The following is a 288,358-nucleotide window of genomic DNA, read 5'->3' as shown; positions in this document are numbered from 1 at the left end:
ACTGTTTAGGAATGGGTAAATGCAATGCAGTTGGAAAACATACTCCCTCAGCACTGCAATTTATGAACAGGTTTCCGTTGAGCATTAATTAACATCTGTAAGGGGGACATGCTCAACTGATATCTGTAGCAGTAAACCATGCACAAGTCAGATAGACCCAAGAACAGTCCAAGTAGGTTTGTCCTGCACTTTTTTCAGTAATGCAGCAAACAAACACAGTTTCATAGTAAGTTCACACTGCTGCGATACGATTTTTATCCAACTTTCAGTGAGTATGTAGTACTGCTTGGATGCAAGTTGGATGCAGCTTTGATAAGGTTTGTATATTCTATGGGGCCAAAATCGCACTGGAATCACACCAAAATAGCACAGAAACCTTTTCCAAACTGCTCCATGCTGAGTTGCATTGATGTGAACGGACACCATTGAAAATAATGTGATTTCCCTTATCATGTGGTTCTGTGCTACTCAAGTTGCATCTGAAATCGCACTAGTCTGAGCCAGGCCATAGTGTAGAAGCTCTTTGTACAGCAAGGCTGCAACATAAAAAAATAAAACATCTGCACCTCAAAGCAGCTAACTAAACTTAAGTCAGTCCCTGCCTAACTAGTCCTTTATTGGCCTCCCTCCAAAAAACTGCCAGCTCTTTTTACTTTTTAGTGTTCAGTCAGCAGTCAGCCTTTTCTCCTAGCAGTAGGATCCTCACAGAAGACACAATGAAAAAGAGATTGCTGAGCATCAGTTGGATCACATACGTATATAAAGGCCTATGCACAGCTAAGAGGTTTAGCCACCAGATAAGATGTGAACCGAGGAATGGAGACTTAATCCCATCCAAAGCTCTACATAGCTTCTGGACTCCTGGACTCATAAAAAAAGTCACAAACCGTTTAGCCCCTCACAATGTGTAGGAAAGAAACCTAGATGACACATATATACTGTCCACAATGCTGTCAACCAGTAGCTCATACATTGTATTGTGGTTTTGTACATATTTTGTTTATTAAGCCTAGGAATTAAAATATAGAAATATTTATTTTATTGGTTAGTTAAATATTAGAAATTGTATATTAATATTTTGTATTTTTCTATTGCCTGGGAGGTGGAACTCTTGGTTCTTTTTCTCTTTGGGTATCTCAGTCTATTTACAGCCTTTTGAATAAAAGCCTATAATTCACAGACCTTAACCTCTGAAGCTTACATACAAAGGTGGATGATAAGTAGCTGACTCATCCCACTGAATGCAGTTAAGTTTATATTCGGACATGTGGAGGCAGGGCCATTTTTAACACAGGGCAGAAGGGACAGCTGCCCAGGGCCCATTTAATGTTGTAGGACCCAGAGCAGACGCCCCCTAAACCCGCACTGCCCGCCAAGGTTTTTTTTTTTTTTAGCAGGAGTTCAGCCACCTCCGACGCTGCTGACTTGCTGGCTGCTCATTTTTATCACCTGTAACTACAGAAGTGCTGCATCTGTATTTACAAGTGACAGCGCTCAGATCGGCGGCTGCTCAGACCCCTCCTTCCTCTACACATCAATCTCTATAGGAGAGCAGAGGAGGGAGGGGGCGTTGAATCTACACAGGCAGAAGCTCCTCCTCACCGCCAGCCTGCACAGACACGCTGTAGGAACTACTCTGCGGCCCCACTCTCTGAATTTTTCTAGGTGGAGGGAGAGGAGCTGGGGCGGGAGAAAAGTTCTGTACTGGAAGTTGGCAGTGGGCAATGTCAGACTAGGAGCATATAACAGGTAACAGTTCAGGTGTTCTAGTTATGCAAAGAGTTCAAAGAACAAGAGCACATACCATGAGCAGGTCTAAGCAGAGCAGATCAGCTGGGACTTTTAGTTCACTGCTGTAAATGAAGGTAGATGTTTGCTGGACCTTGTAGTTTACCGCTGCAGATGAGGATAGATGTTAACTGGTGTTTGTAGTTCACTGCTGCAGATGAGGATAGATGTTGTCTGGTGCTTGTAGTTCACCGCTGCAGATGAAGGTACTACAGTAGAATCAGGCAAAGCGTAGTCTAGGCAAGTCCAAACGGTACCGAATCAGAAGCAAGCAAACAGGGTCAAACAAGCCGGGTCATACACGAAATTCACAGAGCAGATATCAGCTGGATCAAACACAAGGTAAACTCTAATGCCGCGTACACACGACCGGACTTTACGGCATACTTGGTCCGGCAAACCTGAGTCCGTCGGACAATTCGATCGTGTGTGGGCTCCAGCTGACTTTTTTTTCTCAAAAGTTTGACGGACTTAGATTTGAAACATGTTTCAAATCTATCCGACGGACTTGAGTCCGGTCGAAAAGTCCGTTCGTCTGTATGCTAGTCCGACAGACAAAAAACGACGCTAGGGCAGCTATTGGCTACTGGCTATGAACTTCCTTGTTTTAGTCCGGTCGTACGTCATCACGTACGAATCCGTCGGACTTTGGTTGATTGTGTGTAGGCAAGTCCGTTCATTCGGAAAGTCCGTCGTAAAGTCCGTCGAAAAGTCCGCAGGACAAAGTCTGCCATAAAGTCCGCTCGTGTGTACGCGGCATAACGCGAGCACTGACTGAATGCTGATACAGGTGATTTAAAGGTGAGCTGGCCAATCACTGTTGTTTTCCAGGCAAAGGCTGTGTCAGGTGAGTTGTGCTGGGTCCTAAAGAGATCCTATTACTGACAGTATCCCTCCTTTCTCTAGGGGTTGCTCCTGCACCCCCAGGCTTACTTGGATAACGAAGATGGAACTTCTTCTTAAGTCGGTCAGCATGAAGATCACGAGCTGGGACCCAAGATCGATCCTCTGGGCCAAACCCTTTCCAATAACCGAGATATTGTAAGGAATTGTGCACTCGTCTGGAATCAAGAATAAATGCCACTTTTCCTGACTGTCCAACACATCCACAGGTTCTGGTTCATTTACTTGGAGGCTGGAATGAACAGGTTTCAACAATGAAACATGAAAGACATTTGGAATGCGCATGGATGGGGGAAGTTTTAATCTATAGGATACAGGATTACCAATTCCTGAAATTTCATAGGGCCCGATGAATTTTGGGCCAAGTTTTTTAGATGGAATATGCAGGAACAGATTCCTAAATGATAGCCACACTTTGTCACCAACCTTATATCCTGGTGCTTTTGAGCGCCTCTTGTCAGCCACTTTCTTAAAAGCCTGCACAGAGCGAGAAATAGCACGATTAACATCGGACCAGATTTTGGAGAAATTTTCAATTGTGGTGTTGGCATTTGGAACATCAGAGGGTGGAAGATCAAAGGAGCACACACGAGGATGCAACCCCTAAACACAGAAGAAAGGAGAGGTCCCTGTAGATGTGCTGGCACAATTATTAAAGGCAAACTCTGCCCATGGCAGGACGTTGACCCACTCCACCTCATCATTGGCCTTCAGACAACGTACCATCTTCTCTAGAGTCTGATTAGTCCTTTCTGTTTGGCCGTTTGTCTCAGGATGATATGCTGAAGAATATGATAACTTAATCCCCAGCTGAGAGCAAAGGGCCTTCCAAAACCGGGCTATAAACTGAGAGCCACGGTCTGAGACAATGTTAATTGGTGCCCCATGGACCCTGAAAATATGTTTAATGAATAAAGATGCCAGTTCTTTAGCAGATGGAAGTTTCGGAAGCAGAACAAAGTGGGCCATTTTACTGAACCTGTCTACCACCACCCAGATCGTGGAACATCCCTGGGACGGAGGCAAGTCAGTGATAAAGTCCATAGATAAATGGGTCCAGGGACAGGTAGGTATTGGTAGAGGACGTAGGAGACCGAGTGGCTTAGAGGTACTGCTCTTGCTTCTGGCACAAACTTCACAGGCCTGGACTAAGGCTAACACATCCTGCCTAATCGATGGCCACCAGAGGTTGCGAGAGATAATCTCAAAAGTTTGTCTAAACCCTGGATGTGTTGCAGGTTTTGATGCATGTACCTGCTGCAATACCTGCAAACGAAGAGCCAGGGGCACAAAAAGCATACCAGAGGGAGTGGAGGGAGGGGCTTCAGCCTGTGCAGGTAACAAGGCCTCAGAGATGTCAGTCTGGGTGAAAGCCAAAATCCTATTCTCAGAGATAATGGGTTGTGGAGGAAGCGGAGGAAGAGACTCTGATAAAAAGCTGTGAGACAAGGCGTCAGCCTTAATGTTTTTTGGCCCTGGTAAATATGAAATTGTGAAGTCAAATCTGGAGAAGAACAATGACCACTTGGCTTGATGTGAGTTCAGTCTTTTAGCAGAACGGATGTATACAAGGTTTTTGTGGTCAGTCAGAATTATGAATGGATAGCGAGCTCCCTCCAATGTCTCCATTCCTCCAAAGCAAGATTTATGGCTAGAAGTTCTCTGTTGCCTATATCATAATTGCGCTCTGCTGGGGAATAATTACGAGACAAGAAGGTACAGGGGTGGATGGCAGCATTTACAGGATCCTTTTGTGACAAAAGCGCCCCCACCCCTACTTCAGATGCATCTACCTCCACAATAAAAGGTAGCTCAGGAACAGGATGGCGTAGGATTGGTGCAGAGGTAAAGGCTTTCTTTAACTGAGTGAAGGCTGCCTGGGCTTCAGTAGTCCATTTAAACGTAGTCGGAGTCTTCCTGGTGAGAGAGGTGATGGGATGTGCAATGGTGGCAAAGTTCTTAATGAATTTTCAATAGAAATTTGCAAAGCCCAGGAAGCGCTGAACTGCCTTCAGGTCTGAAGGTGGTGCCCAGTCTAAAATGGCTTGAATCTTGACTGGATCTATGGTGAGGCCTGTGTCAGAAATTAGATAGCCTAGGAAAGGTACTTGTTTAACATGAAATTAACATTTTTCAGGCTTTACAAAAAGGGAGTGAGTCTTTAATTGAGCCAAAACCGAGCAGACATGCTTCTGATGTGTTTCAAGATTGGGAGAATATATCAAAATATCGTCTAAATATACAAGCATGAAGTGACCCAACATGTCACGGAAAATGTCATTCATAAAGTTCTGAAAGACAGCTGGTGCATTTCTGAGACCGAAAGGCATGACAAGACATTCGTAATGACCATCCTTGGTGTTAAAGGTTGTCTTCCACTCGTCTCCTGCACGGATGCGCACCAGATTATAGGCTCCCCTTAAGTCCAGTTTGGAGAAGATTTTGGCTCCCTGGATTTGAGAGAACAATTCTGTGATGAGAGGAAGAGGATACCGATTGGGAACAGTTATTTTATTTAGACCTCTGTAATCAACACAAAGTCTCAGTCCCACATCCTTCTTCGGGACAAAGAAGCATCCTGCTCCTGTGGGAGAAGTGGAGGGACGGATGAAACCGATGTATTCATGCTAGGCAAGATTCTCTGGCTCAGACAGTGGAAAGACTCTCCCTCGAGGGGGTGTAGTGTCAGGCAAGAGGTCAATGGGACAATCATAACTGCGATGAGGAGGTAAAGTGTCAGCAATCCCTTTAGAAAACACATCCCGAAAGTCCTTATAACAAAGCGGAATCTGTTCCATTCCCACTTGACAGGTAGCAAGTTGAACAGGGTGCTGGATACAGTTCTTTTTACACTGATTGGACCAAGCCAGAATATTTCCTGTTCACCAGTCAATTACAGGATTGTGCTTCTGAAGCCAAGGAAGGCCTAGGATCAAAGGAGTGGATGGAGAGTCAATGACAAGACATTAAATCTTCTCCCAATGCAAAGCCCCCAATTGTAACTGGAAAGGGTTGGTGGATTGGAGCACTAGATCTTGTGAGAGAGGCCGATTATCCATGGAAATCTGGTGGACTGGGCAATCTAGAGCATGAGTTTCCAGGGACAAAGAGGTAATCAGAGTCTTATCAATAAAATTAATATCGGCTCCAGAATCTACCAAGGCCAGCAGTTCATGAGACCCTGTCGCAAAGTGAATGACAGCGGGTAAAAGAATACAATTGTCCCCCTGGGGAGATGAGAGCAGACCTAAGGTGTCCTCCCCGCAATTACCTAGGTCCTGGAGTTTCCTGGACATGTAGGGCACGAACGGAGCATATGACCCTTGAGGCCACAATATAAGCAGAGTCCCATGTTACGCCAGCGCGTGTGTTCCTGGGCAGATAACTGGGTAGAGCCTAACTGCATAGGTTCTTCCTCAGATTTGGCACTGGAGGTGGAATAGTCAGGCGGCAAGGGAAGTATATAGTTTGCCACAGCTGTGGTTTGTTCTAGTCTCTCTCGCTGGTGGCGGTCAATTCTAATGGCTAGACTCATAGCCTCCTCTAGTGAGGCTGGGTAGGAGAAGTTGACCAGAGCATCCTTAATTGCATCTGAAAAGCCCATTCTAAACTGGCTGCGGAGAGCTGCATCATTCCAGCCAGATTCCGGGGCCCACCTGCGAAACTCTGAGCAATATATTTCAGCTGTGGTAGTTCCTTGCTTTAAGTTACGCAGGGTTGATTCTGCAGTAGCAGCGCGATCTGGATCATCATATAGCAACCCTAGGGCTTCAAAGAAGGCATCTACTGTTAGCAAGGCTGGATGGTTTGGTTCCAGGTTAAAGGCCCAAGCCTGGGGGTCACCCTGTAGTAGAGAGATAATGATTTGAATCCTCTGAGTTTCAGGGCCAGACGAGGATGGCCTTAACTTGAAATATAATTTGCAGCTGTTTTTAAAGTTACAAAACCCTTTACGGTCACCAGAAAACCGGTCAGGCAAAGGAATTTTTGGTTCAGATGGAGTTTTTGTAGCGGTGGTAATAGAAGGAGATTGCATCTTGGTGAGCTCTGTGGCCATTTTCTGAACTTGATGGGATAAGCGGCAAAGTTCCTGTGCAAACAACTGAGCCTGCTCAGGATCCATGATAGGTTTCCCTTATTATGTATGGCTCGTGTTAATGTCAGGCTAGGAGAAGGTCTGAGTGGAGCAGGTCAGCTGGGACTTGTAGTTCACCGCTGTAGATGAAGGTAGATGTTTGCTGGACCTTGTAGTGTACCGCTATAGATGAGGATAGATGTTAACTGGTGCTTGTAGTTCACTGCTGCAGATGAGGATAGATATTGTCTGGTGCTTGTAGTTCACCGCTGCAGATGAAGGTACTACAGTAGAATCAGGCAAAGCGTAGTCTAGGCAAGCTGGGTCATACACAGGAAGATCAGAGTCCAAACGGTACAGAGTCAGAAGCAAGCAAACAGGGTCAAACAAGCCGGGTCATACACGAAATACACAGAGCAGATATCAGCTGGATCAAACACAAGGTAAACTCTAACACGAGCACTGACTGAATGCTGATACAGTTGATTTAAAGGTGAGCTGGCCAATCACTGTTGTTTCCCAGGCAAAGGCTGTGTCAGGTGAGTTGTGCCTAGTCCTAAAGGGATCCTATTACTGACAGGCAGGTGGGTAAGCTCTGAACTGGAATCTGTGGGGAAGAGAGCTTTGTGGAGGGGGGGAGATGTACACAGGCACCCCTCAACCATGCACTCCATACATAGCACACACCTCAACCCTGCACTCTGTACATAGCGCACCCCTCAACCCTGCACACCTTACAAAGCACACCCCTCAACCCTGCAGTCTGTACGTAGCTCAACCCTGCAGTCTGTAAATAGCACACCCTTCAATCCACTCTTTATGTACCCTGGCAGCCCATCCTTGGGGATGCTGCTCACATTGGGCTCTGTTCCTTCCTAGACTCCATCAATAAGTTCTAGAATTTTCTGTCTATTGGTGGGCCCTGTCACCTCTGCAGTCTGTGGTGTGCAGGCAGTGAGGAAATGTACCAATTAGTGAGTGGTAATAATGTGCAGTAACCTCTAGCAACCAATCAGTGAGTGGTACAAATGTTCAGTTACCTCTAGCAACCAATCAGTGAGTGGCAGGATGTGCAGTAACCTCTAGCAACCATTTAGCAAGCAGTAATGATGTGCAGTAACCACTAACAACCAATCAGCAAGCAGAAATTATGTGCTTAAGCTCTAGCAACTAATCAGTGAGCCGTAATGTGTGCTGTAACCTCTAGCAAGTAGTCAGTGAGCAGTAATGATACGCTGTAACCTCTGGCAATCAATCGCTGCCTGATCTGCTGTAGTAAACTGATTTTGAGTCTAACTGCTATTTATTGTATGTCTCAGAGTGGGGGCTGGGGAGGGGGGCGAAAAAATGTTTGGCCAGGGTCCAATCAATATTAAAGCCGGCCCTGTGTGGAGGCGAGAATACAAGCTGGGTCAGATGTGCTCTCTCTTTAGTTAACAAATTTTTCTCTGGGAGCCCTTTGTCATGTATTAAATCTTTTAAAACTAAGGTTGTGTATATATATATATATATATATATATATATATATATATATATATATATATACACACACACACACACACCCACGTGCACACACACAGTATATATATATGGATGGATGGATATGCAACAATCAGTTAAAAATCATGTACATGGAAAAAAAAATATAATTTAGCATTAAATGAAAACTATAGTAGGAGACCACTTAGTATAGGAATAAAATATCAGAGTGTTAGAATTTGCAGCTGAGGTTCTACGTTTTTGTGCCTTTTTGAACCAAAATATAGTACATTTTTTTTCATGAACTCTGCATATGGTAATCATTTTATGATTATGTTTTTTACACAATGCAAGCTTTAATTATTTGGCCGACTGTCCAGTATTACTAGTAAATTTGCTAGGCACACTGCACCTATTACTTTTAAGAGCAAGAGCTAAGCATATGCTTTATATTTCCATCAACCAGGGATTATAGACAGGAATGCTGAGGTAGAGCCTGTGATAGCTCAGCGGCTTTAGCCTCCTATAGCCCAGAGACAGCTGACTATTTCATTCCCTGAAAAACCGTAGTAAAATCAATCTAAACCAGTTTAATGAAACAGTTACAGAGTATTACCAGTGAACTGCGACATTCTTAATTGAAACATTGTAAGGAGAAACTGTAAGAGCTGGTTCACACCACACCATTTCTGTGTGGTTTGGTTGTGAAGCCCATTCATTTAAATGGACTGCAAAATGTACTGGAACGCAGAAAAAATAGTGCAAGCACTACTTTTTCAGAGAACACTGCACAAAACCACATGGTAACGTGGTACCATGTGATTTGAGGCCCATAAATGCTTTGGTTTTGAGCCCGGGTTCACACCATAATTCGCTGCGGACCGCACAGGAGCGCTGTGCGTCCCTGTTCACCGTTTCAGGGACGAATCAGGGCTGATTCTATGCCTGAATTCGGCCCTGAAACGCAGCCAAAGACGCACAGCGTTTTTGTGCAGTGCGCACCGCAGCCGCCCCGGAGATATGTGAACCGGCTCCATAGGGAGCCAGTCACATTCTCCTGCTATGCGAATTAGATGTGCGGAAACGCACATCTAATTCGCATAGGTGTGAACCCGGGCTGAAGGATGCTTTTGATGTGCCATTAACAACTCATTGGATCCTGTACACTCTTGCAAGGGCGGCGCATTGACCTGTGGAATGTGCCTTTCCTGCTCTGTGTTTTGGTGTTATCTGGGTTTTAGGCCACTTTTACCTGGCCAGGTACATGCAGCCACTAGATTGCAGTGGCAGGAGTCATCGGGTTCTTGTTGGTGGAATGATTGGGGCATGAGATTGGCAGGCTGACAGCGCCCGCACACAAAACGGTTAGCTGCAGTTATGGATGACAATCTGAGCCTGGACGCAGGCTAGAAGTCCTTGGTCAATCCAGCTGCAAGAATCTGATGATCCTTGCCACTGGACTCCGGTGGTCACATAGCCAGCTGTGAGGAAAAGGCCTTAAGGCAAGTGTCCAACCTTTTGAAGAGCGAGGGCCACTTAAAGAGGTGCTCCCCCCCCCCCAAAAAAAATTAAAAGACAACTACGACTAATACTCTAGCTGCTGACTTTTAATATTAGGACACTTACCTGTCCAGGGTTCCCACCATTTCAGCACCGCAGTTGATTTTTGGATCGGCTATTGGGTGCTGCCGCTGCCATTCCTGGTAAAGGAAACTTTCAGCTTTACACCTGGATCCCTACTGCGCATGCGCAAAGCGAGCTAGACTTTCTAATTGGCCCAGCGGCGGAGGAGGGAGGAGGGGGGCCGAACTTCCCCACTTCTGCAACGCCATCTCCGGAAGTGGGGAAGGGGGACCTGTCAAAAACAGGTACTGAAAGGTGCCAAATGTGGACGGATCCACTTCTGTTTTTTTGACAGATCGGATTGGAGGTAGCCATGTGTAAATGGACACAAGTCTATTTACATCTGCTGCTCCATAGAGGTGAATGGAGGGTCCGAATGGATTGGACCGATCATGTGAAAGGAGCCTAAGGCTGCGTTTACACTGATGGTCTGTAGTCTACCTGCACTGCGGCTGCAGCACAGTGCACCTGTGGCTTTCCTGTGGGTTAGCTGCACTTTGCCATAGAATTCTTTTATATCCTACAGGTGTGGTGCATTTTCTGAAAGCGCACGAAAGTCGCAGGTAAAACCAGAAGTCTATGGGTCAGTGCAGGTAACCCGCAGGTGCACTGCGCTACACCTGCGGATCAGTTTGAAAATAGCATAGTAACCACTTCAGAAGAAATATGCTTATATATACACTGTGATTTTAGTAGTAAACTTACCTTTAACCACGTCAACCCCAGAAGCATTTGCTCCCTTAATGACCAGGCCATTTTTTGCGATACAGCACTGCGTCACTTTAACTGGCAATTGCGTGGTCATGCAACATGGTACCCAAACAAAATTTTTTGCTCTATAAACAAAAAAAGAGCGACAATTTTGAAAAAAAAAACAATATTTTTTACTTTTTGCTATAATAAATATCCCCCAAGCAGACAGTTTTCTAAGTTTTTCTTATTGATTAGATAGGAAAGCAAAGGTTCCAAAAGGCTCTTGGATTAGCAGAACTGGTGGTTTTGGGTTCTTTATAAACCGCCAGCCTGCTCAAGAATTTTGCTCCACCATGGAACAAGTCTCTGTGCATGTCAGACTGGGGAGCTCTGGAATATCTGTGTGGTAAAATACAGCTCCTGTTGGTGAGACAAAGCCTGTGTTGCAAAGACTTCATTTGCAGAGAGTGAAGGCCCATACACGATTGGACTTTTTGACAACAAACATGCAAATTACCTGTTTTAAGGCTACATCCAACCGTGTGTACGCTCCATCGGACAAACTTTTTCGTTTTTCATCGGACAAATGTTGGCTGTGCAAACAGACAAACTTTCCTGCAACAAAAGTCCTACGTCGGCTAGTCCAATCGTGTGTACACAAATCCATCAAACTTTAGTCCAAAGTACAAACACGCATGCTCAGAACCAATGCAAAAGATCAGACAACAATACAGAAGTTGACCAAAAGGTGGCGGTAAAGAGCTGAAAAACCACGTGATTTGGTGAACGTTAGCTGAAAAAGTCCACGGCCAACGCCCTTTGTACAGAAATACACAGAAAAGTTTGTTTGAAGTCCGATCGTGTGTATGAGGCTTTAGGCACCTGAGCAACAGTAAAGCCTCTTAAACATGATCAGACTTTAAACAAACTTTTCCGTGGATTTCTGTCCAAAGGGCGTTGGCCGTGAACTTGTATTGCATACACACGGCAGGACTTTTTAGGAAGCAAACATGAATGTAGTGACGTTTCAACATACTGACAACACTTCAAAAGAGGACGTTCAATTCTCCGACACCACCCTTTGGTCAACTTCTGTATTGCTGTCTGATATTTTGCATTGGTTCTGAGCATGCGTGTTTGTACTTTGTACTAAAGTCCGATGGTTTTGTGTACACACGATCGGACTAGCCGACGTAGGACTTTTGTTGCCACCAAGTTTGTCTGTTCGCACAGCCAACATTTGTCCGATGAAAAACGAAAAAGTTTGTCCGATGGAGCGTACACACGGTTGGATGTTGCCTTAAAACAGCTAATTTGCATGTTTGCTGTCAAAAAGTCAGATCGTGTGTATGGGCCTTTAGCCAAGAACCGTGTATGTTAGAGTTCACCAAGTAGCAAGGTTTTATGCTCTTGTTTTACTTTTGATTATATCTATACTATATATATATATAGATATAGATAGATATAGCTATAGATCTATATATATATATATATATAGATATATATAGATCTATATATATCTATATAGATATATATATATATAGATATAAATATATATCTATATATATATATATATTATATAGATAGATAGATCTATCTATATCTATCTATCTATCTATCTATCTATCTATCTATCTATCTATCTATCTATCTATCTATCTATCTATCTATCTATCTATCTATATCTATATATATATAGATATATAGATATATATATATAGATATATATGTACACAGTATCTCACAAAGGTGAGTACACCCCTCACATTTTTGTAAATATTTTATTATATCTTTTCATGTGTCAATACTGAAGAAATGACACTTTGCTACAATGTAAAGTAGTGAGTGTACAGCTTGTATAACAGTGTAAATTTGCTGTTCCCTCAAAATAACTCAACACACAGCTATTAATGTCTAAACCCTGGCAACAAAAGTAAGTACACCCAAAAAGGGACATTCCCATATCTCCTCCCATCTTCATCATTTGGCTCAGGAAAATCTAATGTCCATTTGGATCTGAGGGCCTCAAGTCCCAAGTGGACAGAGGGGAGCATAGCCTTGTATATACTGGAAAGAGGTTTAACCAGAGTATCATGTCAAAGTTCAGTCTCAAGAGTAGACGTGTAGAAGGCTACCGGTTGCATTTTGAATTGTGTATGGAATGCATGCCTGAGCTTCAAATATCTAAAAAGGCATACATTAGTGAGATCAAACTGTGATTTCAAAACATCAAAAGTCTTTAACTCCCCTCCTGAGCAAATCTGATGTAGATATTTAATGCCCTTCATTGCCCAGACCTGGGGGTCAGGTATGGAGGACAATTCCGGTAGCAACAGATTGAACCACAATGGGTTATATTGAGAGATGTGCCCGGGATGTGGGGGAATAGGCCATTCTGCCCGAGCCATCGACCAGGCCTTTAGAACAGCTTTCATTGCCACTGTCAAAAGGAAGGGGTTTAGGTGGGCCTCTATATACAAGGTTTTTTTAACACCTTATAGAAGCCTACACAGAATGCCACCACAGTGCCATTAGAGTCACCTGCTATTAGCCATTTGTAAACATGTGTCAGCATAGCAGCCAGAAAGTATTTTTATTTTTATTTATAAATTATTAAAGCTTTTTTTCCATTCATAAAACATTCCATTCTATCTCCCCTCCCTCCCCCGCTTCAGCATATAATTGTAAAAATAGACTTCAGGTCGCCTCTCGTAAGTCATCCCCCCCGTCTTTATCTTGCTCTCTTGTCCATAGCTGAACACTCACATTTCTCCATTTTAGTCTCACCTCCCATATCTACCACCATTCCTTCATTCGTTATAACCCCTCCCAGACTACTACCTGACTCAACCTAGATGCAATCTATTGTACCCTATATTTATTGTCTATTACTCTTTATCCAATATTTGGAATCTCTCTATAGTTACTATTGCCCTACACGTAAAAGATTGCTTCGGGCTGCTACACCTATTATCTTTTCCAGTCTCTCTAAGAAAGGTATCCCATCACTTCCACCTATGGTTTCCACATCTTTTCAAATTTCTTAAAGTTATCTTGTTTAGTGTATGCCGCTTTTTCTTTCCACACTATCTCATTTATAGCCTTAACCCATTCCCCCGAAGACAGAGACCTCACCTACTGCCATCTCTGCGCAATTCATTTTCTTGCTTGGAACAAACACCCCAACACTGCTGCTGATGTGTTATCCAACCCTCTATTTCTCTCCATATATCCCAACACGCAAAGACTTGCCTCTAATTCTAAGGTAGTCCCAAAAAGTTGAATTTATAATATCGAGAACTTCTTCCCAATACCGAAATAACTTTGGGCATCTGCATACCATGTGAATAAGGTCACCCATCTCCTGGCATTTGGGGCACTTGGCATCCGGTCGCCGACCAAACATTAATAATCTTTTAGGAGTATAATAGGCTCTATGCACCAAAAACAGGTGTGATACTTTTTATGAGGGAGAAACCGACACTAATGGCCCCAGTTCCATTATCCGGCCCTATTGCTCCCTTGTTATTTCCCCTATATCCTCCTCCCATCTCCTCTCACTAGGAAGATCTTCCGGCCCTTCAATTACTCTACTACATATCTGTGCATACAGCCCAGAAATAAATCCCTTAGACGTACTTGGCTTGATTACCCTTTGAAGAAGGGGATCTTACTCCATTCCATTGCGTGTATCTTAAACTGAGCGCCCAAGGCGTGTCTGATCTGAAAATATCTATAAAAGGATTGATTTGATATGCAATACTCCCTCCTCAGATCTGAAAATGATTTTCAAGTGCTATCCTTATATAAGTGAGCAAGGCGGTTTATACCCTGGTTTTCCCATTCTTTAATCTTCCCCATGAACTGGAGTTTGTGCAGTTTCTTATTATTCCAAATGGGAGAATACTCTGTACACCCCCTATACTCCATTAATGTCTTAACTGATTCCCACATTTTTGTGATCATTATCAGTGTTGGGTTCCTAAAAGGGAAAGAATCTGCTTCCATGGCCTCCACTACCATATTGTGAGGGGTTTTAAATAACATAATTCTGACGCTTGCACCCCCCCTGCAATATTACACCCCCCTACATGCTGCAACTGTACCGCCATAAAGTAACTCTGGGGGTGTGGTACGGATATTCCCCCTTCTCCACTACTTCTAGTTGAGGAATTTCAGGTGGTAAGGGGGTCTACGGGCAAAAGTGCAAATTTCTCCCAGTTTATAGCCAGGCCCGAAAATCGCCCAAACTCCTTGATTATGTTCATTGCGGTCACCAGGGAGGACTGGGTATGCCCCAAAAACAGCAGTATGTCGTTTGCATACAATGCAATCCTTTCCTCTCCTATCCTCCTCTGAACTCTGTGCATATCTAAGGACGACCTTATTGCCAACAGTTCCATCGTGAGGGCGAAGAGCAGGGACGATAGGGGGCATCCCTGCCTCGTCCCCTCGCAAGCTGGAACCTTTCCGAGTATTCATCGTTGAATCTAACTTTTGCGCTTGGGGCATTGTAGAGTGTTTTTATCCAACTGATAAAGGAAGGGCCAAACTGAAATTCCTCCAGGACCCGACAGAGACAGTGCCACTCCACCTGAAAGCCCTAACTGCATCCAAGGATAAAATAGCTCTTGCACCCTCATTCTCTGTCGGGGTCTGCAGATTCAGATATACCCTCCTAATATTCACACTAGTGGATCTACTAGGTATAAACCCAGACTTGTCAGGGTGTATGAGTTTTTGGATAATTTTATTCAGCCTGGTCGTCAACACCTTAGCCAATATTTTAACGTCGGAGCACAATAGGGATGTAGGTCTGTACGAGGATGTATGCAATGGGTCCTTCCCCTCATTGTGCAAAACAATTATAGTGGCCTCCGTCATTGAGGAGGGTAGCTTCCCCTTTACCGCCGCCCAGTTCAGCGCCTTCAGCAACTCCGGGAGCAACACCTACCCATAGTATTTATAGGTCTCCACCAGGAGCCCCTCTGGGCCGGGAGACTTTTGATTAGCCATCCCAGCCACTGCCAGTTGCAATTCTTCTAGAGTTATAGGGGCCTCCATATTTTCTCTTTCCCACCTTGAGAGGACTGTTATCGACAATCTCCTAAAGAAATTCCCCATTTCACCCTCTCCATCTACCCAATGTGACTTATACAAATTTTCATAATACTCTTTAAATGTGTTTATAATCTCTGACCCGTGTAAAGAGACCCTTCCCTTTGCTGTCCTAATCGCAGGAATAGCTGAAGGAGAGAAATTAGTTTTGACTAAGAGAGCCAATATACGTCCCACACTTTACCACTCTCACCAATAGCGAGTGATCCGACAGGCCTCTGGGCAAGTAAGATACGCTTTTCACCAACTGCAGTGCTTCCCCATTTCCCAGAGCCATGTCAATTCTGGAGAGTGTGGAATAAGAGCTTGAAAAACAAGAATATTGCTGACCATCTGGATTCCGCACTCTCCATATATCAGACAGCCCTGCCTCCTCCAAAAACTGGGATAGCCGGCCATCATACATATTTTCTGTCTGTACCTCCGGTGGAAACCTATCCATTCTCCTATCCAGGACCATGTTAAAATCTCCCACCATTATAACCGGTATCTACCTTATCCACCATAAACTCCATTAATCTATAGAAAATCTCTAATTTAAATGGTGGAGGAATATATACATTTGCCAAAACATACATCTTATTCTCTATAGAGCAATACAAAAAAAATATAGTGACCAAATTAATCTATGCTAATCTGCCTGCAGGAGAAAACCATTCCACTCCCCACCAAAATGCTCACCCCTCTGGAGTATGAGGTGTGAACAGAATGATAATGACACTGAAATTTCTTACCTCTAAATTGAGTTACAGTGGCCTTTGTTAGATGTATCTCCTGCAGGCAGATCAGCCCCACTCTATGCAGCCCCACTCTATGCATTTCCAATATAGTAAAAACTGTGGTTCTCTTAACAGGGTCACCCAGCCTGCATCCACTCCATCAGTCCATTACCTCACTCCCAGTAACAGAATGGGATCCCGCCATGCACATAGTAGGTGTATGCATGAGGTCTGTGCTAACTCTTCCACTTCAAGTACCTCGTGACCAGGCCATGGATCCCTGTAATGTGGGGTAAAATCTGGTTGCTACGGGAAACTGACTGCCAGGGAGGGATCCAGAACGTTAACCCCCTCAATACCGGAGGACCTGTGACCTTACCAGGTACCACGCCTAATGGCTGGTTGCTTTGTGTCTCAAACTTGTGCTTGGTTACCCTTAGCAATGGCTTTACTCTTCTTTGCCTTGCTGATTTAACTTTTTGTAGCGGTGTTACTTCATATCCCTTTGTGCTTTACTGACCCAAAGCAGTATAATGAATCTGCCATAGGACACTTATGCACCCCTTTAGTGACTTCAGATCGGGCTCAGGAAACAGTTAACAAACTTTACTGAACGTTCTGCAGCATAACAGGTTAAATGCACACACAGTTCAAAGCATTCCCCCCTAACTTGCTACTCTAGAGTGTGAAGCCTATTGCTTCTGTTCCCATGTGGCTGGAGTTGGAGCAGAGTTCTCTCTGTAAAGAGGCTGCAGATCTGTCTTCTTCCCGTGCAGACTTCCCTGTGTGAGCAGATCCCTCCCCCCTTTTATAACAGCACAGAGAGAGAGGCAGAGCCTAGAAATAATTTGGTGGAGGAGGGATTATGGTGTGGGGTTGTTTTCTAGGGGTTGGGCTTGGCCCCTTAGTTCCAGTGAAGGGAACTCTTAAGGTGTCAGCATACCCCCCAGATGATGACTTCTAAGTCGAAACGCGTCGGAAGGATATGCTGAGACCACTGTCTTCTTTTATACAAGCACTTGATTTTACTGCTAACAAGTGAGTGTATTTCCTTTGCTTTTTATGTATTACAATTTCCATACGGAGTTACACTATATGCCTTCCTCTTTCTTTTAATGATGGGGCTGACTGCCTATATCTACTGAGTCCATCCATACCTTACACTTGTTCGGAGGTCCATCTGGAGGTCATATCTGGATAGAGCATCTGATCCCCTTGGTATATTATACCACAAAGCTTGATTGACTCACTAGGTGTACACCTATTTGAGTTCAATCCCTATGGTAAGCAGCTTCTGGTGTCTTTGGTGGTGGACCTACTATTAACTGTTATTACACCATACATATTTGAAGTTAAAGACTGTCACTATATTATATCCACATGTGGTTGAGGATTATCATCACACATGATTGAAGCTTGTAACTGACTTTTTTCTTCTTTTTTGGACATCACATGTCCAAGTTCCTTTGTTTATAGACATCACATGTCATAATAGAGGACTGTTTGGAGTATTTTTGAGCACATCATTTATTATTCACGTTTTTTGTACTCATATTATTTGTTATGGTTTACATGATCACATAAGCGCTGCACATTTCACCCAATTTGTCATTTTTGCAACTTTATCCAAGCTGGCTGCTTTAGTTTTTTTTTTTTTCTTTGAGACAGTGCGGTATATATTTGTTTATAATTTACAGTGTCAGCATACCAAGACATTTTGGACAATTTCATGCTCCCAACTTTGTAGGAACAGTTTGGGGATGGCTCCTTCCTGTTTCAACATGACTGTGCACCAGTGCACAAAGCAAGGTCCATAAAGGCATGGATGAGCGAGTTTGTGGTGGAGGAACTTAACTGGCCTGCACAGAGTCCTGACCTCAAACTGATAGAACACCTTTGGGATGAATTAGGGCAGAGACTACAAAGCCAGGCCTTCTTGTCTAACATCAGTGCCCGACCTCACAAATGCGCTTCTGGAAGAGTGGTCAAACATTCCCATAGACACTCTCCTAAACCTTGTGGACAGCCGTCCCAGAGTTGAAGTGGTTATATAGCTGCAAAGGGTGGGCCAACTCAATATTGAACCCTAGGGACTAAGACTGGGATGCCATTAAAGTGCATGTGTGTCTAAAGGCAGGTGTCTCAATACTTTGGACAATAAACTGTTCATGAGAATTTTTTAAAACCATGAAATGATAGATAGCAAAGGTAGCTAAAACGTCATCACTTCCTAGTCTATAGCTGGATACACACTATGCAATTTTCTTTAGATTTTTCCCTTTAGATTTACCAAAACCATATACTGTAATATGATGTCAAACCTTTATGCCGCGTACACACAATCAAACATTCCGACAACGAAATCCTGTGATTTATTTCCGATGGATGTTGGCTCAAACTTCTTGCATACACACGGTCACACAAATGTTGTCGGAAATTCTGATTGTCAAGAACACGCTAGCATACAACGCGTATGAGGAGTCAAGAAAAATGAAGTTCAATAGCCAGTGCGACTCTTCTGCTTGATTCCGAGCATGTGTGGAATTTCATGCGTTGGAATTGTGTACACACGATCGGAATTTCCGACAACGGATTTTGTTGTCGGAAAATTTAAGAACCAGCTCTCAAATTTTTGTTGTCAGAAATTCCGACAAAAAATGTCCGATGGAGCCTACACATGTTCTGAATTTCCGACAACAAGCTCCCATCGAACATTTGTAGTCGGAATGTTTGATCATGTGTACGCGGCATAAGAGTTTCAATTTGTACGCAATCAGGCAGTGGTTAGGCCCTTGCACTATATGGTTTTGGTAAATCTAAAGGAAATCAGACAACAAAAGTTGTATAGTGTATCTGGTTCCTGAAGTTGAGCCTACACTTTGTCAAAACGCCATCAACAAGAAGCGAAAGAATTCAAGTGCCGGAATAGAGAGGTGTTTTCAGATTTGCCTGGACGGACCTCAGAGCAAATCCTGGCAGCTACACTAATGAGCATGTGTCTGTCAGGGGAGATTCATGAGGTTAAAGTGGTTCTAAAGCCTGGTTATTTTTACCATATTTATCCAAATTAAGGTAAAAAGCACCCCACTAATTATAGCCCTCTCTAAACACCTGAACCTGTCAGTGATCCAGTGCTGCCCCGCATTCAGGTCTTCTCTCCCTTCTCTTCCTCTTCTCACAGGGAGTAAGGGCAGCAGTGGGAGTCATTAAAACCCTGTGAGCAGTGAGTGGGAGGCTGAGCCGATCCATGCTGCGTGTGTCTATAGAGTCCGGAGTGATCCCGCAAGTGTGCCGCCATAGCAGGCAGCTTGCTATGAGGGGCACACAGAGAAGAGGAGAAACCTGGAGCGCCAGCGGAGAACCCCAGAAGAGAAGGTTCTGGGCAGCTCTGTGTAAAACTAAAACACAGAGCAGGTAAGTATAACATGTTTATATTTACAATGACTTGTAACTTAAAGTGATTGTAAATGATCACCTTATAAAACAACCCATTCGGTAATGAAAGGCAAAACATTTGTGTATAGATATAAAAGAAAAATATAAATACCTTTTTTTTGCCTTTTTTCTAAGCGATCACATTCCTTCTGTTCTCAGCTGCATAAGGCTCCATGCACACTGGACGTTAAAATAATGTTCTAAAAAGGCTAGTAGCTTTGCAGTGAGTCTTTCAACCTTTTTGCAATAGCGTTTTTCTACATTAGGGTTTTTTAGCGTTTTTATTTATTATTTTTTTTCAATGGATCAAAAACATTAAAAAACCCTGGTGAAGCACATTTTTGAGCGTTTATAGCCGTTTATGAGCATTTGGCATTTTATGTGTTTAGAAAAACGACTCCTGAACGCGATTTTATGGCGTTCAGAAAACAGCCCGTAAACTCCACTGCTGATAAACATCCAAAAACGTCCATGTGTGCATGGACACATAGTATAACATAGAGGAGATTTTATGGGGTGTTAAAAAACACGCCCAAACTCCCAAAAACGGCCGCTTCAGTGGGCATGGAGCCTAAGAGGTGGAGGGGAGGAGGAGAAGCAGCAGCACACTGATTTTCCCAGTGAAAGGCTGTGCGGGGGGTGTCAGGACAAGTTTGATCATTGGAGGAGAGCACACTGAGTTCCCAGCATAGCTAGAGAACTGAACACGGTGTGCTCTCCTGCTTAGTGTGGTCAGTTTAATGGGAGCAGAGGGACTGGAACACCAGCGATTTCACACAAAGGAAGCAATACAAAGAGAACAGGATACTTTTCTATACAAGTACATGGTACAGCAGGCACATATCAGGAATATGAAATGTTGCGTTTACATACTCTTTAAACATACACTGATAAGAGAAGAACACCATCGCCCATTTGTGGCAGGCTGAAAGATTGTACAGAGGTGCTTAGTTCCCTGGAGGCATATGCCTGTTGACATAGGCGTGCGCACAGGGTGTGCCAGGTGTGCCTGGGCACACCCTAATCACCCTGTGCTGGGCAGATTGCTCCTGCTGCTTGGCTGCAGAGAAAGGGACTGCAGAATATCTGTCCTCAGTCCATTTCTGTGTCTCAAAGTGAGACATCAGGGGTCTGTTTAGACCCCTGATATTTCACTAAAGCCCCCCAATGCCCTTCTGACACCGTCCACTGCTCTACTGACACCCTCCTCTACCCTACTGACATCATCCACTGGTCTACTGACACTGTCCATTGCCCTACTGCTTTGGGGTGCACCCCCTAATGCAATAGGCTGTACACACCTATGCCTGTTGAAGTAGTTTACATACCAGAGTGATTCTGCAGCATGTTTGCTTAGGTCTACTACTCGCAAGTGCTCCATATCTAAATAAAAAAAAAAAACTTTCAGGATAGGTTTAGGGGGTGAGAGGTGAATCATGATTTACCTAGAATGGGGCTTCAAGTCTCTGCCTCTAGCCACAACTTGTCAATGACAAAACTACTAAAAGTTCCTCAATGTCTCTTATGGCATTCTTCCCTCTTTGGTATCCCAGACTGTTGTCAGCCCATTGCTTTGTTCTTGCTTGTGATCAAGATTCTGCAATATTTTGGCTGGTCAGGAGGCTGACAGTGACAACCATTAGAGAAAGTGGCAGTCACACCTCAGTGATTCATCAGTGGTAGAATTACTAGTTGGACCTGACCTTTAGTAGAAGAATGATACAGAGATTCCATTCCAGACTGATTTGACTGATTTCTTAATTAAGGTGGGATGATTATTTCATTATTCAACTTTATCAGTACATGTAATGAACCTTCCTGCCTTGTTTCTAGGGCACTGCTGCTTCTCTGATAAATATAGTGCATATACTAATCCATATGTTCTAGGTGTGTCCCATTCTTCATACACTCATAACATAACATGAGTGTGTAATTACCAGAATCCAATTAACACATCATTTTTCTTCATGACCTGTTCACAATAATTAGATATAGCTTATGTTAATATTCTGTGCATCTAGAGTTTATTTGTAAAAATTCAGTACACCCAAAACTGCTATTTCAGTTTTTGGTACTAGCTAAACAACTAAAATGTATGTAAACCCTAATGTTGTGTATACACGAGCGGAATGTCCGTCAGAAAAAGTCTGATGGGAGCTTTTCATCGAGTATTCCGACTGTGTGTATGCCCATCGGACTTTTTCCGTCGAAAATTCAGACGGACTTAGATAGAGAACATGTTCTAAATTTTTCCGACGGAACTAATTACTATCGGGAAACCCGCTCGTTTGTACGCTGTTCTGACGTACCAAAAACGATACATGCGCAGAAGCAAGTACGAGACGGAAGCTATTGGCTACTGGCTATTGCACTTCCTTTTTCTAGTCCTGTCGTATGTGTTGTGCTTCAAAAAGTGCTGAAGCCTGCTAGAAGCTTGTTTATAGTGGCAATCAACACTTTCATTGGAATCTATGTTCAGCAGTTACAAACTGGAGCCAAATAGTACTTTAAAATCTTCAACAACCTTGCTGAAAGCTCCGCAAATTCTTTGTCAAAGCTTGCTGTTCACACTGCTCTTATACAAGCTGAAGCCCGTGTGAAACAGGCCTAACAATGAACAATGAAAAATACCTGCTGATGCTGCCAGAAGTCATCTGATAACTTCCTGTGCTCGCTGCCTGTGTTGCCCTATTACTAGTTATATTGTTCTGAGAACTACAGGACCCTACCCATCTATGTTAGGTACAAGAGGACAGGGGGGTATTGTGATAGTTCTGTCCTATTTCTGTTAGCCTAATACAATAGGGTAGGAAAGCATTGTCATACAAAGACAGGAAGTATGTTAGTGCCAGTATCACCAAGTAAAAATGACAGAAAAAAGAAAAATGAGAAAAAAAAATCGACACAGCCATCACATATAAGGACTGGTAAGCTGCAATATATTAAATGTTTGTTTTTGCTTTTTCTTCTTTTTTTTTCAAGATATGTTTTATTGGGGTTTATGGTTTACAATTCTAATAACAGTATATCCTACATTAACAGGCAGGAATAAAAAAAGAAAAAACACAGGAATCCACAGCCGGAGAAAAGAAAAAAAGAAGCAAATAATGAGCTTCAGATATCACTGCACTGACTGTGACTAATTTATATTACACTGGATACAGCAATAAAAGTCACCATTAATATATTCTAGATTAAGTGGTGTCTCATTTATTACATGAAGGTGGCAGTGATATCTCAGTAGTGGTTATATTTTACGTCACCTAGACCAAATAGCATCAGAGTTCAATGGGAAACTACTTATATAATGAGAGTCTGGATTATCTATTATTGGAGTGGGTTTTTTTTTTATTAATACAGAACTATTCACTTTGCAGCATAGTGGAAAAGAGCATGCAAAAGTGTTTTTTACAATAGTTCTCTAGTTTAACGTCACCCAAAATTAACACAATGCATTAGAGGAGATTAAATGGGAACCTCTGTTGCCCCACTGACGATGTCAGTTTGGACGTAATGCGCAGGGCGGAGCTTCAGCAGTGAGCTCATCTCGCCCTCCGGGGGGTGCCTGATGTATACTATATATTTTATTAAACTGTGTTTGAAATACTTCACAAGGAGTGATCCCCTTTTCTTTCTGCATGTGGTAGCCTGGATACATCATTTTGCAAGTATGCTGTCTCTGTTCTGGTGTATGAGGTGTCTTGAGAAGCACTCAGTGGAGACAGGTATGGTTACATGGTGTACTGGCTGATCTTAGACTGGAGCTGAACTGTATCCCATTCATCCACCCATTTGAGGGCTCTCTTCATTAGGCACTGTCAGATCTTCTTTATAGAGGTCTTAAGCCCCATATACCACACTGGTGTTTTTTTTTTCCGTTCAACCGAGCAGAGAGCTGAATGAAAAAAAAAACTGACAGCTCAGGAGGAGCCGCTGTACTAACAATCTGATGTTAGTACCACAATCTCCCCTGCTGTGCTATTGTGTTATGACAGGGGGGTGGCCCCTGTGCCAGAACATTCCGCTCAGCCACTCAGCAGACCTTTTTCGGTCCTGCCCCTTCAACAGAAGGGATGACTGCAGCACACACGGGCTGAATGTTGTCTGGTTTCTATTAAACCGGCCAATGATGCCCGACATTTGGCCCATGTGTACTAGGCTTTAGAGTCTGGAAAGAGGCTTTGATATCCCTCTTGGTGGAGCACATTTTGGTAATCACTGGAAGCACAATCATTTTTGGATGATCGTTTGATGCACATGTAGAACACTCTGATTTTTTCAGCACTCTCACCGTGATTGCTCTTTCACTTCTTATGAAAGTTATGAATTTTAGGACTATTGATTCATGTATTATTTATGTATTAATTTACTGGTTTATTTATTTTTTAATTTCAGTGTATTCTATATGAATATCAATTTTTGTATTATTCATTTACATATGAATTATAGTGTGAATTGTTTATGCACTTTATTATACTAGATAGCCCAAAACATTTTTTTTGGGATTAGATAGGATTACAAATATTTAAGAGATCAAAAATTGTCTGCAATAAATTTGGCAATTTGTGACCAGAAGATGTTTATTTTGGGATTTGTTTTTGGCTTTAGGTATGCTTTAAACCAGCGCTCCCCAACCTTTTTTGGCACCAGGGATCGGCTGCATGGAAGAAGATTGTGCCAAGGCCCAGGGGGGGAGCGATTTTTCGCGGGCAATTTGTCGGGGCAATGGCTGGTGTTGGCGCTTCATTCATCCTGGCACCATGGTTGTTATGGTGTCAAGGTGATTGAAGTGCATTATTAATATTGTTACATGATAATATACTATGAAATTGTTCAACTCACCATAAGGTAGAATCATTGGGAGCCCTGGGCATGTTGCCTGCCACCAGATGCAGCTTGTCACTTGCCATGTCGCCTGCTACCAGGTGTGGATTGTCACTTGCCACGTCGCCTGCCACCAGATGTGGATTTTCACTTGCCACGTCGCCTGCCAGTAACACCAGATGTGGATTGTCACTTGCCACGTCGCCTGCCACCAGATGTGGATTTTCACTTGCCACGTCGCCTGCCAGTGCCACCAGATGTGGATTGTCACTTGCCACGTCACCTGCCAGTGCCACCAGATGTGGATTGTCACTTGCCACGTCACCTGCCAGTGCCAGCAGATGTGGATTGTCACTTGCCACGTCACCTGCCAGTGCCAGCAGATGTGGATTGTCACTTGCCACGTCACCTGCCAGTGCCCCCAGATGTGAATTGTCACTTGCCACGTCACTGCCAGTGCCACCAGATGTGGATTGTCACTTGCCACGTCACCTGCCAGTGCCACCAAATGTGGATTGTTACTTGCCACATCACCTGCCAGTGCCACCAGATGTTGATTGTCACTTGCCATTTCACCTGTCAGTGTGACCGATGTGTATTGCCATTGCATTGGTTGCAGCACTGGTCCATTTAGTTTAATACAGAGGCCAGTTCTGTGCAGTGGCCAGTTCTGAGTGAGGGAATGAGAGTGAGATGCGGGGCGGGTGGTGAGAGATGATATCATCTCTGCTCCTCGCTGCACCTCTGACATTGAAGAGGCTGGGCTGTGAGGCGGAAGAGCGGTGATGCAGGGCGAGCAGACAGAGATGATGTCATCTTTCACCGCCCGCTTGTCTCATCCGCCCACACGCTTCTCTCATCCACCCCGCTATTTTGACAGAACACCGGCTCTCTCATGTCGCCTGCCTGGCTCCGACATGCTGCCTGCCTGGCTCTCATGGAGCCCTCCCGTCTGGCTCCAATATCCCGCCCGCCTGGCTCTCATGCCGCCCGCCTGGCTCTCATGCCGCCCGCCCACCAGGCTCCAACATGCCGCACGCCTGGCTCTCATGCCGGACCTGTCCTGCGGCCCGGCTGCAGAGAGGTCACGGCCCGGTAGTGGGCCGCGGCCCAGTGGTTGGGGACCCCTGCTTTAAACCACCTGCCAATTTTTCAGTTTGGAAAAAAGCAACATATAAGTAGACATACATTTCTGAAGCACTGTTTCAAAACAGTGCTCTTTTTACTACTTCTGTGTGTGCACAATGCCAACTTTGTACAATGCAAATATTCATTGCTCATACCAGATGGACCATTGAGAAAACTGGAAAACACTGTAACAGTCGTTGCTACTACAGTGATAGCTGTGATCTTGCACAGGGTTTATGCGAACAGCTGCCCCACTGCACACTGATTGCAGGGGGTTCGCTCTCTTGGTGCAATTCATAACGCCTGTGCTTATTCTCTTTTTGTGAGTATAATGGTTTTTCTTTTTACTATTTAATAAACAGTTATACAGTAATGCACTGGGCTGGTGTGCCTTCTTCTTTTGTTTATCACCAGAGTAAAGACCCTAGTACCCTACAATGACTGACTATACTGGCCACAGAAAGGAGACATGTTAAATAAAATCTTTGAATTTTTATTAAACCAAATTTTAAATATTTCAAAGAAGACTTGATACCCCAAAAGGGGAGAAATAATACATAGTTACATAGTAGGTGAGGTTGAAAAAAGACACAAGTCCATCAAGTCCAACCTATGTGTGTGATTATGTGTCAGTATTACATTGTATATCACTGTATGTTGCGGTCATTCAGGTGCTTATCTGATAGTTTCTTGAAACTATCGATGCCTCTGGAGTTAATCCCCTTTTTAATGCATGCCAATATTCTGTTTGCTTTGTTAGCAGCAGCTTGGCATTACATGCCATTGCTGAGCCTATCATCTACTGGAACCCCCAGGTCCTTTTCCATCCTAGATTCCCCCAGAGGTTCTCCCCCCAGTGTATAGATTGCATTCATATTTTTGCCACCCAAATGCATTATTTTACATTTTTCTACATTGAACCTCATTTGTCATGAAGTTGCCCACCCCATTAATTTGTCTGGGTCCTGAAGAAGCCAAGTTAGTGGTGAAACTTTGACCACACAGACAACACCATATGATACCACTGTATGGATTGTATCTGTCAGGGAAAACCAGCCAGTACTCAAGATGGCCGAAGGAGAAGTCAACCTGTGACCTCAGCCTGTCAGGGAAGACTAGCCAGTACTCAAGATGGCTGAAGGAGAGGTCGACCTGTGACCTCAGCCTGTCAGGGAAGACCAGCCAGTACTCAAGATTGCCGACGGAGAAGTCGACCTGTGACCTCAGCCTCTGTCAGAACACCTTCGGTTCACCTGTGTGCACATTACCAAGAGGCTATTTAAACTTGGTCTGTGCTGTCTGTTCTACAGCGTTCCCGTGTGTTCCTGCCTGCTTTACCCATGATACCTGCACCTGTTTACCGACCTGGCTTGCCTCTGACTCTGCTACCTGCTGCCTGCATCCGACCCGGCTTGTTCTGACTCCGCATCTGCCTGCTCCTTCTACTACCACGCTGCCAGCCCGTTGCCGACCCTGCCTGCATCCAGACTACGCACCTGCCTCCGCTTCTGCTCCTGACGTTCCCGCCAGTGTTTGACCCGGCTTGCCCGACCTGCATCTTCCGCTCATTGGAGAACCCTGCTCCAGCACCGTGCCACCTGCCGCTGTTCTACATTACAGTGAAGACTAACTGTTTGGCACTTGTGCGACTCTGCACTTCTGCTCCTCCTGTCTACTCTATCAGGCGGCCAGAATCAGAGGAGCAAGAGAGGCCGTTCCCTGCATATCAGGCTCTACCGTCAGGTATGTGACAGTAACGGACAGCCATGTCTGAGCCTGCGCAGGGACCCTCTCCTATGGATGAACTTTGCCAGCACCTGGCCGGCTTGGCACAAGCCGTCAAAGACCTACAGCAGGGCTACACTCAGCTAGAGGGACGCCTACAGACCCTGACGGCCGCTGCAACTCCGCAGGGTCCACCTTCAGCATCAGCCTCCTCTCAGGGATCTTCTCCTGCTCCTGCCGTGGTCATGCTCCCACCTGAGCCCATGGTACCTACCCCAGACCGGTTCCTGGGTGAACGCAGCAAGTTTAGAGCGTTTCGGAGCGCATGTGAACTGTATTTTGCCCTTCAACCCTGCACATTCTCCTTAGAAGCTACCAAGGTCGGCTTTGTAATCTCCCTGCTACAAGGGGAGCCACAGTCCTGGGCCCACTGCCTTCTGGAACAGAAGGCCGAATGCTTATCCGACTTAACCTCTTTCTTCAGTGCCATGGCCCAGCTGTACGAAGATCCTCAGCAGACAGCTTCAGCTGAAGCGGCCCTTCATGCACTTCAACAGGGTCGTAGGGCGGTGGAAGACTACGTCTCTGAATTTTGACGATGGGCATTTGACACAAACTGGAACGACACCGCCCTACGATACCAATTTCGTATGGGCCTCTCCGAACCACTCAAAGATGAGTTAGCGCGGGTAGGGGTACCCCCTACCTTAGAAACTCTGATTGATCTATCCATCCAGATCGATCGCCGGCTGAGAGAATGAAGACTAGAGAGAGCGTCCACTCCATCCCGTCCAGTGTGGATGTTACCTCGGGTACCCAGCTCGTCCTATCCCGCTCCACCTGCTCCAGCCACTCCGGCTCCTGATGCCCCGGAACCTATGCAACTCGGCCTGCTGCGGCCCTCTGTTACTGTTGAAGAACGACAACGCCGCCGCCAACAGAACTTATGCTTATACTGCGGGGGATCCGGACATTACGTGAGGTCCTGCCCAGTGAAACCTCGTAAGTCTCTCTTCACTACTTCTGCCTCGCTAACCCCAAGCTCTCTTAGCAACTCCGCTCACTTTACTATTCACATTTCTCTACAGCTGCCATGAAGGACTCTTCAGACTACCGCCATAATTGATTCCGGAGCCTGCAGCTGCTTTGTGGACTTGTCCTTTGCTTACATCATATCCCCCTGCAGCCTAAAGCACAGAAACTCTCGGTTCACTTGGCCGATGGTTCCACCATTAAGTCCGGAGCAGTCACTCATGAAACCATTCCTCTGCTGACCATCATGTCCCAGGACCACCGAGAACTGCTACGACTAGACGCCATCGCTTCCCCTCTGTTCCCACATATCCTCGGTATACCTTGGTTGAAGGCCCACGATCCCCATATCGACTGGTCTAAAGGAAGCATTAACTTCGTTTCCTCTTACTGCACCCAGCACTGCCTACAGACCTCCTGTGATGTTCCCGCTCTGCTGTGTCTAGATACAAACTCTGAAACCAGTCAGCTTGTGCCTACAGCCTACCACAGCTTCCTAGACGTGTTTAGTAAGAAGGGGGCAGAGATCCTCCCACCTCATCGGCCCTATGACTGCCCTATAGAGCTACTTCCCGGAGTCGAAGTTCCCTTTGAAAGCGAGCTGGTGGCACTGAAGGACTATATCAATGACAATCTCAGGAAAGGCTTCATCCGCCCTTCCACGTCTCCAGCTGGGGCGGGGATTTTCTTCGTCCAGAAGAAGGATCAGTCGTTAAGGCCCTGTGTGGACTACCGTGAACTTAACAAGGTGACAGTGAAAAACCGTTACCCACTTCCATTAGTTCCCGAACTTTTTCAAAGACTTGGTTCCGCTACCATATTTACAAAATTGGATCTTCGGGGCGCCTATAATTTGGTGCGCATTCGGGAGGGAGACGAGTGGAAGACTGCTTTCCGCACACGATTTGTGCATTACGAGTATCTCGTGATGCCCTTCGGGCTCTGCAACTCTCCGGCTACCTTCCAGCATTTCATTAATGATGTTCTCAGAGACTTCCTGGACTTATTTGTCATTGTATACCTTGATGATATGCTAATTTTTTCTTCCTCCCTAGAACACCACTGCAGACACGTGAGAAGTGTATTAACCCGCCTTCGACAACACGGATTATATGCCAAACCCGAGAAGTGCGAGTTTGAACGCCAGAGTATCCAATTTCTGGGGCTGATCATTTCCACCGAAGGTATCCGGATGGATCCCCAGAAGATAACGGCTATCCTGGACTGGCCTACTCCATGTGACAAGAAAGGTATTCAACGTTTCATAGGCTTTGCAAACTTTTATCGAAAATTTATTCAAGGGGTTCTCAGCAATCATTGCCCCCATTACACAGCTTACCAAACAGGGGTCCCGATTCCGCTGGTCTCCAAAGGCTCAGTCGGCCTTTGAAACGCTGAAGGGGTTTTTCACATCCGCACCCGTCTTGAAGCACCCAGACTCGGCCTTACCGTATGTCTTAGAAGTGGATGCCTCGGAAACTGCGGTGGGAGCTATCTTGTCCCAAAGACAGGGCCCCAAGGCCCTGTTGCACCCAGTCGCGTTCTTCTCGCGTAAACTGTCTAGCGCGGAGAAGAATTACGACGTTGGGGATCGCAAACTTTTAGCAATTAAGGCAGCATTAGAAGAATGGAGATACCTTCTCGAGGGAGCAGCACATCCAATCTTAATCTACACAGATCACAAGAATCTCGAATATCTAAGAACAGCAAAGAGATTGAGACCACGCCAGGCCAGGTGGGCACTTTTCTTTTCGAGATTTACCTTCCATCTGACATACAGACCTGGATCCAAGAACATAAAGCCGGATGCGCTATCACGCATGTTTAGCAAATCCCAAGACATCTCTCCCCCGGATATGATCCTGTCCTCAGGAAATTTCCTTCTCCTACAAGAGGACTTAATGACGCAGATTAAACAAGCCTCTGTGAGGAGTTCTACACCATCTGGGATCACTTTACGGACACAGGAAGGGCTACTCTGGTATGAGGATAAGGTCTTCATGCCAGAGGATCTACGAACTGCCACGTTGAGCATGTGCCACGACCACGCACTGGCAGGACACTTTGGGGTCAGCAAGACTGCTGAATTGGTGCAGCGAACCTTCTGGTGGCCGGGGGTGGCAAGAGACTGTAGGAGATATGTGGAATCGTGCACCACCTGCATCCGTAATAAGAACAGCAAATCCAGGGCCTGGGGTCTGTTGAAGCCATTACCTGTCACGAACAGACCATGGAGAATGATTTCAATTGACTGTAGAACTGCCCCCATCCGAGGGATACAGTACTATCTTTGTAATCGTTGATTGATTGTCCAAGATGGCCCACTTCATTCCTATGAAGGGCACCCCTTCTGCACAAGAGACGGCACAGATCTTCATCAGAGAGGTTATAAGACTCCATGGGGTTCCGGCTAACATCGTCTCAGACAGAGGGGTCCAGTTCACCTCCAGATTCTGGAGATCCTTGTGTGAATCCTTGGGTATTGAACTTTCATTCTCTTCAGCCTATCATCCGCAGACTAATGGTCAGACAGAAAGGACCAACCAGACACTGGAACAATATCTGCGCTGCTTCTCCTCCTTTTCACAAGACGATTGGGTGTCCTTACTTCCCTTAGCCGAGTTTGCCTACAATAATTCTTCTCATTCAGCCACGAAACAATCTCCCATCTTCGCAAACTACGGTTTTCACCCGTCCTTTCTGTTTAATAACATTCCGGAATGCCCGGTACCCGCTGTACTTGAAACATTGGATTTCTTTAGATCCAACAACAAGCTGCTACAAGAGACGATGGCCAAGACTTAAGCTTATAACAAACAGATCTTCGATAAGAAGAGAAGAGGGGACCTGATCCTGAACCCGGGGGACCAAGTCTGGTTAGCCACAACAAATCTGAAACTAAGCTGTCCTTCAAGGAAATTAGGCCCCAGATTCGTGGGACCGTTTCCTGTAAAGAGACGAAGTAACGATGTTGCCTATGAGCTGGAGTTACCGGAGACCTTCAGGATCCACCCGGTGTTTCATATAACCTTACTGAAGCCCGCCATCCCCAACTCTTTTGCGGATCGGAATACAGAGCCACCCGAACCTGTGGTGGTAGATGGCGAAGAGGAATTTGAAATAGAGGCGATTTTAGATTGCAGGAGAAGGAATGGTCAAGTTCAATACCTTATTAAGTGGAGGGGTTACGGTCCTGAAGACAATTCGTGGGAACCTGAAACCAACATTCATGCCCAAGAACTGATCCGAACCTTTAAGAGGACCTATCCTGACAAAGTAGCCAGATTGGGCATCCGGAGGCTGCCCATTGGGGGGGGCAATGTCAGGGAAGACCAGCCAGTACTCAAGATGGCCGAAGGAGAAGTCGACCTGTGACCTCAGCCTGTCAGGGAAGACTAGCCAGTACTCAAGATGGCCGAAGGAGAGGTCGACCTGTGACCTCAGCCTGTCAGGGAAGACCAGCCAGTACTCAAGATGGCCGACGGAGAAGTCGACCTGTGACCTCAGTCTCTGTCAGAACACCTTCGGTTCACCTGTGTGCACATTACCAAGAGGCTATTTAAACTTGGTCTGTGCTTGCATCCAGTGCTGTCCGTTCTACAGCATTCCCGTGTGTTCCTGCCTGCTTTACCCGTGATACCTGCACCTGTTTACCGACCCGGCTTGCCTCTGACTCTGCTACCTGCTGCCTGCATCCGACCCGGCTTGTTCTGACTCCGCATCTGCCTGCTCCTTCTACTACCACGCTGCCAGCCCGTTGCCGACCCTGCCTGCATCCAGACTACGCACCTGCCTCCGCTTCTGCTCCTGATGTTCCCGCCAGTGTTTGACCCGGCTTGCCCGACCTGCATCTTCCGCTCATTGGAGAACCCTGCTCCAGCACCGTGCCACCTGCCGCTGTTCTACATTACAGTGAAGACGAACTGTTTGGCACTTGTGCGACTCTGCACTTCTGCTCCTCCTGTCTACTCTATCAGGGGGCCAGAATCAGAGGAGCAAGAGAGGCCGTTCCCTGCATATCAGGCTCTACCATCAGGTACGTGACAGTATCGTTCTAATCTGTATATATTGATTTTATTGTGTGTATATTTCATGCATTATTTCTCCCCTGTTGGTGTATCAAATCTTCTTTGAAATATTTTAAATTGGTTTAATAAAAATTCAATGGACAGCATACTCTAGGTGCAGCTGGACCAGAGTCTTGTAGAGTGGGAGAATTATTGTTTTATCTCTGGAGTTAATCCCCTTTTTAATGCATGCCAATATTCTGTTTGCTTTGTTAGCAGCAGCTTGGCATACATGCCATTGCTGAGCCTATCATCTACTAGAACCCCCAGGTCCTTTTCCATCCTAGATTCCCCCAGAGGTTCTCCCCCCAGTGTATAGATTGCATTCATATTTTTGCCACCCAAATACATTATTTTACATTTTTCTACATTGAACCTCATTTGTCATGAAGTTGCCCACCCCATTAATTTGTCTGGGTCCTGAAGAAGCCAAGTTAGTGGTGAAACTTTGACCACACAGACAACACCATATGATACCACTGTATGGATTGTATCGTTCTAATCTGTATATATTGATTTTATTGTGTGTATATTTCATGCATTATTTCTCCCCTGTTGGGGTATCAAATCTTCTTTGAAATATTTTAAATTGGTTTAATAAAAATTCAATGACTTTATTCAACATGTCTCCTTTCTGTGGCTGGTATAGTCCATCATTATAGGATACTGGGGTCTTTACCCTGGTGATTTCCTAAAAAGTTTTTTATGTATTCCTTTGGATGAGGCCCAAGTCTCCCTTTTTGCACATTCTCCCTTTGGTTGTGTTTGAGTTTTGGTTTCCCTGAATCAAGAAGGCAGGAAAGTCACAGTTCATTAATTGATGGTTCCAGTTGGTGGAGCCCTATAGAGGTCCCTACTGTTTCCCTAAGGTGGAAGACTGTCTATTTGGGCTCCATGAGAATTGGACTAGCAAGGAGACTATCACACCTGTAGTGAAGACATTATTTTTACTTAACTATTCTGAAATCTAGCATCAATATACACATAATGTGCTTATTAAACTGTAAATATGTTATCTTAAAAATTTTAGCACTGTAGTATAGTAAGTTTCCATCCTAGCATGCTTATTTCCAAAATAGACCCAGACACCATTTCCAGTATATGAACCAAATATAGAACAACCAGCCACCATCACTGTCATCCATATTACAAACTGTCAGAAGTGGCAGCAAGGGTTACATAGAAAATGTTTTGTGTGTCATAAGACATCTTTTGTTTATTTTACATGTGTTACATTGCTGCACAAGACAGTATTGTGTGCGTGTGTATTTATATATACTATATTTTATTAATTTTCTTATCCATTTTAGGTGGGGCCGTAAATGCTATTACAAGTTTACTTTTCTAAAACAGCTTGAGGAAAAAAAAACTTTAATTAGCAGCATCTCAGTTACTAACCACAGAATGAGCAATTGGTCTAGATTTCTCTGCCTCTCTGCCCTAGTCTTTATGATGGAACTCGTCAGATTTAATTTCAAGAGAGTGTAAGAGAATAAAGGGATCCAGTGTACCACCTTCTGGAACCAAAGGGTATTACAGGACAAAGAATACAGGACAAGCAGTTTGGTTCCCAGATCTTTGTCACTAAGCTATCGTCATTGAGACAGATTGAGATGAAAATATTTTAAAGTTGTAACCAGAAAAATAAGTAAGTGGAAATCTTCCAAATGGGACACCTGTTCTGTTGACAATTGTCTGAGATAGAATTTTCCCTTGGTTCTTCTTACTTCCTTTTGGGTCTCAGGGACAGATAGTGAAGGAAAATCTCACCAATAGGTCATGATAGCAAAAAAAAAAAGAAATTATGACAGGGGTTCAACCCTTACCTACCCTATCCAAAACGTTTTGAATAAGACAGGGGTTCAATCCTTCCCTTCCCTACCCTATACAAAACAAAAAAGAGAAGTTTTGACTAAATGTACACTATAAAATGATGTTTTCTTATCCTCAACTCGTTTCCTCAACCTGTAAAAATAATAAAATACATATGCTGTGGAGCTTGTTTAAGAATTTTAAAGTGGTTTTCTTATATTTAATGTATGTTTCCTTTACTCTACTCTTGAATTTAGATGGAATAGGGTACATCATGACAGGGTGGTTCTGTGGATATATGGAGCAGTAACAAAGTGCCACGTACTAATAATTTGAGCAAAATGGAGTAAACAGACAATGTGCTTTTTAGGCATCAACACAACCAAAGGAAAACATTTTATTTCATAGCTTTAAAAAACATATATTGTGTCTAAAATTTAATGAATAAAAAAAAATATTCAAAATAAGCTACTAGTATGGTCAAAAGACCCACACCACTACTAAACAGATGTTGTTATATCAGCCAGCGGGTATAAGTCTGTCACTGTCCAGAGGGGATTGGTGTGTATTGAGGTAGCTTGTTGGAGCTCAACATGTTTCACGCCAAATCACTTCCTCAGGAGCCTGAATATGTACTCTAGACAAACAAAAATACAGAGTAAAAAACTAGTACAAAATATGTATTAAGTGAAAACATACATTATAAATGTAATAATGACCATTTCAGGTAATTGCATGGACCATAACTGCACTCAGGTGCAGACAAAGTGACAAAGTGGCTATGGGGACACGGAGGTTTCAGTCCTTGCACTAACCTGAAAAATGGATATTATTATGCTTATTTTCTGCCGGCGATTCCCTGTCATGTAAAAACAATCATAGCAGCTGCTCAGCCACTTGATTGTTTTTACAGGCATGAGGGGACACCCCCCCCCTTCCGCCACCCTCCAGCGATTCTACCGGCTCGCCCGTGCGATCTGTGAGCTGGAGAATGAATCAGCCGGCGGCAGCCATTTACCATAGAGCATACCACGGACCAGATGGTCCCTGGCAGTCTCTATGACCTTTGGAGGCCGGGCGCGACATTATGACGTCACGTCCGGTCTCGGTAGATGTAAACACTGCCGTTTCCTCGGCTGGGAAGCCAAGATTGTTTTTTATTTATTTTTGATTTCAGGCTTGATTCCAGCCTAGAGGCGAGATCCAGGGACTTATAGTCCCCAGATCCCGCTGTAAAAAAGACCTGTCATGCCCTATTCCTATTACAAGGGATGTTTACATTCCTTGTAATAGGAATAAAAGTGCTAAAAAAAAATTAAAGGAAAGTGTCAAAATAAAAAAATAAACGTAAAAGAAACAATAAAAGGAAGAAACCTAAAGTGCCCCGTCCCCACGTGCTCGCATGCAGAAGCGAACGCATACGTATGCCACGCATACATTTGTAAACGGCATTCAAACCATTGCCTATGGAGATTTTTAAGTACCGAAGTTTGGCACCATTCTTCGGGCTAACTTTAGTTTTTTTTTTTTTTTAAACCACTTAAAGTGGACCTTCAGTCATTTTTCCAACTTTCCATCTATTAAATCTTCTGCCCTTGTTGTTTTAACTTTTGATAGTAAAACATTTTTTTTTTTTAGTAAATACCTTATACAGCCCACTTCCTGTTTCTTGTCTGGTAATAAGCCTAGGCTTACGACATCATACACAGCACTCTCTCTCACTCTCATGAGAGTTTGCCAGGAACGGAGGTTGGATGAGTCATAAAAGGGCCAATGAGAGCTGCAGGGCTGCAGAGCTGGAGGTGTGCCTCTGTGTGTTTGTGTAAATCCAGGAAGTGAACAGGCAGCAGCTTCAGCTGCCCACAGTTCAAATGGATGCAGCAAGACTCAGAGGAGGGAGATTTCTGCAGCAGATTTGGCAAGTACAGAATCACAGTATATATAAAATAATATGCAAAGTGGTTGGAGGAAAGCTTCAGAATGGCAAAGATTTTTTTATTACAAATTATGTGAGCAGACTGCAGTTCCTCTTTAAGGACCGTCCCACGTACATTTACTGCATCAGGGCATCCCTTTAGCGCAGAATCAAGTACCTGTACATGATTCTCTTCTTCGGCTCTGGGGCACGCACCCTGTGATTAGACATAGCGGGAGCCAATCAGCGGGTCCGGCGGCCGCGATGAACACCGGGCACCCGGCAATCGTTCGTTCGAGAGGCAGAACAGGGTTATGCCTATGTAAACAAGGCAGACCACTGTTCTGCTAGAAAGGAAAATGAACATCTCATGTTTCTGCTAAGCAGAAACACGGATCTCTGTTTTCCTTTTTTCAAAGCACTCCCCCTACAGTTAGAAAGCACACATAGGGAACACATTTAACCCTTTGATTGCCCCTGATGTTAACCCCTTCCCTGCCATTGTCATTTATACAGTGACAGTGTATATTTTTAGCACTGATCACATTGGTGTCACTGGTCCCCAAAAAGTGTCACTTAGCATCAGATTTGTCCGCCACAATGTCGCAGTCCCACTAAAAATCGCTGATCACTGCCATTACTAGTGAAAAATATAAAGAAAAAAAAAAGTCCCTAAATCTATACCATAACTTTTGCGCAAACCAATCAATATATGCTTATTGTGATTTTTTTTACCTAAAATATGTGGCAGAATACATATTGGCCTAAATTGATGAAGAAATTAGATTTTTTACATTTTTTTATTGGAAATGTTTTTATAGCAGAAAGTAATATTGTTTTTTTGTTTCAAAATTGGCATTTCTTTTTGTTTAAAAAAATAAAAACCGCAGAGGTGATCAAATACCACCAAAAGAAAGCTCTATTTGTGGGGAAAAAAAAGGACATACATTTTATTTGGGTATAGTGTCACACGACTGCACAATTGTCAGTTAAAATAACGCAGTGCGGTATCGCAAAAAATGGCCTGGTCAGGAAGGGGGTAAAACCTTCCTGGAGCTGAAGTGGTTAATTCATGAAACAGTTTTTTTTTCCTGAAAAAAAAAAAAAAACAGAGTTGAAAAATTGCTGTGCAAATACCGTGTGACATAAAAAGTAACCTGTCAACAATTAAGAGAATTTAGTAATAATTAATAGATCTAAAACCAACATACCAGGGCACAGCTCTATCTTGGTGGTCAAAAAACATATGAAACTTCAATTACAAGAAACACATTACAATATCATAATACAGAAGAACAAAACACAAAAAATTATAAATAGAAAAAAAAATTAAACAAAAATAAATGTAAAGATACAAATAAAAATGAAAAATAAAAACATAAAAAACAAAAAAAGAAAGTGAAAAGACAAAAAAAAAGCAAAATATCCAAAAAATCCCCAAAAATATAAATAAAATAAATCGTTCCTTCCCAAAAAATAGGAAAAACAATAGAAAAATGTAAGATAATACAGAAAAAACATATATGTATATAATATGAGAATATACATAAAAAATAATGATTCAACTGTTACTAATTAACGCATGTATGTCCCATTCGACGTTCATTCTGACATAAGTCTTAAATAGATCCACCAGGTCTATAACTTCAAAATTACTCTGACTACGTTGCTCCCTGGGAACAAAAAAAGAAAGGGATACTTATAAAGTATCTAGGTCAGACTTTAGGTCAGACTTTAAAGGCATACGAAACAAATTGCAAGGTGTAGAAAGATAACAATGTTTATTATGAAAATACAATACATGAATAGAGCAATCAAAGGTTAAAAATCATGTATACGATACAGAGTATACAGTGAGCCCTTGTGTATCGACGCGTTTCACCGTTAGGCTTTTTCAGGATACAATCAAGGTATTCAGAGATAGCAAAGGAGAGAACGAATGTCACTGTCTAGAATAGAACATACTCATTTTAAAAAGAAATTCAGATAACCATGACATACATATTACAATTTAAAAAACGCTTGTCTGTACGATGTACTTCATACCCTTTGTGCTTTACTGACCCAAAGCAGTGTAATGAATCTGCCATAGGACACTCATGCACCCCTTTAGTGACTCCAGACTGGGCTCAGGAAACAGTTAACAAACTTTACTGAACTTTCTGCAGCATAACAGGTTAAACGCACACACAGTTCAATGCATTCATCCCTAACTTGCTGCTCTAGAGTGTGAAGCCTATTGCTTCTGTTCCCATGTGGCTGGAGTTGGAGCAGAGTTCTCTCTGTAAAGAAGCTGCAGATTACATCTTTATAGCTTGTCTGTCTTCTTCCTGTGCAGACTTCCCTGTGTGAGCAGATCCCTCCCCCCCTTTTATAACAGCACAGGGAGAAAGGCAGAGCCTAGAAATAATTTGGTGGAGGGGGGATTATGGTGTGGGGTTGTTTTTTAGGGGTTGGGCTTGGCCCCTTAGTTCCAGTGAAGGGAACTCTTAAGGTGTCAGCATACCAAGACATTTTGGACCATTTCATGCTCCCAACTTTGTGGGAACAGTTTGGGGATGGCTCCTTCCTGTTCCAACATGACTGCACACCAGTGCACAAAGCAAGGTCCATAAAGATATGGAAGAGCGAGTTTATGGTGGAGGAACTTAACTGGCCTGCACAGAGTCCTGACCTCAAACTGATTGAACACCTTTGGGATGAATTAGAGCGGAGACTGCGAGCCAGGCCTTCTCATCCAACATCAGTGCCTGATCTCACAAATGCGCTTCTGGAAGAATGGTCAAACATTTCCATAAACACACTCCTAAACCTTGTGGACAGCCTTCCCAGAGTTGAAGTGGTTATATAGCTGCATAGGGTGGGCCAACTCAATATTGAACCCTATGGACTAAGACTGGGATGCCATTAAAGTTCATGTGTGTCTAAAGGCAGGCGTCACAATACTTTTGACAATAAAGTGTTCATGAGAATTTTTTAAAACCATGAAATGATAGATAGCAAAGGTAGCTAAAACGTCACCACTTCCTAGTCTATAGCTGGATACACACTATGCAATTTTCTTTAGATTTTTTTCCTTTATTTTTACCAAAACCATATACTGTAATATGAGGTCAAACCTTTATGCCGCGTACACACGATCAGACATTCCGATAACGAAATGCTGTCATTTATTTCCGACGGATGTTGGCTCAAACTTGTCTTGCATACACACGGTTGCACAAATGTTGTTGGAAATTCCGATCGTCAAGAACGCGGTGACGTACAACACGTACGACGAGCTGAGAAAAATGAAGTTCAATAGCCAGTGCGGCTCTTCTGCTTGATTCCAAGCATGCGTGGAATTTTGTACGTTGGAATTGTGTACACAGGATCGGAATTTCCGACAACGGATTTTCGGATTTTCCGTTGTCGGAAAATTTGAGAACCAGCTCTCACATTTTTGTTGTCGAAAATTCCGACAAAAAATGTCTGATGGAGCCTACACACGTTCGGAATTTCCGACAACAAGCTCACATCGAACATTTGTTGTCGTAATGTCTGATCGTGTGTACACGGCATAAGAGTTTCAATTTGTATGCAATCAGGCAGGCCCTTGCACTACATGGTTTTGGTAAATCTAAAGGAAATCAGACAACAAAAGTTGTATAGTGTATCTGGTTCCTGAAGTCGAGATAGCCTACACTTGGGAGAAGACCTCACTGCAGCATCTCCCAACACAGAGTCCCAGAGCCTGCCTGCACTCCTCCAATGTCCGCTCCCAGCTGTCACTCTCATCAGCAAGAAGACAGGCTGACCAAGAGCCCAGAGGACAAGGACGGGCGGGAGGTAGGTGCATTACAGACACACCTACCCACAGACAGGGGGGCACAACAGGGACTGCAGGCAGGGCTAGGGGGTCTCACCCACCCCCTCTCTCTCACCCACCCCCCTATCTCTCACCCACCTCCCTCTCTCTCACCCATCCCCTATCTCTACCCACCCCTCCCTGTCACCGAACCCCCTCTCTCTCGCCAAACCCCCTCTCTCTCACCGAACCCCTTATCTCTCACTCACCCCCCTCTCTCTCACCCACCCCCTCTCTCATTGAACCCCATCTCTTTCACCGAACCCCCTCTCTCACAGAACCCCCTATATCTCACCTACCCCCTCTCTCTTACCCACGCCTATCTCTCACCCACCCCCTATCTCTCACCCACCCACCCCCCTCTCTCTCACCCACCCCCTATCTCTCACTCACCCTCTCTCTCACTCACCCCCCTCTCTCTCACCCACCCCCCTCACTCTCACTCACCCCCCTCTCTCTCACCCACCCCCCTCTCTCTCCCCTCCCCTCTCTTGCATGCAGGCAGGGGGAACCAATCACTGACTAACAGGTGACAGCAAGTGAGAGTTAGTGATCCCCCAAGCTCTGCTTCTGAACCCATCCCACCAGCACTGCCACTGATCCCATCCTCCTAATGAAGGACTACGGGTCCCAGCATGAACCTGTGAGATCTAAGGGAGATACACCCTTGGATCTCACGGGTTCGTGCTGGGACTTGTAGTCCTTCAATTTTGGAGAGAGTTACATTCTTAGAGCTGAGGAGTTCATGTTGGAACTTGTAGCCCTTAATTTTTGGGGGATGTGACACCCCCAAAAGTGAAAGACTGCAAGTCTCAGCATGAGCCCCTCAGAGCTGAGGATGTGACATACCCCCCCCCCAATGGAGGGGTAGGAATTAGGTAGGTAAATGTAATGGTCAGTGTAGAGATCAGGTTGGTCAGTATAGTGGACGGGTAGGGCAGTTTAATGGTTAGTATAGGAATCAGGTAGAGCATTGTAGGAATCAGGTAGGTCAGTGTAGTGGTCAGTATAAAAATAAGGTTGGTTATTGTAGTGGTCAGTATAGGCATCAAGTAGGTCAGTGTAGTGGTCATTGTAGGAATCAGGTAGGTCAGTGTAGTGGTCATTGTAGGAATCAGGTAGGTCAGTGTAGAGGTCATTGTAGTAATTGGGTAGGTCAGTGTAAGGGTGATTGGAGTGCATTCTATTTTTGAAAAAAATATATATATACATATATAGTGAGAGAGCTGGGGGGGAGGGTATTAGTAAGAGAGGAGATGGGAATTGGTGAGAGAGCTGGGGGGTATTACAAAGAGAGGAGGGGACATTGGTGAGAGAGCTGGGGGGAGCATTGGTGAGAGAACTGGGGGGAGGGGGCTGGGTTTTGTTTAAGTACCCCCTTAAGCCCCCCCACAATTAAGACATAGGCCACACCCACATTTTGCCATTACGCACACCGCAGCTTACTCCCTCATTTGTCCCTCATTCTGAAGTTCAAAAGTTGGGAGGTATGCCCCACTAATTATAGCCCTCTCTAAACACTTACCTGAACCTGTCAGTGATCCAGTGCTGCCCCGCCTTCAGGTCTTCTCTCCCCTCTCTTCCTCTTCTCACAGGGAGTAAGGGCAGCAGTGGGAGTCATTGGCTTCTCCTACTGTCATTAAAATCCTGTGAGCAGTGAGTGGGAGGCCGAGCCGATCCATGCTGCGTGTGTCGATAGAGTCCGGAGTGATCCCATAGGTGTGCTGCCATAGTAAGCAGCTTGCTATGGGGGGCACACAGAGAATAGGAGAAGCCTGGAGCGCCAGCGGAGAACCCCAGAAGAGAAGGTTCTGGGCCACTCTGTGTAAAACTAAAACACAGAGCAGGTCAGTATAACATGTTTATATTTACAATAACTTGAAACTTAAAGAGGAGGTCCACTTAAACAAAAAATATTAAAAGCCAGCAGCTGCTGACTTTTAATAAATGGACACTTACCTGTTCCAGGGTCCAGCGATGTCGGCAGCCGAAGCCGATCGATCGCTTGTCTCTCGGCTGCCCCCACCGCCATCCTCGGTCAGGGAATCAGGAAGTGAAGCGTTGCGCTTCTACACTGGTCCCCGTTGTGTTGTGGGAACTGTGTATTTCCCAGAACACAACGGGGGTGGGCGGGCATTTGCGGCTAGCTGAGGCTAGCTATTCCCGGAAGTGGGTGCAGATACCTGTATTATACAGGTATCTGCACCCCCCTCCCACCTGAAAGGTGCCAATTGAGGCACCGGAGGGGGGGAGGAATCAGATGAGCGGAAGTTCCACTCCGCTTTAAAGTGATTGTAAATGATCACCTTGTAAAACAACCCATTCGGTAATGAAAGGCAAAACATTTGTGTATAGATATAAAAGAAAAATATAAATACCTTTTTTCCCCTTTTTTCTAAGCGATCACATTCCTTCTTTTCTCAGCTGCATAAGGCTCCATGCACACTGGACGTTAAAATAATGTTATAAAAACGCCAGTAGCTTTGCAGTGAGTCTTTCAACGTTATTGCAATAGCGTTTGTTAGCGTTTTTTAGCGTTTTTTTTTTTTTATTATTTTTTTTCAATGGGTCAAAAACGTTAACTACTAAAAGTTCCTCAATGTCTCTTATGGCATTCTTCCCTCTTTGGTATCCCAGACTGTTGTCAGCCCATTGCTTTGCTCTTGCTTGTGATCAAGATTCTGCAATATTTTGGCTGGTCAGGAGGCTGACAGTGACAACCATTAGAGAAAGTGGCAGTCACACCTCAGTGATTCATCAGTGGTAGAATTACTAGTTGGACCTGACCTTTAGTAGAAGAATGATACAGAGATTCCATTCCAGACTGGGATTTGACTGATTTCTTAATTAATGTGGGATGATTATTTCATTATTCAACTTTATCAGTACATGTAATGTACCTTCCTGCCTTGTTTCTAGGGCACTGCTGCTTCTTTGATAAATATAGTGCATATACTAATCCATATGTTCTAGGTGTGTCCCATTCTTCATACACTCATAACATAACATGAGTGTGTAATTACCAGAATCCAATTAACATGTAATTTTTCTTCATGACCTGTTCACAATAATTAGATAAAGCTTATGTTAATATTCTGTGCATCTAGAGTTTATTTGTAAAAATTCAGTACACCCAAAACTGCTATTTCAGTTTTTGGTACTTGCTAAACAGCTAAAATGTATGTAAACCCTAAGGCCTGTTTCACATGGACTTGTATAAAAGCAGTGTGAACAGCAAGCTTTGACAAAGCATTTATAGAGCTTTCAGTGAGCTTTACTGAAGCTTTTAATGTACCATTCAACTCCATTTGGTAAATGCTGAACGCAGAACCTATTAGGAGTGTTGATTGTCACTTTAAGCAAAGTGCTAGAAGGATTTTAACAAGCTTCAAAAAGTGCTGCAGCCTTCTAGCAGCTTGTTTATAGTGGCAATCAACACTTCCATTGGAATCTATGTTTAGCAGTTACAAACTGGAGGTACTTTAAAAGCTTCAACAACCTTGCTGAAAGCACTGCAAATGCTTTGTCAAAGCTTGCTGTTCACACTGCTCTTATACAAGCTGAAGCCCGTGTGAAACAGGCCTAACAATGAACAATGAAAAATACCTGCTGATGTTGCCAGAAGTCAGCTGATAACTTTCTGTGCTCGCTGCCTGTGTTGCCCTATTACCAGTTATATTGTTCTGAGGACTACAGGACCCCACCCATCTATGTTAGGTACAAGAGGACAGGGGGGTATTGTGATAGTTCTGTCCTAATTCTGTTAGCCTAATACAATAGGGTAAGAAAGAATTGTCATACAAAGACAGGAAATATGTTACTGCCAGTATCACCAAGTAAAAATGACGGAAAAAAGAAAAATAAGAAAAAGAAAACCGACACAGCCACCTCATATAAGGACTGGTAAGCTGCAATATATTAAATGTTTGTTTTTGCTTTTTCTTTTTTTTTTTTTTCAAGATATGTTTTATTGGGGTTTATGGCTTATAATTTTAATAACAGTATATCCTACATTAACAGGCATGAATAAAAAAAGAAAAAACACAGGAATCCACAGCCGGAGAAAAGAAAAAAAGAAGCAAATAATGAGCTTCAGATATCACTGCACTGACTGTGACTAATTTATATTACACTGGATACAGCAATAAAAGTCACCATTAATATCTTCTAGATTAAGTGGTGTCTCATTTATTACATGAAGGTGGCAGTGATATCTCAGTAGTGGTTATATTTTACGTCACCTAGACCAAATAGCATCAGAATTCAAAGGGAAACTTCTAGCCTCATAGCTTACTTATATAATGAGAGTCTGGATTATCAATTTTTTTTTTTATTAATACAGAACAATTCACTTTGCAGCACAGTGGAAAAAAGCATGTAAAAGTGTTTTTTTTACAATAGTTCTCTAGTTTAATGTCACCCAAAATTAACATCATGCATTAGATGAGATTAGAACCTGTGTTGCCCCACTGATGATGTCAGTTTGGACGTAATGCGCAGGGCGGAGCGTCAGCAGTGAGCTCATCTCGCCCTCCGGGGGGGCCTGATGTATACTATATACTTTACTTTATACTTTATATCGTATACTTTATTAAACTGTGTTTGAAATACTTCACAAGGAGTGATCCCATTCTCTTTCTGCATGTGGTAGCCTGGATTCATCATTTTGCAAGTATGCTGTCTTTGTTATGGTGTATGATGGTGGCTTGAGAAGCACTCAGTGGAGACAGGTATGGTTACATGGTGTACTGGCTGATCTTAGACTGGAGCTGAGCCGTATCCCATTCATCCACCCATTTGAGGGCTCTCTTCATTAGGCACTGTCAGATCTTCTTTATAGAGGTCTTAAGCCCCATATACCACACTGGTGTTTTTTTTTCCATTCGACCGAGCAGAGAGCTGAATGAAAAAAAAAACTGACAGCTCAGGAGGAGCCGCTGTACTAACAATCTGATGTTAGTACCACAATCTCCCCCTGTGCTATTGTTTTATGACAGGGGGATGGCCCCTGTGCCAGAATGTTCCGCTCAGCCACTCAGCAGACCTTTTTCGGTCCTGCCCCTTCGACAGAAGAGATGACTGCAGCACACACAGGCTGAATGTTGGCTGGTTTCTATTGAACCGGCCAATGATGCCCGACATTTGGCCCATGTGTACTAAGCTTTAGAGTCTGGTAAGAGGCTTTGATATCCCTCTTGGTGGAGCACATTTTGGTAATCACTGGAAGCACAATCATTTTTGGATGATCGTTTGATGCACATGTAGAACACTCTGATTCTTTCAGCACTCTCATTGTGATTCATAACTTTCATAAAAAGTGAAAGACCAATTTTGGGACTATTTATTAATTTATTATTTATGTATTCATTTACTGGTTTATTTATTTTTTAATTTCGGTGTATTCTATATGAATATCAATTTTTGTATTATTCATTTACATATGAATTATAGTGTGAATTGTTTATGCACTTTATTATACTAGATAGCCCAAAACATTTTTTTTGGGATTAGATAGGATTACAAATATTTGGGAGATCAAAAATTGTCTGCAATACATTTGGCAATTTGTGACCAGAAGATGTTTATTTTGGGATTTGTTTTTGGCTTTAGTTATGCTTTAAACCACCTGCCAATTTTGCAGTTCAGAAAAAAGCAACATATAAGTAGACATACATTTCTGAAGCACTGTTTTAAAACAGTGCTCTTTTTACTACTTCTGTGTGCGCACAATGCCAACTTTGTACAATGCAAATATTCATTGCTCATACTAGATAGACCATTGGGGAAAATGGAAATCACTGTAGCAGTCGTTGCTACTACAGTGATAGCTGTGATCTTGCACAAGGTCTATGCGAACAGCTGTTGGTGCAATTCATAGAATGTCTTGATTTTTTTTCATTGAATGCAAGCCGTTCTCAGATGGGACTAGGTGGAGATAATGACATCAAAAAACCCATTCTCTCCATCTGGAGTTCAGCTTTAACCTCTTCACCTCCTTCTCCCTCTGTTTATGGCCTGTAAATTAATGATGTATCTATTCTAGCATGTTTTTGAGATCAGAACTACAAGCTCTGAGGAAGAGGGTATGGCCCTTGAAACGCATTAGCTGTGCCCTATCGGATGGTCATGCGTTTGGTGGTGCTATTTAATTCAACACCTGTACTTATTCTCTTTTTGTGAGTACAATGGTTTTTCTTTTTACTATTTAATAAACAGTTATACAGTAATGCACTAGGCTGGTGTACCTTCTTCTTTTGTTTATCACCGGGGTACAGACCCCAGTATCCTACAATGACCGACTATACTGGCCACAGAAAGGAGACATCTTCAATAAAATCATTGAATTTTTATTACACCAAATTTAAAATATTTCAAAGAAGATTTGATACCCCAACAGGGGAGAAATAATACATGAAATATACACACAATAAAATCAATATATACAGATTAGAATGATACAATCCATACAGTGGTATAATATGGTGTTGTCCGTTACGATCAACGTTTCGCCACAAACTTAGCTTCTTTAGGACCCAGACATATGACAGATTTTAGAGTTATCTAGAATAACATAGTGTTAGTAACACATATATATTGTACAGCTAATGTATAAAGTTTAACCAAACAGTGCATTGTGTACTCCTACCATTAGAGCCCAGAAAAAGGTCAGCCAGCCTGAACGCCTGGGACGGGCAGAGGAACGCACCAGGCAATAGCAACCTTTTGTCGGGCTCTATTGGTAGGAGTACATGATGCACTGTTTGGTCAAACTTTATACATTAGCTGTACAATATATATGTATTACTAATACTATGTTATTCTAGGTAACTAAAATCTGTCATATGTCTGGGTCCTGAAGAAGCCAAGTTAGTGGCGAAACTTTGACCGCATAGACAACACCATATGATACCACTGTATGGATTGTATCATTCTAATCTGTACAGTATATATTGATTTTATTGTGTATATTTCATGCATTATTTCTCCCCTGTTGGGGTATCAAATCTTCTTTGAAATATTTTAAATTGGTTTAATAAAAATTCAATGATTTTATTCAACATGTCTCCTTTCTGTGGCTGGTATAGTCCATCATTATAGGATACTGGGGTCTTTACCCTGGTGATTTCCTAAAAAGTTTTGTATGTATTCCTTTGGATGAGGCCCAAGTCTCCCCTTTTGCACATTCTCCCTTTGGTTGTGTTTGAGTTTTGGTTTCCCTGAATCAAGGAGGCAGGAAAGTCACAGTTCATTAATTGATGGTTCCAGTTGTTGGAGCCCTATAGTGGTCCCTACTGTTTCCCTAAGGTGGAAGACTGTCTATTTGGGCTCCATGAGAATTGGACTAGCAAGGAGACTATCACACCTGTAGTGAAGACATTATTTTTACTCATCTATTCTCAAATCTAGCATCAATATACACATAATGTGCTTAATAAACTGTAAATATGTTATCCTAAATATTTTAGCACTATAGTATAGTAAGTTTCCACCCTAGCATGCTTATTTCCAAAATAGACCCAGACACCATTTCCAGTATATGAACCAAATATAGAACAACCAGCCACCATCACTGTCATCCATATTACAAACTGTCAGAAGTGGCAGCAAGGGTTACATAGAAAATGTTTTGTGTGTCATAAGACATCTTTTGTTTCTTTTACATGTGTTACATTGCTGCATAAGACAATATTGTGTGCGTGTGTATTTATATATACTATATTTTATTAATTTTTTATTCATCTTTAGGTGGGGTAAATGCTATTAAAAGCTTACTTTTCTAAAACAGCTTGAGGAGAAAAAACTTTAATTAGTAGCAGCATCTCAGTTACTAACCACAGAATGAACAATTGGTCTAGATTTCTCTGCCTCTCTGCCCTAGTCTTTATGATGGAACTCCTCAGATTTAATTTCAAGAGAGTGTAAGAGAAAAAGGGATCCAGTGTACCACCTTCTGGAACCAAAGGGTATTACAGGACAAAGAATACAGGACAAGCAGTTTGGTTCCCAGATCTTTGTCACTAAGCTATCGTCATCGAGACAGATTGAGATGAAAATATTTTAAAGTTGTAACCAGAAAAATAGGTAGGTGGAAATCTTCCAAATGGGACACCTGTTCTGTTGACAATTGTCTGAGATAGAATTTTCCCTTGGTTCTTCTTACTTCCTGTTGGTTCTCAGGTACAGATAGTGAAGGAAAATCTCACCAATGGGTCATGATAGCAAAAAAAAAAATAAAAAAAATATGACAGGGGTTCAACCCTTACCTACCCTATCCAAAAAAAAAAAAAAAAAAGTTTTGACTAAGACAGGGGTTCTGTCCTTCTCTTCCCTACCCTATACAAAACAAAAAAGAGAAGTTTTGACTTATGCCCTGTACACACGGTCGGATTTTCTGACGGAAAATGTTTGATGGGAGCTTGTTGCCAGAAACTCCGACCGTGTGTAGGCTCCATCGGATATTTTCCATCGGAATTTCTGTCACACAAAATTTGAGATCTGGTTCTCAAATGTTCCGACAACAAAATCCGTTGTCGTAAATTCCGATCGTGTGTACACAATTCCGATGCACAAAGTTCCACGCATGCTCCCAATCAAGCACAAGAGCTGCACTGGCTATTGAATTTCATTTTTCTCGGCTCGTCGTACGTGTTGTACGTCACCGCGTTCTTGACGTTCGGAATTTCCGACAAGATTTGTGTGTATGCAAGACAAGTTTGAGCCAACATCCGTTGGAAAAAATCCATGGATTTTGTTGTCGGAATGTCCAGTCGTGTGTACAGGGCATTAATGTACACTTTAAAATGATGTTTTCTTATCCTCAACTCATTTCCTCAACCTGTAAAAATAATAAAATACATATGCTGTGGAGCTTGTTTAAGAATTTTAAAGCGGTTTGCTGATATTTAATGTATGTTTCCTTTTCTCTATTCTTGAATTTAGATGGAATAGGTTACATCATGACAGGGTGGTTCTGTGGATATATGGAGCAGTAACAAAGTGCCACGTCCTAATAATTTGAGCAAAATGGAGTAAACAGAATATGTGCTTTTTAGGTAGCAACACAACCAAAGGAAAACATTTTATTTCATATCTTTAAAAAACATATATTGTGTCTAAAATCTCATGAATAAAAAAAATATTCAAAATAAGCTACTAGTATGGTCAAAAGACCCACACCACTACTAAACAGATGTTGTTATATCAGCCAGCGAGTATAAGTCTGTCACTGTCCAGAGGGGATTGGTGTGTATTGATGTAGCTTGTTGGAGCTCAACGTGTTTCGCGCCAAATTGCTTCCTCAGGAGCTTGAATATGTACGCTAGTGAAAAAAAATACAGAGTAAAAAACTAGTACAAAACATGTACTAAGTGAAAACATACATTATAAACATAATAATGTCCATTTCAGGTAAATGCATGGGCCACAACCACACTCAGGTGCAGTGGCGTCACTAGGGTTGGTGTCACCTGGTGCGGTAAAAAACTGTGTCACCCCCCCTCTAGCATTAAGCCAGGCTAGTGCATCGATGTGGCTCTCCCCCCTTAACCTGCCACAGTGGATGGAACTGGGATGTGAGGGATCGGGGGATGGATGGAGCCAGGATGGGATCGAAGGGGAATGGAAGGAGCCGGGATGGCATCAGAGGGGATGGATGGAGCTGGGTTGGGATCGGAGGGGATGGATGGAGCCGGGATGGGATCGGAGGGGATGGATGGAGCCGGGATGGGATCAGAGGGGATGGATGGAGCCGGGATGGGATCGGAGGGGATGGATGGAGCCGGGATGGGATCAGAGGGGATGGATGGAGCCGGGATGGGATCGGAGGGGATGGATGTCGCCGGGATGGGATCGGAGGGGGTGGATGGAGCCGGGATGGGATCGGAGGGGATGGATGGAGCCGGGATGGGATCAGAGGGGATGGATGGAGCCGGGATGGGATCGGAGGGGATGGATGGAGCCGGGATGGGATCAGAGGGGATGGATGGAGCCGGGATGGGATCGGAGGGGATGGATGTCGCCGGGATGGGATCGGAGGGGGTGGATGGAGCCGGGATGGGATCGGAGGGGTGGATGGAGCCAGGATGGATGGAGCCGGGATGGGATCGGAGGGGTGAATGGAGCCAGGATAGGATCGGAGGGGATGGATGGAGCCGGGATGGGATCAGAGGAGGTGGATGGAGCAGGGATGGGATTAGAGGATATGTACTAGGGGGTGCTTTGAGAAGGAGAAGGAATTGTGCTGGGGGGTCAAACTTCAAATCTGCCCCCTCCTACTTCTAGCACGAGTTCTAACCCAAATCAAAGCCCCCTAGCACATATCCTCTAAACCCCACCCCCTCCTTCCCTAAAATCACTCCTAGCAGCATAGATGTTACTTGTCAATGCAGCACCTCCCAATCGCCATGTTCTCCTCCCCTGCAATATTCCTGTTACTTACAGTACCTTAGCCCCAGGCAGATGTTGTAGAGCAGTGTCCCTCCTCCTCCTGGTCTGTGTACTTGTAAGGAGGAGGAGGAGGCGGCTATAGACCAGTCTGCAGTAAGTGCAGCCAGCGGGGAGAGATGACTGTAGAGTGCGGGACGGTGGGATCCCGGGCACCTTGTCTCTCTGCCTCACTCCCTCCTCCCCCACTCTAACTGCACATTGCAAGCAGCTGAAGAGATTCCAGAAGGGAAGGAGGGAGCCGCGGTACCGGTACTTGTCTGAGCCTGGTGTCACCCTCTGGAGGGTGTCACCCGGGTGCGGACCGCACCCCCCGCACCCCCCTAGCAACGCCTCTGCTCAGGTGCAGACAAAGTGACAACGTGGCTATGGGGACACAGAGGTTTCAGTCCTTGCACTAACCTGAAAAATGGATATTATGCTTATTTTCTGCCGGCGATTCCCTGTCATGGAAAAACAATCATAGCAGCTGCTCAGCCACTTGATTGTTTTTACAGGCGACGGGAGGGGACACCCCCCTCCCTCCGATGCTTCTATCGGCTCGCCCGTGCGATCTGCAAGCCGGAGAATGAATCGGCTGCCGGCAGCCATTTACCATAGAGAATACTGCGGACCAGATGGTCCCCGGCAGTCCCTTTGACCTTCGGAGGCTAAATGCGACATTATGACGTCAGGTCCGGCCTCGGTAGATGTAAACACTGCCGTTTCCTTGACTGGGAAGCCAAGATTGTTTTTTATTTATTTTTTTATTTTAGGCTTTCCAGCCTAGAGACGAGATCTGGGGATTTATAGTCCCCAGATCTCACTGTAAAGAGGACCTGTCATGCCCTATTTCTATTACAAGGGATGTTTACATTCCTTGTAATAGGAATAAAAGTGATAAAAAAAATTAAAAAAATTAAGGGAAAGTGTCAAAATAAAAAAATAAATGTATAATAAACAATAAAAGGAAGAAAGCGCCCTATCCCCACGTGCTCGCATGCAGAAGCAAGCGCATACGTACGTCACGCCCATGTATGTAAATGGCGTTCAAACCGTCGCCTATGGAGATTTTTAGGTACCGAAGTTTGGTGCCATTCTACGAGTGTGTGCAATTTTAAAGCATGACATGTTAGGTATCTATTTACTCAGCTTAACATCATCTTTTATATTATACAAAAGAAAAAATCAGGCTAACTTTAGTGTTTAGTAATTTTTTTCAACTTTCCATCTAAATCTTCTGCCCTTGTTGTTTTAACTTGTTTTAACTTTGGATAGTAAAACATTTTTTTTTTAGTAAATACCTTATACGGCCCACTTCCTGTTTCTTGTCTGGTAATAAGCCTAGGCTTATGACATCATGCACATCTGTCTCTCTCACTCTTGTGAGAGTTTGCCAGGAAGGGAGGTTGGATGAGTCATAAGAGGGCCAATGAGAGCTGCAGGGCTGCAGAGCTGGAGGTGTGCCTCTGTCTGTCTATGTAAATCCAGGAAGTGAACAGGCAGCAGCTTCAGCTTTCCACAGTTAAAATGGATGCAGCCAGACTCGGTGGAGGGAGATTTCTGCAGCATATTTGGCAAGTACAGAATCACAGTATATATAAAATAATATGCAAAGTGGTTGGAGGAAAGCTTCAGCATGGCAAAGATATTTTTATTACAAATTATGTGAGCAGAGTGCAGTTCCTCTTTAAGGACCGTCCCACGTACATTTACTGCAGCAGGGCGGCCCTTACCGCTGAGGTGATCAAATACCACCAAAAGAAAGCTCTATTCATTGGAAAAAAGGACATAAATGTTATTTGGGTATAGTGTCACACAACCGCACAATTGTCAGTTAAATTAACGCAGTGCGGTATTGCAAAAATGGCCTGGTCAGGAAGGGGGTAAAACCTTCCAGAGCTGAGGTGGTTAATTCATGAAACCCCCCCAAAAAAAAACATGTTTGAAAAATTGTTGTGCAAATGCCGTGTGACATAAAAAGTTGTAACCTGTCAACAATTAAGAGGAAAAACTCTGATCTTAGTAATAATTAATAGATCTAAAACCAACATACCAGGGCACAGCTCTATCTTGGTGGTCAAAAAACATATGAAACTTCAATTACAAGAAACACATTACAATATTATAATACAGAAGAACAAAAAACAAAAAAATTATAAATAGAAAAAAAAATGAAACAAAAATAAATGTAAAAGTAAAAATAAAAATAAAAAAATAAAAAACAAAAATGAAAAAGTGAAAAGACAAAAAAAAAAAAAAAGCAAAATATCCAAAAAATCCCCAAAAATATAAATTAAATAAATCCTTCCTTCCCAAAAATAAAAATAAGAAAAATAGAAAAATTAAAATCAAAATAAAAATTGAAAAATAAATACAAATAAAAGTATTAATAAAAAAAAAAATAATACAGAAAATAACATATATGTATATAAATGAGAATATACACAAAAAATAATGATTCAACTGTTACTAATGAACACATTTATGTCCCATTCGACATTCATTCCGGGACATAAGTATTAAATAGATCCACCAGGTCTCTAACTTAAAAATTACTCTAACTACATTGCTCCCTCTCCAACTACTAGTAATTCTGTCTATACCCAAAAACAAAGTACCTTTGGGGTTCCTTTTATGATGTGAAGCATAATGTTTTGAAAATCTGTGGTTTAGGTAGCCTTTCTTAATATTGGCCACATGTTCGTTAAGCCTAGTTTGAAGCATACGTTTAGTGTGACCAATATATTGCAGGCCACATGGACAGCAAATGAGATACCACATTTTTCGAGGTACAGGTAATAAATTGTTTGCTATTAAAGCATTTGTGTGTAGTATTAGACTCAAAAGAGCAAAATTTTCGAGATTTTTGAGCGGTAATCGAACATATAGAACACTTCCTGCAAGGAAAAAATCCACTCATATTTTGAAAATATTAGGGGGTTCAATAACGTTCAGAGCTTCCTGCAATCCTAAAGGAGGGGCACCCCTGAATACAACAATGGGATTCTCTGGCAACAATTAACCTAATACTCCGTCATCGCGCAAGACCCCCCCAAATGTTTCTGTAAAATTCGCTTTACAGTATAATGTTGATTTGAACAGGGTGTCTCCACTCCACAAGGCTGGCTACTACAGAGCTACTGATCAAATTTAACCCTCTCAAAATGTAATCACTCTTCAAGAAATACAACCCTGAAGAAGGAGGAGGCAATTGCCCCAAAACGTGTTGATATTACTTGTATATTACTGTAAATAACTATAAAATTCATCAAGTGAGACCTTTCTCTTTTTGGAGATCGGGCGGTCCTCTCCAATCATCCAAAGTGTTCACTGTGGTAACGCCTCCATTGTCGTTATCAGAAAGGTAGCAGCCCTAGACCCCAATGGAGTCTATCACTTACCACCTACAATTGGGATACAACCCATTAGGAGCAATTCCCTCTATACCTGCCACACAGTAACTTGCGGCTAGGCAGCCTCGAGCGGCACTAGTCCAGCGCTGTCCTCAACTCAAACTGGTTTCCTGCTGAAGTGTCCCTTAAGTGTTATCTAAAACTCTATCTAGTCCTCTCCTCTTTCCGTAGGGGTCCCTCAAGGCTCTGTACTAAGACTCCTTCAATTCTCTATATACAACTCCTCCCTTGGTCACTTGATAACCTCTCATGGCTTCCAATACCATCTGTATGCCAGTGACATCCACATCTATATCTCTACTCCTCATCCTTTTCATTTTCCTCTTGCATTACTAACTGACATTAATCCATCCACTAGGCTGAATGGCACACCTCTTCTCAGAATTAAATCTTTATCAGACTTCATCACCCCACTCTGTCGATCCCTGCACTGGCTTCTGATTGCCCTCAGCTATATCACCAATCTTGTCTCAAAATTTCACCCACACTCTCCTCTCTGTTCCTCCCAAGACGTCCTTCTCTATAGCTCCTTTGTCTCCTCTTCCAATACTCACATTCGGGACTTCTCCAGAGCCTCTCTCATCCTCTGGATCACCCTACGCAAATCTGTCTGGCTATCTCCTACTATTTCCAACTTTGAATGATCCCTAAATATTATTTTTTTCAGGGAAGCCTACCCACCTCCACCTAAACCAGACTTTTACTTTCTCCATCTACTCATCTCGCACAGGTAATAACTTTTGTTCCACTTTGCCCTTTTAGATTATAAGCTCTCATTAGCAGGGCCCTCCTAACCTTCTTGTATTGAATTGGACTGTAATGGTAACGTCTTCCCCTTTATATTTTAAAACACTGCACAAACTGTTATCACTATACAGTATAAATTCTGTATTACACTTTAGAGAGTGCAATGTATGTAATTATCACCAGGGGGCAGCAAATGTTTTCTGTTGTCTTCGCTCTTTTTAGATTTGTATCACAGTGCTGTTTGTCTTGTTGTTTTCACCTCAACAGTCATTTAAAGAACATTGTTTATATTTGGCAAACTGATATAACCACACTCACCCTTAAATGTGTGCTTGATGAAGGTAGTTGATAGGAAGAACTAATATCATAAATAATCAGTATCTCACTGATGATTTATTATTTTAGCTTTTCTAAATGTAGGAGAAGTGATTGTTTATTAGATCACTTTTTTCTCTGCCTAGATGTTCCTGCTTTAAAGCAAGTTTAGGACTGTTTATATGTTTACAAATGATTAAATGCTTTTTACAGCTTGTAATCAGAACCTGGACACACAAATTGTTGTTTTCTCTAAAGCCAGCTAAACAGACCACCCATCTACCTACCTAAATACAGGCAAACGTCCAGTGTGAATGGCACAATTAAAAAATCTCTTTGAAATACTTAAAAAATTATACTGGATCTACAGAACTGTGCAGCAACAATGATCTGTTGCCACTGACATATTAAAATTTCCCTGGTGGGCACATATTTGAAATACGCACCTGTATATGTGTTAATTTGTATGACATAGGAATAAAGCTGCGAATGTGACGTTCACCAACATGTGCTTGTGGCAAATCAGTCACTGTAATTTTGAAAGCACCTGGAATATTTACCTGGTGAATGTCAGATTCACTGCTTCATATGTTCTGCACATGGGTACCAAAAGTAGAGGGTGACCAATTATCCCTGATTTCCTAGACTGAAAATGTTCCTAACTGTGTCCCTTGTTATAAAAACCTGTACTTGTCGGCTTTACTGCTAATGAGCTTCTCATTTTAGCAAGGTATAATACACAATCAGTGAATGCGTAACTGCAATTTACGATGACCTTTGCAACTCCACACTTGTATAGAAGGTGAGGCTTCTGGTTGTGGATGCACGCTGGAATTAGCGAGCTCCACAATAGTCTATAAAGCTGTAATCCTCTAAATCTTTTTAAAGCTTTTCTCAATCTTATTTCCTCTAAGGTACCCTTTAAATAATCTTCAGGTCTCAGCCAACTTTTGCTAAAGCCAATTCATTGGCGGTCAGTGGGAAGAATGTCTTTTTTAAAGCAGTGGTCAAAATGCCACCCTTACAAACAGCTAATACGATCATTGGTTTCACGCAGTGTCAGGGTCTGAATCTGAACGCAGGTAATGTCTAGCTGCAGTGCTTCTTGCTGTGCCACCTGAGATGCTGGTCAGCTCCCTGTCTGAACCCTTGCACAATCTTGTCTTGCACCTTGTTTCTGATGAACTTTAAACTCTTTGCTCCTCCCATGACCTTCCTGATTTAAGCCATGTTTCTGTGCTTCCTGTTTGCCAGATTGTTGTGCTCTTCTCCAGTCATAATCGTGCACCTTTTATTAATGCTGCTGTCTGTTTCTTCACTACCACACTTTACCGACCTTTGGCTTGTTCCTTAACTACACTTCTGCTTGATCCCAACCTGCAACCATTTGTTATCAACCTTTGACTTGTTCCTCGAATACGCTTCTACTTGATCCCAACCTGCAACCACTTATTACTGACATTTGGCTTGTTTACTGACTATACTACTGTTTAATCCCTACCTGCTATATCTGCTATGGGATGCTGGCCTGCTCACCTCCTGGTGGGGCAATTCTAAGGAACGCAACCTGCTACTAACATGCAGCAAAACCCATCTACACCAACAGGAGCTCTGGTGGTTACAACTTAGACTCCACACCTCTGGTGAGCTTGTGTCATCTGCCAGGGTAACCTGCTTGCTTACTTATCCTGCTGGTCAGCGGGAGCCTCTCTACTGCTATAGCTACTGGCTTCTGAACCTGATCTTTGATCGTGGCATGCAGCTGGCTTTGCTAGGAGGCAATGATCCTGGAACTATTCAGGTGTCATCAATTGGAAGGTCAATTAGTTTTAGCTCAAGGAACCCATAGAAACCACTTGAGGAGCCCTAAGGTTCCACAGAAAGCTTATTAAGAATGGTTGCTCTAAAAGATGGCAGGCCTTCTATCCCATCCATTAACTATTAATTATGATCTTTGTATTCAGTTGTACATTATTCAGCTATGGGGCAAAGTTGGCTGAAATGTCTCTTTATACTGTCATCTTTGTAAAGTCCATTCCTTGCTCCAAAGCTAGTATCTGTTACTAAAAACCTCTTGAGGGAGGCGCCTGGAGCACACACAATGCTCCTCTTGCATTCCTCCTTGCTAGAAGAGGAGTCTACATACTCCTTGACATCAGTGGTGGCTGGTGCTCAATTTTTTGGGGGGGCAGCAAACAAACCTGGCCCCCTCACTTGCCCCCCCCCCCCATCACTCGATCAATCGTCAGCTCGATTGCCGATTAGTTCGCCCACTTGCCCGTCAGGCCGTTCGCCAGCCCCGCACTTACCCCATCCAGGTCACGGCTTCAGGGCTTCCCCCCTGCATCTCCTCCCGAATCCCGGTGGTTGCTTCTCCTTGGGTCTTAGGACTCCCGGCCAATCAGGTCTTAGGACTCCCTGTCTGTATGTCAAGCAGTGGCAGCCGCTCATAAGGGGTGCAGGGGCCACCCCCCTAATCCATGCGCCCAGCCCCTAATCTCCATGCAGGGCACCGGACGCATGGATTTCAATGGGGTTTTTATTTTAAGAACATGATTAGAGCCAGAGGCTCTAATTGGCTTCAAAAAGGGTGGTCTCCGGGAGCAGAGCACTGCGCCCCGAGCCCACCCACTTGTGTGACACTAGCGAATTAATATTTGCTAAAGTCTTCCTGCTTCTCCTCCCGGCCAATCAGGAAGCGGGCTGGGAGTCCTAAGACCGATTGGCCGGGAGGAGAAGCAGGAAGACATTAGCAAATATTAACCCTTTTTGAAGTCAGTTAGAGCCTCAGGTTCTAATCGTGTGCTTTACAAAAAAACCCATTGAAATCCATGTGTCTGGTGCCCTGCATGGAGATTAGGGGCTGGGCGCATGGATTAGGGGGGTGGCCACCACTGCTTGACACACAGAAGACCTTCACAGAGGAGAAAAAAGTGTCTGCTCGTCAAGTCCTCTTTAACCAGTTAAGGAACTTATTAGTTATACTGCGGTAGGTTGGCTCCCCTGGGCGAATCGCTGTAGCTGTACGTCGGCTGCATTAAGACCACAATTGTCGATTAAAGCGACGCAGTGCCGTATCGCAAAAAATTGCCTGGTCATTAGGGAGCAAATCCTTTTCGGGGCTTAAGTGGTTAATACATTAAACCAAGATTAAGAGTCTTCATTATCTCCATATCCCCACCTGCAATGTTCTAAAAGTCTGCTGCACTTGTCAATGTAACATGGCATGTACCATGTAAAAGAAGGGTAATTTTACCAGTAGCTGAGCTAGGTAGTAAAGAGTAAAAGTAGTGTGATTGTAGATTTAGGTTAATTCTGTGTAATCAATGATACAGCATTCTCTTAATTCAGTAATCAATAGTAAACAGATGGTCGCAAATTACAAGTTGAAATGAAAGAGCAGGTCTTTAGACTGGAATTGACGCCTAGGTTTTAATTAATTTCTCCCACCCTTCTAGGTATAGATTGGGTAAACTAACTATCAACTTACTGATTCTCAAGGCCAGCAGGAGACAAAGCCCACTGAGAAGGCTTACCTGCAATTGATTTATGTCAAAGATCAGAGTAATATGATGTATCTCTAATAAAAATGTAAATATTAGTTGCAGGGGGGAGATGTAAATATTCCTTGTGATCCTACACATTTTGAGGTATGAGGTATGTGTACACATAAAATTGTATGCATAGCATGGATAGGAGCCAGGAGAAATCCCCAAAATGGTTGTATGGGGCCTGCTTGCAACAGCCATATAGTGATTGGTCTTGTTGAGATTGGACTGACGTAATGGTGTAGGAAATCCTATCCCATACCTAGCCTTCAGAGCAATTTATGGTCCGTTTAATTCTGATCCCATCAGAATGTAGAACCATCCCTCGTGCTTTTTTGTAATTTTTTTCTTTGTACATACTTGCATAAAATTAATAAGTGGCTTCTGTGTACAAAGATATGATTCATATCTGTAGAGAGATTGTTGCACTGTAGTATGTGTGTGCTTGGTCTAAATTCAATGCTAATCTGTACACAATTTTACTGTATGTTGGTAGATTGCATGCAGATTGTAAACTAGCAGATCCTCCAGATGGAGATCTGTGTGTGTGTATGGTTGTCTAGCACACTGTTTCTCAACTCCAGTCCTCAAGGCGCCCCAACAGGTCATGTTTTCAGGATTTCCCTTAGCTGTGGTAATTACTAAGGCAGTGAAACTGATCAAATCCCATGTGCAAAATAATGAAAGGCCTGAAAACATGACCTGTTGGGGTGCCTTGAGGACTAGAGTTGAGAAACACTGATCTAGCAGACCAGTCAACAGACAAACTGCCAGGTGGGGCAAGCTACCGTAAGTCATGTCTTGTGTGTGGGTTTGTGTGGGCAGTGAGAAGAGTGAATAACACAAAGGGTTCTAGCTTGTAGGATAGATTGGAAAATCCTATAAGTGTGTGCTAATTGCTAAACTGCTCCCCAACCCTTAAGGCTAGCACACATCAGTAGGTTTTTTTTCTTTAAACCCAGCAGGAGCCACTGTACTAACTATCCAATGTTAGTACAGTGATCTCCCCTGCTGTGCTATTGTGTTCTGGCAAGGGGGCGGCCCCCCGTCAGGACACCCTGCTCAGTGCTCTCAGCCATTTGCTGAGAGCGCTGATCGGGAGACAATGGGCAGACCTTTTTTGGTCAAGCCCCTTCGACCTGAAAGCAGTGTCTACATAAGTGCTTTCCAGTTTCCAGGGCCATTGGCCAGGTATAGGTCAAGCTGAACCAATGTAATGTTTTTTTTTTTTAATTTTCAGTCTCTTTTCGTTTATTTAGCAAAAAATGAAAAACCCAGTGGTGATTAAAAACCAACAAAAGAAAGCTCTATTTGTGTGAAAAAAAAATTATAAAAAGGTTATATGGGTACAGTGTTGACCGCGCAATTGTCACTCAAAGTGTGACAGCACTAAAAATTGAAAATTGGCCTGGGCTGGAAGGGGGTGAAATTAGCCGGTATTGAAGTTTCCTACACACCTATAGTTGAAATTTTCCTTTGCTCTGCATAACAAAATAAGCCTGTTTTCCTGTTTTTATAAGTTTTGTATGATGTACGCGATTATTATTTTTTTTTTAATACATTTTTATTCTGAACCTTTTTAAACAGTTTTATTCAAGGTGTTTAAAAGTTACATTTTGTACTGCACAATAAATACTAGATGTCACCTTTAGTTTTAGTTTAATTTTCTTCTGTATATTTATTTTTTTCATAAACTTCATATGCAGCACCTGCTTCCTTCTGCAAATATGGGTTGCTATGGTGACTAGTAGAATTTAATGGCAAAGATTCTGTAGTGATGCAGATGAATAAAAAGGCAGGTCCCAGCTTTCAACATGCTATGTTCTCTTTGTGCGAAACACATTACAAATAATAATTTCATAACAAACCCCAGTGTTTTGTGCACAATGGAAGACAACCATTTCACACAAACAAGTACCACAAACAATTGCAGACAGGGAACTTAAGTCCTTTGAAAAGACACTGAGAGAGGCCACAGTGAGTTACAACACATTTCTGGTGGTGTGGATGTAATCAGAGGCCTTGTGCCACATTCATGAAACCTGTGTAATGTTTTCATTTTTAGTATCAATGTGTGCAACTAATTCATGTTGTTCTTCTTTGTGATGTTTTTACTGTCCCCAGTACTGCACACTGTCCATGTGAACCACAATAATGAAAATCCATAAAAGGCTTTACTTTACTTTACACTTCTGTAACACATTTCACCTGCTCAATCCCTGATCTTTCTCTACAATTAAGCCCTGAGTGGGTGAAATGTGTTTGATTGGTGTTGTGTTTGGACACAAATCTATCTCCTGCGCTGTGTAGTGTACCTCTACATGACCATACACTCTCTGCTTTGACGTTAATTGTCGGATAATGCACTTCTCGCTGCCCTCCACAAACAGGGAAATCCAAAACTCTGGAACATAAAAAGAAATAGAAGGCGTGTGGACCTAGCGCATTATCCTCAATAAATGGGTATTTATTTAATACAAGGGTAAGTATCATACTCACAAACATTGACTTGGTAAAAGCATATTATAAAATCCCTCCACATGGGTCCATAAGAACTGTCCACATGGCATGGGATTACCTCCGTGGAGGCGTAGACTGGCTAGCACATTTTGAGAAATTCCTCACGTCAGCCAGTCTATGCCTCCACGGAGGTAATCCCATGTCATGTGGACAGTTCTTATGGACCCATGTGGAGGAATTTTATAATATGCTTTTACCAAGTCAATGTTTGTGAGTATGATACTTACCCTTGTATTAAATGAATACCCATTTATTGAGGATAATGCACTAGGTCCATGCGCCTTCTATTTCTTTTCATGTTCCAGTGTTAGATTTGTGTGTCTGATGGGTGGGAGACAAAGCCGAAGCCTTTTGTGGATTTTCATTATTGGGGTTCACATTGACAGTGTACAGTACTTACAACACAGAACACTTCAGAATTCCATCTGCTAGCCTTGTCCCTGCCTGAACCTGCTTTTGTTCCTGCTTTTGTCCTGGACTCTGATCCATGATCCCTGTCCTTGAGACCTGTTCACTGTACCTGCTCCCATTACGTGTTCTGTGACCTGTGGCAATGGAACTCAAGAAAGGCAAGTTCTTTGTGGTTCAAGCAACAATACAACAATGAACTGTAGTAGTGAAAAAACAGAAACCACACGAATTTGTAAATTACCATCTTGTTCTAGAATCGCTCACGAATTCCGCTCACTATTCCTATCGTAGACACCTACTGATGTCAGAACTGTCACGGATCCCTACCTGATTTGGTTTATTTTGGAAGTCGTGGTTGCTGTATCTCCTTGAGTGTGTTACACCAAAAGCTTGGTTGACTCATCAGGCATACGCCTAGTTGGGTTCAACCTGTCTGGTAAGCCTCTTTCCTTACGGTGGTGGATTATCTACAGACAACCAGTTCACACAGATTCACAGTCACCATAATTGATGTCATATATGGACTTTATGCACTTCATATGCACTAACACTGTTTGTTTATGCAATATTATCATTATTGTTGTGTTATGTTATTGGTTTTTTGTTTTTTTTGTTTTGCACATTCATTTATCATATTCACTTTATATTGGGGTAATTTTATTGTTTATTTCACCTTCATCAGTGCTGCACTATATTACTTTATTTGTGCACTTATTCACAGATTATCTGATGTGCTGGCAGCTACCACTATTTGTATAAGACAGCACATTTTTTTTTCTAGTGCTTACAACACATCTTGTAGCAGTAAAAATGTCACAAAGAAGAACAACGTGAATTAGTTGCACACATAAGTAATAAAAATTATAACGTTGTAAGGGTTTCATATGTTTGGTGACCCTCCCTGAAGTCCTCATTTAGTCGGATTGGCTCTAGCAGCAGACCTACACATGTCAATGCTGGAGCTGGCTGGCTTGTTGCACAGTGGTGTTTAAAAGGTGCTTTCCTATTCTAATTTTCCCATCTGTGGATATTGTTGTAACAAATTTGTAAGGAAATATTGCCATATTGGTGATAAGGAAAGTGGAGTAAAGTGTATCGCACATTGGTGATAAGGACAGTGGAGTAAATTTTGTGTAGCACATGTATGTACAGCGTGTAGGCAGGTAGCCTACTGTGTATTTAGTTAGCATTGGTTGCCCAGGTCAGGGGGAGAGGGTTAACATTTTGCTGCCTTTGCCCCATTGTGTGTGCAGGCTTTCCCTGGAGTCCATCCTCCCCCCTTGTTCTATAAAAGGGAAGAGGTTCAGATCCTAGGGGGCTCACTTGGGCACAATTGGGGAAATGCATGGGGAGCTTAAAGCCATGCTGGGACCTATGGTCTGCTCTGGAACAACGATTTGCTGGAGGAAACCTGGCTCTATTAGAGCACCTCCAATTTTGGACTTTGCTAAAAGAGACTTTACCTGCACAGGTAGACTTCTTCTGGGGAAAAATACAGTTAGGTTCAGTTAGGGAAAAGACATTATTGCATGTTACACATGTTCTTCCAAAAGCTGAGGCTAGGTTCACACTTCTGCAGCTGTGCGGGCCACGATGTGTGCGGATACGAGAGCCTATTGATTTAAATAGGCTGCTGTGCCCTGCGACATGCAGGAAAGAAGCCCCTGCACTATTTTTGAAATCGCAGCCCGCATGAGAACTAAGGTTCCCAGTACAGGTGCGATTTCCAGTGTGGGCGGCCTGCATTTCTGGTGGGTGGTTGCAGCTGCCGGTATTTATGCGGGTCCCTCAGCAGTATCATTTGCACAGATGTGAACCTAGCCTAAAGTTGTTTTAACTGCTCAAAGCCTGGTCTGAAGTTACTCAAGCGGTCCATGTAGGGTCCTGGCATCTCTCCAAGGAACCAGGGTTTAAAATAGCACATTGGGGTATGTGAATATCATTGCAATGCAAGGTTAGCCTGTGAGTCTAAGAGAAGAAGTTGCAGTGGGTAACCACAGAAGGAAACAGCAACCTAGCGTTGGCGTGGTACCTGGTTAGGTGACGGGTCCTCCAGTAGTGAGGGGGTTCATTGTTCCAACTCCCTTCCTAGCTATCTGTCTCTGCCAGTCACCGGGAGCAGAACGGCATTACAGAGCTCTATGGCCTGATTACTAAGTACGTAAGGCAAGAGTTACGTGAAAGCACGCATGAGGTTTGCACTAAGTGCTCGGCAGGAACTTATTCAGTCGCTGGGAGTGAGGTAACAGAGGTACACTGACTGGTGGAGGGAGCATAGGCTCCACACGCTCCTCCTAATGCGACACATACATCTGTACAAGTGTGTAGGACAAGGGACAACATCTTCTGGAGGGACTCAGCATATAACACTACACAAAAGTGGATTATCTCTGAGTTGGGCGACTGCCTCAAAGTTTGATTCTTCACATGACCGTGGCCCCCGCCTGGTTCCAGGCTAAGGAGAGCACGCCCTGTGCTAGCCTGAGTGTCCCCAGACACCACGTGGTGTTGCCAAAAGAACACACCTCGGGGGTAGTCCTCACATGTGACCCAGAATTTGGTGTCCAACAAGTTAACAGAAAACATGGAGGAAAGGTCCACCTGCCTACCCCTACATGTGTCACAGACAACATTCTGTCTAAAATAATTCTGTCACAGATTCAAGATATAGTGAGTAAGCTAGGTTTCTGAAATGTAACTAAAGGCAAAACTTTTTTTTTCATAAGGGAGGGTTATAACCCCTGTCAGTTTTTTGCCATCTCTGTCCCATTAGGGAAATTTCCCTTCACTTCCTATCCCATAGCCAAAACAGGAAGTGAGAGGAAATTCCTCCATAGTGTGTCTCCAGGGTCACCAGAACTAGTGTCCCCATTGAAAGATTCCCCACTATTTTCTTTTACTTTCACTTTTGATAATAACAGTAAACAGGACAATTAGAGAGGGTGAATCTCCCTAATGGGGGCACAGACAGCAATTACAAATTGCTGCTGTTCTAATTCCTCTCCACGTTTTGCCTTAATGAGTATCTATCACACTCTTTGGGGTGTATTTATGAAAAATTTGTATGGCTGTTTATCCATCCAGACCTGCATGTGAATTTGTTCTGTGTGTATGGGGCAAAATGGAATGTTTTTAGGCTATTCTCTCTGCAGATTGAGACTATGTGAATGGAAAAGATAACTCATTGTGGCCATTAAATGACGTTGACTATCATCAGGAAATAAGAATGCACCTCAGCTCCATCTAGTACGCGTAAGGCCCCTTTCACACTTGTGCGACTTGTCCTGCGACTTGGCACTGCAAGTCACATGACAAGTTGTACCCCATGATTTCCAATGAGTACTGTTTATATCTGTGCAACTTCAAGTTGCAGCGACTTCAAAGTAGACCCTGCACTACTTTGGTCCGACTTTGATGCGACTTGAGATCCATAGACCTCAAGATTACACAGGCATTGCTTCAAGTTGTGCGACTTTCAGGTTGTGAAAGGGGCTTAATGCAGTATTTTCCCTAAGCACACATGGGGGGGCGGCTTTGGACAATTTACTAAATCTGGAGCACACAGAATCTGGTACAGCTGTGCACAGCTTCTAATTTCAACTTGTTAAGTTAAGCTTTTTGTTTGTTTTTTTTTAACTCTGTTTATTAGAAAAATGTGCTACTTATACACCTGTGCTGAGAGCGCACATGCTGCGCGTTCCCAGCACAGTTATTGTCGCCAAAAGCACCCGATCGCTCAATGTGATCTAGCGTTTTCAGACCACGTGATGGCCGTACAGCCAATCACGGTGGTCACGGGATCTTAAGCTGCACCCCACCTCCCAGCATCATAAACCTTTTAAAGGCCCGGGAAGAGTCGGCGCTAAGAAGTTAATGGCATCCCAGTCTTATGCCTGGTCGGACTTTGGATTTTTTCCGACGGATGTTGGCTCAAACTTGTCTTGCATACACACGGTCACACAAAGTTGTCGGAAAATCCAATCGTTCTAAACGCGGTGACGTAAAACACGTACGTCGGGACTATAAACGGGGCAGTGGCCAATAGCTTTCATCTCTGTATTTATTCTGAGCATGCGTGGCACTTTGTCCGTCGGATTTGTGTACACACGATCGGAATTTCCGACAACGGATTTTGTTGTCGGAAAATTTTATATCCTGCTCTCAAGCTTTGTGTGTCGGAAAATCCGATGGAAAATGTGTGATGGAGCCTACACATGGTCGGAATTTCCGACAACAAGGTCCTATCACACATTTTCCGTCGGAAAATCCGACCGTGTGTACGGGGCATTAGTCCGTAGGGTTCAATCTTGAGTTGGAACACCCTTTGCAGCTTTAACAGCTTCAACTCTTCTAGGAAGGTTGTCCACAAGGTTTAGGAGTGTGTCTATGAGAATGTTTGACCATTCTTCCAGAAGCACATTTGTGAGGTCAGGCACTGTTGTTGGACGAGAAGGCCTGGCTTGCAGTCTCCGCTCTAATTGAGCTCAAAGGTGTTCAATCTGGCTGAGGTCAGGCCAGTCAAGTTCCTTCACCCCAAACTCGCTCATCCATGTCTTTATGGAGCTTGCGTTGTGCACTGGTCCAAATCATTTGGTGGAGGGGGGATTATGGTATGGGGTTATTTTTCAGGGGTTGGGCTTGGCCTCTTAGTTCCAGTTAAGGGAACGCTTAAGGAGTCAGCGTACCAAGACATTTTGGACAACTTCATGCTCTCAACTTTGTGGGAACAGTTTGGGTGGCCCCTTCCTGTTCCACCATGACTGCGCACCAGTGTACAAAGCAAGGTCCATTAAGACATGGATGAGTGAGTCTGGGGTGGAGGAACTTGACTGGCCTGCACAGAGTCCTGACCTTAACCCAATAGAATACCTTTGGGATGAATTTGAGTGGAGATTGCGAGCCAAGCCTTCTCATCCAATATCAGTGCCTGACCTCACAAATGTGCTTCTATGAGAATGGTCAAAGATTCCCATAGACACACTCCTAAACCTTGTGGACAGCCTTCCAAGAAGAGTAATTGCTGTTATAGCTGCAAAGGGTGGGCCAACGGACTAAGAATGGGATGCCATTAAAGTTCATGTGCGTGTAGGGAGGTGTCCCAATGCTTTGACAATATAGTGTATATGGTGAGGTCAGAATTAGAAAATGTTGACCTTCCCATATACAGTATCTCACAAAAGTGAGTACACCCCTCACATTTTTGTAAATATTTTATTATATCTTTATTATATCTTTTCATGTGACAACACTGAAGAAATTACACTTTGCTACAATGTAAATTAGTGTAAAGTGTAAAGTAGTGAGTGTACAGCTTGTATAACAGTGTCAGTTTGCTGTCCCCTCAAAATAACTTAACACACAGCCATTAATGTCTAAACCGCTGGCAACAAAGTGAGTACACCCCTAAGTGAAAATGTCCAAATTGGGCCCAAAGTGTAAATATTTTGAGTGGCCAACATTATTTTCCAGCACTTAACCGTCTTGGGCATGGAGTTCACCAGAGCTTCACAGGTTGCCACTGGAGTCATTTTCCCCTCAGTGGAGGCCCAACCATAGGGGGCGCTGCACACCAAAAAAATGTGCTTTAAGTGCACTGTGTTCGGGCGCCGGACACAGTGCACGATGGGAGGTGCCACGTCTATGCAATCACGAGGGGTTTTGACCTGCCTTGTGGGGCAATCCATCACCCTGGACAACTTCCGCCCGTAGTATCACTACGGCTGGGTGCTTTGTTCTAGATTGGCACTGCCCTAGGACATGGGCGGTGCTTTCCCTCCGAGTTACAACGTCACTTCCGGTTTCCCTGTGCCAGTGATAAACCAGAAGTGACGTCAGCAGCTCCGTGGAACGCACAACCCGAGCGGAGCTATTTTGGTAAGTAAGCAATGTGTCTGCAGTGCACGCTGCACTGTCTGTTAAGGGTGTGAGAAGGTTTACATTAACTGTTCCCCTTTTCCTCTGGGCTTTATTGCTGATATGTATTTTCTGTTTATCTCTAAACTATGAAGAAGGTAGTTTTTCCGTGGGCAGTATAGGTATTTTTATTATAATGACCGCCTGCTGGTGACTGGGCACAACAAAAATACTGCAAATAGCATTAAAGTAGCATCCAGTGGAGAGAAATTATTACAGATGCCAGCATTCATTACAGAGAGCAATTGTCTCTGTGTTTGCATAGCATACAAGCACTTGAAAATAAGAACACTGAACAAGGGAAGGCTCAGTCATTTACCTTTACGATAAAAGATCAGCTTGAATATTCCAAAGGGGTCGTGCATATCCTATAACAGGTCCCAAGCCATAGCTCCCACTGTCCCTGATTTGGAAGAAAGTCCCACTGTCCCTCATTCCTCCTCATTTGTCCCTCATTTTGGTCTGACATGTACAGTTAAAATGCACTTTTTAGCTTTTAAAAAGTGTTTTCCTTTGTTAAACATCCAATTTCTAGATTGCTGCATTTGTAAATTTAAAAAGCCAGTTTAACCCCTTCCCGCCGACCGAACGCATATATGCGTACTCGGCTTTCCGGGGTTATACCGGGATGATGCCCGCAGCTGCAGGCATCATCCCGGTACCGTTGTTTTCAGCGGGCGATCGGCTACCCGAGTATAACAACCGATGCGGCTAAAAGCCGCTCGGTTGTTATACCGGAGGAGCGGGAGGGGACATCCCCCCCCTCCCGCCGCCTCCCGCCGCTGTTACCGGGCCTCCCGTGCGATCGGGAGGCCCGGTGTCCGTTCCGCTGCCTTCGGCGGCTGGGGGCGGGCTGGAATGAAGCTGTGAGCGGCTTCGTTCCAGCCTTCTTCTTGTAAATGCGGAAGCGACGTCATGACGTCACTTCCCGTTTACTCGGCTGCCAATGGCGCCGAATTTAAAAAAGTACACAGTATTCAGAATCGCCGTTTTCGGCGATCTGAATACTTTGAAGTGTAAAGGAGGGATAGGGGGTCTTTTAGACCCCCCATCCCTCCATAAAGAGTACCTGTCACCACATATTACTGTCACAAGGGATGTTTACATTGCTTGTGACAGCAATAAAAGTAAAAAAAAAAAAAAAAAAATTTAAACACAATTTATAAAGTACAAAAATAAATAAAATAAATAAAAAAAAAAAAAAAAATTTTTTAAAGTGCCCCTGACCCCGCGAGCTCGCGCAGCGAAGAAAACGCATACGGAAGTCGCGCCCGCATATGTAAACGGTGTTCAAACCACACATGTGAGGTATCGCCGCGATCGTCAGAGCGAGAGCAATAATTCTAGCCCTAGACCTCCTCTGTAGCTCAAACCTGGTAACCGTAAAAATTTTTTAAAGCGTCGCCTATGGAAATTCAAAGGTACCGTAGTTCGTCGCCATTCCACGAGTGCGTGCAATTATAAAGGGTGACATGTTTGGTATCTATTTACTCGGCGTAACATCATCTTTCACATTATACAAAAAAATTGGGGTAACTTTACTGTTTGGATTTTTTAAAATTCATGAAAGTGTCACTTTTCCAAAAATTTGCATTTAAAACACCGCTGCACAAATACCGTGTGATAAAAAATATTGCAACAATCGTCATTTTATTCTCTAGATTCTCTGCTAAAAAAATATATATAATGTTTGGGGGTTCTAAGTAATTTTCTAGCAAAAAATACGGATTTTAACTTGTAAACACCAAATTATAAATAAAGGAATACTAGTGGTAAAAAAGGACTTGTGGGTTTAACTAATAATTTTTTTTGTATAATATTCCTTTAAGGGGGTGTGGCAGGGGGTGTCCTATGCATACATTATTTTGCTAATAGGTGTCCCTCATTTCCATCTCAAAAAGTCGGAAGGTATGCCTAAACCCATGATGTCACTATAGTATTATGCATTTATATTTTATCTGCACTATAAATAATCTCTAGTGAGTGTGTTTTCTCTTTGCTTTATTGGCTTTCTCTTGCGAAACAGCAAAAAACTATCATTCCCAAATTAGTAAATACGTGGCACATTAAAACATTTACAACCCATTAGTTTAGTGTTAAACCAAAACAATGGCCCCCAAAAGTGTTCTTCTACCTCTGGTATGTGTGGGGAAACCTAATTTGTGTAGTTTAATAGGAATGTAAAGTGACCTCACTAAAGCAAAATTATACCAAAGCCAACTCTAAATGAAGATTACTAATAATGTGTACTTCTGGGGAACGCTGTGGTTTGGAGGTACGCTGTCCCAATTACTTCTGCTAAACATAAAAAAAAAGTTGCTTCACCTTGTGTAAGCTCTAAGTTGCTACCTCATTTTGCCCCCACATGACTGCATTGGGTACTGAGCAGCCAATCACCAAGTACCATCACTGCCATTTGGGAGGAAGGGGAATGTTCCCCATATCTGGTAGTATTAGATATTTTCCTTCTGGAATGGAGCAGTGGCTAAGCAAAGGGAAGGTGAGTATATTATAATGCAGCAGACAGAATTAAAGTGGTTGTAAACCCACGGGGAGAAAAAAAAACCTGCAAGACAAAGGCATAATGAGCTAGTATGCATAGCATACTAGCTCATTGTGATATACTTACCTTAGATTGAAGTCTCCGCAGCGGTCCCGACACACCGCTTTGGCCGGTTACATGTCTCTCAGAGTTACTTTTGGGTATCGCAGGCTCCAGCGATGTGATTGGCCGGAGCCACGATGATGTCACTCCCGAGCCTGTGCGTGGGAGCCCCTGGTAACGGCACTTAAGCTGAAATGAGCCGTTGCTTCAGTGCGCATGTGCCGATGGCGTGGGCACATGCTGATACAGGGAATATCGCCTAAACCATGCAGGTTTAAGAGATATCCACAGTAGCTACACGTAAGCCTTATTATAGGCTTACCTGTAGTAAAAAGTGGTTGTAAAGGGTTTACAACCACTTTAAAGTGAACCTGGTGCTTTGCCCTACATTGACAAATCCTAGGTTTACTAGGAGTTATAATCATGCGTAATCTTTCCTTATATTAAATTATCATCATTCTCTGCACACCAGCTAAAATTCAGGTAAGCAGAGGGATTGTCTCTCAAAGTTGATAGAGGGACTTTCCTACCAGCATGTACAGTATTTCTAAGTGAAGTATTATAAACCCTGATGCAGCTTTTTCACTCAGAAAAAAAAAAAAAATCCAACTCCAAGGTTATCACCTATGGTCTTTATTGCTTCATAGATAGAGCAAATTTGTCATATAATTTGCCTACTTTGTATTTCTAATTTTTTTTTCTTTGACCTTCCCCTTTGCCCCAGTGACAGATTGCCCTTTGGCCGTATATTTGTAATAGGAATTGCAAAATGGCTGAGTGTTACAATGGCAGGGTGGTGACTGGCTGACCTCAATGGATTAGATTTTATTACAAAGTAAATATTGCATGGTAATCCCCAATATAACCCCCATCATTCCTCTGGTGTGTCAGAACGCTGATATGCTGATCATAGAAAGAACACATCAAATCACCCTGAGGTCACTGCTCCAATTTATTGCACCTTCACCCTGCCAACTGAACTGTCCAACCATCCCTGTTCTGTCATGTGACTGGCTGATCACACTGCTGTCACTGCAGCTTCTTCTTGGCTTTATTACAGACATGATGGAGCAACTTATGTACACTTTTTTGCAAAACTGCAAGCAGACTGATTTTCTGTGCTTTGTGTACTATGAACGTATCATGGACTGATGATGTATGAGGACTGAAGTTCAACTGTTCATAGCAACCAGAGGAATCCTTAAAGCAGGGATATGCAATTAGTGGACCTCCAGCTGTTACAGAACTACAAGTCCCTGACAGCCACAAGCATGACACCCAGAGGCAGAGGCATGATGGGACTTGTAGTTTTGCAACAGCTGGAGGTCCGCTAATTGCATATCCCTGCCTTAAAGTATAACTAAGACCCCTTTCACACTGAGCCGCCCTGGCTTTACCGTCGTTTTAGCGGCTAGCGGGCTGAAAAGGGGGTAAAGCCGCCCACAAAACGCCGCTGCATTGTTTTCAATGTGCAGGGGCGCTTTAGGAGGGGTGAGTTCACCCCCCCTAATGCGCTCCAAAGAAGCTGCTGGCAGGACTTTTTCTGACGCCCTGCCAGCGCACCGCTCCAGTTTGAAAACCCTCGGCTTTCACAATCGAGTGAATAGAGTCGCTGTTTCATGGCGCTTTGCAGGCGCTATTTTTAATGCTATAGCGCCTGCAAAGCGCCTCAGTGTGAAAGGGGTCTAAAGGCAAAACTTTTTTTTTGTTAGCTTTGGATAGAGTGAAAATGGATTAGAAAATCTGTCAGTTTTTATTGCAATCTGTGCACTCGTTAAACTGGGGTTCCACCCAAAAAAAAAAAAACTACATGAAAAATCCTAAAAAAAAAAAAAATACAAAAAAAATTTGGATTTTTTTTTTTTTACTCACCTCTAAATGCCTGTTGCTAGGGGGTCCCTCGTAGTCTGCCTCTTCCAGTGCCTGGGCTGGTGACATCACTTCCCCCTCGGCACAAGAAGGGCTCAGCTCTGCTCCCTCCCTCCTGTCAATCATCTGGGACCCATTACAGGTCCCAGGTGACTGAGCGGCCAATCATGGCACGCGGCGCCGCTCGCGCATGCGCAGTGGGTGCCAGGCTGTGAAGCCACAGCCCGGCGCCCACAGTTGCAATGCCGGCGCCGCTGAACGGAGGGGGAGACGAGCGGGGCTTCGATCCCCCGCATCGCTGGACCCAGGGACAGGTAAGTGTCCAACTAAAAGTCAGCAGCTGCAGTATTTGTAGCTGCTGACTTTTAATTTTTTTTTTTTTTTTTTTTTGACCGGCCCTCCTCTTTAAGGAGATTCACCCTAACAGCGTCTGCATTTGATTGGTTGCAGCCGCTGTTCAGCCAGTAATTTTTCACCCAAGTCCTTTAATTTTTTCTTTATATAGCGCCACTCCCAAAAAAGGAGCCCCTGGTTAAATTCTGGGTCTTCTGTCTTCCGCCTCAACTCCAAGAACAAACTCCGCCCCTCTGACACAACTCGTTAAATGGAGAGACCTCTGCAACCACACATATAGACACTATTGGAAAATACCCCACACCTGGCTGTATGTTACTATAGTAAATGCACACACACTCGTTAAGTGATAGGCAAGTTGATATATTGAGACTAGGTTCAGACTAGTGCGATACGGGAACCAGCACGATTACAGCGCCGTTTCCCGCATCGCTTCCCTCCCGCAGGCAGTTCACATTGCCCTCTGCGAACCGCTGCGGGTGTCAATACATTGTTAATGACACCCCCAGAATAGTTCACAGATTGCAGTGCGAACTGTGGGTTCGTACAGGAATCGGATCGCATAGGTGAGAACACCCATGCAGTCTGATTCCAGTGTGGGGAAAAACAAGTCCCTGCAATGTTTTCTATGCGACTCCAATGCGAGTTCAGCCATACAACTGTATGGCTGAGCTCGCATTGCTCAGATATCGCATGTAATCGGCATCTGTGGTGCGAGTGCAAATCACATGCGATGTCAGAGATTGCACTAGTGTGAACCCAGGCTGAAACCACTTTAAATAAATACAGTCTGAGATAACATAAGCTCATCCAAATAAGTTAAACATAATCAGCTATACAGAATTTCACTATAGCCAAGTAAAGAGTAATCAGTTCTTTGAATTTAAATAGAGTCAGTGAGTGAAATGGCAATAAGTAACTTGAATAACCCTTATAAACAGCACAACGTATAAATAACTACACTGTCTTAGTTCAATCTTATTTTATTGAAAGAAACATATAGGGAAATGTATTCCACATAGACAACATCAATAACAGTAGTAGGTGATGACAATAAATCAAGTGTTTACGAAGGATACATAATGTAGTATTGTATCAAGGTCGTTATGTGTGTTGATAACAAGAAGAAAAAAAAAACATTATTTTGAACAACATGTTGAGACATAACATGGATAATTAAAGGGCCCTCTCCCTGTACGGGAGGGGATTACATGTAAACTTTATTCGTTACTACAATCAAACTTATTCTAAAAACCTGTTCTGTTGTAGAGCACAGGTGTCAAACACAAGGCTGCGGGCCGAATCCGGCCCTCCAGGCCATTTCATGTGGCCCTCACACCTCCCCTGCAGCTGCAGGAGAGCTCCAACCCTCTTCTGGTCCTCCTCCAGACCCTTACTTTCTGCTTTCAAGCAATGCAGACAGCTGCTTCCCAGCAGCAGCATAAGGAAAGGGGGGTACACTGTGATGTAAGGGAGAGTGGGGGACTCTACTTCTGATGGTGGGGTGGCTCTTGACATCTAATGTAAGGGGAGGGGTTGCGCTGGACATCTAATCTTACATATACAATCGGCCCTTTTGAGGACAATCATAATGCTGATGCGGCCCACGATGAAATTGAGTTTGACACCCCTGTTGTAGAGGATTTGCCTGTGAGGGTCGTATTTTGCATCTGGATTCTGAGGAGTACATTTATACGAAGACGAGAAGGATTTAGGGCAAAGTAGAGAAAGCAGAAAGGTTAGGAACAGGAGTCGCTCCAACATGGTCATGAGGTGGTACTGTTTAGGTTGCCCTCTACCCAGGAGATGAAGTCCGATGAATAGCGGAACATGGACCAAGAAGTCCAAGTAAGAGAGAACTGTTCGTCTTTATTAGATTCCTCAGCCAACAGACATTCAAGGTCTCTAATGAGGTCCACCTCAATAGCCCACTCCCCCAGGGAAGGTACAGTCCTCGACTTCCAATACCTTGGAATCACCATTCTGGCTGCGGCCAAGAAGTGACGTAATACATCTTTTTTAATGGACCTGAATGTGCTCGGGAGCATGGATAAGAGAGCTATCTCGGGTGTAGGAGAGAGAAATAATAACTACACTGTCTTAGAGTGCACTTTAAGGAAAGGGGAGGGGGACCAAAGTGTGGTGCTTCTTTAAAAGAAATAAAATGGGCAAAGGGTTAGGGGCACTCCTTGGTCCTGACTCTTCGGCCAGCTAAAACATTGGAGCTCTCTGAAGCAGTCTCTAAGGTTTTAGAGATAATATGTGACTGACTGTGTAGATCCCAGCGGCTCAGTCTCTGATGACAGCAGCAAATAGTGACAGTCACAGATACTGTAATGAGCGCAAGGGACTCTCACCAATCCCAGCAACACAGCAACAATGGTTCCTCCGAACAGATGTCCTCTCACTCTCGGTTGCCCGTGTCGAAAACCCGCAACTTGCATTGCAGGCGTGGTACCCTCGCAGTCGCTCTGTCCCCTGGCTCACAGGTTACAGCATGGGGCTCCAGTCTCTCTCTCTCTCTCTGGCAGTAATGGCTCATCTCTCTCCCTCTCTCTTCCTTCCAAATCACTTCAGCCTCCTTAGCATTTCCTGAAACTCCCATTTTTTCCCAGTGTCCTCTGTGGCTGTTCAGGAAGGAAAAAGTCAGCATCCCCCTATCTCCATCTTGTGGCCAAAAGGAGAAACTGTATAACAGATAATCTTACATTATAATCTATGCATGTCCTGAATGGGCCAATGACAGAATTCCGGCTACATTTATTGAAAGGTGTCAGTGGGAGGGTGCCAACAAAGCCAGTTCATCAGCAGTTGAAATTCCGTGTATGCCCAACTTTACTCTGCCTGCATCAACTAAACAAGAACAGATGGTTGAGACCGACACGTCTGTTTTAAAAGGGAAAGCATAGTGTATTTTCAGTGAATGCATATTTAAGTAATTATTGTGTTTGGCTTTAAAGTAATGTGGCTAAAACATTTTTACCATTACCTTTTCCATTTTGTATTATTGTTCTAAATAACATGTGTCAAACACAAGGCCTGCGGGCCAACTCCGGCCCTCCAGGCCATTTCATGTGGCCCTCACACCTGTCCTGCAACTGCGGCAGCTCTTTGTCTCTGCCTCCACCTTGTCTCAGTAGCTGGCAGCAGAAAGGAGAACAGATCTCCTTCACCGCATTCTGTGCTTCTCCTTGCAGCCTTGGTGAGGCTTCTCTCTGCCCGCCCGCCTCAGCAGTCGGCAGCAGAGAGGAGGACATAGTTCCTCCTACAGATCCTGCACCTCTTTGTACAGCCGCAGTACCCCTCATCTCTGCCTCCTCTGGTCTCAGCATTCAGTAGACTCTGGCATCTGACTCCAGCCCTCCTCTGGTCCTCCTCCAGACCCTGCACTTTCTGCTTCCCAGCTCTCCCCAAGCTTCTTCCTGGCACCAGCACAAGGGGGGAGCACTGTGATGTAAGGGAGGGTGGAGGGATCTTGACTTTTGATGGTGGGGGATGCACATGACATCTGATGTAAGGAGGGGTGAGGTGCTTTGGACATCTGCTTATAATTATTATGGGAATAATACAATTCTGTGCCAGTTGTAAAGGAGGGTCACACATCATGTGTATCAACCACAAGAAACTGTATTGGACCATGGAACCATGTTCTGTCTGAGCAGTCTCTAATAAAGTTTCTTGTGCATGATATCAGTGGTGTAAAAACCTCTTTTTTCAAACTGTAAATTTGATGGGTTTACTTCCACGTTATTACTAAACTCAGTAATCATTGAGTGCATGGGGCAATTACAGTATGTATTATGATAAAGAGGAGATACATTTATATAGTCTAATGCCGCGTACACACGAGCAGAATGTCCAACAGAAAAAGTCAGACAGAAGCTTTTCATCGTATATTCCAATCGCGTGTATGCCCTATCGGACTTTTTTTTTTAGAAAATTCTGACGGACCTAGAAATAGAACATGTTCTAAATAATTCCAATTCCTATCGGGAAAACCGCTCGTCTGTACACTGTTCCGACGGACCGAAAACGATGCATGCTCTGAAGCAAGTATGAGACGGAAGCTATTGGCTACTGGCTATTGAACCGCGTTCTTGACGGTCGGACTTTGGTTTGACCGTGTGTAGGCAAGACCGCTTGAATGGAACTCCATTGGAGTTCCGTCTGAGAAACCTTCGGAGTTTATTCCGACGGCAAAACCGGTCGTGTGTACAGGGCATTACAGATACAACTGTCCCTTTCAGGGCAACCATAATGTTGATGTGGTCCACAATGAAATTGAATTTGACACCCCTGCTCTATATGGTAGTAAATGTTTTAAAAATTGGCTTTAAGGTGTAAGTTCATCTTTTTACAAAAACAAACGAAAAGGTGAACTATACCCCCATATAAATCCCAAGGGCCAGACAAAGGCAGGCAAGGGGTCACATCCAGCCGCAGTTTGGAGACCACGCAATTACTTCCCCTGTTAACAGCTGTTGAGATAAGATATTAGCTGTATTTTTCCTGAGTTGGCCAATTCTTAGGCTTGCATTGTCAGAAGGAGCAGTAAAAGTAATGATCAAATATGGCTGACCTCATATACTTAGATAATTACAATTAATATACAAGTTTTTTACATTTGTTTGCCCAAGTATTAAAATTATTTGTATCAAGCTGATTTCTTTCATATCAATCTTAAATAAAATAAATAAATAAATAAAAAGACTATATGACTTACTAGAATGTAAGTGGCCGGAAAAGTCCCAGCTTGCTGGACTGATCCTTATCAAGAAAGTGGGGAATGTCCAAACATGCAGAACAAATATTATTTCCTGATCTGGCTGGAATTGGCTTGGTCTGATGTCTGGTTGGATCAGACAACTGTCTTTCAAAAGTGGTATTAAAGTGGTTCTAAACCTTCACTTTTTAAAAAATTTAAGTAACAAACATGTTATACTTACTTGCTCTGTGAAATGCTTTTGCACAGAGCAGCCCCGATCCTCTTCTTCTGGGGTCCCCTACCTATGCACCAAGCCCCTCCTCTTTGGCGGGTGCCCCCATGGACAGCTACTTTCCATGGGGGCAACCATACATGCTTACTCCTGCGCCCCGCTGCTGCGTCCATTGACACAAACAGAGGGGCTCATCCCTGCCCCGCGCTTCTGTGTCACAGCTTTTGATGGACAGTCAATGGCTCCTGCTGCTATCAATCTGTCCAATGAGGAGGGAGACAGCGGTGGGAGCCGCTGCTTTAGTGCACGTCGCTGGATCGGATCGGGCTCAGGTAAGAAAAAGTGGTGGTGGGGGGGGAGCTGGGTTGGGAGCTGCAGCACAGAAGGTTTTTCACCTTAATGCATTAAGGTGAAAAACGTTAAGGCTATAGAACCACTTTAAACCAAACATCAAAATGTAGTATATTGAAGATTAGCAATCCTTAGATGTGGTGGCTGCATTAGTTCTCTTTTTTATGTTTTTTTATTTATTTCAGGTGGTGATTCAGCAAGTAATGTACTTCCTGTCTTAGGGTGGCCCCACTGGTAGTGTAAAGGTACTATGAATATTATACAATTTTCTTGTACAATTTTCCTTTAGAAACTGTTGTTATGGTTTGCAAATGAGTTTGGCTCCCTCTAGTGTCCTTTTAATGCTGTTAGGACTTTCTTTTAATTCCCGAGAAGCTGCGCTGCAAAGCATTGTGGGAGAGATAGTTTGAAGGAGGAAGTGACTCTTTTAGCTGGATCAGCCCTGAACTACAATACAGACAATGCAACGGGCGCAGCACTGCATGCCGGGAGCAGTAATAAAAGGAACAGCACGGCCATCTTTTGGTCTCTGGACACCATTCAATACCTGCCAGCAGGAGGTCTGTGTGTGCGACCAGGAGACGGCAGCCTATACAGCGCAGAGCAGGATCGCCAGCCTCTGAGGGACTTCACAGTACAGCCGTGCCAGCTTAGCAAGCGGATCGGTGTGCAGTGCCAGTACATCTGGAAGTTTCCTGCATCTCAGCCATCGGGAGGAGCGGTACAGCGTGGCGGTGCCATCTTTACATCAGACTGAGACATCAGGAGGGGAGTCCGGATGGAGCTTCACAGCCACTGAGTCTATTGTGGTGAGAGGGCACCTGCCCATTTTAGTAAAGTGTACTGTTTGCTGAGTGAGTTATTTACAGACTGGTGGTGAGACTTGTAGTTCCACAGAAGTGATTCTACTTATTCACAGGCCACATACAGCTGAACTCTGGGGCTTGTTAATCCTTGTACTGTAAAGTCAGTACTGTCACGAATTCACACCCCAACGGCGACTAACCAACCGCGACGTGCGTTCCGTGAACGGGGTATATGAGGAACTAAGGGAATAAGGGGGAACTTATATTGCGCATGTAAGACTGGCTGTAGTATTTTCACAGCCTGCACTACCTTTGGCCACCACTAGAGGGAGACTCCACTCCAATCCAGCTAGCTGACCACACACAGGCAGATACAAATCTTACATACAATCTGGTGCACTCTAAGGGTTGGGGAGAAATCTAGCAATTACTACACACTTCTAGGATTCCTCCAGCTATCCTGCAAGCTTGAACCCCGGTGTTAATCACTCTTCCCACTGTCCCCACACCCACACACCAGACACACAATAAACGATAGCCTGCCACCACCCAACAGTTTGTCCGCAGACTGGTCTGCTGAGCCACCACACACACAGATCTCCGTCTGGAAGATCTGTTAGCTTACAATCTGCATGCAATCTGCCAACACACAGTGCAATTGCATACCAATTGGTACGTAACTTAAACCGAGTACTTAGGCACTAAAATACAACAACCTCTCCAGAGATATGAGTCCTAGCTTAGTACACAGAAGTCACTTATTAATTTTATCATTTAATATCCCGAAAGTGGGCAGTGCATATAAGATATACAAAGAAAAAGGATTTACCAAAAAAGATACAAAAAATGCAGAAAGACACACAACTGGCAATTTGCTATGAAAATAAAAAGGGATAAAAACAGAAATAAACTTTACCAAGTAAATCTATCCGTTAGTAGAAGCATACTGGAACATGTGGGAACTCCCCAGTTTCGAACTGGCTTCGTGGAAGAACAATGTCCATATCTCAGGCTACCCAATTTATTGAAATATGGATGCGGGCTGGACTTTAGCCCTTGGCCAATCAACCCTGGGGGGGTGTTCCTGTCTCAGCCCACAAATGTTTTGTGTTCTGAAATGACCAGAGTCAAATTGGCCCAGAACGGCGCTGATTGCTGGGTCATGGATAGGATTTCCGATACCAGCGCATCATGCCGATCGCAACAGTACCAATCACTGCCTGCCTGCCGCAATCAGGCGCCATATAACGGTTTTGTGTGGTTCTCTAGGATTCCACACCTGCTAAACATACAGAGTCACATGTAAACGTAACCCATCAGGTGTACGATCAAAAGGAATTATTTTCATCTCTCTGCCGTTAATATTTTAGCTTTTATGAGAGATAAAATAGGTTCCTTAGATCTCTTGATATTAATCAAAGCTTACAGACTGTCCGGAGCCTTGTGAATGCCCCCTGCAGATCTGTGTAGCCAAGATGACTAGCAGTTTCTTTGAGCCTCAGGAAGGTGGCAATCTATGTTTACTCTAATGGGAACTTTTATTGGCATCTAGGTGTCACTACGATCCTAGAAAAAACTATCTCTGTCCTTTTCAAATGCTAATGAAAGAACATATGTGCATGACTGACATCGAATACTATATTTTTAATAACCCAGAATTAAACTACATCTACACTTACACTACTTCTAACGATCACACCACATCTAGTTAAGGCAAAACTATCCTACGCTTATATTTTTGTCACATCTCCCCCTTCCAGATGACGCACAGCTGAGCCTAAACGGGTCAGCTAACGCGTCTGCATGGAAGATTCCCTAAGATGGGGGTGAAGGTTCCCCCAACTGAAGCTTGGCACCACCGACATTTCAGCCTGTCCCTTTGCAGATAGGAGAGGGTGACCGCACCCCTCTCTGACTGATCCTAACGGGTCTGGATCAGGATTGGCCAGTAGATTGCCCTGCGGATCCACTTCATCCACTGGCCACTGACTACCTACTGAAAGGGTACAGGCAAATTTGTCATTGTGTGTTGTCAGCATTCTCAGCCATTGGCCCTGGCCATCTGGTGGTACTCTATGAGCTACCACACCCAGATGTTTGAGCCTGGCATAAGGCAATCCCTGGGTGATCTGGGCCTGGTTCCATGACCTGGGTACCAGGGCCTCCACTCTTTGGCCTGTCTCCAACACTTTTTCTCGTTCTGCCTCAACAGAAGGCCTGCCAGCACAACCCCTGAATTCCTCTACGCTGACACCAAACATATCAGCCTGTAGGAACGCAGTGCCATCAGCTGCAGCCTCTGAGAGAGCAGATTCAGATGGGGTCAGTTTTCCCCCATAATTCTGTGGTACTTCCCCTGTTATGCACAGCAACGAATCCTCAATCATGATACTCATAGCTGTGGGGACAGAGGATAAAGCCACAAAACACTTTATTCTGCCAGGGGTCATCCTTTGACCCGTGTCACACTCTCCTACTCTGTCCTCCTCAGCAGAAGGCCTGCCAGCACAACACCTCAGCTCCTCTGGGCCAACATCAGACTTATCAGCCAGAAAGTATTCGGTGTTGTCAGCTGCAGCTGCTGAGATGGTAGGCCCTGATGGGGCCAGATTTTCCCTGTCACCCTGTAATATTCCCTCTGTGACACACAGCAATGAATCCGCAGTGGCAGAACTCGCAACTGTGGTGGCAGAGGAGAAGGTCACAGAAGACTGAATTCCGCCGGGGATTGTCCTCTGACCCACATCACATACTCCTACTCCATCCTCAGCAGAGCACCTGTTGGCACAACACCTGAGTTCCTCTGGGCTGGCAACAAATGTATCAGCCTCTAAGAACTCAGTGCCGTCAGCCGCAACTGCCAAGGGAGTAGAGCCAGATTGGATCAGATTTGCCCCCTCACCCTGTGGTCTTTCCTCTGTGATGCACAGCCCAGAATCCACAATGGAAGTACTGGTAGCTGTGACGGCAGAGGAGCAGACTACAGAAGACTTTGCCTCACATAAGGTTACAAGCACACCTTGCTTGTCCGTACCAGGATCTACTGAAACACAATTGGCCTTTTCAGCAGGTACTTCAAAACATTCCTTTTCTTTACAAGTGGTTACAGAGTCACAGTCCTGTTCCTCGTACACCCTCATCCCGCCATCCCCAACTGGCAGTCCGTCAGCCAGACCTCTGTACTCCTCCAGGCTGATGTCATTTTTAACAGCCTCAGGGGACTCAGAGTGATCTGCCACAGACGCCAGGGAGACAACAGTGTGAGGGGACCTCAGGCCTGCTTGACCAAGTTCACAAGGGTCCGACCTAGTTGGATTGGGCCCTTTCATAGACAGTCCCTCTGTAGCAGTGGGCAATGACCAGTTCAGGGCAGCCCGGTGGGCCCCGGGAGTCACCACTGCAGCAGAGGGAATGTCTGCACCGCACAGATCATGACTTTTTACACCACACAAAACATTATCAATTTCAGAGTTCATTCTGACTTTAGTTTCCTCTCTGGACCTTGCCTCCAGAAACCCATTAGGGCCTGGACCTGGCACACAGTCACTAGTCCCCTGACCCTCCCCAGAGTTCCCAAGGTGCACTGAGTCACCCAACAGTACTTTACGTGAATCCGGGGCTTCAGGTGGAGATGCAGGTTTCAGGGGGGATGACTTTGGCTCATAGCGGGCTACCAACTGCACCCGGTCAGTACCCGATAGTACATTACTGGCATCTGCTATGCCTACTTCTCTCACTTTGCTTTTTGATCCTCTGAGCAAAGCGACACAAGCTGTGGGTAACACAGTGATGACTCCTCCAACCCCTGTGATAACTGTGGCTTTCTTTGGGACCACATCCTCATGGCTCCTCGATCCTGAAAGAGCTAGGACATCCGTGAATCCCGTATCTTGGAGTCCAACTGAAACATTATTACCTGCGGTAACCAGTTGCAGGGTATCCACACGGCCTCCTACATTTGTGGGATCTGCTCTGCCCACTTCTTTCACTTGGCTTTCAGATTCCTGGTTCAACGAAACACAAGCCATAAGCATGACAGGGATGGCTCCTCCACCTCCTGTGACAACCATGGCTTCCCCTGGGATCACATCCTCACAGCTCCTCAATCCTGGAAGAGCTAGGACATCCTCTGATCCCATAGCTTGGAGTCCAACTGTAACACTGTTACCTGCGGTAACCAGCTGCAGGCTATCCGCATGGCCTCCTACATACGTGGGATCTGCTCTGCCCACTTCTTTCATTTGGCTTTCAGAGTCCAGGTTCAACGAAACACAAGCCATAGGCACGGCAGAGATGGCTCCTCCTTCTCCGGTGACAACCATGGCTTCCCCTGGGATCACATCCTCACAGCTCCTCAATCCTGGAAGAGCTAGGACATCCTCTGATCCCATAGCTTGGAGTCCAACTGTAACACTGTTACCGGGGGTAACCAGCTGCAGGCTATCCGCATGGCCTCCTACATACGTGGGATCTGCTCTGCCCACTTCTTTCATTTGGCTTTCAGAGTCCAGGTTCAACGAGACACAAGCCATAGGCACGGCAGAGATGGCTCCTCCACCTCCGGTGACAAACATGGCTTCCCCTGGGATCACATCCTCACAGCACCTCAATCCTGGAAGAGCTAGGACATCCTCTGATCCCATACCTCGGAGTCCGACTGTAACGCTGTTACTTGCGGTAACTGGCTGCAGGTTATCCGCTCGGTCTCCTACATTTTCCCCAACAAGCAACACAGTAGGGGGTGCACTTTTCATACTTGCTGGTGGGCTAGGCCTCCTCCTCTTTGGACAAAGGCTCGAGTAATGTCCACCTTGGTTACAGACAAAACACTTCAAGGTTTCCACAGATGTAGGTCTAGTTCTTGTAGTTCTTGATGCAGATGGAGGTGATGTTGCATTTCCATGCTGGATTTGGGTACTGTTCAGTTTGTGCTCTCTCCCTCTTTGCTTCATCTGCTGTAGTGATTTCTTCCGCTGAGAGGGTTTGAGAACAGAATCATGCTGTCTCACACAGTCATCTGGAATGGCACAGTCTCTGGATTTAGATGCCATGGTGAACTGTTCATGGTCATCCTCTATCAACGCACATAAAAGTTGGGTCCTCGTCTTGCCGACTGTACTGATGCCTCTTAGCTCACAGAGGTCAATCGCGGTCTCTTCGGATTGCCTCTTGTACCAGCATATCATCTCGTGGGTTACCATCTCCAAGTTTTTTGCCCAAATAAAAGATAGAAAAGAAAAAACAAGAGGGGGTGGGGAGCAAATAGCCAAGTATGTCTTCTACAAAACAAAAATTATGCACTGAGTGAGCTTCTGTAGGTCAGTTGCTTCTAACAAGCTTCCAACCTTTAGTACACAGGTTAAATGAATAAACCATGTACTAATGTACTAAGCAAATCCCGCTCGCTGCCGCCAATCTGTCACGAATTCACACCCCAACGGCGACTAACCAACCGCGACGTGCGTTCCGTGAACGGGGTATATGAGGAACTAAGGGAATAAGGGGGAACTTATACTGCGCATGTAAGACTGGCTGTAGTATTTTCACAGCCTGCACTACCTTTGGCCACCACTAGAGGGAGACTCCACTCCAATCCAGCTAGCTGACCACACACAGGCAGATACAAATCTTACATACAATCTGGTGCACTCTAAGGGTTGGGGAGCAATCTAGCAATTACTACACACTTCTAGGATTCCTCCAGCTATCCTGCAAGCTTGAACCCCGGTGTTAATCACTCTTCCCACTGTCCCCACACCCACACACCAGACACACAATAAACGATAGCCTGCCACCACCCAACAGTTTGTCCGCAGACTGGTCTGCTGAGCCACCACACACACAGATCTCCGTCTGGAAGATCTGTTAGCTTACAATCTGCATGCAATCTGCCAACACACAGTGCAATTGCATACCGATTGGTACGTAACTTAAACCGAGTACTTAGGCACTAAAATACAACAACCTCTCCAGAGATATGAGTCCTAGCTTAGTACACAGAAGTCACTTATTAATTTTATCATTTAATATCCCGAAAGTGGGCAGTGCATATAAGATATACAAAGAAAAAGGATTTACCAAAAAAGATACAAAAAATGCAGAAAGACACACAACTGGCAATTTGCTATGAAAATAAAAAGGGATAAAAACAGAAATAAACTTTACCAAGTAAATCTATCCGTTAGTAGAAGCATACTGGAACATGTGGGAACTCCCCAGTTTCGAACTGGCTTCGTGGAAGAACAATGTCCATATCTCAGGCTACCCAATTTATTGAAATATGGATGCGGGCTGGACTTTAGCCCTTGGCCAATCAACCCTGGGGGGGTGTTCCTGTCTCAGCCCACAAATGTTTTGTGTTCTGAAATGACCAGAATCAAATTGGCCCAGAACGGCGCTGATTGCTGGGTCATGGATAGGATTTCCGATACCAGCGCATCATGCCGATCGCAACAGTACCAATCACTGCCTGCCTGCCGCAATCAGGCGCCATATAGCGGTTTTGTGTGGTTCTCTAGGATTCCACACCTGCTAAACATACAGAGTCACATGTAAACGTAACCCATCAGGTGTACGATCAAAAGGAATTATTTTCATCTCTCTGCCGTTAATATTTTAGCTTTTATGAGAGATAAAATAGGTTCCTTAGATCTCTTGATATTAATCAAAGCTTACAGACTGTCCGGAGCCTTGTGAATGCCCCCTGCAGATCTGTGTAGCCAAGATGACTAGCAGTTTCTTTGAGCCTCAGGAAGGTGGCAATCTATGTTTACTCTAATGGGAACTTTTATTGGCATCTAGGTGTCACTACGATCCTAGAAAAAACTATCTCTGTCCTTTTCAAATGCTAATGAAAGAACATATGTGCATGACTGACATCGAATACTATATTTTTAATAACCCAGAATTAAACTACATCTACACTTACACTACTTCTAACGATCACACCACATCTAGTTAAGGCAAAACTATCCTACGCTTATATTTTTGTCACAAGTACTGTATTGCACTCACACATAAGGAGGAAGTTACAAGTGCCATATTTCTTCAGTCACACAGTTATCAACGCACCATTTATTCTACAGTTTGCTTTCTTTCTTTTGCCCTGTTGGATTACAAATACTGCAGTTTAAACTACAGGCTGGCTGAAGATATCTGGAGTCAAGGAGCCTTTATCATCTTTTGCAACGCATCACAGTTCTATTTTGTAGTTTGACCATTGAATTACAACCTAGGGGGAGCCTTTGAGTACAGGTTAAATATTGCATTGTATTATTGAGTGTAAGTAACATTATATTGCAATTTGGTGTGTGTATTGAGGCCTCGGTGGGAAGGTGTTTAATATAGGTTTTGGAGCATACTGAATACTTGTCCCATTGTACACCTGTCTGCATATGCTTCCTACAGTGATTATTAAGCTCACAGTTCCATATCTAGGCTTGTGGTTATCAACTGTCATGTATTGTTTGTGTTCATTCATATTGTTCATTCGTGTTTATTATTCACTTTTGTAAACTCTTTAAGTGGTTCAGTGACATTGTGTGAGTTTCTCATTGATAACATCATATTACAGCATGGAACCCAAGGTGTCAGAGGTAAGAGAGGATCTGCAGAGTCGGGGTAGCCAGTGGGGTATAGAGTCAATCAGCAGCCCTCATGGGGATAATGCTACATTTTGAGGACCCACCGAGATATCCCATCTGGGGTGCCCCAGCAGATCAGTTGATGAGTCCAGAGTAGAAGAGGTCATGGACTCAGCTACGGCCACCGAATTGGGCCAGGAGTATGGGAGCCGGTTGGAGAAAACCACAGTTCTAAGGCTACCAGGAGTCAGTGGTTCGATAAAGAGGTACAGCAGTTGATGAGAAAGGCTGTCCCAGAGCAGGAGTCCTACCTCTTGGACCTGAAACATGACTTGGAGGAAGATTTCACCTATGCTCTTATAGAGTGGAAAGAGGACGTTCCGGCGGAGTTCAAAAAGGGGGTGATGAGTCTAGCAGAAGGCTTGGATGGCTATGTGATGCCAGTACAGTTGCTGGAGGAGGCGGGTGAGAAGTCCCCTGGGTCACCACCAGAGAGCCCCATCGCAGGCAGTCCAACTGTGGGTAATCCAAATACCATCTGTGTAGCAGTAGAAAGCCCAGGAACCGGGATGCCTTCTGCATCATTCTATCTGGACGTGAGTCGCTTAGTAGACAGTCTGATACAGTCACAAGACATCCACCAATGAGGGATATCGGAAGCTACCGACCTTCTCAGGACGTGTCCCTAGACCAGATGGGGAAGAAAAATTGATAGTTGGATGGATCAGGCTATGCAAGCCATAGAAGACTGGAACGTGTCAGGACCAGTGGAAAGACAGCGAATTAGTGAGAGCCTGTTGAGCCCAGCAGCAGATGTCATCAGGAGCTTGAAGAGGGGAAAGCCGGATTGTGAAGCCAGGGATTATATCGAGGCCCTCTATGCTGTTTACGGACGAGTGGAGAAGCTATCTGATCTGATGTATAAGTTTGAGCATACCCACCAGGTGAGAGGAGAGAAGTTGTCAGAATATATTGTCCGCATAGACCAAATTCTGCACTAGATCATCCTAAAAAAAGGTGTCGACCCTAAGGAGGCAGACAAAGTCCGGTTGGACCAGACCCTACAAGGAGCTAGGCCAAACCATCCCATCGTGCTTCAATTGCTTTTGAAAGGCACCAAAGAGGCTCCTTCATACCCAGAGTTGATGGGGTTGGTGAAGGAAGAGGAGGCTATTTTGGATGAGAAGAATCAGGAGGCTCGACTCGCAGCAAGGACATTTCAGAAGAATGAGAAGATCGCTGCACAATCAGTTCAGGTGGATGGTAGCGTGTAAGAGAGCTATGAGGAATCTGAGTGGGGGGAGTACACTAAGATCCCTATAGTGCAATCCACACCAAAAGTCACCAGAAAGTGGAGCTCAATCCAAGAACAGGAACAGCAAGCTTTGTTACAAGTGATGGAAGCACGGGCCAAACACCAGGTTGAACAGACGGGAAGTGCTATAAGTGCAGTGATTCAGGACTCAAGATTCAAGAACCAGTGCCCACGAAAGGAAGTGAATGCTGAGCTACTGGAGAGTTGGTGAAGATGTTAAAAACATTACTGAAAGACCAACCGGCGGAAAACTCCAGGGGGTCTCAGTGAGGGAGCCAACTGAGAACCCTGATGGGAAACAGAGCTCCATACCGACGGTCAAGTAACCCGGCACCGGGGTCAGGGAGCCAGGCGCAGAGGGTCAATGCTTTACCGTCCCTTAGGACAACAGTTAGGTCCTATCAGAACACTCCTAAGAAAGTTTGTCAGACTGGCCCAATTCAAAGAGGTCTGGTGATGCCACTCAGGGCCCCAGTCAGGTTCTATCAGATCATCCCTATGAGAGATTACCGGCCTGGTCCTATTGAACGTGGTCTGACAACACCATCTAGAGTCGCTGTTCGGTCTTCACAGAATATCAAGAAGAAGGAGAATCGTAACCCTAACCGCACTCGGGGTACCTCTGCTAACTTCCCGGAAAAAAATAGTGGGACCGTCCCCGATTGTACCGGTACAAATTGATGGAGTTTATACCAAAGCTCTACTGGACACAGGGGCGCAAGTCACACTATTATACTGGGACTTCTATGACAAACACCTGAGTCACATTCCCCTCCGCAAGCTGTAAGAGCTTGAGATCTGGTGGAATTGGAACCACCAAATGCTCATATGATGGCTACATTCCTATCCAGATATCTTTTGGGCCAGCAGCTGTCAGAAAAGAAGAAGCTTTCGACACTTTGGCTGCCGTGTGCCCCAGACCACCCGGGGCTGGGCGAAATTCCATACTGGTGGGGACTAACACTGACCTAGTGAGAAGACTGCTGTCCTCAGTACTGAACGAAGATGGGTCCACCAACAATAAGATTCACCTGCAGTTACTAAAAGCTTGTCGTCGAGTTGCAAGAGAGAAGAAGGCCCCGAAAGGAGGAGTGGGGAGGTTGTGGAAGTTGGAGACTAAAGAGAGGGCACTACAGCCGGGGGAGGTTGCTCATATGAAGGCCACCATCAAGCTGACTTGGGATCAACCAGGCCCATTTGTAGTGCTGGAAATGGATGAGCAGGCCAGAGCAGTTGGATTGGAAATGGTTCCTGAGCTGGTTCCTACCCAAGATCTGCACAGAACAGGAAGGAAAATACCCATCCAGTTGAAGAATGTGACCGATCAGCCCATTAAGCTGGGAGCCCGTATGTTGGTGGGGCAGGTGAGCGCTGCCATCCCTGTAATCCCTGAAGAAGTTAAGGGCTTGAAGAATGGCCGCAGTTACAGGCGGAGTTCCAGTGATGTGCAGAGGTCCTGTCTCCTGCATGGCAGAACAGGATGAAGACCCAGCTGATGAGATAGGAGAAGCTGTTTTCCAATGACAATTTTGATGTAGGATGTGCCAAAAATGCCAAACACAGAATTTGCCTCCAGAAAGACAAACCGTTCCGAGAAGGGGCCAAGAGAATACCTCTCAGTGACCTGGAAGACTTAAGAGAGCAGCTGGCAGAGTTGAAAAGGTCAGGAGATCTCGGAGTCCTTATGCATCTCCCATTGTGGTAGTAAGGAAAAAGAATGGGTCGTTGCTCATGTTTATCGACTACACATTGACTCTGAACTGACGCACCATCCCAGACCAGTACACCACACCCCATATTGAAGATGCCCTGTAATGTCTTACTGGAGCTAAGTGGTTTAGTGTGCTTGATTTGACGAGTGGATATTACCAGATTCTCATGCACCCAGAAGATCAGGAGAAGACGGCATTCATATGCCCATTGGGATTCTACGAGTTTAGTCGAATGCCCCAGGGCCTGTTGGGGGCCCCTGCTACCTTTCAACGCCTGATGGAAAGAACGGTAGGAGACATGAATCTTGTGGAAGTCCTGGTCTGACTGGATGACATCATTGTGTTCGGGAAGACCCTAGAAGAGCATGAAGCCCGACTGGAAAAGCTATTCTCTCGTCTTCATGAGGAAGGACTGAAGCTGTCACTAGAGAAATGCCAGTTTTACAGAACTTCCGTTACCTACTTGGGTCATGTAATTTATGCAGGAGGAGTCGCCACAGATCCCCAGAAGTTGGAGGCCGTCACTACCTGGCCTAGACCAAGAACTGTAATTGAGTTGAGATCTTTTCTAGGTTTCTGCTCCTACTACCGAAGACTTGTGGCCAACTTCGCTAAGATTGTCAGGCCTCTTAATGAGTTATTGCAGGCAGTCACGGGAGAGGGAGAAGAAGGGGTGAAGCCCAAGAAGAGTGCCGTTCGCAAGGAGAGTTTGTCCAGAGTCAATGGACTTCTCTATGTGAAAGAGCGTTTTGCCAATTGAAGAAAAGTCTCGAGTGCGCATGCGCGCGGGCACGGGAGCGGACATGTTCTGACCTGCTCCGCACGCCGCCGGCCTTTCATAGCTAAAACGAGCCGGAGGGAAGCCGTAAAACCCGCTGCCGGTCAGCGGATCAAGCGATGAATCGCAGAGGAGAGGGCACAGCTAAGAAAAAGCCCCCACAAACAAGCTACTCGTTCCGTTCTGGGAACACAGCAGCACGGACCCCCCCATCCAAGATGGCGACCGGCAGGAGGACAGATACACACTCAGTAAAGCAGGTGAGCGGGGCCCAGAACACTCAATCCCCCCCTGCAAGAACCTCCTTTCAAACTACTGTGGCTGCAGACATGGATGGTGCACGGGACCCCTTCTCCTCCCAATCACAGGAAGACACGATAAGACCACAGAAGGGTGAGTCCCCACACTTCTCTCTTTCCCCCTCCCATACCTATCAGGGAGAGGGAATAGACGGTGCAATCTCCCCAGCGTCCTCCATGGAGAGGAATATGGCTGAAATAGCTGAACTTGCCCTAAGCCAAAACAGCACAGCAAGTGAACAGCCTCCCCCACCTCCAGCACCATACTCAGGAGATTCTGTCCTCCTTGCTCGCTTTTCAGCACTATTGCAACAAGAACTGACCAAAGCCTGTCAATCAATCACTGCCGAAATGAAGCATGATTTTAATGATATAGGAGAAAGGCTGGATCATATTGAATCTAAAATGGATGGCACAGTTCGGAGAGTTAACCAGAACTCAAGCATGATATCCTCACTGCAGGAGCAGTTAGATGAAGCCAACGCCAAAATCGAAGATCAAGAAAACAGATCCAGGCGCTACAACTTCCGCATGCGCGGACTACCAGAAACAGTAACAGATTTGGAAGAAGTAGTGCATACATTAATGCAAGATTTGATTCCAGACATCACGCCACAGCATATGGAAATCGACAGAGTGCATAGAGCACTAACAGCCCCAAGACAAGATGGCCCCCCGAGGGATGTGATAGTCAATCCACACTTTTACAGAATAAAGGAGCAAATAATGACCGCAGCCCGCGGTAAGAATGAAATCAACCTCATGGGTCACCCAATACAGATTTTCGCGGACATTTCACAAATGACTATCCAAAAAAGACGGGCCCTGAAGCCGTTATTGGCGCAGCTTACTAACCGCCAAATCAAGTATCGATGGTCATTTCCTTTTCGTCTGTCATTTACTTTTAAGGGAAAGACACATTCCTTTACCAACTTCCCGGATGGAGAAGACATCCTTATGGGCCTAGGCATAATCTCCAGAGAACCATCATCCCCAAAATCTCGATCAGAATTGGATCGCCCAGTCTCACCCAGTCTCTCCCCTATGGGAACAACATCGCCCACGATACTCCTCAAGAAAACGACACCCAGCAACAGGACCAGACGGTTGACGGAACAGAACATCCTGATGATCAGCTTTTTTCCCTTTCTGCTCCTGCAGTGACAAATACTATCACTGCACGGACCCCCCTGAGGGACTTGGAACTCATACGGTTGGCTACGTTTGAGCCAGTTCAATATGTCATCATGACATTAATGAGACTTCCTTATGTTTGGAGGAACATAGTCTCCTCCACTTATTGAGAGATTAGTTTAAAATTCCTCTATCAATATCTGCTAGTTTAAAATGCAGGCGTTATAAATTTTTTGCAAATGATTCCTCAGTTTTGATTGGTTGAGCTTAGTGAGATTTCAGCTAATAAAGAATATTAGCCTATTAGTTTAGATAGGATTCCCTCCTTACAGGAACAATATTTTATACTGAAGGAGCCGGGGCGGAACCGCATGCCACTTTCTAGCGAGCTTGCCGTCACCGGTTGGGTGGCGATAACCTCGCTCCACTAGACGGAGATTATGATCTCCAGGACCTTGAATTATATGCCCTTAATTTTATATCAGATGCTTATGTACTTATTTTCTAGGGGAACGGGTGGACAGTGGTCCAGTTCATCTTACCCCAACATTGTTTTCTCATCTCCTCTCTCTTTTTCTTTTCTCCTTTTTCTCTCCCGGAGTGCACCCCGAGATCCGAATAATGATGAAGAATCATATCGAGACATCCTCAGGCGGACAGAGATGGCAAACAACTACAACGGGCAAGTACAGACTGTCGAACCATAATGTTAAGTTCACTAGTACACACATCTCATACTCGCATTTTAACACATAATGTCCAAGGATTAAATTCCCCTACAAAACGTGCCAAGGCCTTTCAAAATTACCACAACTTGAAAGTAGATTTCCTACTCCTCCAGGAGACACATTTCTCGCGCACTTCAGCTCCCCGTTACCTAAATTCTAGATATCCCACTTTTTACTTGTCAAATGGACCAGATAAAAAGAGAGGGGTGGCAATTTGTATCGCCAAGAGAGTACCATTTACCCCTAACATGGTCATTAAAGACAAGGAAGGGAGATATATCATGGTAGTGGGCACAGTTAATGAAAGTGCTCTCACACTTATATCATATTACGCGCCTAACACGGGTCAAGTAACATTTTTCGAAAATATGCTGAAAATCCTACTCCCGCATATACAAGGCAAAGTAATACTGGGAGGAGATAGTAATGTCTCCCTGGACCAAATTTTGGATAGGTCTAATGTATACAAACCCATTGTGAAACATATTCCCAAACAAGGCGTTAAACTAGCTCGGATGCTACATTCCCATGATCTAGTAGATGTATGGAGAGACTTTCATCCCACAACTAGAGATTTTACACATTACTCCCAAGTCCACAAAACATATTCCCGCATAAATCATTTATTCATACAATCCGCATTACTGCCGTTGATTATTTCCGCTGAAATAGTTCCCAACTCATGGTCAGACCACTCACCAGTTTTAATGTCACTATCCGATCTCTGGATGAGACCACAACCCTCAACCTGGCGGCTCAATGCTTCACTACTAAATGACCCCATAATATATGCTGAACTAGAGAAAGAACTCCGACAATATTTCATTGATAACCATCCTAGCGCCACTTCCCCCGGCATTAATTGGGCAGCACATAAAGCCACTATTCGTGGTAAGCTGATCCAAATAGCCTCTAGAAATAAGCGAAACAATATGCAGAAGATACAGCAACAGGAAGAAGAATTACATAAAATAGTCCAGGAACAAAAAGCTAACCCTCAATTAGATTTACGACATAAAATATACATAGCACGGTCAGCACTAAATTATAGTCTCACAACCAAGGCTGAAAAATACCTCCGCTGGGCTAGACATCGCTTCTATACCAGGGGAGATAAACCTATGACCCTTTTAGCAAGAAAACTTACCCCCCGTCCATTCAACTCTGCCTTGCCGAGAATTCGCACGAGAGAAGGGAAACATACCCAAAACCCCCAATTGATAACACAAGAATTCTCAAGGTTCTTCACCAAATTATATAACAAACCTAACCCATTTCCCAAAACCAGAGCAGACGAATTTTTCCATGATATCTCATTACCACAAGTTGCACGAGAACATATAGAGCTAATGGAAGCAGATTTCACTGAGGGGGAAATTTTAGCAGCTATTAAGTGCCTGAACCCTTCAAAAGCACCTGGCCCGGATGGCTTTACGGGCCACTATTATAGAAAATACGCAGCCATATTGACCCCGCACCTATGTTCATTTTTTAATGCAATAAGGAAAGGTGACACATTAGGTACATACGAAAATGAAGCCCTCATACAAGTAATCCCTAAACCGGGGAAAGATCATGGAGACCCGGCCAATTACCGCCCTATATCGCTAATTAACACGGATCTCAAATTGATGACTAAAGTGTTAGCGACCAGAATGAACACCTTCCTAGCTAATTATATTCACCCAGACCAGGTGGGCTTCGTCCCCGGCCGACAGGCCCCAGATCAAACCCGTCGGGCGATAGATATTATAGCTGCGCTTAATTCCAACTGGGATAATTTTGGAACACGGAAAGGTATGCTACTTTCATTAGATCTTTGTAAAGCGTTCGACTCGGTCACATGGGAATATATATATTACGTATTAAGGAAGTACGGATTCGGACCCCATTTTCTAACAACATTACAGACATTATATAATACACCTACAGCTAGAATTCAGATAAAAGGCTATAAATCACACACAATAAACATACACAGAGGAACAAGGCAGGGATGCCCTTTATCACCTATACTATTTATTTTAGCATTAGAACCCCTAGCGATCAAAATAAGATGCAATAAGGATGTAAGAGGCATACATTGCGGAAATGGCGAGCAGAAATGTGCTCTGTTCGCCGATGATATCTTGATGTTCATCTCCTCTCCGATCACTTCTCTTCCCAACCTATTTCAAATCCTACGGCGCTTTTCGGTGTTTTCGGGTCTTACCATTAATCATTCTAAATCTGAGGCCTTGAATCTCACTTTAGAACAGCAGACAGTCCAACAACTACAAACGTCATTCCAATTTAAATGGCAGAAAGATAAACTCCCATACCTAGGTATATTTCTAACCCCCACCTTACAGACCCTCTATAAAGCCAACTACCCTCCTCTGTATGGAAAAATAACAACAGACTTATCAAGATGGGCTGTCAGCCCTCCATCATGGTTCGGCAGACTGTACTCCATAAAAATGAATCTTTTACCAAGATTGTTGTATTTGTTTAGGACTCTCCCGATTGCTATCAACAGAACTGATCTAGAGGTATTTCAGAAAAAAATAATGAAGTTCATTTGGGGGAACACAAGACCTAGGGTGAACAAACTAACTCTTAATGCCCCCAAAATTAAAGGAGGCTTGGGAGCCCCTAATTTGATAAAATACTTCGAAGCAGCCCAATTGGCTCAATTAATTCGCTCTCACTCGGGAGCACCTGTACCGTCTTGGATGAAAATGGAATCAGCCCCTTTCCCCACAAAACCCATCAGCCACTTGATGTGGCTTAACATGAAAGACAGACCAACCTTTATGTGCCCCACACTATCCTTCTCAATGAGTCTGTGGGATAGATTACAAAAACCTTTTGCTTTCCGTTCCATACATTCTCCCATGGCCCCCTTGGCGGGGAACCCAGATTTCACCCCAGGTCTTAATCCCCAAAGCCTATCATGGTGGACTAATAAAGGCCTGATACGCATAGCCGATATGTGTGACCATAAAGGTATATTACCGAAACAAGCACTAATAGAAAAGTATCAATTGCCTAACACAGAGTCTTATCGTTATCTCCAGATAGTTCATTTCCTGCATACTCTACAGCGTAAGACTGACATTCTATCTTCCACCCCAATGGAATACCTATGCAAGTCTTATGATAAACACAAAGGCCACATATCACTAATCTATAGCATTCTGACTTCCAAAACGGGGAAATTACCCTACATGCTAAGGTGGGAACAAGATTTGGAGATAACGATGGAAACTGACAAATGGTATAAAATGGCACAGATGGCTTCAAAAGGCTATATTAATACATCCCTGATAGAAGCGAACTACAAAGTTATATTAAGGTGGTACATGGTCCCGGCGAGAATCGCGACATATATTGCTGACACCTCTCCTTTGTGTTTCAGAGGATGCGGCAAAGAAGGTACAATGTACCACACTTGGTGGACCTGTCCTAAGGTCAAACGATTCTGGATACGGATTTATAACTTCATATATTCACTGACCCAGGTTAACCTTACCAAATCCCCACAACAAGCTTTATTGGGAGATCAAGTAGAAGGAATACCTAGTCATACCAGGAAACTCATATCTTTTATACTTACAGCATCTAGAATAGCGGTGGCGGGAGCCTGGAGAAAGCCTCTGATTCCTTTTGAAATGGTTAAAGCAAAACTGACATGGATCATGATTAATGAACGCCTATCGGCAATTCTTTTAGATAAACAGAGGGCTTTCGACAGGATTTGGGAACCATGGTTGTCCTATTTATCAACAGGTTTTGAAAACTAACGGATCCTGAGAGGGATCCCTTGGGGTGCACTCCACCCGAACTTCTCCCTCACTCTTCTCTCTCTCTTCCACTTTTCTCTCTATTATTCCTATCCTTTTTTTTTTACTGCTCTACTTCTTTAATAATCTATGCAGGACCTCCTACCCAAGACGTTACCATGGGAACAGAAATGAAAAATCTGACATATGAGGGACAAGGGGGGGTGGTGTGGGGCGGGGGCCCCCGGCCCACAGTAAAGACCCCAATTGGGGTGGGCGGTCGGGTCCCGGCGGCGCACTTCCCCTCCACATAATGCAATAAAGTGGGAGATAAGTGCTTGAACTGATGAATAAATATAATAAGTAAAACATATACCCAAATGCATTATGTTAGGTATTTAGCCAGGATACACATGTAAGTTGGAAACATCTGACTGAGTGGGTACAGACGAATAGATATGCCTGCGATAAAAAGAAATAATGCATAATATGGAATGTTCATAGGAGTCCTGTAGACCATATAGGTCGAAATATGTAACCCCCCCCCCATTCTTCCCCCCCCCCCTTTTCTTTTTTCCCATACAATTTTAAACTGTATGTGTTGTGCAATTTGTACATGTTATTCTATATATTTTTCAATAAAAATCATTGAAAGAGAAGAAAAGTCTCACAGAGGCTCCAGTTTTGGCCTACGCTGATCCTAGCCTGCCTTATGGGCTACATGTAGACGCTAGTAGAGAAGGTCTCGGAGGAGTGCTGTATCAGGAACAGAAAGGGGGATTGAGACCAGTGGCCTATGTGAATAGAAAAATAACAAAAATTACCACGCTTCCCAATTAATTTATTTTTACAATTTCAAGTCACTATTGATTTTTGTTTTTTTCATTTTAACACGACTTGGTTGGGACTTAATATTAGAATGTGCTTTTTTAGTTATATTTTGTTTGGTCACTCTTAATGATTAGTTTTTATTATTTTTGCAGTTTGTGGTTTTATTCACATTTATATATTCAATTTTGTAGCGCGGTTCTTTTAGATTATTTTGATTTATGTGAATAGAAGCCTCACCCCATTACAAGAAGAACTACCCTGTACACAAACTGGAATTTTTGGCACTCAATTGGACCATGGTGGATTAGTTAAGAGACTATTTGTATGGAGCTGAGTTCATTGTCAAGACGGACAACAATCCCTTAACTTACGTTCTGACAACAGCAAAACTGGATGCCACAGGGCACAGGTGGTTAGCAGCTTTGGCAGGATTTCGTTTCAGCCTGAAGTACCGGCCTGGAGTTGGGAACCGAGATGCGGATGCTTTATATCGCAGGCCTCATAGAAGAGAAGAGGAATCAGAGGAATGGGCTTATGTGACAGAAGAAGGAGTGCGGGCCTTGTGTCGGGGACTGAACCAGAAGATGAAAGGAGGAGTGGCTGCTGAATATCTAGGAATCCACCAATCTGTCATACCGAGGCGTTACTGTGGACTGACACAAGTAAGAGGAGAAGGCCTGCCTCAACTGTCCAAGAGAGATTTGAGAAGGGACCAAGAACAGGACCCATTGGGTCAGTTGGCGTTACAGGCCTTGAACAAGCAGGATCCTGGACTGTTGATGAAGAGTCACATAAAAGGAGCAAAAATCATGCATCGAGAATGGGATCGGTTGCAAATCAGAGATGGAGTGCTGTACAGGTGTTGCCCGGCTGGAAACAAGGAGGAAAGGTGGCAGCTGTTTCTCCCAGAAAAACATTGTTCTACTGTTCTAGTGTCATTACACGACGAACATGGCCACCTGGGAACAGACAGAACTTTTCGATTGATCAGAGATAGGTTCTATTGGCCCAATCTGAGGGGAGAGGGAGAGAGTTACTGTCACTCTTGTCTAAATTGCATCCAGCGGAAAACCCTGCCAGTTAGGGCCACCCCAATGGGCCATTTGCAAAGTCAGGAGCCTTTAGATTTGGTTTGCATTGACTTTCTGTGCCTGGAACCCGATACAGGTGGAAGAAACAGTATCTTGGTCGTGACTGATCATTTCACTCCCTATGCACAGGCTTACTCTACTAAGGACCAGAAGGCTAGCACCGTAGCCAAGGTGCTTGTGGAAAAGTTTTTTGTGCACTATGGACTACCTGTGCATATTCATTCAGACCAAGAGAGAGACTTTGAGAGTCGTCTAGTCCACCAGTTGTGTGCCTTACTGGGTATCAAGAAGTCTCATACCACGCCACATCACCCTCAAGGTGACCCTCAACCTGAACGATTCAATCAGACTCTATTAAACATGTTGGGAACTTTGACCCCAGACAAGAAACAGCATTGGAGATACCACATAGCAGCACTAGTGCATGCTTACAATTGCACAGAGATTGATGCCACTGGTTACTCTCCTTACCGTCTTATGTTTGGGAGAGAAGCTCGACTCCCTGCTGACCTGGCTCTTGGCACCTCCCTTGATGATACTTCTTAAACATCACACAAGGGATACGTGAATAGACTGTGGAAGAACCTGCGACAAGCCTATGAGAAAGCCATGGAACATGCTGCTGCTAGAGAGTCTTGAAATAAGCAGAACTTTGATTCAAGAGTGAAGATTCAGGACTTACAACCAGGTGTTCGAGTGCTACTGAAAAATCTGGGAGTACCTGGAAAACACAAGCTGGCAGATCGGTGGAGGCCACAGCCTTATATTGTGTGTAAACAACTTCCTGGTTTACTGGTGTATCAGATCAGACCTGATGGTGAGAAGGGACCAGTGAAGATGTGGCACAGGAATTACTTGCTACTACTATCAGACGCAGTGAGGGTGCCTCAAGCACTATTACCTCCTCCAAAGCCAACTTCACCTCCCACACGCTCACAGAAGGGAATGCCAACTGTAGCTGATGAAATGGAAGAAGAAGGTGAGGAATTTGGAGAAGATTATGTGTATTCCCGAACCCATAGTTCAGTGTCCTCATCAGAGGAAAAAGAGGGTGATGAAGAAGGTGAGGAATTTGGGAAGGAATATGTGCATTCTCGAGCTCCTGGTCCGGTGTCTTCATCCTCATCAAGAAGAAGGAGGAGTGAGGAGGATGATATGGGGAACTGTGCCTACCTGGTTTTGGCCTGTGGAAGAAAGTTCAATAGCCAGTCCTTTGAAGAGAATATGAGAGAGAATCAAACAGATGAAAACTAGTAGAGCATTGCCACCACTGTCAAAAGAAACCATCCGAATGGTACCCCAACAACCAAAAGAAACGGTCAAAGTGGTACCTCAACAACCAAGAGAAGCAGGTAATATGGTACCTCAACAGCAAATGGAGATGCCTAAGACGGTCCATAGGTCCCTTGGACCAGAGTTTCAGGCAATGGCACCTCGGCAGGATGTGGAAAGAACCAAGGCCATAGAAGTTGTTCCTGAGCAAAAGACTGGAGATCTGATAGACTTCTCCTGTGATGTATTGCCAATTCCTGATGTTGAGGAGCCATCACAAGTTCCTGACTCTGCAATGAAAGACCCCTCCATCGAATTGAGTGTTCGGACTGATGTCAAGGAAACAGCCAAAGACTCAATACAGCCTGCTGGAACACATTCGGACACATGCGGTTGAGGCAGGATGTGCACTATCCCAAGAGACTCACATATGACACACTGGGAAAAAGTTCTGAAGAGCTGATTCATACCATTCGCACACCAGCTCCTGCAGCTACACTTCCCACTGTTAATTGGGTAGGGGGCGACTCTGCTCTAACCTCTGACACCAATGGGTGGAGTGTGTAGCCAAGGGTTTGCTAATATAAGGCATTACAGTTGTTATGGTTTGCAAATGAGTTTGGCTCCCTCTAGTGTTCTTTTAATGCTGTTAGGACTTTCTTTTAATTCCTGAGAAGCTGCACTGCAAAGCATTGTGGGAGAGATAGTTTGAAGGAGGAAGTGACTCTGTTAGTTGGATCAGCCCTGAACTACAATACACACAATGCAAAGCACGCAGCACTGCATGCTGGGAGCAGTAATAAAAGGAACAGTGCGGCCTGGGCACACCCTAATCACTACCGATTCCCACTACTGCCCAGGTTTCCCCCTGTTTTGTCCCCCTGCCCTGCAGTGCTTCTGGCTTCCCTCTTCTCCTCTCCCCCTGGCTGCTGGGGGGGGTTTCAGGATAGAGAGAGGGGGAAGGACTAGTAAATATGTAATTTTCTGCCCCCTTCCTTTTCTAAATGAATGTGCTGAACACACTCACTCACTGTGTCCATTCAACTTTTAGACGCACTGCATCTGTTGTCATGGTGTGCTGAATTTTTTAGTGATTATTATATGGTTGAACTGTTGTATTTGATACGAGATTTCAATTTACAATTCTAACTCCTTACCAGACTGTGGACTGTGTGTGCCCTGATGTAGGCATCCCACATTCCAGGTCCTACGCACATGACTGTGTCCTGGGTAAGATAGCATGCATTCGATATCACCACACCTATACATTTTATCTGTGTATTTTTTGAATGCTATAACCCCTTTCTCTCTTTTCGCCTTCTTATTTTATAGAATTAATAGTGATATTTGCTCTATAATAAAATATATAAAATCTCCTGAAGAAGCGGTGATTTACTCGTGGGACATGTCGAGCGTTCACATGCAGATGGTATACACCTATTGACAGTGGAGATCCATACTTGGTAAAGTCCTTGCAGGTGAGCCCCCTTAGGGTGGGATCGAATGGTGCTCCGGGCTACATCTTCTCTTCACAGTGGACTTTCTTGCTTCCCATGCAATTGCGTTGATTACCTTTTGAGCCTGGCCTTTCCCCTTTATATATACAGACCAGTAGTGATGGCTGCCTTCCTATCCATACATCCAGCCCCCTAATCTACATGCAGGGTGCCAGAGGTATGGATTCCAATGGGGATTTTTTTTTTTTTTTGAAGCACGGGATTAGAGCCAGAGGCTCTAATAGGCTATAAAAAGGGGTCCTAGTTGTGTGAAAATAGTGAATGACTATTCGCTACTATCACACTGCTTCTCCTTCGGGCCAATCAGGAAGTGGGTCTTGAGACCCATTTCCTGGTTGGCTGAAAGGAGAAGCAATCCTATTGGCCTAGGAGGAGGAGAGAGGAGGAGAAGGGAGAGGCACGGCCACCCTGATGTTGAGAAGGAGACGCAGGAGAAGCCACCGCCCTGGAGGGAAGCGCCATAGATGGGGTAAGTGCGGGGCCGACCAACCAGGGGGGGGAATGCAGGTGACCCGACCGTCCGGAGAAGGGGGGCTGTGGGTGTATTGTTGGCTTCCAGCTTTAGGCAGGCCATACACGGTGGTGTATTTGGACCTGTAACAGCAAATTAATCCTGCTTCAGTCAACTTTCTGCTTTTATGTTCTCTGAGCAGTATACTAGCCTTTACACACAATGCAGTTTCATCCAGCACTACCAACAATAAAAACACTTTCCTAGACTGTATCTTCCTGTATTCATAAGACTATGAGATTTACTAGGAGATTTACTAAAACTGGAGAGTGCAAAATCTGCATGGTAGCCAATCAGCTTCTAACTTCAGCTTGTTCAATTAAGCTTTGAGAATAAAACCTGGAATCTGATTGGTTTCTGTGCAGAGCTGCACCAAATTTTGCACTCTCCATTTTTAGTAAATCTAACCTATGTTTTTTCATTTAAAAGGCTAACCTTTGGTTAAGCCTTACTAGCCTACTGGAGGCTCAAACTGCACACATGAAAAGAGAAAAAGGTATCCATACAGAAGAGAACGCTGAATTGACTGGTACAGAATGCAATGTGTACACACAGTTGATAAAAAAGAAGGAGAGGTCATGGCCTGGATCTTTGACCTCAGACCAAGGAGCATTTGCACCCATGTAGCTATAACATAGAAATCCACACATTGATGTTATAATACCTGAAACCACTGAGTCATTGCTGTGCTCAAACAATTGCTGCAATGCTCTACCATGTATCTTCCTTAGCCCCTGGCTTCACTGTAAAATTTTTAGACTCGGTTCAAACTACTGTGATACGACTTTGATGCGTATTCAGTGCAATTATGTAGTGCGACTTTGATGCAACTTTGCCTATTCTTTTGGGCTGTATCGCACAGAAATCACACCAAAGTAGTGCAGGAATCTTTTCAAAGATCACACTGTGCTGAGCAGTGTTGGCCAGAATGGGCACCATTGAATATAATGGGATTTTCCTTGTCATGTGATTCTGTGTGACTCAAGTCGTATCAGAAGTCACACTAGTGTGACCCAGCACTTGGTGGTTGTGGGAATTTTATATCTGTGGTTAATTTTTTGCATTGTAAGTGGTTATTATACCATAAAGGGTTCTCTCAGAATGTGGCCTTTTGAACTCAGCCTGTAACAGCACCTTCTATTTTTACTACTCCTTCCTACCCTGTATATCCTCTGGTCTGCATGTCTGCAGATGACATTATGTTCTGTTCAGATGGTACAGTGCAGGCTGTGCAGGTCTACTCCGCTCCTCCACTCAGCAGTACTATGTCCAGACCAACAGCTCCATCCACACATTACACAGTCCATCCTCTTTTTTATGCATGGCTTTTCATAGATGCCAACTGTCCTGGATTAACCAGAACAGTCCTACATCTCTGTCCTTTGTCCCGATGATGCTGTGTCCCAGGATCATTTCATCACCCTTATTTGGAGTTACTAAGCATGAACATTATAGGATTGTTTGTGGTTACCCAGGGGAGACTTCGTGGAGATTGATGCGAATAAGTGTAGGTGGAAAGCTCCATTAAAAGTAATAGGAACCTAGCACTGGTCGCCTCTTTTCATAGCCATTTGCAGGTAATTGCTCATGGAGTGATTACCTGCAGACATAGGTGTGCGCAGGGGGTATGCCAGGTGTGCCTGGGCACACTCTAATCACCACATGCAGCTCAGATTCCCCTTGCTGATATTTCACCAAAGCCCCCAACAGGGATTCTAAAAACAAATTGTAAAAAATAATTAAAAATACAATTGTTAAAAATAATAAAAAATAAAATAATAAACATGAAAAACTACTGACACCAACCACTGCCCTACTGACACCGTCCATGTTTTAATACATTTTAAAATGTTTTTTACATTTATTTATAAGAGTGTGTGTGTATATATATATATACATACACACACACCTGTGGCATGTGTGTTTAAGCTTTGGGGTGCACCCTAATGCAATAGGCTGCGCACACCTATGCCTGCGGATGATTGCCCTTGGATGCAAACAGTCTGCATGGATCCTTCCTGAGTCTTTCGTAGGTAATTGCAAAAGGGCCTCATTTGTGTGAAGTGTGAGTTTTCTTTTGGGACATTTTCCACAAACCTCCTACAGGCATCTCCTACTGCAGCATCTCAAGCATATCTTACAATCCACCCTTCGGTTGTCAAAAAAGTGCTCCTTTGTCACTACATACCTTTAGGCTGTACATGGTCTGTCTGGCAAAAACTTAACAAAAAAAGTGCAACAGCTGCAGAGGGAGAAATTGCACACTGCACATGCATGGTCTTTGAGTAAGTCGGCAGACTCAGTTGTTCATTGTTGGATTTTAGGAGTATACCTGTATCATCTGGTCCATTCTGGCTAAATGGGAGGGTTGGGAATTTTCTACAGGTGGTGTACTGCCTACAGGTATGGGATGGAGGAATACAGGACTTTTTAAAAAAAATCTGTGGATTGGATGGAGCAATTGTAATGTGCTTGGGATACTGTAGTATGTGGGGGGTTTGTGGAAAATGTTCCTAAAGGTGAACCAACCCTTTAATCCTAAAAAGGGTATTAGTTGAACGAATTGTGCCTGTGAGTGGGTGGTTCCTGCACAAGGCCCCTTTCACACTTGTGCGACTTTTCCTGGGCCTTGGGACTGCAAAGTCGAATGACAAGTTGTACCCCATGATTTCCAATAAGTATCATTCATATCTGTGTGACTTCAAAGTAGTCCCTGTACTACTTTGGTCTGACTTTGATGCGAGTTGAGGTCCATAGACCTCAAGTTTACACAGGCATTCCCTGAAATCACGTGAAAATCGTGGTAAAATCATGCGACTTTCAAGTCGCAGCAGTGTGAAAGGTGCCTTATTAGGGGTGGTAGTGGTACTCTTCATAAAGATCTGGTTGGGACCAACCAGAAGATGGGTGTATCAAGTGTGGGCCATGGGTGGGAGGTTGACAGTGTCCTGGAGACGAAGACAAATATTTTGGGGAGAGCGGATGGCTCAGGCTCTTAGCGGCTCGCTGAGAGGCTGAGCTAGCTGCCGGTCCAAGTACCTGGATGGATCTTTCCTGAGCCTGGACTGACTGAGTGACGTCAGACAACCGCAGGATTTAGCCTGCTGTCGGCTGAAAACAGTTCACAGGAGTGCAGAATCAACTGCACTCCTGTGATCCATAAGAGCATCATAGCAAAAATGGCTTTGGCTATACTTCTCCTTTAAAGTCTAAGTATAGTATAGCAAAAACATATTTTTGTTAGTTTTGGAGAGCGCAGCGAAGGGTTAAATCCCTGAACTTTCATTTTCACTTCCTGTCTCAAAAATGCAACAGGAAGGTTCAGGGAATTTATCAAAGTGAAGGGAATTCTCTTTCTAGATCTTTGTCCACTTTGGAAGATTTCCCCTACCTTTTGTTGCCGGGATAATATTAAAATTTTAGATTTACTCTTAATATCTTTCTCAGGGACACTGGTCATCATTACACACTGAAGAGTAAATATCCCCAGTGGGGATACAGACAGCAATAAAAACCTGACAGAGGGTCTAATCCTTAATCTCCCTAAAACTAAAAAAAATAAAAGTAAATAAAAAAATGCCTTGAGCTACTGTACACTTTAAGCAGAACACTGCCACCTAGTGTATACTTTGTGGAAATAAAATGCCTTGCTTGAATTTTATTTGAAGCGATATTAAAGCTTAATTTTGTGTATGTAAATGTATGTAACAATCTGTAACTAAAGACCTGCCTCTGTGCCCACTTCCAGCCTGCCGTGTTCGCACATGCGCAAAGGTGTTAGGCACAATGGAACTTGAAATTTTGCTTAATAAATTGCATTTTAAAGGCACGCTCTGCAAAAGGAAGTTCTTGGATGCCAGGGAATGCAGGGGAAGAAAGTTCAAAAATGTGACCGTTAAAAGAGAAGTATGGTTTGTTTGTTTTATTCAGAAACTTACTTACCTAGGTGGATGCAGTATTGGTTCGATACAATTGGTGGATTGGTCAAACACCGCCGATCACTCAGTTCTTAGGGCTCCCTGAGCAGAGAGCTGGTGACTGGCAGTCACTACTGTCTGCCCTGCCCCCCACTCACTGGGCCGGCTTTGTGACGTCAGCCGACAGCAGGCTGCTGAAAACAGGTCACAAGTGTGCAGAACAAACTGCACTTCTGTGATCCGCAGAAGTACAGCCAAACGAGCTTAAGCCCCCCACCCCCCACCCCCCCACCCCCCCACACTCAACATACAGTGCAAGTATCCCAACTTCTATTTCTTTAATCATTTGTTAAGACACAAAGTGTTCAAATCTAGTTTACTACTGATAATGAGATCTGCCAGGAACAGGGCTATTTATGGTAAAGATCACTCCCCACAGCCTCCTAATAAACATTAGAGAAAAAGTAATACTATGTAGGATTCAGTCCTGGAATGTTCAAAAAAGAGCATTAAAAAAGGTAAGCTGCAACTTTTAAATATTTATTATGCTGTGTGAATGAAAACATGCAACAAATATAAAATAGGTGTTATCCAAATTGAGCTGCAAATGTTAAAATATTATTATTATTATTATTATTATTATACAGGATTTATATAGCGCCAACAGTTTACGCATCGCTTTACAATATAAAAGGGAGACAATACAGTTATAATACAATAAAATACAAGAGGATTAAGAGGGCCCTGCTCAGAAGAGCTTACAATCTAATAGGGTGGGGCAGGTGGTACAAAAGGTTGTAACTGTGGGGAATGAGCTGGTGGAAGTGGTAGGAGATTAGTTGGAGACGTGATAGGCTTTCCTGAAGAGATGAGTTTTCAGGGATCACCTGAAGATAGCAAGAGTAGGGGATAGCCGGATAGATGGAGGTAGCGAGTTCCAGAGGATGGGAGAGGCTCTGGAGAAATCCTGGAGATGAGCATGGGAGGATGAGACGAGAGAGCTTGAAAGCAGGAGGTCTTGAGAAGAGCGGAGAGCTCGATTTGGGTGATATTTGGAGACAAGATTGGTGATGTAGCTCGGGGCAGAGTTGTGAATGGCTTTGTATGTTGTGGTTAGTATTTTGAATTTAATTCGCTGGGTGATTGGGAGCCAGTGTAGGGATTGGAGGAGAGGGTTGGCAGACACTGAGTGGTTGGTAAGATGGATAAGTCTGGCAGTAGCATTCATGATAGACTGGAGAGGGGATAGCCTATGGAGGGGTGAGCCAATGAGAAGGGAGTTGCAATAGTCAAGGCAAGAGATAACAAGGGAGTGAATGAGGAGCTTGGTGGTTTCATTTGTTAAGGGGCGAATTTTAGAGATGTTACGGAGGTGAATTCTACAAACTTTTGACAACGATTGGATTTGAGGCTGAAGTGACAAGTCAGAATCTAGGATTACACCTAGTACCCTGGCATGAGGGGAGGGACTGATGGTTGCATTGTTGATTTTGATGGAAAAGTCGTGGAGAGGGGCACGGGCGGGGGGGAATATTAATAGCTCAGTTTTAGAGACATTTAGTTTAAGGAAGTGGTGTGACATCCATGCTGATATGTCAGTCAGTAAGTTAGTAATGCGAGAGGAGACTGAAGGAGTGAGGTGAGGAGGAGACAGATAGATTTGGGTGTCATCTGCGTATAAGTGGTATTGGAAGCCGTGGGCAGTTATTAAGTGACCAAGGGAGGAGGTGTAGATAGAGAAGAGAAGGGGTCCAAGAACTGAGCCTTGGGGGACCCCCACAGAAAGGGGCAATGGAGAGGAGGAGACAGAGTTGTAGGTAACACTGAAGGAGCCCCCCAAAAAAAAGATGGTCCGCTCAAGAACAAACAGTTGAACCTACAAAAACTTTATTGTGTCACAATATGTAGAAACATAATCCAACAACCATGTGTATTTAAAAATAGGGCAGATAAAAGTCCTATTGTGTGCTGGTGGCCACCACAGACATTACACATATATCTCATGCATTCATGCACTCACACTCATCAATTAAAGTCACTAGAGACCCGGGTCTATACTATTTCACTGGAATTCCAGAGCTGGATTGGCTACATAAGTGGGTAGACTAGGTCCTTGTAGGTAAAGTGCAAGTGCTAATACACAACAAAAGTCCCCTCGGATGTGAACCAATGGCTGGTTAGACATATGTATGTGTCAATCAACCAGAGCCAAGGAAGGAAACGGTGTCCTGATTGTGTGGTGAACAATTGCAACTCAAGCAACCTCACATAGAGGGCTTTTAAGGATGGACGGAAAATGGCCATAAACAAAATGCCTCATGAATGTGAGGGTACATTTTAGCTCACCGTCTGACGTCTTCAATGAAGAAGGAGTAGAGCCCAAAGGAGTTGCTGATGGCCGCGTTCGTGTGGGTTTGAAAACACGTTCATGCGGTATTAGCTTGTTGTGGGCATGAGCGGGTTACTTCCGGGTATCCTCCGGCAGAAGGTAAGGTGAGTCACAAGGGTCAAGATTGTTAGTGTCTCATATCCAATGGTATAAGTAATCCGGAGAGACGCTCGGCGTCCGTGTTCACCGCAGAGGTTTCACCTGATATCCCAAATCTTGATTGATCCGATCAGGATCGTTAGAGATGTTCACATCCAATTTGGAAGGATATTGTAGTTAGAGTGTGAGAGTCTGTGTGCCACCTGCACATGGGTCAAATGCTGAGCGCTTTCGCTTGTTGCCAAGCTTCCTCAGAGCTAATGTGGTATCAGTAGCTGGATGTTTAAATAGCCAGAGGGCTAGTGTTCAATTTCCTGTCTTCTTAATTAACACCTGAATACCATAGCTTGACCATAATTGCAATCACCAAGAATGTGCCAATCACACCCATACATACATCTATTTAGACAAAACCATTGAGGGTAATGGATACATAGAGATTCAATCTGATTGACTTGTGTATGTGGTCAGATTTGAATATTGCATCTCTTACCATCATGAAATAACGGAAAAAGGCTTGTCAAGCAACTGCTATCAATACATAAAAGCCAATTGAGGAATGCTGCATTTCCAAAAACAAACCGTGCATATATAGATGAGTGTGAGTGCATGAATGCATGAGATATATGTGTAATGTCTGTGGTGGCCACCAGCACACAATAGGACTTTTATCTGCCCTATTTTTAAATACACATGGTTGTTGGATTATGTTTCTACATATTGTGACACAATAAAGTTTTTGTAGGTTCAACTGTTTGTTCTTGAGCGGACCATCTTTTTTTTGGGGGGATCTCCTCTTGACCCCTTCCTTCCCTTTCTTATATATGCTTTATGGTCCATTGAACAACCGTTTGACAGCTAGTCAGCTACATACCACTGAGTTATATGATTAATGATACGGGTGACATGAGAGACATATTAATTTGATTAATTACCACAGTGGGAGGGAATTCCCCTTCCCCCGTTTGTCACCCCAGAACCTACTATTGGACGACTTTAAGGTGTCCTTCCCCCCTTTTCTTTTCATATGCATCATTGTAGGATTTGACTTCCTTTCTGGACCCTTAGTCTCCGTGTCAGGCAGTAACGGCATCCACCCCATGGTTTTTAATTGCACACCCTAGTGCATATGTTTAAGATTAGACTCTATAACCATGTTTTTAACATATCTATATTGGCTTGTTGAGCAACTGCTTTAAATCTTGTGATTGAATCCCTGTTCCCTCCTTTCCTTCCCCCCCCCCCCGGCCCCCCTCCCTGTTTCCCCCCCCCCCGTTCCTCCTTCCCCCCTTTTTTTTTTTTTTTTTTTTTTTTTTCCTGGTTTCCCCCCTCCTCCCCTTCCCGGGAACAATGGCGTATGTACTGGCGGATGAGATTGACTTAGAGATACAGTCTGCGTTTTCTAGTGAAACTCCAGCTGCATCCAACCATGATGAGACTCTTAAAAAATTGTTTAAGAATCATAAAAAATTAACTATAAAATTCCTTAATAGGAAATGGGACATTTCCTCATTGAAGTCCCACATTGAACATAAAGTTATTCCTAGAGGGCTGAGGGAAAGAGTAGTACCTGCTGCTCATCTACATACACCGAGGTTCCTGGAAATATGGAAACAAAGTTGTCTCGATCGTGGACTAGCAGTTCTGCACATGATTATCAATGAAGAACAAATACAATTGGATGACCTCAAAAAAGAGATCGATATCAGTGCACAGCTGCTAGAGCCATATAAAAATGATCAGGATTTCAACAAATACAATGACTCGCTCAAGAAGGAGGTTGAAAAGACACAAAAAACCCTTAAAATCACTAAACAAGAGAAATTTAAGCAAAATCTTTTAGATTGGGAGAAAGGAGATATCTTTGACCCCACAGTACCTCGAGGGAGGAGTAGATCACGCAAGGGCAGGAGAAATCGATCAGGTACATCTAGACCTAGATATACATCTACTGACAGTGACCCTGAACAACCAGAGAAAACCGTGGCTTTTTTAGATCAGGAAGGGGACACCATCCCCAGGATAGGCACCCAACCAACCACATCCATGACCAAGACCCAGGCTCAAACCAACAGAGGAAACCGGGGAAAGGGAAAGGAAGGAAGGGAAAATCAAAGGGAACTCAGGTCAGGGCCACGCAAGCTTTAAATAGCGAAGTAAATCAATCTAGTGACCACTCAGAACAAATACAATCTGATCTGAAGGTTGTTAACCTATCAGATTTCCCCCTAAATCACCACCACATTTCACTGCTGCAAAAAGGCCTAACATTCTCCCCCACTACAACGATGAGCGAATTTGAGGTCTTTAAAGATATCAATTTGTTCTTGAGGAAATTAATTTTTAGGTACTGGCATGCAAAGAGGGACACCCAAGATATAGACGCGGACCAACTAGACAAACAAGAGCGCGACTCTCTCGAAGCCCTAATAGCCCTCCTTGATGAAAATCAACAGTGGAACTCAGAAGGGGAAGCCACCCAAGTGTCGCCTAGCTGCCCCCGCCCATCCCAACTGACGATTAAATCCCAAAAAATGCCCCCCCTGTCCAAACATAGACATATCCAGCTCTTTTTGGAACAAGTAAAAAGGGACCTTATGGGGGTCAATTGGGAATATAAAGGATATGACAATCTTAGCCGGGAAGAGAGAAGGGCCCTACGGGAATTAGAAAATGCAAAGGATATTGTTATTAAAGCAAGCGATAAGGGAGGCAACACGGTCCTTATGTCACATACTCTATATGAGGAGCAAACCATGCGCCTTCTCCGTGATGGATCTACATATCTACGTCTATACCAGAACCCCTTTCCCCAAATGATATCAGACTTAAACTTTAAACTTGAACTAGCCCTTGAAGCAGGTCTAATTACCAAAAGGGAACTCGAATACCTCAGAGTCAGTGAATTCAACATCCCTACCCTATACACAATTCCTAAACTACATAAGTCCATTACCGACCCCCCGGGGAGACCAATTGTATCAGCTGTAAAGGGTCCCCTCGAGAGGGTCGGTAAGTACGTGGACGCACTGATTAAAGAACTTGTACATGAACTACCATCATATGTTCAGGACACACGGGATGTTTTGGGGCACCTGGAAGACATATCGATACCCAAAGGTATGTTACTGGTCGGAATTGACGTGGAGTCGTTATACACATCAATTCCGCACAGATGGGGACTAGCAGCGACACAATTCTTTTTGGAAAATAAATTTCCGTCATTAGCAGGCCAAAATGAATTTATCATTGAACTATTGCAATTTATGTTAGAAAACAATTATTTCCAATTTCTTGGGATATATTACAAACAAATTAGGGGCACATCGATGGGTGCCCCATGGGCCCCATCATATGCATGCCTGCACCTTGGCTTTTGGGAGTCTGAGTGTGTGTACCCCTCGTTGATGTACCTCAGCCACTGTCGTTTGTGGCTGAGGTACATCGATGACGTGATCATGATTTGGGACGGCCTGCCATCTGAATTGACACAATTCATTAATGAACTTAATGACAACGACCGTAATATTAGGTTAACATATACGTATGACACCAATGAATTGTCATTTCTGGACCTTACGGTGTTTGTCAAGGATGATAAGTTACATACAAAAACCTTTCGAAAAGACACAGCGGCAAACACTTTACTGCTAGCGTCCAGCCACCATCCCGCATCTCTGAAACGGGGTATCCCCGTGGGACAGTTCCTCCGCGCAAGAAGGAACTGTTCAGAGGAGGGGGATTTCCACAGGGAAATGTATGACCTACATGGGAGGTTTCGTGATAGGGGTTACTCGCATACGGACATCAGACGTGCTAGAAAAAGAGCACTACAGACAAATAGATCGTCTTTGTTGGTGAACTCTACTAAAGAAAAAGCAAAAACCTCAAGCCACCCTCCCCTTAGAATCATTACCAAATTTGGTACCCAGTGGGACCAAATCAAAGAAATTCTGGGCCGACATTGGCACATTTTATCTGAGGCCCCCATTTTGGGAAAGCTTGTCAGCAAAAAACCTCTGCTCACTGCCCGTAGAGCTACAAATTTAAGGGATCGCCTGGTACACTCAGAGTACACCCGCCCTAAAAAACGCAGCTGGCTTACTGATCTTCCACCCCTTAGGGGTATGTACAGTTGCGGTAGATGCCATATATGTAGACACGTGGATAGGACGGATGTGTTCGCCAGTTCTGACAATAAAAGACAATTTAGAATCAATAATTTTATCAACTGTACAACCACACGGGTAGTCTATATGTTGACCTGCCCGTGTGGCCTTATCTATGTTGGCAAGACCAAAAGAGAGCTAAAAGTCAGAACTGGCGAACACATCCAAAGTATTATCAACAAGGATGATGACCGGCCACTATCATTGCACTTTCTTGATAAACATGAAGGTAAACCGGATGGCCTTAGGGTTAAGGGTATATACAAGCTTAATTTGCCCCATAGACGTGGAGATTTTGATAAGATCTTATGTCAGAAGGAGAAGATGTGGATCTTCTATTTAAACAGCATGCAGCCTTTTGGATTGAACAATGAATTTAATTTATCCCCATTTTTGGAACAATGACTTAAATATTCACAATCTAAATGTTCCCATCCGAAAATTGATTGGTTCTAACTGAGGATCCACATCTTCTCCTGCCCATAACGGGCAGCTTTTAAAGAAAATTGACTGTGTGTAGTGTTGCTCACGACCATGTCTCTGCTCTCTACACGAATATCAGCGAGTGACATGTGAGACGTAACCTATGCGAGACAGTGGCCCATGACCTCATTCCATCCCAGCTTGCCTCGATCATTTGGCTACCAACCAACTGATTGAATTGAAGCCGCACTGCCCCCAGATTATGAAATTTTCATATTTTAAATTATAATCTGTACAACAGATTATTCTGTTGTTCCATGTGCGGGTAATACCAGTGCAATGCCTATATGTAACTACATATCCGGACTATCCGGAATCACTTTGTACTAATTTGTCCTATGCGACTTCACAGGCAATCTCACTGGTAACAATGTTTTTATCCCGTGTGTGGATGACAATACATGGGACGTGAGCTGCCATTTAATCTGGCCAAAGCGATGGTTGGTTGCATATATTCATACTCATTATTTTTATTCCGTGTGTGTATGCCATGCAATTTTTGATCAACTATTGGGACATCTCTGTTCATTGTCAGGATGATGATATGTGTTGCAATTTAATTCGGAACAATAGACTGTTCCCTCTTGCTCCCATATATCACTATTTTGACTATCTTATTATTATTATTATTATTTAGTATATGGTTATATATGCACGGTTTGTTTTTGGAAATGCAGCATTCCTCAATTGGCTTTTATGTATTGATAGCAGTTGCTTGACAAGCCTTTTTCCGTTATTTCATGATGGTAAGAGATGCAATATTCAAATCTGACCACATACACAAGTCAATCAGATTGAATCTCTATGTATCCATTACCCTCAATGGTTTTGTCTAAATAGATGTATGTATGGGTGTGATTGGCACATTCTTGGTGATTGCAATTATGGTCAAGCTATGGTATTCAGGTGTTAATTAAGAAGACAGGAAATTGAACACTAGCCCTCTGGCTATTTAAACATCCAGCTACTGATACCACATTAGCTCTGAGGAAGCTTGGCAACAAGCGAAAGCGCTCAGCATTTGACCCATGTGCAGGTGGCACACAGACTCTCACACTCTAACTACAATATCCTTCCAAATTGGATGTGAACATCTCTAACGATCCTGATCGGATCAATCAAGATTTGGGATATCAGGTGAAACCTCTGCGGTGAACACGGACGCCGAGCGTCTCTCCGGATTACTTATACCATTGGATATGAGACACTAACAATCTTGACCCTTGTGACTCACCTTACCTTCTGCCGGAGGATACCCGGAAGTAACCCGCTCATGCCCACAACAAGCTAATACCGCATGAACGTGTTTTCAAACCCACACGAACGCGGCCATCAGCAACTCCTTTGGGCTCTACTCCTTCTTCATTGAAGACGTCAGACGGTGAGCTAAAATGTACCCTCACATTCATGAGGCATTTTGTTTATGGCCATTTTCCGTCCATCCTTAAAAGCCCTCTATGTGAGGTTGCTTGAGTTGCAATTGTTCACCACACAATCAGGACACCGTTTCCTTCCTTGGCTCTGGTTGATTGACACATACATATGTCTAACCAGCCATTGGTTCACATCCGAGGGGACTTTTGTTGTGTATTAGCACTTGCACTTTACCTACAAGGACCTAGTCTACCCACTTATGTAGCCAATCCAGCTCTGGAATTCCAGTGAAATAGTATAGACCCGGGTCTCTAGTGACTTTAATTGATGAGTGTGAGTGCATGAATGCATGAGATATATGTGTAATGTCTGTGGTGGCCACCAGCACACAATAGGACTTTTATCTGCCCTATTTTTAAATACACATGGTTGTTGGATTATGTTTCTACATATTGTGACACAATAAAGTTTTTGTAGGTTCAACTGTTTGTTCTTGAGCGGACCATCTTTTTTTTGGGGGGATCTCCTCTTGACCCCTTCCTTCCCTTTCTTATATATGCTTTATGGTCCATTGAACAACCGTTTGACAGCTAGTCAGCTACATACCACTGAGTTATATGATTAATGATACGGGTGACATGAGAGACATATTAATTTGATTAATTACCACAGTGGGAGGGAATTCCCCTTCCCCCGTTTGTCACCCCAGAACCTACTATTGGACGACTTTAAGGTGTCCTTCCCCCCTTTTCTTTTCATATGCATCATTGTAGGATTTGACTTCCTTTCTGGACCCTTAGTCTCCGTGTCAGGCAGTAACGGCATCCACCCCATGGTTTTTAATTGCACACCCTAGTGCATATGTTTAAGATTAGACTCTATAACCATGTTTTTAACATATCTATATTGGCTTGTTGAGCAACTGCTTTAAATCTTGTGATTGAATCCCTGTTCCCTCCTTTCCTTCCCCCCCCCCCGGCCCCCCTCCCTGTTTCCCCCCCCCCGTTCCTCCTTCCCCCCCTTTTTTTTTTTTTTTTTTTTTCTTTTTTTCCTGGTTTCCCCCCTCCTCCCCTTCCCGGGAACAATGGCGTATGTACTGGCGGATGAGATTGACTTAGAGATACAGTCTGCGTTTTCTAGTGAAACTCCAGCTGCATCCAACCATGATGAGACTCTTAAAAAATTGTTTAAGAATCATAAAAAATTAACTATAAAATTCCTTAATAGGAAATGGGACATTTCCTCATTGAAGTCCCACATTGAACATAAAGTTATTCCTAGAGGGCTGAGGGAAAGAGTAGTACCTGCTGCTCATCTACATACACCGAGGTTCCTGGAAATATGGAAACAAAGTTGTCTCGATCGTGGACTAACAGTTCTGCACATGATTATCAATGAAGAACAAATACAATTGGATGACCTCAAAAAAGAGATCGATATCAGTGCACAGCTGCTAGAGCCATATAAAAATGATCAGGATTTCAACAAATACAATGACTCGCTCAAGAAGGAGGTTGAAAAGACACAAAAAACCCTTAAAATCACTAAACAAGAGAAATTTAAGCAAAATCTTTTAGATTGGGAGAAAGGAGATATCTTTGACCCCACAGTACCTCGAGGGAGGAGTAGATCACGCAAGGGCAGGAGAAATCGATCAGGTACATCTAGACCTAGATATACATCTACTGACAGTGACCCTGAACAACCAGAGAAAACCGTGGCTTTTTTAGATCAGGAAGGGGACACCATCCCCAGGATAGGCACCCAACCAACCACATCCATGACCAAGACCCAGGCTCAAACCAACAGAGGAAACCGGGGAAAGGGAAAGGAAGGAAGGGAAAATCAAAGGGAACTCAGGTCAGGGCCACGCAAGCTTTAAATAGCGAAGTAAATCAATCTAGTGACCACTCAGAACAAATACAATCTGATCTGAAGGTTGTTAACCTATCAGATTTCCCCCTAAATCACCACCACATTTCACTGCTGCAAAAAGGCCTAACATTCTCCCCCACTACAACGATGAGCGAATTTGAGGTCTTTAAAGATATCAATTTGTTCTTGAGGAAATTAATTTTTAGGTACTGGCATGCAAAGAGGGACACCCAAGATATAGACGCGGACCAACTAGACAAACAAGAGCGCGACTCTCTCGAAGCCCTAATAGCCCTCCTTGATGAAAATCAACAGTGGAACTCAGAAGGGGAAGCGACCCAAGTGTCGCCTAGCTGCCCCCGCCCATCCCAACTGACGATTAAATCCCAAAAAATGCCCCCCCTGTCCAAACATAGACATATCCAGCTCTTTTTGGAACAAGTAAAAAGGGACCTTATGGGGGTCAATTGGGAATATAAAGGATATGACAATCTTAGCCGGGAAGAGAGAAGGGCCCTACGGGAATTAGAAAATGCAAAGGATATTGTTATTAAAGCAAGCGATAAGGGAGGCAACACGGTCCTTATGTCACATACTCTATATGAGGAGCAAACCATGCGCCTTCTCCGTGATGGATCTACATATCTACGTCTATACCAGAACCCCTTTCCCCAAATGATATCAGACTTAAACTTTAAACTTGAACTAGCCCTTGAAGCAGGTCTAATTACCAAAAGGGAACTCGAATACCTCAGAGTCAGTGAATTCAACATCCCTACCCTATACACAATTCCTAAACTACATAAGTCCATTACCGACCCCCCGGGGAGACCAATTGTATCAGCTGTAAAGGGTCCCCTCGAGAGGGTCGGTAAGTACGTGGACGCACTGATTAAAGAACTTGTACATGAACTACCATCATATGTTCAGGACACACGGGATGTTTTGGGGCACCTGGAAGACATATCGATACCCAAAGGTATGTTACTGGTCGGAATTGACGTGGAGTCGTTATACACGTCAATTCCGCACAGATGAGGACTAGCAGCGACACAATTCTTTTTGGAAAATAAATTTCCGTCATTAGCAGGCCAAAATGAATTTATCATTGAACTATTGCAATTTATGTTAGAAAACAATTATTTCCAATTTCTTGGGATATATTACAAACAAATTAGGGGCACATCGATGGGTGCCCCATGGGCCCCATCATATGCATGCCTGCACCTTGGCTTTTGGGAGTCTGAGTGTGTGTACCCCTCGTTGATGTACCTCAGCCACTGTCGTTTGTGGCTGAGGTACATCGATGACGTGATCATGATTTGGGACGGCCTGCCATCTGAATTGACACAATTCATTAATGAACTTAATGACAACGACCGTAATATTAGGTTAACATATACGTATGACACCAATGAATTGTCATTTCTGGACCTTACGGTGTTTGTCAAGGATGATAAGTTACATACAAAAACCTTTCGAAAAGACACAGCGGCAAACACTTTACTGCTAGCGTCCAGCCACCATCCCGCATCTCTGAAACGGGGTATCCCCGTGGGACAGTTCCTCCGCGCAAGAAGGAACTGTTCAGAGGAGGGGGATTTCCACAGGGAAATGTATGACCTACATGGGAGGTTTCGTGATAGGGGTTACTCGCATACGGACATCAGACGTGCTAGAAAAAGAGCACTACAGACAAATAGATCGTCTTTGTTGGTGAACTCTACTAAAGAAAAAGCAAAAACCTCAAGCCACCCTCCCCTTAGAATCATTACCAAATTTGGTACCCAGTGGGACCAAATCAAAGAAATTCTGGGCCGACATTGGCACATTTTATCTGAGGCCCCCATTTTGGGAAAGCTTGTCAGCAAAAAACCTCTGCTCACTGCCCGTAGAGCTACAAATTTAAGGGATCGCCTGGTACACTCAGAGTACACCCGCCCTAAAAAACGCAGCTGGCTTACTGATCTTCCACCCCTTAGGGGTATGTACAGTTGCGGTAGATGCCATATATGTAGACACGTGGATAGGACGGATGTGTTCGCCAGTTCTGACAATAAAAGACAATTTAGAATCAATAATTTTATCAACTGTACAACCACACGGGTAGTCTATATGTTGACCTGCCCGTGTGGCCTTATCTATGTTGGCAAGACCAAAAGAGAGCTAAAAGTCAGAACTGGCGAACACATCCAAAGTATTATCAACAAGGATGATGACCGGCCACTATCATTGCACTTTCTTGATAAACATGAAGGTAAACCGGATGGCCTTAGGGTTAAGGGTATATACAAGCTTAATTTGCCCCATAGACGTGGAGATTTTGATAAGATCTTATGTCAGAAGGAGAAGATGTGGATCTTCTATTTAAACAGCATGCAGCCTTTTGGATTGAACAATGAATTTAATTTATCCCCATTTTTGGAACAATGACTTAAATATTCACAATCTAAATGTTCCCATCCGAAAATTGATTGGTTCTAACTGAGGATCCACATCTTCTCCTGCCCATAACGGGCAGCTTTTAAAGAAAATTGACTGTGTGTAGTGTTGCTCACGACCATGTCTCTGCTCTCTACACGAATATCAGCGAGTGACATGTGAGACGTAACCTATGCGAGACAGTGGCCCATGACCTCATTCCATCCCAGCTTGCCTCGATCATTTGGCTACCAACCAACTGATTGAATTGAAGCCGCACTGCCCCCAGATTATGAAATTTTCATATTTTAAATTATAATCTGTACAACAGATTATTCTGTTGTTCCATGTGCGGGTAATACCAGTGCAATGCCTATATGTAACTACATATCCGGACTATCCGGAATCACTTTGTACTAATTTGTCCTATGCGACTTCACAGGCAATCTCACTGGTAACAATGTTTTTATCCCGTGTGTGGATGACAATACATGGGACGTGAGCTGCCATTTAATCTGGCCAAAGCGATGGTTGGTTGCATATATTCATACTCATTATTTTTATTCCGTGTGTGTATGCCATGCAATTTTTGATCAACTATTGGGACATCTCTGTTCATTGTCAGGATGATGATATGTGTTGCAATTTAATTCGGAACAATAGACTGTTCCCTCTTGCTCCCATATATCACTATTTTGACTATCTTATTATTATTATTTAGTATATGGTTATATATGCACGGTTTGTTTTTGGAAATGCAGCATTCCTCAATTGGCTTTTATGTATTGATAGCAGTTGCTTGACAAGCCTTTTTCCGTTATTTCATGATGGTAAGAGATGCAATATTCAAATCTGACCACATACACAAGTCAATCAGATTGAATCTCTATGTATCCATTACCCTCAATGGTTTTGTCTAAATAGATGTATGTATGGGTGTGATTGGCACATTCTTGGTGATTGCAATTATGGTCAAGCTATGGTATTCAGGTGTTAATTAAGAAGACAGGAAATTGAACACTAGCCCTCTGGCTATTTAAACATCCAGCTACTGATACCACATTAGCTCTGAGGAAGCTTGGCAACAAGCGAAAGCGCTCAGCATTTGACCCATGTGCAGGTGGCACACAGACTCTCACACTCTAACTACAATATCCTTCCAAATTGGATGTGAACATCTCTAACGATCCTGATCGGATCAATCAAGATTTGGGATATCAGGTGAAACCTCTGCGGTGAACACGGACGCCGAGCGTCTCTCCGGATTACTTATACCATTGGATATGAGACACTAACAATCTTGACCCTTGTGACTCACCTTACCTTCTGCCGGAGGATACCCGGAAGTAACCCGCTCATGCCCACAACAAGCTAATACCGCATGAACGTGTTTTCAAACCCACACGAACGCGGCCATCAGCAACTCCTTTGGGCTCTACTCCTTCTTCATTGAAGACGTCAGACGGTGAGCTAAAATGTACCCTCACATTCATGAGGCATTTTGTTTATGGCCATTTTCCGTCCATCCTTAAAAGCCCTCTATGTGAGGTTGCTTGAGTTGCAATTGTTCACCACACAATCAGGACACCGTTTCCTTCCTTGGCTCTGGTTGATTGACACATACATATGTCTAACCAGCCATTGGTTCACATCCGAGGGGACTTTTGTTGTGTATTAGCACTTGCACTTTACCTACAAGGACCTAGTCTACCCACTTATGTAGCCAATCCAGCTCTGGAATTCCAGTGAAATAGTATAGACCCGGGTCTCTAGTGACTTTAATTGATGAGTGTGAGTGCATGAATGCATGAGATATATGTGTAATGTCTGTGGTGGCCACCAGCACACAATAGGACTTTTATCTGCCCTATTTTTAAATACACATGGTTGTTGGATTATGTTTCTACATATTGTGACACAATAAAGTTTTTGTAGGTTCAACTGTTTGTTCTTGAGCGGACCATCTTTTTTTTTGGGGGGATCTCCTCTTGACCCCTTCCTTCCCTTTCTTATATATGCTTTATGGTCCATTGAACAACCGTTTGACAGCTAGTCAGCTACATACCACTGAGTTATATGATTAATGATACGGGTGACATGAGAGACATATTAATTTGATTAATTACCACAGTGGGAGGGAATTCCCCTTCCCCCGTTTGTCACCCCAGAACCTACTATTGGACGACTTTAAGGTGTCCTTCCCCCCTTTTCTTTTTAACACTGAAGGAGCGCTGTGATAGATAGGCAGAGAACCAGGATAGAGCAGAATCTCGGAGGCCAAGGAAATGTAGTTTATTGAGAAGGAGCAGGTGGTCAACAGTATCAAAGGCCGCAGAGAGGTCAAGTAGTAGGAGTATGGAGTATTGGCTGTTGGTTTTAGCAGTTAGTAAATCGTTAGTGAGTTTTAGTAAGGCAGTGTCCGTGGAGTGCTGCAAGCGAAAGCCAGACTGTATGGGGTCAAGAAGGTTATTTTCACTGTGGTAGGAGCTAAGACGGTTGTAGACTAATGCCCCGTACACACGGTCGGACTTTGTTCGGACATTCTGACAACAAAATCCTAGGATTTTTTCCGACGGATGTTGGCTCAAACTTGTCTTGCATACACACGGTCACACAAAGTTGTCGGAAAATCCGATCGTTCTGAACGCGGTGACGTAAAACACGTACGTCGGGACTATAAACGGGGCAGTGGCCAATAGCTTTAATCTCTTTATTTATTCTGAGCATGCGTGGCACTTTGTCCGTCGGATTTGTGTACACACGATCGGAATTTCCGACAACGGATTTTGTTGTCGAAAAATTTTATATCCTGCTCTCAAACTTTGTGTGTCGGAAAATCCGATGGAAAATGTGTGATGGAGCCTACACACGGTCGGAATTTCCGACAACAAGGTCCTATCACACATTTTCCGTCGGAAAATCCAACCGTGTACAGGGCATAAGTGTTCTAGAAGTTTAGAGGGGAATGGGAGCAATGAGATGAGTCTTAAGTTGTTCAGGTCGGTGGGGTCCAGTGAGGGCTTTTTAAGAATGGGAGTGATCTGTGCATGTATGCAAAATATACTTAAGGCATTGTAGCGTATTTTTTGTTTTTTCGTAAACATGTGAACACCAGTATTATGGGGCTTAACTTTATTTGAGTTGGCTACTGACCAAAAAAATGCTATCAATCTTTTATTTTATTCCATGTTCTCTGGGCCAGAACACTGCTCAGCACAATGTGCAGAGGTCAGGGTCTCTAGCTCTTTGACATGCCCCCTGCCCAGTTGTCCAAGAAACAGCGCTGCCCATTAGGCAGAAGCATTGCTGTTATGAGTACTGAGCATAGAGAGTAAATTATTAACAAAGCTTCAAATAGACTCTAGGGGTCTATCTATATAACATTCCCTGTGGAAATACTTCTGGTATTCACACAATCGTCACAAATATTTGCCATAAAATGTGGATTATGTTCACTTCCTATGATCACTAGCTCCATCTAGTGGCCATAATCTGGTATTTTCATAAAAAAACTCAAAATTACCGACTTATCAGGGGCAGCCATCTATTAAAGGCACATGGGCGCCTCCCCCACTATCCATCACCACCTCCCTCTATCCATGCGTCTGGACACTTGCAGGACACCGGATGCATGAATTCCAATGGCGGGGGTGTTTTTTTGAAGCACCTTATTAGAGCCAGAGGCTCTAATTGGATTTAAAATAGGGTGGGCTCGCGGTGCAGAGAATGCAAACGGAGCCCACCCAGGTGTGTTACAACAGCGAATGAATATTTACTACTGTAACCCTGATCCTTCTCCTGGCCAATCAGGAAGCAAGTTTTGAGACCCGTCACCTGATTGGCTGAAAGGACGGCCGATCATATTGGACGCCTAGGAGGAGGGGAGGAGCCGCACGCTGGAAGCCGCTGATGAAGGAGCTGCCCGCCACCTGCTACCCGCCTAGATGGGGTAAGTGCTGGACTGACCAGCAAACAGCGGGGGGGGAGGTGATGCTGGCCACTCCGGGGGGGGGGTTTGTTTGTTCCCCCTCCAAAAAAAACACCAGCCGCCACTGCGTATTATTATGATCACTAAATGGAGCTAACGATCATAGAAGCTAAACCTATTAAACAATTACGTTGTTTTTTTCAATATTAGTTTACCAAAAATGTGTCAATTTAAGACAAAAATGTAAGATAAAATTGAATAAAACAATACAACCCCTGCAGAATGCGAGGGTTGATTGTTTAGATTAGGATTAGAATATAAATACTTACCTTACCAGTTAAAAGTAACCAAAAAAAAAAATGAAAAAAAAAAAAGAAAACAAATGCAGCCACAACATCTAAAGTATGGTAAACCTCAATATATAAACTAGGTTTAGGTACATTTTCAGAAGGTACCTTTATTGTGCATTTGAAAATTGCAACATAATATCTCATACAGGGGTAGGAAAACAATTTACAAGGTATTGTACAACAACATTATTTTAAAAAAAGAATATATTAATGATTAGCACTTTGTAGCATTGTTCAGTTTCTATTCTTGGCCTGAATTGAGGGTCATATGAGGTGTGTCTAAAAAGTTCGGTGAATGGTATCAGAAAACAAACAAACCAGAAGATACAAATGACCTTTATTGGCCTTCAAAATAATCGCCATCCTTCACAACACACTATTGGCAACATTCATAAAGCTTCTAGAAACTGTCAGCAAAGGCCTCTTTATTAGGGCCTCGTTTTGCAAGACAAGCAACATTTTTAAATAAATTTGGACTTGATATACAAGCGATGTCTTGAAATACAAGTAGCATCATATCACAACGGAGTATAAAAGACAAGAGCGGCGCCTCTAAGTGTAGCAATATGGTTACATTTAATGAAGGCACAACATTTAGCAACTCATATGGTTGTTGATTTAAAAGAGGCACATCTAAGTATGCAGGCATCCGGGGAGTTGCTAAATGTTGTACCTTCATTAAACCATATTGCTACACTTAGAGGCGCCTCTCTTCTCTTTTATACTCTGTAGCGCCTGCTGGATTTTGCTTCTAATCCCTTTGTGGAGGCTGCCATTTGTGGATGGACATTTTATGGTTACACAACCTGGTCACATTGCTATAATCTTTTTATATGGACTTTAAACGGAAGGACTTATGAATAAATGGTTGTGGAACGAATCATTTGAGTTTCCATTATTTCTTAGGGGGAAATTTGCCTTGATATACAAGTGCTTTGGATTACAAGCATGTTTCTGGAATGAATTACGCTCACAATCCAAGGTTTTACTGTACTTATAAACAGAAGAGAAAAAAATAATTAAATATTATCTTTGTACATTGCTCTCTGTATATCTCACTGACTGTAACGCCTTACATTCACAATGCACAAATCTCAAATCTCTCAAATGTTTTATGTGAGCAAACTATTGAGCAGGGATGAGTCGAGAGGCCAGTTGAACAGAAGCCTAATAATTTACAGATGTTTACTCAGGAACTTGTTGACCTGAGTAAAAAAACTGTAAAGACCTGAGTAATGTTGAGTATAGGCGAATAAAGGTGCGTAAGCGTATAGACGAGTACTATTCTTCTTCATTGCCAGTGTTGTAATATAATCATTTATACTCGCATAAACATGCTTATAGATGAGTAAACACGCGTATGCGAGTAAATTACTGCACTCAAATGTCAAATGTTCTATTTTTGTTTTACTGCTCTGTACTCATCTCTGTGCTACTGATCTTTATCCAACTGTGTGTATGGTTCCATAGACAGCAATACATCTAATTTTAAATCATTAAAAAACGTGGCTTTTTTTTTTTTTTTTTACTCCCGTGTGCAAGAGACCTTAAAGAAATTTGTATGTCAAACTCAAACCCCACTGAAATCAATGGGAGCTGAATCTGTCAAATTAAAATTACCCATTTTTTGGGCTCATAGGCAAGGGAGTGATTTTTTTTTAAATGCTTAAAGCAGGCATGTCCAAAATCCGGCCCCCCGGGCCAATCGCGGCCCACGTTCCAGTTTCGAATGGGCCGTCTGGTAATTTGGACATGTATATTTTTTGTGGCCCCCAACAAATCCCTGAGCACCGGGGGCCACAAAAGATATACATGCTGGCTGCCTTGGAGGGGACAGCGAGGAGGCGGGACGAGTGCTGTACCTACAGGTGAATTTCCTGTTTGCACGGCGGCCTTTGTAATAGGAAGTCCCGTCTCCTGTGCTGCCATTGGACGACTGTTCCGTCCATCATAGGAGGCTGCCGAGATAACAGATTCTCCTCTGTGTAATCGGTTGGCGCTCGTCCCGCCCCCTCCCTGTCCCATCCGTGGCTGCAGATGGGCATCAATCAGGCTGCACTGATGGCAATGGTGAGTCTGCATTCACGGCAATGGGGGTGCTGCATTCCTGGCAATGGGGGTGCTGCATTCCTGGCAATGGGGGTGCTGCATTCCTGGCAATGGGGGTGCTGTATTCCTGGCAATGGTAAGGCATGGCAATGGTAAGGCTGCATTCATGGAAACGGTGGGTCTGGATTCATGGCAACGGTGGGTCTGGATTCATGGCAACGGTGGGTCTGGATTCATGGCAACGGTGGGTCTACATTCATAGCAACAGTGGGTTTGCATTCATGGCAACGGTGGGTCTGCATTCATAGCAGCGGTGGGTCTGCAGATGGGCGGCACAGTGGTGTAGTGGATAGCACGTTTGACTGGCAGTAAGAAGGGTCGCTGGTTCGAATCCCAACCATGACACTACCTGCCTGGAGTTTGCATGTTCTCTCTGTGCCTGCGTGGGTTTCCTCCGGGTTCTCCGGTTTCCTCCCACACGCCAAAGACATGCTGGTAGGTTAATTGGATCCTGTCTAAAAATTGTCACTAGTGTGTATCAGGGGCGTTGCTAGGACTACAAAAGATTTGGGGCTAGAGCCCACAGCAGCGAAGTAAAGAAAGTCATATGCTTGGGTGGGCATACACATGTATATAATATATGTGTGTGTGTGTGTGTGTGTATACCCCACAAACCCCACTGAAATCAATGGGAGCTGAATCTGTCAAATTAAAATTACCCATTTTTTGGGCTCATAGGCAAGGGAGTGATTTTTTTTTTAAATGCTTAAAGCAGGCATGTCCAAAATCCGGCCCCCCGGGCCAATCGCGGCCCACGTTCCAGTTTCGAATGGGCCGTCTGGTAATTTGGACATGTATATTTTTTGTGGCCCCCAACAAATCCCTGAGCACCGGGGGCCACAAAAGATATACATGCTGGCTGCCTTGGAGGGGACAGCGAGGAGGCGGGATGAGTGCTGTACCTACAGGTGAATTTCCTGTTTGCACGGCGGCCTTTGTAATAGGAAGTCCCGTCTCCTGTGCTGCCATTGGACGACTGTTCCGTCCATCATAGGAGGCTGCCGAGATAACAGATTCTCCTCTGTGTAATCGGTTGGCGCTCGTCCCGCCCCCTCCCTGTCCCATCCGTGGCTGCAGATGGGCATCAATCAGGCTGCACTGATGGCAATGGGGAGTCTGCATTCACGGTAATGGGGGTGCTGCATTCCTGGCAATGGGGGTGCTGCATTCCTGGCAATGGGGGTGCTGCATTCCTGGCAATGGGGGTGCTGTATTCCTGGCAATGGTAAGGCATGGCAATGGTAAGGCTGCATTCATGGCAACGGTGGGTCTGGATTCATGGCAACGGTGGGTCTGGATTCATGGCAACGGTGGGTCTGGATTCATGGCAACGGTGGGTCTACATTCATAGCAACAGTGGGTTTGCATTCATGGCAACGGTGGGTCTGCATTCATAGCAGCGGTGGGTCTGCAGATGGGCGGCACAGTGGTGTAGTGGATAGCACGTTTGACTGGCAGTAAGAAGGGTCGCTGGTTCAAATCCCAACCACGACACTTCCTGCCTGGAGTTTGCATGTTCTCTCTGTGCCTGCGTGGGTTTCCTCCGGGTTCTCCGGTTTCCTCCCACACGCCAAAGACATGCTGGTAGGTTAATTGGATCCTGTCTAAAAATTGTCACTAGTGTGTATCAGGGGCGTTGCTAGGACTACAAAAGATTTGGGGCTAGAGCCCACAGCAGCGAAGTAAAGAAAGTCATACGCTTGGGTGGGCATACACATGTATATAATATACGTGTGTGTGTGTGTGTATATATATATATATATATATATATATATATATATATATATATATATATATATATATATATATATATATATATATATATATATATATATATATTACATATATTATCATTACATCAGGGTCCCCAGAGAGCCCCCCCTTACATCAGGGTCCCCAGAGAGCCTCCCTTTTACATCAGGGTCCCCAGAGAGCCTCCCCCTTACATCAGGGTTCCCAGAGTGCCCCTCCTTACCTCAGAGTCCCCAGAGAGCCACTCCTTACATCAGGCTCACCAGAGAGAGGGCAGGCAGTTAGAGATGATGTCATCTCTCTGCTGCCCGTGGCTGCACAGTGAGAGCGGAACAGCGGTGATGCAGGGTGGGTGGTGAGAGATGATGTCATCTCTCTGCTCTCTTGCCTGCTCGGCTCTCCCATGCTGCCTGCCCGTGCTCTGGCCCTGCCCGCCGCACTCGCAGTCCGGCTGCAGAGAGACCACAACCAAGGCAGTCTCAAAGATACTCGGGGCTATGGGCCCCAGATTCGGGGCTATAGCCCCAAAAGCCACCCCCTAGCAACGCCCCTGGTGTGTATGAATGTGAGTTAGGGACCATAGATTGTAAGCTCCTTGAGGGTAGGGACTGATGTGAATGTACAATGTATATGTAAAGCGCTGTGTAAATTGATAGCGCTATATAAGTACCTGAAATAAATAAAATAAATAATTAGGCTGCATTGATGGGCACTGACCCTTACTTTGCTTCACAGTTCTTTATTTAAAATTGTATTTTTTTCCTTAAACTTCCCTCTTAAAGTGAAGGTGCGTGTTATACGCCGATAAATATGGTATATCCAAATAACACGCCCAAGCTCATTTCTTTACCATACACAGCCACAAAGGCAAGGGAATTCTTGTTGGGCAGTGTATTAGTGCTCGGACGAACACACTTAGACCGAATTTTAATGGTTCAAAGAATGTCAGTCAAAATGGTCGGCCCTCATGCACATTCACTTCATCAAATCTGGTCCTCTTTCAAAAGAGTTTGGACACCCCTGGCTTAAAGGGTTACTAAACCCTCATTTGTTGTTTTTTTGTTTTTTTAACAAACATGTCATACTTACCTCTTCTGTGCAGTTGGTTTTGCACAGAGTGGCCCTGATCCTCCTCTTCTGGGGTCCCTCGGCAGCGCTTGCAGCTCCTCCTCCTCTCAAGTGCCCAGTAGAAGAAGCGCTCTCCTTCGGGACACCGGACACCGACAGCAGAACTCAGCCCCGCCCCCCAAGCCCACGTATTGGATTTGATTGGCTGCGTTGCTATCAATCCATCCAATCAGGACACGAGACACCAGCTAAAGCTGCTGTGCTCGTCTCTGGGGTGAGAAAGAATGGGTTCAGGTAAGTAAAATGGGGGGTCTGGGGGGCTGTTGCATGACAGGTTTTGCACCTTAATGCATAGGATGCATTAAAGAGGGAGTCCACCTAAAAAAAAAAAATATTAAAAGACAGCAGCTACAAATACTGCAGCTGTTGACTTCTAATAAATAGACACTTACCTGTCCCAGGGTCCAGTGTTGTCGTCAGTCGAAGCCGATCAATCGCTTGGGTCTCGGCAACTGCCGCCACCATCCTCGGTGAGGGAATCAGGAAGTGAACCGTTGCGGCTTCACTTCCCGGTTCCCTACTGCGCATGCGCGAGTCGCGCTGCGTGTCCTAACTGGTCCCCGCTATCTCCTGGGATCTGTGTGTTTCCCAGGAGACAGCGAGGGGGGGTGCGGGAAGGGGCGTGACTCCCGCGGGAGTCTATTCCCGGAAGTGGGTGCAAATACCTGTAATGAGCAGGTATCTGCACCCCCCTTCCCCCTGAAAGGGGCCAATTGTGGCACCGGAGGGGGGGAGGAATTGGATGAGCGGAAGTTCCACTTTTGGGTGGCACTCCACTTTAAGGTGAAAAAAACACGAGGGTTTACAATCCCTTTAACATTGGACCGTCACCCTAAAGGTCATGTTGTGGTGCCCTGCCTCCATCCCCCTCCCTTTTCTATAAATGGAATTCTTTTTTGTAACAAAATTATTACATTACGTATTTGGGCTCCATGTGCCGGTTTTCCCAGCCATTTACGCACACACATGGTTTTCTGTGCATGTGAAAAGACTGCTACCAGGAAAATCTGAAGCCTTCTCTACCTGTGCATGTGTGCATCTATGCAGATGTGCTAGTGGGCTCTTCCAGAACCCAAAGACTGGGCAGAGATTGTGGTAGAACCACCCTGGGAGGCGCACAGTAGTTCCACTTAAAAGTGCAACATTCAAAATGCCCAATTCTGTTATATAACATGTCTGGGGTGCCCTAATCCCTAAAATATACAGAAAGTGCTGCAGAAGGTTTGACACCCCCCCCACCCCCGCCCCGTGTATTGTGATTGTGTGGTACCTTTGTAGGGGTGCCGTGTCTGTGTGCTGTTTTTTTTTTTTTCTTTTTAAATGTCACTTATAAAGTAGCACATCCTACAGCAAGAATTAAAAACATAATTGCATAGAGTCCCCCCATAATACATATCAGACCTTTTGGGGAGATTTACTAAAACTGGAAAATACCAAATCTGGTGCAGCTGTGCAAAGTAACCAATCAGCTTCCAGGTCTTATTGTCAAAGCTTAATTGAACAAGCTGAAGTTAAAAGCTGTTTGGTTACTGTGCCAGATTCTGTGTGCTCTGTGAGGGTGTACCTCATGCAAGAAAAAAAAAGCCTGTTCTCCTAAAATCCATTCCAGATCCATAATCAAAGCATGACAAGGCAAAGGGGAGGGGTGGAACTAGAGTGCTGCTTCTCTCCCCTGAACGATACCAGGCCACTTGCCCTCAATATGGGGGAGACCCCCTGTCAAAGCACCTTTTCCCCATGTTGATGAGGACAAGAACCTCTTCCCCACAACCTTGACCCGGTACTTGTGGGGGTCTGTGGGCAGGGGGCTTATCGAAATCTGGAAACCGCCTTTAACAATAAGGGTGCCTCCGGATACCAATCTCCCCATCTGAATGAGCATGGATGAGTATGGAAAAAAAATAAGTAACCTACAAATAAACACACTCTCATTATAAATCTACTGCTGCCTACTGACCCCCTCCCCCTCAAAAAAATAACAGCGCTTCCAACCCATCCCATCAGTACCACTAGCCGAATAACAGCTCCCCGGGGACAGTCAGGGGCAGGGATAGCTATGACATCATTGCCTAAATATGGCCATGTAAGGCAAAGGGCTGTGACATCAGCGCTTCCTAGGGGTGCGATGGGAGTAAGCACCCGCTACTTAGGAGCCAGTGACAGTGGGAAGCTGTCATGTATTGTGTATATACAGTATATAGAAGCGGTAGAAATACTACTTCTATTTATGATTCTTAGCTACCTCCGAACAGTGGGCTGGATAGGCAAAAGTTTAGGCCTCCGTCTGAACACCAGAACAGTTTGGAGCAAACCATTGGCTCATCCATACTATTCAGTTCCCATCCGGTAAGCAATGATAGCTGAGGGATTAGCTGCAAAACAAAGAACTATGGGGAACAACAATATAGACAGATGTAAAGACTGCTGCAGTTGAGTTGATACCTGGGCTCAGCATACACTGTACGAGAATGGACTTATTGCCATATAATGTTCGGCTCCCAGTCCCCAGACCATCTGTATAAATGGGAGGTTTGACAAATGCTGACTCATGAATTGAACTATGTCCCAGAAATGCTGAATACAACCAAACCCAAAGGAGTAGTAGAATATACTGTATGTTGTATATATAAAAATGTTCTAATTAAAGTGTATAATTGTGTGGGCAAAAGACAACACACAAGCAATGAAATGTTCCTTTTACTCTATTTTTGTTGTTGTTACATGAATTAAATATTCACTGTATAATTTAACCTGTAAGCTATGAAAACCTGAAGCGATATGCTGTATAAATGGATTCTGCTTCTATTAAAATACTGAGTTGGTCCCAGCTGTGCTGTTCTGCCAGTAATTACAGTTGTTCTGCACGCTGACTGCCGGACATCTGCAGACTAAGAAGAGCTGACTGTATAGTGGAACCATTTATAGGGATTGCAGAAGAAATTTTTTAATGATGAGATTTTGGGCACTTGTGTAATTCCTAAAGTGTTTATGTGTGTCTCAGTACAGCATGGTCGACTGCTGAAAAGGATGGAAAAGTTTCATTTAGCTGTGTGTTAGAATTCTGTTAGAATGATGGGTTGACCTTTTGTGGCAATCCTGTTAAAGAATATGTTACTCCAACATTTCATATTCCTGATATGTGTCTGTTGTACCATGTACTTGTAATGAGAAAGTATCCTCTTCTCTTTGTATCACTTTCTTTGTGTGAAATACCTGGTGATCCTTTCGGTCCACCTGCTTTCCTATTTTAAACTGACCATGCTAGGCATGACGGCACATCCATCCCACCATGGTCAGTTTTCTGGCTGTGCTGGGTGAACAGCCTGCTGTCCTCCAATGAACAGACTTGTGATGACACGCCCCCCTGGACCACCATTCAATGAGAAGATCAGTCTACTGTTGTTTCCACACCGCCAGCTCTCCAAGCCCCTATGCAGCTGAGAACAAAGATCATATGATAACCTATAGAAAAAAGGAATTTAGAATGTTTTTTTTTTTTTTTTTTTTTTTTTATACCTATACACAAATGTTTTGTCTTTCATTTCTATTTTAAACTGAGTGGGTTGTTTTACAAGATAAGGGTTTACATACTTTAAGGCTCTATTAAGATCTACAGTGTGCATTTATAAAATGTGCCTGCAACTGACTGCAATGTGTTGCCCTTCATTTTAATTAGTACCCCAATGCATCTTGCCAGGGAACCACAAGTCACATGCGTGTGTTGTAGTTTGCTGCACCAACAAATATTATACAGTTGCATTAAAAACCTTTGTTGTCATGCAGTGGCAGCTTATTTTAAATGAGTTATGTTAAGAACCAAAGTATTGCACATTAACAGGTATGCGGGACCACAGCAATATGCAGAGAGTATGTTAAAATGGGTTCTTAGCATTTCAGTTCCTGTCCTTAAGGATTTGATTGGGCAACCCCTAGAAATGGAACTCTACAGACAATATTAAGAGAAATGGTTGTAAAAAGCTCCAGAGGGGTGATCTATTAAAGTATAGCTGAAGGCAAAGCATTTTTGTTTGGATAGATTGAAAATAGATTAGAACCCCTGTCAGGTTTTTGTTATTGCTGTCTAAAGAAGCCGGATGGCTCCTTCAGGAAAAATCTCTAACATGTGAGTTGTTACTTTACTCCGCATATCATCTCTCCCTTGTTCTGTGTTAAGCTTGCAATCATTTGCAGCTGTACCTGCCAGTTTTACAGTAGATATAGTTCCGACCTTGGTCCAGTCTCAACCTGTACCTGTCCCTACATTGTCTATTCCCCTGTTAGGGAGATTCACCCTATAGATTTGTTCTATTTACCATTATCACTGAGAGCAAAAGAAAGGAAAAGAAGATCCCAATTTTTCCTTTAGTTATTTTTTCAGAAAATCTTTTACTTTGGGAAAAGTGACAGTTGCACTGCACTGAATTCTTCCACACAAGTATCAAAACAAAAACGTAAAAAGCTATATGTCACCTTTAATGTAGCTACAGGATAGCAAAATTATGTAAAACTGTACATGTTAATGACCAATATAATATTTTGAGACATTGGTCATTTTTTAAAAATTCTTTTTATTCTCTTGACTTTAATACAGAGTTATACAATTATTACAAATGTACTAAAAGGTACTAAACAGTGACACTAACTGTGTCTAATCAGAAAAACAGTGGTGCTCCACCCTGTACTCCACCTCTTGTGCATGCTCATATTAAGAAAGAAATAATGACAAAAGCACAAAATCAGTCACTGGAGCCAGTAGAGGTAATATAGAAAAGTTAGGTGATTTCAACGTTTAATATTAAGATAGGGCAAGTAATCCGGCTGAATAGCAGAAGGGGATGTACTGAAATAGGACTAAGTAAAGGATCATAAGGGTTTTACCTGTCTCACAGAGAGCCCGCACAAGCAGGGCCGGTGCTACCATTAGGCAAACTAGGCAGCCGCCTAGGGTGCACCGCTGCCTAGGGCGCCCGGCCACTGGTGTTCCTACTCTCTTTTCTCTGCAGCAAGCAACTAAGTCTCAGCATCAGCAGGCAGCTGCCGCTCCGTTCACACATAGTGTCTGAGGCGCAGCGAAGGACTGTGTCTGTGTCCCCACCCCCGAATGAATGGAAGCTAGCAAACATTGATGGGCACTGGTAGGCTGCATTTGATGGGCGCTGGTGGCGCTGAATTGATGGGCGCTGGTGAGGCTGCATTAATGGGCGCTGGTGAGGCTGCATTGATGGGTGCTGGTGAGGCTGCATTTGATGAGCACTGGTGAGGCTGCATTTGATGAGCACTGGTGAGGCTGCATTTGATGAGCACTGGTGAGGCTGCATTTGATGGGCGCTGGTGAGGCTGCATTTGATGGGCGCTGGTTAGGCTGCATTAATGGGCGCTGGTGAGGCTGCATTGATGGGCACTGGTGAGGCTGCATTAATGGGCGCTGGTGAGGCTGCATTTGATGAGCACTGGTGAGGCTGCATTGATGGGCGCTGGTGAGGCTGCATTTGATGAGCACTGGTGAGGCTGTATTTGATGAGTACTGCTGAGGCTGCATTGATGGGCGCTGGTGAGGCTGCATTTGATGAGCACTGGTGAGGCTGCATTGATGGGCGCTGGTGAGGCTGCATTTGATGGGCACTGGTGAGGCTGTATTTGATGGGCGCTGGTGAGGCTGCATTTGATGGGCGCTGGTGAGGCTGCATTAATGGGCGCTGGTGAGGCTGCATTCGATGGGCGCTGGTGAAGCTGAATTCGATGAACGCTGGTGAGGCTGCATTTGGTGGGCGCTGGTGAGGCTGCATTGATGAGCGCAGGTGAGGCTGCATTGATGGGTGCTGGTGAGGCTGCATTTGATGAGCACTGGTGAGGCTGTATTGATGGGCGCTGGTGAGGCTGCATTTGATGGGCACTGGTGAGGCTGTATTTGATGGGCGCTGGTGAGGCTGCATTTGATGGGCGCTGGTGGGCTGCATTTGATGGGCACTTTATTAAAAAGATGGAGTATACATGGGCAGAGCAAAGGGGGTGGAGTCAGAGGCGGAGCAAGGGGGCGGCAAAATGAGGTTTCGGCTAGGGTGTCAAAAATCCTTGCACCAGCCCTGCGCACAAGAACTTTCAAACTGCATTTCCAGGTGAAAGAGAGCACTCAGGGTAAAACACCTGAGTCTGAGGACTGCAGCCACAGGTACCACATTTTAGAGAATTTTGCAGGACATCCCCTACTGCTATAGGTGGCTTTATAAAGTGGTAGCACAGAGTTTATTAGTGATTTCAATCTGTCAAGGGTAGGGGAAGCTTGATCTTTCCACTGAAAGACTATTATACTAAAATAGCAAAAATACGCAGCAGAATCCTAGACGTCCTCCAATTGGCCAGCAGTCCAACCAAGCCTGGGAGGCAAACCCCTAGATCCCGGGGAACTGTAATGCCAGTGAGATCAGTAATATATTTCAATACCCTAGACCAGTAGAGGGTACAGGACCAAAACACATGTGTGAAATCAGCTAGGGTGTGAGAACATCTCCAGCAGGTGGAAGAATGTTGGGTGGAAAGCTTACTATTTGCTGGTGTGAGGTAGGTACGGTAAACTATTTTGAATTGTATGAGCCTATCCCTGGCTGAAAGCAGAGGTTGGAATGGGTAATCCCAGACATCCCTCCAGTCCTAGTTGGCCAGAGAGGCCAGATTTCTCTCTTTATCTGGGTGGAAAGGGTGATGTAAGGCCTTATAAATGTTTGAGTGTTTATTTGAAAGGGGCTCAGCTCTCAAGAGGGATTCTAACTTCGTAACAGAGAGGATAATAGTGTGGGGATCAAATTGAGAGGTACAAGCATGTTGAAGCTGTAGAAAGCGAAAAGATTTGAGAGAACACTGGCTTTGTAATGTAGAAAACCGTAATGACGCATACACACGAGTAGACTTTCCGGTAGACTTGGTCTGGCGGACCGGACTCCGTCGGACAATATGATCTTGTGTGGGCTCCAGCGGACTTTTTTTTTCCCCCAAAAGTCCAACGGACCTAGAAATAAAACATGTTTCAAATCTTTCCGACGGACTCGAGTCCGGTTGAAAAATCCGCTTGTCTGTATGCTGGTCCGACGGACTAAAACCGGCGCTAGGGCAGCTATTGGCTACTGGCTATCAACTTCCTTATTTTAGTCCGGTCGTACGTCATCACGTACGAATCCGTTGGACTTTGGGGTGATCATGTGTATCCAAGCCCGTTCGTTGGAAAAACCGGCGGACCTATGTTGCAAAGTCCATCGGAAAGACTGTCGGACCCAGTCCATCGAAAAGTCTGCTCGTGTGTATGCGGCATTACAGTTTCTTGCCTTCAAATAAATTATATATGTACAAGGGGCCAACTATATTTGCTCCATAATCTGCATTCTTTATTGTATCTGTAACACAGTTCAAGTCCAGATCAGTTTTTGTCAACCTTTTTTCAGTCAAGGCACCCTTTAAAACTATATACAATCTTAAGGCACCCCATTCTAAAATATAAAAACTAAACTAATAGTTTTACATATCGCAGCAGCATCCACGCACGTAGGACCCCAAACAATGGAGGTAATTTATTTTTCCAAAGCAAATACTGCTTTGTGTACCATTCCTGACTATTATTCCAATGTTTCTCTCCCTCGATCAGCTAGTGTGCACCCAAGTGCTGATGGGAAGGGGCAAACAAGGATGTTGTGCCGGGGCCCGACATCTTCCTTATCAACCAATGATATCATTGGTTGTTAGGAGGCCAGCGGTTAGAAGGTTGTTATGGTGCACAATAAAAACCCATGGCTTTGTGCTAACTAAAACTAAAAAGCAGGCTTGATACACCAGTTGGCTTGTATTAAATTATTGGGCAATGTTTAGGCATTTTGCTAAGGCCCTGCTGAAGAAACCTGAAGGCACCCTGGTTGAAAAAGGCTGGTCTAGACTATGGATCAATTGAGAACTATACACTCTCCGGGCAGTTTATTATGCAGTTAGTTTTATCCGAGCAGTTGTTTAGCAAAGATTCCGTTTCTAGAACAGAAACTAGAAGATGAATCTTAAAGTATATACGTGATCATGTAATTATGTGACTCCAAACAAGTAGAACATTGACTCACATTACTTAGGTAAGCTTTACAATAAGATTTTTAACAACTTTAGCAAGGCCGATAGCAAAGTGATAGGTACAGCAACCCACAGCAGTCAGAATTCATTTTACCTTTATTTCACCTCATAAATTAGAAATTAGTCTGGTTGTTATGCACTTCTGCACTTCACTCTTTGCATTGCCCTATTGAAGAAGCCCAATAATGCATGCATATTGAAAATCCACTATGGAGTCCTTTTATAATACTTAAACATGCTTCTTTTTGGTATACAAACCTTGGATTTATAAAATGAAATTTTATCATGAATTTTATTATTTCTCTAAGCCTGGTCTCAGCATACTTCTCAAGCCTTGTGAGAACACAGCAGCTAGTGGGTTGCTGGATTGTGTTTTATTTCCTCAACTTCATTGAATGGGAGATCCTCTTATCTGATCTGACATGAGCTGTTCTGTTAAACCAACCTCATATACTAGAAGGGGTAGGAACAAGGACATAATTTGTGACTTTGCGAGCTAAGATGGCCCTACACCGAACACATTTCTTCCGGTTCCTAATGATCTGGCTGAAATCTGCTCAGCCTGCACTGCTCTGTTCTATAAATGTCGTATGTCGTATGTAGACTTTTGTCAATGGAGCCTGCTGGAAAATGTGTGGTTGAACAGCGGCTGCATTCAATCAGATGCAGCCGCTGCTCGGGTATTCTGACAGATGCTGGAGGCTTTTAGAACACAATAGCTGAGCAGGGATTTGACCATCTGCTCTGTTTAGCGAGGCTGAAGGAATCCAATAGATATCTTTTGTTCAGCCCTAAGGAAGAAGCAGCAATAAGCAGAGTCTGATAAGTAGCGACCTAGTATGTTTCCAAATTCTCTTTTGTACTTGTGTCTGATGTGTAGAAAGCAGTAGGATTTAGTCAGTCTATATGTTTGTGTTTCCTATACAAAACTGGTTCTTTTTGCCAGAGGCTGTTTTGCCAGAGGATGTTTGTACGACGGCTCCTTTAAGAGCCATAGCAGGAGCGTGTGCCGCTGCACGCCGGAGGACCAGATGCGGGCGGCCGGCAGGCATGATCACGGCCGGCCACCTGCGATCACGGGCACAAGAGCCAGAACGGGGATTTTTGTGTGTAAACACACAAATCCTCATTCTGATAGGGGAGTAGAGACAGATCTGCTGTTTGCAGTAATTGCGGACAACCATATGTCTCCTCCCTCAGCCAGTCTCACCCCCACCCCACCCCCCCACAGTTATGCTATGTACACACAATAGGATTTTCCGACAACAAATGTTGGATGTGAGCTTGTTGTCAGAAATTCCGACCGTTGTGTAGGCTCCATCGGACATTTGTTCAGAATTTCCGACAACAAAAATTTGAGAGCTGGTTCTCAAATTTTCCGAAAACAAAATCCATTGTCGGAAATTCCAATCATGTGTACACAATTCCGATGCACAAAATTCCACACATGCTGGGAATCAAGCAGAAGAGCTAGTGAACTTCATTTTTCTCGGCTCGTCGTACGTCACCACGTTCTTGACGTTCGGAATTTCCGACAACATTTGTGCGACTGTGTGTATTCAAGACAAGTTTCAGCCAACATCCGTCAGAAATAAATCCACAGTTTTGTTGTCGGAAAATTCTATTGCGTGTACGTAGCATTAGAAACACTAACTAGGGAACACATTTAACCCCTTGATCGCCCCTTAGTGTTAAACACTTCCCTGCCAGTGACATTTACACAGTAATCAGTGCATTTTTATAGCACTGACCTCTGTATAGATGTCAATGGTCCCAAAATGTGTCCGATCTGTCCGCCGCAATGTCGTAGTCCTGCTAAAAATCACAGATCACCGCCCTTACTAGTAATAAATAAATAAATAAATAAAAAATCCTCAAATCTATCCCCTATTTTGTAGACACTATAACTTTTGCCCAAACCAATCAGATATGCTTATTGGGATTTTTTTTACCAAAAATTTGTAGAGTGCCGTATCACAAAAAATGGCCTGGTCATTAAGGGGGCAAATCCTTTCGGGGCGGAAGTGGCATGCTCCAGCTCTCTTTGTACGGGGGTTAACAGTTGGTGTTACAAATATTTATAACCCAACCAATTACTGGGATGTGGGGACCTGGTAATGTGCGTTATGGAGGTATTAAATATTGTGGACACTATCTGCCACATTGTCTTTTCCTTCTTTCCTGTGTTTAGGCCTTCAGACGATAGTGCTTGAAGTGTGTTGCTGCATAGGTGGAAGCTACAGATGTCTCCTCTTCTGGGAGGAATCCTAAAAATTCTGGCTGTTTGAAATTGTTTAGCAAGACCTAGAGGAAGCAATTGTCCACCACAAGAGAAGCTGAAAGTGACAGACCAAGTGAGAAATCTACACATTAACCTTCTCAGCTCTCCTGCCTTAAATCACCATGATCAAGACACCACTAAAACCTTGGTCTCCAAGAAGCCATATTCTGACTATGTATTCCTACCAGCACAGCCTGTAAGATCGTTAAGACAGAGAGGGGAATTTACCAAAACTTGAGCAGACAAAACGTGGAGCAGTTGTGCAACCAATCAGCTTCTATCTTTCATCTTTAAAGCTTAAAGTGGGGGTCCACCTATCTATCGTTTTTTTTTTTTTTTTTGAGTTCATTCACAAACTTTTCTTCTCAGCATTACATACTCACATATTGTGTGTAATATGTCCGCCTGTGTCAGATTTCGTCGGAAAGAATAACTTATATTATTCACTGCAGGCGGTTTCCATCTTCATTGTGGGCATTTGAAGCCCACAAGCATTTATTTCCTGGATGTGGTGAATGATGTGCTCCCAGCATTCACGGCTCGTTCCCGCACATGCTCAGTGGCATCCTGGGAAGCCTGAGACTAGCTCCCAGGAGTCTGGGAGAGGCTAGAAACACGCCTACTCCCACGGGAGGAGAACCAGGAAGTGCAAAGAAGAATAGAAAAATAAAAGGTAATTACAGCAATTTAATTTTTTTTAAACGGCATGTCAGCATCTAGGCAAGGAAGAGAATACATACAGATATTGTTCAAAATGTGGGTGGAACCCCGCTTTAACTAAAGAAACTGAAGCTAGAAGCTGATGCGTTGCCATACACAGCTGCTCCAGATTCTGGCTATTCAAATTTTGATAAATGTCCCCCAACATCTAAAAAAGATGTGCAGAAGATTAAAACCTATGTTCTGGCAAGAAACCTTCAAGTGTTTTGTGTTCATCTACCTTTCTACTTTTCTTTAATGCCGTTTCTAATTAATTGTTCACCTTTAAAGTGTATCAAAATTCAAAAAGAAAATATAATATATTGCAGCTTACCAGTCCTTAGATGTGGTGGCTGCTTTTGTTTTCATTTCACATGCAAGTACAAATTATCAGCAGCAGGATCACTAGTGGCAGAGTTGCTTATGTGTCACCAGCCTATACACTACGACAGTGATCTCCAAACTGCAGCCCGTGGGCCGGATGTGGCCCTTTGCTTGCCTTTATCCAGCCCTTGGGACATCATGTAATCCACTTACACCAATGATGGGGCACCATTCCTCCCACAGACACCAATGATTGGGCAAGGTAATGGAATGTAGGGCGCTCTGGAATAACAGGAATGGCCAGAGAGGAAAGTCTGCAATGTGGGAGGAGGTGCAGATCAGTCAAACAGAATGTCTAATGCCCCGTACACACGGTCGGATTTTCTGACGGAAAATGTGTGATAGGACCTTGTTGTCGGAAATTCCAACCGTGTGTAGGCTCCATCACACATTTTCCATCGGATTTTCCGACACACAAAGTTTGAGAGCAGGCTATAAAATTTTCCGACAACAAAATTGTCGGAATTTCCGATCATGTGTACACAAATCCGACGCACAAAGTGCCACGCATGCTCAGAATAAATAAAGAGATGAAAGCTATTGGCTACTGCCCCGTTTAGAGTCCCGACATACGTGTTTTACATCACCGCGTTCAGAACGATCGGATTTTCCGACAACTTTGTGTGACCGTGTGTATGCAAGACAAGTTTGCGCCAACATCCGTTGGAAAAAAATCCTAGGATTTTGTTGTCGGAATGTCCAATCAATGTCCGACCGTGTGTACGGGGCATAATGCCGTGTACACACGAGCAAACTTTCAACGGACTGAACTCCGAAGGACTTTTTGACAGACTTTTGACGGAGTTCCGATGCAACAAACTTGCCTACATACGATCACACCAGAGTCCGACGGATTCGAACGTGATGACGTATGACCGGACTAGAATAAGGAAGTTTATAGCCAGTAGCCAATAGCTGCCCTTGTGTCCCTTTTTGTCCGTCGGACTAGCATACAGACGAACGGTTTTTCGACTGGACTCAAGTCCATCTGAAAAATTTGAAACATGTTCTATTTCTAAAGTCCGTCTGATTTTTCGACAGCAAAAGTCAGATGAAGCCCACACACGATGGAATTGTCCGGCGGATTCGTTCCGTCGGACCTTTGCTGTCGAAAAGTCCGCTCGTGTGTACACAGCATTAGACAGCACATCCTGATATTAGATGTAGAACGCAGAAACCAATAAGACCTTACTGGTCTTACTGGTTTTTGTATCCTACATCTAATATCAGGATGTGATGAAGCTTTCTAAGAAATACAGCAAGGGATAAAGTGCTTTAGGTCTCCTGACAGGCTGCAGAACTCTCCAGAAGATTTGAAAAAAACACATGACAGCCCCCCTGCTGGTTGGCTGGGATCCACTCCATCGTGCTGCGACTTGGATATCTTCTGGGACTGCTTACCACTGAACTATCTATCCATCTGTTATGATGAGCCTATTTCTATTTTACTTCTAGTAAGTGTGTATTTACTTTTTTGGGCAATAAAAGTCTTGTGTTTACTGCACATAGAAGCGCCTTTTTGTTTGTTTGCCAACAATTGGGCACCATTCTTATCTTGAAAACCAACAGTGGGGGACCAAGCCTTCCACTGATACCAACAATGGGGCACCATTCCTTCCACTGGTACCAATAGAGCACTATTACTTCCACTAAAACCAATATAGGGGCACTGTTTGCTTTCATCGACACCACAGCATTTTCTATTCCCACTGACCACAATCTGGCCCCTCTAAAGCTTCATGAACATTAAACTGGCTCTTTGTTCAGAAAGTTTGGAGACCCCTGGTCTACAAGATTAAAACTAACAGTATAACCCCAATGCTGGATACACTGAAGTTCTTACTTTGTACTCTCACAACTTTGTTATGTAGTTGTTTGTTATGTTGTCTTTAATAAGAACTGTCTAAGAAGTCTATATCAACCAAAATCCAACATTCACACAGTCATTTTTTCACTGCAGGTTTGAATGTGATTGGTTGCTGTGCGTCAACACCAATTCTTCTAGTGACAAGAATGGCAACATATGAGATTGAGACGTGAAGCAGAGAGGATGAAGGGACACTACTTTTCAAATGTGTATGTTGCAGAAATGTACAGTATGTTATGAGTAGATAGTCATACAATCTCATTATATGTTACAGGCTGCTATTTGTATGAGTTAGAGAGGATGCATGATAGTCAGGCAGAGAATTAGGAACAGAAGGGATGGGGAGAGGAGGGGGTGCTGGAACATGAGTAGGAGGGAGGGATGAGCAGCGTCTGACCCCTTCTGATAACATAATCTGCAGAAGAAGATAGACCCTTGGACCTGTGAGTGTTTAGCTTTTAGGGATATGGCACTCAGAGCAGATTCAGAGCAGCCTTGAGCACAACTCAGTACACAGCTGGGTGAAGATACACAGCAGCCATGGGCAGCATCAGCAAGGAGCACAATGTAGGCAGTGACAGCCACCAGCTGCTTGACCAGCATCTTAGCTCCATAGACCCCAGCAATATTGACTTACGGACATTGAAAAGGGACTACCACCACAGGTGAGTAGCAGAGACCCCAGGTCATCTCTTTCATTACCAGCACAGCTTATTGTCTGTCAGTTTAGAGCATGGGCTTGCGTACATGGGCATTTACACAGGCATTGATGTCAACCACTGTCTTTTACATTCAAACGCATGCGCTCAAATGTAAGTCACAGCAAATATCTGTGTTTGACCTAGCTATTGAGATGTGCTTGCGTTTAAGACAAGGTAGCAAAAATCTGTTTGACCTGCCTTGACTTTAACGCAAAAACATCTCAACAGGACATGCTGCGTCTCAAGAGAGGCATCCCAATGCCAACCAGACGCAGATTTAGAACTGTCATCCACTCTTGGGACTCTGCTGACTTGCATTTGATGTGCATTTTCATTGAACTCCAACGCAGGGAAACAACAACCGTGTACGCAAGCTTGCCAACATCTAAGGTCATACACAGCATGTGACAAATTCTTGCATCACTTGTGATAATAAGACTGCAGGGGTTAATTTCCAGATGGCAACATGCACTTTTTGAGTTTCAGAAGTGCTTGTTATCACAAATAGAATTTTCCCAACATGTTGGAAAAATATTAGCACTTCCTTAGTGATGACTTCTTTTTCCAGAGTTGCAGTGCAACTCATACACACAATGTTTGAGTCTGGGAGAAACTTTATATTGGGACCTGATATGTGTGAAGCATATTTACAGCCCATATAGACATTTGCAGCCCAGATTTCTGGAGCTCTGTTGAAGTATGACCATGCTTTATAGATTTATTCATTAGGTGACATTTTTTACTCAATGAGACACCATTGATTTCAATAAATGAGTAGTACATAGGTATTGCAAAACAGTTACAAAAGGTGGAGATTTACTAAAACTGAGCACTCAGAATCTGGTGCAGCTGTGCATGGTAGCCAACCAGCTTCTAACTTCAGCTTGTTCAATTAAGCATTGACAATAAAACCTGGAAGCTGAATGGTTTCTTTGCAAAGCTTCATCAGATTTTGCACTCTCCAGATTTAGTAAATCAATCACAAAGTGTCTAACATTTGTATTGTCAAATGGAAATCAGAGGTACACCCAACCTCTGAATTCTATAGGTATTTTTTTTTGCATAATAATCACCCATGATGGAAAATATTCAACAATTAGCTAACACTGTAAAAAACAATGTAACACCACCGGCAATTCCGCAAACATATTTTAAATGAACCAGTGGAGTAACCTGGAGTAACCAGATTTAATTGTAATTAGATGGGTGAAAGATGAATTCTCTTTGCTCTGCACTGCACTTTACTCTGTCCTTTATATATGTGCAGATATGTAGAAGTATTGCATTCACCCAGCTGCTTAATGGATTTATATGCTACATGAAATACCAGATTTCGTGGCTACTCACATAGTCATAAAGTGATTTTGGGAACCACTTGCAGAGTATTATAATATTGGAAAAAATACAAATGTGTGGTTGTAATAGAAATATTACATGGGCACTTGAGGGTCAGAATACTGGAACACTGACAGTGTCTTATTTGGGATTCTTTAACACTCAGGTTGATTTACTAAAGGAGTAAAGGCTGTTCACTTAAGCTGGCCATACATGGATCAAAATTCGGCTGGTTCAGCAGGGACTGGCCAAATTTCGATCCATGTTTGGGCTAGCTGGTTGATCAACTATTGATCAGCTTGAATACAATCAGCCTGTCGGGTTTCTCCTGAATGATCAGTGCTGCTGGCTATAGCTGGCAACACTGGTCATTGTATTCTGCCAGCAGGAGAAGCTCCACACATCGAATATGTGGATGGGGAATCGGTTCATTTAAAAAAAAAAAAGAATAATTTATGGCCTGCCTTAGCAAAGTGGATTTTCACTTTCCTTAGTGAATGAATGAAATTGTTTTGCATTCAACCAATAATGTGGGAGTAAATATCTTTTTTTTTACATTTTCCAAGCACATTCTTTGCAATGTAAATTTCCGCTTAGCTTCCCCTTACTTGGGGGTTCTGTAACACTCAAATTTGTTTACTAAAGGAGTATAGGCTTTTCGCATAGCAAAGTTTATTTTCCCTTAGATTAGTGAATGGATGAAGCTGTGTTGACTTCAATCAATTATGTGTGAGCCAATTTTATTATTTTATTTTTTTATTGCACATGATTGTTTTTTGTTTTTTTTTTACACTTAATTTTATCTTATTCATTGGAAACCTATAATAATGGCATGCATAAGCTTGTGTCCCCCAACAGAAAATAGCTGAGCAGCAAGGATCTAGATGACCGAATCTTTATCGCTAAAACCGCACAATCACCATGGCTAGTTTGTGATTAGACAGCAATTCTGTAGAGCGCCACTATCATTACTGCCAATTTCCTCTCTAGGAAAATCCACCCACAAACCACAACTCTCAGATATCACAAATCACATGGGCCATTGTACTCTACACATGTTTATTTAGCAAAGCAATAGTAAACCATGTAAGCATTGTTGTACCTGGTTAGACACAAGACATAACTGAATGTAAATCTAACTGTGCATACCCTATGACTCTCCACAGGTGTATTTAGACCCCATATCACTATGAAAGTCAGAGTAACTACCAATCCGGGTGATTATTACATTATATATTTTGTACTTACATCACAGCATCACACTGTATCATTTATCAAAGTTTCTGCAATGCTCCTAAAACAGAATTAACTGCCAAATGTAATTCTTCTGATATTAATCTAAAATTATAGTAACAATCTAGTTGTCTTTATATGTAACGCAGAAATGTAAAATCTCTGGTACTTGGATAAATAAGGCTTTACCTGATAAAGGGTGTATTTATAAATAATTTGCAAAGCTATTCATCCTCTGAAACTGCATGTACATTTATTGTGTGCATATGAAGGCAAAATCAAAAGTTATTAGGCTATATTCTCTCCATGTCGAGTGTTTCTCATTCATAAAAATATAGTGAATCAGAAAAATACCTAATTAAAGCCACTAGATGGAGATGATGATCATTATATAAAGTATTTATTTCCTATGATCATCAGCTCCATTTAGTGGTCATAATGCAGTATTTTCCTGATTCACTCTATTCTTATAAATGAAACACATTTGACCTGGATAGAAAATAGCCTAACAACATTCGTTTTTGATCCCATTCACACATAATGAAAGGAAATGCCATTTCACAGGATTAATAGCGCTGCAAGTTTTTTTTTTTTTTTTTTTACAAATAAACCATAGAGATACACTCAAACTGTATCTGATTAAATCCAATGTTAATAAATAAACCAGGGTAGTGAATGCAAAGTAGCTAATAAAATGTGACTACATCGTCTCCAATATGCAACAAGATGCTAGATTTAGTCTTACAGACTTGTATTAAAGAATTTTTTTTTGTGCACAGGATTTTTGTCAATCGGAGCCTTAGCCTGGAGAAGATAAAATGTTTTGGTTTCGATATGGATTATACATTGGCAAGTAAGTCAAAGATTTTTCTCATGACACATAAACAAATGTTTTTGGAAATCTATAAATCTATAAATGATGGTGTATTAGCTCAAGGAAATCTGTCACAACTGGTTCCTCCAAGATCTTCCTAATACTTACCACACACATTATAATCTGACAATACGATTTCCTTTAGCCCTGCAAATAACTATGCAGTGCAAGGGCCTCCCTGATTGGATACCAATTGATTGGATGGTTTTGGAAAATCTAAAAAGATAGAACGTTCACAGTGATCCTAACATGGTCAAATTGTTAAAGCAAAGTTTTGTCTTTCTAATAAAGCAGAGGAAGTATTAAGATGGGTAGGGGCCCATGTTGATGGGCTTTGATTAGTGATTGCAGTGTGCTTTTGACATCAGTTTGAGACACTTCTAAAGCAGCCCATACATGAGTCAGTTTTTTTATTCAACCAGTGGGTTCAATGAAAAAAACTGACTCAATTCCCCCATGATGGAGGAATCCTCCAGCTAAACCTTTGTATTCTGACAGCAGGGAGACTTCCTTTAGGATGCACTGATCAGCATTTCCGTCTATAGCCTGCGGCACTGATCAACCGGGGAAAACCCTTTAGGGCGGTTGTACAGAAGCCAATCTGAAGATTGACATCCGTACAATCACAGTGCTCATGCATGGTTCAAAATTTAGCAGGCCCCTGCTGAATCGGACTAAATTTGATCAATGTATAGCTGTCTTAAAGCGGAGTTTCGTGAAAAAAAAAAAAAAAATTTAGATGTCAGCAGCTGCAAATACTGCAGCTGCTGACTTTTAAAATAAGGACACTTACCTGTCCCGGGGTCCAGCGATGTCGGCACCCGAGACCGAACCGTCCCTCGATCCTCGGGTGCTGCCGCTGCCATTCTCACTGAGGGAATCAGGAAGTGAAGCGTTGCGGCTTCACTGCCCGGTTCCCTACTGCGCATGCGCGAGTCGCGCTGCGCGTCTATACTGGTCCCCGTTGTGTTGTGGGAACTGTGTATTTCCCACAGCACAACGGGGCTGGGTGGGGAGTCTGCGACTAGCTGCGGCTAGCTATACACGGAAGTGCGTGCAGATACCTGTATTATACAGGTATCTGCACCCCCCTCCCCCCTGAAAGGTGCCAATTGTGAAACCGGAGGGGGGAGGAATCCGATGAGCGGAAGTTCCACTTTAGGGTGGAACTCCGCTTTAAGATCATTCAGAATTCATTGCAGTTGCAGCTGACCTGTATGTGAACTTTTAGGGGGAAGAGAAATTGTTTTAAAGTGAACAAAATCCCACTAAAAATGCCTGTAGATCAGCCCTCAAAATTTTCACTCGCCTGCTCGCATTAGGTGAGTGGAAATAAGCTGAGAGCAAGTGTGGAGCAGAGCCAGACTGGGCCAGGGGGCAGGGAGGCAATTGCCCCCTGGGCCGCTCTGATGCCCTGAAAAAAAGGGTGTACCGCTTCTGCCAGAAGTGATTAGCCAGGAAATTGTCGGGAGGAGAGCCGGCTGGATCACACAGAGAGAGGATCCTCTGCTGTGACACAGCTTGGATCCGATACACAGGCCGCTGTCAAACCGAATCCCGCCTCCTGGACCACCTCCTATGATAGACAACACACTGGTCCAATGCCAGGTAATTGAATCAGTGTGCTGTTTATCGTAGGAGCCGGTCCAGGAGGTGAGACTTTGTTTGACAGTGGCCGGCGTTTTAGATCCAAGCTGTGACACAGAGGAAGATCCTCTCTCTGTGTAATCCGTCTGGCTCTCTTCCCAATTTCTCTCTGTGATCCCCATGCAGTGATAGGCTGCATTGATGGGCACTGATTGGCATTAATGAGGCTGCACTAATGGGCACTGATAAGGCTGCAGTGATGGGCACTGATAAAACTGCATTGATGGGCACTGATAAGGCTGCACTGATGGGCACTGATGACCATTAAAGAGGCTGCACTGATGGCCAATAAAGAGGCTGCACTGATGGCCACTAAAGAGGCTGCACTGATGGCCACTAATGAAGCGCCAATGACAGGCACTGATAAACTGCACTGATGAGGCTGCAGTGATGAAGCTGCACTGATAAGGCAGCATGATATGCTGCACTGATGGGGCTGCACTGATAGGCTGCACTGATGGGCACCGTTGAGGTTGCACTGATGGGTACTTATATGCTTTATGTTAATATTGTTAAAGTTGTTATTATTAATAAAAGTGAAAGTCATGTAGACAGTAAAACAGTAAGATCATTTACGAGGGCGTTTTTACCTGCAGAATTAGCGGCGGGGCTGGGTAGGAGTTTGGTGGGGCAACTGGTGGCGAGTAACTCTTAAGGCCTGGCTAGTAGCTCAGAACTTGAAATTTTGAGCCCTGATATACAGTATATGTAAAGCATTGTGGAAACTGACAGTGCTATACAAGTACCTCTAATAAATGAATAATGAAGTATAATAAATAATAATAAAGTTAATTTCAATGACCAGAATAAATTCTGGCCAATGAATTGATGCGCCTAAACTCATTATAATTTTTCTGCCAAAACTCTGCTGTCAGGAGTAAGAGAGTCTAGCAGCTTTAGCAAAACATCCAGTGTGGCTTAATGTTTATGGCAGACCTGGGAACTCCAGACAGAACACAGATCTCACCACTTGAAGTCCAGAGAGAGACATGATTATTATTATATTATTATACAGGATCTATATAGTGCTAACGGTTTGTGCAACGCTTTACAATGTAAAGGGAGACAATACAGCAACAATACAATTCAACACAAGAGGGTTAGGAGGGCCCTGCATAAGAAAGTACATATAAAGTGTTACTAAACCCACAACAGTAAAATCTATCTGTATATTCAGAATAGCATGCTTGTTATCCTGACTGTGGAACTTAAGGGGTTAATCCTCTGCATTGTGTAAAAAGGCTCTTTGATCCTATATGCACAGATCTTCCCCCTCCTGCAGGGTCTCTCTTGGCAAGGCCAGATAAGACACAGTCAGAGTAGTAAGGCTGCACATACTCAGTTTGGTCTCTATTGCTGGAGAGAACATTTCCTTGTTAAGCTGAGCTTTTCAGATCACATGATATTGACATCACACATTTGGGCGTGTATACTGATCCTAAATGACAGCCCAGTCCCTCCCTCCTCCTCCTCCATGCCCAGTAACTAAAATAGAACACACTGGATGAGATGTCACTTCCTGATTGATGGATGATCCACCTCCCATAACAGCATGAGGACACAGGCTGTAGTGGAAATCTTCTTCTACTTGAACACTCAGCACTCAGGCAGACCCTGCAGTTTATCACGTGACTGGGGAATTCAAATCAGCCAAAAGTGGGGGGTGAACTATTTTCATATTTTTACTTTTTACTCAGATCTGACATGCCCATTGTGTAAAAACAGAAACTGCTATTTCAATATGTTCATGGGCGTCTGAATACTAGAATAACCAAGCAGGCAGTTTGCTACCTGTTTCAGCTCCTTCAGTTAGATTTTGTTTAAAACCACTGCAGGCATGGGCGAAGCATAAGGAGTTGCAGGGGTCACAATCGCAACCCCACCCCTAGCTCCAGGGGGGCCCTGCAGCCTCCCTGTCATATTATCAGATCCTACACAAAATCCAGCTCCGATCTGCCCTAGGGCCCCACAGACACACTCCAGTACTGGGCTTCTACTTTGCCTTCCACAGTCCACACCCCTTTGTTCTCATTGGCTGGGGAGAAGCAAGCTGTGAGCCATTTCCTGAATGGATAAGAGCACAAGGTGAGAACAGCCCAGGATGGGGAAGTGTCTGTGTTGTGTACTGGCAACATGGAATGGTAACCGAGCTCAGCGAGGCAAGAGGAGGAGGAGAGTGCCGTCCTGTAACCACGATGGGACCGATGTCACTGGTGAGGTATGAAACTGCTCAGTATCTCCTAGTCACCAGCTGGGATTCTCTGTACCCCCCCACCCGGGGATGTCTACTTACCCCACTTCCTTGACAACTTGGGAAAAGACACACACCTTCGGGAGGTGACCTTCTCCCAACACCTGCCAACACTGACAGAGAAACCTTCAGAAATTGCTAAAACAAATCCCTTAACACCTCCTCGGGGGGCCCCTGAAGGGCTGCAGGCTCCAGATTTTGTGTCACATGGCTTTGCCCTCCCAGATTTAAGTTGCCCCCCCTCCCCAAAGCCCCCTGACCTCCCCCTCCACCCTGTATGCTATGCCCGGCTGCTGAGCTCCTTTCCCATTACAGCACTCTATACTGTTCCTCCTCCACAGTAATGAAATCACATTCCTTTACAACACAGCCAGTTAGCCATGATCTCCACAGGGTGTATCTGCCTACTGCACCTACACTGCCATTCGGACCAGAGAATTTCATAGGTCAGAAGGGCAACATAAAAGCCAGATACACCCTGTGAAGACTGACAGACTGTGTGTAAAGGAATGTGATTTCAGCCCTATGTAGTGGGGGGGGAGCTGTATACAGTGCTGGGATGGGAAAGGAGCTCTGCCAAGTGACCTGCCAGGGGTCCCTGTTCTCTGATGCTCCAGTGGTAATCCCTGTTATCTGATTCTCCAGCTGTGATCCCTGTCCTCCGATTCTCCAGCTGTGATCCCTGTCCTCTGATTCTCCAGCTGTGATCCCTGTCCTCTGATTCTCCACCTGTGATCCCTGTCCTCCGATTCTCCAGCGGTGATCCCTGTCCTCTGATTCTCCAGTGGTAATCCCTGTCCTCTGATGTAAAGAGGAGCTCTGGGAACTCAAAACTCAAGCCATTTTGAGTATCTTGGCATGCGGTGGATGTATCTGCACGCACATTTGAAGTAGTGGGGGGGGGGGGGGGCCAGGTCAACTTTTACATCGGGGCCCACGAGTTTCAAGCTACGCCTCTGACTGCAGGCATGCTTTGAATTTTATTCATAAATATGAATACATAAAGATACATTTATATAGGGGACGTTTCCTCTTCTAAAGTACGGGGACTCCTCTTCCTTTTATATACTGACATTAGGCTAAGTATTAGTGAAATTCATGTAGACAGTAAGACAATTTTACACGTAATTCCACTGTAATCACTGGTCATTTCTTGCAGTGTATCGCTCCCCTGACTATGAAGAACTCGGCTTCGAGCTCCTGGTGGAGAGACTGGTCTGCATTGGATATCCCCATGAACTTCTCACATATAAATATGATTCAACCTTCCCCACCAGGTCAGTGTTTCTTTATGGATCTCTGGGGAAATTTAGGCTGGGATCAATATGTGTTGTGATCTATTCCCCCACAGCAATGGCACGAGCAACTGTATATATTTACTCACATATGATATCTTACTGTTCTTTATCAACAGCAGAGATACATTGTACAGTAATATGTTATTTTGAAAGAGAAATTTAATAATTCATCTCTGCGTTCTATCCACAGCTTACAGTATATTGTATAATAATTATTATGTGCTGTGTGCTGCATTATTTAAATTAAGAAATTCAGATTTACAATCAAAAGGAGTAAGTTTCATTGAAAAATATATTTTTTATATTCTTGGGTAAAATAAAAGACTCTGCTTTCCATGTCCAGCACTAGACATGTGCACTACTGAAAAAATTGTTTAGTTTAGTTCTTGTTTCATTTTTTTTTTTTTTTTCATTTATCGAATCATTCGTTATGATTGGCATTCGTTACTTCGGATCATTCATAACTTTGGATGCAATCGTATTGTTCCATTCCATTCGTTTAGATGTGGCATTCGTTACTTTGGATAATGCGTAACTTCGGATGCATTGGTATTCGTTACATTCACTAACAGTTACTTTAGCCAAATTTGAAAGAAAATTAAAATAAAAATGTAAACCAAATCTATTCTAAATTAGCTGCTATGGCGCAGAAACCTAAACAGAAGAATTACAGACTTCAGCTATTTTACCTATAATTTAATAGTTTATAATAATAAATATTAATAATAATAAAAACTATAATAGTTAATAATGTAATTATAGTAGAAAATACAAAAAACAAAATTATCCGAATGTAATAGATTCGTTAAACTCGTAGGTTGAGTTGTTTTTAGTTCTTTTGGATTTTCGTTCTTTCAGATTTTAGTTTTTTTCTGACAATTCGTTTTCGTATGCATTCGTCAAAAGAGTCTTTTGTTCATTCAAATGCTTCAGAATCAGCGAATATGCTGAATTCCGTCCAAAAACTGATTCGTAACGAATTGCACATGTCTATCCAGCACAAAGCTGTAGGACTGAATCGGAATCCTACCACTGGATATAGGAAACTTCTGATGTGGCAAGCAAAGGGGATAGCTATGGTCAAAATTTTAAATCATATATTAATTTCCACATAGGGGTTGATTTACTAAAACTGGAGAATGCAAAATCTAGTGCAACTCTGCATGTTAGCCAATCAGCTTCCAACTTGAGAAAAAAAAAAAACCTGGAAGCTGATTGATTTCTATGCAGAGCTGCACCAGATTTTGCACTCTCCAGTTTTAGTAAATCAACCCCATTGCATTTTAATTCATTTCTAGCCTACTCCTATTATTCTGAATTATCTTGAAGTTTGTAAACTTGCTTTGAGAAGATCTCCACGCATTTACATTCTTTAATTCTTTGACACACATTCACTATGTCCTGTGAGTAGCACTGCTGTGTCGCACATTTCATAGAGCCTGCCGTCTGAACTAAAGAGTTGCTGATAGGAGGAGTTTCAGTCCCCACAAAATGAACTAGAACAGCCTTTCTCAAGCTTTTTAACATGAAGGAAACCTGGCACTAACTTCTTGGCTTCAGGGAACCCCTGCTCATAAACTATTAAATTAACAGCTTGCAGTACATTAATGTGATGTTAGCTCCTTACATTTGTGGCCAGTGGGAAGGAGGTGTTGAGGACCAGTGTTCTAGAGCAAGGGTCTCCAAACTATGGACCTCCAGTCCCTGGTTGAGAAACCCTGAACTACAAGAAAAAAAAAAACAATGTTATCTATCTTGTCTAAACTACTTATTCCATCAAGCCACATGTACTGAAGATGAACAAACGCAGACATGTTTGAAGTCCAACCATGGCGCCTTCCATGCATACAGTGGAAGAGTGAGCATAGACATGCAGGGGGTACCTGTTACTTGCAAGTTTACCAAGTGGGTGGCCTTGTTGGTGCCCCCTGACTCCACAGACTTAATTCTGAAAATCAAAAATGAGCCAAGTGGAAAATTCTCAGTTGAACAGGAACTGTAATCCACACTGTTTAGCGAGGATGGGGAAATCTAGTGATTCCCAGGTTGAACAAGAGAAATTTGAACATTTATGGTTAGCCTTATTTTCAAAAAAGTGACAGGCATTTTCAGTTCAGACAAATGAGATTTGAAAACGAAAGTCACATGGTTAGAATAAAGATACTTATCCTTGTGTTAAAACACAACTAAAGTTTGCAGAATACTCCCTCCAAACTTGTACCGCCTGTGACCCCCATTGCAAGTGGTGGTGGTGGGGGGGCGTTAACTCTCACTACCCACAGAAAAAAAAACTCACTGTGCTCAACCTGGCCGGACCTGATATTTGTGTGCAATAAGCAGTGCTCGTTGTAAAAGCTACCATATGCCTTATGTATACATTTGAAGGGTAAAGGTTTAACTCTCGCTGCCACTGACTACCAATGTAGATGGGGGTAAATTTAACTCCCATTTGATGGGGGGAGGGGGATAAATTACACTGCCTGTGACCACTAATGCAGACAGGATTTGGGAATTTACTCTCACTGCCACTACCAATGTAGGTGGGGATTAAATTCAACTAACCAATGCACGGGGAGGTGTTAATTTTCACAGCCACTGATCACCAATGCGGGGGGCATTAAATTTCACTGCCACTGACCTCCAAAGTTAAAAGTACTGACACCGGTGCTGGGGGCTATTCACTGACACCAATAGTGGGGGTATTATTTCATCCACTGATACCAATGCTGGGGGTTATTATTGTGTTCAGTAACATACCTGTACTGGGTTCTATAAATGCGTCTACTGATGCTGGGAGCTATAACTGTGTTCACTGACACTAGTGCTGGGGGTTATTATTGCATCCACTGATACCAATGCTGGGGACTATTATTGCATTCACAGATACCAATGCTAGGGACTATTATTGTGTCCATAGACCCGAATGCTGGGGGTTATTATTGTATCTACTGACACCAATGCTGGGGACTATTATTGCATTCACAGATACCAATGCTAGGGGTTATTATTTCATCCACTGACACTAATGCTGGGGGATATTATTGCATCCACTGACAGCAATTGTGTTTTTTTAGAAGCACATGATCAGAGCCTGAGGCTCTAATTGGCTTCAAAATGGTTGGGCTCTGCGTCCCGAGTCCACCCACTTGTGTGACATTAGCTAAATAATATTCGCTATTGTTTTCCTGCTTCTCTTCTTGGCCAATCAGGAAGCAGGTCTTAAGACCCGATTGGCCAGGAGGAGAAGCAACTGAGTGGCCGATAGGTGAAGCAGTGGGGAAGCCACCGAAGCCACCCCCAACCTGGATGGGGTAAGCAGTCTGAAACAATCGACTGATTGGCCGATTGGGGGGGGGGGGGGGCTTGCTGGGAGGTTTGTTTGCTGCCCCCCCCCCCAAAACAAATTGATCACCAGCCACCACTGCTATTGGGGTTTATTATTGCATCCACTGACAGCAATGCTGGGATTTATTATTGAATTCACTGACAGCAATGCTGGGGTTTATTATTGCATCCACTGACAGCGATGCTGGGGTTTATTATTGCTATCAGTGACACCAATGTTGGGTGTTATTTTTGAATCCACTGTTGTCAATATTAAGAGTTATTATTGCTTCCACTGACACCAATGCAGAGGGTTATTATTTCGGCCAATAACTCCAATGCTGGGGGTTATTGCGGCCAATAACTCCAATGCTGGGGGTTATTATTGCAGCCAATAACTCCATTGCTGTGGGTTATTGCACTCCAGCTTCTTCAGTATGCATTGCAAAATGCTGCAAAAAATGCAGCAAGACCAAAATGTTTTAGTGTTGACGTGCCAAAATGTACTGCTACTGTGTGATCCTCTGGAGGTGTCCTTGGCCACACTTGAAGCTCTCTATAGTTTTTCAGTTGACCATCACTGGACTAAGAGTGTTCCATAGGGCAGCATTTTCAAACATGTTTGTAAGCACTATACATTCAGATCACCACTGAAAACCTTGGCCTGGATTATTGCCTGCAAGAGGGGATCCCTTGATGGTTCTCCTTGTGATGTCACTGCTCTTTTCTCATGTATTTTGCTGTGTTATGTACATGACTGATAACATTATCTGTCCATACACCCATGATGCAGTGTGTATACAGATTAAACACTGTTATTCTCCTTTTTTTTCTCTACGTACATCAATACAGAGATGATGCAGCATAATTTTCCCTGTATAGAGATACTGCCCTGTGTTTTGCACACTGTTATTAAAGAAGTAGAAAATCCTGATTCTAAAAATATTTAAAAACGTCCCTCACCTATCCTGCATATACCCTGTACAAAAAAAGTTCTGTATACTTACCTTCTTTAATCTGGTTTGGTCTGGTCTGGTCATGTGATCCTGCAACTCCAGCTCCCCAGTGTAAGGAAGTGCTCAAAAATGTCTGTGAATTCCAGGAGCAGTGATGTCACCCATAGGCTTCCATTGCCCAGCTGTTGTTGGCGCCCCTTACCCAGCAGCAGCTGCTCTTTGAGATCACATGACCAAACTGAAAGTGATAGGTAAGTACACAGATCTTTTTTATACAGGGTATGCAGGATAGGTAGGAGGAGGGAGGGAATGAGAGAACATTTTTAAGAACTGTTATGCCGCGTACACACAATCAGATTTTCCGACGGGAAATGTTGAATGTGAGCTTTTTGGCGGTAAGTCCGACCGTGTATATGCTCCATCGGACATTTGTTGTCAGACTTTCCGCCAATAAATGTTGGCTAGCATGCTCTCAAATTTTCCGCCAACAAATGTGTGTTGTCGGACTTTCCAATCGTGTGTACACAAGTCCATCGGACAAAAGTCCAAAGTACAAACACGCATGCTCGGAAGCAGAAGAGGTCGGTCTTGTAAACTAGCATTTGTAATGGAGAATTAACATTCGTGACGTGGCAAATTAGGAAATCTCCAAATGCAGCGCACATTCTCTTCTTCTTTAATGGGATAAAAATTAAGCTGCTTTGCTGGTGATACTGATGGAGTTATTGCAAACAAATTTTCAAAGGCTTTTTTTTTCTAGTGATATCATGAATAATATTATTGTTTTTTTTTTTTTTTTTTTTTATTTGTGCAAGTTACCACAACACCATTATCCCGTAGTTTATAAGAACAAAGACACAACTATGTTGGTGTCCCTTGTCAATTTTACATGTGTACAAATGTAACTGCCTACTCCCAAACTGTCATTTGAAGTTAAACACATAGCCAAGTATTATTCTCCACAGTTTTAAAAATAAAATTAGACATGCTATCTGCCAATAGAACTTAACCAAAAAGTGCATTCTATGCATCCAAAAATATAGAAAATATACCAAATCAAATCATTAGTCAACCAAAATAAATAATGTCAAAGCAATAACTCTAAGGCTAACAATAAATAACACGTTATCTCTTCCGATTCCGCAACATGTCTGGTTAACGAACGGCCGTTCAGAAAAAGCATGAATCAACACTCACCAAACTTCTACTAACAAAAAATTAGCAGAAAGAGCCCAAAGTGTGACGCTAAAGAGCTGAAAACCACTTTGCACGTCTAGTATGTCACTACGTTCATAATTGTTGGCCAACATTTATGTGACTGTGTGTATGAAAGACAAGTTTGAGCCAACACCCTTTGAACAAAATTGCATGGTTTTGTTGTCGGAAAGTCCAATCATGTGTATGAGTCATTAGAGTTATAGCCGGTTCACACCAGAATGCGGTGCAGGAAAGGCGCATTCCGTGCGTGTTTTCTACACCACAGGTGAACAGGCTGCCCTTGCGATCTGCATGTGGGGGCCACTGTATCATTTATGGCACCCCAAATGCAGATCGCAAATGCAGTACATTTACGGGGACCAAATTGCTTGGTGCTACAGTGCGTTTTGCAATTTAAATGAATGGGCTGTCAGAGCATGTGGGAATTGCATGGGAACATGCTGTGGGTATTCCCGGTGTGAACTGGCTCTTAGGCTTTTCTTCCACTTTAAAGAAAAACGTTGGTGTTTTAAAAGGAATGACAAACAATTTATTATTTAGCGAATAATAGAGGGAAAGAAAGGGGGATTATAGCGGTGCCAAAAGAAAATATAGAAGTAGGATATTAAAGGTAAAATTGCAAAAATACTTTATTTAACAAATTACAGCACATACAAAGAAGATGTAGGTAGATAAAATCTTGGATGCAGTTAACATATAAATTGTACAAAAAACAAATGTAGTGGAGTAGGCCAGGTGGAGACGGCCTTCAAAGCAGAAGCTCAGTTCCTATATGTTTCGCCAAGACATTGGCTTCTTCAGGGAATGATATGAGCTTGTTGCAATAATGAGGATCTATGCACAGAAATACAAAAAACTAAGTAAAAAACAGCACGAAAAGGAAAACAGTTGTGGGAAAACATATAATAGACATTGGAATATGTGGCTGGACTATATCCCAGAGGGGGGTGACCGTGCAATGCCCCCAGGCACTCGAGACGTACCTGAAAACCAGACATCCGGGGGAAGGCCCGGCAGGGAACACCCCAGCTGGAGGTAGATCAGGCTGCACCGTATCTATGACTGCAGGGGGCATACAAATGACCTGGCAATCAGATATGTTGATAGTTAAAGATTGTATGTAGGAATAAAAGCTAAAAAGTCTATAAAACGCACAAATTATTAGAAATGAGTGGAATCATGTACACCACATCAAATACATAGGGCATCAAAGCCTCAAAAAAACTCACAATTTAAAAACGGATTTGTTGATAGAGGGGAAACGCCTGGAAACCGTTGGAGGGAAGTACTCAGAGGACAATTGGAAGTTGTGGGTGTTTGTCTGAAAAAATATATAGTAATGGATAGTTAGGGAAGGATGCTGTTTGACCTTTAGGAAAAGGTAATGGTATAACTAATATATATGGATTAGGGGTAATGGTTAAAAGGAAGGCTTACCTAAAGAACTATTGCAGTGGATGTAAATGTCAGAGACCGATGCTCTTCATACATTTAAGGAATACAAATTGGGGTTAGTCAGTAGCAGAGGGTTGATGCATCCTGAAAAGGGATGAATAAAGACTGAATTAAGGGAGAGGAGGAGAGTAACTCGGATATGCCAGGGGGTGGAAGACAGTTTAAACATACCTTACAACTGTGCTCAGAGCTGCTGCAGGCATTCCTCCTGTCCAGTTGGCTTGGAGGACGGGCTGGCTTAAGTATGCCCCCCACACCTGATCGGATTAACCGATCAAGTGTGTGGACGCTAAAGAGAAGCGTCCGCGCATGCGCACGCGGCAGCATCATCGGAGCCTACAAGGTCCGAGGTGCACTGCGGGCGTGCGCTAGGATCACCTGACCCCCAGCTTGCAACCAATGGGGAAGTGGAAAATACTGTCAGTGAGAGATCTGACAGCAGAGCCACAAGCCCAGGTGACGGTGGTGTGTGAGGGGCTGGGTGGCGCGAGCGGTGCACGGATGCCAAGGGCAGACAAAGAAGTGTACTGCTGGTCATTTGTATGCCCCCTGCAGTCATAGATACGGTGCAGCCTGATCTGCCTCCAGCTGGGGTGTTCCCTGCCGGGCCTTCCCCCGGATGTCTGGTTTTCAGGTACGTCTCGAGTGCCTGGGGGCATTGCACGGTCACCCCCCTCTGGGATATAGTCCAGCCACGTATTCCAATGTCTATTATATGTTTTCCCACAACTGTTTTCCTTTTCGTGCTGTTTTTTACTTGGTTTTTTGTATTTCTGTGTATAGATCCTCATTATTGCAACAAGCTCATATCATTCCCTGAAGAAGCCAATGTCTTGGCGAAACATGTAGGAACTGAGCTTCTGCTTTGAAGGCCGTCTCCACCTGGCCTACTCCACTGCATTTGTTTTTTGTACAATTTATATGTTAACTGCATCCAAGATTTTATCTACCTACATCTTCTTTGTATGTGCTGAAATTTGTTAAATAAAGTATTTTTGCAATTTTACCTCTAATATCCTACTTCTATATTTTCTTTTGGCACCGCTATAATCCCCCTTTCTTTCCCTCTATTATTCATTAAGTTTTTGGGATGAGGTGCTGTACATGACGTAACCTATCTAGCCATACCATCATTTCAATTTATTATTTAGATTTGGTTTTCTTTTCCACACTATCTCCTCTCCTTGCCCCCTATCATACCACAACGCTTAATACTCATTAGTAGGAATGAGCTTCTTGTTCGAGTCAAACCCATGTTCGACTCGAACATTGGCTGTTCGGTCATTCGCCGAATTCCGAGCGTTATGGGCCGTTCGCGCCAAATTCGTGTGGCGCGTCACGGCCCATAATTCACTGCGGCATCGCAGTGCATTGCTGGCTGATGATTGGCCAAGCATGCACTATGACCCGCATGCTTGGCCAATCACAGCGCCGTCGGTAGAGAGAGCTGTAATTGGCCAAAGCCAGGGTGGCTTTGGCCAATTATGGCTCAGGGGGTTTAGAACATGCCCCACACTATATAAGGCCACCTGCACGGCGGCCCTGTGTAGTGTGTGTTCCGGCGTTGAAAGAGAGATACATAGACAGAGAGACAGTGTCATTTCATTTGAGTTAGATAGATTAGGCAGGACAATCGGTGAGTTAGCTGCACTTACAGTGTATTGTGTATATATATGCATCCCAGGTGTTGCTTATATATATATATATATATATATATATATATATATATATATATATATATACACTGTATTCAGTTTAGCTAGATCCGTTCCTGTTATCTTCTTACTGACAGGCAGGCTTGTCTTGTTACAGCTACCTGAAGAAAATTGTTGGTGTTCTTTTGCTCCTATTAGTACCACAGTCAGGCAGCTAGACTATTTACAGTTAGTGCAGTGCGTCCTGCTCACAGTGTTCAGCTAAAACTACAAGTTAGTGGGGTGCGTCCTGCTCACAGTGTTCATCTAAACCTACAAGTTATTTTTTTGCGAGCTCTGCACAGTGTTCATATAAAACTACAAGTTAGTGCAGTGCGTCCTGCTCACAGTGTTCAGCTAAAACTACAAGTTAGTGTAGTGAGACCTCTGCACAGTGTTCATCTAAAGCTACAAGTTAGTGTAGTGCGTCCTGCTCACAGTGTTCAGCTAAAACTACAAGTTAGTGTAGTGAGACCTCTGCACAGTGTTCATCTAAAGCTACAAGTTAGTGCAGTGCGTCCTGCTCACAGTGTCCAGCTAAAACTACAAGTTAGCGTAGTGAGACCTCTGCACAGTGTTCATCTAAAGCTACAAGTTAGTGCAGTGCGTTCTGCTCACAGTGTTCAGCTAAAACTACATGCTAGTATGGTGCGTCCTCCTCACAGTGTTCAGCTAAACCTACAAGTTATTTTTTTGCGAGCTCTGCACAGTGTTCATCTAAAGCTACAAGTTAGTGTAGTGCGTCCTGCTCACAGTGTTCAGCTAAAACTACAAGTTAGTGTAGTGAGACCTCTGCACAGTGTTCATCTAAAGCTACAAGTTAGTGTAGTGCGTCCTGCTCACAGTGTTCAGCTAAAACTACAGGTTAGTGTGGTGCGTCCTCCTCACAGTGTTCAGCTAAACCTACAAGTTATTTTTTTGCGAGCTCTGCACAGTGTTAAGCCTAAAGCTACCTGTAGAAGGTTGGTGGTGTTTTCCTGATCATATCACTAACTCAGGCAGCTAAAAAAGCTACAAGTTAGTTTTTTGCGAGCTGTGCACAGTGTTCAGCTAAAGCTACCTGTAGAAGGTTGGTGGTGTTCTCATACTACAGGCAGGCAGTTGATTTTGCTAGCTGCAGTATCAGTACATGTATATATATATCTATCCCAGCTTAGTGCAGCTACAGGCCATTAGTATGTCTGGAAGGCCAAGAAGGAGAGGCAGACAGTCACAAGCCAATAAGAGAGGGCAAGCAGGCTCTGTGTCTAGTGCTGGTCGTGGAGACGGTGCATCCTCATCAGCACGTGGCCGTGGGACACGCTTGGCCTTTTTTTCGGCAGCTGGCCGTGTTGAGCCGCAACATGCGGAAGACTTGGTCGAGTGGATGACCAAGCCGTCCTCATCCTCCCCATCCTCTCTCACCCATGCTCAGGGTACTTTGTCTGGCAAAGCAGCGGCCTCTTCCCTCGGCTCAATGTCATCAGTGACTCCTTCCCTAGCCCCACCATGTCCTCCTGAGGAGTCCCTCGAACTGTTTGACCACAGTGTTGGGTACATGCTCCAGGAGGATGCCCAGCGTTTGGAAGGCTCTGATGATGATACTGAGCTCGATGAAGGCAGTAACATGAGCACGGACAGAGGGGATGCCCAAGAAGGACAGCAATCTGGCAGTCATGCTCCCCCTGCTGCAGCATACTGCCAGGTTTGCTCCAGTGATGAGGAGGGAGGGGATGATGAGGTCACTGACTCAACGTGGGTGCCTGATAGGAGAGAGGAGGAGGAGGAGGAGGAGGCGGCACATCACCAACGAGGCAGGATGCCCTCCAGGGGCCAGCCTAAGGGCAGCACATTGACTGCATCACACCCCAAAGCTCCACATGTGCAGGGCGCTACAGTCTCTGCGCGTTATTCAAAAAGTTCTTTGGTGTGGGCCTTTTTTGAGACGAGTGCATCAGATCGCACCGCTGCTATTTGCAACATCTGTCATCATGTCTGAGGCGTATCTCGCGTGGCCAAAACATCTCCCGCTTGGGTACCACATGCTTGACCAGACATATGTTGACCTGCCATGCAGTTCGTTGGCTAGCGTATCTAAAAGACCCACACCAAAGAACAAAGAGGACCTCTCCTTGCTCCTCATCAGCTGAGATCTCCAACCCCACTATACCTTCAGTCCTCTCTGAGACCTGCACTGAGAGGAATGAAGGTGTGCCGAAAGAAGTTTGCTCCCAGCCATCCACATGCCCAGCGGTTGAATGCTAGCTTGGCAAAATTGCTAGCACTTCAACTGCTGCCTTTTCAGTTGGTAGACTCTGCCCCCTTCCGTGAGTTTGTGGAATGTGCGGTTCCTCAGTGGCAGGTACCCAAATGCCACTTTTTCTCACGGGAGGCGATTCCGGCTTTCTACCGGCATGTGGAAGGCAATGTCCATGCCTCGCTGGACAGGGCGGTCAGCGGTAAGGTGCATATTACCGCTGACTCATGGTTCAGCAGGCATGGACAGGGACGTTACCTAAGTTTCACGGCGCATTGGGTGACTCTGCTGGCAGCTGGGAAGGATGCAGGACAAGGTGCAGTAGTGTTGGAGGTTGTTCCGCCACCACGCCTCCAAAATGCCACTACTAATGATTGTGACACACCTCTCTCCTCCACCCCCTCCTCTTCTTCTTCCTCCATAGCCTCTTCCTGTGCTTTTTCCTCGGAACCAGTGGTGCTCCGTAGCCGTTCAAGAGGCTACGCAAGTACGCAGGCCAAAAGATGCCATGTGGTGCTTGAGCAGGTGTGCTTGGTGGACAGGAGCCACACTGGGGCAGAGGTTCTGTCAGCTCTGCATGGGCAGGTTGAGAGGTGGTTGACGCCACGCCAACTTAAGGCAGGAATGGTGGTTTGCGACAATGGCACCAACCTCCTCTCTGCCCTCTGACAGGGACAAATGACCCATGTGCCCTGTTTGGCTCACGTCCTTAACTTGGTGGTGCAGTGGTTCTTGGGCAGGTATCCGAGCTTACAGGATGTCCTGAGGCAGGCCAGGAAAGTCTGTGTGCATTTCCGCCGGTCATATAATGCCAGTGCTCGGCTGGCGGACCTCCAAAAGGAGTTTAACCTGCCCAAGAACCGCCTAATCTGTGACATGCCCACCAGGTGGAACTCAACGTTGGCCATGCTGCAGCGGCTGCACACGCAGCAGAGGGCCATCAATGAGTACCTGTGCGACTATGGCACCAGGACAGGGTCAGGGGAGCTTGTTTTTTTTTCCCCACGCCAGTGGGCCATGATCAGGGATGCATGCACTGTCCTGTCACCATTTGAGGAGGCCACGAGGATGGTGAGCAGTGACAGTGCATGCATCAGTGACACTGTCCCCCTTGTCCACCTGTTGGAGCACACGCTGCATGGAATAATGGACAGGGCACTTTAGGCAGAACAGAGGCAGGAAGAGGAGGACTTCCTTAGCTCTCAAGGCCCCCTTTATCCAGACAGTGTTCCTGCGTGCCTGCCGATCACACAGGAAGAGGACGAGGAGGAGGAGGAAGATTGTGTCAGTAAGGAGTTGGAGCCTGGCACTCAGCATCAGCAGCAGTCTTTAAGGGATCAGTCCCAAGAAACACATGGACTTGTACGTGGCTGGGAGGAGGTGGCTGCGGACCATGTCGTCCTTAGTGACCCAGAGGACTCCGGACCAAATGCCTCAGCAAACCTACGCTGCATGGCCTCCCTGATCCTGCAAAGCCTGCGTAAGGATCCTCGTATTCGTGGTATCAAGGAGAAGGACCAATATTGGCTGGCAACCCTCCTTGATCCACGTTACAAGGGTAAGGTTGCGGACCTTATCTTGCCATCGCAGAGGGAGCAGAGGATGAAACATCTTCGGGAGGCCTTGCAGAAAGGTCTGTGCAACGCGTTCCCAGAGACTCGGAGGTTACAAACTCCTGTTTCTGGACAACGTGTTGCTGAGGCTTCGGTCAGTCAAAGAAGGAGCAGTGGAGAAGGTGGCCATCTGAACGATGCGTTCAGACAATTTTTTGGTCCGCAGCCCCAAGGTATGATCGGTTCCAGCAACCATCGCCAGCGTCTGTTTTACATGGTGCAGGAATACCTAGGGGCAAGATCTGACTTGGACACCTTTCCCACCGAAAATCCTCTGGGTTACTGGGTCTTGAGGATGGATCACTGGCCAGAGCTTGCACAGTATGCAATTGAGCTACTGGCCTGTCCTGCATCCAGCGTTCTTTCGGAACGCACATTCAGTGCGGCTGGAGGCTTTGTAACCGATCACAGGGTGCGTCTGTCCACCGACTCGGTCGATTGACTGACCTTCATAAAAATGAATCAGTCTTGGATCACCACCAGCTACCAAGCACCTGATGCTGATGTAACTGAATAATTTTTTTTGAAATCTCAGATCCCTTCAAAGACTGCCTATGCTGATGCTGAGTGACTATCCCTGAGTAATTATCCTCTTCCTCCTCAATGATCACGCTGATAGCTTGTAAGAACATTTTTGGTTCTGGGCGACACCACCAGTGCCTAGGGCCCAATTTTTCAGCCCCTGTTTAACAGGAGCGTGCAATTACAATTTTTGATGCAATACTTTGCAGTAGAGCTCGTTTCTGCGTTCCAACTAGAGTATCTGTAAGGGGTTGCAGTGTTGTGGCACCAGCACCAGTGCCTAAGGCCCAATTTTTCAGCCCCTGTTTAACAGGGGTGTGTAATTACAATTTTTGATGCAATACTTTGCAGGAGGCTCGTTCCTGCGTTCCAACTAGAGTGCCTGTGAGGACTTACAGAGTTGTGGCACCAGCACCACCACCACCACCAAAGGCCCAATTTTTCTGCCCTTGTTCAACAGGGGCATGTAATTACAATTCTTGATCTAATATTTCACAGCAGGGCCCATTTCTGAACCCACCAAGAGCGAGTGAGGACTTACAGTGTTGTGGCACCACCACCAAAGGCCCAATTTTTCTGCCCTTGTTCAACAGGGGCATGTAATTACAATTCTTGATCTAATATTTCACAGCAGGGCCCATTTCTGAACCCACCAAGAGCGAGTGAGGACTTACAGTGTTGTGGCACCACCACCAAAGGCCCAATTTTTCTGCCCTTGTTCAACAGGGGCATGTAATTACAATTCTTGATCTAATATTTCACAGCAGGGCCCATTTATGCACCCACCAAGAGTGAGTGAGGACTTACAGTGTTGTGGCACCAGCACCACCACCACCACCAAAGGCCCAATTTTTCTGCCCTTGTTCAACAGGGGCATGTAATTACAATTCTTGATCTAATATCTCACAGCAGGGCCCATTTCTGAACCAACCAAGAGCGAGTGAGGACTTACAGTGTTGTGGCACCACCACCAAAGGCCCAATTTTTCTGCCCTTGTTCAACAGGGGCATGTAATTACAATTCTTGATCTAATATTTCACAGCAGGGCCCATTTCTGCACCCACCAAGAGCGAGTGAGGACTTACAGTGTTGTGGCACCAGCACCACCACCACCACCACCACCACCAAAGGCCCAATTTTTCTGCCCTTGTTCAACAGGGGCATGTAATTACAATTCTTGATCTAATATTTCACAGCAGGGCCCATTTCTGCGCCCACCAAGAGCGAGTGAGGACTTACAGTGTTGTGGCACCAGCACCACCACCAGCACCAAAGGCCCAATTTTTGTGCCCCTGGTCAACAGGGGCATGTAATTACAATTCTTGATCTAATATTTCACAGCAGGGCCCTGTGAGGGCTTACAGTGTTGTGGCCACAACAACACCTAAGGCCCAAATTTCTGCTGAGTATATAGGGCAGGCCCCTACTTTCAAACATCTAACTTACAAACAACTCCTACTTGCAAACGGAAGGAGACAACAGGAAGTGAGATGAAATCTACCCCTAGGAAGGGAAATTCTCTCCTGTAAGAGTTAATATGGGAAAAACATTTCTCCTTTCCACTGATGCTTTCCAATCCTTGTTCCACAAAAAAACCCAAATTTTCAAAAAACATTTGTCATTGGGACAAAAAGTGAGGTGAAATCTTCTGAAGAGGAGGACAGACAGCAAAACAAATGTCACAGGGGTGATAACCCTTCCCTATGTTTTCCAAAAAGCTTAAAAAAGATTTTTTGGCTGGAGCTAAACACGTTAAAAATGTACCCGTTCAAAATTACAAACAGATTCTACTTAACAACAAACCTACAGTCCCTGTCTTGTTTGCACCGCCTGTATACTGCTGTTCAGAGTATATAGGGCCTGGTGGCCCCACACCTTTCCTTATTTTAATTTTGGTGCGGGGTTCCCCTTAATATCCATACAAGACCCAAAGGGCCTGGTAATGGACTGGGGGGTACCCATGCCGTTTGTCTCACTGATTTTCATCCATATTGCCAGGACCCGACATTACATTAAACCCGCAAGTAGTTTTAAATGAGATTTTTTCCTTAAAAAATTACATTTTGTGCAGGGACTGTTCTAAACACGGGAAACACGCGCCACTTTACAGGCATACTATAGACACCCCCCAGGCACGATATTTAAAGGAATATTTCACTTTTTTTTTTTTTACTTTAAGCATCATTAAAATCACTGCTCCCGAAAAAACGGCTGTTTTTAAAAGTTTTTTTTGCATTGATACATGTCCCCTGGGGCAGGACCCGGGTCCCCAAACCCTTTTTAGGACAATACCATGCAAATTAGCCTTTAAAATGAGCACTTTTGATTTCGAACATTCGAGTCCCATAGACGTCAAAGGCGGTTCTAACGTTCATGCGAATTTTCGGTCCGTTCGCAAGTTCTGGTGCGAACCGAACCGGGGGGTGTTCAGTTCATCCCTACTCACTATTATTTGGCCATTTGTGGTCCTAATCATCTCTCAGTCAACTTAGTGTAAAGCCCTGTATACATGGGCCGAATATCAGCTGCTTCAGTAGAAACCGGCCATGTGTACAGTTCCTGGTCTGACAGAAGCCGATCTAACGACCGGCTTCTGTCGAACAAGCATGCTGGAAAAATGGCTTCCGATCAGCGCTTGCAGCCAATAGCACAGTGAGCTCCCCACTGGATTAAACAAAAAAAAGCTTACCGTGTGTACCAGCCATAACTTTCAGGTGCCAATATTACTTCCTATCCTCCTACCCAGTTATTATACTGTGTCACGGATGGTCTAACTGATATTTACCTTTCTGCTTTATTAGTTTTCATCAGAGTGTGATGATAATGAGGTCTGAGTACCCCAAAGTTGTGTGGGCAAATACAGGGCAGCTTTGTTGTTTTAAAATTCGCAAGCAAGCAGTGACAGTTTTAAGAAAAGAAGACTGTATTTAACTGTTGGAACAGTGTTTTTTTTTTGGGGGGGCGGCAAACAACCACCCCCCCGGTCAGCCGGTGGCAAGCCCCCCACCAACACACTGCCACACTCCCCCGCTCCTGCTCGGTTGGGTCACCAGCACACACCCCCCCTCTGCTCCTGCTCAGTCATCCAGCCCCGCACTTACCCCATATAGGTTCCGGGCAGGCAGTGCTCCTACGTGCGACGTGTGGCGGGACGGGCATCGCGGCGGCTTCCCTCTCTCCCTCCTACTAAGCATCCAGTAAGATTGCCTGTCCTTTCAGCCAATTGGGTGATGGGTCTCAGACCCTGATATTCATTCCTTATTGTAACACAACTGGGTGGGCTCAGAGCGCACCCATTTTTGAAGCTTATTAGAGTCTCTGGCTCTAATCATGTGCTTCAAAAAAAAACACCCCGCCATTAAAATCCATGCATCCGGTGCCCTGTATGTAGATTAGGGGGCCGGACGCATGGATGGGGGGCGGTGCTCATGCACCCCTAATGGACGGGGCGCCACTGTGTTGGAAGTGTGTTTCATTTCAAATATAGATGATTTATAACCTTTCTGTTCCTACCCCTTATCTCTCTAGATTGTAAGGTGACACATTAAAGTGATTGTAAAGTCTCAGTTTTTTTTCTAATAAAATAACAAACAGGTTATACTTACCTACCTTGTGCAGTGGTTTTGCACAGAGCAGCCTGAATCCTCCTCTTCTCAGGTCCCTGGCTGGAGCTCCTGGCCCCTCCCTCCTGTTGAGTGCATCCAACAGCAAGCAGCTTGCTATGGGGGCACCCGAGCTGAGCTGCAGCTCCATGTATCCACCCCACCCCCTCTCTCTCCTGATTGGCTAACTGGGGTTGATTGACAGCAGCAGGAGCAAATGGCACCACTGCTGTGTCTCAGCCAATCAGGAGGGAGAGTCCTGACAGCTGAGGCACTCGTGGACATCGTTGGATAGAGATGGGGCTCAGGTAAGTATTAGGGGGCTGGGAGGGGGCTCCTGCACACAGAAGGCTTTTTATTTTAATGCATAAAATGCATTAAGATAGAAAACCTTCTGATTTTACAAGCACTTTAAGGGCTGAACAGCCATATAGTCACTAGAACCATTGTGTGTTTTTGTGTTAAATGTATTATTCTCCCTTGTTTTTCTGGCACTGAGCCTCGGTTTACACTTCTGTGACTTAGGATCCGACTTTGAGACCCAAAGTCACAGGACAAATGAAATGCCATGTATCTCCTATGAGAGACGTTCTAATTGACACTACTGAAGTTGCTGCAACTTCAGAAAAAGGTTCTTGCACTACTTTGATCTGGCTTTGACACAGCTTCAATGCCAGAGAGTGTAAAAGTATTGAAGTCAATTAATAAGAATAAGAACAGCTAAGCATCTAACATTTTCAGCATAGCAGCTAGGTCAGCCCCATAATTCTGTCATAACAGATTTACTTTAAAGGACCAATCCATACATAAGTGATGGTGGGCTGAGTCAGTTAATGACTTCTCATATATCTGGAGATCTCTTTCCATAATTCCCTACTCTGTTTCTGAAGAAATTGTCAGGTGGTTTAGTTCTCCAGCATCCACTAAAAAGTGAAATACCGGTAATATCAATAGTATAACTGGCAACCTCATCCATTACAACCTGCTACCTTGCAATACAACTCATGCATCAAAAGAGCAGGACATCCCTTATTTCTTATTACTCTGTTATGGTATACAGAGGAGCAAGATTGGCCACAAAGGAAAAGAAATGTAAATTTCTGCACATATAGTTTTGTGGCACTGATCCATCATAAATGAAAGCTTGTTTCACAATAGTAGCTTTTCTAATTGATATATGTTCCTCTGCTTTATGCCATCATGAATGGTAATGATATTCTTTTCTCTGGCAGGGGCCTAGTGTTTGACAGCCTTTATGGAAACCTATTGAAAGTGGATTCTAATGGGAATGTACTTGTCTGTGTCCATGGCTTCCGTTTCTTGAAAGGGTAAGTGAATAGACATCTATACAAATCACACCTATTGAGTGGAGTGACGGGAGCCAGTGCAAGCTGAGCCTGGAAATCTGGGCCTGGAGAGAGTAGGATATCACTAGGGTGCTGTCATGATGCTAAATACTGCCCTGCAGATCCCTGCGGGTTTAATATTGCTATTTATAAATCCATTGTCCAGTGGCCAGGATTCCTTTCAGTCTCCTCTTTGTCCTCTGACAGTTTCCTCCATTGACCTGTGTCATGATGTGTACAACCCTCTCACCCTACTGACACTCTTCATACAAACAATAATCATTAAAGTGATTGTAAGGGTTTTTTTATTTTTTTTTCTTAAATAACAAACATATCATACTTACCTCCGCTGTGCAGCTCGTTTTGCACAGAGTGGCCCCGATCATCCTCTTCTGGGGTCCCCCGGCGGCTCTCGCAGCTCCTCCCCACATCATATAGCCCCCTAGGAGAAGCGCTCTCCAGAGGGGGTTACCTTGCGGGCGCGCTCCTGAGTCCAGCGTATGTATGACTCGGCCCCGCCCCCTGGCACCCACGTCATTGGATTTGATTGACAGCAGCAGGAGCCAATGGCTGCACTGCTATCAATCTATCCAATCAAGAGCCGAGAACCCGGTCAGAAAGACAAGGCATCCCCGCCGGGTCAAGTTCCAGGGCTCAGGTAAGTAAAACGGGGGGGGGCTGGTCACTGCCAGGTGTTTTTTCACCTTAATGCATAGGATGGATAATGCATAGTACCTATCTGCAGCTCATCAAGTTACACAAGTACCTGTCTCCAGCCCATCAGAGTACCCGAGTACCTATCTGCAGCCCATGCCTCAAAGAATATACATTGGGGTGTTTGCTTGCCAAAATGAGGTCATTTTGTGGGTAATTCCACTGTCCTGGTGCTCAATTTTTTTGTAACCTTGGCCAGATCTGTGCCTTGCCACAATTCTGTCTCTGAGCTCTTCAGGCAGTTCCTTTGACCTCATGATTCTCATTTGCTCTGACATGCACTGTGAGCTGTAAGGTCTTATATAGACAGGTGTGTGGCTTTCCTAATCAAGTCCAATTAGTAAAATCAAACACAGCTGGACTCAAATGAAGGTGTAGAACCATCTCAAGGATGATCAGAAGAAATGGACAGCACCTGAGTTAAATATATGAGTGTCACAGCAAAGGGTCTGAATACTTAGGACCATGTGATATTTCAGTTTTTCTTTTTTAATAAATCTGCAAAAATGTCAACAATTCTGTGTTTTTCTGTCAATATGGGGCGCTGTGTGTACATTAATGAGGAAAAAAAGTGAACTAAAATGATTTTAGCAAATGGCTGCAATAGTGCAAAGAGTGAAAAATTTAAGGGGGTCTGAATACTTTCCGTCCCCACTGTATGCTCCTAGAACGCCTGAAGGTACTACTTCAATGTTGCTGTGTAAAAGTCTCACACATGTGGTATTGCCATACTCAGGATGAGTAGCAGAATGTGTTTTGGGGTGTCATTTTTGCTATATACATGCTATGTGTTAGGAATATCTTATAAATTGACAACTTTGTGTAAAAAAAATGCGTTTTCATTTTTTTCCCCCTAATTTTCCAAAAACTTCTGGAAAAAAATGAAAGTGAGATGAAATCTACACCTAGGAAGGGAAATTCTCAACTGTAAGAGTTCATATGGGAAAAGTGAGATGAAATCTACACCTAGGAAGGGAAATTCTCAACTGTAAGAGTTCATATGGGAAAAATGTGTCTCCTCTTCACTGATGCTTTATCACCAATCCTTTGTTTCACTAAAAACCCCAAATTTTCAAAAAACATTTGTTATTGGGACAGAAAGTGAGGTGAAATTTTGTGAAGAGGAGCACAGACAGCAAAACAAATGTTACAGGGGTGATAACCCTTCCCTATGTTTTCCAAAAAGCTTAAAAATAGATTTTTTGGCTGGAGCTACACTTTAAAAATGTACCCGTTCAAAATTACAAACAGATTCTACTTAACAAACAACCTACAGTCCCTGTCTTGTTTGCACCGCCTGTATACTGCTGTTCAGAGTATAAAGGGCCTGGGGGCCCCACGTCTTTCCTTTTTTTAATTTGGGTGCGGGGTTCCCCTTAATATCCATACAAAACCAAAGGGCCTGGTAATGGACTGGGAGGTGGGGGGTACCCATGCCGTTTGTCTCACTGATTTTCATCCATATTGCCGGGACCCGACATTACATTAAAGCTGCAAGCAGTTTTAAATGACTTTTATTTCTTTAAAAATGTCATTTTGTGCAGGGACTGTTCTAAGAACAGGAAACATGTACCCCTGGGGCAGGACCCGGGTCCCCAAACCCTTTTTAGGACAATAACTTGCATATTAGCCTTTGAAATTAGCACTTTTGATTTCGAACGTTCGAGTCCCATAGACTTTAATGGGGTTCTAAAGTTTGCGCAAACTTTCGGTCCGTTCGCAGGTTCCGGTGCGAACCGAACCGGGGGGTGTTCGGCTCATCCCTAATCACAAGTGTGGATTCAATGGATTCAATGGATTTGATTTTGAAAAGTGGTTCTGGGGCACCAAGGAGGCAGAATACCACATAGTGTGTATGTGGTAACACACCAAAATGCATGGGAGCAGTGAGAAGGTGCCCTTACACAGTAATTCATTTTCACAGCGAAGGCCATTAATCACTATAGCTGGTAGGGCAATTGTGTACTTAGATGTCAGCATTTGGTGGCCTGTGAAGTGTGCTTTAAAATAGCGGCCACAACAAAAAATAGGATTTTTATAACAGCTTACCTGTAAAATCCTTTTCTTGGAGTACATCACAGGACACAGAGCACCAAAGTAATAACTATATGGGATGTCCCAAAGCAATGCCACCTGAGGGGAGGGAGACACAAAGCAAATAGCTGCCACTATATGGGTTATAGGCCACCTTTAGGTGAATGGACACTGGTATAACCAAAAAGGAAACAGGAAGTGCCCCTCCCTATATAACCCCTCCCATACCGGGAGTATCTCAGTTTTTGTAGCAAAGCAATATATACACATATCCCAATAAGAGGGGAGGGACCTCTGTGTTCCGTGATGTACTCCAAGAAAAGCATTTTACAGGTAAGCTGTTATAAAAATCCTATTTTCTTTATCGTACATCATGGGACACAGAACACCATAGTAATAACTATATGGGATGTCCCAAAGCAATGCCACCTGAGGGGAGGGAGACACAAAGCAAATAGCCGCCACCAGGGGTGAGGACCTAAACTGCTGCCTGCAGCACACTGCACCCAAAGGCGGTGTCCTCCTGCCATCTTACATCCATTTGATAGAATCTCGTTTATGTATGTACTGATGACCAAGTAGCAGCCTTGCAAACCTGAGCCACAGAGGCTTGGTGATGCACTGCCCATGAAGCACTGACTGCCCTGGTAGAGTGCGCTTTAATCTTAAAGGGAGGAACCCTTCTTTTCAGGCCATAAGCCTGACTAATCACCTGACGAATCCACTTAGCAACAGTAGATTTTGATGCTGCCTGACCCTTTCTAGGGCCTTCCGTCAACACAAACAAAACATCAGTTTTCCATATCTGAGCAGTCGCTTTCAGATAGGCTTTAATTTCTCTCTCTACAGCGAGAGAATTTAATAATTTTTCTCCTGCAGAACAAGGTTCTGGGTAAAAGGAAGGTAAGGAAAAATCTTGATTCAGATAAAACCAGACAATTACCTTTGGCAAAAAGGTTGGGTGCGGACGCAGCACGACCTTATCCTTGTGAATGATTAAGTATGGCTCATTACAGGAGAAAGCAGCCAATTCTGATACTCTTCTTGCAGAGGTTATCGCAACTAGGAATACCAATTTCCTTGTCAAAAGGATCAAAGAAATATTCTGTATAGGTTCAAAGGGTTGTCTTTGTAACACCGACAAAACCAGATTCAAATCCCATAGGCACAAGGGTATTCTAACTGGCGGAGTTATCAGAGTTACCCCTTGTATGAATGCCCGGACTAAAGAGTGCGAAGCAAGCGGCCGTTGGAAAAACACTGCCAAGGCCAAAATCTGACCCTTGATTGTACTCAAGGCCAGCTTTATTTCTACTCCTAATTGTAGAAAGGCCAGAATTCTTCCTATGACATACTTACGAGGATGCCAACCCTTGGTTTCACACAAAGTGACGTAGGCCTTCCAGACCCTGTAATAAATGGTCCTGGAGGCCGGCTTTCTGGCATTAATCAGGGTGGTTACTACCAAACCTGAAAGCTCCCGATTTTTTAGAATGTGGGCTTCAATAGCCACACCGTTAAATTTAGCGTTTGTAAGGCAGGATGGAATACCGGTCCCTGCGACAGCAGGTCTGGACGAGTTGGAAGAGTCAAAGTCTCCCCTACTACCATTCTCACAATCCCTGCATACCAGGGTCTTCTGGGCCATGCCTGGGCCACTAGGATTACCGGCTTCCCTTCTTCCCTGATCCTGTGAAGCAGCCCTGGTAGCAGCTGAACTGGAGGGAATGCATAAATCAGTGAAAACTGATTCCACGGGATCACTAACGCATCTACTCCGAGTGCAAGTGGATCCCTTGTTCTCGCCACAAAGTTGTCCAACTTCTTGTTGAACCTGGACGCCAATAGATCTACGTCCGGCGCACCCCATCTTTAGCATATGGCCAAAAATACATCGGGATGTAGAGACCATTCTCCCGGCAACAACCGTTGATGGCTCAGAAAATCTGCCTGCCAATTTTCCAGTCCTGGAATGTAAACCCGCAGATAAGCAAGGAACATGTTTCTCTGCCCAAGACAAAATATGGTCCACCTCCCTTTGTCAGTGTGGCTTCTGGCCTCCTTGGTGATAGATATAGGCCACTGCTGTGGCATTGTCGGATTGTATCCTGACAGGAGCATTCCGCAACCTGGACATCCAGGCTATTAGAGCCACACGTACTACCCGAATCTCTAGGATATTGATGGGCAAGGTCTTCTCGGACTCTGACCACTTCCCTTGAACCGTGGTCTCTTCTAGAACTGCTCCCCAGCCCCATAGGCTGGCATCCATAGTTACTACTTTCCAGGAAACTGGAATGAAGGATTTCCCCTTCTGTAAATTCCTGGTTATCAACTACCAGTTGAGACTCTGGCGTACTTTTGGAGCCAGATTAATTGGATAATCCAAGGCTTGGATCTGTTTGTTCCAAGCAGACAGAATACTGTATTGTGACAGTCTTGAATGGAACCGAGCATAGGGAACTGCTTCGAAAGAAGCTACCATCTTTCCTAGTAATCTCATGCAAAGGCGAATGGAAGGACCCTTCTTTGCCTTGGCCGTCTGGACCAGCTCTTTTAGAGCGTTGACCTTTGCCTGATGCAAGTACACCCTTTCCTGGGTTGTGTCTATGAGTAGGCCCAAATACTGCAGCCTTCTTACTGGCTGTAAGGATGATTCCTCTAGATTGAGAATCCAGCCCAGGTGTCCCAGATAACTGACTGTTCTAGACACCCCTTGATTTACCCTGCTACTGACTGATCTACCAGTAGTAGGTCCTCTAGGTATGCTATTACTGCTATACCCTGGCCCTTTAGTCTTGTTAGTACTGGGTACACTTTTGTAAACAGTTGGGGAGCAGTGGCTAACCCGAAAGGCAAGGCCACGAACCGAAGATGGCGCTGCTCTACCGCAAACCTCAGAAACTTCTGGTGAGCGGGAAATATCGGCACATGTAGATACGCATCCTTGATATCTATGAATGCTAAAACCTCTCCTCACCGTAGGGTGGAAACAACTAACCGAATCGACACAATTCGAAAGGAGTGGATGTTTAGGAAGTGATTCAAATTCCTGAGATCTAGAATGGGTCTGACATCTCCATTTGGTTTTGGTACCATAAAGAGATTTTAATAAAACCCCATGTCCCTCTCTTCTGAGGGAACCTCTATTATCACTGCCTGATACAGTAATCGGTCCAGTGCCAGAAATAAGGACTTTTTCTTTACTGGGTTCTTGGGATTGTTTGAGCTTAGAAAACGCAATGGTGGAAACTCTTAGAACTGTAGTTTGTAGCCTAGGGCTACTACAGAGAGGACCCAATTGTCTTGGATTTCCTCTTGCCAAGTTTCTGAAAACCAACGCACTCTTCCCCCCACTCGATCAAGCGGGGCGGCCCTTCACAAAGAAGCCTTGGGACTCTGTTTTGTGAACTTCTGACTCCAGGGCTTTTTGTAGCCCTGTGTCTGGTTATGAGGCTTATCCTTTGCCCCTGACGGTGTAAGCCCTTGAGACTGCCTGGAGGCTGTTGCCCCAGACATCTAAGGAGAAGGTTACAACCTTTCTCCATGAAACGGAAACCCAGCCAAGAGCTTCTTGCATGGTAACTTGGCTGATCGGCTGTTTAGCCACAGAATCCTGCGCATATGTATCAACGAGACGCCTGATGATAAAATCCTTGATAGCGTCCACTGCAAAGTATATGGCCCTAGATAGCTCAGCTAAACCTTGGGCCTCTTCAGTTTGAGCAGGAACTTTATTTATTTATTTTTTTTTAAACCTGCTTGAATTCATCCCGAAGGGATTGACAGATGCCTATTGCTGCCACTGCAGGTTGTACTACTGCACCGGCTACAGCAAATGAGGCCTTAAAGAGAGATTCCAACTTCTTATCAGCTGGATCACTAAACACTTGTACATTGTCCACTTGAACAAGTTAAACTCCTGTTCACAGAGGAGATAGCCGCATCTACTGCTGGCAAATAAAATACCATCTCTTTGAGAAATTTTTCTCCATAGGATAAAGAATTGAAAATCTTTTAAAAGGAGAAAACTGCTTATCTGGGTGATCCCAATCAGCATTAATCAGTTGCTCCAGTAACGGGTGCATAGGGAAAGCATGAGAACCCTGTGGGGATTTTAGCAAACCCAAGGAGGGGAAGGAAACATCCTCCACCTCTGCAGGAGGCAACTTATATTCAGAATGAACCAAGTCTGTAAGGGATTGGATTAGCAATTTCTGCGAATTTGAAGAAAAGGTTCTTCAGACGCTGAATCCTTCGAAGAGGAGTCACCTGAACCTCCTTCTCTCAAAGATACCCCAATATCATCTGTCCATTGTTGCACCAAAACTGGAAGGTCAAGGGCAGGAGAAGGGGGTCTGCTGCATTTTCTCACCTCCTGGGAGGAAGACACTAACATCTCGGCTATTTTCCTTTCCAAACCAGCCATAGCCAAAGCCAAATCGTCCTTAGTGACGTATGCAGAGGCTGGGACGTTGGAGGTAGCCACCATGCCTGTGAGACAAAATGGCTCAGATTTGCCAGATGCTCTAGGTCTTTCAGGGGAGGATGGAACTGCGAGTGTGCGACTAGGAGTCTCGGGCTCTGACCGCAGCGACTTTGCACCTGATGAATTACCCCTCCTGGGGAAAGACATAGTCCTAAGCACAAAAAAGCAGAGGTTCTAAACAAAGTGCATCTACTGTCGAGCTTTAGTCTAGCAATTACATAACATGCTGCTATAAATGCTCAGTCTCAATGCTGAGTAAAACGTGCCCCTTAAAAATGCCTTTATCCACACACCCATACAGCTTACATACCACTTGTATGCTCTGTGTCCCTCTGTCAGCCAACCAGACACTTCCAGAATGTAAAGCTTTTAAGCAGTGAGCCTTGTGCTCCACGTGCATGCCGACTGCGTTTAAGCCACGCCCCCTTAGGCTCTGCCCCACATGCAAGGCATTGCATACTCACACCAGAAAGATCAAGTGAATCATATATATATATATATATATATATATATATATATATATATATATATATATATACAAACATTCCCTGTCTTTCTGACTTACCTGATCCCCGCCGCAGGACTGCTGGAAATATCACAGACAGATCCAGCCTTCACCCACCATGGTGGGCCGTGTCATGCCGGACCTTCAAGGACGGGGTCCCCTTTCACGGGTCCACTCCCTTGGACCTGTACAGCACCACTGCCGGAAAACTCTTTGGCTGTATTAACATGACCAAGGTGCCGGATCCCAGGGTCCAGCTCTCAAAAGAGAAGCTTTACAGGCAAAAACCTAGTTTCTTCTTCCACGAGACCCGGGTACCATCGTTTGGCTTTCAAGCATTTTAGATGGATCTGTTTGTACAGCTCCTTGATCCCGTCAGGGATTACTTAGCGGAGCTCTCTTAGCACTTCATCAACCATGACCAACACCTTAGACACTGGCGAAAAAACTGAGATACTCCCGGTTTGGGAGGGGTTATATAGAGAGGGGCACTTACTGTTTCCTTTTTGGTTATACCAGTGTCCATTCACCTAAAGGTGGCCTATAATCCATATAGTTATTACTATGGTGCTCTGTGTCCCGTGATGTACGATAAAGAAAAACAAATAATGGAAGGATGAAAAGACACAGACTCACTATTTGAACCTTTGTAAGATAAAAGAACCTGGGTGAAATATCTAGTTTGGGTGAAGTTGACCGTAAACACTGGGGATCTTTATTAAATAAACGTGTATGTCAAGACAAGTAACAAAGAGATCATCTTCCCCTTGTTGCTTAGAGAAGGAGGGAGTCTTGAGTTTGCTACATGGGGTTTTGGCAGGACTGGAAGATTTTCCTGACACCTATGGATAACATCAAACTTCATCAGACAGCCCGGCCAAACAAAGTAGTAAAGTAATTACTACTAGCCAGGTTGGGTCACTATGACTGATTGATTATTGTAACCTCAAGACAAGAATGGCGGTCTACTGTGCACATTGGAAAGCACACCTGTATGATACAAAATAGCGTGTTGTGTGTTTAGATAATTTGCTAGCATTTGTCAGTCATCTGATGTAACTGGCAAAAAAGTTTGTTAATCAGTCAAGTCCGATTGTCACCTTCTCTTTTCTATCCTTGTCTTTCAGGGCCGAGGTTTGGAGTAAATACCCCAACAAATTCATCCAAAGAGATGACACCAAGAGGTTCCATGTTCTAAATACTCTATTTAATCTGTCAGGTAAGGAATGTGTTCATCAACTTCCCCCAAAGCTTTCACATGTTACAGAGATCTGCAGCATAGCTGAGAAGGCAAGCTTAAGAGTGAAGGCAGAATTAAAAGAGAAGTATGGGTTTGGGCTCTTTTGCAGATTAATACTTACCTAGGTGGATGCAGCCACGGTCCGATGCTGCATCTTTCCCCTGGCGCCTCTGCACTGAGAACTGAGCGTTCGAACACTGCCGATCGCTTGGTTCTGACAGCTCCACGAGTAGAGAGCTTCTGTCAGAGCTCTCTGCTCTGCCCCCTCCTCGCACACAGGAGTGCTGAGCTGTGGAGGGGGTGGAGCGGCTGAGAGCCTGAGCTGGGTGTCGGTCCAGGGACCTGGCGGATCACGACTTCTATTGTCGTGATGATGTGGACCTATGACAGACTTCTGTGATGTCAACAGAGAGTGGACTTCAGCCGGCTCTCAGCTGAAAACAGGTCACAGAAGTGCAAAATTAACTGCACTCCTGTGATCCATAGGAGAAGTACAGCCAAACAAGCTTTGGCTACACTTCTACTTTAAGCCACCCATAGATGATTTTATTTTCTTTCCTTCGGTTTATCAGGCAGAAGGAAGAAAATCACTCCATTCGTGTTGATGGGGGAATGCCTCCCGCAGCGCTATTGTGTTCTGCCAGGGGGGCATGAGGATCCTTCCTGGCTGGCAGAGCACAATGATTATTGCTAGTGGGTATAGCTGCCGGTAGTAATCACATGTAGAATTTCGAACTATGTATGGCCAGCTTTAGGAAATGGTAGTACTGGTCAGGATTAGGACAGAGATGGGCAAAAAACTGCATAAAATCAGTACGAATCACAATAAAATTCCCAGCTAAGTGATAATCAGAAGCAGTGTAAATGCTGTGAATTCTTTGTTGCCATTTCTTCAGACTATAGGGAACAGTCAGCACTGGGATGTGCCAAGATTTTCCAACATATCTGAAAATCTTGGCATGCCATGAAAAACACCTTTTTACTTGTTTTGTTATCTTCTACCCTGCCCTTTTATCACAATAGGTGTTTGATGTGATGTAAATCTATCAGCGTTTATCATTGTTTGTCACAGATAAGGACTACTGGCCTTGAAAGTAGCACATTGACTCTTAGGGCCTGAACAATACATGATCTCTTTACCTATGATAAGACCTGTGTTTGAGGAGGTTACTCAATTGTAATCCTAGCACTGGAACCATCTGTCTTGGTCCTTCACTGGATTGTCATGTAGGACAATTAAGGTGCACGGCTTGAACCACAATGAGTGATGAAAAAGCACTCAAGGCTAACAATAGTAGTAGTTATAGTATATTCAGGCAGGTGTAGTTATACAACTTCATAGAAGCTAATGATGAGAGATGTTTGCTTTTGTCTCCACAGAGACCTATCTGTATGCTTGTCTGGTGGACTACTTCACTGACTGCCCCCGATACGTAAAGTACATGTTCCTACCTGTAGAAAAGTTTTTTTGGTTTCTTGTTCATTACATTAGATTAGGATCTCAGTGTTCTAATGGAAAGCACCACTATGCCTTGGGTTGTGCAAGTTTTCCTGTTTACAAATTTCTAAAGTGGGCCTTCACTCATATCCTCTAAGTAAAAATTAAAGGCACTTTTAAAAACATTTTGAAACAACACTCTAATGCTGTGTACACACGAGCGGACTTTTCGACTGGACTGGTCCGACGGAACGAATCCGTCGGACAATCCGACCATGTGTGGGCTTCATCTGACCTTCAGCGGACTTTTTCTGTCGAAAATCAGACGGACTTTAGATTTAGAACATGTTTCAAATCTTTACGAATACGAACTCGAGTCCGATCAAAAAATCCGTTCATCTGTATGCTAGTTAGACAGACAAAAAAGGATGCAAGGGCAGCTACTGGCTATGAACTTCCTTATTCTAGTCCGGTCGTACGTCATCACGTTCAAACGACCGGACTTTCGAACGGACTTTAGGACTTTCGAACGGACTTTAGTCCGTTCATGTGTGGGCAAGTCCGGTCATTCGTAAGTCCGTCGAAAGTCCGTCGGAAAGACCGTCGGACGTTTGATGCTGAAAAGTCCGCCTGTGTGTACACGGCATTATTCTTACCCTTTGCAGCAGGCTTTTGTTTAATGAATTTCATTTTCCTTTTGTATTCCCTGCCCTCCTCTCCTGGTGGCCATTGTTAGTAAGGACTGAGGATTCTCTCTCCCTTTCACTTTTCAGACTGGTTTCTGCCCCTGACACCTGTGCACTCACCACTCTACCCAGTCTCTCTATACATAATCAGAAGGGAGAAAAAGGTATTTTCCCCAAAATCTCACGAGATTTCAGTGTCCTGATGAGATCTTTCTGTTTCAATAGTTTTTATTGTTTTTTTTTTTTTTAAAACAAGATAAAGAAAAGGGAGATCTTATAATGGAGCAGCAAACAATCCTTGTCTTTTCCAAACATTTAACGGGGAAACATACAAATACAAGGCTACGTAGAAACTAGTTGGGACCACAGCACCTTGAAAAATCACTGCCGTGGGGACCTCTAATATATTTTAACTGGAGTTTATAGATTACGTCAACATATAACATAATACTACTAGAGCGTTTCAGTAATATAAATGCAGGAGGTTCACCAGACGAGATCTTTCTAAAGGCACTGGTGACATAGCCTTCCCAGGAGGCATCTGTGAGGTCAGAGCCTTAGTGGGATCCTGTTATATATACAGTGTGTATAGAAAATAATCTCCCCCTTTAACCACTTAAAGCGGAGTTCCACCCAAAAATGGAACTTCCGCTTTAAGGGAAGTTGACCCCCTGACATTCCACATTTGGCATGTCATTTTTTTGTCTTTTTAGAGGGTTCCAGCTCCCACTTCCTCCTGGCGCACCCGTGGCGCCGGAAGGAAGATCACCTCTCCCCCCTCGCTCTCGGCAATCATCTGGGACACGTCACAGGTCCCAGATGATTGCCCGGCCAGTCACAGCGTGCAACGCGGCTCGCGCGCGTGCCTGGCTGTGAAGCCACAGCCAGGCGCCCAGTGACAATGCTGGCGCCACAGAGAGGAGGAGGAGACAAGCAGGGCTTCGTTCCCCCGCATCGCTGGACCCTGGGACAGGTAAATGTCCGATTATTAAAAGTCAGCAGCTGCAGTATTTGTAGCTGCTGACTTTTAATTATTTATTTTTTTAAATGGAACTCCGCTTTAAGGACCGAGCCTCTTTCTGAGATTTGGTGTTTACAAGTTAAAAACAGTTTTTTTGCTAGAAAATTACTTAGAACCCCTCAAACATTATTTTTTTTCTAACACCCTAGAGAATAAAATGGCGGTCGTTTCAATACTTTCTGTCACACCGTATTTGCACAGCAGTCTTACAAGCGCACTTTTTTGGGAAAAAATACACTTTTTTAAATTAAAAAATAAGACAACAGTAAAGTTAGCCCAATTTTTGTTATATTGTGAAAGATAATGTTACGCAGAGTAAATTGATACCCAACATGTCACGCTTCAAAATTGCGCCCACTCGTGGAATGGCGACAAACTTTTACCCCTAAAAATCTCCATAGGTGATGTTTAAAAGACAGGTTGCATATTTTGACTTACAAAGGAGGTCTAGGGCTAGAAGTATTGCTCTCGCTCTAACAATCACGGCAATACCTCACATGTGTGGTTTGAACACCGTTATCATATGCGGGCGCTGCTCACGTATGTGTTCGCTTCTGCACGCAAGCTCGGCAGGACTGGGCACGGTTAACCGGTTCCCAACCGGCGCACAACGTTGTATGTCGGCAGAATGGCACGGCTGGGCAAATGGGTGTACCCGGATGTCCCTTTAAATTTGCCGCCACGCCATTGCGTGCACGCCGGCCGGGAGCTCCGTGAGTCGGAAGGGAGGTAGAAGAAGGGGGTAAATTCTTCTGGGGCTGAAGTGGTTAAAAAATGTATTATTTTTTTCTTACTTATTTTACCTTTTATTTTTTATTTTTACAAAAATTGGGTCACTTTCATTCCTATTACAAGGAATGTAAACATCCCTTGTAATAGAAGAAAAAGCATAACAGGACCTCTTAAATATGAGATCTGGAGTCAAAAAGACCTCAGATCTCATATTTACACTAAAATGCAATAAAAAAATAAAAATTAAATGTCATTTGAAAAAAAAATGTCTCTTTAAGAGCTATGGGCAGAAGTAACGTTTTGACGTCGCTTCCACCCTGCCGTGGTATGGAGACGGGTGGGGGCCATCTTCCCCTCACTCATCTCCATACCACAGATGTGACAGGACCTGATTGCCTCCATCGCTACCAACCGCTCCAGTAAGCCGCGGAGGGCACCGGAGTGCGGCGGTAGGGGGGCCTCTCCCGCCACCGATAAAAGTGATCTCGCAGAAAATCCACCACAGAGACCACTTTTATCTGAAAGCGGACCGCCTACTGAAGAAGAGGATACTGGGGTTATGGCAGCTAGCTGCTGCCATAACAACAATATCCCTCTTTAAAGTAACGATGTATAACGACGGAGGCTGGTCCATAAGTGGTTAAAATGTAATGCCATTTTGTTGCTTTGCAGCCTGAAATGAAGACAGACATAGTTTTTGTTTTATCCAGCTATATTTACTAGTGCAACTTATAACATCCAAGTGAAAGATATAACACCACTATATCAGAATTTTTTTTTTTAAATTTCAAAAAACAGAATCACAGAGTTGGAAAAAAGATCACCCCCCTCATGTCAGTATTTTGTTGAACCACCTTTTGCTTTAATTACAGCCTTTAGTCTGTTGGGATATGTCTCTACTAACTTTGCCCATACAGACTGAAGTCTTCAAGTCATTCCACAGATTTTCAATGTGGTTTAAGTTTGGGCTCTGACTAAGCCATGCAAGGACATTCACCTTTTCTCCTTCAACCTCTGTGTGGTCATTTTTGCTGTTGTCTTTGGGTCATTGTCATGTTGGGAGGTAAACCTTCTTCCCATTGACAACTTTCTGACAGAGGGCAGCAAATTTTCCTTAAGAATTTGATGGTATTTTGCCCCATCCATTTTTCTTTTTATTCTGACAAGTGCTCCAGTCCCTGCTGCAGAGAAACACCCCCATAACAGGATATTACCACCTCCATGCTTTACTGTAATAATGGTATTATTTTGGATGGTGAGCTGTATTGGATTTTCGTCAGACTTATCGTTTGGTGTTTAGGCCAAATTATACATTTTTCCATGTGGCCTCAGAATCTTCAAGGTATGTTTAAGGTGGCCAGATGAGACTAAAATTTAATTATTACCTTCCGACATGACAATGACCCAAAGCACACAGCAAAAAATAGAATTTTTATAATAGCTTACCTGTAAAATACTTTTCTTTTGAAGTACATCACGGGACACAGAACCATAGTAATTACTATATGGGTTATAGTCCACCTTCAGGTACTGGACACTGGCACACCCTAAACAGGAAGTTGCCTCCCTATATAACCCCTCCCATACCGGGAGCATCTCAGTTTTGTATCAAAGCAATACACGTGTATACTAGAAAGAGGGGCGGGACCTCTGTGTCCCGTGGTGTTCTTCAAAAGAAAAGGATTTTACAGGTAAGCTGTTATAAAATTCCTATTTTCTTTAATCGTACATCACGGGACACAGAGCCATAGTAATTACTATGTGGGATGTCCCAGAGCAATGCCAACTGAGGGGAGGGAGACACAACCAAAGTAGGGCACCTTGAGATCAGAGGAATCATACTGCTGTCCGCAGTACACTGCGCCCAAAGGCGACATCCTCATGTCTTTTTACATCCACCAGATAGAATCTGGTAAATGTATGGATTGAAGACCAAGTTGCGACCTTGCAGAATTGAGACATGATGCACTGCCCACGAAGCACTAACAGCCCTTCAGGAGTGCGTTTTTATTTGAGAGGGTGGAATCTACCTCTTTAAACCATAAGCTTGAACGATTACTTGTCAAATCTATTTAGAATAGTAGATTTTGATGCTGCTTGTCATCTTTTAGGACCTTCAGGCAACACGTACAAAACATCAGCTTTCCGAATCTGAGCAATCGCCTTTAAGTAGACTTTGACTGCTCTCACCACATCAAGAGAATGTAGTGATTTTTCTTCCAAAGAACAGGGTTCTGGAAAAATGAAGGTAGAACAATATCCTGGTTTAGATAAAAACCTGATATCACCTTTGGTAAAAAGTTAGGATGAGGACACAATACCACCTTAACCTTGTGAATAATACAAATATGGCTCTTTACAAGAAAGAGCAGCCAATTCTGAAACCCTTCTTGGCAGCAGATATGGTTACCAGAAAAAAATAGTTTCCTTGACAAAAACGGACCAAGGGAATATGTCGTATTGGGCCAAAAAAAGGCTGTTTTGTAATGCCGACAAAACTAAATTCAAGTCCCAAGGGTTCAGGGGTTACATAACATAGGAGATTAAGCCGTGTTACCCCCCTGAATAAAAGTTACGAACCAAAGAATGCGAAGCAAGTGGTCATTGAAATAATACAGATAAGGCCGAGACCTGTCCTTAGAAAGCACTCAAGGCCAGCTTTATTTCTCACCCCATCTGCAGAAAGTCAAGGACTATATAATTATGGAGGCCGGCTCCCTTGCATTAACCAAGGTAGAAAACTACTCAACCTGACAGCCCACGCTTTAGCGTTTGTAAAGTAGGATGGAACTCTGGACCTTGCGAGAGAAGGTTTGGCCGTGATGGTAGGGTCCATGGGTCCCCTACTGCTATCTTTACGATCTCTGCATAGCAAGGTTTCCTGGGTCCCGCTGGGGGTCACAAGAATCAACAACTTCCCTTCCTGCTTGATCCTACGAAAAAGTCGTGGGCACAGGCAGAATAGGAGGGAATGCATAAATCAGTGAGAACTGATTCCACGGGAATAGCAAGGCATCTGTTCCGCATGCTAGGGGATCCTTTGTTCTTGACACAAAGTTGTCGATTACTTTGGTGAACCTGGACGCAAACAGATCTATGTCTGGGATCCCCCATCTTTGACATATTGACAGGAAGATATCGGGGTGAAAGAACCATTCTCCCGGGAACAACTGCTGGCGACTCAAGTAGTCCATCTGCCAATTTTCTATTCAGAGTATGAAGACTGCCGATAGGCAAAGTACATTGTTTTCTGCCCAAGATAGGATATGATTCATCTTTCTCTGGGCCGCACAACTTGTTGTGCCCCCTTGGTGATTAATATAGGCCATTGTTGTGGCATTGACGGATTGAATCCTGGCAGGACAATACTGTAAACTGAACGTTCAGGCCCTCAGGGCCAAGTGCTCTGCCTGAATTTCTAAAATGTTAATGGGCAAGGCCATTTCTAATCTGGGCCACTTCTCTTGGACAGTTGCCTCTTTCAGGACTGTTTCCCAACCTAAACAAAAAAGGTTGGCATATGTTGTTACTATTTCCCAGGTAACTGAAGAAAGGATTTTCCCCAGATTTTTGGATATTAACCATAAACTGAGGCTCCGGCGCACCCAGCATACAGCACCTGGTATTTCCAGGTGGTCTTTCACCCAGGTACTAACCAGGCCTGACCCTGCTTAGCCTCCAAGATCAGACGAGATTGGGCGCTATCAGGGTGATGTGGCCGTAGGCTTTGGAGTCAGACACATTGGGAATGTAGTACTTGAACCCTTTGTTTTAAGCCGATAGGATACTGTTTTGCAGCAGTCTTGATGAAACTGAGCATAAGGAACGGCCTCGAATGAAGCCACCATCTTTCCCAACAACCTCATGCAAAGTTGAATAGGAGAAATTCATCTTGCTTTGACCACCTAAATCAGTTCCTTTATGGCGCTGATCTTTGCTTGGGGCACGAATACCCTTTTCTGGGTGTGCCTATGATCGGACCCAAGTATTTTATCCTTCTTCATGGTCTTAAATAAGATTTCTCCTGGGTTGAGAATCCAACCTAGATATACCAGGTAGTTGAATGTGCTGACCATACTTTGGTCTAAGTGGGCCACCGACTGGTCTATCAAGAACAGATTGACTAGGTAAACCATAATCGTTATACCTTGGGCCCTCAATCTGGCTAGAAGAGGAGCCAGAACCTTTGTACTCGAGGTGCAGTAGCTTGATCGGAAAACAGAGCTACACACAGAAAATGAAGATTTTCCACTTTGAAAAGTAGATATTACTAGTGAGCGAGAAAAAAGGCATATAGAGATGTGCATCTTTGACGTCAATTGACGCCAGAAGTTCTCCTCCATGTAGGATGTTGATAACTGATTGGATTGACTTCATGCAAAAAAGAGTGGTTATATTCAGTAATTGAATTTAGATTTTTGAGATCCAGAATGTCCATTTGGATTTAACCAAACCCCAACCTCTGCTCTTACATGGGGGCCACCATGAACACTTTTTGCCAAAAGATGGTCCAATGCTTGAGAGAAAGACTTCTTTTTCTCTGGATCCTTAGGAACGTTTGATCTGAGAAAACGAGGAGACAGAAACTCTTGGAACTCCAGTTTATACCTTGGAGCTATTGAGGTAGTGCCCCATTTGTCTTGACATGCCTTCTGCCAGATCCCTGAGAACTGCAGAAGAATTCTCCCTATTGAGCAAGCGGGGGCACCTCCTCCTAAGGAGGCTTCAGTATCTTGTAGGCTTCCTCCCCCAAGACCACTTTTGTCCCTGGGGTTAACCCTGAGGATTACCTTTTGAACCTGACGGCGAAAACCATCGTGACTGCCTGGAGGCTGATGCCCCTGGCACAGAAGAAGAAGGAGCTCTGAAATGAAAATACATTTACTCCTTCACTTAAATGGCAAAAGGGGTACTTTTTCACTAGAAATTCCTTGGATATATTATCCAAAATATCCCCAGATAGCTGTTTCACCGCAAAAAAGGAAGACTAGCCAGGAGCTTCTTGCATGACGCTTAGCAAAGGGCGTAAGGCCTAAAGGATAGAATCTGTCATAGCAACTATTGCTAACATAAAGCTGTCTCCTGGGCCTGCTGAGCAGGATAACCTTGAACACCTGTTTAAACTGGTCTCTCAACGATTAACCAATTACTGTCAGCGCAGGCTGAGACACTCAATCTGCCAGAAAAAAAAGTTTTGTTTTTTTTTTTAATAGGAATTCCAACCTTTTATCCTTTGGATCCCTAAGTTTTTGAGTATTGTCTGCCGGACAAGTCAAACTTATTCACAAAGGATATAGTAGCGTCAATTGCTGGTATGCCCTACTTAGTGAATTTTCTCTACCACAGGATAAAGTGTGAAAAATTTTTAGAAAGGAAAATAATGCTTATCTGGGTGATCCTCCAGATACAAAAAAAACTTTTCCAACAAAGAATGGACAGGAAAAAGCATGCACAGTTTGAGGAGGCTTTAGCGAACCCAAACACTCAGTTAAGGGTGCATAAATGTGGAGCGAATCATTCAGCAAGAAATTGTACCATCAATCTTACAGATTGTGAAAGCTGACTCTCCCGCATTTGACACCTCAGAAGAGGAGTCATCAGCCTCACCATGGTCCCCTGAGGGAATTCGTCTTCTTCTGCCCCTAGTTCCTCAGTTTGAGGGTCCTAAGAAAATGGAAGAGAACCTGTCGCATCTTGACCACACTGGGATGCGATTTAAAGTCGTTAAACTTTTTTTTTTTTTTTTTTTTAAAAACCTACCATGGCTGAGGAAAAAAGAGATCTTTAGTAAAATGAACAGGGGCTGCAGTGTTGAAAACAGTTGCAAACATTTCATGGCCCCGATGCTCACTCTGACCAGCCACCCCCTCTCAAGGGAGGATGCCATTTGTAGAGTAGGCTTTCCAGAGCTTGAGGGAGACCCTTTTAGCTCTTTTTGGGGGGTGTTTCAACCCCCCTTCTGACCATAGCCCGATGCACAAAGCATAGGTACCACCAGAAGAAATCACATCCATTGCTTAAGCAATAGTCCAGCCCTGCCGCTCCACTTACCTTTCCCACCGCAGGGTTTTCTGTGGTAAAAACCAACAGACCCAGTCTTCACCCTTCACTGTGGGTTCCGTTAACAAACATTCAGGAGCGGGGGATCCTGGGGGAAACCCACAATCCTGGACCTGTAATAGCACCACCACCAGTAAAACTTTATGGCCTTAATACCAAAAGTACTAGATCCCGGGGTCCAGCTCTCTAAAAAGATAAGCGTTTACAAGCAAAACCTTGTTTCTTTGGACACGAGGCCCGGGTACCATTCAATTTGGTCTAAAAGATACTTTGAATGGATCCGGCTGCATAGCTAGCCCTAGCAAGGATTGCTCCAGAGGAGCTCAGCACATCTTCACTCGTGACCAACACCTTAGACACTGGCGAAAAAACTGAGATGCTCCCGGTATGGGAGGGGTTATATAGGGAAGCAACTTCCTGTTTAGGGTGTGCCAGTGTCCAGTACCTGAAGGTGGACTATAACCCACATAGTAATTACTATGGCTCTGTGTCCTGTGATGTACGATTAAAGAAATGACCACATAGTGGTTGAAGGAGAAAAAAGGGGAACGTCCTTGCATGGCTTAATCAGAGCCCAGACTTACACCCCATTGAAAATCTATGGAGTGACTTGAAGACTGCAGTCCACAAAAGGTCACCGTCAAGTTTAACTGAACTTGGGCAGTTCTTCAAAGAAGAGTGGGCAAATATTGCAAAGTGTAGATGGGCAAAGTTAGTAGAGACATATCCCAACAGACTTAAAGCAAAATGTGGTACAACAAAATACTGGCATAAGAGGGTGATCCTTTTTCCAACTCAGTGATTCGGTTTTTTAATTTTTTTTTATTTTCTCTGACATGTTGGTGTTATATCTTTCACTTGGATGTTATAAGTTGCACTGAGTAAATACGGCTGGATAAAACAAAAACAATCTTCATTTCAGGCTGCAAAGCAACATGTGATTATTTTATTAGGGGGTCAGGTGATTCTTTACTATACTCGCTGTAAGTAAAAAATACAGTAAATATTTAATTTAAAAAATGGCTTTTAGTTGCATGAGGTATGATGTATTTCCCTAACATGCAAGCTTCGTGTTTGGGAAATATGCCATTTGCACATGCATGGGTAAATGCTGATGAAAAGAAGCAATGGTGCGTACAAGAGTACAGCTGCGTACATATTACCTACAGTTCCCTGGGCATGGCAAAACACTAGGAAAATTACACCAGGAATAAAAAATGTCTAAACATGTACATGTGCATAAACTCTTTATAAAGTTATTCATTTTTTAAAGATCACAAGAAAGGCTCTAGAATGAGGTTTCAGTAGCTTTCTAAAAGCTTAGAAACACCTGTGGGTTGTTTACATTAAGTTTATAAGGTGCCAAGATCTACTCGCCATTAAAAAAAAAAAGCTAAGATTTCAATAACTGTATTGACAACTTTGAAAAACACATTTCTCCACAGTGCTTGTAGCTTCATAGATGAATGAGGGCTGTTTTTTAGAGTGCTTTTTTAGAGTGTTTTTAGAGTGCTTTTACTGCCTGTTTAGCATAGCATACTCTACTTTAGCATACATGATCTGGGTCCAGGTTCGCTTTAAAGCCCAGTCATAGCCAAAACTTTTTTTTTCTTCTTTTTTTATTGCATTTTGTATTTTGTATAGGGGTACAGGAAGTGATGAGAAATCTCTCCAATTAGGACAAAAACAAAATTACTTCTTAGTAGAGCAAGGAAGGGTAATGCTGCGTACACACGAGCAGACCTCTTGTCGGACTGAACCCCGAAGGACTTTTTAACGGAGTTCCAACGAAACGGAATTGCCTACACATGATCCCACCAAAGTCCGATAGTTTCGAACGTGATGACCTATGACCGGACTAGAAAGGGGAGTTCAATAGCTAGTAGCCAATAGCTGCCATTGCGTCTTTTCGGTCCGTCGGACTAGCATACAGACAAACGTTTTTTTCGATAGGAATCGAGTCAGTCGGAAAGATTTGAAGCATGCTCTATTTCTAAGGTCCGGCAGATTTTTTGAGAGAAAAGGTCCGATGAAGCCCACACACGATCAGAATGTGTACTCGGCATTAGGCTGGCTATATATGGATCCTTTTTTTTTAATAGCCAGCCGACTGATCAGTAAAAAATGATTAGATTCCCCCATTCACACAATCGAAGTGGATGAAAGGATCCTCTTTGTTGTGCTAATGTATTCTGACATGGGGGGGGGGGTTATTTACGAAAGGCAAATTCACTTTGCATTACAAGTGCACTGCAAGTGCAGTCGCTGTAGATCTGAGGGGGACATGAAAGGAAAATAAAAAACAGCATTTTATTTTGTACATGATTGGATGATAAAATCGGCAGAGATTCCCCTCATTTCAGATCTTCACCTCAGATCTACAGCGACTGCACTTCCAAGTAGTGCAAAGTGGATTTGCCTTTCGTAAAAACCCCCTGGGACTCCACTGCTGCCAGAATACACTGATCAGCACTGCAGCTGATAGGCTCTATGTGCTGATCGATCACAAGTTTTTCCAACAGCCCTATTCAAAAGGAGCTGATCGCTAGGTCAACTCCTGTTAAATGGTAAAGGCAATAGATGGTCTGAAAATCCTTCATCTATTTTGATTCATCTATGGCCAGCTTTTGGCAATATTTATTTGGTTGTGTGTGCCTTGTTCTGAGAATGACGCTTTCCCTCACCTCACAGACAATACAAAATCTGACAGAAAGTATATCTCTCTTCCCAACATTATCTAAAATTTTAAAAAGTGGCTGAAGTAAAGCTTTAAAAACTAAAAAGGAAAAGTTATGTAAATGACATGCCATAGAGACAATTACTTCCTGTGGTGGTCAACCCTTTCAGTATTTGTGAAGCTTATTTAAATCCAGGATATAACATGATACAGTGCTATATGCTGCTAATGAGTCTTAGAATATCTGCCTAACCAGAAACAAACTGTTTCATACACAAGCATAGCTTTAATTAATTTCTATGAACTGACTGCTCATCCATATAATGTCTGGTGGCTACCTGTAACTGCTGGGACTTCCATTGTCATCAACCAAATTTCCCAGTAGTTGCCCAGTGGTACACTATATTGTGCCTTTACACACACATCTTAGTCCGTAGGGTTCAATATTGAGTTAGCCCACCCTCTTCTGGGAAGGCTGGTTTAGGAGTGTGACTTGGAAATGTTTGACCATTCTTCCAGAAGTGCATTTGTGACGTCAGGCACTGATGTTGCACAAGAAGGCCTGGCTCGCCGTCTCCACTCTAATTCATCCCAAAGGTGTTCTATCGGGTTGAGGTGAGGACTCTGTGCAGGACAGTCAAGTTCCTCCACCCCAAACTCACTCATCCATGTCTTTATGGACCTTGTTTTGTGCACTGGTGCGCAGTCATGTTGGAACATGAAGGGGTCATCCCCAAACTGTTCCCACAAAGTTGGGAGCATGAAATTGTCCAAAATGTCTTGGTATTCTGACACCTTAAGAGTTCCCTTCACTGGAACTAAGCGGCCAAGCCCAACCCCTGAAAAACAATCCCACACCATTATCCCCCCTCCACCAAATGATTTGGACCAGTGCACAAAGCAAGGTCCATAAAGACATAGATGAGCGAGTTTGGAGTGGAGGAACTTGACTGGCCTGCACAGAGTCCCGACCTCAACCTGATAGAACACCTTTGGGATGAATTAGAGTGGAGACTTCTCGTCCAACATCAGTGCCTAACCTCGCAAATGCGCTTCTGAACGAATGGTCAAACATTCCCATAGATGCACTTCTAAACCTTGTGGACAGCCTTCCCAGAAGAGTTGAAGCTGTTATAGCTGAAAAGGGTGGGCCAACTCAATATTGAACCCTACGGACTAAGACTGGAATGCCATTAAAGTTCATGTGTGTGTGTTCAAAGGTAGGTGTCCCAATACTTTTGACAATATACATTTGAATGGTCACATATACACATTAAAATCACATTTTTAAAAATGTATACATTTTTAAATGTATAACCTATTTGCAAGTGACCCAGTGTCTCAAATTCCTCCGCAGCTACGACACCGGTTACAGACACGGCAATCTATTCATGTCCTTTAAGAGCATGTTCCAGGACATTCGAGATGCAATGGACTATGTGCATGATTCGGTGAGAGTCAGGGAGGGGTTTGGAAGGAATATTTACTATCTCTTCATCATGTGTGTAGGCAGCACGTCACAAGAAACACAGTGTGGAGGAGATAAGTGTATGAATACCATCACTCTACGCCTTTCCGTGTTGAGGCACAATGTTCATGCTACACAACCCTGTCCAGGCCTCTGATGTGTGTTTCTTTTCACATCAAAACACTCATGTGAATTTACATGGCAGTTGCCATTACATCCATTTTTCCTCTGGTCATGTTACGGGTTCATGAACAATGTCACGTTTTTACAGTCTGTTCCCAATTAATGTTCATTGTTATTGTGTATCCTCCCTGCTGTTAGTCTGTTCCAGAATAAACCAAGCAAACCTCCAAGAGGTCTATCTCTGTGTAAGGCTTAAAGTTTATCTTGGAAGGATACCTCAGGTATTTCTGAAAAACAGCAAGGTCCAGAGTTATGGAGAGGCTACAAAGGCAACGCTTTAGGAAGGGAATGATCTGGTTATGGTTAGATTGGGAGCCTACTCTATGTTTAAAGAAGGGTTGCCATGTGACTGGTAATTTACCAAACTGTCTGGCAAAATGATTCCTTATAAGCAATCTGACCATTCCAGGAAGAGTAAATTACCTAGTATAGCCACAGTACACCCTCCCTTTGGCCATGTTGTAGCCCTCTCCTCTTCTGGGATTGTCTAATCACTGTCTTTACTGATCCAGCATGATGTTTTACATATTAACCTGCATTGCATTAAGGCAGCCCATTCATTTAGAAAATATAGCAATGGAAAAAAGTCCTTACACAATATATATATATATATATATATATATATATATATATATATATATATATATATATATATATATATATTTATATTAGGAGAGTGTACGACGACAGACATTAGCAGCATAGCAGGCTGTAGGGCCATAGGTAATTTTCCTAGGGAAAGGGGATATAGCCATGGGCACTTAGAGAAAAATAATTAGGTAGTGGGCACAGCATGCTGCGGTGAATTGTGAATTTGGTAAAATTTTGCTAACGGTGGGAGGGGTCAGGAGTGTGTAATGAAGAAGGTACAGGGTTTAGGAGTGTCTAACACAGAATTCAGGGGTCAGGAGTGTGTAATGCAGAGAGTACAGGGGTCAGGAGTGTGTAATGCAGAAGGTACAGGGTTCAGGAGTGTGTAACACTGAATGCAGGGGTCAGGAGTGTGTAATGCAGAGAGTACAGGGGTCAGGAGTGTGTAATGCAGAATGCAGGGGTCAGGAGTGTGTAATGCAGAAGGTACAGGGTTCAGGAGTGTGTAACACAGAATGCAGGGGTCAGGAGTGTGTAATGAAGAGAGTACAGGGTTTAGTAGTGTGTAACACACAGAATGCAGGGGTCAGGAGTGTGTAATGAAGAGAGTGCAGGGTTTAGGAGTGTGTAACACACAGAATGCAGGGGTCAGGAGTGTGTAACACACAGAATGTAGGGGTCAGGCATGTGTAAGACACAGGTCAATAAACAATGTACAAAAGAATTGACCTCCCTGCCCAAGCTAAAATCTTCCCTGGTACAGGTCCTCTCTCCCAGTACAGATCTCTCTTCCCAGTACACAACCCTCCACTACAGTTCTCCACCAGTACAAATCTCCCCTCAAGTACAGCTGCCCCATTGCCCAGTAAAGCTCCTTCTTCAGTACAGGTCTCCCTCCTAGTACAATCCTCCTCCTAGTATAGATCCCACCTGCCCATTACAGCCCTCCCACTATGGTTTCCCTAGTACAGTTTCCCCCAGTACAGCTCCCTCTCCAGGACAAGCCTCACCCCCCAGTACAGAGCTCACCCCCCATACAGATCCCCACAGTACAGATTTTTTCCCCTCCATGAAACAATCACCAGTCGACCAGGCATTTCAAAGTGAGGAGAAGACCGCCCCAGGCTGTGTCATGTGACCAGAGCTGAGGAGGAGATAAGAAGAGCCTCCCACACTCTGAGATGCTGCTGCTTGTGTCCGACAGGCAGCATGAGCAGCGGCTGCAGCCCCTTGGATAAAGTGCACCTATAAGCTCTAGTTGTGGTGCCATGGACGCTCTGGGGGGATGTGTACCCCCCTTTTTCATTATGTAACTTGAAACAGTGAGCAAGCTTAGTTTTATGCAATAACTTGGCCTGGACTAAACCCAGCTGAGCATTCATGTTTGTGACAAGCAAAAAAATATGGAAGATCAGAGGACCCATATGCAACTTGTACCAGCTTATTAGGGGACACATATATGTTATGGGACTGGGCCTGGGCCATACTATGTTATGTAAATGGATAATATAATGGCGTGATCGCCTTAATGAGCTGTGTTTTTACATGCTCCATCAAAATGCTCAGTATTCAAGGCACTGCATCACAATAGTTAACAATTTTGTTAATTTAACCTGTGCCAATGCTTTTTGCTGACACATGTGCAAAAGGCTAACACTGTTCCAGGAGTTTGGTGTTTTTAAAGCCTGTGAACACAATTCTATGATACCCAAAAGAGGTTGGAAACCACTCCTAAATTCTCTTTCATGATTTTCCTTAGGGATGCCTGAAGGAGAAAACACTAAAGAATCTAGATAAATACCTACTCAAAGATGTAAGTTCTTTTTGTTTACATTTTTAGATATTTTGCTTGTTAATATTATTTGTGCATTGTGTTTAATGATTGTAATGATAGCTTACTGGTTGCATTTAGTTCTGGGATAACCATGCCTTGGATGAGACAATGATGTAGGAGTCCACCAACATTTGCAAGGCTTGTACTTATATTGGGAAACAGACCTACACCACCCTGTGTTCTGTATCTAGCATCAGGGCCGCTGATAAGGCAGTACAATCAGCCCTCCTGTACTGGGCCTAGGCACCATCAGTTCAAAAGGGGGGCCCAGGCACCTGCTGAGCAGAAGGGCCCGCTGTACTTTCTTATTGCAGCCACCGATCTTCTTCTGCCTCCCCCATACGCTGCCAGCTTCTCCTTCTCTTTCTCCCTTTGGCTGCAATGCAAGGGTATTGGTCCTAGCACATGCGCCCCTTCCATCTGCTGTTTGCACTTCCGGCTTCCCTCCCCTCCTCTCCTCTCCTGCTGGAAGCTGCAGGCACAAGGGGAGATGTTTCAGGATAGAGAGTAGGGGAAGCGTTTGGTAAATATGTAGTTTACTGGTCCCTTCCTTTGCTGAATGAACACAGTGAGCGATCGGTACCAATTACTCCTGTGTTCATTCATCACAGAAGCATAGTAAACTGTGTTTACTATGCTTCAGTTTGTGAATGAGCAGGAAGTCTCAGAGTACTTTCTATTCATTAATATGGGCTGCTGAGGCAGCAAAGAAAGGGACTGATAATTCTCCTCAGTAACTTTTGGCCGGGAAGGGGGGCCCTGTCAGCAGGGCCGGACTTTCCATTGGGCTTGACAGGGCTTGAGCCCATGGGCCCCGGTCAATAGGGGGCCCCGCCGGGTTTCGAGAGCCACCGAAAGCCGCCGAGATACACAGGACATCCGGCTCTGTATCTCGGCGGCGCCATTTTTAAACTGAAAGGCTGCAATGACAAGACAGCAATGACACTGGAGCAAGGCTACACTGACAAGTCTGCAAATGACACTGGGGCAAGGCTACACCGACACTGACAAGGCTGCAATGACACTGACAAGGCTGCAGATGGACACTGATAAGGCTGCATTGATGGGCATTTAAATGTAAGTTTTTTCCTTAAACTTCCCTCCTAAAAGTTTTTTTCCTTACAATTCCCTCCTAAACTTGGGGTGCGTGTTATACCCCGGCGCGTGCTATACGCCGATAAATATGGTAATTATCATTTTATCCATTTTTATTGCTTTTATTAATTGTGGACCCAGGACGAATACCACTACAGTATCCCCCACTGATACGCTTATATATTATCTACTTTTGTGAGTAGCCATTTGGCTGTTTTGCCTTGTCTGATTAAACAGAAGTTCTTTAATACTGCACTGAGTCTGGCGCACCTTGTCCTTTTCTATTTCTGTTTTATAGAGCTGTACATATGTATAGAAGGGTAGGGCCCGAAAGTGACTCAAGCCCAGGGGCCTCCACCACCCTAAGTCCTACCCTGCCTGTCAGGTAGGCTGTAAGGGGCCCTGTGATTTCTAACAGCAGCCTTGTCTAGCATAAATCATATTCTGTCATTATAGAAAGAAAAAAAAGAGCCGTCACTTCCTCAAATGATTTACACAACAACATTTATATAGAAGATGGACAAAAAAATCTGTATTGCATCAGTAGAATTCCAAATGTTGCTTCCTAGATGTAATGCTCATGATTTGTAATATTAGGTATAAGGATATGAGCTACTATGGGAATGATTGTAATCCCTGCTGCAGAGTACTGAACAAATCCGTGTCCTTTTTTTTTATAGTTTTGTATGGAATGGGGAAGGGTTGGAACCCCTGTCAGATTTTTTTATGCTGTGTGTCTATGAAAGTAAGGGAAAAACATTTGAGTTGTCACTGGAACAGGAGTAGAGAAATCTTCATTTGAGGGCACTTGTTTTGGTGACCCAAAAATTGACAAAACAGCTCAGGTCTTCTAGTAGCAATTAATATTACTGTTGGCCCTGTAAGAGCAACCAAGATTGGAATGACCCCATGATAGCAGTCACTGTCTGTTGTCAATTGTCATCTTTAAGTTGATTCTAGGCCCTTGACCCTATGTGGGCAGTCACAGGTAACTTAGCTGATGAACAGTGAGATAGCCTTGCAATGTACCTCAGCAACAGCTTCTCCCAAGCTCTCCAGGACACTTTTCAGTACAGAATCCTCCTCCTAAGATGATTCATACAGGCAGCCATCCTCCTGCTCTGGATATACCCTCCAGCAGGGTAGCTAAAATTCAGTACAGGCCCCTGGCTGTCGAGTTGGGTTGCCACCTTATCCCTTTAAAACCACATAACACATTAATTACACAGGTTCTGTGGCTGATTAAGGTGGTAAATAAACTCACTTAGTGCCTTATCTGTATTAAATTAGCCACAGAACCTGTGTAATTAATATGTGTTCGGTTTTAAAGGGATGAGGTGGCAACCCTACAGTCGAGAGAGTCTTCTCACAGTGGCATCCTCACCAGTCAAAAGCCCAGGAAGGAAGACTCTTCTGGAAGGTTAGTACAAAACATTTATCACCTTCCCTCAGCTCACACCACTTGACCAAAACCCTCAGTGATTGTCTAGAGTAAATAAATATCTTTGCACACAAATAATCAATGCCCCGAACTTGAGAAAAAAAAGCAGAGCACAGAAAATATCAGGTACCAAAGTGCTGGAGGCCAATGGAGAGAGGGCTTCTCTTGTAGCTCAGTTCCGGACTCCCCTGGAGGTGAGACAGGAGGAGTCAGGTCCAAAGTAGCACAGGTCGCCTGCAGAGTTTCTTGCAGAAAAGGCTCAGGAACAAGGCTGATGTGCTGCGAGGCTGCTGCAGGCAGGTGGCGCCTGTGAGATGTAGCAGGTAGCCAGGGTCACTGAGACAGAGTAGTGGGTTCAAGCAGAGGTTTGGTGCCAGGTGCAAAGCAGAGGAGACAAGGTCAGGTGGGAGCCTAGGTCAAAACAGGTAGCAGGTCAAGGAGATCCGTTAAACAAACCGAGGTCAAGGTCAGGAGACAGGCAGGAGACAGGTCTGGAACAAGCCGGTCGGTAATCAAGAATCACAGGAAACACATGAACGTAGGTAATAGCTGAAGATCAAACAGGACTTCAGCCAAGGGCTGACTTCCTTATAAAGGCCCATGTGATGTGCTAGTGGAGGTGCTGGGTCCTAGAGCCCTTCTCCTGCCCTGACAGATGCTGGGTCCTAGAGTCCTCCTGCTATTGGTACCCTGACAGAAAATATAAATAAAGGTTAGTTACAGCCTAACTGCAAGAATAACACTAAATGTAACTAGGGGCGCTCCAGCTTAAGGCAGGGTCCCTACCAGTAGCAGCCAGTCCATTAGGGGCGCAGGGGCATCACCCCCCTGCAGGGTGGCGGACTCATACGTTTGTATGAGGTTTTTTTTCAAGCCAGATGATTAGAGCTCTAAGAGCCCTTTCACACTGGGGCGGGGGGCGGCGTCGGCGTCGGCGGTAAAACGCTGCTATTATTAGCGGCGTTTTACCGTCGGTATGCGGCCGCTAGCGGGGCGGTTTTACCCCCCGCTAGCGGCCGAGAAAGGGTTAAATATCACCGCAAAGCGCCTCTGCAGAGGCGCTTTGCTGGCGGTATAGCCGCGCTGTCCCATTGATTTCAATGGGCAGGAGCGGTAAAGGAGCGGTATACACACCGCTCCTTCACCGCTCCGAAGATGCTGCTTGCAGGACTTTTTTTACCGTCCTGCCAGCGCATCGCTCCAGTGTGAAAGCCCTCGGGGCTTTCACACAGGAATACATGCAGCGGCACTTTCGGGTCGGTTTGCAGGCGCTATTATTAGCGCAATAGCGCCTGCAAACCGCCCCAGTGTGAAAGGGCTCTAATTGGCTTGAAAAATGTTGGGGTTGGGGCACAGAGCATTACGTCCCGAACGAAACCACTTGTGACAATAGCGAATTAATTTTCGCTATTGTCTTCTGGCTTCTCCTCCTGACCAAGCAGGACAGGAGGCAGATCGATTTGGCCCGGAGGAGAAGCCGAGGAAGCCGTGGAGGGTGAGTGTGGAGGGAGACCGTCACTGTGGAGGGGTGAGTGCCGGGGGGGGGGGGCGTGGGGAGGCTGAGTGTGGACGGACCTGGGGGGAGTTTTCCACCCCCCTAATAAGTTTAGCATCAGCCGCCACTGACCCCTACCTAGCCATTTGCTTCCTGTTTTGCAATGCTAAAGAATGGGTATACTTTAAAATGCAAGTCTACACAGAATCTGATGCAGCCGTGCATAGTAACCAATCAGCTTTTAGATTTTATTGTCAAAGCTTAATTAAACAAGCTGAAGTTAGAAGCTGGTTACTATGCATGGCTGCACCAGTTTTAGTAACCCCCCCCCTTATATGTCTATCCCTCCCAACTTTCTGATATGGGAAAGAGGGAAACTTTTTACAAGTTATGTAGCCAAAGGACATACCCCCAACACACACTCCGTAACACAGATTGTAAAGAATGAATAGGTAGACAATGATTAGGTAAACCCACAAGTCATTTTAACCACTAATTCTCCTTCATACTGGCTGTTCAAAACAAATGTAAGAATTCACAAGATGGATGAAAGGTTTAGCATAATATAAAAGAAAATAGAGATCGGACGAAAGATGCAGTGCAGTAAAACACATTTGGTAGGTAAATAGTTTTTTTTAAATAAAGTTCTATACATCAGAGGGGCATCTGAGAGGGATTTGGATAGGTCCTTTAAATAAGGGACAGTTGAATGCTATACTCATTTTGTTCTGATGTGTTTGCATTTTCCCCCTCTTTTCCAGGACAGAATACCTTTGCTACTAAGCCGAATAAGAGAGGTTGGAAAGATTTTTCTAGCCACAAACAGTGATTACAAATACACAGATGTGAGTATATTTAAACTTTGCATCCACGAGGACCGGACATCACCAATGTGTAATTTCCACAGCCTCACTGTTCGCCTTTTCCTTCCAGGCTATTATGTCCTATCTGTTTGGCGATGACAAAAAAGATAAGGTTGGTATACTTTAATTATAATACTATTATACTATTGTGTAGCAGTGTGGACCCCATTTTTAAAGATTAGGCAAACGAAAGCCGGCCATACATGGATTAAACTTTGCGTGGTTCAGCAGGGACCAGCCAAATTACGATCCATCTACTGGGCAGGCTGCTTGTACACAAGTATATGGACTTGGCGTGCAACTAGCCTGTCCGTTTTTTCCCCGAACTATCAGATGGCAGCATGACTATTGTATTGTAATTCTCCCCGCTGTCAGAATACTGTACCACAGTGGGAAGGATTCCCCCATCCACTTTGAGCCCGGGTTCACACCTATGCGAATTAGATGCGGCTTACACCGCATCTAATTCGCAGGACATTTTAAAATACATTCATATGAATGCATCTGGTTCACATATGTGCGTTGCATTCGCACTGCGCATTGCACAAAAAACGTGTGCGTTTTTTGGGCATTGCGGTGCGAACTACAAGCCTATTATCTCCTATGGGAACGCATCTGATTCGCAGATGCATTGCGTTCTGAACAAGGATTTTCTCTTTCTCCTCACTACACCTCCCCTCTCCCCCCCCCCCCCCCTCCCTCCCCCTCTCCCTGCTCTCTAATCCTGAGCAAAAATGCAATGAATCCGTTGAACAGGAGATTGTTATCTCCCCAGTGAAACCTGAGCTTCAATTCGCACCGCACATGTGTGAAACCAGGCTTAATGTTTGGATGGGGGAATTGGATATTTTTTTTCATTCAACTCACTTATATCAAGGTATCTGCTGCCTAACCCACTATGAGCACAAATTTGGACTAGGCAGCCTTAACAAATGTAGACATAAAAAAACTATGAGTATACAGTTTGGTCTATCTTTTTGGCCATTCATCCAAATCATTGTAGCATACAAAGAAAACAATCACATGCAGACCAAATACACAACAACCAAGCTGATAATGATCCCTACTACCATATGTAGCACTACCCCCGGAGGAGCCGCTTAAGTATGTTTGGTTCCATACTCTCAACCCTAAGAACAGTTTCAGCTCCTCTTGGCACACCTGGCAATAGTGTAAGTGCAGTGACCAATGAGAAACACACACGTTATGATAAAACACAGAAATTGTCTTTTCTGCAATATTTCTGTGGAAGAATAAAAGACAGTAACAGTATATATTCAAGTAATCAACTGAAGAGCAATAACTGAGATTAAGAGCAATATAGCTCAATACTATATTCAGGCTGCTCCCAGGGGATTCCAACCCTGAGAATAACCCCAAGAGCAGAGGCAACACTTCAGCAATGGCAACTCTATATCATATTGGTGACCTCTACTTAAATTGGCTCTATGAGTCCAGGCAGGAGGAGAGTAGAGGAATGACCCTCTCGTATGTCAAACCTCTCTCTTCTGTCCCCTGACACCACAAGTCCAATTACAAACACTTTACTCAGATCAACGTTCAACAAATTAACACTCAAGGTAAACAATCCTGCACACACACTTCATATACAGAGCCATGAACATGCGCGTGCGTGCTCATATGGCACCAGTAACATCAGTCCCTTAGAGAAGGATGGGGTCTTGTGTATTCAGCTAGCTACTTTCGTTGGTGCACTTAAACTCCTGAATGGCAGAGCAAATCAATACAACTGGCACGGATTACCAAACAAAGAATACAGAATCTTCCTCAGGAAGGTGAATAAGGGCATTTGTGTCTGTATACAGTGTCTCTATATCTGGGTGACTTTCTCCAGAGCATGCTGGCTCTTGTAGTTCCATACAGTTCAATCTGAATGTGAAGCTTGAGTTCTGGGACTACAATTCCCTGTATGCTTTGCTCCTGGGTGGTAATCACTCTGCTGACAGGATGTGCTGACACAGTCTTAGCTGGCACTAGAGGGGAACGGTTTTACTGCAACAAAGTTGCAGAGTGTCTTCTGATACTGCAGGTAAGATAGCCAGCTCCCTGCTACACATACAATGACTGTATCACCAAAAAAGGTCAAAAGCTGACCATACATGGATCGAAATTTAACCTGTTTAGCATTGACCAGCAGATCTTTGATCCATGTATTGGCAAGCTGATTGTACAGCCTGACTTCTGTGCAACCAGCCTGTTGGAAAATTTCCACATTGATCAGCGCTGTTGACTATAGCCAGCAATACTGATAGGTGTATACTGATGACGGGGAAGTCTCCCTACTACCAAAACACAATAGCTCAAAAGGAGTTATTCCCCTACATGTATATCTTCAGCTTTATATACTTTTTAGGAAGTGCACATTGTGTTAAAATGTTCACTTCCCATTCACATTCCCATATTCACATTCAGCAGTAGCAGTGTAGTGTTGGATTACACTGGGAGACAGCTGATTGGAGGAAACACACACACACACCCCTCCACATAGACAGAGACTTTCAGAGCTGTCCTATGAGTAGAGCAGCTTTCTGCTAATCTATTTATAGCACCCACCCTGACACAAAATTCTGGCTGGCTTTATCACATGTGTCAGAGAACATGTCAGAAGTTATCATGCTGGTAACAGAAGAATGGAGCAGGAGAATGCCATGGGACTTAGTGTTTTGAAGAGAGATAAAAAAATACTACAGATATATGTGCCCAGCTCAAATTTTATGCATTGGGTTTACATCCACTTTAAGGTTTCTTGGCTGTTGCTTGGCAACTTGATGTTTCAGCTCCCTCCATAAATTTTCTATAGGATTAAGGTCTGGAGACTGGCTAGGCCACTACATGACCTAATATGCTTTTTCTTGAGCTACTCCTTTGTTGCCTTGGCGGCATGTTTTGAGTTATTGTCATGCTGGAAGACCCATCTTCATTGTTCTGGCTGAGGGAAGAAGGTTCTCATCCATGATTTTCAATACATGGCCCCGTCCATTGGCCCCTCATTGCGGCAAATATGGCCTGTACCTTTAGCAGAGAAACAGCCCTAAAGCATATTGTTTCCACCTCCATGCTTGACTGTAGGGATGGTGTTCTTAGGGTCATAGTCAGCATTTTTCTTCCTCCAAACACGGCGAGTCCCCCCTCCTCATATACAGGCCCGTCTGAAGTTTACCAAATGATTTAAATGATTCAGAGAAGGATTGGGAGAAAGTGCTGTGGACAGATGAGACCAAAATTGAGCTCCTTGGCATTAACTCGACTCACTGTGTTTCTAGGAAGAAAAATGCTGACTATGACCCTAAAAACAACATCCATACAGTCAAGCACGGAGGTGGAAACATTATGCTTTGGGGTTGTTTTTCTGCTAAAGGTACAGGCCAACTTTGACGCATTGAGGGGCCAATGGACCGGGCCATGTATTGTAAAATCTTGGATGAGAACTTTCTTCTCTCAGTCAGAACACTGAAAATGGGTCATGGATGGGTTTTCCAGCATGACAATGACCCAAAACATGTCACCAAGGCAACAAACTAACAGCTCAAGAAGAACCACATTAAGGTCATGGGGTGGAGCCAGTCTCCAGACCTTAATCCTATAGAAAATGTATGGAGAAAGCTGAAACTTCGAGTTGCCAAGCGACAGCCAAGAAACCTTAAGGATTTAGAGAGGATCTGTAAAGAAGAGGGGACCAAAATCCATCCTGAGATGTGTGCAAACCTGGTCACCAACTACAAGAAACGTCTTACCTCGGTGCTTGCCAACAAGGGTTTCTCAACCAGGTACTAAGTCATGTTTTGCTTGGGGATCAATGAACTGCAACTCAATTTATAACATTTGTATCATGGGTTTTTTTCTGGATTTTTGGTTGATATTCTGTTTCTATCATTTAATATACACCTATGATAAAAATTATAGATCCTTAATTTCTTTGTAAGTGGGCAAACTTACAAAATCTGCAGGGGATCAAATAATTATTTACTGCATAGCAATGGATTCAGATCTGCACCAGACAATGAAGGACACTGAGGGTTTGGATTTATTTGGTTGCTATGGGGAAATGGGAAATGTAGGCAACTCCTATTTTGGATACTTTGATTAGTGGACCTAATTCTTACAATACAAAGCCCTGTCTTAGATACATTTAAGCCATTCATGGCTTCCCACAACAAAACAACAGGAGGATATAACCAAAGCACCTGATTATTTTTAGGAGCTGCCTAGGCTGGATACCCACTTCAGAGAGCGGTGAGAAATCCCCCATAAACCTGAGCCTCTTCTAGTAATGCTCATCACAACATTGGGATTTGTCACGCATTCATCGCAGGATGAGAGAATGTACATTCTCCTGTAGCAATAGGAAAACAACATGACAAGAGATATATTTATATACACACGCACCGGTGATCTACATTCTAGAGTACCCCAGTTCACCCATCAGTGTATGTACCCTTAGTATCTCAGACAAGATCAAGCATATGAATACTATGTATACAAAATACCACCAAGATCAAGAAATGGTCAGTGACAAGTTAGGCTTAATGTACATGACGTTTTAAAACCTCTCCTGAATGATTTAACTTGACAGATAGTAACGAACATTTAAAAATGTCCGTTTTGCCACATTTGCATGCCACATTTTTTTTTTAAATGGTCAAAAATGTATCTTCATGTAAACGAAACGCGGCGGCTAAACGCGAGTTACAAACAGCGTTTACAAGCTGTTACAGCCATTTGGTTTTTCAAATGCGTCTGAACATGCGTCCTGAACACATTTTTTTGATTTCCAAAAACTGCATCTAAACTCAACTGCCTAGAAACCACTATAAACGACAAGATAACTCAGAAGAGAGTTCAGGGGCAGCTGAAAAAAACACCCAACTGCTCCTTAAGCAGCAGTGTACATGAAGTCTGAAGAAAAAAAAAATAGTAAATAGAGAGTGGGCCTAGCAATTACAATCATAAATCAATATAAATAAACACACAGGAAGCCCAAACAGACACTAGACACATGGCTACTATAACTCAGAAGAAGTCCTTTGCAGCATGGAGGGCAAAGCAGGGAACTTCGGGTACATGTAAAGATAAAACAGAAGTAAAATTAAAGATAAAACAAAAAAATGTAAAAGATAAAATAGAAAAAAAATGTCAAAGCCGCATCTCAGTGCGACTTTCTGTGCAGCTTCATGCACAGGTGTCTATTCAAGTCACACCCAAAATCGCCAAAAGTAGTGCATGTACTACTTTTTTAAAACGATGTGGCAACACAAAGTCGGCGTTGCACCGATTTGAACAGTGCCTTCCCCGGCAATAGGATGCAACTTGTCACGCGATTTGACCTGTCAAATCGCATGACAAGTTGCTTCAATGTGAACAGGGGCTGAGTGCAGTATTAAAAACAGTAGGATTTATTCAAGAAAAACACTCATAACTAGTGCACTCACAAATGTAGTCTTGTACTGTTGCATGTAACAGTGCAGTGGGATCAAGCCTCATGGTCCCAAGCAGCCCTGGCCAGGGGAAGCAGGGGAGTCCTTTGTATGGAGAAAGGCTAGGAAGCCTCTTGGGGAACCAACCCTAACTGCTGTCAGAAGAAGCCACGTCCATTGTGATACCATCACGCTCATGTGAACAAAGCCATAGGCTGGCCATACATTATACAATTTTCCTTTACATTTACCCACACCATATTATATGTGAAAAACGCTTTCAATTTGTATACAATCAGGCAAGCCCTTGCACTACATAGTTGAAGGTAAATCTAAAAAAAATTGTATAATGTATTGCCAGCTTTAGAGTAGACCTGTGCTGGGATATATATATATAGATATATCTATATATATATAGCTATATATATAGATATATATCTATATATATATCCCAGCACTATCTATCTATCTATCTATCTATCTAGATAGATAGATAGATAGATAGATAGATAGATAGATAGATAGATAGATAGATAGATAATATATCTATCTATCTATATATATATATATATATATACATACATATATATATATATATACATATATATATACATACATATATATATATATATACATATATATCAGTTGCTGACCCCTCCTTCGGAAAAAACTAGTTGCCTGGTTGTCATGCTGAGCCATTGGCCTTAATACTTTCTACCATAAACAAGTCACTTACCACATGCTTTTTCCATGTCAATGATTGCAAGAAATTAATTGAAAGACAGGTAGAAGCCAGCTAGTATTTTCAGAAAGAAGTCAGCAATGACCTTGTATTTCTCTAGTATGTTTCCTAAAACGGAATTCTGGACACACATTGCTGCCAGGCCTGTAGTTTTCTAAACAGACCAGGGTATAATACACGAATGTTGATGACATTACTTAACTGTATTATTTTCTGTCTGGCTCTGCAATGATTTAATCACCTGTGCTGGGACATTGGGGACCTGTTTGTGACATATCTTGATTATTATGTTACTGGCTGCCAGTACACCAGGCCTGTGTGATGAAGTGTGTGCTATTGAAGCACAGCTGTGTCAGGTTAGGTTGATACCCTTCTAATCCCCTCCAAAGCCCCCTACTCTTGTAATTAGTGCATTATTTGTTTTAGGATTCACCCTGTTATTCTCTTACTTAATCTCAAGTTGACAGCTGAAGGTAACCAGCGCTGACATTTCCGACAATGTGTTTTTTAGTCTCTTTAAATTTGACTACCTAGCACCACTTGGTAAATGTCTGAAGGGTTCGGATGGCTGGAGTTTTAGTAAAAGAAGACGCTCAGCTGTTCTATATAACTCAGTATAAACCTGCTTTAATTCCCTTCTTAACTTCTGGCAGCCGGGTGGCTATGCTCTGTACAATCAGTGTCCCACATGTTAGAATTAGATTGTAAACAGCGTGGGAATGTCTAATTCTATAGACACATATACTGTAGAGATGGGCTCGGCGTGTTCGAAATCCCACGTGCCCAATCCGGCCAGGAAGCCTGCACACGGCTAATCACAGGCAGTGAGACATTTCCTGGTTCGCTGCTGCACAGATCAGGAAAAGTCTCACTGCCTGTGATTAGCCGTGTGCAGTGTCGGCTTCCTGGCGGGATCAGGGATGTGGGATTTTGAACACACGCCCGAGCCCATCTCTATATGTGTCTATAGAATTAGACACATATTGTGGAGAAACAGCAGGCCAAAAAAACATAACGCCTCATTTAGGAACTTATAATAGGTTGATGCCTATTCCCCATGCACAACTTTGCGCTTTAACACATATGTTGGAATGTCCATCAATGCATGCACACAGCTTTGATGGAAAGGTGTGAACCCAACCTCAGGGGTATATCTATGGAAAGTAGCACATTTGGCAAGTACAGAAACTGCACCCTGTACACACTGCTAAAAAAAATCAAGACAGCATTATATTAAAAGTACCAATATATATTGATAATAGAGAGTGGATGACTCACTAACTCATCAGCCTATTATCTTGGCACAGTGTAGTTCTCCCCTGTTTCCACAGTCTCTGCAAGTCAGTGAACTGTCCCGCACCCACAGAGCACCAAATGGTTCTATGAATATTTGCACCATCCCTATTACTGAGTGCAACAGTGCCCCCTTCAAATGGCAACAAGGCACTTGCCCTTTTAAAACTCCACTTCCTAGCCTTAGCCTCTATTCTGATTGGACTTCCTGCATGAAAAGTGTTCAAAATGAGTTGCCCAATATTCTTCAGGACTCTCCGCTTAAGCTTCTAAAAATCTGGGAGCCTTTGGCTTACTTATGTCCTTATCCTTAGCTATATGCATCTCTCTATTGTGGACCTGAGTAATGAGGCGAAACCCCCAGCCCCTTCTGTTCTCCTTACCCATCCCTTCTCCCTTCTGCTTTCCCTTGGCAGTATACTTCTCCCCTGTCTCTTTTCCCCCTTCACTGCACTTTTACCTCCTTCTCAACCTTCCTCCTCCACCACTTTGTCAAAGACCAGTTACTTATGCTGAGCTACATCCCTGAAGGTGAACAAGTTGAGAGACCAATGACTTTGCATATTGGTCCTAGACAATAAGCCACTAAGACACTGTTTCCTGCAATTATTGTCTTCAGAAATATTTCTGCATGCTTTGTTGTATTCATTGATCTTTTTCCCCTGTGTGGGCTACACAGTTGAACCTCTTAGAATCAATAAAAGTATTGAAAGCATAAAGTGTCCAAAAGGAAAGTATCGGAATTTCACATGGCAGTCAATTCAATTCTGTTGGTATTTGCATTCAATCAGAAACTAGGTTCTGTATTGCACAGAATGCTTAGCAATATAATAATAAAAAAATACCTAACTTTGTGTTGAAACTTTACCTTTAATTATGGGTGTAATAGTAGTAGTGTAATAGTATCCAATGTAAAAAAAAAAAAAAAAAAAGAATGCAAATTTATTTTTCAAATGAATGTCCCTTAACTATAGAACATTGGAGATAGATAACTATAATGGACCTCTACAGGTTAATATCATAGCCTGTGCCATTGACAAAGAATGACTGTCAAGCTGATCCTCCATTTATAGATCCCATTAAATTTATAGAAGCTGTAGTAAAGCTATGAATGGAGCAGCTGGGCACAAATGGCGGGCATAGTCAGGGTCTCTTGATGAGAGCCTGAGACAGCCCGTTAGCTGTATTAAACTCCGCTGCACTGTAAGTTTACGGATGAACTGGGGAAGGTGGGCAAGGGCAGAAGGAAGATTTTCACTAATAGAAGAAGAATCAGCACAAGGGACATATCCAGCTGTCGGTGAGTTATGTCCCTTGTGCTTAATTTTCTGTTTGTAATTTTGGTGCACTTAGGCTTTAACGTACTGATCTCTTTTAGACTAGTTGATAATAATATATTTATGCAGAATTAGTGAGTAGATGATATTATACAGTATAAGCTATACACTGCAAAACACAATGTAAGCGAATTCTGTACAGAATGACCATACAAGTCCAATAATCAGGATAGATATAATGTGTATGGCTAGTGGTAGAAGCACAATATAAAGATAGGTTCTTTATTAAATGTTTGGCATATTATGTGATGCATGAATATAACTGTTAGACCTAACTGAGGACACTGTCTCAGATGTCTCCCAGCTTTTGGGGCTTGCAACTCAAATGTTTTTCTTCAATTAAACTGTCTAATAAATGTTGCTCAATTCTGTATTCAGTAATATTTCCTCCTCTCTTCGTCACTATTATGCAGTATCATGAACCGACTAGGAAAACATGGCGCTCGTATTTTGACTTGATTGTTGTGGACACAAGGAAGCCACTTTTCTTTGCTGAGGGGACAGTTCTGCGTCAAGTCAACACAGTAAGAGCTGAATTTTAAAACAGATTTTAATTTGTTCCAATAGCCCATACTATTGACAATCAATATTTCATTGTAGTTGTTAATATCCTCTGGAGGATGTTTTGTGAAATTAAACCAAATGAAAAAAAAAATGGTCTTTGGCAATTTAAACACTCAATGTTTTTTTAATAGGACAATGGGAAGCTAAGGATTGGAACTTACACGGGTCCCCACCAGCATTGTGCAGTGTACTCTGGAGGTAGGTGTCATGGGTCTCTTCTCAGTGCATCTCAAAGAATCACATGATGTTTGGTCCTTGGACATGGAATACAAATAGGAGTAATGACAGAATGAAAATACTGGACATTTGGTGCAGATTTAATCCTTCAGTAGTTAGTGGTTGATCCTTCTTTAAAGAAGAACTAAAGAAAAAACCTTTTTTTTTTTTCATTTTGGATAGAGTAAGGGATGGCTTTAACCCCTCAGTTTTTTTTCCCATCAGTGTCTCATTGGGGAGATTTCTATTCACTTCCTGTGTGATAGCCAAAACATGGTGGCGGTGTTGGGGGTGTTCCCTTAGCCCTGTGTAAGTACTAAGCTAGGTTGAAGCTTACACACTGATACACAGTGATTTCGGTAAGGAAAAAGAGTAGTGTGGGAAATAGAGTACTGAGGGAACGTATGGAAGAAGATTCCTGCTATCCAGCACACTTATTCCTATGTCCTGAATGGGCAAAATGCAAGTCCACTTGAAGTGATACAGTTAGTCACCGAACCAGCCTCAGTCTGTTGATGGGGCAGTGAAAAGGTATCTTTATACTAATGATGTCATCACTCTGCTCTTGCTTCCTGTTAACAAGCTCCCAGTGTTAACCTGACAATAGTATGCAGTACAATTCTGCTCCTCCCTGTTCCAGTCTAATGCCCCGTACACACGGTCGGATTTTCCAATGGAAAATGTCCGATCGGAGCGTGTTGTCGGAAATTCCGACCGTGTGTGGGCTCCATCGGACATTTTCCATCGGATTTTCCGACACACAAAGTTGGAGAGCAGGAGATAAAATTTTCCGACAACAAAATCCGTTGTCGGAAATTCCGATCGTGTGTACACAAATCCGACGGACAAAGTGTCACGCATGCTCAGAATAAATAAAGAGATGAAAGCTATTGGCTACTGCCCCGTTTATAGTCCCGACGCACATGTTTTACGTCACCGTGTTTAAAACGATCGGATTTTCCGACAACTTTGTGTGACCGTGTGTATGCAAGACAAGTTTGAGCCAACATCCGTCGGAAAAAATCCTGGGATTTTGTTGTCGGAATGTCCGAACAAAGTCCGACCGTGTGTACGGGGCATAAGGGTGGCCATAAACTAGTAGATTTTCAAACAAATGTTTGTAAGAATATTCTAACATTTGTACAAAAATTCTCAATACTTTCAAAGACTTGACAAATAAATTTAATTTTGTTTGCTTTCAACATTTGACTTAGGAATAAATGTACGGTATTTCTTGAAGGCAAACCATGACATACACTGTTAGAAATGTGTTCATTCTAGAAAAATCTTCCTTCTCACTCCTTCAAATTTTTTTGTCACTATGGTCGAAAAATAATGACGATTTGAACCCACCAACAATTAGATATCAAAAATTTGGGATGGAATTCTACTAGTGTAAGCCCTGCTTATATTTCTACATTTAAAAAAAAATTTTTTTATTTAATAAATACAAAACTGGATTAATTGTAGTTTAAAATAATGCTTGAGGTATTCATTCAATTTTACTATCCCTTTCCTGTTTGCCTTTTCATTGGCCTATGAAAAAAAACGGAAAATAATGATTGGGAATGGAATAAACCAAAGGTCAACAGACGTGTCTTTATAGGAATCTGTCATAGGAGATACTTAATTTGACTTTCCTGTGTCTAAAGATACCTTCAAAGCGGAGTTCCACCCAAAAGTGGAACTTCCGCTTTAAGGGCTCCTCATCCCCTTACATGCCACATTTGGCATGTCTTTTTTTTGGGGAGGGGGGAGTGGGTACCTAGTTTTGACGGGTATCCAGCTCCCCACTTCCGCTCCAGAAATTCTCCTCTCCCCCTCCCTTTCTGCAATCATCTGGGACACATCACAGATTCTAGAAGATTGCCCAGTGTGCACCCAGCTGTGAAGCCGCAAGCTGTCACAGCCGGGTGCCCCCATTTATGATGCCGACTCTGGAGAGAACTAAGGGAGAGAACTGAGGGCTTGGGCGGACTGTGGGACAGGTGAGTGTGTGTTTATTAAAAGTCAGCAGCTACACTTTGTGTAGTTGCTGACTTTTAATAGACACAAACAGGGGCGTCGCTAGAGGGTGGCTATTGGGGCTATAGCCCCGAATCTGGGGCCCATAGCCCCGAGTCTCTTGCCACAGGGTCCCTGCCTAACCAGCGGGTCACGGCTGTGGCTGCTGCGGCACTGTGGCAGGCGGGCTGGCTGCATGAGACAGGAGCAGGAAAGGAGAGAAGTGTGCGGGCGCACAAGCAGAGATGACATCTCTCTCCACCCGCTCCACATCAGAGCTCTTCACAGCTGGGCCTCTTCAATGTGGGAGCAAGGTGTGGCGGGGAGCAGAGAGATATCATCTCTCACTGCCCGCTACACATCAGCGCTCTTCTGCCCTCACAGTGCGGTGGAGTGGAGGTCACGTGCTTCCTGTCATCGGCGGAGCTCCACTTTTCAGCCAGACTCCCTTGCTTCAATGTCGGAGGTGCGACGGGGAGCAGCGAGATCATCTCTCACTGCCCACCCCGCATCACCGCTCTCCTGCCCTGACTGAATCGACCAATGCTGCCAGCCTGCCACTAATGCAGTGTCAATGCACATTTGGTGGCATTGTCTGGTATGGCAAGTGACAATCCACATCAGTTGGCAAGTGACAACCCACATCTGGTAATGGGTGACATGGCAGGTGACAATCTGCAAATGGTGGCAGGAGATGTGGCAAGTGACAATCTGCAAATCGTGGCAGGAGATGTGGCAAGTGACAATCTGTAAATGGTGGCAGGTGACGTGGCAAGTGACAATCTGCAAATGGTGGCGTGTGACTTGGCAAGTGACAATCTGCAAATGGTGGCGTGTGACGTGGCAAGTGACAATCCACATCTGCTGCCAAGTGAAAGTGGCAAGCGACAATCCACATCTGGGGACAGGTGACGGTGGCAAGTGACGCGCTGCAGCTGGCGGCAGGAGATAGGGCAAGTGACACACCCAGGGCTCCCACTGATTTTGCATTATGGTGAGTTGAACAACTTCATTATATATTAGAATGGAACAATAGAAACAATGCGCTGCAATCACCCTGACACCATATCAACCATGGTGCCAGGTGGATTAAAGCGCCAACACCAGCCATTGTCAGCGAAATATGGCTTACCACCGGCGTAATCCCCCCCCCCCCCCCATAGGCCTGCAAAAAGGTTGGTGACCGCTGCTATGGGCTCTAGCCCCAGATCTTTTGCAGACCTAGCAACGCTCCTGGACACAAAACCAAGTGAATCTCCGCTTTGAATAGAAATGTGTTTAAATTGCAACTGTTGGTAAATGTATCTAGTAGTAGTTAGTCGTATTCAACTGAACTTATTCTGTAATGTTGAGGACTATTTGTAGCTTATGTGAGCATTTACCAACATGGTTATCCAATCACCATGGGAAGGCTATCATTTGCCTTTCCATGGTGATTGGATAAAGGTGTCTGTGCTCCCTGTGCCATTACAAATATTGGGATATTTTCATGACACCCATTAGAAGTGAAGAAGTGGATAAGCTACCAAATGTCGTTATCATTACAGAACAAGTTCAGCTGAATGTGAATAACTGTTATAGATCTACCATGACCAGGATAAGTGAGAACCTTCAAACATGTGTGATCATGTCTTAAATTTGAATTCAGATATAAAGCTGACCATTTTCCAATCTGTTCTATCAGACAATACAAAGGTATAAAGGCTCACAGAAGATGTTATATACTGTATGTTTTCATATAATTTACACATGTCTCGATACCTCTGGTTAACATTTCCAGTTTGGTTTATTCCCCCATCTCTCTTTGCCAGGTTCTTCGGACATTGTGAGTGACCTCCTTGGAGTGAAGGGGAAGGAAATTATGTATGTGGGAGATCACATATTTGGGGACATCCTGAAGTCAAAGAAAAGGCAGGGATGGAGAACATTTCTTGTTGTGCCTGAGCTGGCCAAAGAGCTCAGTATCTGGACTGAGAAAAGTGGTGATTATCTGCAGTATTGTAGGGGAAGATTTTGGACATCCTCAAACTATTGCCAGAACCTAAGCAATGCTAAGATTTAGCACAGATCTATATTGTAGCACACTACAAGGGCAAGTGCAGTATTTCGATAAAGGGTGTTTAAAGTCTGCCTTTAAATTGTCAAATAGTGTTATAAATCGGTTTTCTATTCACCAACTACATCAGCTATAACCCAAATAACTAAGTTGTGCAATTCTTAGTCGGTCGCTCTGATACCAACAGCATTGATTACAGCCATTGCCTGGTTGGTCCTGTTTGAAAATCACCCTTTCTTACCATGCATAGTAGCAGGTGAATGGAGTCTGTAGCAGTTTGTTATATTTATGATGCAACCTTCGTTGTGTAACAAACTATGCAGTTTAGGTTGCAGTAGGTTTTGTAAAAGTGTTTAGCTTAGTTATATGGTTTATGCCACTTAAAACAAAATGCTACTAATAAATACATGCAAATATTCTACAAACTTTCAAAATAACTAACCATAGTAAATATTTACTATATGTATTGTACAAGGCTACAAGTATACTATCTTTTACAAAGAAATCAAGCAACAAAAAATAACAGTTTCTTACAGTCATTTTTAGTATTTTGTACTGAATTTCTAGTTGAAGAGGGCTTTCGGCTCTTCAATTCCCACTTGCCCGTGTGCTCCCCCCCCCCCCATTTAGACTGGTCTTATAAAGTAATATCACATTCTACAGAGATTCCAAGGATATTTTTTTAACTTTTCAGAGAATTTGGTAATAGTATTGATGTGATTATTGTGACATATTCTTTTAGCACTGTCCGCTATCATTCAGTATCATAAACAATATGTTTAGTATAAAACTCTACCCTATGTGATTCTATATAAGGTAGACTTACATTTGCTCTATATATCGTATTATGACCTTAAATCATATTGTTCTTTCCCCAGAGCTGTTCAATGAGCTGAAGAGTCTGGATATTTTTCTGGCAGAATTATACCAGTAAGTCTCATGTGCATGCTCATGCTTTTCTTCTTACAGTAGACCTGTCAAATATTGATTTAAACTGGTCATATGATGAAAAATGCAGAGGTTGCTTTCTGCAATTTTTATGCTGCCATTCTAAAAACTCTAATTATTAATAATATTCTCTTTTTTTGTAGAGACATGGATAGCGGTAGTAGTGAGCACCCCAATATCAGCAAAATTCAGAAACAGATTCAGGTACACTTGTTCTACTTCTCTGGCCATTCGGCAACGTGTTGAATTTAATGTAAATGTCCAGCTAGCCATATTAATTACACAGCCTTTCAATTGTCTTCTGCCCTAGTGCTAAACCTGCAAGACATTGTTTCTATTAGCTAAAGTATTTTGGTTATTTATTTCACACTTTTTCTGTGCTGTCCTTTGTTTTTTGTGTATTTCTTTCCTCTAACGGTGACCTTTTATATTTAATTTTGTTGAGAGAAATGTCAAATGCGGTGCCAGTAATTTTTATGTGGGCTGTAAGAAGCACTTACTTGTAAATGGTATTAATCTCTAGCAGTCTCTTGGACCATGTCCCAATTCTTTTGTAATGTCACCAGCATGTCCTCAGTCTCCAGCCATGCCTATGCCATGGCTGTATTCTGTAAACCATTTTCTGTAGCATGCCCACAGTGTAGTCTACAGACAATATACTGTAGTATGCCCGTGGTGTAGCCTGTAGACCATCTCTTGTAGCGTGCCTGTGGTGTAGTCTGTAGCCTATCTACTGTACAATGCCTGTGGTGTAGTCTGCAGACCACCAAAGGTAGCATGCCCTTGGTGTAGTCTGTAGACCATTTACTGTAAAACGCCTGCAGTGTAGTTTGTAGACAGTCTCATGTAGGATGCTCTCAGTGTAATCTGTAGCCCATCTATTTTAGCATGTCTGTGATGTAGTCTGTAGACCATCTACTGTAGCATGCCTGTGGTGTAATCTGAAGACCATCTCCTGTAGCATGCCCACTGTGTAGTGTGTATAGAGTAGACCATCTCCTGTAGCATGTCCACTGTCTAGTGTGTAGACCATGTCCTGTAGCATGCCTGCAGTGATGTAGTTTGTAGACTATGTCCTGTAGCATTACTGCAATGTAGTTTGTAGACCATTTCTTGTAAGATGACTGCAATGTAGTTTGTAGACCGTGTCCTGTAGCATGACTGCAATGTAGTTTGTAGACCATCTCCTGTAGCATGCTTGCACTCTCTAACTATCTCCTGTAGTATGTCCAGTTTTCTGACTGTTTTCTATTGCATTACATATACTGGAAATTATGTACAACCCTTTGGTGATGTCAGGGGCTACACTCAAGGCCTCCTGTGTCAAGTAAGGTGATTACTACTGTTCTACTGTATAGAAATAACTATTATTTTATCAGGGACAGCAACAAAGCATTTTTTATCACTCTTCTCTGAAATCTGTTGTGTTTATTAGTGCAGCTAAATGCTTTAAAGTAGAAGTCTGGGCTAGAACTAACTAAGCTTAAAACTGCTCCCACCCACTTTCTAATGCCTATATTAACTACCCTGTAGAAAGAAGATGCTTATACTTACCTATTCTCAGTTCATTTCAGTCCTGTCACATGATCAGCATCCTGAGGCTGGCTTCAGGGGAATGGAGGGACAGCTGACAATCGATAGTAAGGCTATGGGTGACATCACCACCCTGGCATTCAATCTATTGTCGGCACTCTTCTCTCCCCTGAAGCTGGCCACTGGGGAGGTTACTTGACTGGACCAGAGCGCTTTGAGAACAGGTAGGTATATGCATCTTCCTTTTACAGGGTAGTTAGCATAGGAGTTAGAAGGTGGGTGGGAGCTGGTTTAAAGTGGTTATAAAGATTCTTTTTTTATTTTATATAAAAATAACAAACATGCTTATACTTATCTGCTCTGTGCAATAGTTTTTCACAGAGCAGCCCTGATCCTCTTTTTTCTGGGGTCCCCTGCAAGTGCTCCAGACCCCTCCTCTTCATCGAGTGCCCCCAGGGTAAGCTGCTTTCCCTGGGGGCACCCGTGTGTGCTCGCTTCTGAACCCCGCTGCTGCCTCCATTGACACAGACAATGCGACTCTGCCCTGCCCCCTGCTCCCGTGTCACCGGTTTTGATTGACAACAGCGGGAGCCAATCACCCCAGCTGCTATCAATCTGTCCAATGAGGAGAGAGACAGCGGTTGGAGCTGCTGAGCTCGTGCCCATCGCTGGATTAGATGGGCTCAGGTAAGGAAAAGGGGAGGGGGGGTATCTGGGGGGAGCTGCAGCACTGAAGGTTTTTCACCTTAATGCATATAATGCATTAAGGTAGAAAGCTTAAGGCTTTAGAACCACTTTAAGCTTAGTTGGTTCTAGCCTGGACTTCCACTTTCAAGTTGAAGTTTAATTTGTTTATATTTTAACTTCCCTGGTTCTTCCTTGCCCCCGTCAACATGCTATTTTTTTTCCAATTTCATTACATACCTTAGTTTTAGATCCAGTGGTGTCATCACTGAGTCTTTGTGGAATGCAGACAATATCACAGCTGGTGGGAGGTGCTACAGCTTCTATTGCACACTGTGAGAGGCTCACCATATGCATTGAAATTAGAGTAAAAATATTCAGAGGAGCCTGTTACACCTGTTCAACATAAGGCTGGAGTTCAGTTTTTCATGATTTTTAAATCAAGGACAGGAATGTACAAAATAAAATATTATAAATAGCAATATTAAAAAATGCTATGAATTCTGTACTATAGATATCAACATTTTTATAAACCATTTGTCTTGAAAGTGTTGAAATGAAAAACAAGACCTTTACCTGACTCTTCTTACCACTCTGTACACAGAAAGTTACTCATGAGATGGACATGTGTTATGGGAAGACAGGCAGCTTGTTCCGCAGCGGGTCCCGGCAGACGCTCTTCTCCAGCCAGCTGATACGTTACGCTGATTTGTATGCAGCTACGTTCCTGAACCTCCTCTACTATCCATTCAGCTACTTGTTCCGTGCGTTGCCTGTACTGGTGAGTCCCTACTACACCAAAACGAGATACATTTCACAATACTGACCCTCCGAGCATAGCAGGTGCCACGTATCCTCCAAACACAATTATAAATTAGTTATATGGGGTTTGTAGCCTTCCCTTCAATTAAATGTCTAGTACAAACAGCTGTCAAAAAGGGGAGCTGAGACAGTGTTTTAATTATTGGCAACAGGGAAGTGAAAAACTGCACTGAGTTGACATAACACAAGCCTTTGCGGTTGTGTTACACCACAGGAAAGACACATGGAATATCATCTGCTTTTATTTAATGTTTCATCCCAGTTATTTTGGTTGTTTGTTTGGGACTCCCCACTGGGAGAGTGCCTGAATATAATTTGAGAAATGGCTGAAGCTACAAATACAGAATATGCTTATGAATATGTATACTTGTATTTTTGTATGATGATGGAGACAAAACCAAAATTTTGTAACCATTTGTGCATGTGTTTGCAGGCATGTGGTCTGCATAGGCTATGGGGTATAAACATTGTTCAGAAGATGGCCTTTGGATATCCCTGTCTACTGGCTTGAAATGATCTCTTAAAAGAACAAGACAAGCTCCATATAGCTAGCAGACAACGCAGATATCTTCCTTATTTTTTAATCTTCCAGGAGTGTCCAGTGATGGCCAAGCACAGCCAAACTTACAAAAGAAATAAAAAAAAAAAAGACACAAATTGGAAATGGGCTTTACTACTGCACCTTCAAAAGGACCTGTGTTGAAGTGGTTTTGTTCCCTTCAGAACTACTTCTCTACCAATATAGTGTAAGTCTATGGGAATTCAAAAGCAGGTAAAAGTCAAATTGAGGTCACCTGCACCTACAATGAATTCTCAGAATGATGCAAAAGCATGCTGCATGTACCCACTGAAGTTCAAGGACAGAGGCCCATATGCCCCGTACACACGGTCGGACATTGATCGGACATTCCGACAACAAAATCCTAGGATTTTTTCCGACGGATGTTGGCTCAAACTTGTTTTGCATACACACGGTCGCACAAAGTTGTCGGAATTTTCGATCGCCAAGAACGCGGTGACGTACACCACGTACGACGAGACTAGAAAAGGCCAGTTCAGAACCAAGCACGACACCCTTTGGGCTCCTTTTGCTAATCTCGTGTTAGTAAAAGTTTGGTGAGAGACGATTCGTGCTTTTTCAGACTCGTGGTTTTCAGATCGTTTTCTGCTGTTCAGTTTGTGCTTGTGGGTTTGTATCTGCTCTTCAGTGCATGCAAGCAAGCTACGCGTGACTTTGTCATTGTGTTCTCGTTCGTTCGTTACTATTTTTCAGGTCGCTCTTCACAGGCCTTGCTGTTCTTCAGTGCGTTCTGTTACTCCGTTCTGAGCATTTCCTAGCCATGTTGCGTATACGTACTCCTCGTAGAGTTCATGCTGTGCGGGGGCTTGGTGTTGGGGTCCTGACCGTGACACAAGTCCAGTCCATGAACAGGGTGGGGAGGAGTTCATGGACCAAGAATTGGTTGCTTCAGCGTGACCAGTTCTGTCATATGCCTTTGCTCCGTGAGATCCGTGAGAATAATCCTGATGATTTCAGGAACTCTCTCAATGACGGACCCCGTTTTTCACAGTTTGTTGGCTTTGCTGACCCCCTATATCAGCAGGCAGGATACCTGCATGAGGCAAGCCATCACTCCGGAGCAGAGGCTTGTCGCCACCCTGCGGTACTTGGCGACGGGGAGAAGTCTGCAGGACTTGAAGTTCTCGACAGGCATCTCCCCCCAGGCTCTGGGGATCATTATCCCAGAGACCAGTTCTGCCATAATCCAGGTCCTGCAGAAGGAGTATATTAAGGTAAGATTTTTATCCTTTAATATCACATTTTATTGTATATGTTTGATAATATATTGTATTTCTTTCCTCGTTCCCTAATTACCATGATTGGAATACACTGTGAATGTCCACTTTGTCCGCATGCATGCTGGATTTTTATGCAATTATTTTTTTTGTCCTTCATACATATTTGCCTTCACTTACCTCCCCAGCATGCTCTCCTGGCCCTAGATTCACCTCATGTAGTCACTTAATGTATTTTATCAGCTCCATAGTAGTGCTTTACCCCAAAACCCCCCTAAAATGTTTAGAAATGTGATTGGTGCTTAAAATTCAGGCAGAGTGCCAGAAGCTTTTTTGGGGGGTTCCCAAATCATTTGTAACCCTCCCTCCCCCCAACTGCTAAGTCAGCTGATACCAATTCTCTATCTATTCTCAATCATCTATCTGCTGACTTTCCCAAACCCATACACACTATACCCACTTCTTTTGTGGTCATATTTATGGATGAATTCCCCAAAGCATGTAGTGCAAGGGCCTGCCTGTATACTTTCAAATGGTACTGTTTCAAGTTTTTATATACTATTATTATCTTGATAGGTAATAGCAGAATGTCCAAATGTGCTCAAATGTGTACAATGTGTATTTATATCTTTGTATTATGACACTTCTTACCTGTCCAGTGGGCTGCCAATAGTGTAACTAACGAGGGGCTGTTCAAAGTAATACCCATTATTTAGGCATTCATCTCTCAATGAAGTGGAGAGGGTTACCTGTCCCAGAGTTCCCCCCCCCCATAATGTTAGAAATGGCCCATGAGAGGGGGGGGGTGAATCTGATAGTTGGACCTTATACTTTGGTTTCTAAAAATTTCCTCTAATAAATGTTATCTTGATGTTGGCCAACAATGTTTGTGTCTAATCTGCTTTCCCTGTTTATGTGCACAAAGACTAATTTTTTTTTTGGTTTTGACTCCACAGTTTCCTTCCACGTCACAGGAATGGCAGACTGTAGCCTGCCACTTTGCCCACTGGTGGGACTTTCCTAACTGCGGAGGGGCAATTGATGGGAAACAAGTCCACATCGTCCCACCACCCAACTCGGGTCGTACTATTATAATTATAAGGGGTTCAATAGTATTGTGATGTTGGCGGTGGTGTTGGATGTCCGATGGTGGAGTCAGACCGAGTTCTACAGGTGTCTCCAGAATGGCAGCTTGGACTTGCCACCTCCAGAAGACAATGTGGAAGGACTCCCATTCGTCTTCGTTGTGGATGAAGCTTTTGCGCTGGGGACCATCTTATGCAGCCATTCCCTATGAGGACCCTCACCCTGGACCAGAGGGTTTTTAATTACCGGCTGGCCAGAGCCAGAAGAATGGTGGAGAACACGTTTGGAATCATGGCCAGCCGGTTCCGCCTATTTCTTACACCCATACATATGGCGGAGTACAAACTGAATCACATCATCCTGGCGTGCTGTGTTCTACACAACTTTTTACGGCAACATTCTGCCAACTATGCTGGCTCAGTTGGGCCTGAGGCCGAAATTCAACATGAATCAACCCTGACGGCGCTTGAAAGTGGCCGTCCTGGCTTGCCCCCCCTGAGTGCCCGTGATGTCCTGCTAAGATACCTTGAATTCTTTGCGGGTAGGGGGGCTATCAATATGCCAGACAATGTGTAAAACCTTTAGAAAAAAAAAAAAAAACTCAGATCTTTGGTGACATTTTTACTGCTTGTGTTTTTTGTAGCTGATCCTGACAGAAATGTGGTGAGTCCTGAAAAAGGCGTGATTGTGTAACATTACAAAGCACTGTTGGGTGTTATTTACTAAAGGCAAAGGCACTTTGCACTACAAGCGCACTTGAAACTGCACTGAAACTGCACTTGTAGTGCAAAGTGTATTTTCCCTTAGGAAATAACTCCCATTGTCACAGAAAACACCAATTAGAGCACCACAAATGTGTTGGAGCGTTGAGACAATAATCCACACATTCTTGATTAAGAATCTTTTTAATACCAGCACAATCACATGTGCATTTCCAAAAGGTTTTTAAAACAAACCAACATGTTTGTTGTTTAACAATTTTTGGGGTCACATTAGAATAAAGTAGAAATGTCCATTTAAGATAAAACAGGCATGTGTAAAACCAACAAGAAACACACAACTTTAGAACTTACAAAGTTCACATTTGGTAGAACTTGAAGGCAATATCAGACATGAGTATTTAAAAACTGTGTTTGATATTGCGTTCAGATGGGGTGCAGTCACCCCAGGAAAAGCCAAATTTGGAAGATGCACACAAATTTACGAATGTCAACATGTGCTAGCTGCCATCACGGGGGATCAAGGGACATGTTTTGGGGGTGCAACCCCTTCCTCACAGCTACTTTATTATTGAGGAAGGGGTTGCACCCCTAAAACGCATCCATTGATCTCCCGTGATGGCAGATAGCACATGTTGACACACTGTGTGCCTCTTCAAAATTTGGCTTTGCTACAAATTGACATAAAAAATACAAATAAATTTGGCACCACAAAAAACCAAGGCATTTTGAGGGGTTTTAAACTCTCCCTAAAACATCAATGATGTTCTTCATTTTTTGCTGAACATCATTGATGCTTTTCACAATGTTTTCCAAGTCCCTATTACACCCCATGATCTCCCCAATCAGGATCTGTGCACTTTCTCTGGTGAAAGGATCTGGATCCACAACATCACGATCCCCTAAAAAGATAGAAACAAAAAAACACCATGTATTATAAATATGGCGGCATCCATCTCTTACCTGAGCCTGTGGTTGCAGACACTCACCTGTTGTGGTGACTAGTTCCACCACGTCTTCCTCCTCCTGCTCTGCTGGCCTTAGGTGGATTTCCCCTTCTTCCAGAGGTGGGGGGGTCTCTGGTCTCCTCGGATGAGGGGTGTCCTCCGAGTCTTTTCTCCCCTATGTAAAAAAAAATAGGTATACTTAGCACACAGATATTTGATGGCAGAAAAAGGAATATGAAACATTGTTTGGAAGTGGGGTACAATTGTCTGTTTTGGCAGAGTTCCAAGATGTGGCATTTTTCTTGTCCTTTGTCAAGCTTGAATACTTTTACCTGTCTTGTACAAGCTTCACAAATGGAGACACCCCTATAGTATACACTGGAGCACCTGTGTGGCCCCCCTAATAAAAAGGGTGTTCTTGTGTCCCACACTAGTGCTCCAGCGTCCAGATGTGAAAACTGCTGCTGAGTGTCCTCTCCTTACACAGAATCTAGTTGGCATTTCATTCTAGTAACAAACCCATCTACACAACCCAATTCTTTTCACACAAGTAGGCCCTAAAAAATGCTGGCAAATGCATATGGCCAAACGAATTATGTTTGATACGAACGAATAATGTGCCCATGAACATGAAAGTTGCCTTTTGAAACTGGATAACAGTTAATAAAAGCACATGGAGCAGCACGAACGTAATATACATAAAGAATAGGAACACAGCACAACTACTTACTTTTTTGCAGCACTCTCCGCATCTTTCTGTACTGCTCGTGCTCTCTTAATTTGAGGTCCGACCACCGCTTCCTGAGCTGATCTTTTGATCGTCGTACCCTCGAAATCCCTGTGCAGGCTCTTGACCACTTTTGCCATGATCTTGGCCTTTCTGGCATTGGGGTTGGGTTAAGGTCCATACTTCCCATCATAGTCGGCCTTCTTCAGGATGTCGACCAGCTCCAACATCTCCCCAAAGGACATATTTGATGCCTTAAATTGTCTCTTCCGGGATCGGGACGTTTCAGGCTCTGGGCTTTCCTCCTCCTCATCCTCGTTGCTGTAATTAGCACGCACCTGCTGAGACTCCGCCATGTGCTCTTCCCCACTGCGCAGAACGAGAAGGGGCGGGGAATAGACTAGAAAGAACGTCAGGGGCGGAGGAAGGAGTATCTGAGGCGCCGATCGTGAAAACGAAGGTAAGATATAAACTTGGGCCTATACTGCTTCTAAATTGAGGCCTATATTGTAACTATATTAGGAGAGTTTCGCCTGACATTACTGTTTGTCTTGTGTTGTGTCTTGCAGAGAAAATGGATGGCTTCAATGACCACAATTTCCTCCCCCTGTTCATAGACAAGTACAGGGAGCTGCCCTGTCTGTGGCAGGTGAGACATCCACATTACAATAATAAACAAAAGAGGCAGGCAGTGCTGGAGAAACTGCTGGAGTTGGTGAAGCCGGTGGTCCCCACGGCAAATATCCCCTATTCAAAAGCCAAAATTGGTGGCCTGAGGAGCACTTATCTAAGGGAGTGCAAGAAGGTCACGGATTCCCAGAGATCCAGAGCAGGAGCAGATGACATTTATGTCCCCAGGCTCTGGTACTATGAGAGACTGCGATTTCTGTCAGACCACACTGGAGTCAGGGAATCCCTCTCAACCCTTCCTTCCACCCCAGCTGAGGCTTCCGATGTCCAGCCTGGGACTTCCAGCCAGGAAGAAGTGGAGGAGCCCAGAGGGAGTCAGGTATAGAATTCTTCTACAGATTTCTGGTCAATAAATAAATGATGTTTACTAGATTTTATTATTGATCACTAATTGCTGATTTAATAAAGTGTTTTACATATCAAGAGAGTAGTGGGCACCAAAAATTCGACCAAGAATGAAAAATGCTGGGCTCAGAAGGATAGTCTGTTATATTTGTTAACATTCAATTTGCAACAGTCATGAGATGAAAATTGTGTGTGATTGATGAAGTAAAAACTAAAACTATGTCCCTTTTTCATACACAGGAAGACCTCAGCCAGGAGGAGGCTGTGGAATGTGGCATACAGGAGGAGGCTGTGGAATGTGGCAGCCAGGAGGAGGTGGGGGTTAGTGGCAGCCAGGAGGAGGCGGGGCTAAGTGGCAGCCAGGAGGAGCCTGGGACCAGTCGCAGCCTGACAGAATCGCAGGTTCCGCCCCTCTGCCTTCCATACAAAAGACCCAGGAAGGGGACTCACATGCAGGATTCAGCGCTCAGGCTCATTCAGGAGGCTTCTGCGTCCCTCAGAGCCTTACCCACTCCTGAAGAGGCCTTTGCCTGCATGGCTGCCACCAAACTGAAGGGCATGCAGGAGGGTCAACGCCTCATGTATGAGAAACTTCTTTATAAACTCCTAACTAAGGGGGTAAGTGGCGAAATCACACCCAATACCGATGTGATTGAGTTGGACCATCCTTCTCCTCCTCCTGCCACAACTCCACCACCAGAGCCACAGCGTGGAAGGAAGACCAGAGAGTGATGACCTGGGTTCAGTCTGGTCTGACAAAAGATGCAGTCTCTTGTATGACCACAGCCTGGGGACACAGATGTCATCTGCTGCTTTCTGGATCTCTGGGACATCTGGACTAGACTGCACTCCCTTAGATATGGACTCCTCAGGCCACCAATTTTGCTTGAAAATAGTTGATATGTGCCCTGGGTGCCAAAGGCTTCACCAATTTCAGCTGTTTCTCCAGAGCTGCCTCCCTCTTTGGTTCTGAGCCCTTAATAAAGGAATTTTTTTTTCAATTATACTCGCCTATGTGTGTTTTCCTCCAAAAAGGACAGTTTGTTTGTGAGGAGGCAGGTACATTTTAAAAATACAATGTGAAATTAACAAGAGACACCAACTGCAAACAACCTCCTTGAGATTAAATAATACAAGATAATAATGGTGTTGTGGTAACTTGACACACAAAACACACACAAAAATATTATGGAGTAAAACCCCAAAAAAAACAAAAAAAACATCAGCCTTGGAAAAAATAAAAAAACACCAAAAAAAAAAAAAATAAAAAATGCCTTGACCCCAAAAAAAGAGAAATATTTAAAAACCAACCAAAAAAAATTTGGTCAGATGTGACAAATTATAAAATATATTGAGGGAATCACAATAAATAATAAAGAAAGAAGTTTGTGAGAAGTCTGTGTGAATATGAGCAGCAAAACTACCTCATTCTTCTCACATTATAAAGAAGAAGAGAGTACGCTGTATTAAACAATTTTTAACATTGCAGCGTGACGAAAGTGCTGTATCCATTGCGAGCTGTTCCGTCTCGGAATTTCTTCTAAGCATGCGTGGCACTTTGTGCGTCAGAACTGGCCACACACGGTTCGGAATTGACGTGATCGGATTTTGTTGTTGGAAAATTTTATAGCTTGCTCTCAAACTTTGTGTGTCGGAAAATCCGATGGAAAATGTCCGATGGAGCCCACACATGGTCGGAATGTCCGACAACACGCTCCGATCGGACATTTTCCATCGGATAATCCGACCGTGTGTATGGGGCATAAGTCTACTGCCCAAGGGCCAGGAAGGCTGTACTATGGCAGATTTAGCCCTTGATCGGCAACACTGGCACTTTGCATTTGCTCCATTATTACTGGTGACTCTTGTTCTCATTTAAGTTCTACATTATAAATCCAGACATATTAATGAAAGTTATTATCATCATCACTTAAAGTAAAACTAAACATGCAATTTTTACTTGCCATTATCCCTTCTATTTATATAAAGTTCATGCTACTGTATTTAATTTAATCTAAAAAAAAAAGCATGTCACATGACGTTTCCCAGGTCTTTCTTAGTACTCTGCTGTTGTATGAATGTTTGTCTGCACCAGTGGTGGCTGCTCCATTAGGGGTGCCGCCCCCTAACCTACATGCAGGGCGCCGGACTCATGGATTTCAATGTCTTTATTTTTTTTTAAGCACATGTTTAGAGCCTGATGCTCCAATTGGCTTCAAAAAAGGGTAGGCTTGGGGCGCAGAGCACTGCGCCCTGAGCCCACCCAGTTGTGCAACAATAGCAAATTAATATTCGCTATTGTCTTCTTGATTCTCCTACCTGCCAATCAGGAAGCAGGTCCTGAGACCCGATTAGCCAAGAGAAGCGACCACATTGGCCGTCGAGCAGGACACACCGAGAAGTAGACACAGGCCCGCGACCTAGATGAGGTAAGTGCGGGATTTACTGGTGGACAGATATGTTTACCACCCCCCCAAAAAATGGAGCACCAGCCACAACTGGTCTGCACAGTGTTGATTGGTGCTGTACATGTCCCATGGCATAAAAAAAGATTTTTAGAATAGAGAATTAATGTAAATAATAGCAACAAAACAGTTAATGCTTCATACAAATCTATTTTTCAAAGCAAATGTTTATTATTTTTTTGCAGTAACATGGTGTAGGCGGAGTTTAAGTTGACTGACAATAGCTTTCGCTTTTTTTATACTGTAAAGAGATCTGAAAGAGGTTCTGCCAATCACAGGCTGTTTTGTGCCCCTCCAGCCTATGTCTACGTGCTGGGACTAACAGGGAGGTAAAGCCTCCATCAATCACCATTTTATAACCTTGCCCCCATAGCGATTAGCAATATGAGGACATGGAGGAGGAGGAGGGAGCGGGCTGTCATTTACCACTAAGTATATGAGCACACGTATGACTCTATAGTCACATGGGTTGTTCAGATAAGGAGCAAATGAACAGATTAGAAGGGAAGTGAAACTGGAGCATGCTACAGAAAACAAATGCTCTAGTGGATGAGTATGAACAGAATGTAATATAGCATGTATTGACAGTTTTCAATGGTTTGGGTTTAATGACACTAACACATTTATACTTTACAGATGCCACATGAATCCACAGTGGACTATGTTAGTGTGGACGGTGCAGATACTAGCAAGGCACTTGATCAGCAGTTGAAACACATCAAAAGGGAATATGTAAGTGCTTGACATCTGTGTCACCATATGTTACAGTGCCTTGAAAAAGTATTCATACCCCTTGACATTTTCCACATTTTGTCATGTTACAACCAAAAACGTAAATGTATTTTATGTGATAGACCAACACAAAGAGGCACATAATTATGAAGTGGAAGGAAAATGATCAACGATTTTCAATATTTTTTACAAATAAATACATGAAAAGTGTGGCGTGCATTAGTATTCAGCCCCCTTTAATCTGATACCCCTAACTAAAATCTAGTGGAACCAATTGCCTTCAGAAGTCACCTAATTAGTAACTAGAGTCCACCTGTGTGTAATTTAATCTCAGTATAAATACAGCTGTTCACACCAGACAGGTCAGAGATAAAGTTGTGGAGAAGTTTAAAGCAGGGTTAGGTCATTAAAAAAAAATAGCCCAAGCTTTGAACATTTCATGGAGCACTGTTTAATCCATCATCCGAAAATGGAAAGAGTATGGCACAACTGCAAACCTACCAAGACATGACCGTCTACCTAAACTGACAGGCTGGGCAAGGAGAACATTAATGAGAGAAGCAGCCAAAAGGCCCATGGTACTTCTGGAGGAGATGCAGAGAGCCACAGCTCAGGTGGGAGAATCTATCCACAGGAAAACTATTAGTCGTGCACTCCACAAATCCTGGAAGAGTGGCAAGAAGAAAGGCATTGTTGAAAGAAAGCCATAAGAAGTCATGTTTGTGAGAAACCATGTGGGGGACACAGCAAACATGTGGAAGGTGGTGCTCTAATTAGATGAGGCCAAAATGTAACATTTTGGCCTAAAAGCAAAACACTATGTGTGGAGGAAAACCAACACTGCAAATGACCCTAAACACACCATCCCCACCCTGAAACATGGTGGTGGCAGCATCATGTTGTGGGGATGCTTTTCTTCAGCAGGGACAGGGAAGCTGGTCAGAGTTGATGGGAAGATGGGTGGAGCCAAATACAGGGCAATCTTAGAAGAAAACCTGTTAGAAACTGCAAAAGACTTGAGTGTTAGAATGGCCCAGTCAAACTCCAGACCTGAATTCAATTGAGAATCTGTGGCAAGACTTGAAAATTGCTGTTCACAGACGCCCTCCATCCAATCTGACAGAGCTTGAGCTGTTTTGCAAAGAAGAATGGGCAAAAAATGTCACTCTCTAGGATGTGCAAAGCTGGTAGAGACATCCCCAAAAAGACTTGCAGCTGTAGTTGCAGCAAAAGGTGGATCTACAAAGTATTGACTCAGGGGGCAGAGTACAAATGCATGCCACACTTTTCACATATTTATTTATAATAATTAAAAAAAATATATCATTTTCCTTCCACTTCACAAATATGTGTCATATTGTGTTGGTCTATCACATAAAATACATTTACATTTTTTGGTTGTAACATGCCAATATGTGGAAAATGTCAAGGGGTATGAATACTTTTTCAAGGCACTGTACCAGTGGAAATATCTATGACAAGAGATACCCGTATATATGTGTCAGATATTCTGTTGGACCAGTTTTTCAGAGAAATTACTTATGTATGACAAGTAAACAAATCTGACATCCAGTGCTTTTTGTTTATTTTTTTTACCACTAAGATGTAATTGGGACAGGATGGAAAACCTGGATGCAACATGATACAATCTGTCATACCATCATTTCCTTCTATATCCAAGTTGGGGCAAACATGGTAAACAGCCCTTGGGGACATTTTATACTAAATATAAAGGAAAAGGCATTCTACCTTATTTGATGGCATACACCACTTCATTTGTGTGATCGATAAAATTTTGTGCCGATGAGTGTAGGGTTCAACAGATAATAGCACTTAAATATAGCGGCTAACATGCCCAACAATGCTCTTAGGCTACTTTCACACTGGGGCGTTAGCACTGAAACTAGTGGCCCATTGATTTCAATGGCGGGGGCCATTTAGGAGCAGTGTATACACTGCCTCAAAGATGCTGCTTGCAAGACTTTTTTCCTGTCCTGCAAGCGCACCGCCCCAGTGTGAAAGCACTCAGGCTTTCACACTGGGGCTGAAGAAGAGGCATTTTACAGATGCTATTTTTAGCACAAAAACGACTGTAAAGCGCCTCAGTGTGAAAGTGGCCTTAATAGAACAAGATGACTCATGCCGCGTACACACGAGCGGACTTTGCGTCAGACTTTGCCTGGCGGACTTTGACGGACTTTCTGAATGAACGGACTTGCCTACACACAATCCACCAAAGTCCGTCAAATTCGTACGCGATGACGTACGACCGGACTAAAACAAGGAAGTTCATAGCCAGTAGCCAATAGCTGCCCTAGCGTGGCTTTTTGTCCGTCGAACTAGCATACAGACGAGCGGACTTTTCGACCAGACTCGAGTTCGACGGATTGATTTAAAACATGTTTCAAATCTAAGTCCGTCCAACTTTTGAGAAAACAGTCCGCTGGAGCCCATACACGATCGAATTGTCTGACGAAACCCGTCCACCGGGCAAAGTCTGCCGTAAAGTCCACTCGTGTGTACGCGGCATAAGACCTGATAAAACATCTTACAGGACCTCCAGTCAGCTCCGGTCAGAGCCACTGTACTAACCATGCAAGATTAGTCTAGAGCTCGCCTCTGCTGAGCTATTGTGCTGCTGATTTTCCAGCTTGCACGGCTGGCTGGCTGGCTTCTGTCAGACAGACCAACATACACACAGATCAAATGTCGGACTTTTTTTTTTTTTTTTTTTACTGGCCGTTGTCTCCTGACATTTGGCACGTGTATATCCCACTTAAGACTTTGACCTAATCCAGCGTCTGTGGAGGCCTGATCATCCACCTGGTAAAACTTAGTAAATGTATCAGCAGAAGACCAGGTGGTAGCCTTACAGATCTGGGAAACCAGGAAGAAAAGGCCACAAAATCTAATACGTCTGGGGCAGTGGGCCTTCACAGGAAAGGAAATAATCTTATCCTAAGTGATGATTTGTCAACCTAGCAATTATGGATCTAGACAGAGCCTGCTCCTTCTAGTAGTCTTCAGAAAACACAAAGTTAGACTGAAAAATCAAGTCTGTGGCTGCAAGGTGATAGCCAGGAGAAAGGCAACTTTTTGTGACAAGAGGAAGAGAAATATCCCAGACTGTTTTACATGGTGGCCTTTGTAAGACCAACATCACCAGATTGAAGTCTAACAGAATTATTATGTGGGATCATATGGGTGGAACAATGTGAGCCACCCCTGTGCACAAAGGCTCTGACAAAGGAGTAGGAGCCCCATCAAGGCAGTAATCTGAGTTCTATAGTCTTCAGGTCTTTGGCCTTGTCGAGTCCTGACTGAAGGGAGGATAAAACCTGTGCCACAGAGTATTTCCTGGGATGAAGCATTGCTTGTGTAGTGGCAAATCATGCTGGAAAAGGGCAGTCTGGCCTTCAACGAGGGAATCATGGAATCCGCAATGCCACCGTTTCTCAGGACTTGAGCTTCAACAGCCAACCTATCAGGACAAGTGACCATGAAGCAGGTTGGAACACAGGACTTTGGGAGAGAATTCCAAGCTTCCTCAGTCTGGCCAAGGCAGATTGGGGGGGCCACGTAGAACAGGGAGTCTCCATCCTGATGCCAGAACACAGCACTGTATACTGCATGTAATCAAGGTTACATACAGTTCTGAGAGAAGCTCAAATGTCTTAGGCTGGCCATAGATGGGTAGAATTTTGAATAAAAATTCTGGGGAAAACTTTTTTTCTAAGAAAGTTCGCTCATTTTTGTAATCATTAGTAAGTCAAATTGACCATTTTCAACTGCAGGAAATGCGAAAGGATTCCCCTTAGTGGACTTTTAAGGCACTCGAGGTAGTAAAGCAAGTTACAAAAATGTATATAAAAAGTTACATAAATTTTATTGAAAACACTTTAAAAACAATTGTAACAAGGCATTAATTGATCCATACAAAACATGTAAAGTGCTATAGCAAGCATATAACAAATTCTCCTTACACCCAACGCGTTTCGATATGTGTCTAGTCCTTCTTCAGGGGTGTGGAGACTTAGGAGAAATTTACCTAAAATGAAGTTAAATGTACAAAAATCAATTTCAGCAGACCTAAGGCATAGGATTCAGAGACAATCGTTGAATTTAGACATTATATTTATCACTTACATATAGTTGATTGATTGGTTGGACAATGTTCAGTTGATTTTCATAAGAGCTTGCAATTGGAACAGCAACAAATTTTAGACTGATAATGGAACTGTAGTAGATTTGAGTGGTATATGTACAGGTGATTTGTGCAGAAAAAAGTGGGATACAAAATATCCAAAGGTTTAGGAGTAGGGGGAGAGTCCCTCATGCACTCCACCGAAGCGGTCCGGCCAAAAGAATATACTGAGGCAAAGGAGGAATCCCTGGGAGTAAAAAAAGAGGGGGGGTTGACAATAGTATATGGTGCAAATAGAGGTGTAGGATACAGTTCAACTGAATATATTTATTTCTACCCAAGTAATGCAATCAGTAAAGTGAAGGAAAAAAAAAGTTATGGCAGCAGTATGGTCTGCAAAAAAAGGAGAGGGGGAGTATTGATGGGTGATGTACGGTGTGTGGGTTGTTTGTATTTATTTAATAAAGAGGTTAAGTAATCTATGTTTCTATATATAGTAAAGTAGAAAATATATAATATTTTATATGAAAAGAGTGTATTGCCATATATAAACCAACAGGGCAACATTGGTATAGTTTATATAAAAAATGGTCTGGATATAGAGTCACATAGGTATCAAAATAAATAAGGTGAAAAGAAAACTATATCTATGGAAAGAGAGTTCAATATCTGCCATTAGAGTAAAGGCAGGTAGGAGTTTAAACTTATTTGAAATGTGTGTTGCTGAACAGGGGATATATTAAAAAAGATTAAGTGTTTAAATAGAGCTGAGTAAAGAAGCAGAGAAAGCATTCCTTAGTATGAGTATAGACATGTATTAAGTACTTTAAATTGTATTGAATAGTATATAGAAAAATACCTAACGATGGAGAGATCAAAATGACCAACCGCACAGCCCAAATCCAGTAAAAACAATGCCTGGTTTGGGAGTGGTATGGTCAGAGTATTTAAGGATTATCTAATCCCAGTCAGCTGGAGCAATAAGGGCTCACAGCTGAAGTCTGGGATAGTTGTCAGGGAGACCTGTATAGCTGCCCCCTGGACTGAGTGTGCGCGGCGCAGCCCCCACCACACGTGCGCGAACATCAGCACGTCGGAGCAGTGTCACGCACACCCAGTCCACCGACACGGAAAGCCATCTCGGCAGACTGCCCATGTCCGCCGGAGTGGAGGATGTGGGCAGAAGATGTACTACGTCCATCATTCTCCAGGGAAAGCCGCCCAGTAAGAAAAACCGGGCGACTTTCTGTGCCGGGCAATTCTCCTGGCCGAACCGCAAACGGGGGAGGATCAAGAGAGGAAGGAGGAGGGAGGGAGGGGAATAAGCCAGAACAGGAACGAATAACAAATAATGGGCACGGGCCACTCTAGATAAATGTAAAAGTATGTGAAAGTAGAAAAAGTAAAAAATATATAAAAAAAATTATAAAAAAAATATATGTAAAGTCCTTTTGAGCTAGATCCAATTGCATGTCCTGTACATGGGAGAGATATAAATAGTCCATCAGAACTTCATATTAAAAATACACAATTGAATAACACAGAGTTTATATCAATTCCACATTTTTTGGCATCATATAACATGATAATATCAGCAAAAAGAGTTACAGCCTAAGACAATCAAGTAAATTTTGCATTACTATGTAAATTTCACAGTCAAAAACAGATAGGGGTATGCTGCACAGAAATAACTATAAGAGTATTACTCTCTCTAAAATAGTGGTATAGGATATATAATGAATAGATAATTTAATATTCGTGTTTTTCCAGAGGGAGGGAAAAAAAAAACGTTATTTTTGAATGATCACTGTTATGATTTACAAATAAGAGAAAAAGCACAGGGGGGCCCTTATTGTTAGGGGTTATAGAGATGGAACTTATCTTTTTTGAGGAAAGGTTTATCCAAAGTAACATGTATCAAAGAAAGAAAGGGGGGGGTGGGCCCCGATGGAGAGGTTATCTCTCCATTCCCCTAGATGAAAACCCCTCAAGGTATGGCTTGAAGGATAAGGTGTAATTCAAGCCGGGGGGCATAGCAGCTTTGAGGGAATAGATCCACTTAACTTCCATCTGGAGGAGGGTCTTGTTCCAGTCCCTCCCCCCTTGGATTGGGGTGTATCCTGTCAAGGATTAAAAATTTAATCCTAGGGAAAATTCCATCGTGCATGATTGTAACATGGCGTTCAAAGGGAAGGTCTGGATCACAAGATTGCATACTGATAATATGCCTATAGGCCCTCTTCCAGAATTCTAATTTCATTTTTCCAATGTAGAAGCAGCTGCAACTACACTGGAGCATATAGATAACTCCAGGAGTTTTGCAATTGGCAAAGTGTTTTGGGTAAAACACCTTGCCATTGGGTAAGATAGGGTTTTTTTGGGTTAACATGTACTTGCAATAGTGACAGGCACCACACATGTAGGTGCCCTTCACTTTGCAATGTGTTCTACTAGATACACCTTTAAATTCGCTGCTAACAATTCTGTCACCAATGGAAGAGGCTCTTCTGAAAGTGAATAAAGGTTTTTCGGGGACAAAATACCTATAGTTGGATCTAGGGTTAACATATGCCAATATTTTTCAACGATAATCCTGACTTGAAGTTGTTGATTAAAGGTGGTAATGATTCTTAATGGATTAATATCTGTACGTTTAGTGTTATGGAACAAGGTGTTTCTTGGCTTCATTAACACTTGTTTGTAAGATTTTCAACTGCAGTGACAAGAAAAAGGAAACATTTTCTCAGACTAATTTCTGTACGTGGTTTTCGTTCAGTAAAGTCCATTACTTATAAAATCAAATGTTAAAAATACACTCTTTAAATGACATTCAAATATTGAGAATTTTTGTATGAATTTTCCTAAGACTTTTCCTTAGAAATTTAGATTGAAATTCTATCCATCTATGGCCAGCTTTAGGGAAGCAAATAGTTCATTTGGGCCAGCTTTTTAAGTAAAAAATCCTGTTTTCTTATTCATACCTCACAGGGGAGCACCTTCATGAATACTCGCGTGCTGTGGCTAGGCTGAAAGACAAAGCCACAAACTGAAAATGTTTTACCCCATTGCAGGTAGCAATGGTGAAGTAGAAATATAGGGATGTGGCAGTAGGACTCCTTTGATATCCACAGAGACAGGGAAATACCCCAGATGCAGGTGAACAACTGAACGTACAGATTCCATACTGAACATTTGAACATACAATAAACATGTTTAAGTCCAGAATGGACCACACATCGCCATTTAGCTTGGGCACCATAAACAGGTTGGAACCTTTCTGGTTCTGGAACAGGCAACGACCCCCGAAAGAGCAACCGATCCAGAGGAACTAACAGGGCTTTTTTTTGTTGAGTGTAGTAGGTACCTTTTACAGCATGAAGTATGGAGGTGGCAAGATGCAAGACTCCAGATTTTAGCCTCAGGACACAGCCTTTTAAATCCAGACTTTGGAGACATCCCAAGTCAATATGGCTGCCAAGGTCACCAAACTTCACCCCCACTTGCCCCTTCATTGGAAAGGTTTGTTGCCTGCCTTGGCAGGCTTGTAGCCTCTCTTAAACAATAATAATTAAAAAAAAAAGTTCTGACACAAAAGAAACCTTCTTGGCTTTAGATGAAGATGGTTTCTGCTTCAAAGGCTTCTGCCACTAAATTATTTCCTCCTGTAATTTTTTGGATACATGTATCCAGAGCATTGCAAAAAGGGGTTCACCCTCAAAAGGCAGTTTTTCCATCACCTTCTTGCAGGAAGGTTCTGCTCCCGTCATAGAACTCACCTCATGTGCACCGATATAAGCAGGTGAGAGAGTGGCCAGAGAAAATCTCCCAATCCATCACTAAAGAAGAGCAATGCTTCAGTGAAGAGCTCCAAGTGGTGTCTGGCCAATGAACTGAACCTAAGGGGTCAAGATGCTTTTGCCATGCTCTTTGCCCATACCAACAAAGCCTGACAAACCCGCATAGATACAATTATGGTTTGTTTGGCCAGGAAAAAGGACACCTTTAAAAAGGAACTCAAACCTTTCGTCTGCAGGGGGACTATAATGCCCCGTACACACGGTCGGACTTTGTTCGGACATTCCGACAACAAAATCCTAGGATTTTTTCCGTCGGATGTTGGCTCAAACTTGTCTTGCATACACACGGTCACACAAAGTTGTCGGAAAATCCGATCGTTCTAAACGCAGTGACGTAAAACACGTACGTCGGGACTATAAACGGGGCAGTGGCCAATAGCTTTCATCTCTTTATTTATTCTGAGCATGCGTGGCACTTTGTCCGTCGGATTTGTGTACACACGATCGGAATTTCCAACAACGGATTTTGTTGTCGGAAAATTTTATCTCCTGCTGTCCAACTTTGTGTGTCGGAAAATCCGATGGAAAATGTCCGATGGAGCCCACACACGGTCGGAATTTCCGACAACACGCTCCGATCGGACATTTTCCATCGGAAAATCCGACCGTGTGTACGGGGCATTAGGGTCTTCTTCCAGTAAGACACTGCACAGGGTATACAGCAGGGAGAGTGCAAATATCTTGTACAGATCTTCAGTCTGACAATGCAATGGAAAGGACTTGGTTGGTTTGGGCACTTTTCAAGACCCTAAACCTGACACATTAGGCCCTGAAGGTTCTGGTAGCAACAATTTAAAGTTCCTATGGACCACTTCTGGAAAAACTCACTGTGGATCATTGTAATTGAGACACAGAAGTCTGGGTATGCGCTTCAAAAGATTTGTCTGCCTTGGAGGAGTCAGCTTCCTCGTATCCTCCCTCCTCTACTTTCAACTCAAGAAAGAGCTTTAGGGGTAAGTGACAAGGTAGATCCTGTGGTGACAGAGGCCTAGACCTCTTATGGCCCATCCCTCTGCAAATGCTCATGGACATCTTGCAGTGGTTTCAACGCAGTGGAAAAGGCAACTGAGAATCATTCCTTGGACACAAAGGTCTGTGAGAAAGGAGCCTCTGAATGAGTCAGTGAAAAAAACAGATTTTGCCTAAGAGCCAGAACCAGTTTTTCTGCCCCATAAATGAGTTGGTGAAAGTAGTCTCCTAAAATCAGCATGTTTAGTCCTCCTGGTCCCGATTTGATTAGTGCCATATCTGCCATGCCTGCATCATACTCGCAATTGAGGGGAGAGGGTAGCTTCTCAGTGTCCCACCATCTGGATACTCAGGGGCCCTGATCATAGTGAAGCCTATACTGCTCAGTTGTAAAAGGGCTGAATCCCAAGCTGGCTTCCGCAGATGTAAAGTTCATCCTTCTGGCCATGCCTGTGCAGCGTCGCAGCTAGTCATGTCTGTGCACTGGACACAACAGGGAGAAATCTGCACCTGCCTCGGACATAAGCTGGTGTCAAACAAACTAACAAATTCACCAGCACCCTGTAACGGCATCCACCAAACCGGGACACTGCAGCTCACAGGTGCAGCAGGGACACCATTGCCTCCCAAATGCCCAGAGGCAGGAGATAGCACTAGGGACCCCCACAAAAAAGGCACTTTGACTAGATGCTCTTCCCACTGTGGTCCAAGCACAGGTCCTCTGGGATATAGCCATACAGAGAGACCATTCCAGAAAACTATAACTGCTAGAGAGCCCCGTGGCGCAGCAAAAGAATTAAGCAGATACTCAGCAGAGAAAGACAGGTCCATCACCCGACAGACACTACCAAAAAAATTGAGGCAACGCTCAATCTCAGAATTAACTCTCCTGTAATGTGTAGAAAAAGAGATTTTAGAACCAACATATGATTTCAAATGACTGGGCTGCACACCTCTATATACACAGGTACCCACCTATTCTGCAACCAGACATCCCTATACACAGCTGGCTGATGCACTCCCATTCCACCATTGATCCATCAGCCAGTGCATCCAAACGGAAAAGACCAATGTATGTTGTTTTGGATAAAGTGGAGAGGGCTTCGAAATAAATACCTGTTGGGTTTCTATCTGTGTCCTTGTTAAAATGCACCTCTTTTAGTCCCCATTGATATGGCAGGAAGTCTTCCCAGTTTCTATATTTTTTCAAATCATGTGTTCCATTGTAAAAGTTACCATTACATTTTCCCCAGGGAGGACCTTTATCAGGATAAGGATTTGTTTTCCCAACGGAGGCATAATAACCCTTCTGCACTTTATCCAAAATTAAGGAAAGTTTTGACTAGGAAAGTTTTTTTTTTTTTTTTTACACACCACAACCCCCACAAACTTTTTTTTAACAGGGGTTAAATAGTAAAAGAAAAGCTCTCTCTTTCCCTTTACAGGTTCAAGAAGACTGGGTCAAGCTGGTGAACACTGCCAGGTTAAGTCTTGAGGACTCACCTGCGATAAAGAATGAACCAGAGAAGAAGCCACCATTCGTCATGCTCTACTAACATCACTAAGTGGACACAGAATTGCAGAGGGAGTTGTGCATTGTTTAAACATTATTTAGAATTGGCATTGCTATTTCCTGCATTAATGATGTCCATGCTATATTAAGCTCTGTAGAGATCTGTTATGTTTTACTGCTTACCATTACAACTTATTCAAAACACAGTCAAGGGATTAGGTTTACTTTAACATTATGCAAGTGTACCAGAACTATGCTACACATCAACATAATATAGTTTAGTCTTATAGTAGTTCTGCAAAACATGTATGTATGGTATCTAAGCTGCTCTAATAGTTGCACTGGAATCATGACAGGCTAGAAAACTTCAAGATGACAGCCACTTGAATAGGTTGCAACTGGTATGAAATGCTGCTCTCTGGTGGTCAGCATGGGAAAGACATGAAGCCAGAATCTTCATCTGCAACAGTATTAGGTCAATTTATGTCATGTCTGTTAGATTTGACACACAAAAAATTTGGTCTAATTCTATTTTGTGTAACATTTAAAATGGAAATGAACATAAGCTGATGCTCTTTCAGTAATTTCTTGCAGCCCTTGTACCAAATGAACAATGAAGGAAATTTGGCTGGCTAATTCATGTCAATAATGATACAATCTTAAAGTGATTAAAAAGCTACAGTGCTTACCAAAATAGGATATGACTGCCTACGTAATCGCCAGTGATTAAGCTACAATGATTCAAATCCCTGCATGATCAGAAGTACACTTGACGATAAAGGGAACTACATATAGTCTGATGTTCTTTTCAAACTGACCAAAGCTACAAATATTTAATAGATTGTTTATACCTTCTCAATACAGGTAGTTATGTTTATCTATGAATTTTCCTTGCAACTTTTTTTTTGAATGTTTAAATTATGTGAAGACTAATAAAAGCATAGTGTTCTAGTGTATGGATAGGTAGACTACTCTTGAGGGTATTGCCATGTTCACCATCGCTATTCAAGTCCTTTCTATACCTTTGACAAGTTACATATTGGAAATCAGTACTATATATCAGTGGTCACCAACCCTGTCCTCAGGGCCCACTAACAGGCCAGGTTTGTAAGATAACTGAAATACATCACAGGTGATATTATTTGCTGCTCAGTGATTGCAGTATTCTAGTCTGCATCTCCCCAAGGTAATACATAAAACCTGGCCTTTTAGTGGGCCCCGAGGACAGGGTTGATGACCACTGCTATATATGTTGTTTCTAATCACATTTCCTGTACAGGTTCCTGAGGAAGCCCTCTCCATTGAGAAATGTTATAACATTTATCCTGGGTTCTACACACAGCCCTATTTCCATTTTATGTAGATAGCTTGCGTCACCAGGACACTTTCTAGAGGCGGTTGGTGCCCAGACCTATTTGGAGGTCCTGAATATTGGAAAAAGTAAATACTAACCTGTCGTATGCAGTGGTAATAAGAGTCTATATAAAATAGGAATAGGGTTGTTGGGAGGTCTTGAAAGTAAACAATGGCATATCTGTGCTTGGAGGCCTCTCCTTTTCACAGCTCTCTAGAAGTCCCTAGACAGGCATCTCAGAAACTATGTAAAAAAAATAAATAAAAAAAAAGCTGAAGTGATACGAGGGAGAAATAAAAAGCTAGCCACTGTCTCTATGCACAGGCGGTTTGATGTGATAGCAAGCATAATGGCATGGGTCACTAAGTCTGAGCTTGGGCCTAAGGGGTGGTTGTCATCTTTCTGCAATTGCTAATTTCCTGATCATCAGGTTTACCTATTTGCTTTAATACTTTATCCCTTACCTGGAACAGGTATGACAATAAGGAGAACAAAAAAAATGTTCTATCTACTGAAACAGCACATAGGCAATTCATCCAGAGCTCAGTTAATAAATCCATATACCTGTAAAGTCCATATGATGTAATCCAAGTCAATGAAAACCCCCATTAGATTTACCGGTAACGGTATTTCCATGAATCTTCCAGGATAGCTACTTGAGATGATTGATGTGTTTCCTGTAGAGGGCGAAGCCAGACACAATTTAAAAGGCCCGCCCGCCCTCTCCTCTGACCCTCAGTTGTTTGAAGATCAAGTAAACCACCACCAAAAGTGCACTTGGCAGAGGAATAACAGAAACTCACTAAAAAGCAACCACCAGGAATACAAAAGGAGACCAGTGAATACAGAGTAGGGTGGGAATATAGACGCTGGCCTGGAAGATTCATGGAAATACCATTACTGGTAAGTCTAATGGGGGTTCCCCCCCCCCTCATCTTCAAGGACAGCTACTTCAGAGGATCAGCAAAATTCTATACCTTAGGGAGGGACAACAGCCTGAAGTACTTTCCTACCAAAGGAGAGGTCCTGGCTGGAGAGCATCTGGACGCTATAATGCTTGATAAACGCATGAGAGGAGGACCAGACAGCAGCTTTAGAAATTTCTTCCCATGATGCTCCTGCTCTTTCTGCCCATGACGCGGTCAAAAGATCTCCTTGAATGAGCTCTAACTCTGGAGGGAGGGATGTGACCTGACGCTCTGTAAGCTTCACAAATTGTTTCCCTAATCCATCTGGAACTTCTAGATGCCTTGGTCCCCTTTTTGGGGCCACTGAACAACACTAATGCCCCGTACACACGATAGGAGCTTGTTGTCGTAAATTCTGACCGTGTGTAGGCTCCATCGGACATTTTCCATCGGAATTTCCGTCACACAAAATTTGAGAGCTGGTTCTCAAATTTTCCGACAAAATCCATTGTCGGAAATTCCGATCGTGTGTACACAATTCCGACGCATGCTCAAAATCAAGCAGAAGAGCAGCACTGGCTATTGAACTTTATTTTTCTCGGCTTGTCGTACGTGTTGTATGCCACCCCGTTCTTGACGTTCGGAATTTCCGACCAACTTTGTGTGACCGTGTGTATGTAAGAAAAGTTTGAGCCAACATCCGTCGGAAAAAATCCATGGATTTTGTTGTCGGAAAATCCTATCAGGTGTACAGGGCATAAGAGTTGGGAGGATCTCCTAAACTCACTAGACCTTTCTAGATAAAGCAGAAGGCATCTTTTCACATCCAAAAAACAATCTTTCCGCTTCCGCGTTCTTGGGGAGGAACAAAAACTAGGGAGAACTACCTTCTGGGACCTGTGAAAGCTGGAAGAAACTTTGGGTAAGTAGAAAAGGATCAGGCCCAATCACTACCCTGTCCTCTAAAATCCTCAGGAAAGGGTCATTACAGGAAAGAGATTCTTGATCCAATGAAAGGTAATCTTTAAGGAAATCAACTTCAGAGAGGCCTCATGCAATGGCTCAAAAGGAGCCCTAGTTAAAGCATTTATTACTAACAGATCCCAGGGAGGAATCTGTTTAACAGCCCTGGGTGTATACCTAGTTCTGGCTGAAAGGAACCTCTTGAGCAAAGGGTCCTCAGCCAATCTTCTTTCTGCAAACAGGGGCAGAGCAGCAACCTAAACCCTAAGGGTGCTGACAGAAAGTAATTTCTTCACCCCCTTTGCAAAAAATCTAGTATACAGGGAGTAGAAAAAGAATCCATTCCTGTCTTCTGCCAGGAAACAAAAGTTTTCCAAACTTTCCCATCTGTCTTTCTTATGACTTTGGCTGTTCAGAATATTCTCAATAACCCTCTCTGTGCACCCCTTAGCTGTAGGATGCGCCGCTCAACCTCCAGGCCGTCATGTGGAAGATCTGAGGGTTTGGATGGAGTACTGGCCCCTGACGGCGAAGATCCCTCCGCTCCGGCAGGGGCCAGGGGGGTTCTATTGAGAGAGCTCTCAGCGAGGAGAACCAACTCCTCCTGGGCCACCAAGGGGCATCAGGATAACTTCTGCTTGATCCTGAACAATCTTCCAAACTACCAGTGGTAAGAGAGGAAATGGAGGGAAGGCGTAGGCTAGAGTGAAATTCCATGGGAAAGAGCGCATCTGTCCCTAAGGACTCCGTCTCTCTTTCCAGCGAGAAGAAAACCGGTAGTTTTTTGTTGAGACTGGATGCAAAAAGATCCCCTGTGGGAACACCCCACCTTAACACGATCTCCTGGAACGTGTCTTCAGTTCCCAACTGCTGGCACTGATGTTTACTCTGCTCAGATAGTCCACCAGAACATTCACTGTCCCACTGATGTGCACCGCCCTGACTGAAGAGACATTGTTCTCTGCCCAGGACAGAATCTGCTGACTTAACAATAGAAGAGTATCCGAGCGAGTGCCCCCTTGCTTATTTAAGTACGCTACGGTTGTGGCATTGTCCGAAAAAAAATCAACAGGTCTTTTGAATTGACCCTCTCCTCCAGAGCAATTAAAGCATTCCCCACTGCTACAAGTTCTCTGAAATTTGATGACTGGCATGCCTCCTCCCTGGGCCTGCCAGTCCCCCGAGTGAGCTCCCCAGCCCCACAGACTGGCATCTGTAGTAATTTTCATTGGAGAATACCAAGTCCTTCCCTCTCTTGCAGATGTTCCTGTTGCTTCCACCAGGACAGATTGAAAAAATCCTTTTGGAAGCTGTATGAGCCAATTCAAAGAGCTTTTTCTGCTATCCCAATTATGCAGAAGAAATGCCTGAAGGGGCCTGGAATGCAATTGGGCCCATTGGACCCCCAGAATTGCTGCAGTCATTAAGCTCAATAACTGCATGATCTGACGAAGGGAGACCTGTGGGAGCAACCTGAAGTTCTGCACAGAGAAGAATCTTTAAAATCTTTTCTTCCGGAAGAAAAATCTTTTGGGCAACTGTGTCTATTAGGTAACCCAACAAGGACATGCTCTGGGAGGGAATCAAACAAGACTTTTGCTGATTGACCTTCCACCCCAATTTCTAAAAGGTCCGCAAGATCAATTGCAGATCCTGAACAAGGCTCTCTTTCTCTCGGGCAAAGACCAAAAAAATAATCTAAATATGGAACGATCGATACCCTCTCTATTCGAAAATAGGCCCCGGCTTTGGCCAGGATTCTCGTGAAAATCGTTGGTACTGGCGAGAAACCAAAAGGGAGGGCTCTGAACTGCCAATGACGTGGACCGTTCTCCATGAGAACTGCAAATCTGAGGAACTTTTGATGATTCTGGCAGATTGGTACATGAAGGTAAGCGTCCTGAAGAACCAGGGTTACCATGAACACTCCTGGTAATAACAGATTCCTTACAGAATAAATGTTTTCCATCCGGAATAGTCTGTAGACTATGAATCTGTTCAGGACACTTAAAATTGATGACCATCCAAAAACCGCTGGTAGCCTTTCCTACCAGAGAGATGCAAGAATAAAATCCTCTGAATTTTTGATCTTCCAGAAAGGGAGAAATAACCCCCTCTGTTTCCCACATCACAATCAGATTCACAATGGCCTGCCGTCTCTCTTGGTCCCTCGGCAGATGGGTAAGAAAAAACCTCTGGGGTGGGGGGTTTTTGAATTCCAACCTGTAACCTCTATCATTTGGAGGATAAAAGGATTGCTGGTAATCTCTGCCCATTCCTTGATGAAATGGGACAACCTCCCTCCTACCCCCGCTCTGGCGTCACTGGGGATTTTTGGTAGGGGCTGAAGGAGCAAAAAGAGTGCCCCCCCTTGTTGCTGGTCTTTGTTATATGACCACTTCAGCTTTGCCTGTTGCCTATTGGTCTTAAAATTAACTTTGTTCTGAAAGCCACGAAAAGGCCTCTTATTTTTTAAATTGTGTCTGATTTGTGTTTCCTGTAGAGGGTGGAGCCAAATCATCTCTCAAGTAGCTGTCCTGGAAGATGAGGGGGGAAAAGTCTCTGGTGCTGGTGTACACATCAAAAGGAAAAAAAAAAATCCCACAGCTCCTCAATATAGATCATGGGATGATACAGCCAGCAATATGAATAGGAAACAAAGTAGCAAGGGCGCAGGGTATGCCATGCATTCTGCTACATGAATCTATTTTAACTATCTGTGTCAACATACTGGATGCGATGGTAGATGGAATAATCAATTATAACGTTACTTTCTATGTAATGTCTGAATTTAAAAATGCCTTTATAATGTTTCCATTTTTATATTTTTGGCATTATTAGATTTGTTCAAATTTTTTGAACTGTCAATAAACTTAATAAAAATTTGAGTCCGTTGATATTTACTTAAAAAAAAGCTTTATTGTCCTATTCAAAAATATCAGGTTCCACCCTGAATAGTAATGTAAACTCCAAGTCTTACAAGTTAGTGGTTTAATATCCATTCGGATATGCTCACACATAAAAGTATATACTTTACAAACACACAATACCTCTCTTTTAAAACACTGAAAAGCATCTTCAAAAATACCTCCAGGAAGGTTAAAAGAATTATTTAAGTGCAAAATACATAAATAATTAGCTTTCTCCAATATCTTGAAGAAAAAAGGTGTCCTATGTAGATGCAATGATAAAAGGGCTTCTACTAAATGGCAAATTAAAAGGAGTCTCCCAGGTCTTCTGCCTATTGTTTCTGACCCCTCACCTACCGCCAACCTCATTCACAACCCTGATGCTCTGGGATGGCGGGTCGGCAACCCGCAATTTGGGCTTGCCAATCCCAGATAAGGAGGTCGCAGGCCACGTCAGAGCACTCCGCGGGCCACTGATTGGTCACCCCTGCTTTACAGGAAAGAGCAAAATGTTACTCTCCCTGTAGTATATGCTGCTTTATATTCTGAATTCAGGCCATTAGTTTGAATAATGCTTAGAGAGAACAAGTTTATATTAGCGCCCAAGCAATGAAATACAGAACATGCAATGCACACAAAGCATCAGATATGTGCAAACCCTATACCGATGTTTAGACAGAACATACCATTAGATTCCAAATGAGATTAAGTATGTAGCAATTGTCCCTTACTGAAGTAGGCTCTACCTGCCACGGATGGATAGCATGCTACTGAAACCATACTGGGGAGACAGACTTTCCATACAGCATTTCTCCAACAAGTCATATTGCCTTGATTTGTCCAGCTCGCAATTCTTTAAAACTTTATATTAAAAGTTGGCCTTCTAGGACAGAGGTCAACCCTGACCATGAATATGGTTCATATCATCAGACAGTGGTGCAGCTCTTTTTATAGCTGTAATACTGTAAAGAGTATCTAACAAGTAAACTAGATTTGCAGCGAAGACTTAGGGTTTATTCTATGAACCCTAAAATGCATACAGTATATGAATATATGCACTACTGAAGTGCATACAGCTGACATGGCTCTATGCACACTTCTACAAGTGATCAATACTATGGGTGGCCACAAAATTGCATGTACCATAGCGGCTCTGCAGTTCAGATGCAACACTAATTTATAGTACAGCGTGTTATAATGTAATACACATTATCTGAACAGACAGCATATACCAAATATATGCGGTGTTCATCAGGTGCATAGCGCCTATATACTTATAAGTGAATGAAGTCATCAGTCTTTTGTCCATATATAATATTGACAGGAAGAGTGTTGTTGACCAATGCTCTGGCACAGAGCCTACTGCCTGTGGTTCTGAGACGGTAGTGACTTCCCAGTGCCCTACACACAATTGGCTATAAATGATCTCATGCAGTTTAAAGTAACAAGACATTTCTCCTCACATACATAGTGAAGTTACATAAAGCAACCATCTTTTAGGACACTGAAAAAAAGGTAAAACTTTTACAGCTGACATGTGTCCTGTGAGGTATATTTATGATGTAAATATACATGGCATTTCACCTTTTCTTTTTACACAGCCTGTAGTATGGTTACATTAATTGAAGCTGGATCACATTTCAGATTATAGTTAGACATAAAAAAAATATATGTCTTGTTCAGAGATTGCTGTGCTCCATAAAGCTCATTTGATTACTTTGAGGCATTGTCACAACTTTATTTATATCACGCCGGTTTTTCATTTTGACCCTCTGAATTGTCCTGCTTCACCATACTAAGAATGGTGTGGTCTGCCTCCGTTGGCAGAGCTCCATTTCTCACATACAGATAAGCCTCTGTGTCGGCCATGTCCAGGAGCTCATCCAGAGAGGCCACCACAGTGTCATGTTCCTGTACTACTTCTGGATACTGAACTGCCGACTGATGGATTCGCTGTGACCTCCGTACTGGAGTCAGACACTTCCATTCCTGGCTGCCTCCATCCTTCTTTTTCTTCTTGCTGGAAATGCAATATATGAACATCTTATAAATGTTGAATAAAAGGGTATTCCTCTACACAAACTCATAAAAAAAAAAAAAATGATTTCACTCATTCTACTGATGCATTAAAAGGCACAAGATTAACATTTTACCTGCAGGGCCATCTACAGGATTGAAGTAAAACTGCAGTCTCTCCTCCTCCCCTCCAAGAAGTACACTTCCCCCTTGGTAGGCCAGCATTACCACAATAATGGTATTGAATTTAAAACCCTGTACATTTACCAGTATGACGCCAAGCCACAAAAATATTCACGTACAAGACATCAGGTGGTTGCTTTCAGCTGCAACTCACTGCTCTGCAATCTTCCCATACTAGCTGTTGAGCCCATTGAAATACAGTGTTTCCCCCCCCCCATGTTCAGAGGTTGGAGGAACAACTGATTTAGGACAGGAACAGCATTCTACAGCTCACTGCCTGGGCACAACTGATATTAGTGCAAATGCTTTAAAGCAACATTGAAATAATTTTGTTTTGATAAATGAGCTGCCAATAACAGGACATGCATGCGTTTGCCATTTCTAATTTGTCTCCTCCGAGTTTCATAATTATAGCCCATGTGTGCTGTCTGACTCCAGGTATATGGGTACCCCGCCCCCCCCCCCCCGTGCCTGCCGGGACCTGCAGAGTCCTGCTGGAGTCTCCACTATGTGCACACTCCTATTTAGAATTTTAATCTTATGCAGCAGTTCCTAGAGAGGGATACAGAGCCAAAGCCATGCCTCCCCTCTTCCTCCACAATGGTGACTGATGTAGCCAAAGCTCTGCCGACAAGGGAACAAGGGCAGTGATCTCTTGGCTGCACTCAAGAGTGTAGTTCTAAAATGTGCACATAGCAGAGACTCCTGCAGGACCTCATAGGTCCTGGCAGGTACAGGAAGCAGCAACGGAGCAGTATGAGGCGGAAGAGAAGAAGAGGAGAAAATGTATCAAAGCAAAAACAGCAGCAAGAGCATGTAAAGTTTTGGTATAAGCAGCTCATTTAGCAAAGAATAGAACATGTACACTATTGTAAATGGGCCCTAATTTATCCTTTATCTCCATTGCTCTATGCAAAGATAGTAGAGACTAAATATTTGCAGAACTGGTCTGACACTGGAAATGTAAAGTTTTGAAGACCAGAGGAAATGAAATGGGGTGCTGCTACCTAAAACTATTGTTTTGGTTTTTATTTCCTGAAATGCTAAAAAAGTTGGAGCGGAGATCTGCATTTTTGCTATAAACAATTAAAGCAGACCATGCACTAAAATGAAAAGTCTGCTTATTACATAGTGCTGCCTCACCTCCATCTAAAATTGCTGCACACACTTGCTGCATTCTGCCCATCCAGTTAACAGCAATGGACAGGAGCTAAAAGTTTTGTGGATGGACAGATTAAAGCAGGTATTTTTAATAAGCGAAAGGTGCCTCTACCTAGGACTGAAAAAAGTTCTTGTCAAACAGCCTACCTGACTTGGCATCTCTAAGTTCGGCACTGGAAAGAACAAATGGCATTTAAAAGAGGAGAAGTAGGGTTTCTTCTCCTGTAGGACACAGGACCACCCCTGTGATCCATATTCAGCCGACAGCAGGCTAAAGTCTGCAGACAGCTGACGTCACTCCAGACTCTGGAGGGATCCCAACTTTAATGTCGGGATCCACCCAGATGCCTAGACCAACAGATGGCTCAGGCTCTCAGTGAGCCTGAGCCAGCTGCTCCCCGCCCCATGCACAGCACCAGCGCTCAAATGAGCACCCTCTGATCACTCGAGTGTCTCGTTCTTAGAGGCAGCAGGGGACCGAAGCAGCATCCACCTAGTTGAGTATAAATATTTTTATTTTTTTTTGTTTACCCATAGTTCTCTTTTAAAGTGGTTGTAAAGGCAGGTTTTTTTTATCTTAATGCATTCTATGCATTAAGATAAATAGCCTTCTGTGTGCAGCAGCCCCCCTCACACCCCCCCCCCCCCCAATACTTTCCCAAGGTCCATCTAGATCCAGCGATGTTGCAGGAGTGTCTCGGCTGCCTAGGACTCTCCTCACTGGCTGAAAAAGCAGCACGGTGCCATTGACTCCCACTGCTGTCAAAGTCAGTCAGCCAATAAGAGAAAGGGGACGGGGCAGGTCGCAGCTCCATGTCTGAATGGACACAGGGAGCTGTGGTTTGGCTCAGGGGCCCTAATAGCAAGCTGCTTGCTGTGGGGGCACTCAACAGGAGGGAGGGGCCAGAAGCACCGAAGAGGGACCCAGGAAGATAAGGATCCAGGCTGCGCCGTGCAAATCTACTACACAGAGCAGGTAAATATAACATGTTTGTTATTTAAAAATTAAAAAAAAGATTTTAGTATCACTTTAATTCGCCAAAACAGAATGGAGAATTAACATGTATGCCTAAAATATCTAGGTGAGCCCATAATATACATGGTACAGCCAACTAATTACATGTAAGAAATCAGAGTTCTGAACCTTACAATAACGCAAAAGTGAAGTGTGAAACCAAATGGGTCAACCAGTGTTGCAGAACTATGGCCAATTCTATGAATGAGAAAGATAAAAAGGGAACCCATTACCTGGAGAGACAGGCAACCTGGAATTTGACTGCAGAGCCCTGGTCACACATGCCCATTTCAAAACACGATGTCTCCATGTCATCCACAGGCTTTATGACTGGTGTAGCATGACAGTATATATCCTCCTCCTCATGCTGCTCACTGTCCACTGCAGTGACTTCATTAGGCAATGGTCCAAAGGTAACAACTGCAAACACCAAACAAAAGGAATCATGAAATGAGGATTACACATAGCACTCAACCGCAGAAAGATGAGGAAGTCAATTACCTTTAGATTTCCTGCTTGTAGTCTTCATAATATCAAAGACAACTTCTCGTAACTCATCAATTGGCTATAAAATAAAATATAATTACAACATTTTAATCAGTATTTGCGATAAGCTCATAGACCTACCTATGTATAGAGCTGACATAAAGCATGCCAAGTTACATACCCAGTACTCCAATGCTGATCACATAATATTACATAATATTTGTTACATTTTAATAAGAGTTGTCAATAAAAGGGATTCTACACTACACCAAACAGCGAATAGCCAAATCACAACATGGAGTGAAAAAGAAAAATGATAAAAACTCTTCAGTTGCAAGTGGGGGACTTGGGTCTGTTTTCAGAAAAAAATAGCGATACTGGGAGGTGGAGTTTGCAGTACAATTTAGACACACTGGGAGGAATTATCAAAAGTGGCACAAGCCCCTTTATAATTAGGAGCGATCAGTTCTCAGTTATCCCTCTCTGACACGGCAGAACAAAGAACAGAGTGCTGTTGCTGCATGCTCTGATCTCTCTGCCACCCCCATCAGCCCACAACCCCCTGCTTTTAGAGTGGGTTGGATGAGGAGGGTTGTTAACCCTACAGGCTGTGCTGATGTAGTTTATTCACTGCATGAGCGGGAATCTGCAGCATTTAGACTGCTGCAGGAATCTGCGGCAGTCTAAATGGAAAGCTGCCTCATTCCCTCTGTTAACTAAGGGCAGATCTATGCAAGTTTTTATTTCACTCTGAAAAATAAACTAGTATGGTGGTGCAGATAGACCTGAAACAGATCTGCTTAGTTAATGTGGCGCACACCACTTATGACAGTTTCCTGCGCAAAAAGCTTAGTTAACTTCCCGGATTCTTGAAATATAACCCAACCTTAAAGATGTACCAACAAACACACAAATTAAGGTTTTAAATTTCATGCGCAGGGCCAGGGTTTTCTCCAACTGTTCTTTACGGTGCTTATACAAGGAACACTTACAGTATATACAATTGTATGCTCAATCAATTTCTGGGAGAAAAATGTTCAGAAGACTGAAAAGGTAATCTGATGCACCATACACTTAACCATATCTATCGACTCTCCTATGATTGGATTTTTTATCCAGGCCGATTAAAATATTTGATTAAAAAGTGATGACACAGTATGCATCCTTTTAATCAGCGGCGGACCATCCATTTCGGACGCCACCTCCACGCATTTGGCCCCCTGGGGGCCGGACGCATGGATTCCATTGGCGGGGGGGGGTGTTTTTTGAAGCACGTGATTAGGCTCGAATAGGCTTCACAAAAGGGTGGGCTCGGGGCGCAGAAGCCATAGCAGCATAAAATACAAAACAAACCAGAGACAAGCAAATTTTCATTTGAAGTAGATTGTTTTGGTAGAATACATGTATTCTCAGAATTCGTCAGAACTTACTGTAGCTCCACACTGGACACCCTGCTTGTACAGCTCCACTACGTCAGTGATGCCCTCCCTTTCTAGGAGCTTTGCCTTGCACACCCAGTACTTTGCAAACTTTTTCCTTTCAGGAATTTTGTCTAGAGCAGCATGGATATCGTCTGATGGAACACCCTTTAGAAACAAAAATAGCAAGTTGTTAACAAATAAGTCTTGATGTACTCTAGGACTAGGTTATTATTTATTAAATAAATGCTGTTATATGCATGGCTAAAAAGGGAACCTGACCAATATATACCAGTAGGAAGCCTGAAACTGCCTTTTATTTCATCAACGTAAGCTGAAAGCCCTGCCGATTTCCCAATTTTCTTTTCTATACTTTGACATTAAATATAATACCAAAAATCAGTGTGCTTGGGTGTGGGGGCCATTTATGGCTCATTGACACCCACACATGTGCTTTGTACTGTGTTTCATGTTGCAGGTTCCATGTTTTAACATTTTAAAATAAAGGACAGAGTAGCTGTGAAGTGGTTCCAAAGGCTCAAGGTTTTTTTTTTTTTTAACCTTAATAAATTGTATCCCTTAAGGTTAAAAACTTTCTGGGTGCAGCACCACCCCCTTACTCTTAGCAGAGCCCCATCTGGATCCAGCGATGTGTATGAAAGCAGCAGCTCTCTGGGGTCTCTCTCTGCTCATACAGCAGCAGGAGCCATTGGGCCCTGCTGCTGTCAATCACAGCCAGTGAGGAGAGAGCGGGGGGTTTCCTAAGCCAAGCTCCGTGTGTGAATGGTCAATGTCCATTTACAGCAGGAGCGTAGCTTGAGCCTGCTCGAGTGCCTTCATAGCGAAAGGCTTGCTATTGGGGTTACTGGAGGAGGAGCCAGGACTGCCAGTGGGGGACCCAAAAAAAAAAAAAAAAAAAAAGAGGATTGAGGCTGCTCTGTGCGGAACCATTGCACAGAGCAAGTACAAAATGTTTGTTACATAGAAAAATTAATTAAAAAACCTGGCCTGTAGAATTACTTTAATTAAAGCGGTTGTATACGCCACGCTGATTTTTACCTACAGGTAAGCCTATAATAAGGTTTAACTGTAGGTAAAAATAATATCTCCTAAACGTACATGGTTTAGGAGATATTCATCCTGCATGCCGCCGCCACCGGCGCATGTGCTCAGAAGCTTCTTGCCAGAATCGAGGGGTTTTAATGCACGGGAGTGACGTCATTGCGGCTCAGCCACTCACAGCGCTGGAGTCAGCAAACCCTGAAGAAAAGCCAGGGGAACAGGTTATCCCCCTCGACAGTGACCGGGCGCTGCTGCGGGGGCTTTGTTCTAAGGCAAGTATTCGATGCATACTAGCACATTATGCCATCGTCTTGCAGGTTTTTTTTTTTTTTTCTCCAGCGGTTTACTACCGCTTTAACCACTTGCTGACTATAGCCAAATGACATCTACAGCACGGCTGGTTAGTTCTGGGAGAGCATCATTTGATGTCCTCCCACGATCACGCCCGTCATGCGTCCGCTGCGGCGCGCTCTATGATCACTGTGTCCTCAAGTCACAGCTGATCACAGGATTAGTGTAAAGAGCCAATCAGCGGCTCTTTACCACGTCCAATCACAGCTGATCATGATGTAAACACAAGCCGGTTATCTGCATTCCTTCCATCAGGCTAATAGCATGAGGAGAGATGAGACTTGCGTGAAAGGGACATCTACACTGATCATCAGGGCACTGATGATCAGTGTCTTAATTATCAGTGCAGCCCTATCCGTGAAGGAGAATAAATTACAGGTTTGCAAAATCTGCAAACTACGATAAACGTTTTCTGGGGTTTTTTTTGGTTTTTTTTTACAATTTTGGTCTTTTTTTGGTTTATTTAGCAAAAAAAAAAAAAAAAACTGGAGTGAATAAATACCACCAAAAGAAAGCTCTATTCTATTTGTGTGGGAAAAAAAAATGATAAAAATGTCAGATGGGTACAGTGTAGCATTAACGAGCAATAAGTCATTCAAAGTGCAACGGCGCTGAAAACTGGCCCGGGCAGGAAGGGGGTAAAAGTGCATGGTAGGCAAAGAGTTAATGAGTCTTAAGGTTTGCATAACGGGGAACTTTTTGTTCTATGCTACATTAAGGTAGACCACCTCTATATGCTCACCAGAGATTAATAGCCTGAAAATGCCACATCACCAAGATTTGTCTGTGGCATTTTCCTTTTTAAAGTCAACAAAAAAAAAAAATAAAATAAATAAAAATAAAAAAAAAAAAAAAGAAGAAGGGGGGGGGGGTAAAACAAAAAAAATCCTTTTATTATGCAAATAAAATAGCAGTTAACTATGGAGTTCAGTCTTTTTATAATATGTATATACAGTTGTGCTCATAAGTTTACATACCCTGGCAGAATTTACGATTAGCCATTTTTCAGAGAATATTAATGATAACACAAAAACATGAACACGAGGGGTTTTGTTGAAACCAAACCACGGTCAGGTAGACCAACTAAAATTTCAGCCACAACTGCCAGGAAACTTGTTCTGGATGCAAAGAAAAATCCACAAATAACTTCAGGTGAAATACAGGACTCTGTGAAAACACATGGTGTGGCTGTTTCAAGATGCACAATAAGGAGGCACTTGAAGAAAGATGGGCTGCATGGTCGAGTCGCCAGAAGAAAGCCATTACTACGCAAATGCCACAAAGTATCCCGCTTATAATACACTAACTGGACAGAGACAAGCCTCAAACCTTTTGGCACGAATACATTTGGAGTAAGGAGACCAAAATTGAGCTTTTTGGCCACAACCATGAACACTACATAACTGGAGAGGAATCAACAAGGCCTATGATGAAAAGGTACACCATTCCTACTATGAAACACGGAGGTGGATCGCTAATGTTTTGGGGATGTGCGAGCTACAAAGGCACAGGAAATTTGGTCAAAATTAATGGCAAGATGAATGCAGTATGTTATCAAAAAATACTGGAGGAACATTTGCATTCATCAGTCAGGAAGCTGCGCATGGGACGTACTTGGACATTCCAGCATGACAATGATCCAAAACACAAGGCCAAGACAACCTGTCATTGGCTACAGCAGAATAAAGTGAAGGTTCTGGAGTGACCATCTCTGTCTCCTGACCTCAATATCATTGAGCCACTCTGGGGAGATCTCAAACCTGCAGTTCATTCAAGACAGCCCAAGAATTTACAGGAACTGGAGGCTTTTTGCCAAGAGGAATGGGCAGCTGAGAAGATAAAGCGCCTCATTCACAAATACCACAAAAGACTTCAAGCTGTCATTGATGTTAAAGGGGGCAATACACGGTATTAAGAACTGGGGTATGTAAACTTTTTATCAGGATCATTTGGGTAGTTTCTGTTGCCATTATGATTTCAAGAGAGTAACCACAGTTGATTGATAAAGGGCTTCAGCCAAACACTAAGCATGAGTGAAAGAAAAGTTTGTTGCGTTATCATTCATATTCTCTGAAAAATGGGCAAGAAATCAAAAATTCTACCAAGGTATGTAAACTTATGAGCATAAATATATATAAATAAATAAATGATATACATATAAATTTATACATTATATATATATACACACACACACACACACACACACACATACATACATATACATTCACACTTTACCTTATCGATGAGTTCCAGGCACTCGCCAAGTGTCTGGCTGATTTTTGTGGACAGTAGCAGTAGCTCCTCCTCTTCTTCTATTCCCTCCCACAATGAAGGGTTGAGGTTCTGTTTTTTCTTCGCAGTAGGGGGCTGTTTAGGTGGCAGCGTCATTGGTGGCCGCTTGTAAGTCTTACCCTTTGACCTAAGCCATTCTTCCAGTTGCCTCCTTCAAAGTAAAAGAATATTGCTAAATTTCTTCTACTTTGTGTTTTTTTTTTTTACGTCCAACACATCTACACACAATGCAATCCACAAATGCAGATTGAACAAATATACGAAAGCAGCCACATACCAAGTGTTAACTGTGCAAGTGCTTTGCCCGCTTCTAAGTCAGGAGTATTGCCTTAGCCTGGGTTCACACAGACATCGCATGTAATTCGCACCGGCACTGCGATGCCAATCGCATGTGATGTCTGTGCAATGCGAGTTCAGCCACACAGTTGTATGGCTGAACTTGCATTAGATTCACAGGAAAATAGTGCAGGGACTTTTTTTTTTCCCCTGTACTGTAATCGGATCGCATGGGTGTTCTCACTCATTCGATCCGATTTCTGTGTGAGTTCACAGTTCGCACTTCAATATATGAACCAATCTGGGGGTGTCATTAACTTTGTATTGACACAGGCAGCGGTTCGCAGAGGGCAGCGTGAACTGCCTGCGGGAGAGATGTGGGAAACAGTGCCGGTTCCGGCATCGCATTTGTCTGAACCTAGGCTTAAATGTTTAATTTCACATGCACATGCAGCTCCCGCCTATGGTTAAGGCATTAGTGAGTGCAGTTCTAGTGTCCCCGCTAAGGCTCCTTAAGCCCCTCCCACAGGAGGATTTTTTTTCTATAAAGTACAGTTACTACCCAGGCATCTCTGGATTTCCCATTCTGCAAAAGGTACATCCAGGGCAGTGTACACTCACTATTAATTCTCAATGTGCAAATAGCAAATCACTTACCGTATATACTCGAGTATAAGCCGAGTTTTTCAGCACTTTTTTTGTGCTGAAAATGCCCCTCCTCGGCTTATACTCGAGTCAAGCACTTTTCTGCAGCAGAGAATGACATTTTGCGAACCGAATTTGGGGCCACTTGGTGCTAGGGACCCCAAATTTGGTGTGCAAACCCAGTGGTACTAGCACTACAAACATATCCAAAGCTGGGGTTCCTAGCACCAAGTGGCCCCGAGATACAGGGCCCCAAAGTCGGTTTGGAAAATGTCATTCTCTGCTGCAGAAAAGTGCTTGACATTTTCCGAACCGATTTTGGGGCCCCGTATCTCTGGGCCACTTTATGCTAGGAACCCCAGCTTTGGATATGTTGTAGTGGGTTTGCAAACCAAATATGGGGTTCCTAGCACCAAGTGGCCCTGAGATACGGGGCCCCAAATTCAGTCAACTGTGTCCATCTGCAGCAATGTCATTTCAGGACCCTTTGGGTCCAGAGACCCCGAATTTTGGCTGCAGCTAGGAGGCATCTAGGAAACCTTAACTACCGAGTTTGACGTTTGGGGGACCTATGGCTGCAAATGGGCACAGTGAGGCTGCAAATGGGCATTGTTGAGCCTCTTTTATATATCTTTTATACTCGAGTCAATACATTTTCCCAGTTTTTTGTGGTAAAATTAGGTGCCTCGGCTTATATTCAAGTATATACAGTTTTTTTTTAACCTATTTTCCATTGTTTATATAAGAAAAACCCTCCAGTTTGCTCATATTTTCTGCCCTACAAAAATGCCATTAAATCCAAAGCTGCCTGGTTTTAGTAAAGCTCATAACAAACAAGCATGCAGCAAACAAAAGCCAATAAACTAGGGCTGCAACTAACAATTATTTTCATAATTAGTTGGCCGATTATGTTTTCGATTAATCAGAAATAAAAAACAAAAAACGTAATATGCCATTTTTTCAGTTAAAATAATACAAAGTGTTACACAGGTCACATACAGGTATCCTGTCATGATGGGGTTTATAGAACAAGAATCCCCCCCCCCGGAACACCAATGAGGCACTACTATTCCCCCTTCAAGGAAAACAAATGATGGGGCACCATTCCCCCCAGAAATACCTATGATGGGGCACCATTCCCCCCGAAATACCTATGATGGGGCACCATTCCCCCCGAAATACCTATGATGGGGCACCATTCCCCCCGAAATACCTATGATGGGGCACTGTTCTCCCCCCCCACACCAATTATGGGGCACTATTCCACCCCCCTGGAACACCAATAATGGGGCATTACCCCCCCCCCCCCGAACACCAATGATGGGACACTTGTCCTCCCAGAAATACCAAAAATCAATGTTTTGCCACTGTATTTTAAAAGTAAGCCGCTACCTTATCACAGTTCAACGCTCACCCCTGCTTCTCTTCTCTCTGTTCCCTCGAGGCAGCAAAGCGGGCGGGGCTGATAATACCCTACTGACGTCAGCGAGGAGGAGAGACACGGACGTGCCCGGTCAAATGAGCGCCGCTTTGAGAAAGCAGGTTGTACACAGGGGATTGTGCAACACTTGGACGGAGGCAGGACTGACAGGCAGGAAGGAAGGTGCGTGCAGACCAACGAATCGATAATGAAAATCGTTGTTGATGATTCTCATTAACGATAAATAGTTTCAGCCCTACAATGAACCCTAATCTGTATACTTGTTCTGGGTTGGTGACTTAGTGTGAAGTACTATCAGTGGACCAGACATAAGATTTCCAGTGGAAAGATCCCACCAATGAATTCCCAAGTCCCTCGTCTGCTTTATAGGCCCCTCCCCCCTGCTGAGTGCCCCCACAGCAAGTAGCTTGCTATGAGGGCACCCGAGCCGAGTCGCTGCTCTGGGTGTCCATTCAGACATGGAGCCACAGTTTGGCCCTGACCCCTCTCTCTCCTCATTGGCTCACTGACTTTGACAGCAGCAGGAGCCAATGGCACCACGCTGCTGTATCAGCCAATGAGGGCGGAGAGTCTCAGGCAGCTGAGCGTTGTTATGGCTGGCCCATATTTCAAGACATTCTCAATTAATGAACAGGGGGAGAAGAGGGGCAGGTGAATGACAGCATCTTCCCATGTCCATTCACAGACTGTCTTGCATTCCATGAACAGAATACAAGGCTTTTTGTAAATAGAAGAACGGAGCAGAGGGCAACTACACAACGCAATCACAGCATTCTGAGCTCCGTAATTCTCAGTCGCAGCACTGGGAGAAGGGTGTCAACACTAAACGTATGGCAATAATTAGTCTATTTTTACACTACAAAGCAGCAGGCAGGACCAATGATTACCACCAGATGTAACGCATTTGTACAGAGCACAATTAAAAAAAAAAAAAAGGAGTTCAGTTTTGCATGATGGCCTATTTTAAAGTCAAATTCTATGCAGATCTAATAAGCAACAAGAAGAATTACGTGATTCTGCAATCATTGGCATGCACACAAAAGGGAACTCTTCTGCATGGCTGTACCTTTACAATATAAAGTTTTTCCACTTACCTACGATCTTCTACAGTCATTTTGGGAGTCTGTGGTTTGCTGGTGGTGTCACTGACCATCACACAGGGTAGGTTGGAAGAAGTGGAGCTCTGGGTCTGGTTCATGCTATTGGTTACTACTGGCTTGCTGCCTGTGCCTTTTATCCAGTTAGTGCCGCCAGTCTGTGGTCTGGGAGCTGGTCTATTGGAGACAGGTGTTCTTGTGTTTTTTTGCCAGACTGCTGGCTTATTGATGGTGTGACGGTTCTGAACAGGAAGCACTTTGTTAGAGGTGCAAGCTGAACTACTCTGCTTAGTTTTGTTAGTAGAGACTGGATGAGGGCAGAATTTCTTTTGTGCTGTGGCTGATGAAGTAGTAGTCTTTACAGCTGTATTTGGTTTAATGGCACAGCTTGGCTTAAGGGCTGCAGATTTCACCTGATCCACACGTGCAGCCAGTGGCCTCACATTATCTGTTCTGGAGGATTTAATAACAAAACTCCTTTCAGTTGGAGTCCCAATGCTAGATACAGGCTGGCTTACTCTAGAGACAATACGGATATGTCTAGGAATGGTTTTACCCGCTGGTTGATGGGCGTTTGTCTCCGGACACAAAGGTTTTGATTTGGAAGGCAGTGCTTGGCTTTTCTTTACAGAAATCCCTACAGAGGGCTGATGTAAGGTTCGTAGTTCTGAATCATTTGTCTGTGTGCCTTTGATGTCACCTTTTTCAGAAGCAGATGCTTTGTCCACCAAACGCACATCAGAAACTCTGGTTTTATCTCCGTGCTGGTTTTTGGTCAGGACAACAGTTAACCCAATTTCAGCCTTTTGGTGAGCTGTAAGAGAGGACTTCTTTCCAAGTGACTTAACAGTCCCATTTTTGCACTGTATAGCTTGCCGAGGAAGGACAGATCCCACTCTCTGTACATTGTCTTTAGATGATGCAGGCTTTCTGGATAAGATATGTGGCTGGGCAGTTACTTTTCCCACAGCTGGTCTGCTTTGAAGAAGCCCAGTATTTAAAGCCCTATTCTTGTTTGCTTCAGAATTAAATCTTGTGTTTTTAGGGGGGACGTCTTTTTTCTCTCTGACCTAATTTTAAAATAGGCAAACATAAAAGAATAAAAAAAAGTGATGGCACATGTGCAATAGCACACAAAACAAGACAGGATTAAGAAAGGATTTTCTGTAAGTGCTGTAAGATTTAAACAGAAAGTCGTTAAAAACAGCTCAAGAAAATAACAATGAGCTTAAATAGTTGCCGTTACCATGCATGTTTTTTGGATGGAAACCAAGTAGAGGAGTATAATTAAAGCCCTCAATTTGATAGTTCAGTGCTGTTCAGGAAACATCTTTAAGGTAACAAAATATCCCACTCCTAAAGCAAGTTTGTTATTCAATTTTATGTAGATCAGACATGTCAAGCTAATGTTTTATGAGCATAGTGCGGCCCTCCAGTTGCTTCTTGAGCTGCTCTGTCCCCGCATTATCATCTTGATACTCTTGATTGAGGAGACAGCTTTTCTCACCATTTTTCCTGTGCATCCACACCATGAGATCCCATGCATATGTAAACACTACAGGGCTCTGCTGGGTTTCAAATACCTGCAACTTGCGCAGGATGCCGTGAGGAACAAAGTACTCCATTCCTCATTAAATTCATTGAAGTATTCTCAGAATACTTTATCCCTCATTGAAACGCTGCCTTCTGGGATGTGTGGCGTGGATAAACCATGAGGCAATGGTGGATAGGAGGTTGAGTGTGATCATACATCACTCTCGCCGAGGAATCAGAAAGTGGTGGACCATACCACTATAAGATTAGATTAAAAAGGCATTTACTTTTCCTGAACATTAAAAATGGAGCTCCACTTGTTTTACCCCTCCCCTGCCCCATTTGGCACTTCTTTTTTTTGGGGGGGGGTACCAGGTTTTGATCAGTATGGAATGGACAGCTTTCACATCTGGAAAGGCACCGTGCTGAAAGATATATCCAGGTTTTAGAGCAGCATATGGTCTTATCTAGACAATGTCTTTTTCAGTGAAGGCCTTGCATATTTCAGTAGGACAATGCTAAACCGCATACTGCACCCATGACAACAGCATGACTTTGTAGTAGAAGAGTACAGGTGCCTAAGGCCCCTTTCACACTGGGGCGGTTTGCAGGCGTTATTGCGCTAAAAAAGGCGCCTGCAAACCGACCTAAAACTGCCGCTGCTGTTTCTCCAGTGTGAAAGCCCGAGGGCTTTCACACTGAAGCAGTGCGCTGGCAGGAGAGAAAAAAAAACATCTGCAAACAGCATCTTTGGGAGCGGTGAAGGAGCGGTGTATTCACCGCTCCTGCCCATTGAAATCAATGGGGCAGCGTGGCAATACCGCGGCTATGCGAGCGGTTTTAACCCTTTTTCGTCCACCAGCGGGGGTTAAAACCGCACCGCTAGCGGCCGAATACCGCCGCAAAAACGACGGTAAAGCGGCGCTAAAAATAGCGCCGTTTTACCGCCGTTGCCCCCACCGCCCCAGTCCAGACCTTTCCCCATTTAAAAATATTTGGCACATCTTAAAACAAAACGAATACAACAAAGAAGACCCAGGACTGTTGAGCAGTTAGAATCCTAAATCAGCAAGGATGGGACAACATTCCTCTCCCAAAACTCCTGCAACTGGTCTCAGTTCCCAGACATTTACAGAGTGTTCGTAAAAGATGGGGTGCTACAGTACTAAACATGGCCCTGCCCCAACTTTTTTGAGATGTGTTACTGCCATCAATTACCTCATTGTTTTGTTAAAATGGTACATTTTCTTAGATTAAACTTTTGATATGTTTTCTACTCTGAATAAAATATTAGTTTTCTGAAATTTGTAAATCATTACATTCTATTTGTATGTAGATTTTGCACAGCGTGCCAGCCCTTTTGGAGTATTGGGTTGTATGTAAAATTGTTTTGTTTACATGTTTAGTTTACCTGTTTAGAAGGCTGCTGCCACCTTGCGGGTTGTAAGTTGGTGCTGTCCTTTAGGTATGGTCTGCATAATTAAAATATATAAACAAATATATAAAATGTCAACATATGACAGATACGTAAACCTTTTTACAAGTGTATCTTCCTGCTTTGTCTTAAATTCCTCTATGACAAGTAAAACCTAGTATTTTCTTGTTTGATAGAACAAATCCTTAAAAATGCAGTCAGTGAAAACTGTGGTGGTGTCTGGAAAAGCGCCCCCTTACATTGGTGACCAGTGAAGTGTCCTCCTTACTACTGGTCGATGTAGAGCTTCCTTAGATTTGTGGTAAGTGGAGAAGGGCCCCTTACATTGGTGGTCAGTGGAAGAGGGGGGAGGGTCATCTTGCACTGGTGGTCAATGAGAGAAAGACCCCATTACACTGGTGATCGGTGAGAAGAATGCGCCTTAACATTGCAGGTCTGGTCACTGGAAAGAATGGCTCCCTCCACCCACAGAAAGATTTAAAAGATCATTGTCGTCAGTGGTTACTTGGGAAGATTTCAGAAAGGATGGCATTTTTCATCTCTTAAGATGTAATTCCAGTTTAAATCTAAGCTTAAAGCGCAGCTCCACTTGTTTTCACTCTCCCCTGCCTAATTTGGCACTATTTGGGGGAGGGGGGTAACTGGTTTTGACAGGTACCCATTCCTACTTCCAGCTCAGATCGCCACGACAAACTGAGCCAGAGGCCCCCATGTCTTCTGGGACACATCACAGGTCCCAGAAGACTACGGGACCATTTCACAAGGCGCAGCGCAACTCACACATTGAGCAGTAGGAAACAGGCTGTGAGATCGCAAGGCTTCACTTCCTGTTTCCCTTATTAGATGCAGACGCTTGAAGCCGCTTGAAGAACCGGCTCAGGTGAGGACTTTGTGGGATCCCTGGACAGGTAGGTGTCCTTATATTAAGTCAGCTGGACATCACCCATAGACTTACTATGGGGCATCCCTTGTCTGCTTAAAAAAAAAAAAAAAGCATCGAGCTGAGTGTAATCGAAGTCCTGAGCAGAGTTAAAGGCCGTACCCACCTACACAGTCTCATAGGGAAACATGCACAGCTGAGGCTGTCAATCACCTTTTGCGTGCTGGGAAGGGGGGGGGGGGTCATCTCCCAGGATTGTCTGTTGTTGGCAAAGACTAACAGAAGATAGAGGAATGACAGAGCAGACAGAAAATCACACTAGGTGCTAAGTTCACACTATAGAAGGATATGCTTTGTTCATTTTTTATTTCAGAGGCTTACAGATCGTGTTAAGCTAATGATGCAATGGAGATGTGTATTACTATGGATATTTAGGTGATTTTTTTCCCACAATGACATATGGTGTACCTGCCTTTTCATCAGTAGGTTCTAGAATGGGGCATACTACACTCTTTTTAGCAAAAAGTATCCCAAAGGATTTGAGGGAAGTCCTGCTAAACTTGAATATTAAACAGCAAACAAATGCTCAGTTTAACCTCATAAGCTTCCTTTTTAAAGCACCAAGTCTTGACCAAAGTATGGTGGTCTTCCACCCCTACAACAATACAAGTGAAGAATAAAATGGAGCTGTACTGCCTGAAGATGTCTTAAGGCCAAATTGCATAAATCTGAATGGATATGGAACCCTTGGATTATACATTACTGGCCATGCATTATATAATTGTCTTACTCAATCTCCTTTAGATTTACCTTCAACTATGTAGTGCAAGGTCCTTCCTGATCACATACAAATTGAAAGTGTTTAGGTTTGACCTTATATTATATGGTTTTGGTAAATCCAAAAGAAAATTGTATAAGGAAATTGTATAATGTATGGCCAGCCTAAGAGACTTTGACCATTTGATTCTGATTATCTGACTTTTCTACTTAAAGTGGTTGTTAACCCACCTTCACAAAAGCACATAATCCATTCTGTATCTTAATGCAGTGCCCGCTGTCCGTTTTATTAAAAAAAAAAAAAAAAAAAAAAGACCTCCTTTACTGTGTTTCACGGCGGCTCCCTGCGCTCATGTGGCCGGCCATTTCTCCTCTCTGCCCGTCTGACAGATGCAGCGGGAAGGGCCGAGATTCCCCCGCTGATGTCAGCGGGACGCGAGGTGAGAGGCGACACGGTCGGTCATGTGACCGCCAGGAGCAGCCGTGAGATACAGTAAAGGAGTTGTTTTTTAAATAGAACATAGACAGCGGGGCATTGAATTAAGATACAGAACGGACAGTATACATAAATATTTGTTATTCCTACAGCAGGAGGGGGTAGGGCGGACAGAGGAGACAGACACAGAAGAACACAGCTGTGGATGACGGAGGCACGTAAACTGACTAGTGTCAGGGCTCAGCAGTAAGTTTACAGAGAGGGTGGCAGAAACTGGCAGGATCAGCCAGGTTTTTTAGGTGTTACAGGGGTCCAAATTACACAGCACAAGTACTGTGCTGAATAAAAGCTTTACAATGAGCAGGATCCTTTTTTTTTTTTTTTTGGGATAAACGCTTTAACCACTTCAATATCGTGCACTTACACCCTCTTCCTGCCCTGGCCAAATTTTCAGCTTTCAGCGCTGTCGCACTTTGAATTGCGCGCTCATGCAACGTTGTACCCAAACTAAATTGTTATTTATAGTTCTCTTCTTTTATGTTACAAAATTTTGTAAAAAATAATACGTTTTCTCCTTCACTGAAGGACACTGATAGGCACTAGTGGGCATCGCTGATCTGATACTCACTGCACTGATTATCACTGTAGACCCCTCCTTCAGGAGAGGCGCTTATCGGCTCTCCTCTACTCACGCCCTGTCAGCAGTGAATAGAGGAATGCCGATAATCGGCACTTCCTAGTTACGCTGTGATTGAACACAGCTGGTCACATGATAAAGAGCCTACGTCATAGGCTCTTTACCGTGATCAGAGATGCAGTGTGTTGGAGCAGCACACCGCACTACCGATCCCTGAGTGGCTCGTTCCAAAGGACGTCCAGTCAGAATGGGAGATGACCCAGAACCACCACAGCAAATCTCCCACCCACACCCCTCTCCAACCCCCTACACTTACCCACATCATCACCTCTCGTTCTCTTATTCTTCTGAACTCGTTACTTCTTAAAATGATTGTTATAGCACAATAAAGAGGTGTAACATGAGCCATTGATATGGTGCTTCTGTCTCTAGATTGCAATCACACTAGAACCTGATTTTATGTACTTCCTTTCCTTGATGAAAATTGTGCCAATTGCTATTATTTATGTTTATAAACCTTGGATAAAAATATATTGAAAACAGGAAAATACTTAAACTCACTTGTTATTTTCAGGTTTCAGTTTCCCCTTTGCTGTCAGGTATTCCTGCAGCTTCCTACGACGTTCTTCTGTTGATATAATCAGAATAAATACAAGCAGACGTTAAAAGGGAATATACAATTTTTATACATTAAAGTATAACCAAAGACATTTTTTTTTCTAGTTTTGGATAGAGTGGAGAAGGATTAAAACCCCTCAGGTTTTTATTGTGGTCTGTGTCCCCATTAGGGAGAGTCACCCTCTCTATTTGTCCTCGCTGAGCACAGAAAGTGAAAAAGAAAAAAAATCCATACATTTTGGGTTGTCCCCATTACAGTAAGAGAAAATTCTTCCAATAGGGGACACCAGTTTTGATGATTCTGGTGACAAACAGGAATTCCCTCACTTTCTGTTGTGGCTAAGTGACAGGAGGTGAAGGAAACATCTCCAATGGGACACAAATGGCAAAAAACTGACAGGGGTTACAACCCTTCCTTACTCTATTCAAAATGCAAAAAATGTTTCACCTAGACTGCCAGAACATAGGAGAGAGAAATCTGCAGGGACTAATCTAGCAGCACGGAGGTGCCTACAGGAGCTGACAACGGTAAAGTAAATCTGCTTTTCCATGTCCATAGACTTAAACAAGCATTCAACCCTTGCAGTGTTGGGACAGCCTAACTGCAAGAGAAAATGTTTGTTTCCTGGAGTTCAGCTTTATTGGCCATGGACAATAGATCTGTGACCTAACCTTCTGCAGGTGCCACAGAAGGCATTGGATCTATTGCTCTAATTAGATCTATTGGATCTATGTTCCCCAGGGACCCCCCCCCCCTTCTACTCATCCACCTGTCCCAGCCTCAATCTAGCAATACACTAGTAGATTTTCGAATGAGAATGTTCATATGAAAGTTCTTGTCACTACATTCAATGACATGGTGAATGACAAAAAAAAAAAAAGTTTGCTTTTAACATTTTATTTTGGAGTGAATGGACTTTCTCGAATGAAAACCATATATTGGAAATTTGAGAAAATTAATGTTTTGACCCCATCAGTAATCAGAAAAACAAAACGAATGTTCTTAACACTTACATTTTTGAATGAAATTCTACTGATGAATGGTCCACTTCAGTTACAGATATATTGAATATTTTTTTTCCCGATTAAACACTTCAGCCCCGGAAGGATTTCCCCCTTTAATTACCAGGCCATTTTTTGCGATACAGCACTGCATCGCTTTAACTGACAATTGCGCAGTTATGCGACGCTGTACCCAAACAAAATTGACTAATTTTTTTTTTTACCCACAAATAGAGCTTTCTTTTGGTGGTATTTGATCACCTCTGTGTTTATTTTTTGCGCTATATACAAAAAAAAAAAGACCAACAATAAAAAAAAAAAAAAAAAAAAAATATTATATAGATAGATGTATTCATCAGTTTAGGCTGATTCTTCTACATATTTAAAAAAAAAAAAAAAAAAAAATCGCAATAGTCATATATTGATTGGTTTGCGCAATAGTTACCGCGTCTACAAACTATGGGATAGATATAGGCTGCATTCACGCCTGAGTATTTTCAGCTTATAAAACGCTCGTAAAACACCTGAAAAAACAGCCAACAAGCAAAATCCCATTCATTTCAATGGCACTTGTTCACATCTGAGCGTTTGTCGCCTGAAGCAAAATGCCTGAAAAATGCCCTAAGCTCAAAAAAGAACATGAGCTTCTTTGGGGTAGATTACAGACGTTTTTCTTCCTTTTACATTGGTGACCTGAACAAAGTTGCTGCAAAAACGCAGTCAAAACGTGCGACTTTGAAACGCTCAGGTGTACGCAGCCTTAGAGATTTTTAGGGGGACTGCATCATTGCAGTGAACAAATCTGACCCCAAATGACACTTTTTGGGGAGCAGTGACATTACATTGATCAGTGCTATAAAAATGCACTGATCAATGTAAAAATGACATTGGCAGGGAAGGAGTTAACACTAGGGGGCGATCAAGGGGTTAAGCGTGTTCCCTGCGTGTGTTCCAACTGTAGGGGGGGATGGGCTTACTGGAACATGACAGAGATCACTGTTCCCGATCACTGGTGACAGTAGATCTCTGTCATGTCATCTGTCAAAACGAGGAAAAGCCCTGTTTAGATATACAGTTCCCCGTTCTGCCTCTCAACAGGGGTCGCCAGCGGACATTGAGTCCGCAGGACCCGTGGGCACCCTCCCGCTATCCTCCTTGCATGGACTGAAGTACAGGTACGTAGGTTCGCACAGGAGAGCCGACCTGCTGCAGTATATCTGCGTGAGCTGGTCGTCTAGTGGTTAATCTTTCACATTTGCAATTTTATATTAATTCATTTTTCACAACTGTTTTCCACTTCATCATTTTTATACACCATACAATCATTATCTTCCAGATTTTTTTTAACCAGGCAGTGGCCGATGCCTTCCGACATTTGGCCTGTGTGTACCCGGTTTAAAGAGGTTGTAAACTCCTCTAGGTATGCCTAGAAAAAGGATATGCCATTCACATCACCCCTGACCATCCATGGGGGACCTCTCTCCCAGGGACATCCGTCTCCTGAGTGTTTTACCATCAAATATCTTGGGTTTTCCACCTCAACTCCCGGGGATAGTGAATTGTTTGGCTGGCATGCAGCTCTCATCACTCTATTTCAGACTCATAGCTAGATTGTAAGTATGGGTGGATATTTTCCATACTTTTGATTTTCCTCCCCCTCGCTCTTACATTGAGACCGATTATTAATGTGTACAACTTATTATAGATATATATCAAGCATCTGCTCCTGATGAGTGGAGGTCATCCACGAAACACGTCGAGCTATGTTGATGCCACTATCATGTTTACAGTCAGGATCATTCCATCAATTTTATTGCAATATGTTGTAAAAATCATGCACTTTTATATATGTATTGTGTGATACGTGGGTTATGTGTCTGACATTATTATTATGGATTATTATGATGTTTTTTTATGCGATGCATACTAGCACATTATGCTTTTACTTTGCAGGGGGAGAGGAAGTAAAACCCATCAGGGTTTACTTCCTCTTTAAAGCAGATCTGTAGTCTGCTCACATAATTTGCAATAAAAACATCTTTGCCATTCTGAAGCTTCCCTCCAACCACTTTGCATATTATTTTATATATACAGTGCGATTCTGTAATGCCAAATATGTTGCAGAAATCTCCCTGCACTGAGTCTGGCTGCAACCATTTTAACTATGGGCAGCTGAAGCTGCTGCCTGTTCACTTCCTGGATTTACAGAGGCACACCTCCAGTTCTGCAGCTCTCATTGGCCCTCTTATGATTCATCCCCCCTCTCTTCCTGGCAAACTCTCACAAGAGTGAGAGAGAGCTGTCCATGATGTCATAAGCCTAGGCTTTTTACTAGACAAGAAACAAGAAGTGGACTATATAAGGTATTTACTGGCAGAAAAAAAAAGTGTTTTACTATCCAAAGTTAAAACAACAAGGGCAGAAGATTTAATAGATGGAAAGTTGAAAAAATTACTGAAGGTCTGCTTTAACTAAGAATAACTAAAGGCAAAACTTTTTTTTTAGTTTTGGATAGAGTGGAGAGGGATTAGAACCCCTGTCAGTTTTTATTGCTGTTGGTGCCCCCGTTAAGGAGATTCACCCTCTCTATTTATCCTGTTTACCATTATCATTGAAAGTGAAAGTAAAAAGAAAACCCCAAATTTTGGGTTGTCCCCAGAAAAGTAATAGATGGGAAATCTATCAATGGGGACACTAGTTCTGGTGACCTGGGGGTCCCCAAGAAATTCCTTTAATTTGCAGAGATTTCCTCACTTCCTGTTTGGCTATGTGACAGGAAGTGAAGAAAAATCTCCGCAATGGGACAGAGAAGGGGAAAAAAAAAAAAAAAAAATCTGACAGGGGTTATAACCCTCCCTTTTACTATCCAAAAATTAAAAAAAAATAAAAGTTTTGCCCATAGTTCTACTTTAAGGACCAGCTGCCACAGTTGTACTGTGACAATGTGGCTTGATCCCACGAATCGCCGTCATTGTACGTTAGCTCTTAGGCTGGGTTCACACTGCTGCGGTGGCAGACATCGCATGTGATTCACAGCGCACTGCTGTTCACATCACATGCAAATGTCTGTACAGATAGTATGGCTGATATCGCACCGCATTCGGTCCAAACACGCACAGGACCCTTTTTTTTGTTCGGACCAGAATCGGATCGCATGGGTGTTCACACCTATGCGATACGATTCAGGTCTGAACTGTCAGTACGTAGTGCGATATGCGAGCTGAACTGGGGGTGTCGTTAATATTGTATGACACTCCCCAGCAATTCGCATATGGCAGTGTGAACTGCCGTGTGAGTCGGTGCAATGCCGGAACCCACAGTAGATTCGCAGCGCTCCCGCACCGCAGCAGTGTGAACCCAGCCTTACACGGCGATTTGTGCGCACGCCCGCTGTCTAGTGGGGGAAACAATCCGGGGGTGGGGCAGACTCGATGTCAGCTGGCCACCCGTGATCCTTCCCCGCAGTGACAGAACAGGGATCTGCCTGTGTAAACAAGGCAAATCTCCGTTCTGACAGGGGAGATCACACAGATCCTGTCTTTCTGCTAAGCAGGAAGACAGATCTGTCTGATTCCCCAGTCACACTTACAGTTAGTAAACACACCCAGGGAACACAGTTAACCCTTTGATCGCCCCTGGTCTTAACCCCTTAACCTGCCAGTGTCATTAGTACAATAACAGTGCATATTTTTAGCACTGATTACTGTAATAATGTCACTGGTTCTCAAAAATAGGGGAATCGCTGATCGCCATTACTAGTACAAAAAAAAAAAAAAAACTGCCTAAATCTATCCCCTATTTTATAGACACTATAACTTTTGCGCAAACCAATCAATATACACTTATTGCGTTTTTTTTTTTTTTTTTGTAGTAGCAAAAATATGTAGAAGAATACATGTTGGCCTAAACTGATGAAGAAATTTGCTTTTTTTTACATTTTATTTTTGAATAGTTATTATAGCACAAAGTAAAAAATAGTTGGATTTTCTTTTTAAAATTGTCGCTCTTTTTTTGTTTATAGCGCAAAAAATAAAAACCGCAGAGGCGATCAAATACCACCAAAAGAAAGCTATATTTGTGGGGAGGGGAAAAGGACGTCAATTTTGTTTGGGTGCAACGTCGCACAACCGCCCAATTGTCAGTGAAAGCGACGCAGTGCCGTATCGCAAAAAAATGGCCTGGTCATTGACGGGGTAAAAAATCTTCCGGTCCGTAAGTGGTTAAGATTACGTGTTTTACAGAGATCGTGTTTTTTGTGCAGCGCATTTAGGGAGGCCTATTCATTTCAATGGGCTGCCCCATGTGTTATCACACTAAAGAAGTGCATGACCCACAACTATATATATATATATATATATATATATATAAAAAAATCACCACACTAAAACACATAGGGTGTGTGTGTGCGATTCACCTCTTGTATATACACACATCTCCAATGTACACATACATCAGGTATACATAGGAGGGCTGTGTTGTGTATAGTAGAGATAGGTGGGTGTGGGTATAGGAGAGGTGTGTACACGAGGCCAGCACTCGGTATCTAAGCATATCTCCCCTCTATGATGTATCCCGGTGTTCAGTCGTCCTCCTCCTCCCCCCCTCCGGTATAGCTCACCCTGCGCACTCAGCGTCTTTGCCGCTTCCATGTTCTCGCTCCGCAGATCGCTGCACTTCTCGCTCCAACCGCCCTGCATTCAAACCCAACAACCAATCACGTTGAAGCATCAAGGGTTTCTTTCGAAAAACTTTATAGACAACAAACACTTCCCTGGCTTGGTGCAATCTGATTGGTCAGGCAGTTCGTTGGGCGGAGCTTCCTTCACTTCTGCAGACTAGAGGCCGGAGGGGTGTGTGATTGAAGAGAATGGATGTAGTGTATAGAGCGGTGCGGGTATAAGGATCGGTCTATGATCAGTGGAGCAGTGTGTGTGGGGAGGATTGTTGGCACTCTGGATAGTGTTTATAGGGCATTCGTGTTTCTGCAATTATAGAATATACATATTCAGGTAAAGTGTAACTTTAGGGCTAAAATAAAAAAAAAGGGTGAACAGTCAGGATTTGTATGCAGAAGAGACATGCTTTGTGTCTTCTGTGCCCGGGGTCACACAGAAATCGCTACACTTACCTGTGCAAATTTGTATGGCTTAAATCACACCATTCGCACCAAACTGGTGCAGGACCCTTTTTTTTTGTCTGCACCAGAATTGGATCACATGGGTATTCACTCCCATGCGATCTGATTCCGCAAATCATGCGTTTTGTAAACCAATTGTGGGGTGTCGTTAACAAAAAAGTGATTGTAAAGTCAGAAGTTTTTTTTTATCCTAATACATTAAGATAAATAAGCCTTCTGTGTGCAGCAGCCCCCCTAATACTTATCTGAACCTGTTGCAGGAGTGTCTCTGCTGCCCGGGACTCCCCTCCTCATTGGCTGAGACAGCAGCGCGGCGTGATTGGCTCCTGCTGTTGTCAATCAGGAGGGAGGGGCCGGGTTGCGGCTCCGTGTCTGAATGGACACAGGGACCTGTGACTCGGCTCGGGTGCCCCCATAATAAGCTGCTTGCTGTGGGGGCACTCAACAGGAGGGAGGGGCCAGGAGCACAAAAGAGGGATCTGGGCCACTCTGTGCAAAACCAACTACACAGAGCAGGTAAGTATAACATGTTTGTTTTTATTTATTTTTTTATTTATTTTAAATGAGACTTTACAATTACTTTAACATACACTCTGCAATCAGTTTGCATGGATAGGATACGATTTAGCCCTGGTTCACATTGATGTTACTTCACATGAAGTAGCACAATTTCAAAGTAGCAGGTCAGGGCGATTTCAGATGCGGTTTCATGCACAGATGTCTATTGAAGTCGCGCCTGAAATCAGCAAAAATAATGCAGGAACTACTTTTGCAAATCAGTGCGGCTTCGCAAAGTCTGCATCGCACCGATTGGAACAGTGCCGTTGCCGGCAATAGGCTGCAACTTGTCATGCGATTTGACCTGTCAAATTAAATGACAAACTGCTCCAATGTGAATGAGGGCTTAGATGCGGTGCAACCACTGTGGTTCACATATATAAAATTCACATAATGTTATGCACCCAATGGAGCCAGTTCACATATGTCCGGGGGGGCTGCGGTGCGGTTTTAAAAAGGCTACTGTGCATTTTTTTGGGTCTGGTTCAGAATTTGCATCTGAACCAGTGAACAGAAATGCATCGGACTGCAAACCGCAGCCACATATATGTGAACCCAGCCTAAAGTTACCTACCTGCCTGTCCTCCCTTGTACAGTGAGGTGTTCAATGCGCAGCTCACTGTACAAATTCAGCAACGTCAAAACTGACGTCATCCCTGCCCGGCCAATGAAAGCAGCCGGGCGATCAAGACCCAGAAGCCAGTATAGGTCAGTATAGTTCCACTTTAAAATAGACCTAAGGGCCAGTTCATGCCGCAATTTCTGTGTTCCGGATGCATTTCTGCATGTGTGTTTTTGATGTGCGTTTTCCCCTTTCCTTTTTTCTTCACCTTAATTCAGGACATGTGCATTCTGGTGCGCTTTTTTTTTTTTTTCTTTTGGATGGGGCAACAGTGTCCCAGATGATGAGCAAAGCCGCCCTTCCCCCTCCCACCGTGTCCTTCAAAATATACATCCACATCCCCACGCACCGCGAACGCCATAACGCGTCTCCGGCTTAAGGGACACTTAGTGCTGCTTCCTCCGAAAAGTGCTTCCCTCTGTCAGTCGGGCCTTGCCCCCGGTGGGCAGCCGACACAACGCACCAGTCTGAGCATGGCTGCACGGGTGGTGATCTTGTAGCGTCTCGGACACTTGACGTCCATGAAGTAGGAGTTGGGGCTCTGTACCAGGCATTTCTGGTGCAGAAGGTCTTTAGCAAGTGGCATGTTCTCTGGTTGAGGCCCCTGCAGAAAAGCTCCAGTGTGTTTTTGATGTATTTTGTGGTGCTCCAGATGCATTCTATCCAGAAAAAAATGCAGCAAGTTATACTTTTGTTGACTGCACTGGAGTGAATTAGAGCCATTGGAGTACATATGCTGTGCATGCGTAACAGTCTGCTTTTTGCTAGGGGCCCGAGCGTCCCAAGGGTCCGGGCCTGCTCTACCTACAACACAGCAGCACGTTTATCTATCAACTGCACCGCCGCGGCGCCCGGCCGGTGTAGAGAAAGAAGCCTCCTTTCACTTGCACCCAACCCCCCCCCCGTGTCGCCGCCTTTCTAAATAGTCCCTCAGCAGGTGATTGCGGCCAGCACTAGCTCCCCTTCCTGCCCTGCTGAGGCGGAGCCAGCTGGCTTAGTTTACACCCCGATTGGCCGGGACAAGGTCAGGGGGTGTGGTCAGCTCATCAGAGCGGTGACCCAGCCCTATCAGGTGCATGCATTGCAGATAGATACCAGAGAGCAGCATGGAGGTTAAGTCACAAAAGTGTGTGTGTGCTGCTGTGCCCCATGTGCTAATAAGCTGGTATGATTAAGTTGAATTGTGGAAAATGGATGAGGATGACTCTGGTTGGAAATGAGTTACATTGTTTAGAGCCTCTTCATTATGTAACTCATCCATTTTCACAATGCAACCATCTTCATCCCCACCCAGCACCATCCATCCATCCCTCTCCACCATTCATCCCCATCCCCACCCAGCACTATCCATCCATCCATCCCTCTCCACCATGCATCCCCATCCACACCCAGCACTATCCATCCATCCCTCTCCACCATACATCCTCATCCAGCACTATCCATCCATCCCTCTCCACCATACATCCCCATCCAGCACTATCCATCCATCCCTCTCCACCATGCATCCCCATCCCTACCCAGCACTATCCATCCATCCATCTCCACCATGCATCCCCATCCCCACCCAGCACTATCCATCCATCCATCTCCACCATGCATCCCCATCCCCACCCAGCACTTTCCATCCATCCCTCTCCACCATGCATCCCATCCCCACCCAGCACTATCCATCTCCACCATACATCCCCACTCAGCACTATCCATCTATCCATCCCTCTCCACAATGCATCCCCATCCACGTCCAGCACCATCCATTCCTCTCCACAATAGATCCCCATCCACACCCAGCACCATCCATCCCTCTCCACAATACATCCCCATCCACACCCAGCACCATCCATCCATCCATCCCTCTCCACAAAACATCCCCATCCACACCCAGCATCATCCATCCATCCCTCTCCACAATACATCCCCATCCACACCCAGCACCATCCATCTTCACAATACATCGGCATCCACACCCAGCACCATCCATCCCTCTTCACAATACATCCGCATCCACACCCAGCACCATCCATCCCTCTCCACAATGCATCCCCATCTACGTCCAGCATTAAAATAAAAGTGGGTGCACCAAAGGGATGGCCAGTGGGCGGATTCGGTGGGCGGGCCAGTGGGCGGGCCCTGAGGAATGTTGGTGGTCAGGCCCCGGGGGGGCCTAAAGCTGTTTAAGGGGCCCCAAAATTTCTGATGGCTGCCCTGGCTGTCGGCTACAAAAAATGGTAGTTGTAACTCTTATATCACATGATATCTGGGCAACTAATTATCAGTAAAAAATACACAAACATTTTTTATAAATTCTTTAAAAATAGTTTTAATGAACACAAGCACAATATAATTCTTCTTTAACCACTTCTGGACCGGAAGGTTTTATTCCCTTCCTGACCAGGTCATTTTTTGCGATACGGCACTACGTTATTTTAACTGACAATTGTGCAGTCGTGCGACACTGTACCCAAATAAAATTGATGTCCTCCCCCCCACACACACAAATAGAGCTTCCTTTTGGTGGTATTTGATCACCTCTGCGGTTTTTATTTTTTGCGCTATAAACAAAAAAAAAAAAGCGTCAATTTTGAAAAAAAAAAAAAATACAAAAACTATTTTTTACTTTTTGCTATAAAACATAGCCAATAAAAAAAATATAGGCCAATATGTATTCCGCTACATATTTTTTGGTAAAAAAAATATCAATAAGTGTATATTGATTGGTTTGCAAAAAAATAATAGCGTTTACAACCGATTTATGGAATTTTTATTTGTTAATTTTTTACAAGTAAGTGAACAGTGATTGCTGCTATCTTCTGGGTCCCATATCTAGCAGCTATTGCATAGTGAACACATAGGGGCACTTGCTGGGCATGATTTACAGAATGCCTTGCATTTTTCTTGGAGAATGCAGGGCGTTCTCTGAGTGGACGAGGTGGAGATTGTGACATCACCTGCCTCTTCACCTTGTCCAAACAGAGAACACTTTGGGACCTCCTGTGTTCACTATGCAGCAGGGAAGCCGTTTGGCACAGCACCTGGAATCCAGTGACACACACATACTTTTATTGGTCCAAGCTGGACCATTGTAACTTTGCAAAAAAGCCATACCTAAACTCCAGTTTAAAATCCCTGAGCCTATTGAATCATTTTAAAACAAGGTCATGGCTGCAGTTAGTTTTAACCATTTAAATGCCATGTTATTGGCAGTCAAAAGGGTTAAAGTACACATGTGTAGGGAGAAATATGGAGGGTGCACATTCGGGCCTTATTCTGGAAATTCTGGCTGCCCGAGTACCTTCCAGAATTAGCAAGGACCAAGTGAGTACCAAAGACATGCTGGAATTCCTTATTTCTATATATCCTCTGGGTTATTGATTCAGGAAGAAGTTCAGTCTAATGCCGTGTACACACGGGCGGACTTTTCGGCATCAAAGGTCCGACGGTCTTTCGAACGAATGGACTTGCCTACACACGATCACACCAAAGTCCGACGGATTCGTACGTGATGACGTACGACCGGACTAAGATAAGGAAGTTCATAGCCAGTAGCCAATAGCTGCCCTAGCGTTGGTTTTCGTCTGTCGGACTAGCATACAGACGAGCGGATCTTTAGATCAGACTCGAGTCCGTTGGAAAGATTTGAAACATGTTCCAAATGTAAATTCCGTCAATTGATGTAAATTGATTTTCGACCGAAAAAGTCCGCTGCAGGTCCGATGAAGCCCACACACGGTCGGATTGTCCGACGGATTCGTCCCGTCGGACCAGTCCGGTCGAAAAATCCGCCCTGTGTGTACATGGCATAAGTGTTGGTATGATTTGACTTGCGGCCAAGCTTATGTACACAGCAAATTAATTAACAGTTTTACATTTTAATTATGTTATCAATGATTTGTGGTGAGTGTATTTTGAAAAATATACAAAACTCCAGGCTAAACTGCTTTCAACTATTTAGTTTAAAATCCCCCTTTGACCATAGCTATCTATGGACAGATAGACACATTCGTCGGTCTTTGAACAATGCCTGAGTGTCGTTAGACACCATGCAGAGTAAAAACCTTTTTGCCTTTACAACCACTTTACTTACTCAATGGTTGCTGGTCTTGCCTAAAATCCTAATGCATACCTTCTAAAGGCCCCGGATTCTGCAGGAATATCCCAGGATTTTACCAAATAGCACAGATCTGAGCTATGTCCTGCTGCTGGCCATCTCAGGAGTTCACAGCCTGATCGCAAGCAGTACCCAGATTGGTGCCCAGCACCTTGCCTTGCGGATCCAGAAATTACTTTCCACAACATGCTTTGGAGACTTCACATCCGCTTTACATCTTTGCCAACAATGAGTAAAAAACAGGCCCATTGAATCATGAAGATTGTGTTCTGGGGGCAGGTTAGATGGTGTAATGCACAGGATGTAGAGGACAAGGCCCTGGGTGTCAGGCGAGCAAGCCTGATGAAAGTATAAACAGAAAAGATAGTCTCCTGTGCTAGTGCGGAGGGCCTTAGTACAGGTGGTAGTATTTCCTGGTGATATAAATGTGGAGTAATCATGCATGCCCCGCTGCCTAGGCTGACTAGGGGAGAGTCCGAAATGCTATGTACGAAAGAAGAAGGAAGGCGCGTGGTCTGTTGAATGAATCATTATAACCACTTAAAGACAGAGTCTCTTTTTCAGACTCTGTGTTTACAAGTTAAAAACAAGTTTTTTTGCTAGAAAATTACTTAGAATCCCCCAAACATTGTACATTTTTTTTCTACCACCCTAGAGAATAAAATGGCGGTCATTGCAATACTTTGTCACAACATATCTGGGCAGCGGTCTTACAAGCACACTTTTTTTGGAAAAAAAATCACTTTTTTGAATAAAAAAAAAAAAGACAACAGTAAAGTAATCCCAAATTTTTTTTATATTGTGAAAGATGATGTTACGCCGAGTAAATTGATACCGCAGCATGTCACGCTTCAAACATTGCGCCCGCTCGTGGAATGGCGTTAAACTTAAAAACCTCCATAGGCGACGTTTAAAAAAATTCTACAGGTTGCATATTTTGCGTTACAGAGGATATCTAGGGCTAGAATTATTGCTCTCGCTCTAACGATCGCGGCCATACCTCACATGTAACCAATAAAAGTCAGAATAACTAAGTAGTCCTGATCCCAGTGCTCAAATGGTACGAAATCGCTGCACTTTCAGCCACTATTATATAAAAAATAACAATGAACAATAAAATATGACTAATTTAAAACTAAGCATCAACAGCGCTCCTTTGGATAAAACATATCAAACGATGTAATATATCATCTTGTGCAATAGTCAAATAGACACAGGTCAGATGTATAAAACTCAAAAGACAAGGGATTCTCCTCCAATCATTCATCAGTCCATCTCATCCCTTATAATGATAGACATGGAACAATGGAATGAGTCCTTTCCTCCTAAAATCAGCTCAATATAGTCTTTGCATAGAAACAAGTAAATAGCAGAAATCTTCTGATCCTCCAGTGATTACAGTGCAGAAAAGCTTTCAACTGCTACACCATCACCGATCCACCTCGTGCTCGTGATTCATAACAGGGCCTGTTATAATCCTCAGTCAGCAGCTTTCTTGTTGGTCATCCCCCCCTATCACCAGGGGGGAAGAACTGAGGACCACAGACCAGCATCCCCTTGTATTCTTGCATGTAACTGCCACCCGCCTCCAATCGTGCTTAACACGGAGAGCTGCAATGACCAATAAGAAAGCTGCTGACTCGTACTGTTAAGGATTATAACAGGCCCTGTTATGAAACCCTCTGGTAAGCATATATACAAAGGGGTGAGCACGAGGTGGATCGGTGATGGTGTAGCAGTTGAAAGCTTTTCTGCACTGTAATCACTGGAGGATCAGAAGATTTCTGCTATTTACTTGTTTCTATGCAAAGACTATATTGAGCTGATTTTAGGAGGAAAGGACTCATTCCATTGTTCCACGTCTATCATTATAAGGGATGAGATGGACTGATGAATGATTGGAGGAGAATCCCTTGTCTTTTGAGTTTTATACACCTGACCTGTGTCTATTTGACTATTGCACTAGATGATATATTACATCGTTGGATATGTTTTATCCATAAGAAGCGCTGTTAATGCTTAGTTTTAAATTAGGCATATTTTATTGTTCATTGATACCTCACATGTGTGGTTTGACCACCGTTTTCTTATGCGGGCGCTACTCACGTATGCGTTCGCTTCTGCACGCGAGCTCGTCGGGACGGGGCGCTTTAAAAAAAAAAATTTTTTTTCTTATTTATTTTACTTGATTTTATTTATTTAAAAAAAAAAAAATGGGTCACTTTTATTCCTATTACAAGGAATGTAAACATCCCTTGTAATAGAAAAAAGCATGACAGGTCCTCTTAAATATGAGATCTGGGGTCAAAAAGCCAAAGTCCATTTATTTGGACGTAAATGCAATAAAAGAAAAAAAAAAAAAAAAATTATTGTCATTTGAAAAAATGACAACAAAAAAAAAAATAATGTGCCTTTAAAAACCACTTGCCGACCGCCGCATGTACACTTACGTCCTAAGTTTGGCGGTGGATATCGTTGTTATGGCAGCAGCTAGCTGCCATAACCCCCGGTATCCCCGTTTTGGGCCGGCGGTCAGCTACAAGATACTCTGCGGTGGATCACTTTTATCGGTGGCGGGAGAGGGGCCCCCCTCCCGCCGCGATCCGGTGCCATCCGCCGCTTACCGGAGCCGTTGGCAGCGGCGGAGGCGATCGCGTCTGTTCCCTAGCTGTGCATGGAGACGAGTGAGGGGAAGATGGCGCACACTCATCTCCATGAAACTGCAGGGCGGAAGCAACGTCAAAACGTCACTTCCGCCCATACGTCTTAAAGGCACATTTTTTTAAATGACTTTTTTTTTTTAATTGCATTTTAGTGTAAATATGAGATCTGAGGTCTTTTTGACCCCAGATCTCATATTTAAGAGGACCTGTCATGCTTTTTTCTACTACAAGGGATGTTTACATTCCTTGTAATAGGAATAAAAGTGACACAATTTTTTTTTTTTAAACAGTGTAAAAATAAATAAAATCATGTAAAATAAATAAGAAAGTTAATCCAGTTAATAGAGGATTGCTCAGAGCTGGATTAACTCTTTGGGGGTTCAAATGATAGGAAATCTTATACTCTACATTATGACATTAAAAAAAAAATCCCACCAAAAAACAAAAACAAATAAAAATTGGAAAGTTGAAAAAATACCGCCCCACCTGGCTGCTGCACACACAGAAAATGCGTTCACTTACCGGTAACATATAAAACAAAACAGTGTTGCGCTTCCTAAATAACTCCCAATAAATCCTTAAATAAGAATATGTGATTAACTTGCAATATAGCAAGATACTGAGTGCACAATCAAATGTTCATGTTCCCTGACTGGGAATAGTAAAAAATACACAATAATGAAATATACGTGTTCCCTAAGTGGGAATAGTGAACAATAAAGATAAAGTCCACACACTCAAAAAATGAATGGAATAAAAATAAGAGTCCAAATGCACAAATATAATCCTAATGCCCCGTACACACGGTCGGATTTTCCGATGGACAATGTCCGATCGGAGCGTGTTGTCAGAAATTCCGACCGTGTGTGGGCGCCATCGGACATTTTCCATCGGATTTTCCGACACACAAAGTTGGACAGCAGGAGATAAAATTTTCCGACAACAAAATCCGATCGCGTCAATTCCGACCGTGTGTGGCCTGTTCCGACGCACAAAGTGCCACGCATGCTCAGAAGAAATTCCAACACGGGACAGCTCGTTCTGGTAAACTTAGCATTCGCAATGGATACAGCACTTTCGTCACGCTGCAATGTTAAAAATGGTTTAATACAGCGCACTCTGTTCTTCTTTATAATGTGACAAGAATTAAGTCGTTTTGCAGCTCGTATTCACACACACTTCTCACAAACTTTTATTTGTGTTTTTTTAGTGGGATTCCCTGAATATTTTGTTATTAGTTGTCACATCTGACAGTTTGATATTTTTTAATTTTTTTATATTTTGGATTTTAAGCCTTTTTTTTTATTTAATGTTTGTATTTTTTCCAAGGCTGATCTTTGTTCAATGTTATTTTTATTTTTACTCCAGAATATTTTTGTGTGTGTTTTGTGTGTCAAGTTACCCCAACACCATTGATATCTTTTATTATTTAATCTCAAGGAGATTGTTTGTTGTTGGTGTTCCTTGTTCATTTCACATTGTATATTTGAAATGTACCTGAATCCTCACAAACAAACTGTCCTTTTTGAAGTAAAACACATAGGAGAGTATAATTCAAAACAAAAATCCTTTATTAAGGGATCAGAACCAAACAAAGAGGAAGGCAACACTGGATCAACAAGAGAAATTAGCGAAGCCTGGGACCCCCACGGCAGACATCAATTCTTCAACATCAAAATTGGTGGCCTGAGGAGTCCATATGTAAGGGAGGGCAGTCTGGTCCGGGATTCACAGAGACTTGGATAGCAGCAGATGACATCTGTGTCCGCAGGCTGTGGTACCACAAGAGGCTGCATTTTTTTGCCCAACAGACTGGATCCAGGGTCCTCACTGTCTGGTCTTCCTTTCACGCTTCATTCCCTGCTGTGGCTGTGCAGTTGGAGATGTGGCAGGAGGAGGCGTAGGACCTGGAGGAGGAGTAGGACCTGCAGGAGGAGGAGGAGGACCATCCCAAAGCTGTGTGTGAGGTGTAATTTGGCCCCTCATACCTTTCGCCAGAGCCTCCGATATGAGGGCCTCACACATGGCTTTTTGGCCCTCCTCCATCCTCTGCATTTTATAGGCTATGAATGCAGCAATGTTCTCCTGCCTGGTGTGTGGTGCTCCCAGGACCTCTGTAGCCCTCCAAAAAAATCTGATAGCCGCCTCCTCTAGGCCACTCGTCCTACTGCCACTTTCTGTTTTCAGGGGGGGTGGAGGGACCTTGATATCAGCCAGCCGGCTCGGCCCGGCCACCTCCTGGCTGAGACTTCCCTGTGTATGAAAAAGGGACATAGTTGTAATGTTTTGCATCATCAATCACAATCCTTAATTAGTACTCCCAACTAACATATAGTTCACATCATTGATTGGACAAGCAGAAATATTTAGAGGACTGCTATACCTGGCTCAATCTGGGCTCCTCCACATGCGGCCTGGAAGGCCCAGGTTGGGCGTCCAAAGCCTCAGCCGGGGGGGAAGGAAGCATGGAAGGAAGACTGGAGAGGGATGGCCTGGGTTCAGTCTGGCCTGCCAGAAAGTGCAGCCTGTCGTAGTACAACATCCTGGGGACATAGATGTCACCTGCTGCTCCGGATCTCTGTGAATCCAGGACTTTATTGCGCTCCCTCAGATATGTGCTCCTCAGGCCACCAATGAAAATCTTTAAATAAGTGATGTCTGCCGTGGGGATCACCTGCTTCACAATTTCACACAATTGCTCCAGTGCTGCCTTCCTCTTTGCTTGGTTCTTGTAATGGGGGTGTTTAATCTCCCACAGACAGGGCAGCTCCCTTAGCATCTCTATGAATACTGAAATGAAGTCCTTATCTTTGAGTACCATATCCATGTTCACTGCAAGACACAACACAAGACAAAGCCTAATGTCACACTAAACTCTCCTAATCTTGTTACAATATAGGCCTCAATCTAGAAGCAGTATAGGCACAAGTTTGTCTCTTACCTTCGTTCTTACGATCGGCGCTTCCAATGCTCCTTCCTCCGCTCACAGATCAAACGTAATACGCACGCGTGTTACGCTTTATATACACTGCGCATGCGTGTAACTCCGCCCGCCCCTGACGTTCTTTCTAGTGTATTCCCCGCCCCTTTTCGTTCGGCGCAGTGGGGGAAGAGCATGATGGTGGACATACAGCAGGTGCGGGCTAATTGTAGCAACGAGGAGGAGGAGGAGGAAAGGGCGGATCCAGGCACGTCCCGATCCAGAAGGAGACGTTTTAAGGCCACAAATATGTCGTTTGGGGAGATGTTGGAGATGGTCGACATCATGAGGAAGTCCGACTATGACGGAAAATATGGGCCTTACCCCAACCCGAACATCCGAAAGGCCAAGATCATGGCGAAAGTGGTCAGGAGTCTAGAGCGGAATTTCGGGGTACGAAGGTCTAAAGATCAGCTCAGGAAGCGGTGGTCGGACCTGAAGTTGAGAGAGCCAGAGCAGTACCGAAATATCCGGAGAGTGCTGCAAAAAAGTAAGTAGTTGTGCTGTGTTCCTATTCTTTCTGTCTTTATTACGTTCGTTCTGCTCCATATGCTCTTATTAGTTGTAACGTTTCAAAAGGTCAACTTTAATGTTCATGGGCACATTATTCGTTCGTATCAAACATTTTTCTTTCGGCCTCTAGAACACCATTGTTTAGGCCATATGCATTTTCACACATTTTTGGGGGCCTACTTGGATGCCAAATATTTGTTTGTGTAGATGGGTTTGTTACTAGAATGAAATGCAAACTAGATTGTGTGTAAGGAGAGGACACTGAGCAGCTGTTTTCACATCTGGACACTGGAGCACTAGTGTGGGACCCCAGAACACCATTTTTATTAGGGGGACACACAGGTGCTCCAGTGTATACTATAGGGGGGGCTACATCTGTGAAGCTTGTACCAAACAGGTAAAGTATTGCAGCTTGACAAAGGGCAATAAAAAATATACATCTTGGAACTCTGCTAAAATAGACAATTGTACCCCACTTCCGAGCAATGTTTCCTATTTCTAGTTCTGCCATCAAATATCTGTGTGCTAAGTATACCATTTTTGTTTTACATAGGGGAGAAAAGACTCGGACACCCCTCATCCCAGGAGACCAGAGACCCTCCCCCCCTCTGGAAGAAGGGGAAATACCAACACAAGAAGAAGAGCAGGAGGAAGAAGAAGACGTGGTGGAGATTGGCACCACAACAGGTGAGTGTCTGCGACCACAGGCTCAGGTAAAAGAGATGGATGGTGGCAGATTTTTGAGACCTTTTTTTTTGTTCTTTATCTCTTTTTAGGTGATCGTGATCCAGAACGCTTTACATCTGAAAGTGCCCAGATACTGATCGGGGAGATCATGGGGTGTAATCTCCAATTGCAAAACATCCAGCAACAAATCAGTGATGTTATTAAAAAAAATAATAACATCATTGATGTTTTGGGGCGAATTTAAACCCCACAAAATCACCTGTTTTATCGTACCAAAATTTTTTCAATGTTTAGAAAAGCCAAATTTGGAGGATGCACACAGTGTGCCAACATGTGCTATCTGCCATCACGGGAGATCAATGGACGCGTTTTGGGGGTGCAACCCCTTCCTCAATTATAAAGTAGCGTTGAGGAAGGGCTTGCTCCCCCAAAACACGTCCCTTGATCCCCCCTGATGGCAGATAGCACATGTTGACATTCGTAAATTGGCGTGCATCTTCCAAATTTGGCTTTTCCAGGGGTGATTTCCCCCCATCTGAACGCTATATCAAACACAGTTCATAAATACTCATGTCTGATATAGCCTTCAGGTTTTACCATATGTGAACTTTGTAAGTTCAAGTTTTTTGGCTTTCTTGTTGGTTTTACACAGGCCTGTTTTATCTGAAATGGATATTTCGATTTTTGATAATGCTACTGCAAACATTGTTATACAACAAACATGTTGGTTTGTTTTAAAAACCTTTGGGAAATGCACATGTGATTGTGCAGGTATAAAAAAGTGCCTTACTCAAGAATGTGTGGATTATTGTCTTAACACTACAACACTTTTGGGGTGATGTAATTGCTGTTTTATGCAAAAATGGGGGTTATTTCCTAAGGGCAAATCCTCTTTGCACTACAAGTGCAGGTTCAGTGCAGTTGCAAGTGCACTTGTAGTGAAATGTGTTTTTGCATTTAGGAAGTACCAGCCAACACTGTTTTTTATAAGGTTACCCAATCACGACATTTTCTGCACTCAACACATTTCTGTCAGGGTCAGCTAAAACAAACACAAGCAGTAAATGTCCAAAAAGAATTTCTTTTGGTTGTTTTTTATTTGAAAAAGGTGTCACAGATTGTCTGGCATATTGATAGCCCCCCTACCCACAAAGAACTCCAGGTAGCGTAACCGGACATCACGGGCATTCAGGGAGGGCAAGCCAGGACGGCCACTTTCAAGCGCCGTCAGTGTTGATGGATTAGGGATTCCGGCCTCAGGCCCAACTGAGCCAGCATAGTTGGCTGAATGTTTTCTTAAAAAATTATGGAGAACACAGCAGGCAAGTATTATATGGTTCAGTTTATACTCCGCCATATGGATGGGTGTCAGAAATAATCGGAACCGGCTGGCCAGGATTCCAAATGTGTTCTCCACCACTCTTCGGGCTCTGGCCAGCCGGTAATTAAAAACCCTCTGTTCCGGGGTGAGGGTCCTCATCGGGAATGGCCGCATCAGGTGGTCCCCCAGCGCAAATGCTTCATCAGCAACAAACACAAATGGGAGACCTTCAACATTGTCCTCTGGAGGTGGCAAGTCCAAGCTGCCATTCTGGAGACGCCTGTAGAACTCCGTCTGGGCGATCACTCCACCATCGGACATCCGGCCATTCTTCCCCACGTCCACATATAAGAACTCGTAATTAGCCGACACCACCGCCAACCTCACTATACTATTAAACCCCTTGTAATTATAATAGTATGACCCCGAGTTGGGTGGTGGGACGATGTGGACGTGTTTCCCATCAATTGCCCCTCCGCAGTTAGGAAAGTCCCACCGCTGGGCAAAGTGGGAGGCCACAGTCTGCCATTCCTGTGGCGTTGAAAGAAACTGTTGAGGAAAAAAAAATAAACATTACTATTTTTTCACAGAAACATGGCAAGCAGATTATACACAAACATTATGGGGCAACCTCCAGATAGCATTTACTAAGGGGAATTTAACAACAACAAAGTATAAGGTACACCTATCATATTCCCCCTCCCCCCCTCTCATGGGCCATTTCTAACATTATAGGGGGGGGGGGACTCTTGGACAGGTAACCCTCTTCACTTCATTGAGAGATGAATGCCTAAATACAGGGTATTACTTGGAACAGCCCCTCCTTAGTTACACTATTTGCAGACCACTGGACAGGTAAGAAGTGTCATAATACAAAGATATAAATACACACTGTACACATTTGAGGACATTTGAACATTCTGCTATTACCTATCAAGATAATAATAGGATACAAAAACTTTAAACAGTACCATTGGAAAGTATACAGGCAGGCCCTTGCACTACATGCTTTGGGGAATTCATCCATAAATCTGACCAGTAAAGAGATGGGTATAGTGTGTATGGGTTTGGCAAAGTCAGCAGATAGATGATTGAGGATAGAGAATTGGGATCAGCTGACTTAGCAGTTGGGGGGGGAGGGTTAAAAAAAATTTGGGGACACCACAAAAAAAAGCCTCTGGCACTCTGCCTGAATTTAAATCAAAAATAACATTTCCAAACATTTTAGGGGGTGTTTGGGGTAAAGCACTACTATGGAGCTGATAAAATACATTGTGACTACATGAGGTGAATATAGGGCAGGAGACACCATGCTGGGGAGGTTATTGAAGGGCAAATATGTATGAAGGACATAAAATAATAATTACCTAAAAATCCAGCATGCATGAGAACAAAGGGGACATTCACAGCATATTACAATCATGGTAATTAGGGAATGAGGGAAGAAATACAATATATTATCAAACATTCAATACAATAAAATGTGATATAAAAGGATAAAAATCTTACCTTCATATACTCCTTCTGCAGGACCTGGATGATGGCAGAACAGGTCTCTGGGATAATGATCCCCAGAGCCTGGGGGGAGATGCCAGTCGAGAACTTCAAGTCCTGCAGACTTCTCCCTGTGGCCAAATACCGCAAGGTAGCGACCAACCTCTGCTCCGGAGTGATGGCTTGCCTCATGCAGGTATCCTGCCTGCTAATATAGGGGGTCAGCGAAGCCAACAAACGGTGAAACACGGGGTCCGTCATCCTGAGAAAGTTCCTGAAATCATCAGGATTATTCTCATGGATCTCACGGAGCAAAGACATATGACAGAACTGGTCACGCTGAAGCAACCAATTCTTGGTCCATGAACTCCTCCCCACCCTGTTCATGGACTGGACTTGTGTCAAGGTCAGGACCCCAACACCAAGCCCCCGCACAGCATGAACTCTACGAGGAGTACGCATACGAAACATGGCTAGAAAACGGTCGGCTGCTCAGAACGAAGTAACAGAACGCACTGAAGAACAGCAAGGCCTGTGAAGAGCGACCTGAAAAACAGCAACGAGCGGGCAAGATCGCACAGAAAACTCCGATACGAACTGACTGCACGCACTGAAGAGCAGATACAAACCCACAAGCACAAACTGAACGTCAGAAAACGATCTGAAAGCCACGAGTCTGAAAAAGCGCGAATCGTCTCTCACCAAACTTTTACTAACACGAGATTAGCAAAAGGAGCCCAAAGGGTGCCGCGCTTGGTTCTGAAACGGCCTTTTCTAGTCTCGTCGTACGTGGTGTACGTCACCGCGTTCTTGGCGATCGGAAATTCCGACAACTTTGTGCGACCGTGTGTACACAAAACAAGTTTGAGCCAACATCCGTCGGAAAAAATCCTAGGATTTTGTTGTCGGAATGTCCGAACAAAGTCCGACCGTGTGTACGGGGCATAAGAGTCTTCTGCGCAAAAAAAAAAAAAAAAAAATGCACAACACACCACCAGTGCATAAAAGTTGAAAATGCTCTCCTCCACCTCAATATCCTAGCCACTCACCTCGCGTTCTGACCCCTGTTTCACCAGAAGGTCAGAAAAAGCAGGTCCCCTCTCTGGGATACAAACGGATCAGCTGGTCATGGAACTCCTATTCCTTCCGTGCTGCCTCTGGCTGATTAGATGGATAACAGCCAGTACAAATTCCCTCAATGGGGTCCGGTGCACATGTGAATAGAAAAGGCAAAATCAAGTGCTCTCTGTATATCAAAACAGTTTATTTCCTCATTAAAACATTACTCACAAAAGCAGCACTTAAGCAATACGGGCTCAGGATGCATAGAAACTACAAGATGCTCGCGGGATGACGCTGCCACTGCAACTCCTTACCCCTATACGCGTTACGTCGAATGGGCTGCTACACCACCGTGACTTCTTCAGTAAGGGCTGGAGACCGAACGTCTCACCGCTGTTTGAAAAGACTTATGCCCCGTACACATGGTTGGATTTTCTGATGGAAAATGTCCGATCGGAGCGTGTTGTCGGAAATTCCGACCGTGTGTGGGCTCCATCGGACATTTTCCATCGGATTTTCCGACACACACAGTTGGAGAGCAGGAGATAAAATTTCCGACAACAAAATCCGATCGCGTCAATTCCGACCGTGTGTGGCCTGTTCCGACGCACAAAGTGCCACGCATGCTCAGAAGAAATTCCAAGACGGAACAGCTCGTTCTGGTAAACTTAGCGTTCGCAATGGATACAGCACTTTCGTCACACTGCAATGTTAAAAATGGTTTAATACAGCGCAATCTCTTCTTCTTTATAATGTGACAAGAATTAAGTTGTTTTGCTGCCCATATTCACACACACTTCTCACAAACTTATTTTGTTACTATTTATCGGGATTCCCTCAATATATTTTGATTTCTCACATCTGACAACATATTTTTGTATATTTTTTATATATTTTTTGGCTTTAATGTAGATTCTTTTTTTGTGTTTGTATTTTTTTTTTTTTTTTTTTTTTTTTTTTAGGCGATTTTGATTTGTACTCCCGAAAATGTTTGTGTGTGTTTTTTGTGACAAGTTCCCACAACACCATTGATATGTTGTTCTGTAGGAGATTGTTTGGTGTTGTTGTCCCTTGTTAATTTCACATTGTACTTTAGAAATGTACCTGAATCGTCACCAACAAACTGTCCTTTTTGGATGAAAACACACACAGGAGAGTAGAATTTACCTAAAAAATTTTATTAAGGGGTCACAACTAAACAAAGAGGGAGGCAACGCTGGAGAAACTGCAGAAGTGGGTGAAGCCTTGGACCCCCAGGGCAGACATCAATAATTTGAAAGCAAAATTGGTGGCCTGAGGAGTCCATATCTAAGGGAGTGCAGTCTGGTCCAGAAGTCCCAGAGATCCGGAAAGCAGCAGATGACATCTGTGTCCCCAGGCTGTGGTCATACGAGAGACTGCATCTTCTGTCAGACCAGACTGAACCCAGGGTCATCACTCTCTTGCCTTCCTTCCACGCTTCCTTACACGCGGTGGCTGTGGTGGTGGAGTTGTGGCAGCAGGAGGAGGATGGTCCAACTCAATGACATCCGTCTTGGGTGTTAGTTCCCCACTCACCCCCTTACGTAGGACTTTGTACAGAAGGTCCTCACAGAGCCTGCGTTGACCCTCCTGCATGGCCTGCAATTTGGTGGCAGCCATGCAGGCAAAGGCCTCTTCAGGAGTGGGTAAGGCTCTGAGGGACGCAGAAGCCTCCTGGATCAGCCTGAATGCTGAATCCTGCACGGGACTCGGAGTGGCCTTCCTGGCTCCTTTATATGGCAGGCGGAGGGGAGGGACCTGAGACTCAGTCAGGCTGCGACTGGTCCCAGGCTTCTCCTGGCTGACACTTAGCCCCGCCTCCTCCTGGCTGCCACTAATCCCCGCCTCCTCCTGACTGCCACATTCCACAGCCTCCTCCTGGCTGAGGTCTTCCTGTGTATGAAAAAGGGACATAGTTTTAGTTTTTTCTTCATCAATCACACACAATTTTCACCTCCTGACTGCTGCAAATTGAATGTTAACAAATATAACAGACTATCCTTCTGAGCCCAGCATTTTTCATTCTTGTCCTAATTTTGGGTGCCCACTACTGTCTATTGATATGTAAAACACTTTTTTCAATCAGCAATTAGTGATCAATAATAACATCTAGTAAACATCATTTATTTATTGACCAGAAATCTGTAGAAGAATGCTATACCTGACTCCAGCTGGGCTCCTCCACTTCTTCCTGGCTGGAAGGCCCAGGTTGGACATCGGAAGCCTCAGCTGGGGCGGAAGGAAGAGTGAAAGGAAGAGTAGAAAGGGATTCCCTGACTTCAGTGTGGTCTGACAGAAATCGCAGTCTCTCGTAGTACCACAGCCTGGGGACATAAATGTCATCTGCTGCAGCTCCGGACCTCTGGGAATCTGTGACCTTCTTGCGTTCCCTAAGATAAGTGCTCCTCAGGCCACCAATTTTGGTTTTTAAATAAGGGATGGTTGCTGTGGGGACCACCGGCTTCACCAACTCCAGCAGTTTCTCCAGTGCTGCCTGCCTCTTCTGTTTGTGATTATAGTGGGGGTGTCTGACCTGCCACAGACAGGGCAGCTCCTTGTATTTGTCAATGAACAGGGGCAGGAAATTGTGGTCATTGAACCCATCCATTTTCTCTGCAAGACACAACACAAGACAAACCCTAATGTCAGGCCAAACTCCCCTAATCTTGTTACAATATAGGCTTCCATTTCGAAGCAGTATAGGCGCAAGTTTAGATCTTACCTTCGTTATCACGATCGGCGTCTCCGATGCTCCTTCCTCCGCTCACAGATCGTACGTAATACGCACGTGTGTTACGCTTTATACACACTGCGCATGCGCATAACTCCGCCCGCCCCTGACGTTCTTTCTAGTCTATTCCCCGCCCCTTTTCGTTCGGCGCAGTGGGGGAAGAGCACATGGCGGATAGACAGCAGGTGCGTGCTAATTGTAGCAACGAGGAGGAGCGGGAGGAAAGGCCGGAGCCTGAAACGTCCCGATCCAGAAGGAGCTTTAAGGACTCAAATATGTCCTTTGGGGAGATGTTGGAGATGGTGGACATCCTGAAGAAGTCCGACTATGATGGAAAGTATGGACCTTACCCCAACCCCAATGTCCGAAAGGCCAAGATCATGGCGAAAGTGGTCAGGAGTCTGCACCGGAATTTCGGGGTACGACGATCGAAAGATCAGCTCAGGAAGCGGTGGTCAGACCTCAAATTCACAGAACATGAGCAGTACAGAAAGATCCGGAGAGTGCTGCAAAAAAGTAAGTAGTTGTGCTGTGTTCCTATTCTTTATGTTTATGACGTTCGTGCTGCTCCATGTGCTTTTAGGAACTGTCGTACAGTTTAAAATGGCAACTTTCATGTTCATGGGCACATTATTCGTTCGGATCAAACATTTTTCGTTCCAACTATAAAATACCATTGTTTAGGCCATATGCATTTGGCCACCATTTTGACGCCCTATACTTGTCTTCAAAGAATTGGGTTGTGTAGATGGCTTTGTTACTAGAATGAAATGCAAACTAGATTGTGTGTAAGGAGAGGACACTGAGCAGCTGTTTACACATCTGGACACTGGAGCACTAGTGTGGGACAAAAGAACACCATTTTTATTAGGGGGCCACACAGGTGCTCCAGTGTATACTATAGGGGGGGTCTCCATCTGTGAAGCATGTACCAAACAGGTAAAGTATTGCAGCTTGACAAAGGACACTAAAAAAGCAACATCTTGGAACTCTGCTAAAATAGACAATTGTACCCCACTTCCAAGCAATGTTTCATCTTTATAGTTCTGCCATCAAATATCTGTGTGCTAATTATACCATTTTTGCTTTACATAGGGGAGAAAAGACTCGGAAGACACCCCTCATCCGAGGAGACCAGAGCCCCCCCCCTCTGGAAGAAGGGGAAATCCCCCCAACACAAGCTGAGCAGGAGGAAGAAGATGTGGTGGAACTAGTCTCCACAACAGGTGAGTGTCTGCGACCACAGGCTCAGATAAGAGATGGATGGCTGCATTTTTTTTAGACCTAATTTATTTTGGGGTTCCTCTCTTTTTAGGTGATCGTGAGGGTGTGGATCAAGATCCTTTCACATCCGAAAGTGCCCAGATCCTGATCGGGGAGATCATGGGGTGTAATTTACAATTGGAAATCATCAAGCAAAACATCAATGATGTTATTCCAAAAAATAAAAACATCATTGATGTTTTGGGGCGAGTTTAAAGCCCCTCCAAATCACTTTCTTCTTTTGTCTGCTACAATGTGCTAAATGTTTTCGTGATTTTTCCCAAAGCCAAATTTGGAGGATGCACACAGTGTGTCAACATGTGCTATCTGCCATCACGGGAGATCAATGGACGCGTTTTGGGGGTGCAACCCCTTCCTCAATAATAAAGTAGCTGAGAGGAAGGGCTTGCTCCCCCAAAACACATCCTTTGATCCCCCGTGATGGCAGCTAGCACATGTTGACATTGGCAAAATTGTGTGCATCTTCCAAATTTGGCTTTTCCAGGGGTGATTTCCCCCCATCTGAACGCAATATCAAACACAGTTCCTAAAT

At 43.7% G+C, this 288,358-nt stretch overlaps 2 protein-coding genes, 1 long non-coding RNA gene and 2 pseudogenes across 3 annotated transcripts; 1 reads left to right on the top strand and 4 right to left on the bottom strand.

Annotated features, from left to right (window-relative positions):
- Positions 1-34,798: 34,798 nt before the first annotated feature.
- Positions 34,799-43,201, bottom strand: LOC141134664 (uncharacterized). Its single transcript, XR_012243264.1, has 2 exons — positions 42,562-43,201; positions 34,799-35,058 (listed from the first exon to the last, which is right to left on the bottom strand). It is a non-coding gene; the product is annotated as an uncharacterized lncRNA (long non-coding RNA).
- Positions 43,202-140,624: 97,423 nt separating this feature from the next.
- NT5DC4 (5'-nucleotidase domain containing 4) lies at positions 140,625-241,866 on the top strand. Its single transcript, XM_073622119.1, has 18 exons — positions 140,625-140,922; positions 144,306-144,379; positions 149,458-149,575; positions 167,449-167,544; positions 176,432-176,523; positions 177,925-177,982; positions 190,516-190,609; positions 193,160-193,213; positions 198,027-198,110; positions 198,199-198,240; positions 207,349-207,459; positions 207,631-207,697; positions 211,531-211,701; positions 212,654-212,705; positions 212,867-212,927; positions 215,545-215,721; positions 225,175-225,270; positions 235,686-241,866. Exons 1-18 carry the CDS (start codon positions 140,798-140,800, stop codon positions 235,794-235,796), a joined length of 1,683 nt encoding a protein of 560 aa, XP_073478220.1. The 5' UTR covers positions 140,625-140,797; the 3' UTR covers positions 235,797-241,866.
- Positions 184,029-184,147, bottom strand: LOC141135903 (5S ribosomal RNA; annotated as a pseudogene).
- An 11-nt stretch (positions 241,867-241,877) lies between the features above and the next one.
- CKAP2L (cytoskeleton associated protein 2 like) lies at positions 241,878-267,390 on the bottom strand. Its single transcript, XM_073622118.1, has 9 exons — positions 267,267-267,390; positions 261,590-261,656; positions 258,275-258,335; positions 255,328-256,400; positions 251,815-252,022; positions 248,179-248,334; positions 246,764-246,827; positions 246,496-246,682; positions 241,878-243,907 (listed from the first exon to the last, which is right to left on the bottom strand). Exons 1-9 carry the CDS (start codon positions 267,343-267,345, stop codon positions 243,634-243,636), a joined length of 2,169 nt encoding a protein of 722 aa, XP_073478219.1. The 5' UTR covers positions 267,346-267,390; the 3' UTR covers positions 241,878-243,633.
- Positions 267,391-268,793: 1,403 nt separating this feature from the next.
- LOC141134663 (small ribosomal subunit protein eS27-like) lies at positions 268,794-269,715 on the bottom strand (annotated as a pseudogene).
- Between the last annotated feature and the right edge of the window lie 18,643 nt (positions 269,716-288,358).

The sequence above is a fragment of the Aquarana catesbeiana genome, linkage group LG03, assembly GCF_042186555.1.
Source record: "Aquarana catesbeiana isolate 2022-GZ linkage group LG03, ASM4218655v1, whole genome shotgun sequence".
Classification (NCBI taxonomy): Eukaryota; Metazoa; Chordata; class Amphibia; order Anura; family Ranidae; genus Aquarana; species Aquarana catesbeiana.
Note: the sequence above shows the minus strand (reverse complement) of the source record. Positions and strands in the feature narration are given on the sequence as shown.

Excerpts from the sequence above, each read along its gene's own strand:
- NT5DC4 (XM_073622119.1), top strand. The coding sequence starts at position 140,798 with ATGGGCAGCATCAGCAAGGAGCACAATGTAGGCAGTGACAGCCACCAG. Across the intron at positions 149,576-167,448 it reads GATTCAACCTTCCCCACCAG|GGGCCTAGTGTTTGACAGCC; the intron begins GTCAGTGTTTCT and ends TTTCTCTGGCAG. Across the intron at positions 225,271-235,685 it reads AACACATCAAAAGGGAATAT|GTTCAAGAAGACTGGGTCAA; the intron begins GTAAGTGCTTGA and ends TTCCCTTTACAG.
- CKAP2L (XM_073622118.1), bottom strand. The coding sequence starts at position 267,345 with ATGCAGGGCGGTTGGAGCGAGAAGTGCAGCGATCTGCGGAGCGAGAAC. Across the intron at positions 246,828-248,178 it reads GTGTCCAGTGTGGAGCTACA|CCAATTGATGAGTTACGAGA; the intron begins GTAAGTTCTGAC and ends TTTATTTTATAG. Across the intron at positions 246,683-246,763 it reads TACAAGCAGGAAATCTAAAG|TTGTTACCTTTGGACCATTG; the intron begins GTAATTGACTTC and ends TGGTGTTTGCAG.